Genomic DNA, 228607 nt, shown 5'->3' on the forward strand with positions numbered 1-228607 from the left:
GAGCAAGACTCAAAAAACGAAACAAAACAAAACAAAAAAACTTAAAAATATTTATTTTTTCTTTTGGATAAAAGTAACAAAATCCTTTAAATATCACCATGACTACTTTAGGGTAATGCTTCTGCTCCTGAAATACAACATAAATAACAACAAACCAATATTTCATCTAGGTAGTGTCAGAAAGGGGGAAAGTTCCCAATCCTAAACTGATATCCTAGCTGCCTCTTACCTCACCCATCCCATGTTTCCCTCTTTGCCCACCAGCCTTTCATTTGTTTGGAGGCTTTTTTCCAAGTGAAGACCCAAACTGTCATTCCTAAATGGTTAGGGTGTTGGTGGCCCTGTCTTTGTTGAGTTGCCACAGTTTTCCAAGGAGTGCAGTGGCTCAATCTCAGCTCACTGCAACCTCTGCCTCCCAGGTTCAAGTGATTCTCCTGACTCAGCCTCCCAAGTAGCTGGGATTATAGGCATGTGCCACCATACCTGGCTAATTTTTTTGTACTTTTAGTAGAGTTGGGGTTTCTCCATGTTGGTCAGGCTGGTCTCAAACTCCTGATCTCAAGTGATCTTCCCGCCTGGGTCTTTCAAAGTGCTGGGATTGTAGGCATGAGCCACCACACCTGGCATCTTATTATTTTATGTGTTCTGTAATTTTGGTTATCTTCTTTGAGGTCACTAGTTATATAAATAGTAATTTTCTTTGCCTTCTGTAACTACCATGTTCTCTTTAAATGTCTTTAATTTTTATTTATTTTATTATTTTTGGTTCTGTCCTCTATGTCCTTTGCTGTCTTATAGGCAATGTTTGTTATCCTCTGTGCTTCCTCTAATTATTTTGTTTCTTTCCTGAGTTTTGGCAGTAATTCATGTTTTGCCTCCTTGTATCTTTTCCCCATGTCATCTCCGAGTGCCTGTATTTCTTTTGTTTATTTCCTTTACAGTGTTGATTGTTTCACTGATTTTGAAAACTTGTAAAAATGATATGTTTTGTCAAACATTTTATCTACACTGTAGCAATATTTTCTGGGAGGTATTCTGTGTCTGCCATTTGTTCGTCTTGTTTCTTTTCTTTTTTCTTGTAGCTCTATTATATAACTTCTCAGATCCACTTTAAAATTGCTATTTGTTTTTTGATGAGTTGAATTGTTTCTGCACCAACTATTGCATAAGTGTTCTTATGAGTGAGAAACCAGAGTATTGATCCAGGGTAACAGGAATTCTTATTTTGACACAGGATTGTGCATACGACCTCTTTCAATCTTTTCTCTAACCAGTTAGCACAGGGCTGAGAAGAAAGCAGAGCCTCTTCTTTTCCACTTTCTTTACAAATAGATTTACCAAATATCTCTGTAGTTTGTCTGAGTGAGTGCTCATTTAGTTATACCTCCCCCTTGTTTTTGAGAATGTGTGTTGATGTTAAACCTGCCACTGGAGAATGTGGCTTATTGTGAGAGTCAAATGGGCTTGCTTGTGTTCCTGGCATCCTGATCCTCCCAAGATTAGATCTTAGAACACATCACCCAAGGCAAAATTTGGTCTTCAGAGCAGACCCATTTACCCGAGTGTGTGCAATAAAGGCTTGACACAGGGTTTTCTGAGGAGTTCTTAAGTGGTGTTCCAAAAGCTTCACACACACTCACATGCACTTGATATTTGTAAATTTTAAAATCTGGGATGCAAATTAAACCCTTCAGTTTGCCTTAGTAAATGGGGCTTTATAGCCAGTAAATGGTCTGGTTTCCAGATCCAGAGCAATATGGAAGAAGGGTCTTAGTAAAATATTTTAAAAACCATAAGGTTGTATTATTCCCATGGGCCTCTGCTCTATGTATGAGACGTGTTAACTCTTTGATATATCTCGAGTTCCATGCCATGAGAACCTAGTCTAGAGCTTGAAGTACAGATGGCAATGGGCTTTATTACCTCCTCCCATTCCTGGAAAATGAGTAGGAGGAACTATAACATGCATCTTAGTCTGAATACCAGCCTCTAGTTCTGCAGAAACCATAAAATCAACCCAAATTCTGATGTGATCCCTATACATTATGTATTGAAACAGTGTTGTGTATATCACAAATATGTACAATTATTATGTGTCAATTAAAAATTAAAAACAAATTAGAGACCAGAAAAATGGTATTGAGAGTCACTGAGTTCAGGGTCTGTAGTGTGTATGTTATCTTGCCAAAATAGTATACTTTTTCTTCTTGGCTATATTCTAGAGGTTGAATGGCAGATCCAGCAGTGATAGAAGAATATCTTTGGGAGGCTCTTGCCATCTCCCAGGCCACAGCCGGTCCTTATCTTTCACTGATGTATATAGTATTCTTATTGGAACATTTTGTCCTCTTGGTTAAAAGTAATGAATCTTTGGTTTAAGTGTCAGATGGTTAAGAAAGTTATTTTTGCTCTTGGCAAACATGTTAAGAGGAAAAGTTGACTTGGCTGGTCTAGAGGGAAAGGACTAGGTTAAATTCCAAAATCAAAAGCTAATCTCTTAGCAGCTTAGGCAGTAGGCAGGTACAGACAAGAAAGTTATGCCCTTCACAGTTCAGGCTATGTAGGAGCTATCCAGCAAGCTGGGAACTGCTGATCAAAATTTGATGGTCCCCAAGAACACCTAGCCATGGCTACTAGGACAGAGCGAGCTGTAAACAGCCAACTTTCTCAGCTCCATGGGCTCCTATGCCTCCATCCAGAACTCAAGGGCCTGGGTCAACTGCATGACTCTAAGATACATGGGTGAATATATTGATGGAGTTTCCAGAGAAGAGCAGGGGTTTGTCTTCTGCAGAAAGCCTTAGATTCTCCCTAACCTCAGATCTTGCTTTTGAGCAGTTTCTCAACTTGAGGCTGAGACATATAGAAGCAAATTGTGGTGATGAGTTGCCAACTGCTGGCGGCACTTGAGGTACTGGTAGTGTGTGCACTCGGGTGTGGACAGGAGTTATCAGCCCCTGGCTGGTGTTCTGCTGAATGCTGCCTACCTCAGCTTCATCTCCTTCACCTGTGTCCCTGATGTCTCACCCTGGGAGGCTCCTACATCTTCCCTGTGTGGCAACAAATCAGCAGGTTTGGGCTTTACTTGTGGGGGTGGTAATCAAATCTGGGAATGGGACTGGAGAGAAAGAAGCAGGCACAGAGGTTCCCAATAAACATGTGGTGATTGCAAATTAGAGAATGTAGTTCCAGAGAAAGGAGAAGTGCAGGATCGAGGAGGCAAGGGGAGTTTGAACTGGATGCACTGGTGGCCTTTCCCAACCCCAGTGGTGTGGGCTGCCTCTCCCTGGCCTGCAGGTGTGTGGCCCATGTCCACAGAAACAATGGCCACATCAGGTCAAGACTCAGGCAGATGTGGCTGAACCCACAAATTAGCTGGATTTGTGTTTAGTAGATTTTATTTTTTTAAAAAGCAGATTCTTGGCTGTGTGCGGTGGCTCACGCCCATAATCGCAGCACTTTGAAAGGCTGCAGCAGGCAGATAACTTCAGGTCAGGAGTTTGAGACCAGCCTGGCCAACATGGTGAAACCCCTATTAAAAATACAAAAATTAGCCGGGTGTGGTGGCAAGCACCTGCAATCCCAGCTACTCTTGGAGGCTGAGGCAGGAGAATCAGTTGAATCCAGGAGGTGGGTGTTTCAGTGAGCCAGGGTTGTACCACTGTACTCCAGCCTAGGTGACAAAGATTCTGTTTCAAAATAAATAAGCAGATTCTTAATGATGACGTGTGATATATTAATAGAGTCTCCTTATAAAAATGTAAACAGACCGGGCGCACTGGCTCACACCTGTAATCCCAGCACTTTGGGAGGCCGAGGCAGGCAGATCACAAAGTCAAGAGATCAAGACCATCCTGGCCAACATGGTAAAACCCCATCTCTACTAAAAAATACAAAAATTAGCTGGGCGTGGTGGTGTGCGCCTCCAATCCCAGCTACTCTTGGAGGCTGAGGCAGGACAATTGCTTGAACCTGGGAGGCAGAAATTGCAGTGAGCCAAGGTTGCGCCACTGCACTCTAGCCTGGTGCCTGGCGACAGAGCAAGATTCTGACTCAAAAAAAAGAAAATGTAAACACTATAGATCAGGCTAAAATCTGCTTTGATTATCACTTACAATGCTGACCCCCTTCACAGAGATAACCCATGTTTCTATATTTTCCCAAACTTCCCATATGCATTTATATACAGATACATATAACCATAGAAAACATATAGTATTGTTCTATGAGGTGAGGGTTAACACACATGGTATCATCATGCATCTAGATACATGTATAAGTAACAGCAGAAAATGTTAGTATGGGTCTGTGGGGTGGAGGTGTTTATATACCTGGTATTATTATGTAAGTATCATTTTGCAAGTTTTTTTATGCTTAAAAATATCTTGGGAATGATATGGTTTGGCTCTATGTCCCCACCCAAATCTCACCTTGAATTGTAATAATCCCTACATGTCCTGGGAGGGAGAAGGTGGGAGGTACCTGAATCATGGGGCAGGTTTTTCTTGTCATAGTGAATAAGTCTCATGAAATCTGATGGTGAGAGTTACCTTACTCATGCCCTCTTGCCTGCCGCCATGTAAGATGTGTTTTGTTTCCCCTTTGCTTTCTGCCATGATTGTGAAGCTCTGTAGAACTGTGATTCAATTAAACCTCTTTTCTTTATAATTCAGGTATGTCTTTATTATCAGGGTGAGAACAGACTAATATAAGAATCTTCCATGTCCGTGCACTTAGATTTCATGTGGATTCCTTCCTAATTCTTTGGATGTTTGTCCCATTGCAAGGGTGAATGCAGCCTCTCCTGTCACTCTGTATTCTTGTTGAGTGGGGCCTGTGTTTTTATATTATATTTGGTCTCTTCAGAGTGTCCAGGTAGCCAGACTTTGCCTTGCCTACAGCACCCCTGAGGCACCCTCCTCTGACTTCTGATTGTGTTGTACGCCACATTCATGGTCTTTGTTTTTGTAAAAGAACACCTTTGGACTGGACTGCTCAGCATCTATGTGGTAAGCCTAGAAAGGCCTCCCCTGAGCCTGAGGACGCATGACAAGGAGGCAGTGATGCCTGTCAGTTGAGGAAACACAGCTCTCCTGTTTTGTTTTACTGTAACTTTTATTTGCCCACAGCCTGCCAACAAGGTCAGCTCCAGAAATACAGCGTGCCATTCTTTTTCACATGGAGCCTGCACTAGTAGAGGTGGTGGTTAAGAGGTGGGAAATGCCAGCAAGGGTTTTGCCAGTGGTCAACTTTGTTTACAAGCCTGGAGGTTTCTGTTTTATGAGAATTTTAATGAGTGGACTCTGGACTGACTGTTAGGAAGGACTAAAACCATGAGGGAAACTCTTACTTTGCTGGTGAGTTTCTCCAGATAATGTATAGTGTGTATATTCAGACTTATGTATTTCCTGACAGTGAAACTAATTAGATCCTGGAATAGGTCCCTAAGGAAACAAACCCACCAACTAGACAGTTTTATTCTAGTTAGAACTTGGTATAAAAGATATTTAGATATTTCATTTTCTTGCAACTTTAGAAAAAAATTTGTTCTTAATCTCTATTGATTTTGTGCCTCTCTTTTCAACATATTCTAAATATAATTACTATAATTAATAGTATATTTATAAACATAGGTATTGAATGTAAGCTTTAATAGACTCTACACTAGGTATGTTAAAACATAATGTAAGTGAAATAGTAGAAAATACTTAAAGTGTGTTCAGTATTAATGAAGATGAACTATGGCATGTGTTTGGAAAACAATTTATTTGAAAACTTTGTCTAAGACATTTCTATCAAAACTGAAGTAGCTTCATCCTCCTTCATGTCCTCTTTTTGGGGTGGAAAATTAGAAAACGTACTCTTCAATGTTTTCCCTGGTTCTTTTTTCCTTCTAGGGATAGAAAAATACAAGCCTCAGAACTGGCTGCTATATTTACTCACCTTAGCAATGATTTTCCTTCTGTTTTTATTTGTAATCAGTATTGACTGTCACAAGTCTTTTCTTCTTTTCGTTTCATTGCATTTCTTCCCATACCGCCTCCTTTTGGCTCCCATACTGCAGTAATATTCATACTTTATTATACTGCTCTCCACTACTGCCGGGCTCTGGATCCCAATGTCTTTGATCATTTTGAATGAACCTTTTAATTTTTTCTTGCTGTCTTTGTGGACATATTGTCACTGTGAGTTAATGAAAGTTTTGATTCTTCTGCACATGACAGATCACAGGGGCCACAGTTAAAGCTTGGAATTTAAGTCTCTGACTTGTGCAATGGACAGTGAGGTATTAAATATCATGCTTTCCATGAACAAAAGCAACTTCAGGACTTCTCGTGATTATTACAAATTGCATTTTCCATTTTCTGAGAGTAATAATGCCTGCTTAGCAGGGTCAAAACTTTCCAGCAGTAGGAACTGGAACACCCACCAGTGGTATGTTTCTGAGAAGATGAATAGTCTAGTTTGATCAAGAAAGTGTAGGGAAGATTTCTTCCAAACCATGAACAGCATAGCAGTGGTGGATCCTAATGACCGTTCTGGGTCTTTTTGAAAAAAGGCATGCCATAAAATTGTGTTGAAGGTTTGTAGCAGACTTTCAAAGTGAGGGTTTCTAGCAGACTTTGCTGCTGTTGGTTTTAGCTGCACAGTGCTCGTGCCAACTTTGTTATTGTAAATATAAATACATTATGTAATTTGTAATTTAAGTCATCTTTCTTCATTGAAAAATGCTATGTAATTCTTATAAAAATTAATGTCATCTTTTCTGAGACAGCAGGATTCTTTTTTTTTTTTTTTTTTTGCATCAAAGACTCTGGTCCCATGAAAAACTGTTTTAAAAGATTAAATAAAGCTTTTGAATTTTGCTATTAAAAATAAATACTTTTAAAATTCAAGCTTACTTGTTACAAATATTATGCCCAGGGTGCCTGATAAATCATTTGAATATAGGTATAGATGCACATTTTAAAAACCTTCATCACTAACAAATCAAACCCAGCAGTAATAAATTATACATCATGATCAAGTAGGATTATTCAAGAAATTAAAGGATGGCATTATATTCGGAAATAAATTTATTTAATAAATCACATTAGTAGATTAAAATGCTGGCCAACGGCTCAGTAAATGTTTTTCCTCCATCAGAAAGACATCTAGATTTGTGCCTGAGTTCTGCTAAATGAAATGCAGCTAGAAATGTTGCACGCCACTTTCAACTGTAGCCCACAAAACATTTTTCTGTGCATTTACTCTCTCTCTTTCTTAGTGAAAGAGATGGCAGAGCCACAAAATGGAAGTGGTAGTTGCTTGAATTTGGAAGGCTACCACAAGAACGTTCACACCTGTCACATGAGTAAGTTTCTAAAGCTACTACAACAGGATTGCTACAGAAGTTAGCCTCATACTGACTAATCCTGGTAGCAAAAGGGCATTTAATAAAATTAAGTACATATTGATCATTAAAAAAAAGTATTAGGATTCTTTTAACTTGTTAAGAAATACCTATTTTATATCAAATGCCAACATTGTTTTTCATGATGAAGTACTATAGGCATTTTCTTTAAAATAAAGAAACAAGACAAGGATGCTAACTGCCTCTGCTACTAGTGATAACTGGCTAGAAGTTCTAACTAATAGTTGAGAAATAAAATTAGCATTATTTGAGATGAAAAGATCATCCACCTAGGAAATCCAGGAAAAATCAACTGCAAAATTACTAGAAGGATTGAGGGACTTTAATAAAGTCACCTGATACAAAATAAATCATACAAATTAATGTTTCCTATATGCCCTTTAAAAAGTAAATTGTGTATCTTGAAATACAGTATAAAAAAATCATAAAACAGAAAGGTACTATGAAAAAAGAACAAAACTTTTTAAAATGCTGTGAAATTAAAAAATAAGTTAAAAAACTTCAATCAAAAATTTAAAAATAAGTTTGATAAAGTTTAAAAGAAAAAAATTCAAAGAGATGGGCAAAAGGAGAGGAAAGATGATAACTTTAAAGGATCCATCCAAAGTCCAATATCTGACTAAAAGGTGAGAAAAAGTAAGCAGAAGAAAGAAAATCATCACACACAATTAAAGAACATCTAGCTGACTTGGATAACTAAGCTAAAGGACTAAAGCTCAAGCTTTATTCAAATTTCCCTGGTTTTTATCTAATGTGCTTTTTCTTTTTCACGATACCACATTACATTTAGTTGTCATGTCTCCTTCAGCTTCACATGACTGTGACAGTTCTTAAACTTTCCGTGCTTTTGAGGATTTTGACTCCTTTTGAGGAGGACTGGTCAGGTGTCTTGTAAAATGTCCATCTGTTGAGATTCATCTGTTATTTCACAACTAGAGTGAGGTAATGGGTTTTAGGAAGATCACAGAGGTAAGCTGCAATTTTTAGCACATCATATGAAAGGTAATACTCTCAATATGACTTACCACTCTTGATATTGACTTTGATCACCTTCTGAGTAGTGAGGTACCTCTGGCTGAGAGTTTGTCACGTTTCTCCACTGTAAATGGTACTCTTCCTCTACCACCTGTACTTGGATTCTTGGGAAGTCCCTATGTGCTACCCAATCTTAGAGGTGTGTGGTATTTCACTGTTTTTCTTGCTTGCACTCTTAAGCTACATGATGTATATCTAGTAATACATCAGCAGTACCTGGGGATTCTTTTCTCCTGCTTGTGCCAATTCTCATTCATGTTTTGATGAAGAAAAAATTGTTTTTGCATACTTGTTTGATTGTATGATGAACACTGTGGTACTTTTAAAATATATAAAATAACATTTTCTTCCTCTAGAGAAGTTTTTCATTTTCCAGAGCTACCTTAATCTAATTTCAGGGTTTGAACTTTTTCTGTCTACCCAGACAACTTGAAGCAGGGCTGCTTTATGTACAACTCACATGTACTTTTAGGATCCAGCCCTTTGAGATCACAATTCTAAGTGTAGGGTGATTGCAGACCCCTTGTCTTCCAGCCATTTCAGGCTGTTAATAGTGCTTCTCCATTTCTCAGCTATCTTTTCCAAGTCATCAAATCCTCCCTGGGCAAAAACAGCTACTAATGTTGAGCTTGGCAGTGGGAATTTCTCTCTTCTCCCAGATCTTAATCTGGCAATTCCTCACTATGTTATCAGTTTTTAGTTTGGAGGATAATATTTTATTTCTTTTTTTCTCCTATGATAGAAATCTGCCTATTGTTTTATTTCATCCATATATTTTAGCTTTCTTTTTTGGAAAGTTTGTCTGAATCACCTAATTCACTGTTAGGAGTGAAAACAGGGTCCTTGGATCCTTTTGCTTTAACTCCCCCAACCCTGGGTCTTTCCAGTTGATTTTAAAAAGTTCAGTAAATATAGTTGTATAATTTACATTTTTGGAAAGAAATAATGATAAAAAATGAGAGTCTTGACTGTCTTCTCTTTCAAGGTTAAAAAGAAGCTTGTGACTTACCAGCCATGGAGTCACTAATCTAAAAAATTACACCACTTCCTTGGTCAAAATACTTAACCACAGAATACTCAATAATTTTTATACAAAGATAATTTTATTAATGAAAAGATCACACAAAGCAAGGTTTTTGTATAGAAAGTTATCTGTTTAAAAATGTGGAAAAGGTAATATTTATAACATTTCCCATACAGTACACAGTTTTTATGCCTTAACAGAATGCTAAATAGAGAAAAAACTAAAAGCAAATGCTAAATTGAGAGAAAACCAAAAGCATCAGAAGACCTTATTCAAAGAATAATACTTAACAGGAAACAAAATTAAGAAAATTCCTTGGTATTTTAAAGTATGTTGTATAAAAACATTGTGTCTTGTTTAACGGGACTGCTTTTTTCCATTTGATTGGCATTAGTCTTGCTATCACATTTTTTAATGTTCAGCAAAATCCTAAGGGAGCTACTGAAATGAATTCTACAAAATGTCTGAGAAAAAAACTGTATAATATAAAATGTAATATTCTAAATGTTAAAAACAAAAGTTAAAACAATGACAAAGTATGAGCAACTGTGAGTGGTTATAATGCAATCAGTAGGTAGTCATGAAACATTTGAAGAAAGGAAATGAATTGCATTTAGCTTAATATATAAAAGGCCAACATTCTACCTACTAACCCTTTAGGACACTTGATTTTAAAAATGCAGAAGGATCAGTGAGCAGCATAATACAATCAATAGTGGACACTCTTTCAGAAAGCACCTTATTTCAGGTACATAATTTACATTTGTGAAATTCCTAAAACAACGAGACTATAAAATTCACACATTTTAGATGGTAAAATGGCAATAAGTGAGTTTTTAAAGTTAAATTCCTATTATAAGAATTTTTGGTATGTCAACTTTTTTATGGTAAAAATACTATTTTACATTTTCTTAGAAATTCAGTGTAAAAGCTACCAAAGTGCTAAAATATCACAATAACATCATAAAAATATTTGAATAGGATTTCAAAAAAGTTCAAATACATATAAGCTTATTTTCAAATATATATAAAAAGATACAAGGATAAGTTTTAAATACTTCAGCAAAGAAATATCTTGATTTTTTTTAATCAAAAAGGTAAAACAGCATAGTACATCTCAAAATACTCTTAACAAGAGTAGAATCTTCATAAATAGAAAAGGAAGATTCCTCTAACTCTGTCCCACACAATTAAAAAAATATTATTAACCTGCACACTTCTGTTTTCAGGTATATTGTTGCCATTAACCTTTGTGTGAAATGAGTCATATTATTCTTGAACCGATTTTTTCCAGCACAACAGTAGGCAATGCAGCTTTAAGTGCAAAAGAAGAATGTAACAGTGATTCTTACAAAACAGTGTGTAGGTCACTTCCAGTGTAACACAAATTTGCTTCTGAGTAACAAGAGAAAATGTTCTTCAAGTATCTGAATGACAACCACCTCCCTGCTCTCTTCTCACTCCTGAAACTGGGTGAACAAGCAGAGATGTGGAACCTTTGAGGCTGCTTGGTTCTGAAGAACTAGGGACCTGCAAATTGTTGCTCTGCGCCCGGTCAGTGTCAGTAATATCACTCTTTGGACTAATCCTAGATAAAAGAAAAAAAGTTGACACATGCACATTCACGAACACAAATGAGACACCATTTTTCATGAGTTTTACCCCTAATCAGTGTCCACCTTTATCAGAGAATAAGTAGCTAAAAGTCTTTATCTATGTACCCCAATGTTAAAAGCAAAATTGCTCCAAATATAATGTTAGAAAAAAAAGTCTTTAGCTGTACTTTAATACTTCAAAATACAAATAATTTTTTAAAATATAATTTTCGCTGACTTCAGAAACTTATCAAGTACGACCCGTATATGGGCTGAACATGGAGTCTTGTGGGGAACAGAATTAATAGGGCAGGATTCCTGCCCTCAGTTTAACAAGTGTTTTATTGATTTCTCACCGTGGATCAGACACTGCATAAGAAACGGGAACATACAGATGAGTAAGACTTCAGCTCTCCCCATTTGAGGAGATTCACATCTACTAGAGGATAAAAGCATATATCTAATTCCAATCCAAATATATGAAAGCTGCTATAGGAACACAGAGAAGGTGCATTTAGCCTAGTCTGAGAGGCCTAGGTAAGATGACCTTGAGATCTGAATGCAATTAGCTGTCTGCATTCTGGTTTACCTGTGCTATGGTCACTTATGGTCATTTGAGAAAATTCATTAAAGACAATGTCAATATCCTTTTATGGTCAGAAAATAATTTTTTATAAAATGACACCTTATAATTTTGTATAGGGTGATACCTTTTATACAGCATCATAATATAGTATTAATTAAAACTTAACCTGTATTTCAGGTAAATCACATTTTCCTAAATGTACAAGTTACTCTTAACAATTACAACAGAAATGAACATTCCTACTTGAACAACATATATTAAAGCTGTTCGCAAAGCTAAGAATTAAACTACTAAACAGCGTATTTATAGGCTGAACTCAAACTTCCTTGGGGTAAGAGTACAGACATAACATATCACAAAATGCTTTCCAGATGTGTTATGCTTTAATTAAAAAAAAAAGTGTAATGCAGTATTTAGAATAGTGATGATTTTAGATAAAATCAAATCTCACCTTCCTTCACTCCGTGCACCTTCAGATACACTGCCTGCCTGGCCCTTCCGTTCGACCTGTTCCCCAGAGAGTCTGGAGCTGGATGCTGCTGGGGAGGCAGGTTCACCACAGTCCTGTTCTCTTAACCTGGGGGTGCTTGCTCCATCTCCTCTCATCTCTCTCACTGACGTTTCTGGTGAGGTTTGGATTTCTGTCAAAGTTTCTTGTCCTAGGTAATCATGGCTAGTAATTGCTACTGCAGAAGTGCCATGATTTGCTGTAGCTCCTGTGCTGGTTCCCATGGATTTGGAAATGACCTTCAGCTTGTGTGAACTTGGTTTATAGTGCTTCTTTTTGTGTTTAACTTTAGAATTGTGCTTTAAGAAAAACTCACATGACTCCTGTAGTACTCTTCGACTTTCACTGATTGGACTGTAAGAAAATCAAAGGAGAAAATTTACTCAAATTACAAGTGTTACAGTAGAGGCTATAAAGGATATCATGTATCTTTTGCCAAAAATCCTCAGTCACTAAGGTTGAAAATTCTATAGTTTATATTATTATAAAATATTGGATTATAAATACTAGGACATAAATTGACTTTATAAAATCTTTTGTTTATACACTCTTATTTGTCAGCATAAATAGTAAACTGGCAGGAAATTTACAAAGCAAGAATCAAAGGATGAGGGCAAGGAGACTCAAAGCAGCATAAACATACTATACATGATACTATATTTATATCATATATAAATATGTAATATAAAAGTGAACCAGAAGGATATAAAATACAATTAATGGTCTTTGTTTAAAGAGAACTCTTTTCTTTCTAACCTTAAAAATTAGCAAGTTACACGGAAATTAGTGTGAGTATATAAATATGAGATATATAATAGTGTAAAAAAATCCAGTTAAATATGATTCTTCAGACTTCAAAAACTTATTTGTGAAATGGTCTACAGTTCTGAAATGAGTTAAACCAATGGGGAACAATTTTTTAAAAGCTATAGTACATTGTACTATTGTACTGTGTGTGTGTATACATATATAACTAAATAACTAAAATAAATTATTTACTTATAAATATAAACCACTATTGTTATAGACTATTCTGTTGGTTTGAATTTTTGGTATCAAGACAAATAAGTGAAATTTGGGGTCACAGCTGGTGTAATAAGATTTAAAGTTAGTAAATATGACCATAACATATCACTTACATTTGAATCATACTTTATAGCTTTCCTTATATATACTTAGTCCCATTTAATCTTTTATTATTGATAAAAATTTATTTAAAATGCTGTACCCAAAATAATGAATATGACAGCAGTAATACTGGATATACTACAAATCATGAAAATATGTCTTTTATAAATCTTTCATTCATATTTCAAATAGAACAGTATATGTCAAAGACTATTGTAACAAAATGCAAAAATAATGTCTCTTACATGAAAAAAGTTTCCTAACTTCAGTTGGCTACTCAAATTGAAATAATAGTTGATATAATGAAACTCTAGTACATTGATTTGAATAGTTCCTTGGTATTTTGATCTATTTATTTAAAAATTATGTCAGACAATTCAGTTTCTTACTCTCTCTTGCGATTTCGTTTAAAAAACCCAGCCCATTCTGTGCATGTCTTTTTGCTTCCAACCCAGAAGACAGCGGAGATGCCAACAATTAATGTCATCAGGTATTTTATCATAAATAAAGCCAATTCTGGTCGAGCTTTTGCTTTTGCCTACAAAAAACAGTGAATAATAACATTTTCAGTGATGTATTTAAAGTAGAAAGAAGTCTATATTGTCAATATAAAATGAACAAAAATTAGAAATCTTCAACTGTTTTACTTAAAAGGTTTGAAATAATACAATGAAGAGTGCTCTAAGTGCAATCCATGTTTTATCTAAATGGTGAACAAAGAACCTTTATGTACCAAATCTCTAGAAATAGGAAAATACTGAAATAAAAGAATCATCTCCTAAATCTTGGTATGATTTCCTTGCATTTTCTTCTGTATAGATACAGTAGCCTCTTATAATTGCCAGAATATTTGCCTCTAAATATTTATCTATTTTCCCTCACTATAATCTACCACAAAAATACATTTAAACTCATCATAACAACACATACTTTACAGCTTTTATACATTATTAATATTTGTATTATAAAAACTTGGTTAAAGTAAATATCAGTAAAATGTGAAAATATCCTAGGAAGTGAAAATACCCTAAGAATTTCTTTTAAGCATAAACTTTGAAATTCTAACCTTAAACACTGCACAAGGATCAAGATATTATATATTCTGCATTTCTTGCCTTTTTCACTTACTAATATTTCTTGGAGACCATTCTGTATCAATACAAATAGAGCTCTTTATTATTATTATTTTTTTTTTAGATGAAATCTCACTGTTGCCCAGTCTGGAATGCAGTGGTGCTATCTTGTCTCATTATAACCTCTGCCTCCAAGCAACTCTCCTGCCTCAGCCTTCCAAGTAGCTGGGAGTAAAGGCACATGCCGCCACACCTGGCTAATATTTCGTATTTTTTCATTTTTATTTTCTGTGAAACTTTTCCCTAACCTTTTCTCAATTTTTATGTCAGAGGGGTTTTTTTTCTTATTGATCTGCAGCAACTCTCTATACATTAGAGAAATTAGCCCTTCAACTATGGTGTCACATGCAAATAAACTTTCCCAGTTGCTCTTTTGACATTGATTATGGATTGGGTTTTCTTTGTGTTTTTCTTTTTTGTCATGCAGAATCTTAAAAAAAATTTTTTTTACTTAGTCAAATTTAGCAGTCTTTTATAGTTTCTGTAACTATAGGAATGTTACATACTTCTCCACCTGAAGATTATAATTTTCTAATTCTATCCTATTATATTTTATAGTTTCTTACATAAAACATAAGAACCACAGATCTTAAACTTGAAAACCATAGCTCTAAACTTTTTAGCAGTATGTAATAGTTGCCCCTCCCTGACCTTGCTGGACTGAGGAATCTAGGAAACAGTATTAATATAGCAGGATCACTTTAAGACATACAGTAAAAACAGATAATAGATTATAGACAAAGTATAAGGCAAGTAAAACTATTATCCCCAATACCAACATAAAATATAGGTTCCACAATGTTATAAAGCAGTAACTTTCTGAAATATAAGCTAATATATAAAATAGCTCAACCTTTCCATTGCTTGATTTGATACACTGTGATGACAGTGCTCATGTTCAATGAAGCTAACACCACACAGAGTTAGCAATAATGTCTAAAATCTATTCAAACAAAACCAAATTGCTATTTACAAAACCTCAACTAAAATGCTTTACAAAATTTTATATTTTCAGAAATTTACTTTTATTAATTTTAAAAAGACCACCCTTATACTAATCATAAGAATCAGATAAAACATATTTTGTTACAACTTTGTTTTTTCAACTGAGAAATGACAGATGAGCCAGGCAAAAAGCAAATTCTGTTTTTATAAGTATATACTGTAAAAAGATATAAGATAATATGATCAAATTAAGTATATTGAAATAAGATTTTTCACTACTAACTAAAAAATTAAAAACAATTGCCAGTGCAACAGAAGTGACTTCTGTTTTTCTTCTGATGTCAAGGTCTGTTCTTCTAACTCTGCTCTTCATTGCTATTAATCTGCCTTTGCAACTCAATTTAATTTTTCAGAGAAAAGAGGAGGTGCTTTTCTACCACCACTGAAGCTAAAGATCGAGGAAGGAAGTCATGAAGCATTGACCCCAGTTTCAGCTGATGCACAGGAAATCCTTCCCTATGGCTCTTGCATTTTCTCACCTGAAATCAACTTTCACATCCATGACTAATACAAGTATATTTCCATGGAACATTTTCTACATTAAATGTAAATAGTACATTATTTATTTTCTGTGGTATAATCCAAGTGGTAGCTTTTACCTGATAAGGACATGGGATGTGGTACTGACGACAATGATCAGAGACCCAAGTTATCTCCCAGGTAATCCTGTTCACTTGCTCATAGATGTAACATCCGAGAAGTGCCACTAATGGCACAAGATACAAGCCACTGAAGACTCCAATTCGAATCATAAATTTCTTTAGTTTTTCTTGGTTCCGGCCATCATGTTGTATAACTTGTCGAACATGATTTAAAGAAATAATGCCCGCTAAAAGAAGAGAGAGCCCAACAAACACACAAAGGCACAGTGGCAAGAGTACAAAGTAGCGAGAAGCATCCAGGTCATAAAGGCCAACAAAGCAAACTCCACTAATGTTGTCTCCTTCAACTTTGTTCATAGCAAGAAGCATAACAGTCAGGAAACCTGGTGTTCCCCATGCAACAGCATGAAACCACACTGCTTTTTGTTCGATGGCTTCACAACTCCATTTTCTTCCTGCAGCTAAGAACCAAGTAATGGTAAGAATCACCCACCACACAGTGCCAGCCATTGTAAAAAAATACAAAAGCATGAACAAAATGGTGCAAGCCTTATTTTGAGAGCCTAGGACAACAGTGTCACCAAGTTCTAGCTTCTCATCTGCCTTATTGCAGGCTGTGCTATCACCTAGCAAAAATCCAATGAAGTACATAAGAGATACAATGCTGTAACAGACAGAATAATATATAATTGGTCTCTCTGGGTATCTGAATCTTTTAACATCAATTAAAAAAGTAAGGAATGTGAACAGAGTTGCACAAAGACAAAATATTGAAACTATTCCAATAAAACTTTTTGCAAACTCTAGCTCATTACTTTTAAAATACATGTTGGGGCACGGAGGTGCACATTGGTCAATTCCCAGAAACTTATATCCTTGTCCCCCAGAAGTCTTAAGATGCCTTGGACACCAAAATCCAATGTCTCTTTGGACTTGTTCTGTTTTCTTCTGAGGACCAAGAAATTCTGTGTGTGGATCAAAAGTTACAGGAACAGTCTCATCACAGTACTGTAATCTGTAAAGATTATAAAAATTAAATATATGAAATCAACATTTTTATTGATTCACTATTTTAAGCTATACTTTCCAACCATAAAATATTACCTTATATATTCATGATTGATGGGAAGAGATACAAATCTAAATGAATTACAGGTAAGAGATGAGTAGAAATTTTTGAAGTTGACTATAAACTCGCGATCGTTAATGGGGCCTCATCCCAATAATTTATATTAAATACAAGGCAGGTGAACATGAAAATGTACTTACTTGGAAAAAATTAGCCAATTAATAATTTTAAAATAATTTCTTCTTTTAAGACTACATATTTAAGAAGAATTTATCTTAATTGGTAGACTCCAGACAAGTGCTGGCTTGTCTCTTTACATTATATGAAATATGTCTTGGAGAAATTCACTTTTATTTTCTAATGCCCATAAGAAAAGTAAAGCAACCACATAACTAAGGTGACGAAAATTAAAATGACTGAAATGAGATACTTCCCTGGATTGACAGGATAGAGTTCAAGTTTTTAAATAAAGGTAAGTATATCAGCAAAAGGCAGGGTGAGAGCCAGCTTAATGCACACCACCATTTTGTTCAGGTTGGGCTCCTTGCCTCCCTTGTTTATGGACAGTCCTGAGTGATACATGGAGATATTTCCAACTTGTGCAGAACTTTATTACTAAGTTGAGTTTGTAAATACCAGTAGTATTTTGGGGAATCTATGATAGTTTTAAAAGTATTGGAGTTTTGGCTGGACGTGGTGGCCCAGGCCTGTAATCTCAGCACTTTGAGAGGCTGAAGCAGGTGGATCATTTGAGACCAGGAGTTCGAGACCAGCCTGGCCAACATGGCAAAACCCTGTCTCTACTAAAAATACAAAAATTAGCCGGGCATGGAGGCAGGTGGCTATAATCCCAGCTATTTGGGAGGCTCAGGCAGGAGAATCACTTGAACCTGGGAGGCGGAGGTTGCAGTGAGCCAAGACTGAGCCACTGCACTCCAGCCTAGGCAACAGAGTGAGACTATCTGAAGGAAAAAAAAAAAAAAAGTATTGGAGATTTTAAACGAGAAAAAATTTTAAATATCCCTTAGATAAGAACAGACTAAAACATATGCCCATAAAATGAAATACAAAAAATCATCTACCAGCTTTATTTTACTTTTTTGAGATGGGAGTTTCACTCTTGTTGCCCAGGTGAAGTGTAATGGTGTGATCTCAGCTCACTGAAACCTCTGCCTCCCGAGTTCAAGTGATTCTCCTGCCTCAGCCTCCCAAGTAGCTGGGATTACAGGTACCTGACATCATGCCCAGCTAATTTTTTTTTTTTTTTTTTGCATTTTTAGTAGAGATGGGGTTTCACCATGTTAGCCAGGCTGGTCTTGAACTCCTGACCTCAGGTGATCCACCTGCCTTGGCCTCACAAAGTGCTAGATTACAGGTGTGAGCCACCACAACTGGCCACCAGCTTTATTAAAATATACTATTATGTTAATTTTTTATATCTTTTAAAATAAAGCAATATAACATTAGAGATACAGTGCGGACCTCTTTCTGGCCTTCTTTCCTTCTCCCTCTCCTCCTAAGTATTCATTAGTACAAATTCGGCTTTTACTCTCAAGATTTAAAAATATTTTTATTCTACTATTTACTAACCATAACCTCATAAAGTCTTGTTTTTCAGGTTTTGAGCTTTATATAAATGATCCCATGCTGTATATAGCATGCTATAACTTATGTTTTAAAATTTAACACTATATTTTCTAGATTTATCCATGATAACAGATGTGGGTCAACTGCATTCATTCATCAACTGTATGGTAGTATTCCAGTGTGTAAGTACATCACAACTTACTAATCATTCTTCTATGATGGACTTTCAGATTTTTTCCCATTAAAATAATTAGGAATAATCTACAATCAATATTCTTGTGCACAACTCTCTGTGTAAGAGTTTCTATGTGAGGGGATTTCCTAGGATGCAGGGTTGAGCATCTGCCATTTTACTATATATTACTCAATTGTTCTTGAAAATGATTATGTCTACCAGAAGTGTGTAAGTTCCACATAGGTTCTATAGTTTCTTTAGCCTAAAAATAAACCAAAAAAACTAACTAGCTTCCTTCCCCAATTTATTATATGAGATCTCACTATATCAGTAGATATTTAAAATTACAAACCTCCACTGTCTAGAGAATAGGAAACAAAAGTAATTATCAAGACTAACATGGAAAAGGTCAGTGAATGGATACATTCATTCATAAATTAATTGTGTTTAAAATCCTATTTTCTTCACATGAACTCTAACTGTAAACAATCAAGTCAATCAGTATTCATTATGTTTATTCACTATCACAGAAAGGGCCAGATAGAATATTTCTTTTAAATATATGCCTGTATATGCCTGAGATTCTTTTTTCTTTTTTGTGGAGATAGGGTCTCGCTACGTTACCCAGGCTGGTCTTGATTTCCTAGACTCAATCAATCCTCTTGAGTAGCTGAGAATACAGCTGTATACCACCATGCCTGGCTTAGGCTGAGATTTTTATATCCAAAAAAGACCATTCATCTTGCCAAAATATTACATCAATACTGGTCTGAGGTATATGCAACAAGTATAATCAGCATTTTTATCTTAACACAGAGAATATTTCATGTTATAAACACTATCTGTTAAGTATGTTTGTAACATTTTCACTTTGAAATGCACTTATTAATTATAAAATCTGTCACAGCATAGTGGCTGAGGTATGGAAAGGCCTCTGAAAAATTATATCAGGAAAGTGTGTTTTCATGAAAGCAAGGCAGCCATAACTTTGAGGAGAAAAAGTTTGACTATCATAATAAAGCTGGGGAAATGAGCATAAGGAAAGAAGTATAGCAGAAAATAAGATTTCATGGACTCTCAGGTAGCATGGTGAACATGCGCTGCTGTGGGGAAAGAAATGAAGAGAAGAATTGCCATGGGTCAGATGAGTGGGATTCATCTATTGGTAAGCTACCTGAGGATGGCTGAAGCCAGAACTAAAGACAAAGTCAGTTTACAGAACTCTTCACATATAAAAGATTGTGCCTGTGCTCTAATGAGCTGAGGAAACTATAGATCTCAAAGAATGAATGCACCTTTTTGCCATCCTTCCAAGACAAAGGAATTGTCCTAGGGAACCAAGAATGTAATGCATGCCATAACCACACAGTTCTGACATTTCTCAAATAATAGATGCAGAATTGATGTTAAACCTTTCATTATGCTATAAATCTTTCAATTAGCTAGATTTTGTGTTTTAATCCGAAGTTCACCTCTTTGTGTATTTTCAAAGCAAATAAGATGCCACAAAAGCCTGAAGGTCTTATTTATAGAAATGAAAAAAAATATTCTCCAGTATAGGCCACACTAGAATTACTTTTATGTGCAACTGACCCAACTAACATAGTGTAAAGGGATATTTATGAATTTGCTTTATATTCATGGGACACAGTTTAATATAGGGCTCAAATAATTCTAAAAAATGAATTTTACTTTCCAATTCAATGTATCAAGCATTCTCAAACATGAAATAAATTTGACTTGGTTTAATTATTTGAAAACTATCAGTTTCTCAAAAAATCATGTTACAAAAGCCAAAACTCCAAGAGTTAGAAATTAAGCAGAGGTTCCAGTGTAACCTTTTGTAAGTTATAACCTCCCCTGCTTTGAAACTGAGTAGGCAATCTCATAATGAAAGAGCAAGTATTTCTTCACGGGCCTCCCCATCTTCTAATATAAATATAACTTACTTAATCTTCTCCTTCCCTCCACTAAAATGTAAGGGCCATGAAGACAGGAGTTTTTGCCTGTTATAACACTAGTGCCTTGAACAGTCCTGGCACACAGTAAGAGTTCAAGAAATACGTGTTGAATGAATCATCGGTTTTCTCTCCTTTCCTTTTGCTGTCATCATTCTTGGTGACCTGGCCAAGGACAAGCCGTCTACACTCTGGCTTCTCGGCTCTTTAGCCTCCTCATCTCCAGTGATTATCCCTAAATCTGCAATGGCCACCTGTAATGAAAGTCACACAAGGAACCCTGCCACAACCTGGAAGTACGCACTATATCCAAAAGTCAACTCAAGCATCCTGCCCTTCATCTGCAAGCTCCTATCCTTCCAGTTCATTTATTTAAAAATCCTCATTGTCTTTAAAAAAAAAAAAAAAAAAAACCCACCTCATTGGGATCTCCTCCAGCTTGGCTCCATAAATAAGTTTTTTTCTTTCTTCATTTCACTGCCCATCTATTTAGATTTTCACAGGCTATTATTTCAGTAACACCCTTCTTGTCACCCTTCATTTTTCAGTGCTCCTTTATTTTGGCACTGAATCTATCTGACAAAACCCCAACCACAGATGAACACAACTGTCTGTCTTCTCTGTGCTTAGCCCCAAGCATCCCACCACAGCTGGAGAAGTTTTCAATGGGCCAGATGAGATCCACAAATTCAAGATTGCATGATTTAACCAAAATGTTATGAAGCCTAGTTGACTCATTCTCCCATGCTCCATAATGACCACTTCTTTCAAACACATATCCTTCTTTCCCAGACTCACAACAGAGAATCTCATTTGACTCTTACTATGTCACAATGGAAACAGAAACCATCAGAAAGAAATTCTTGCAACAACTCTTACCAAACATACAAACCCACCTATATCCATAGCCATCCTATCTTTTCCTTCTGTTACAATGTATGCTCCTCCCATCCATGGTCAAAATGTCATCTATACTTGGGATCCTAACTCTTTCTTAGAAAACCATTATGGGGGCCGGGGGCGGTGGCGGAGGCTCAAGCCTGTAATCCCAGCACTTTGGGAGGCCGAGGCAGGTGGATCACGAGGTCAAGAGATCGAGACCATCTTGGTCAACAAGGTGAAACCCCATCTCTACTAAAAATACAAAAAATTGGCTGGGCAGGGTGGCGCGTGCCTGTAGTCCCAGCTACTCAGGAGGCTGAGGCAGGAGAATTGCCTGAACCCAGGAGGCAGAGGTTGCAGTGAGCAGAGATCACACCATTGCACTCCAGCCTGGGTAACAAGAGTGAAACTCTGTCTCAAAAAAGAAAAAAAAAAGAAAACCACTATTGATGACCTCTTCTACCCCATATATGCTTGCCTCTTCCTTTTTTCCTAGTAGTTCTTAAAATAGTCAGTTCTTTCCCATTAAACTTATAAACTTTCCTCTTTTATAGCTAACTTCCCTAAGAACTTTCTCTGTTTCTGGCTTCACTTACCCCTCACTCCTTAACCTACTGCAATCTGTCCTTTGCCCCAATCACTCCAGTGAAATAACATAAGGTAATGTTCTTTTGACTGGCAGCACCTGACATGTCCTCTGCCTTGAACACTTTTTTCCTTCAGGACACACATTTACCATTTTCCCTATTTGTTTCAGTTGTAACCACAAGACTGACATCTTGCCAATATGAATACATGTGGAAAAGGTATAACACATCTGAGGCACTCAAGAAAAGGTGTGAGTTCTCTACCTTCTCTCTCTCCCATCCACCTGGCTGACAGAGTTGCAGGATGAAAGTGTCCTGGATTCCTAACAGGAACTGCCACAGAGTGCTGCCCTGCCCTCAGGAGACTGACACAGGTGCCATGCTCTACACAGAAGCTCACAGGGTCATGCTTCCCATTTCTATATTAAAATATTGAAGACCTTCTCATTGCTTTCAGCATAAAAATGTGCAAAATGCAAGATGGGCCCGGGATGGTCTGAATGCTGCTTCTCTCTCCTTCCTTTTCTTGCACCGTGTTCTTTCTTACTCTCATCACTCCAGCTACACTAGCTTTTGAATTCCCTCTATGTGCGATGCTCCCTCACTCCCTGTTCAGGGACTCTGCAGGGCCTCTGAATAAGCTATTCCCACTGCCCAAAATGCTTTTCCCTCTTCTCATTTCCTATTTACCTCTGTCTTACCCTTACCTTTCATACTTTAACTCAACAGTTATTTCCTTCCCTTTTCCCCAGTGTAGGTCAAAGGTATCATTATATATTCTCAAAGAACGATCTACCTTTCCTTTGTTGTATCTATCACAGTCATAATTTTGCACTTATTTACATAATTATTTGATTACTGTCTGTCCCTCTCACCTCACTGTAAGTTCCCTGAGAGGAAGAAACAAATCTGTTTTTTGCTCACCTTTGTGTCTACAACACTTAGCACCATAGTGCCTGGCATATATTAAGTGTGCAATAAACATTTATGGAATTAAAATAATGAAAGTCTGTCACTGACATCCCAGAGAGCTAATATCAGCAGTAAAATACCATTAGTAGCTTTCCATGAAAAACATACTTTACCTGTCACATTCAAGCTCCTCAGGCCATCGGATTCCAAAAGTGTCAATTAATTTTTTGCAATCAGAATATACCTTCTCACAAAGTTTACGACAAGGTGGAACCACATGAATTTGCTCTGTGCAGGTTGGTACAAATGCTTTGCAGAGGAAAGTTTCAACATTTGGTGAACATTTCAGTTTTGCAAGGGGAAGAAAATGCTATTAAAGACAGAAAGATAGAACACATTTTAATAACAAATGAATATAATTAATATATTTACTGTTTAAAGTATATACTTTTTCACTTATACTCCAAAAGAATCTTTAAATCTCCCTCTATCAGACTCATGAACTTTCCATACACAATGGAATATAACTATCTTTTATTCAATCATATATTTTTCAAGAAGATTATTCCAGTGGATTATTCCAGTGAAATCACTTGTCAGTGTCACCAACAAACTCCACATTGTCAAATCTGATGGTAAATTCTGAATGTTCCTTCTACTCAACTCTTAACATCAATCGACACAGTGGCTCCTAGCTTCCTGTTGAGGCCCCTTTCGCACTTGTCTTCTAGGACATGAATTCTCTTGGGTTTCTAGCCGTCTCATTGGCTGTTCCTTTTCTGATCCTCTTCCAATTCCCAGTTACCATCATTGAAATGCTCCAGAGCTCAGTCCCCAAGATCTCTTCTCTATCTCTACTGACTAATCAAGGGAAACTCATCCAGCCCCCGTCTCTACTGTGAACCCTAGATTTGAATGAGCATCTGCTCCCAAACAACTCCATTTGGCTGTTAATGGGCATCTTGAACCCAAAGTATACAAAATACAACTCAATCCCACTGTATCTCTGGCTTCCCAAACACTTCCTAAGTCTTCCCCATCTCAGTAAATAATGCCACCATTCACCAAGTTGCTCAAGCCAAGAATCTTACAACTCATTCTTTACTCCTCTCTTCTTTCACCTCATCTCCAACCCTTCAGCAAATCCTGTTGGCTCTCCCTTTAAAGTATATTCCATATCTGACCATTTCTCACTATTACCGCCCAGTCTAAGCCACTATTATCTTTCAACTACTAAAATGGCCTCCAAGCAGATCTCACTACCTCCCACTCTTGCTAATCTTACAGTCAAATTTCCAACCAACGTGATTCTTTAAAACATAAGTTTAGCCTTGTTCAAAGACTCCAATAAAATAAATTCCAAAGTCCTTTCCAGTTCCTATGAGCACTTAAATTTCCTGGTTCCCCACTGTGTCTCTAGTTTCATTTCTGATCACTTTTCTCATTAACTCCATTGCCACTAAACTGGCTTTTTGCTTCTCATCATTCCATATGTATTTCTGCCTCAGGGTCTTTGCATTTGCTATTCCCCTCACTGAAATTCTAAGAGGGAAAGGATTTTGCCTTCTTTGTTCACTGCTCTATCTCCAGTGCCTAAAACAGTGTCTGCTACACAGTCATTTCTCTATATTTGCAGAGTAAATGCACGATTCTCCAAAACAATAAATGAACAATGACAAAGCATATCAATAAAACATTGCAGAGCATCAAGACAAAGAGACGATCACAAATGTTTCCAGAAGGAAGAAAAACAGGATACATGTAACTAAATTAAATTGTGAATATTTGATAATATCAGAAGCTAGAAGAAAATGAAAAAAGTAACTAAAAAATTCTAAAGAAAAATGCATCTCAACCTAGAATTGCTGTTTAGCAAGCAACTAGAAGATGTAATATTCCTGAAACAAACTGAAGGAATATATGAATAAACCAAGAAGGAAAATAATATGGGACCCAGGAATTAGCTGATTCAACACTGAAGAATGACAAGAAAAATTCTCCGTGTGACAACTACAAATCTAGTCCAGAAGCAATCAGAGCACATCTGACAGAAGGACAGACAGCTGAAGAAGAAAGGTCTCCAAGGGAAAGGAGGGGAGATTGAGATTCACAGATTATATGTTATTTTTAGCACTAGGAAAATTGCTGCTAGGTTCTGACAAGTTTGTTAAGATATCTAAAAACAGTTAGGCATTGTTACATTAAAAAACAAAGCAAATACAACTACTGCATTAATTGTTGGGAGGGTACTAAAAAAATGTACTTAAAATACACTACCTGACTTAGCAGTGCATAATTTTAATATTTCTAGTAATGTTAACACTATTCATTTAATCAAAAACTGTATTAAGAGGAGAAGTAAAAGTGGCAGGGTAAGATAAATGAATTATCAACTACCCTAATAGGAAAGAACAAACAGAAATGGCTTGAAGTTCTAAAGTGATTAATCAATAACCAACAGAGTAAAACCATTAGTTTAGAATGTGGCCTACATACCAGAGGAACACCTAAAGGAGTTCAGAGGCTCCCTCTCAAGGGCATGACTGGAATGTGGGTGAAGGTAGGCAAGGGCTATTGTTTTTCTGATCAAAGCCTTTTAGTATTGAGGGTTTTCTTTTCCAGCTTTATTAAGGTATAGCTGATGCATGGTAAACTGAACATGTATAAAGTATACAATTTGATAAGTTTGGAAATGATTATCACAACCAAGGTAATAAATGTATCCCTCACCATCACCAGTTTCTCCTAGGTCCCTTGTCATCCCTCCCACCCTTTCATCCTCCTCACCCCCTCAGTAACTCTCACGCCTGACAACCACGGATCTGCCTTCTGTCACTGTGGAGTGGTATTTTCTATAATTTTACCTAAGTGGAGTCATATAGTGTGTTTTCTTTTTTGTCTGGCTTCTTTCACTCAGCATCATTTTGAGATTCAGTCATGTTGTTAGATGTGTCAGTAGTTCCTTTTAATTGCCGAGTAATATTCTACTGTATGGCTGTACCATAATTTTCTTAACCATTTACCAGTGGATGGACAGTCTGAAGTGCCCATAGGACATTTGAGTGTGAAATATGTACTAGCAGGTAGTTACAGAAATAAAGCTATGCAGGAGTGAGACTTTAAGTTGAGGATATGGATTTAAAAGTCATCAGTATGAAAATGGTAAGTGAAATAATTGACTAAAATTACCTAAGGAGAACATGTAGAGTGAGAGAAGATGAAAATTCTGATTCAAGGGAAATGTACTGAATTTACTGAATTTATGTATTAGCATCTTCTTCCTCTCAAAATGCCACTGAAATGACAGAAAAGGTTTAAAGATAAAAAATAAAATCCATAGCTGCATTAAAAAAAAAAACAAAAAACAAGGAAAAGACTCCTCAAGAAACTATAAGCTTCAAGAAATTTCTGAAAGGTCAAAAGAAGGAATGCCAACTTCTTTCGTCAGTATGGTCAATTAAACATCTCCTGCCACAAAACATTCAGGTTCTGAATAAAGTGCAACAAATGCACTTTCAAATGCATCGCTGAGCACCGTATGCACCTTATGAAACAGCCTTAAAACATATAAACAAATGCACTTTCAAATGCATCGCTGAGCACCGTATGCACCTTATGAAACAGCCTTAAAACATATAAACAAATGCACTTTCAAATGCATCGCTGAGCACCGTATGCACCTTATGAAACAGCCTTAAAACATATAAACAAAAAGCAATAAAACTATAAGGAGAAATGGACAATTCCATGATCATGAGAAATTTCAACGCATCTTCTTTAGTAAATGAATGGTCGGTCAAGCAGACAAAAATTAATACGTAAATATAAGCTTGGATTACAGACTACAATTAACAAGGCTAACTTAAAGGGCACATACATAACCACACCCAACAATTAGAGGACAATAGCAAAACAGAAACCCCACCCCCCGACCACCGACACACACACACACACACACACACACACACACACACACACAGAAAAACCAAGTCTCAGTTCAGATCTAGTGTGGGCTACCAACTTCCATGTTCAGTTGCAGATGAATAGATTTAAAGTATCTTAGATTTGGAAGGAACTTGAGAGAAAATCTTTAATTATTTTCAATATGTCCGTGTGCACACACATGCACATTTTGCCAAGAAACTTTTTTTTTAATTGTACTTTGGGCTCTGGGGTGCATGTGTATATCCTGCATCTTGCAGGATTGTTGCATAGGTACATATATGCCATGGTGGTTTGCTGTCTTCATACCCCGCCCACCATCACCTGTATCAGGAATTTCTCCCAGTGTTATCACTTTCCTTCCTTCCCGACCCGCCCCCCCGTCCCTCCCCTCCCTACTCCACCTAGCCCATTGAGTGTTCTTCACTTCCCTGTGACCAAGTGTGCTCATTGTTCATCACCTGCCTATGAGTGAAAACATGAGGTGTTTGATTTTCTGTTCTTGTGTCAGTTTGCTGAGAATGATGGCTTCTAGATCCATCCATGTCTCTACAGAGGACACGAACTCATTGTTCTTTATGGCTGCATAGTATTCCATGGTGTATATGTGCCATATCTTCTTTGTCCAGTCTATTATCAATAGGCATTTGGGTTGGTTCCAGGTCTTTGCTATTGTAAACAGCACCACAATGAACACACATGTGCACATGTCTTTATAATAGAATGATTTATAATCTTTTGGGTATATACCCAGTAATGGGATTGCTGGGTCAAATGGAATTTCTACTTCTAGATCCTTGAGGAATTGCCACACTGTCTTCCACAACAGTTGAACTAATTTACACTCCCACCAACAGTGTAAAAGTGTTCCTTTTTCTCCACATCCTCTCCAGCATCTGTTGTCTACAGATTTTTTAATGATCACCATTCTAACTGGCGTGAGATGGTATTTCAATGCGGTTTTGATTTGCATTTCTCTAATGACCAGTGATGATGAGCATTTTCTCACATGTTCGTTGGCATCATATATGTCTTCTTTTGTAAAGTGTATGTTCAAATCCTTCGCCCACTTTTGAATGGGCTTGTTTTTTCTTGTAAATCTGCTTTAGTTCTTTGTAGATTCTGGATAGTAGCCCTTTGTCAGATGGGTAGATTGCAAATTTTTTTTCCCATCCTCTTGGTTGCCAGATCACTCTAACAATTGTTTCTTTTGCTGTGCAGAAGCTCTTAATTAGATCCCATTTGTCTATTTTGGCTTTTATTGCCATTGCTTTTGGTGTTGTAGTCATAAGTCCTTGCCTGTGCCTATGTCCTGAATGGTGTTGCCTAGGTTTTCTTCCAGGGTTTTTATGGTGTTAGTTCTTATGTTCAGATCTTTAATGCATCTGGAGTTACTTTCTGTATAAGGTGTAAGGAAGGGGTCCAGTTTCAGCTTCCTGCATATGGCTAGCCAGTTTTCCCAACACCATTTATGAAACAGGAAATCCTTTCCCCATGGCTTTTATCAGTATTGTCAAAGATCAGGGCGGGCGCAGTGGCTCACGCCTATAATCCCAGCACTTTGGGAGGCTGAGGCAAGTGGATCACGAGGTCAAGAGATCGAGACCATCCTGGTCAACAAGGTGAAACCCCATCTCTACTAAAAATACAAAAATGGTGGTCGTGCCTGTAGTCCCAGCTACTCGGGAGGCTGAGGCAGGAGAATTGCTTGAACCCAGAAGACGGAGGTTGCGGTGAGCCGAGATCGTGCCATTGCACTCCAGTCTGGGTAAGAACAGCGAAACTCTCTCAAAAAAAAAAGATCAAATGGTTGTAGATGTGTAGCATTGTTTCCAAGACCTCTGTTCTGTTCCACTGGTCTATATCTCTGTTTTGGTACCAGTACCATGTTTTTTACTGTAGCCTTGTAGTATAGTTTGAAGTCAGGTAGCGTGACGCCTCCAGCTTTGTTCTTTTTACTTAGAATTGTCTTGGCTATGCAGGCTCTCTCTTGGATCCATATGAAGTTTAAAGTGGTTTCCAGTTCTGTGAAGAAGGTCAATGGTAGCTTGATGTGAATAGCATTGAATCTATAAATTACTTTGGACAGTATGGCCATTTTTACAATATGGATTCTTCCTAACCATGGGCATGGAATGTTTTTCTGTCTGTTTGTGTCCTCTATTATTTCCTTGATCAGTGGTTTGTAGTTCTCCTTGAAGAGATCTTTTACATCCTTTGTTAGTTGTATTCCTAGTATTTTATTCTCTTTGTAGCAATTGTAAATGGGAGTTCGCTTATGATTTGGCTCTCTGTTTGTCTGTTGTTGGTGTATAGGAATTCTTGTGATTTCTGCACATTGATTTTGTATCCTGAGACTTTGCTGAAGTTGCTTATCAGCTCGAGGTTGTGGGCTGAGATTATGGGGTCTTCTAAATATACAATCATGTCATCTGCAAATATGAACAATTTGACTTCTTCTTTTCCTTAACTGAATGCCCTTTATTCCTTTTTCTTGCCTAACTGCTCTGGCTAGAACTTCCAATACTGTATTGAATAGAAGTGGTAAAAGAGGGCATCCTTGTCTAGTGCCAGATTTCAAAGGGAATGCTTCCAGTTTTTGCCCATTCAGTATGATACTAGCTGTTTCTCCTGCCTTCCATTGAACTTACAAGATGTCCAATATCTATCCATTTTCTGTGTAGTGAGAATTGGTTTCTGTTGTTTGTAACCAAGTAGACTGACTAGTACAGAAAATACCACAAAGAATGGTTTGCAAGTGATCTCAGCAAAATGGGGAATTCTAGAACTGGGTTTCTGGTCTATGGTAAAAGGCAGTGAGCATCCTATTAGTATTTAGAGATGGAAATCTGGCAACCCATGGCAAAGTGAATGAAGTTATTCTTGTAATCACTTAGCTTGGTTTTAGCTTAGCTTCTCTGTACATATTAGAATGATATGTCCAATGAATACAAGGCTATGGGAGATCAAATAAGTGGCTGCTGCCAGAAAACCAGAAAATAATATAAAGAGCATGAGTTTTTTAGATCGTGGGGTAGGGTGAGGGCTTCTAATGGTACTGCTTGGTTTAGGAAGAGAATAATAAACTGACATCTCTGAATTTTTGACTCAAGGTGTAAAGCAAAACACTAGGTTGGGCATGGTGGCTCACACCTGTAATCTCAGCACTTTGGAAGGCCAAGGTGGAAGGATTGCTTTAGGCCAGGAGTTTGAGACCAGTCTGGGCAACATAGCAAGACAGTGTCTCTAAAAAAAAAAAAAAAAAAAAAAAAAATCAGGGAGTAGATGCACACACCCCTACAGTCCCAGCTACTTGCAGGGCTGAGGCCTGAGGCTCATTTAAACCTAAAAGTTCAAGGTTGCAGTGAGCTATGATTGTGCCACTGTACTCCAGCCCAGGCAACAGAGTGAGACCCTGTCTCTAACAAAAGGAAACACACACACACACACACACACACACACACACACACACACACACACTCTAAAAGGACTTAAGGCTTAGGGAGATGAAAACCAAGCACAGTTTGATCTGTAGGTGGCTAAATTATATCAGTTTAATTTGCTTCCCATTAACATAAAAGACCTGGTGATATTTTAACTAGGAAGCAGTGAGACCCAGAGTTCTGCAGTAGGGACACATGACAAGGCTCAGGATATCACAGAGTGCTCTGAATCTGCAGCCCTCAAAGCAGAACCTTTCTGTAAGAAGAAAATAAATATCCCCCTGCCCCATCCCACCACTCTTCAATGTCTCAACCTGTAACTAGATTTTCATCCCAGCATGGCTTGGGAAGATCAAGTCAAAATCAAATCTGAAAAAAAGGCCGATAAACTAGTCGTAAGATTGCTAATTTATATTGGGTTCTAAGGGTTACAGATCGAGGAGGAAAGAATACAATTTTAGATGAAGCTAAGACATACTGATAGGGGGTTATTTCCCAGAGATTCTAGATTCAGTGTGCCAGCCTCAGAGGCTGGGCTTTTGGGGGTAAGATGATAAAGAGCTGTTGACAGGGGTTCAGTGAGAACAAAATCCAACCCATTGCAATTTTCCAAGTCCATGTATGTACAGTTAAAATAGCTGTATTAAAAGCACAATCACCATATTTGTTTCCTGGGTAAATGTTATTATGGTAGGGGACAAACAAAAACCATTAGCGGTCTCCCTCCCTACAATGAGAGAAAATAAAAAACAGTATTGCAGGACAAAGGGATTTTCAGGGATTGGCGACACCACTAGAAACATATTCAGGGGTAGCAATTCCTACCACCTGCTCATTTTAACTTTCTAGTGGATTGTCTTAAGCAACCTTAACTCAATTGGCTAAGGTGATTCTCTAGATGTGGTCTCTTTCCTGCAGCAAATCAGTAAAGCTCAGGCACTTTGTATGCCTCTCTAAGCCGGCCAACTCTTTATTCTACAAAAGCAATTTGTTTTCACCCAGCAGGGACAGCAGAACCTTTGCCAACTTGCCTACGCAATGGTTCCCAAAGAGTGGTCCCTGAGTGAGCAGCACCAGCATCCCCCACGAATTTGTGGAATTTTTCCATCCCATTCCAGACCTATTGATTCAGGAACTCAGGGATGGAGCCAGTGATCTGTGTTTTAATAAGTGCTTCAGATGATTCTGATGCACACCACAGTATAAGAGCTATGGCCTTAGGGGAACATCAGCTCTTCAGCTCTGTGCCTCAATTTAACTGTCAGCAGAGCCTCCCAGGAGAAATATCCTTTCTCTTCACATACAGGCCTGTGTATCAATCTGTGTTCTGCAGATTTAAAAGAAGCAGTTAAGATACTTTCCCTACTACTGCAACACAACATCACAAAGGAAGGTTTCTACCTTTAAAACACAACAGTAGTCATCATACACGCAACTGGCTTGGAACACTTTTCAGTATTTATTTCATTTTATATGATTAATATCTTACTTTCGGAATAGCTAGTTATTTTCAGACAGTCTTTCCTGAAAAACAAACAGGATAATCTCACTAAACTTTTTTTTCTTTGTGTAAGAGCATATGAGGTAGAGAAGATGGAAGAAAGGTAAAAGAAGAAAGGGACTGGACTTTTCTAAAAACAGAAAAAATGAAAACTCATAAAAGCCACTATACAACAGAAATACATACTTTCCTTAGAAGTCTGTGTATCCAGTTTAACTGAATAGAGACATTCTGATAGTACATATTAACAGGTGGAAAGTAAAGGCTTTTTTTTTTTTTTTTTTTTGCTCACTTCCCTTCAGACTGTTTAAAAGAGGAATGACCACTTGCTGTTCCAAACACAATACGTGACCTGGCTTTTGCCTAGGACCTCAATGAAGGCAATTGAAATAGAAAAATACAACATTCCTGTTTCCATTTACCCTAGATCAGTCTCAGCTCTTTCTGGATGAAATCAGTCTCTCAAGGGACCTCAATCTCACAATTTGTGAAACAATGCTCTAGATATGAAACAAAAGGAACACAATGGAAAACCAGCAGCCATTTGTTTTTCCACTTGAGAGAGTTAGACTGTACATCCTTTTCATTACAAAGGCCAGTTACTATGCAGAATTGTAATTAACTCTTTGTAATACAAATGATTTCAGGTTCACATAATAAAATAAGGAAAAGACTGAAGTCCCTTATTTTAAGTAACCTCTGAAACAAAACTAAAGAACCAAGATATCCCAGTCAGATTCTTTGGTTTGTGATAAATTTTACTTTAAAAAATTTATGTGGAAAGTAAGTAACATATAACTCAGGTAATGTATTAACATAAGAATGCACAATAATGTTCACTTATTACATTCCAAACTATCCTTAAAACATTTTCAAGTACTTTAAACCAAGGTTCAGCAAACTGTAGCCATTGGACCAAATATGGCCCACTGCCTGTTTTTGTAAGTAAAGTTTTATTGAAGCATAGCCACACTCATTTGTTGGCATATTGTCTGTGACTGGTTCTGTGCTACAATTTCAAAGTTGAATAGCTGTGACAGACTCTATGGTCTGCAAAGCCAAAATAATTTGGTCTTTAACAATAAAAATTTGCAATCCAAACTTCTAAATCAGTGGGTCTTGAACTTTAACACTTATAAGAAACACCTGGACAGCTTGTGAAACCACAGCTGGGCTCCATCTTCAGAGATCATGATTCAGTAGATTGGGATAGAAGTCTGTGAACTTGCATTTCCAACAAGCTCACAAGTTGCTGGTCTAAGTACTAAAGTTTAAGGACCATTGCTCTAAGCCATCTCATACAATCACAGATTAAAAATGACCATAAAGACTTAAATTCTGTAAAACAGGCTAGCTGTCACAAAATGAAAACTAGGAACAAAAAAGGAATGAGATAGATCTCTTGAGTTATACAGAATTCTTGGTGGCTAAGAGAGTACAATTCCTTGCCATAGCCATCAGGCAATTCTTTAGCCCCTCATCCTAACACTAACTCACAGCCAACCCTGGAAATTCAACAGGAACCAGCAGAAACTAAAGGCAATTGGGTTGGAGGTGTAAAACCCAATCCAATCTTTAGAGAAGCTATAAAACACATTTCTAGTAAAAGCCAAGTTATATCCAACTATAATTTAGTACTCGATTGAACTATACAATTAACACTAAATAAAGTACAATGTTAGAAAAAAAAAGACTCATATAGTTTATAATCCAATGGTCCTATCAAAAGTTGAATTCCTTCACTTCATAGAAATTGTTAAAAATCAAATTATTTAAATAAATTCTGATGAATATGTGTAGAGCTAATGTGGGAAACAAAATAGAGGATGTCAACTGATGTATTTCATTAGCTAGGCTCAGACAGAATGAAAAAAATGATACATAAACCACCTAAAAATATTAGTATGTCTTTTATTTGGACACTGTAGACGATCGAAGTGGAAGGTAAAGATTGGGAGGGAAAATCCCCTTTGCTGACTTATTGGGACATAAAATACTACCTTTTTCCTCATTTAGCTTTCATGGAGCCTCTACCATGCTCAGAGGGTTTGTACTTGGTATTAGCGATAGAGATAAAGAAAACACCATCCCTACCCTCAACAAACTCTCAATCTAGAGACATGCAGATCACTGTAAAATAGCATGATAAGTATAAGAACTGTACTTTTTAAGTACTGTAAGGGTATAGAGTGGGCTGATTATGCTCAGGAAAAAGGTGAAAGAAGGGTTCACTAAAAACAGTTATTGCTTTAACTGAGTCTTGAAGAAACGGAGCAGGTGAAGAAAGGTAGGTAGACTGATGGCCCACCAGAGGATACAGTGTGTGTAAAGATACAGAGGTGACAGAGAGTAATATGAATTTGAATTCTCCAAACAGGTCAGTTGGATGAAGCAGAGTGTGCAATGTGGAAGGTACAAGATGGGAGACTGGAAAAGAAGGCAGGGTCCCACGTGAAGAGCCTGGGGTACTCTAGACTCAGATCTTTATTTCTCCAGCTTTAGGGAAAGTGATGAAGTATTTTAACCCTAAAGTGGACTGCATGAATTTGCATTATAATAAAATCATTGTGGCACCACTAGAGAGACTGAAGCTTAGGAAATTTACTTTTGCTTTGTTCTTGCTGTTGTTTTTGTTTTGTTTTGTTGAGTTGAGGTCTCACTCTATGGCCCAGACTGGAGTGCAGTGGAATGATCACAGCTCACTGAGGCCTCCAACTCTTGGGCTTAAGTGATCCTCCCACCTAAGCCTCCAGAGTAGATGGGACTATAGGTGTGCACTACAGGGATTTTATTTTTGATCTAACAAAACTGTATTCAAGGCACTTGTGAGAGGGGGAAAAGAGGGACAGAGCTCAATAGAGGTAAAACAATCCCCCAGTTTCATTTTTATCTAAATGAAGTGTGCAAAGAGGTAGCAAAGTCTGAAATTTATACATTGCATTCTAAATCATAAGAAATATTATCTTGTTTATCCAATAAGGACAAGGCCTAAAACAACCAGTTAAATATGACATTATGGTCCACGAAGACAGAGAAGACTATCAATTCAGAGTGCTCAAACCTTGGACAAATCATAACTTCCCTGAGTTTCAGTTTCTTCACCTGTATAATGAAGGGTTCAGGGGTTCCTTACCTTGGTTATAAGTATATTTCAATAAAATTTGTTTCCTTTATAATCCTACTCATTTTATTTATTTAAATATTAAAACTTCTCTTATTCTGAGAAGGGGTTAATGACACAAAAAAGGTTAAGAAGCTCTGTATGATCTTTAGGGTCACTTACAACTCTCAGATTATAGGATTTTGGGCATTCAAATACAGAAACTAAAAGAGAATACTACAGTATAAGGATAAATAAGAATGGGGCAGTAGATACAACATTATAGACTAAAAATTACATATAGAAATTAAAAGTCTGGCCCAGGTTGACATTATTTTTGCCTTTTCATTTCCCCTTCCTTTCCTCTGTAGACTTAGGTTAATGCTGGCATTGTGACTTCTTGATAGCTTTCTTCTTTTGTATCCTTAAACTTATTGAAGTATGATTTATAGAAAAAAAAGTCATTAGTAAAGGCTATGAGAAAGGTTGGTTATACGTGGACAATTGTATAATGAAGAGATTGGTAGTGTTAGCAACCACATAAAGGAGTAGAATAAAAAGCCTTCTTGATAACATCCAGACACAAAACTACCTGGGTCAATTTTTTTTTTTGAAAGTAAAAAACAATTGGTTTTGAAAAGACATGTGAAGAACAAAGCTAGTTGTTACCATCTTATAATTACAGGCATTTAATAGCAAGAATGTATCTCTCTTGAGTCTAGATGATATTAATTTATAAGGTCACTGTTAGCATTCAAACTTAAAATAGTCCACCAGATGCAGTGGCTCATGCCTGTAATCCTTGGGATGCTGAGGCAGGACCATCACTTGAGCCTAGGAGTTTGGGAGACCAGCCTGGGCAACATAGTGAGATCCCATCTCTAAAAGAAAAACCAAAAAACCTTAAGATGTATGTAGTTACTACATACAAAGTAAATCAGATTTAAAAAATTTAGGAACACTATTAAAACATGAACACATAAAACATCATCAGAGAAAAAGCGAATGAAAGATGTAATTATTGCTTTACAGTGTTCCCATTATATGTATATGTAAATTTTTTTGAATCAGATTGAACCATCAAAATGGTTCTGATTAATGAAAGTCTCAGTGCCTCATTTGTTCAGTGTTTAAAAGGACATCTTGAATCAGTTTGAAAAAACCACTGAACTGTAACAGTAATATAATCTGTACTATCCTTTTAAATAACATCTACTTATTATTTACAAGGTTTCCTATTCCAGACATGAGTTCACAATGAGGCAGTCAGACAACTATTCAATTGAACAACAGAAGACTTTCAAAGCAGCAAAATCAAATCTTAATCTAGTTTAAAAATAGTATCTATATTAAATTTGTAGGGATTTCCTCTCTTAACAACAATCTGAGGGGGAAAAGCCTTTACTATCCTCAGTTTTTCTGGAGAAAAAAAACTATAAAAACAATGCATGTGTCTAGTTTTCTTCAGTAGACTTAACCTAACAAATCTGCATGGGAAGACAGGTTCCTGTCTGTACAGGTAGCTTTCTTCCCACACTCCCTAGTTATTTGCATATCTCTAAACCAGAGACAGGTAACTGAGGCACCTAAGGCAATCTTTAGTGTCACTGCACTCCTCCCTCAACAAGTGGTTTCTTTTAACAAGTATTAAAGAACATTTAAGTGCTAGGCTTAGAAAACAAAGTCACTTTTTAGTGACTTTGTAATAGCCTTAAAACAAAGTCTACAGCAATAAAATATTCTGATAATTTATTTGCTTCTGGAAAACTGTACCAAGTGAATTTTATGTCTACTTTTAAAATCATGTAGATTCCTTCACTTTTCGTCCAGGCAATGAAGATTACATGTTCAGTGAATTAGAAAAAAAATTCAGAATTCACGTTTCTAGAGGATCTATCATACTTGATTCAGGAAAGCAAAATATTTTCCAGGTACAAGGTATTTAGAAATCATCGGTAACCATACTTCATTATATGAAATGAACCCTATTTAAGCGAATCTACTAAACAGCACAAAACCTAAGTCAGTAGAGGAATTTAATTTTCAAAAGGACTTTTCAAAACATGACTTGTACACAACTTGAAGAAATCGGCTCTGTTTAAAAATAAGTCACATTACTAGTTTACTGTAGAACAGAGCGTAAACTACTTTTCAATAAAGGTATGAAGCACTACTCACCTTCATTTCCACCGCGGCAATACTCTGGTCATAATGACCCAGGAGATTAGGGAAAAATGTCATGTTGTAGGCCATTTCCATACACCTGGGAACAGTAATTGGTTCACAGGTGAAGAGACTGTGCCCTCTTACGAGGGGTAGAAAAATACACGTGAACCAAAATGTAAACATTTCCATTTTCTTCAAATTCCTGATTTTACCACATGGCTTGGATGAATCACTTTTTTCATTCTCAGAAGATACCCATCCAAAAATAAAATGTTTAAATTCCTCATTTCACTATTTTACCATTTTGAAGGTAGCGGTTTTCCTGAAAATGAGTCCCGGGTCAATTACTGTAAAAACAACGAAGAGGGTGTATCAGTAACATCTGTCATAAACTCAACTGCAGAGTCAAAGTGCAGAGTTAAGATTTTCATCCCAGGTAATAAACACTGTAAAAAACAATGGAAAATTCTGTCCTAGCCAGATAATCTCCCACCTGCCTTGGCATGGAATGTATCATTTGCAGAGGAAGCTACACCTCTAGGGAACCGATGCTAGGAGGCTGGTGCTTGTATGGAACATAGGGTTAAAAGGGGGAATGGCAACAGTAAGGTGGAGGAAAAACGGAACGCTGGTGATTCGGAGTAAATTTAAAAGGATTAATATAATCGTACAATCTAAGGGCCCCTGTCTTATTGAGCACAAGAAAACTAATGCCCTGGGAAATTCCTTAAGACCCAAAGAGTTCTTAAACTTGTAAAATACTCTGGCAGTCTTCTGAGTATGTAGTTTTTTCGTTTTTCAAAAGGCCAAGTAGACGGAGACTTTTATGATTCCTCCAGCAGAGGAGCAACACTGCAGTTTTCACTGGCTGGGAGGGTGTCGCGCGGCCGTCGAAAGGAAAGCGCGCAAATCTGTCCCGGTGGGAGGGCGACGGCTGCGGGCCCCGGACTACGAATTACCCGCGCCCCAACACACGCTAGTCTGTACCCGATCTGCCAGCGCCCCACACCCGGGCACCTGCCCCAGGCCTGGAGCCGAGCAGCAGCGTCCCCGGCCCGCGCGGCGCCCCCGCCATCGCCTTTCAGAGCCGGTTCCCGCTTCCGAGGAAACTCCGGTGCGGGCCGTCCCGCCGCCGACTCCCCAGCACCTGCGGCTCCCGGCGCGCCCCACCCTAGCCGCCCCCGCGCCGCGCCCCTCCAGGCCCGCCCCGCTGCCCCCGGCCAGGTCCCGGCTGTGGGAGCCTCACCTCGGGCGGCGCTCGAAGGCCGCTCTCCCTTCCGGTCTCCGTCCAGCCCACCGTCCCCACAGCGAACTGAGAAGGCGCCTTAGAGCGTCGGGGACTGAAGCCGCCTCGGGAACCGCACGGGGAGCGAGAGCTGAGCGATCCCGCGAGACTGCGCCGCCAGGTCGGGCGGGCAGGTCGGGGCTCGCGGCGGCGGCGGCGGCGGCGGCGGGACTGGCCCCACGCCCGGGCTCCGCCTGCGCTGTGCAGCCAGGCCTGACGCTGCAGCCAGCCACGACCCGGCCCCGGTGAACGCACTCGAGGTGCTGAGGTCCCGCCGTGGGGCCGGGAAGCCACCTCCACTTTGCCGTGTGTTACGGCCCCCGAGACACGAGGCTGAGCCCCATCTCGCTAACCGGGTCCGGAAGGGGTCCTGGACAACTGCTGTGAAAACAACGACAAATCGTTTTATTAATTCGGAGAGGCTGCTCACCAACTGGATGCTCAGGTAGCAGTGGGACTCTAGCCCTGGCGGGTCCTACAGTTTTACTGACGCAAAACCCCTAATAGGAAGTTGAATTGCTGTAGAAAATTAACCTAGTGTTGGGTACCAGCTCTATCATGCGTATTAAATTACCCTAATCTTTCAGGGGCATAGTATCCTCACAATATAGGAATGACAATAGTTGTAATGATGGTTAACGTTAACTGGGCACTGGCTGTAAGTCAAATAGTGCCAAGTTCTTTTCAAGTGTTTACACCTAATCTGTAATTCGTAATCCTTCGGGTATATACCCATTAATGGAATTGATGGGTCAAATGGTATTTCAGATGCTAGATCCTTGAATCGCCACACTGTCTTCCACAATGGTTGAACTAATTTACACTTCCACCAATGGTGTAAAAGTGTTTCTATTTCTCCACATCCTCTCCAGAATCCGAAAAAGAACAGAATATTTTGACATATTTCAAAATAGTTACTTTTCACCTCTCCCTATTGGATGTAGGTGATTTTTCTCTGATTTTCATTGAGAGAACCTGGGCGAGCTCCTGCAGGTAAAACTTATAAAAGTGTGGGTGTGCCCTCCAAAGACTAGGCCCCTTGGAGTTTTTCGTTTGTTTCTTTGAGAGGGAGTCTGGCTCTTGCTAGGCTGGGGTGCAGTGGCACAATCTTGGCTCACTGCAACTTCGACTCCTAGGTTCAAGGAATTCTCCTGCCTCAGCCTCCCAAGTAGCCGGGATTACAGGCACCTACCACCACACCCAGCTAGTTTTTGTATTTTTAATAGAAACCAGGTTTCACCATGTTGACCAGGATGGTCTCAATCTCCTGACCTCGTGATGTGCCTGCCTAGGCCTTCCAAAGTGCTGGAATTACAGGCATGAGCCACCACGCCTGACTGGCCCTGTGGAGTTTTAAACTCATAGTCTTAACTATGCTGAGCCTCTAGCAATTCATCAGTTACAGTTCTGGTCTTCCTACTCTGTACTCCTGCCCCTGGAGGTTTCTGCTGGTGGGTTTCTGCTCTAGGAAATTGTGATTCTCTGTATCTGCCTGTTTGTCTCTCCAACTTTGGGGGCAGTGGCGTGCTCTGTGTCCTCACCTCTCCGGTAGATCTAGGAAGAGTTGTTGATTTTCAGTTTGTCCAATTTTTATTTGTTGTTAGGACAGAGTAACAAGCCACAGTAGAAACCTTAATTTCTCGTTTTTAAAAATAGGTGTTACTTTAAGGATTTTATTAATTCCAGTTGCTACTGCCTTAGCAGAAAGTTTCTCCAAGTTAAAATCAAGTTGAAAAATCCCAAGAGCTACAATAATTCAGGAAAGTTATGTAATTTGGCATTAGTATTCATAGAATACTGGCTATATGAAAATTTTGATTATGACAATATAATTAAGGGATTTTGCTGAAATGAAGGGAAGGAAGTAAATTTCACCGGGGTAAATATGTAATTTGTAAACTGTGTATGTTTTTATTTAATTACTTACCCAAACATTTCCAGCCTGTTACCAGACTATGCAAACATATGCAATAATAATCAAATTTATCTGCCTTTGATATTTTGCCTCCTCATTAAAACACAGCTTTACACATTAGAAAGATTTTTGTCTTTATAAATGTATATCTTTTTTCAAGGTAGGAGGATATAACATATTTCAGGTAGCAGTTTGTTAGTTTGATATATGAATTTTAGCTATGTAGACATATAGCATGGTGTCCTCCTTTGTAGTCCTACTTAAGCACTGCACACATGCTAGGGGATAGGCCCGCTTGTGACCACTGACCTGTTGCTGAGGCATTAGCAGTTTGAGGAACGAACAGCAGTGGAGGGACCCCAGCTGGAGGAGGCTGGGCTGAGCAGGGTTATAGAAGAGTACAGAAGGAAAGAGGAACTTGGGAGGAAGCAGTTAGAACTTCCAGTGGCATGAACCCCTTCCCTCCTGAAGTTCTCTCCCAAGTACTTCTTTCCCTAACCCTTGAAAGCTCTACCATGGCTTCCCTCCCTCCAAGTAACATTGTGAATTTGATCATGCACTATCTTAATTTAGGGGAGTCTATCCACATGACATAGAGGATCGTTTCTATTTAAAAACTAACTTTCACTTGAAATACATTCCCTGTCACTCCCTGCTCTAAAAGCTAATTGCTGCAGTGTTCGTAGCATAGCAGTTAACCTTCGGGTTGTGTCCATTATTGTTGTATCTATTATGATTGGCCAGAAATAACAGATCTTCTAATTACTACCTCCAGTATTACTGGAAAAATAACTTTTTCAGTGTAGTAGTAACATGATACTGCAGGGAAGAGCCACATATTTTAATGACAGTTTGACATATAAGACTGCCTCTTTGGAGCTCTGGCATAGTCATTGCAAATAAAGAGATTCATAATGCTAAAGAAAAACAGCCTTAACTCTACGAATGCTTTGCGTTACATTTTATGCCTGTGAGTTTGCCTTGCTGGGTTTGTTTTTAGTGGCTTCAAATCCACCATCTGGTCATTTAAAATATTTAATATATTATCCTTTTTTTCAACCAAAGCAGCCATGTTAAGTCAAATATTAGAAATAGTATTTTCCCTTTATAAAGCTTGTAGCATCTAGAACAGGGCTTCTTGCTCCAATTTAGTAATTTATACAAAATAATTAAATTAATTTACTTTGATATGCAAAACCAACTTTATACCAACTGTTAATCATAGGTTGCTAATAACTCTGATCTTTAAAATTAAAAACAAATGTATTAGAAGAATTAATATTGTTAAAATGCCAATAGTACCCAAAGCAATCCATTAGATTTGATGCAATTTATATCAAAATTTCAATGGCATTTTTCACAGAAATAGAAAAAATCATCCCAGAAATCATATGGAACCACAAAAGACCCTAGGTAGCCAAAGAAATCTGGAGAAAGAGGAACAGAACTAGAGGTATCACACTGTCTAATTTCAAACTGTACTACAAAACTATAGTAATCAAACCAGTATGGTGCTGGTATAAAAACAGACACACAGAGCAGTGAAACAGTAGAGAGAACCCAGAAATAAGCCTATATGTATATAGAGTCAGCTAATCTTTGACAAGGTCACCAAGAATGTACATTGGGGAAAAGATGGTTTCTTTAATAAATGGTGTTGAAAAAAACTAGATATCCACATGCAAAAAAATGAAATTAGGCCCTTTTCTTGTACAGTATACAAAAATAACTTGAAATGGATTAAAGACTTAAATATTACAGCCAAAACTATAAAACTCCTAGAAGAAAACATAAGGGAAAAGCTCTTTGACATTGGTCTTGGCAATAATTTTTTTGGATATGACATCAAAAGCACAGGCAACAAAAGTAAGATTTCATAAGTCGAACTACATCAAACTAAAAAGCTTCTGCACAACAAAGGAAACAATCAACAAATGGAAAAACAATCCTATGGACTGGGAGAAAGTATTTGCAAACTGCATATCTTATAAGGAGTTAATATCTAAAATATGTAAGGAACCCATACAACTTAATAGCAAAAACAAATAAATAAAAACAAAGAATAACTAAAAAATAGGCAAAGAACCTGAATAGATGTTTTACCACATAAAACATTCAAATAATAGGTATATGAGAGGATGCTTAACATCACTAATCATCAGGAAAATGCAAATCAAAACCACGTTGAGAAACATACCTCTTATGATGGCTACTATCAACATGATGAGATGAATATTGGCAAGAGTATGGACAAGAGGGAAACTTGGCACACTACTAGTGGGAATGTAAGTTAGTGCAGGCACACCTCATTTTACTGTACTTTGCTTTATTGTTCTTCATAGATACTGTGCTTTTTACAAATGGACGATTTCTGGAAACTTTGCATAGGGCAAGACGTTGGCGCCATTTTCCCAGTGATGTGTGCTTATTTCATGTCTCTGTGTCACATTTTGTAATTCTTACAATATTTAAAACTTTTTTATTTTTATTATATCTATTATGGTGATCTGTTATCAGTGATCCTTAATGTTACTATTTAATTGTTTAGGGACACTGTGAACCTTGCCCATAGAAGATGACAAACTTATGTGAAAAACGTTGAGTATGTTCTGATTGCTCCACCTACTGACTGTTCCCCATCTGTCTCCCTCTCCTTGGGCCTCTCTACTCCCAGACACACAGCAATATTGAAATTAGGCCAATTAACAATCCTACAGTGACCTCTAAATGTTCAAGTGCCAGGAAGAGTCACATACCTCTCACTTTGAGTCAAAAGCTGGAAATGATTAAGCTTAGTGAAGAAGGCACATTGAAAGCTGAGACAGGCTGAGAGCTAGGCCTCTTGTGTCAAATAGCTAGCAAAGTTGTGGTGCAAAGGAAAAGTACTTGAAGGAAATTAAAAGTGCTACTCTAGTGAACACACGAATGGTAAGAGAGCAAAACAGGCCTATTGCTGATATAAACAAAGTGAGTGGTCTGGATAGAAGATCAAACCAGCCATAACATTCCCTTAAGCAAAAGCCTAATCCGGAACCAAGACTCTAATTCACTTCAATTCTATAAAGGCTGAGAAAGGCGAGGGAGCTGCAGAGCTAGCAGAGGTTGGTTCGTAAGGTTTAAGGAAAGAAGCCATCTCTATAATATAAAAGTGAAGCAGCGGCTGAGCGCAGTGGCTCACGCCTGTAATCCCAGCACTTTGGGAGACCGAGGCAGGTGGATCACGAGGTCAAGAGATCGAGACCATCCTGGTCAACATAGTGAAACCCCGTCTCTACTAAAAATACAAAAAAATTAGCTGGGCATGGTAGCCCGTGCCTGTAATCCCAGCTACTCTGGAGGCTGAGGCAGGAGAATTGCCTGAACCCAGCAGGCGGAGGTTGCGGTGAGCCGAGATCATGCCATTGCACTCCAGCCTGGGTAACAAGAGCAAAACTCCGTCTCAAAAAAAAAAAAGTGAAGCACCATTTTCTAATGGAGAAGCTGCAGCAAATTATCCAAAATATCTAACTGAGATTATTGATGAAAGTGGCTACACTAAATAGCAGATTTTCAGTGGTGAGAAGATCTCAATGCCTGCTTCAAAGCTTTTATGAATAGAATGACTCTCTCTTTAAAGGCTAATGCAGCTGGTGACTTTAAGTTGAAGCCAATTATTATTCACGATTCCAAAAATTGCAAGGCCCTTAAGGATTATGCTAAATCCACTCTGCCTGTGCTCGATAAATGGAAAAACATGGTCTGGATGACAGCACATCTGTTTACAGCATGGCTTACTGAATATTTTAAGCCCACTCTTGAGACCTACTGCTCAGAAAAAAAGAAATATTACTGCTCATTGGGAATACATCTGGTCACCCAAGTACTCTGATGGAAATATTCAAGAAGATTAATGTTTTCATGCCTGCTTGCACAATATCTATTCTGCAGCCCATCAATCAAGGAGTAATTCTGACTTTCAAATCTTATTATTTAAGAAACAAATTTTGTACAGTTTTAGCTGCCAGAGAGAGTGATTCATCTGATAGATCTGGGGAAAGTAAATTGAAACCTGGAAAGGATTCACCATTCTAGATGCTATGAAGAACATTCATAATTCATCGGAGGTCAAAATATCAACATACCTTATTTTACAGACTTATACACTGAGGCTTTCAGAGTTTAAATAACAGAGTTAGTAAATGACCAAGCCAGGATTCAAATACAGAGATGTTAGACTGCAAAGGCCATTTTCTCAAACCACTACATTATTCTATAGTGTATATACAGAATAATACTCATTCTGAAGAAGGAAGCATTATTGACTGGGTGCGGTGGCTCACACCTTTAATTGCAGCACTCTGGCAGGCTGAGGTGGGTAGATCTCCTGAGCCCAGTTCAAGACCAGCCTGGCCAACATGGCAAAATGCCATCTCTACTGAAAATATGAAAATTGGCCAGGCATAGTGGCCCATGCCTGAAATCCCAGCACTTTGGGAGGCTGACAGGGGTGGATCACCTGGGGTCAGGGGTTCAAGATCAGCCTGGCCAACATGGCAAAACTCCCTCTCTACTAAAAATTAAAAGATTAGCCAAGCATGTTTGCAGGCATCTGTAGTCCCAGCTGCTTAGGTGGCTGAGGCAGGAGGATGGCTTGGGCCTGGGAAGTTGAGGCTGCAGTGATCTGAGATTGTGGCACTGCACTCCAGCCTGGGCAACAGAGTGAAACACTGTCTCAAAAAAAAAAAAAAAAAAAAAGTCAACATAAATGAGAGTTTGGAGAAAGTTGATTGCAGCCCCCATGGATGACCTTCGAGGTGTTCAAGGTTGAAGTGGAAGAAGGAACTGGCAGAATATGAAGAGAACTAGAATTAGAAGTGGAACTTAAAGATGTGAATAAATTGCTGCCATCTCATGATCCAACTTTAATGGATAAAGAGTTACTTTTTATAGATGAGCAAAGAAAGTGATTTTTTGAGAAGAAATCTCCTGGTGAAGATGTGAATATTGTTGAAATGATAGAAAATGACTGAAAATATTATGTAGTTGATAAAGTAGCAGCACAGCTGAAGAGGATTGACTCCATTTTGAAAGAAGTTCTGTGGGTAAAATGGTATCAAACAGCATCATATGCTTCAGAGAAATCTTTTGTGAAAGGAAGAGTCAATCAATCAATAAGGTGCATTTCATTGTTATCTTATTTTAAGAAATTTCTGCAGCTACTGCAGCCCTCTCCAACCGTCACCCTGATCAGTCAGCAGCCGTCAACATCAAGGCAAGACCCTTCACCAGCAAAACGATTATGACTCTCTAAAGGCTCAGATGATTGTTAGCATTTTTCATCAATGATGTATTTTTAAATTAAGGTATTTACATTGTGTTTTAGACATAATGCTATCACACACTTAGTAGGCTACAGTGAAGTGTATACAAAAGTTTTATATGTACCGGGAAACCAGAATAATTATGTGACTGACTTTGTTGCAAAATTTACTTTATCGTGGTGGTCTGGAACCAAACCTGAAATATCTCCTAGGTATGCCTGTATGCCATATGGAAAACAGTATGGAGGTTCCTCAAAAAATTAAAAATAGAACTACCATATAATCCAGCAATTATGCTTATGGTTATATATCCAAAAGAACTGAAGTCAGTATGTTGAAAAGATATATACACTTCTGTGTTCACTGTAGCATTATTCACAATAGCCGAGCTATTGAAACTACTTAAGCATTTGTTGGTGGATGAATGGATAAAGAAAATATGACATAAGTATACAATGAAATATAATTCAGCCATAAAAAGACAGAAATCCTGCCATTTGTAACAACACAGGTGAACCTGGAGAAAATAATACCAAGTGAAACAAGCCAGACACCGAAAGACAAATACTGTATGATCTTACTTATTTGTGGAATTAAAAAAAGTCAGAGTCATAGAAGCAGCAAGTAGAAAGGTATTCACTAGGGGGCGGGGGATGGGAGAAATGGAGGGATGGTCAAAGGAGACAAACTTTCAGTTATAAGATGAATAAGTTCTGGGGATCTAATGTACAGCATGGTGACTATAGTTATATACTGTATCATATACTTGAAATTTACTAAGAGAGTAGATCTTAATTGTCTCACCACACACACACACACACACACACACACACACGCATGCACACACACACCACAAAATGGTAACTAAGGTTATTAATGTGTTAATTAACTTGATTGTGGTAATCATTTTGCAATGTATATGTATATCAAATTATCACATTGTATGTCTTAAACATACAGAATTTTTATTTTCCAATTCTAACTCAATAAAGCTAGGAAAAAGAAATATAAAAAGTAAGCACAATGGGATAAGTATGTATCATAGGTTGATAAGTGAAGGAAAACATGGAGTTAAATTTTTAGAGAAAGTGGAATTAAAGAATTATTACTATATTTCAGTTCAATCGATCAGATTTTATAGAAGAGGTGGGCTTTAGGGAGCCCACCTCTTCTATAATTTGAATGTAGAAGTTTTACATTTTACATTTTACATTTTTCAAATTTTACATTTAATTTGTAAAATTATTGAGAGATTTGGTGTTTCTGACATGGTATGTGGGTGGGGAGACAGTTTAGAGGCAGCAGTGGGATAATTTAATACAAAGGATCTTGTGTGTCTCACTTGAAGGCAGAAGCAGATGTACTGTAAATAATGAAGCTTAAGCATCAGGGACCTTTCCAAGGCTCTATCTAATTTGATATTTTGGAATCTTACATTCTTCTTCTTTAAAAAGGTCTCTAAAATTGTGTAAGCTTTAAGAACCTCACAATCATAATTCACTCTTCTTGAATAGAGGAAAATAACATAGTGGAGACCAGGGAAGTTGGGTCATTCAGATGGGTTTCGAGGCACTTACTAACGTCTGGAAGAGTTTAATTGATTTGTCCTTTGAAAGGGAGAGTGGTATAAGATGAGGTTGCTGACATCTATTTTTGTGAATAATAAACCTTGTATTACTAGTTAACTTTTTTATGCATAAATTTGACAAAACTTAAAACTATTTATCTATTTATTTATTTCAGGGGAGGTGGAACCCTGAGAAGCCCATGTACATGCAAAGCCTTTGTTGCAGAGATCTTCAGATCAGGTAAGTTATGTGAGCTTTTGTCCCTCCACTGCCTCCTCCAATCCAGAAATCCTTGCTGCCAAAGGAAGAATTTGAGGGAAGAGGAAACTCCTCTCTCGTTGCCTGGCCTGGCCCTCCACCTTCTCAATTAATGACAAGGAATTTCTTTTCATCAAACAGTCTTCTTCATTATCCTCTTTCCATGGGTTGGATTTTTCCCCACACTGCCATATCTGAAAGTAGAATTGAATTAGCCTCGAGGTGGATTCAGCCTCCAAGTAATTTCACTAATGAACAACTTAATTCACAATAAAAACATGAGTCAGTCTTGACTCTTTTTAAATGTAATTTTGGATGATCACTTTTATTTTTAATCTTAAAACATGGCCCTGACTAAAATGATTATACTTTTGCTCAAATTAAATTGATTATAATCTTAAAGGTATTATTTTATTAAAGGGAGAGAGATGATTTAAACAAGAATCTTATTAATAAAATATTTCTATTTTAGCAAGAACTGTGGATAGAACAAATATTGACTTAGATTAATAAATTCACTATAACATAAATGACAATAAGAGAATTATATGGGAAGATCAACAACTAGAGACATCTGAGATTGTAAAAGCCATTCTATGGGCTTCCTATAGTTACAAGACAAACTGAAAGTTACAGAATGTCTTCCTAAATGAAATTTTCTTTAGTTAGAAAAAAACACAATTGTCAGGTCTAGGTTTGAGTTGGGTGACAGTGGGATATGATGAGTTGGACAGAAATAGAGAGAGGAGATAAAATATATATTCCCAAGGAAGTATAAGAAACTGTTAACTTTGGATTCCTAATGGCTGCCTGGAATAAGTGGGAGCCTGGTGTGCAAAGGGGACTGTTGCCCTTCTTTCACATCAATTGTGCATGACTTTCATAAAAACACTTTGGAGGAAAATAGGAAAATTTCACAGTATAGTATATACATAAGTGCAAAAGGCAAAAATGAAATAAACATACAAAGGTAAAAACAACAATGACATACCATACCCAGCTTTTTTTTTTTTTTTTTCTTTTTTTGAGACAGAGTTTTGCTCTTATTGCCCAGCCTGGAGTGCAATGGTGTGATCTCAGCTCACCACAACCTCCCCTTCCTGGATTCAACTGATTCTCCTACCTCAGCCTCCAGAGCAGCTGGGACTATAGGCACACTCCACCACGCCCAGTTAATTTTTGTATTTTTAGTAGAGACAGGGTTTCATCATATTGGCCAGGATGGTCTCGATCTCTTGACCTCATGATCCGCCTGCCTCAGCCTCCCAAAGTGTTGGCATTACAGGTGTGAACCACTGTGCCTGGCCTTCATACACAGCTATTAAAATGGTCAAAATTCAAAGCAATGACATCACCAAATGCTAGCAAGAATGTACAGGAACAGGAACTCTCAATCATTGCTGGTGGGGATGCAAAATTGTATAGTCACTTTGGAAGACAGTTTGGCGGTTTCATATAAAACTAGATATACTCTCACCATATGACCCAACAATTTCACACCTAGGTATTTACCCAAAGGAGTAGAAAATTTATGTTGACACTAAAACCTGTACATGAATGTTTATAGCAGCTATGTTTATAATTGTGAAAACTTGGAGGTAACTAAGATGTCCTTCAGTAGGTGAATGGATAAACTGTGGTATATCCAGAAAATGGAATCCTATTCAGAACCAGAGAGATAGGCTATCAATCTATAAAAAGACATGAAGGAACCTCAAATGCATATTACTAAGTGAAAGAAGCTAATCTGAAAAGTCAGCATACTACAGTATGATTGCAACTGTATGATTGGTTCTGAAAATATAAAAAACTATACATAGGCAAAACTATGAAGACAGTAAAAAGATTGGTGGTTGCTAGAGGTTGGGAGGGAGAGAAGAACAAGTAGGCAGAGCATAAAGGATTTTGGGGCAGTGAAACTGCTCCGCATGATACTATAATGGCAGATGCATGTCATTGTGCATGTGTCAGAACCCACAGAATGTACAACGTCGAGAGTGAACTCTAACATGAACTACAGACTTTGGGTGACAATGATGTGTCAGTGTAGGTGCGTGGATTATAACAAACATACTATCTGGTGGGGGATGTTCATAGTTGGGGAGGCTGTGCATGTGTGAGGGCAGGGAGTGATATGGGAAATCTCTGTATTTTCTGCTCAGTTTTGCTATGAACCTAAAGCGTCTCAAAAAACAAAAGTTGGAAAAAGAGAAGAGAGGAGAGGAGAGAGGAGAGGAGAGAGGAGCAGGAAGGATTCTGTGAAAACTCCCCAGAACAAGACTGTCATCTTGCTCTTGAGAGTCTGATGGTTAATTTAAAGGGTGGAAGGGGTTCTGTCTGGACCTTAAAAAGCCATGGGCAAGAAGGAGTTGAAATTACCAGAGTTTCCTAAAACATTAGTTACACAGAGGGTGAAATAAAAGGAAGGTCTGTACAAACACACAGGCATTGACACTACTCTGCCTAGAAGCAGTGGTCAAATCCTTAGCAGTGGGCTGGGAGTGTGGATGGGGGTCCTGCTGTCCCACGTTAATTAAGTCAATAATTACTAAGCTGTTCTCTCTCTCTCTCTCTCTGTGTGTGTGTGTGTGTGTGTGTGTGTGTGTGTGTGTGTGTTAGGGGTGGGGAAAACTGCACGAGGGCTCCAAGAGTTATCTGGGAAAAAAAACCTACCATGGCAGGGAAATGAGTGATATTGCCTCTTCTAATGGGAAAATTGGATGAGGCAGAAGAAATTTCTAGAAAAATGTATATGTCTTGATCATGTTTCATCCAGTTTTGTAAATGGAATTTCCATTTAAGACATCTCAAAACAGACAGCTATATCCTACCAGACTTTGCAGAAAATGTTGAAATAGACACATTCCTTGGCTTTTTTCCTGTTGGGCTGTTTTAACTGCAGTTGAAATGTTGGCAGTCCATTGTATTCAACAAGAAAAACAGGGATTTAAGATATTTTGTAATTATCTTGGGCTTCAAGGAAACTATATCTAGAAGGAAAAAAGCTGACCCATCTTGGACATCAGGCATGATTATTAAACCTGCTTTTAACATTTTATTTCACGTTTGATTCCCTACTTAAGACTTTTGCATAAGCCCATCTCATGTGTTTTTTAAACCTGATTTACACACATTTCTAATTGTGAATAGAATGGAAACTCTCATACTGGAGAATTAATTCTCTTTTGGAGAAGGAGTGTTTCTTCTACTTGCTCCCATGTTTCTGGTAATGAGTCTTTTAAGACATTTCTCCTGATCATAGGTTCTAAGTTTTAAGCTTAGTGAGATTACTCAGAAACAGGGAGTAAGAAAATGACTGTTAGGTGGCAGAGGCCTGGAAAAATAAACGAGATATTTGGCGACCTCCCAGGCTCTGCAAAGAAAGCCTGGTGAAAATTATCAGGAAATACAACTACGAGGTTTTGTGAGTGCAAGTATAGTCCCTGCACACAATATTCCCCTTAGGGCCGCTAGCAGGAGCAGTGTGGTGTGGCTAATAGCAAGTGCTGTGGCTTTAGACTTTCTGGGTTCCAATCCTAGGCTGGGCATCAGTAACTCTATACCTTAGCTAAGTTCCTTAAGTTCTCTGCCATGGTTTCTATAGCTGTAAAATCAGTTTCATAACAATAATCCATTTTTCACTGGTTGTTGTGAGGCTTAAGAATTAATTTAGGCAAAACACTAAGACTATTGCCCGGCAAGTGGTAAGATGCCCAATTAATGTTGGATGTTACCATGTCCATTGTGGAAAGTCCCTGGAGGCCTGCTGAAATACAGGCAGATGTCAGTGGCATGAACTATTCTGACAGGGACATCAGGCATTCCCTTTATCTTCCCTTCACGTCAGGAGGAGCTTATGAGAATCGTGCAGCAACCATTTCTTATTGCCCTTGAGCTTATGCGACAACTGGTTGGTTCTTCTGGTCTCCACCGAGCTTTCCCATGAACATGTGGTGAGCTACAAGGCAGCTAGGTGGCTCTGCTTCTAGAGGTTGGCTAGCTATTCACAGGGATGTTTCTTTTCTCCTCCATGTAGCCCCTCATCCTCCAGCAGGCTAGTCTAGCTATAGTTTGTTCACTTGGTATTCTCGGGGTTTCAAAAAGGAGATTGAAACTATACAAGACCTTTTGAAGCCTAGACTTGGAACTGGCATGAAATGTCTTCTGCTGCATTCTTTTGGGCAAAGCCAGTTACAAGGCCTGCCCAGATTCAAGAGAGATGCCATCTCTCAGTGGGAGGAGCCTGAGTCATCCTGCAAAGGAAAACTCAGTCATTTTTGCAAACAATCTTCTACACTACGCAATTTCATAATTTCTTGTTCAGCATTTCTAGCATGTAGTCATGTACCTGGAACATCTTCAAATATGGGTAGATCACTGTTTTACTAGGCAGCTCTTACTGTGGGAATGTTCTCCCTTATTATCCTTCTGTAAAGACACAGACTCTCGCAGAATCTTTGAATCACAGAATTGAAGGTCGTTTAGGCAATGGACTCTTTGAAGCCCAGTTCCTGTACAGGAAGCCACAGGAAGTCTGCAATTTCCACTGATTTGTCCCAGTTCTACCTTTCGGAGCAAAACAAAACATTATGTATTTATTACTCATTTGTTTTTAAAAGCTTCTAATCAAGGCCAACATGGGCATTACATAACAGATACATGCTCCATTCCGGCCACTGTTTATTCATGGTCCTTTATTTATTCATGCACTCAATATATATTAAGCCATTTCCATGGGTCAGGAATGCATTTTAATATAAGTAAGGTGTGGGGTTTCAAGTCACTTAGATTTGGATTTAAGCCTCATTTTACTGTCTATCTGCCAACTGTGTGATACTGGGGGACATTATTATTTAGTTTATCTAATTCTGTTTCCTCACCTAAAAAATAAATAGGATTAACCCTACCTCACTGGGAGATTGTAATAGTTAAATAAAATAACAAATATAAAGTGCCTGACCTATATTAGACACTCAGTTAAAGGTAGCTATTAATCATTATGTATCAAGGGATAATAATATTCCAGATACGTTTTCTGTGATCTCACCATCTCCTGTGGTCTCAAATTAATTTTCATGTCTTGACAATACTTCCTTCTTTTTTTTATTTTTATTTTTTGAGATGGAATCTCACTCTGTTGCCTAGGGCTGGAGTGCAGTAGCGTGATCACTACAACCTCCACCTCCCGGGTTCAAGAGATTATCCTGCCTCAGCTTCCCAACTAGCTGGGACTACAGGTGCCGGCCACAACACCTGGCTGATTTTTAAATTTTTAGTAGAGAGGGAGTTTTGCCACGTTAGTCAGGCTGGTCTCAAACTCCTGACCTGAGGTGATCAACCCCCATCTGCCTCCCAAAGTGCTGGGATTTCAGGCGTGAGTTACTGTGCCTAACCAATTTTCACATTTTCAGTAGAGATGGGGTTTCACCATGTTGGCCAGGCTAGTCTTGAACTCCTGATCTCAGGTGATCCACCCTCTTCGGCCTGCCAGAGTGCTGCAATTAAAGGCATGAGCCACTGTGCCCAACCAACAATGCTTCCTCCTTTAGAATGAGTATTGTTCTGCATATACAGTATAGTATAGTATAGTATAGTGGTTTGAGGAGATGAACTTTGGAGTCAGACATATCTGTATTTGAATCCTTTCAGTCATTTACTAACTCTGTTATTTAAACTCTGAAAGCCTCAGTGTATAAATCTGTAAAATAATAAGAAGAAGAATTCAAAACTTTGACATGAGAATTATAAAACCCTGGCCGGGCGCAGTGGCTCACGCCTGTAATCCCAGCACTTTGGGAGGCCGAGGTGGGTGGATCACGAGGTCAAGAGATTGAGACCATCCTGGTCAACATGGTTAAACCCTGTCTCTACTAAAAATAGAAAACATTAGCTGGGCATGGTGGCGCGTGCCTGTAATCCCAGCTACTCAGGAGGCTGAGGCAGGAGAATTGCCTGAACCCAGGAGGCGGACGTTGCGGTGAGCCGAGATCTCGCCATTGCACTCCAGCCTGGGTAACAAGAGCGAAACGCCGTCTCAAAAAAAAAAAAAAGAGAATTATAAAACCCTTAGCTTGGTGCCTGACACTTACTGAGTCCTTGCACTGTCCACTCTATTCAATGCATTTTTTGTTACACGTAGCACAGTGCCATGGAAAGAATGAGAAGAAAACTGGTCAATTCACTACGGCTCTTGGAGTCTTCACCTTAATGTATAAGGAAGGGGATGAGTTCCGTCGTCCTCAGGGTACCTGATAGCCTAGGAATTACTTCCTCCAGATTGTTCCTTACTTCCTTTATCAGAAATAGAATTATGTAGGAGTGTTGGAGCGTAGAAAGTACATGAAAATGGAAATTCACAGCCCTTCCAGATGAAATAATCCCATAATTGTGAGCACCTTGGCTTCTCAGAAATGTGCCAGGCCACCCTGGCTCTGATGATCAAGTATGACTATCTGGAAAGTCAAAGTTGGAGAGAAATTGCCCTCTTTGCCCATGCATTATGCTTGGAGTTTTATATGGGGTTAAATAGAATATGGGGTGTAACCGCAGCTGTAACTGAAAGGGCAGGCAGCTAGATAGTTTGTTTTGAAAAGCACTAATGACCAGGGGCTAATTTCCTTTCACTGGCTACATATTGTTCAGAGGTGGAAAGAAAGATTGGAACAAGTAATTCAATTCCATATTCTAGTGCCTTAGAATGTTTTTTAAAAATCTGAGTCTTGGCAAATGATTTCCTTAAGGAAAACTCCCCGAAACATGATGAGTAGATCTAACATGAGGAGATGATGGCAGAACAGTTATGGGACTTGTCACTTTTTTTAATGTAAAGAGCTCCCACTAGTGTTAATAGAGGATCCACAGGAAAAATTCAGTGCAATACACAAAGATGCCTGACTTTGGTGAAAGGCCTGATGTGCCATCACATATTATGAATAGCAGCCCACGGTAGCTGCATGCAACTAATCTTGTTGGGTTCAGTTCCATTTAGGACTGAGCATTTCTTTTATGTTTATTCTTTTTTTTCCCCAAAGGATCCCTGTAAGTTATCTAAGAAAAATACTATGTCCAAGACGTAGTTGAGCAATGAAAACGTTTGTTTGTTGTTTTTGCCCCATGAGAAAATCATTTCACTACTAGATGTGTCTTATTAGCACCATTCCTGACTTAAACAAAGATAAGGTGCTCCTTTAACACAGTTGTAAGAGTAGTTCTGTCTTGTGAAATTCCTGTCATTTCAATTGGAATATTTTTCTTTAGGCAGCTGACAATATATAGGCTGTATCAACATTATTTCTCTAAGAAATGTATCTATAGATGCTTGTCTATTCTCTTAAACCACTGAAAGAGCAGAAGAGATTATGGAAGAGATGGCTAGGTTGGCACAAAATATTACATTTCTTAATAAATTAAGCCTCTGAAATGTATCAGAAATATTATAAACCACTTGTAAATATTTATAACTCTTTTTTATCTTTAAGCATATGATAAAAGTTAACATAAATATACAGTGCAATGTGTAATGGTTAAAGTCTTAGCATGTCGGGGTGGTATCAAAAAAGTCACTCCTGGAAACAAAAGAGCAAAGAGCAAGAAAACTTCTATCATGGTGTCAGCTCCAACAGATGTTATTTTGACATAATAAACTTTTATAACATATGATAATTAAGTCAGTCTTCCATATTAGTGTAAAACTTCCATAATGTATGATAATTAAGGAAGAAATGATCCATCCTATAAGAAGAATAAGAAGACCTTGAAATTACCAGCTAGACAAAAAGATAAAGAATAACAGAGAAGAGGGAGAAAGAAAGTATTTAGCTTTGGGAGGCCGAGGCGGGTGGATCACGAGGTCAAGAGATCAAGACCATCCTGGTCAACATGGTGAAACCCCGTCTCTACTAAAAATGCAAAAAATTAGCTGGGCATGGTGGCGCGTGCCTGTAATCCCAGCTACTCGGGAGGCTGAGGCAGGAGAATTGCCTGAACCCAGGAGGCGGAGGTTGCAGTGAGCCGAGATCATGCCTTTGCACTCCAGCCTGGGTAACAAGAGCAAAACTCTGTCTCAAAAAAAAAAAAAAAGAAAATATTTAGCAAATACATTCACAAAATTATAGCTAAAAGGAACATTGGGAGACAAGTTGGGCTACCATCTCTCCATAGACTTTCTGCATCTTATTCTGTCCCCATGATCAAAGTTTTGAAAATATTTCTTTTAAGTGATAATTATAATGAACACTTATTGGGCACTTATTGAGTCAGGCCTTTGCAGAATGGTTACATCATCTCATTTAGTTGTTCCAATAACTCTATAATCCTAAGAGGTAAGTATTATTATAATTGTCACTTTTCCAGATGGCTCCCAGAGATTGAGGAACTTGCCCAAAGTTACGTAGCTTGTGAGTGACAGAGCCAGGGTGGGAACCACATCTGTTTGAGCATTATGATCTTCTGCCAGTCGTTTGCCTGCCTACTCCTATCTCCAGTATCACACTTTCATTGTCTACTTTGCATCATAGATGCTAAATCTACGCTGTCTAATATGGAAACCACTAGCTACATGTGGCACTTTAAATTAAATGAATTTAAAATTTAGTTCCTAGTCATCTCAGACGCATTTCAAGTCCCCATGTAACTAGGGGCTAGTGTATCAGACAACACAGATTATAGAACATTTCTATCACAGCAGAAAATTCTGCTGGACCCCTCTGAATTCTAGACCCTGTAAACAACATTTTCTTTCAATAAACTCTCAATGCCCATGGAAAGCACTGAAGGGTGGTGGGAGAAACCATTGTTCATCCTCTAACAACCTCTGATGGGTACAGACTCCGGTGTCCTTTGGCAATTTTAGCAGCACTGGCTGTGGGCCACAGCTTCTGGTAAGCAGTATATAGCAGTGGTAGCAGCTGCAGGCCCTGGTGATGTGTCAGTGGTTCTGGGAGCAATAGCAAGCCTCAGCAGTAACAGAGATGAATGCCTGATGGGACTGGTAACAGCAATTTCTTCCTTTCTTTTGCTCCAGCATTAGGGTGGTAGCAGATCTCATTTTTGCTCCTTCAGGCCTTCCAGCACTTGTATCTATTTCTTCTGTTAACTCTCCTATTTGAAGTACCTAGAGTGTTTCTTACTAGTCTCCAACCCTGAGTCTAAGTTCTTAACCAGTAAGTTATGGTTGAAAGAAAATGAAGAGTTGAGATTTAACCAAATATGAGTGATTATTATCTAGACCAAAGGTGGAGTGATTATTAGCTAGAATGCCTAAACTATCAAAATACATTGACAACCACAGCTATAACTCTTTTTTGTATGGTAAACATTTATTACTTACATAAAAATATTTTTAAAAATTTAGAAGTTATAGATCTTCCCTTGATTTTTAATCTTACTCTAAAGTTTTATTGACAAACCTAAAATCAGATTTCTTAGGAATACTAAAATCATCAATTACATTAATTCCATGATTAATCAGCTGATTTTAACATCAAAAAAGTTATAACTTAAACCTACTGTACTTAACGTATTCAAAGTTAACACTACTCATTAATGGTTAAAGGGGTTGAGGATATAGAGGATGGGAAGATCCTGGAATGTAAATTGTCCTATTATTTCTGTTAAATCCATAGTCTACATTGTAGAAATCTATAATATAGATTTCTATAAATGTAACTACTTAAGAGAACTTTCCACAAAGGAGACATTTGATTTTTGACTTACTGCTTATTCATGCTCCTCCCACCAACTGTTGATCAGGGTCAGAAATAGTAAAAGAGGATAAAGTGGGACTCCCAAAATGTTGGCACAGGAGTTACATGGATCTTCTCACAAGCAAAACAGTGATATAACTGGTGAAAACTATTTTTTAAAAATTCGTTCAAAATATCTGGAAATTGTCTGAAGGAAATATGACAATGAAGAAACATTCATTCAAGAAAGTCTACTAAATTTTGTTAAGAACAGTGGCAGTTGGTGGCATTTGAGCTACAACCAGTTATATTACTCTTTCCTCTGCCTCCAGCTCTGTGTTACAAAAGTTCTACTCCATGTGTGCACAGCCAAGAAGACAGGGACTTTCTCTCTCTCTCTCAGTCTGGAGTCATGGTTCACCATGAAAGTGCAGACCACTAGAAATTCTCTCCCCTAACCCTCAGTATCATGTTGTGGAATCTCTGTAATTCTGCAAATTATTTTAGTGTATGTAATGTATGTCATTAAAAAGAGTTGTATTTAATGTATGTAATTCTGCAGAGAAAGGTAATTTCAGACAGTCATGGCTGAGACTTCTGGGTCTCTATTCTGCCTTCCAGTACTACTGATAAGTAGAAGCTATATCCCAAGGATTGCAAACAAAGACTAGGGGCTCCAAGTCATCCCTACCCCAACTTATAGCATGAAGGGTCCATACCAAAAGGTTAAGTCCAAAAGACCACAGGCTACCAACCCTATCTACATGTCCACTGGTAGGGTTGGGGTGTCACAAGATAAAGCATGTCTTTATCTTCAGCTTCATTGCAGTTGTGTAAGATTTTTGCCCAGAAGGAAAGACAGACCATAAGGACAAAGAATTCTGTCAGATGAACCAATTTTATTTGGAAAAGAGAATAGAGAAAAGCCTGTTGAAAACAGTGAAGCTCTTAGTGGAGAACAATTAAGAGAAGGCTGATAGCTCTGCCACAAGCAAAGTGGCAGAATAACCAAGAGACAGCAAAGGGATAACTAAGAAGAGCTCTTCTGGGATCACAAACAACTCTGGGGATCAGGAAGGCTGTGTATCTATGCTAGGTTGCACCCACTCAGAGCAAGACATGCACAGACTTGAAAGCATTCCCCAACTGGAGCACAGACTCATTGACACAAGTGACTTAAACATAACCCCATGAGCAAACACTGACTACACAATATTCTACTTTGCCACAAGGATGACTCCTAGGAAGTCAGGCTTAAAAATAATCATAGGCAAGTGAGGCGGACACTCACAAGGAAAGCCCCAACCCCCCCCCCCAGACAGAGCATCTGAGGAAAAAAAGGGGTTTTCTTACGAGTTAGGTTGCAGCAGAACTAAACATAGCAGCCTAGCAGCCCTGAATGAACAACAGAGCTCACAGCTCAGCACTTGAGCTCCTACAGACTGTCTCCTCAAGCAACTCCCTGACCCCTCTATATCCATAAGACTGACATTCGTCAGACATCATCCTGGGACAAAGATAGCAGAAAAAGAAACTGGTAGCATCCCTCACTGTTCTGCAGCTGCTACAGGTGCACCCCAGACAAGCAGGGCCTGGAGTGGACCTCAGCGGTCGTACAGTGAAGGGGCTAGACTGGTAGAAGGAAAACCAAGTAACAGAAATACTCCATCATCAACAATCTGGGTGTCCACTCAGAGATCCAATCAAAAAGTCAGTAACTACACAGACGACAGGTGGATAAATCCACAAAGATGGGAAGAAACCAGCGCAAAAAGGAGGAAAACACCCGAAACCAGAACACCTCGCCACCTAGAAAGGACCAAAACTCCTCACCAGCAAGGGAACAAAGCTGGACGGAGAATGACTGTGACGAAATGACGGAATTAGACTTCAGAAGGTGGATAATGAGAAACTTTTGTGAGCTAAAAGAACATGTTTTAAATCAATGCAAAGAAACTAAGAACCTTGAAAAAAGATTTGAGGAAATGATAACAAGAATGGATACCATAGAGAGGAATATGAATGAATTAAAGGAGCTGAAAAACACAATACGAGAACTTCACGAAACATGCACAAGTTTCAATAGCCGAACTGACCAAGCAGAAGAAAGAATATCAGAAGTCAAGGATCAACTCAATGAAATAAAACGAGAAACCAAGACCAGAGAAAAAAGCGCAAAAAGGAATGAACAAAGTCTCCAAGAAATGTGGGACTATGTGAAGAGACCTAACCTACGTTTGATAGGTGTACCAGAATGTGATGAAGAGAATGAATCCAAGCTGGAAAATACTCTGCAGGACATTATCCAGGAAAATTTCCCCCACCTAGCAAGACAGGCCAACACTCAAATGCAGGAAATACAGAGAACACCACAGAGATATTCCGCAAGAAGAGCAACCCCAAGGCACATAATCGTCAGATTCAACAAGGTTGAAATAAAGGAGAAAATACTAAGGGCAGCCAGAGAGAAAGGTCGGGTCACCCACAAAGGGAAGCCCATCAGACTCACAGCAGATCTCTCGGCAGAAACTCTACAAGCCAGAAGAGAGTGGGGGCCAATATTCAACATCCTTAAAGAAAAGAACTTTCAACCCAGAATTTCATATCCAGCCAAACTGAGCTTCAGAAGTGAAGGAAAAATAAAATCCTTTGCGAACAAGCAAGCACTCAGAGATTTTGTCACCACCAGCCCTGCTTTACAAGAGCTCCTGAAAGAGGCACTACACATAGAAAGGAACAACCAGTACCAGCCATTCCAAAATCACACTAAATGCTAAAGAGCATCAACATAATGAAGAATCTGCATGAAATAATGGGCAGAACAGCCAGCTAGCATCAAAATGGCAGTGTCAAACTCACACATAACAATATTAACCCTAAATGTAAATGGACTAAATGCACCAATCAAAAGACACAGACTGGCAAATTGGATAAAAAGCCAAAACCCATCAGTGTGCTGTATCCAGGAAACCCATCTCACATGCAAGGATACACAAAGGCTCAAAATAAAGGGATAGAGGAAGATTTACCAAGCAAATGGAGAGCAAAAGAAAGCATGAGTTGCAATCCTCATCTCTGATAAAATAGACTTTAAAGAAACAAACATCAAAAGAGACAAAGAAGGCCATTACATAATGGTAAAAGGATCGATACAACAAGAAGAGCTAACAATCCTAAACATATATGGACCCAATACAGGAGCACCCAGATACATAAGGCAAGTTCTTAATGACTTACAAAGAGACTTAAACTCCCACACAATAATAGTGGGAGACTTTAACACTCCACTGTCAATATTAGACAGATCAACCAGACAGAAAATCAACAAGGATATCTAGGGCTTGAACTCAGACCTGGAGCAAGCAAACCTGATAGACATTTACAGAACTCTCCACCCCAAATCCACAGAATATACATTCTTCTCAGCACCACATCATACCTACTCTAAAATTGACCACATAATTGGAAGTAAAGCACTGCTCAGCAAATGCAAAACAACTGAAATCATAACAAACAGCCTCTCAGACCATAGTGCAATCAAGTTAGAATTCAGAATTCAGAAACCAACCCAGAACTGCACAGCTTCATGGAAACTGAACAACTGGCTCCTGAATGTTGACTGGATAAACAACGAAATGAAGGCAGAAATAAAGAAGTTCTTCGAAACCAATGAGAACGAAGACACAACATGCCAGAATCTCTGGGACACATTTAAAGCAGTCTCTAGAGGAAAGTATATAGCAATAAGTGCCCATATGAGAAGAATGGAGAGATCCAAAATTGACACCCTATCGTCAAAATTGAAAGAGCTAGAGGAGCAAGATCAAAAAAACTCAAAACCCAGCAGAAGACAAGAAATAACTAAGATCAGAGCTGAACTGAGGGAGATTGAGACACGAAAAACCCTCCAAAAAATCAATAAATCCAAGAGCTGGTTTTTTGAAAAGATCAACAAAATAGACAGACCACTAGCCAGATTGATTAAAAAGAAAAGAGAGAACAACCAAATAGATGCAATAAAAAATGATAAAGGGGAAATCACCACAGATTCCACAGAAATTCAAACCATCATCAGAGAATATTACAAACAACTCTATGCACATAAACTAGTAAACCTGGAAGAAATGGATAAATTCCTAGACTCCTGTGTCCTCCCAAGCCTAAACCAGGAGGAAGCTGAAACTATGAATAGACCAATAACAAGGTCAGAAGTCGAGGCAGCAATTAAGAGCCTACCACACAAAAAAAGCCCAGATCCAGACGGGTTCACAGCCGAATTCTACCAGACACACAAAGAGGAGCTGGTACCATTTCTTCTGAAACTATTCCAAATAATCCAAAAAGAAGGAATCCTACCCAAATCATTCTATGAGACCAATATCATCCTGATACCAAAACCCGGCAGAGACCCAACAAGAAAAGAAAACTTCAGGCCAATATCCATGATGAACATAGATGCAAAAATCTTCAATAAAATATTGGCAAGCCGATTGCAACAGCAAATCAAAAAACTTATTCATCATGATCAAGTAGGATTCATCCCAGGGATGCAAGGCTGGTTCAACATATGCAAGTCTATCAACGTAATTCACCACATAAACAGAACCAAAAACAAAAACCACATGATTATCTCAATTGATGCAGAGAAGCCCTTTGACAAAATTCAACAGCCCTTTATGCTAAAAACCCTCAATAAACTCGGTATCGATGGAACGTATCTCAAAGTAATAAAAGCTATTTATGACAAACCAACAGCCAATATCATACTGAATGGGCAAAAACTGGAAGCATTCCCTTTGAAATCTGGCACTAGACAAGGATGCCCTCTGTCACCACTCCTATTCAATATAGTACTGGAAGTTCTAGCCACAGCAATCAGGCAAGAAAAAGAAATAAAGGGTATTCAAATAGGAAAGGTGGAAGCCAAATTGTCTCTATTTGCAGACGACATGATAATATACCTAGAAGACCCCATCGCCTCAGCCCAAAAACTCCTGAAACTGATAAGCAACTTCAGCAAAGTCTCAGGATATAAAATCAATGTGCAAAAATCACAAGCCTTCCTCTACACCAATAACAGACTTAAAGAGAGCCAAATCAAGAACGAACTGCCATTCACAATTGCTACAAAAAGAATAAAATACCTAGTAATACAACTCACAAGGAACATAAGGGACCTCTTCAGGGAAAACTACAAACCACTGCTCAACGAAATCAGAGGACACAAACAGATGGAGAAACATTCCATGTTCATTGTTAGGAAGAATCAATATCGTGAAAATGGCTATACTGCCCAAAGTAATTTACAGAATCAACGCTATCCCCATCAAGCTACCATTGACTTTCTTCACAGAACTGGAAAAAACCACCTTGAACTTCATATGGAACCAAAAGAGAGCCCGCATAGCCAAGTCAATTCTAAGCAAAAAGAACACAGCCGGGGGCATCACACTACCGGATTTCAAACTATACTATAAGGCTACAGTAATCAAAACAGCATGGTACTGGTACCAAAACACAGATATAGATCAATGGAACAGAACAGAGGCATCAGAGGCAATACAACATAGCTACAACCATACAATCTTTGATAAACCTGACAAAAACAAGCAATGGGGAAAGGACTCCCTGTTCAACAAATGGTGTTGGGAATACTGGCTAGCCATGTATAGAAAGCAGAAACTGGACCCCTTCCTGACACCTTACACCAAAATTAACTCCAGATGGATTAAAGACTTAAACATAAGACCCGGCACCATAAAAACCCTAGAAGGAAATCTAGGCAAAACCATCCAGGACATAGGAGTAGGCAAGGACTTCATGAACAAAACACCAAAAGCATTGGCAACAAAAGCCAAAATAGACAAATGGGACCTAATGAAACTCCACAGCTTCTGCACAGCAAAAGAAACAGTCTCTAGTGTGAATCGGCATCCAACAGAATGGGAAAAATTTTTGCAGTTTACCCATCTGACAAAGGGCTGATATCCAGAATTTACAAACAACTCAAACAGATTTACAGGAAAAAAACAAACAAGCCCATTCAAAAGTGGGCAAAGGATATGAACAGACATTTTACGAAAGAAGACATATATGAGGCCAACAATCATATGAAAAAATGCTCATCATCACTGGTCATCAGAGAGATGCAAATCAAAACCACATTGAGATACCATCTCACGCCAGTTAGAATGGCGATCATTAAAAAATCTGGAGACAACAGGTGCTGGAGAGGATGTGGAGAAAAAGGAACACTTTTACACTGTTGGTGGGAGTGTAAATTAGTCCAACCATTGTGGAAGACGGTGTGGCGATTCCTCAAGGCCTTAGAAATAGAAATCCCATTTGACCCAGCAATTCCATTACTGGGTATATATCCAAAGGACTATAAATTGTTCTACTACAAGGACACATGCACACGAATGTTCATTGCAGCACTGTTTACAATAGCAAAGACCTGGAATCAACCCAAATGCCCATCGATGATAGACTGGATTGGGAAAATGTGGCACATATACACCATGGAATATTATGTAGCAATCAGAAATGATGAGTTTGTGTCGTTTATAGGGACATGGATGAATCTGGAGAACATCATTCTCAGCAAACTGACACAAGAACAGAAAATGAAACACCGCATATTCTCACTCATAGGCGGGTGATGAAAAATGAGAACACATGGACACAGAGAGGGGAGTACTAAGCACTGGGGTCTATAGGGGGAAAAGGGGAGGGCCAGTGGGAGGGGGAGGTAGGGAGGGATTGCCTCCACTTGTTTGGGCCCTCTTTTCCCACCTGTTCGACTTCCCACCCCCAGGATGTCAACCTCAGTCCCTCAAGGCCATAGCTGGACCCGACCGGTGAAGAAAGAAGAGGAGGAGGAGGACCCGCTGGACCAGCTGATCTCCCGCTCTGGCTGTGCTGCCTCCGCTCTTGCAGTGCAGGAGTGCATGGCCCAGCACCAGGACTGGCGGCAGTGCCAGCCACAGGTGCAGGCCTTCAAGGACTGCATGAATGAACAGCAGGCGAGGCGGCAAGAGGAACTGCAGCGAAGGAAAGAAGAAGCCAGTGCGCACCACTGAGACCCCATACGAGCTATCCCCAGTAGACGGCCCTGCCAAAACCAGCACCCAGAGAGATCATAGAGGAAGAAATTCTGAATGGTGGGTGTGGGAGGTGTAAAACATGTGGATAGTTTTTGGATCTGTAGTTGAGAGCAGTGGGTTTGGACATGACTGCCACAAACAGCTGTCATATATTCAGGGTCAGATCTTACACATCCTCAACTGTCTTATTCCACCAGTATTTGCCATGAAAACAGAGAATGGGGTAAGGGATGCTCCCCCACCCCACATCTTGGGTCAGTGTACCAAGTACTGAGATGATATTAGGGACATTTTTATTTAAATTAAATTCATAATCCAATGGTAAAAAAAAAAAAAATGGGGAGGGGAGAAATGCCAAATGTGGGTGAAGGGGAGAAAGCAAACAAAACACACTTCCCTCTGTGTACCTATGCAACTGTATTGCATGCTCTGCACATGTACCCCAAAACCTAAAATGCAATAAAAAAAATAATGATAATAATCATAGGCATCCGTAGGCCTCTGGAATACTGTATGCATGCCCAAAGCTTTGTTATCCTAGGAATGATCAGAGAGGGAATCTTCAATCTAGTAATTACTAGCTAAATGTGAGACAAAAGTAAATAGAAATAAACTCTATGAATTGCGACAATAGTTTACAAGTCACACATACACCCGGTATTAGAGTAAAAGTCTAACTAGTTAAGAGAACTTAAGCACAATCTTTGACAAGTAAGTTGCTTATGCCAATCCAAGGACAACCTGTAGGTATCCAAGTTAAAAGATAAAACCAAAAAGAAATAAAATCTGATCAGAGACATTAGACGTTGCACATTGCAGGGGAAAGAGACATTATCGAATTAGTTCAGCTAAATCACCTAATAAATAAGCAAATGACAAAGAAAACAACACTCTCCTGGGGGAATCAGTATCCAGAATTGTTACATTATTTAAAATGTCCAGTTTTCAGAAAACTTATGAGACATGCTAAGAACCAGGAAAACTTTACCCATGCATAGGAAAAAAATTAGTGGAAATAGAAACTGACTTCAAAGGGACCCAGACGATAAACTGAGCAGATAGAGACTTTAAGGAAGCTATTATAAATGTGTTAAAAGAGCTAAAGGAAACCGTACTTAAAGAATTTAAAGAAGATATGATGACAATTTCTCATAAAATAGAAAATACCAATAAAAGTACAGAAATTTTTTAAATGACCAAGTGGAAATTTGGAGTTGAAAATTGCAATAACTAAAATTAAAAATTCACTACGGAAGTTCAACAGATTTGAGCTAGCAGGAGAAAGAAACATTGAGCTTGAAGATAGATTTCTTTTGAGATGATTCAGTCTGAAAAACAGAATAAAGAATAAAGAACAAGGAACAAAGTCTCAGAAAGGTGTGAGACACTATTAAGGACGCTAACATATACATTAATGTGAGTCACCAAATTAGAGGAGAAAAAGGACAGAAAATGAAGAGACAATGACTGAAAATTCCCCAAATTTGATAGAAAACATATACCTCCAAGAAAGTCAGTGAATTCTAAGTAAGATAAACATAATCACTTTCCACTTTTAAAATGTGCAAAGACGAAAAGAAAATCTTGCAAACAGCATGACAAAATTAACTCATCACATACAAGAAAATCCTAGCAAGATTAACAGCCAGCTTTTCACCACAACAATGAAGGCCATAAGGCAATGGGATGACATATTAAAATGCTGAAAGTAAAACAAACAAAAAAAAAATCTGTCAACTAATAATCTTATATCCAGGAAAACTATTATTCAACAATGAGGATAAAACAAATACATTCCCAGATAAACAAAAGCTGAGATGATTGTTACTAGTGTATACACCTTACAGGAAATAATTATTCAGCTCCGGGAGGTGGAGGCTGTGAACTGAGATCACTCCAATGCACTCCAGCCATAGCAACAGAACAAGACTCTCTCTCAAAAAAAAAAGCACTAAATAGACACTTCAACAATAATGGTTGAGGCCAGGTGCTGTAGCTCATACCTGCAAGCCTACCACTTTGCGAGGCTGAAGTGGAAGGATTACTTGAAGCCAGGGTTTCAGGACTAGCTTGGACAACATAGCAAGACCCCATCTCTACAAAAAACAATAAACTGGGCATGGTGGTGTGCACCTATAGTCCTAGCTACTTGGGAGGTGGAGGCAGGAGGATCACTTGGGCCCAGGAGTTTAAGGCTATAGTGAACTATAATGGTCACTGCAATACAGCCTGAGCAACACAGTGAGATCCTGTCTCAAAAGAGCAGTAACAACAGAAAACCTCCCCCTCAAATTCCAAATAATAGTTGGAGACTTCAATACTCCACTTTCAATAATAGGTAGAAAAATGAGGCAGAAGATCAATAAGGAAATGAAAGAGATGAGTGGGGCCATAAGCCAACCTGACCTAACAGACATCTATAGGACACACTCCATCACCATTTTGCTTAAGAATATGCATTTGCAGCAGAATACACATTTTGCTTAAGTGAACATGGAACATTTTATAGAACAGACTAATACGGTAGGTCACAAAGCAAACCTCAGTAAATGTAAGGTGAATGAAATAATACCAAGTATCTTTTCCCAGTCATAGTGGAATTAGATTAGAAATCAATAACATAGACATGTGGGAAACTCACAAATACATAAAAATTAAACAATACTTTATTAACCATGGTTTGAAGAAAAAAATCACAAGGAAAATTAGAAAATGTTCACGATGAATGAAAACAAAACATAACGTATGAAAACTTATGGTATATACCTCATGGAAAAGTTGATCCTAAAATTCATATGGAAATGAAAGATATCTGGAGTGGCCAAAACAGTCATGACAAGAAAAAATAATCTCCAACACTGGAGATTACAATCTGACCTGAGATTTGGGTGGGGATGCAGAGCTAAATCATATCTTTCTGCCCCCAGCCTCTCCCAAATCTCATGTCCTTCTTACATTTCAAAACACAATTATGCCTTCTTAGCAGTCCCCCAGAGTCTTAACTCATTCCAGCATTAACTCAGAAGTCCAAGTTCATCTGAGACAAGGCAAGTCTCTTCTGCCAATGAGCCTGTAAAATCAGAGCAAGTTAATTACTTCCAAGATACAATGGGGATACAGACATTGAGTAAATGCTTCCATTCCACAAGGGAGAAAAATTGGCCAAAATAAAGGGGCTACCAGGTCCAAGCAAGTAGAAATCCAGTAGGGCAGTCATTAAATCTCAAAGCTCCAAAATAATTTCCTTTGACTCAGGTCTCCCAGCCAGGCCACACTGATGCAAGGGATGGGCTCCCAAGGCCTTGGGCAGCACCACCCCTGTGCCACTGTTCGGTACAGTCCCCAGGGCTACTTTCATGGACTGGTGTTGAGTGTCTGTGACTTTTCCAGACACATGATGGTTGTCAATAAATCTACTATTCTGGGGTCTGGAGGATGGTGGCCTCCTCCTCACAGCTGCATTAGGTAGTGCCCCAGTGGGCAGTCTGTTTGGGAACTCCAGCCTCACATTTTCCCTCCATACTTCCCTAGAATAGGTTATCCATGAGGACTCCACCACCACTATTTACTAAGCCCATGTACCAGATATTGTGTTACATGCCTTAATATGATTAAATATCTAGTAGGTATTGAGTTCTTTTCATGTGCCCAGCTCTGTGCCAAATGTTCTATTTTTGTCAATTCTTAAGACAACCTTCCCAAATAAACCACTATTATGTTCATTTTATTTATTAGGAAACTGGGGCTAAAGAGTTTAGTATTCTGCCAAGGCCAGCTAATAGTTACAGAGCATGGTTCCAAACTCAGAGCTGTCAGAAGCTTAAGTCCGTGTGATGAACCATGAATGCGATTTTACTTCATTTAAGCCTTGCAGCAACTCTGCCAAGTAAGCAGGATTATCCTTATTGGAGAGGATGATTGCTTATTCCTATTACTCCTCCTGTTTCTAGGCAGAGAAGCTTTCATTAGTGCAATACACCGCATAACTGTCTATTCCCTATGGGAAGAGTTTGGAAGAAACATCATTATAAGCACTGTTGATCCATTTCTCTATTTCTCTCCCATTTCTGTCTTTGTCTCTGTCAAATCTGCCCACCAGCAGATAGTGTACAATTACTCCTCCTCTCCATGCCTGAAGGAATGAGGAGATCTCTGCTGTACATCTGAGCCAGTGGCTGTGTGAATATGCCTGCCCAATTCTGGGCTTTCTTTTGGCCCAAGCATTGGGAGGCCAGCAGTATTGAAAAGTTGATAGTCTTGGAAGCATTGGCCCTCAACTAATGAGAAAGAAAAGATATAAGATAAATTCCCCAGCTTCCTTGCTCCTTGAATGGATCAAGTCTGTGGCATGTTCTGCCTGTTACCCAGAAGTCCCATGGTTTTAAACCCTAGTTGCTCATGACAATTTCCTGATCATTGATGTAGATAATGTGGAATATGCTCAAAATATGATACCCAAAGAAAAAACTCAGATGCCAAAATTGTATACACCAAATGATTTCAATTAAATGTGTGTGTGGACACACACACACACACATCAAAAGAAATATGGAATGAAAGATACCATATGTTTATAGTGGTTATTTCTTAGTGCTGAGATTTTAAGTAATTTGCCTTTTCTTCTTTGTAATTGTCTCTATTTTTCAATTTTCTCAGAGCACCCTGTATTTTTTTAAATCAGAACAAACCATCACAAGTTATTTTAAAATGCTTATAAAGCTGATGAATATTTTGTGTTTGTTTCCTTTGTGTTACCATAGTCTGAGGCAGTGGTTCTCACTGTAGTATCTGGACCAGCAGCATCAACATTACCTGGGGACTTGTTAGAAATGGAAATTCTCAGACCATGCCCAGGACCTTCTGAATGAGAAACTCTTGGGTTTGGGGATAAAAGGAAAAGCAATTGGTGTTTTGTTTTTTTTTAAGACGGAGTTTCGCTCTTGTTACCCAGGCTGGAGTGCAATGGCGCGATCTCGGCTCACCGCAACCTCCGCCTCCTGGGTTCAGGCAATTCTCCTGCCTCAGCCTCCTGAGTAGCTGGGATTACAGGCACGCGCCACCATGCCCAGCTAATTTTTTGTATTTTTAGTAGAGACGGGGTTTCACCATGTTGACCAGGATGGTCTCGATCTCTTGACCTTGTGATCCACCCACCTCGGCCTCCCAAAGTGCTGGGATTGCAGGCTTGAGCCACCGCACCTTGCCCGCAATTGGTGCTTTAAGAAGCTTTCCAGGTGATTTTGATACACATTAAAGTTGGTGAGCCACTAGTCCAAAGATAACTTATTACATGTGTAAGTCTCCGCTAAAGTTCCCTAGGTGGGGTCCAAAAATTTCAGTCATGTAAAATGCAGAATTGCACTGTTGGGGTGAGCCTGCTGAGTAAGATGAAAACGCATCACAGTTGTCTTATGTCTGAATTTATTGTAGGGAAAATTATGTTGAGGTTTTATAAAATATTAGTCTGCAGAGTTTATATATTCTATATTGATGTTTACAGGGAATTTAATAGGCAGAAGGCTAGATGAATTTAAATCGAATCTGATGATCATGGAGACTGTTTGACACCTGTGATGTTTCATAGGCTTGGAGAAAGTTTTGTTTTCCTTATACCTTTATTTTCTACTTGCCTGGTGCCTTCATTTCCCCAGGTTGATTTTCTCCCATAATTCTTCCCTCTCTCTCCCACTTATGCAAAGATGGTGGATTTCAATATTTTGTGGGGGAAAAAAAAAAACCTTATCCTAGATTTGCCCCTCCTCAGTTTTCCACATGGAGCTTTTGTTTTCCAGTGTGTTACATTTAGTTGTTTATGAATCTGTCTTCTCCCCCACCAAATGGAGGTCCTGGATGCCTTGTGAGCGGGTACAGTGACTTATACCTCCTTGCATGCTTGGTTCTTAGCACAAGGCCTGGCAGAGACTGCAAGAGCTCAGAACATATTAGTGAATGATGAATGCTATAATTCATGACACAGATTCATTTATTCATCATTAAAATATTTCACATAGCAAATATTAACACAAGAAATGCATGTTAGGAACTTTACCAACATTAATTTTAATATGTGAGGAATAGGAATATGTGTACTTAAATTTTGTTCATCTTAATCTCATCAATTTTTCAGAAACTTCCAGCAGATGGCACCAATAAACACTGTCATGGGACTGAATTAGAAATTGGTTAGTATTTTTCAACATGAGCTTAAAAGTTAAACTGAATAAACATTTCTTAGCTCAATTAATAGTAATTACTGGCATTTATTTGACATTTTCCCATTAAAAAGTACTTCTAAATCTTTTTCTTGATTCTGTCTCAAATTCTGTCAACATATTGAGAAAGTCTGATTATGTGCTTTAGACTTTTGCTGATATGTCATTCAGTCACAGTTACTGATAATTTATAATCGTTAATGACAATGCTATTATTTCATATTTGTACAATCTTTCAAAGACCAATTTTTTCTATGGAAAATTTGGGCAAGATCCTACATGTGAGAACTGAACAGTAACTCAGACCACTAACAATTTAGTGAACTGCTTTTCTAGCTCATTAAACAGTAATGATTCCTCTCATTTGTGTGGTGTTTTCTGGATACAAAGCACTTACACAGACACAACATCCTTTGATCCTTGCAGCAGCTCTATGATCTGGTCAAACAAGTACTATTTTGTGGATGAAGAGAAAGTGTTTCTTTTCCTCTCTTTGTTTTCCATTCCTCATCCCTCCCTGCAGGGCCCCATTACTGCCCTTCCCAGTTTGGTTGACTCAGGCTTAGCATCTCATAAATCTTAGCGAAACTCCAGTGACACATGAATGGCAATTAATATTAGTTTCACTTAGCAAATTATAGGGAAATACTTAGAAAGGTTAAAACTCATTTCTAAGGACACAGAGTTTTCTGATAATTGGAGATAGGAATGTTCCTTTCCTTTCTCCTCCCCTCTAGGCTAAACGGTCATGAGCCTGAAAAAACTGGTGTCCATTCTTTTCTCATTCTCTGGGAACTAAAAATCCATTCATATGTAGGAGTTAGAGATTTCATACAGCAATTACCCTTGAGACCACTGATATATGTTTTGAAAGAGAAGCCTGGGACAGCAACATCTAATATAAAGTAATGAACTGGTAATTTAACAACTTCAGGAGTCTTGAATAATATATGGCATATTTCTAGATAATTCACAAGTGAAAATAGCTGAAGGTGTGCGAAGACACAACTAACCCACAACTTCATATAATTTTTGTTGAGATTCAATTAATATACCGTAACATTTTATCCCTTTAAAGCTTACAATTTAGTTGCTTTTATTGTATCAAACTGTTGTGCAAATACCACCACTGTCAAATTCCAGAACATTTTTATCACCCTCAAAATAAATCTTACTACTAGTCATTTCCCTTTTTCTCCTCCCCGCAAGTCTCAGAAACCACTAATCTACTCTCTGTACTCTGTGTTCTAAACAATCTATATAAATGGAATCACATAATATGTGACTTTTTTGTGATAAGGTATATCATAGTGTTTTCAAGGTTCATCCATGTCTGTTAGGTTTAGTTGGCTTATAATGTTCAAGTATTCAGTTTTCTTGTTGATTTTTTTGTCTGCTTGTTCTGATATTATTGAAGTCTCCAACAATTATTGTTGAATTATTTTCATTTCCTTTCAAGTCTATCAGTTTTTGTCTCATGTTTTTAGATGCATATATAGATATATAGTTATATCTTTTTGCTGGATTGAGTCTTTGCCATCATATTTTAAAAGTCTATTTTGTCTGATATTAGTATAGCCACTTCACCTCTCTTTTGGTTACTGTTTACATGGTATATATTTCCCCATATTTTAACTTTCAATCTATTTGTGTCTTTTTAAAAATATATATATTTTATTGCACTTTAGGTTTTGGGGTACATGTGCAGAACATGCAGGATTGTTGCATAGGTACATACATGGCAATGTGGTTTGCTGCTTCCATCCCTGTCACCTATATCTGGCATTTCTCCCCATGTTATCTCTCCCCAATCTCCCTACCACCCGCTGTCCCTCCCCTAGTCCCTGCCAACAGACCTCAGTGTGTGATGCTCCCCTCCTTGTGTCCATGTGTTTTCATTGTTTAGCACCCGCCTATGAGTGAGAAAATGTGGTGTTTGATTTTCTGTTTTGTGTCAGTTTGCTGAGAATGATGGTTTCCAGATTCATCCATGTCTCTACAAGGGACACAAACTCATCGTTTTTTACGGCCGCATAGTATTCTGTGGTGTATATGTGCCATATTTTCTTTGTCCAGTCTGTCATCAGTGGTTGTTTGGGTTGGTTCCAGGTCTTTGCTATTGTAAACAGTGCCACAATAAACATACGTGTGCATGTGTCTTTATAATAGAACGATTTACAATCCTTTGGATATATACCCAGTAATAGGATTGCTGGGTCAAATGGAATTTCTATTTCTAGGTCCTTGAGGAATCGCAACACTGTCTTGCACAATGGTTGAAATAATTTAACCTTCCACCAGCAGTGTAGAAGTGTTCCTTTTTCTCCACATCCTCTCCAGCATCTGTTGTCTCCAGATTTTTTAATGATCGCCATTCTAACTGGCATGAGATGGTATCTCAATGTAGTTTTGATTTGCATTTCTTTAATGACCGGTAATGATGAGCATTTTTTCATATGTTTGCTGGCATCATATATGTCTTCTTTTGAAAAGTGTCTGTTCATATCCTTCACCTACTTTTGAATGGGCTTGTTTGTTTTTTTCTTGTAAATCTGTTTTAGTTCTTTGTAGATTCTGAATATTAGCCTTTTGTCAGATGGGTAGATTGCAAAAATTTTTTTTCATTCTGTTGGTTGCTGGTTCACTCTAATGATTGTTTCTTTTGCTGTACAGAAGCTCTTTATTTTAATTAGATCCCATTTGTCTATTTTGGCTTTTGTAGCTGGTGTTTTTGGTGTTTTAGTCATGAAGTCCTTGACTATGCCTAAGTCCTGAATGGTATTGCCTAGGTTTTCCGCTAGGGTTTTTATGGTGTTAGGTCTTATGTTTAAGTCTTTAATCCATCTGGAGTTAATTTTAGTGTAAGGTGTCAAGAAGGGGTCCAGTTTCTGCTTTCTGCACATGGCTAGCCAGTTTTCCCAACACCATTTATTAAACAGGGAATCCTTTCCCCATTGCTTGTTTTTGTCAGGTTTGTCAAGTATCAGATAGTTGTAGATGCGTGGCATTGCCTCCAAGGTGTCTGTTCTGTTCCATTGGTCTATACCTCTGTTTTGGTACCAGTACCATGGTGTTTTGATTACTGTAGCCTTGCAGTATAATTTGAAGTCAGGTAGCGTGATGCTTCTAGCTTTGTTCTTTTTGCTTAGAATTGTCTTGGCTATGTGGGTTCTCTTTTGATTCCATATGAAGTTTAAGGTGTTTTTTTTCCAGTTCTGTGAAGAGAGTCATAGGTAGCTGGATGGGGATAGTGTTGAATCTATAAATTACTTTGCACAGTTCAGCCATTTTCACGGTATTGATTCTTCCTAAACTTGAGCGTGGAATGTTTTTCCATCTGTTTGTGTCCTCTCTTATTTCCTTGAGCAGTGGTTTGTAGTTCTCCTTGAAGAAGTCCTTTATATCCTTTGTTAGTTGTATTCCTAGGTATTTTATTTTCTTTGTGGCAATTGTGAATGACAATCCGTTCTTGATTTGGCTCTCTTTCAGTCTGTTATTGGTGTATAGGAATGCCTGTGATTTTTGCACGTTGATTTTATATCCTGAGACTTTGCTGAAGTTGCTTATCAGTTTAAGCAGATTTGGGACTGAGATGATGGGGTCTTCTAAATATACAATCATGTTGTCTGCAAATAGAGACAATTTGACTTCCTCCTTTCCTAATTGAATACTTTTATTTCTTTTTCTTGCCCAATTGAACTTCCAAATGCTATGTTGAATAGGAATGGTGAGAGAGGGCATCTTTGTCTAGTGCCAGATTTCAAAGGGAATGCTTCCAGTTTTTGCCCATTCAGTATGATATTGGCTGTGGGTTTGTCATAAACAGCTTTTATTATTTTAGGATACATTCCATTGATACCTAGTTTATATTGAGAGTTTTTAGCATAAAGGGCTGTGGGGTTTTGTCGAAGGCCTTCTCTTCATCTATTGAGATGATCATGTGGTTTTTGTCTTTGATTCTGTTTATGTGTTGGATTATGTATATAGACTTGCATATGTTGAACCAGCCTTGCATCCCCAGGATTAATCCTACTTGATCGTGATGGATAAGCTTTTTGATGTGCTGTTGCAATCAGTTTGCGAGTATTTTATTGAAGATTTTTGCATCTATGTTCATCATGGATATTAGCCTGAAGTTTTCTCTTCTTGCTGAATCTCTGCCAGGCTTTGGTATCAGGATGATGTTGGTCTCATAAAATGATTTGGGAAGGATTCCCTCTTTTTGTATTGTTTGGAATACTTTCAGAAGGAGTGGTACCAGCTCCGCTTTGTATGTCATGTAGAATTTGGCTGTGAACCCATCTCGACCTGGGCTTTTTTTAGTCAGTAGGCTATTAATTGCTGCCTCAACTTCAGCCCTTGTTATTGGTCTATTCAGGGTTTCTGATTCTTCCTGGTTTAGGCTTGGGAGAGTGCAAGTGTCCAGGAATGTATCCATTTCTTCTAGGTTTACTGGTTTATGTGCATAGAGTTGTTTGTAGTAATCTCTGATAGTGGTTTGTATTTCTGTGGAATTGGAATTGTCAGATGGGTGGATTGTAAAAATTATTTTTTTTTTGTTACACCTATTTGATTCTTCTCTCTTTTTTATTAATCTGGCTAGTAGTCTGTCTATTTTCTTGATCTTTTCAAAAAGCTGGCTCCAGGATTTATTGATTTTTTTTGAAAGTTTTTTTTGTGTCTCTATCTCCTTCAGTTCTGTTCTGGTCTTAGTTATTTCTTGTATTCTGCTATCTTTTGAGTTATTCTGATCTTGCTCCTCTAGCTCTGTCAATTTTGATGATAGGGCATCAATTTTAGATCTTTCCTTGCTTCTCATATGGGCATTTATTGCTATAAATTTTCCTCTAGACATTACTTTAAATGTGTCCGAGAGATTCTTGTATGTTGTGTCTTTGTTTTTGTTGGTTTTGAAAAACATCTTTATTTCTTCCTTCATTTCATTGTTTATCCAGTCAACATTCAACAGCCAGTTACTCAGTTTCTATGAAGTTGTCTGGTTCTGAGTTAGTTTTCTGAATCCTGAGTTCTAATTTGATTGAGAGACTGTTTGTTATGATTTCCATTCTTTTGCATTTGCTGAGGAGTGATTTACTTCCAATTCTGTGGTCAATTTTAGAATAGATATGATGCGGTGCTGAGAATATGTATTCTGTGGGTTCGGGTTGGAGAGTTCTATATATATCTATTAGGTTTGCTTGATCCAGATCTGAGTTCAAATCCTGGATATCCTTGTTAATTTTCTGTCTCATTGATCTGTCTAATATTGATGGTGGAGTGTTAAAGTCTCCGACTATTATTGTGTAGGAGTCTAAGTCTCTTTGTAGGTCATTAAGAACTTGCTTAAAGTATCTGGGTGCTCCTGTATTGGGTGCATATATATTTAGCTCTTCTTTTTGCATTGATCCTTTTACCATTATGTAATGCCCTTCTTTGTCTCTTTTGATCTTTGTTGGTTTAAAGTCTACTTTATCAGAGACTAGGATTGCAACTTCTGCTTTTTTTTGTTCTCCATTTGCTTGGTAAATCTTCCTCCATCTCTTTATTTTGAGCCTATGTGTGTGTGTCCTTCCACATGAGATGGGTTTTCTGGATACAGCACACTGATGGGTTTTGACTTTTTATCCAATTTGCCGGTCTGTGTCTTTTGATTGGGGCATTTAGCCCATTTACATTTAAGATTAACATTGTTATGTGTGAATTTGATCTTGGCATTTTGATGCTAGCTGGTTGTTTTGCCTGTTAGTTGATACAGTTTCTTCATTGTATCGATGCTCTTTACCATTTGGTATGTTTTTGGAATGGCTGGTACTGCTTGCTCCTTTTTATGTTTAGTAAAGCTTCTGTCAGGAGCTCTTGTAAGGCAGGCCTAGTGGTGATGAAATCTCTCAGCAATTGCTTGTCCGTTTCTTTCTCCTTCGCTTATGAAGCTTAGTTTATATGAAATTCTAGGTTGAAAGTTCTTTTCTTTAAGGATGTTGGATATCGGCCCTCACACTCTTCTGGCTTGTAAGGTTTCTATGGAGAGATCTGCTGTGAGTCTGATGGGCTTCCTTTTGTGGGTAGCCTGACCTTTCTCTCTGGCTGCCCTTAGCATTTTTTCCTTCATTTCAACCCTGGTGAATATGACTATTATGTGCCTCGGGGTTATTCCTCTTGTAGAACATCTTTGTGGTGGTCTCTGTATTTCCTGGACCTGAATATTGGTCTGCCTTACCTGGTTAGGGAAGTTCTGGATAATATCCTGAAGAGTGTTTTTCAGCTTGGATTCATTTTCTCCATCACATTCAGGTACACCTATCAAGTGTAGATTAGGTCTTTCCATATAATCCCATATTTCTTGGAGGCTTTGTTCATTACTTTTCACTCTTTTTTCTCTAATCTTGCCTTCTCATTTTATTTTATTGAGTTGATCTTCAATTTCTGATATCCTTTCTTTTGCTTGGTCAATTCAACTATTGAAACTTGTGTATGCTTCACAAAGTTCTTTTGTTGTTTTTCAGCTCCATTAAGTCATTTGCTAATTTTTAAGTACTTTTTGTAGAGACACTGTCTTGCTGTATTGCCCAGGCTGGTCTTAAACTTCTGGCTTCAAGTGATCTTCCTGCCTTGGCTTCCCAAAATGTTGGGATTATAGGTGTGAGCCACTGAGCCCAGCCCTGCCAGTGCTCTTTATCTCTTTATGTGTATTTGACTTACTGTTTAGTTTTTATTCATTCTAGCCTGAAACACTCCCTTTAGTGTTTCTTGTAGTACAAGTCTGCTAGTGCCAATTTTTTTTTTTTGTTTGTTTTTGTTTATCTTAATTTCTCCTTTATTTTTGAAGATTTGTTCTACTGGATATAAACTTCTTGGTTGATAGGATGCCCCCACCTCCACCCCATCCCTCTGCTTTCTGACCTCCAGTTTCTCATGAGAAATTATCTGTTAATCTTATTGAAGATCAGTTGTATGTGATGAATCACTTCTCTCTTGTTGTTTTCAAAATTATATCTTTGTCTTTTGACAATTTAACAACAAAGTGTCTAAAGGTGAATCTCTTTGAGTTTTATTCTACTTAAAGTTTTTAGAGGATTCTTGGATTGTAAATTAATGTTTCTCATCAAATTTGCGAAGTTTTCAGTTATGTCTACAAATATTCTTTCTGCTCTTATTTCTTTCTCTTTTTCTGTGACTTTCATTATGAATATGTTAACTCGTCGATGTGTCCCACAGATCTCTAAGGCTCTGTTTTTTTCTATTCTTTTTTTCTTCTCTCTCTAATACTCAGACTGGATAATGTCAATTGATCTATCTTCAGATTTGATGATTCTTTCTACTGCTAGCTCGAATCTCCTGTTGAATCCCTCTAGATAATTTTTTAGATTTCAGCTTTTCTATTTTCCAACTATAGAATTTTTATTAATTCTTTTTGGTACTTTCCATCTCTTTATTGATAGTCTCTATTTGCTGAGAAATTGTTCTCATATATTCTTTTAATTCTTTAGACATAATTTTTATTTAGTTAGTTGAAAATATTTAAATAGGATTTTAAAGTCTTTAGCTATTAAGTCCAACCTCCAGGCTTCCTCAGTGAATATTTATAATGACTACTTTTATTTTCCTCTGTGTATGGGCCATACTTTCTTGATTTTTTAAAATACCCCTTTTATTTTATTGAAAATTAGATATTTTAAATCATAAAATATAGTGACTTTGAAACTCTGATTCTTTCTCTTATCCCAGGATTGTTGTTATTGCTGTTTTTCTTAATGTTGTTGGTTTAATGACATTTCTAAACTTATTCTGCAAGGTCTATATTCATTGTAGTCTATAGCCATTGAAATGTGGTCAGTCGGCTTTGTGGTTAGCTAATAATTGGGTATAGATATCCTCTAGACACCTGAAACCAACAAGAATTCTAGCCTTTGCTAAGAGGTTTTGCATACATATTGGGACATACCATCAATGCTTAGCACACCATTTACAACTTCAATCTCTTTTTTATTTTTATTTTTATTTTAGAGAATGGGTCTTACTATATCACACAGGCTGGAGTGCAGTGGCATAATCATAGCTCACTGCAGCCTCAACTCCTGGGCTTACAGATTCTCCAGCCTCAGCCTTCGAGATTGCTGGGACTACCAGTGTGTACCACCACACCTGAATATTTTTTAAATATTTTGTAGAGATGAGGTCTCTCTATGTTGCCCAGACTGCTCTTGAACTCCTAGCTTCAAGCAATACTTCTGCCTCAACTTCCCAAAGTCCTGGGATTCTAGGCGTGAGCCACCACACCCAGCCAAATTTCTACTTCTTGCTTGTACAGAGCCTCAAGGTCAGCCGGAGGTATTTCCTGGGCCTGTACACAGCTCTATACACATGCATGGATTTCTAGATTTCCAGGAATATGTTGGAACTTGTCAAAGCCCCCTGTGAAATTTCATTTTCCAGATTTTTCTAAGTTTTTTGATCCAAGTTTTTGCTTACTTAAATTGTTATTGCTGCTTCATACAGCTGTTTTATTGTATATAACAGCTACTGGTTGTTTTCAGTAAACACTCCTAGGGAAAATGTAGTCATTGGGCAAGCCCTAACAGGTCAGATAAAGACAAGCCCTGCAAGTGGGGTTTTCCGGGGAATTCCCAGACAGGTCAAGCAATGACAGTTCTCTGAAAATGAGGCTTTGGAAGAACTCCCAACCCCATTGTGTGTCCCCCAGAAGCTGCTGGTTTTCACAGTAACAGTGGACTATTGGTTTTCAAGGCTACCACAGAGCTGGGAGAGAGGCATAGAAACAAGGCAAGTTAAAATGTCAAAAAAAAATTGTTATTACTGGGAGTCAGTCATTTTTCTTGAATTAATGCTTCCTAAATTGTTGCCAGCTTTTGGTTAATATCCAGAATTCTGAAGAAGTTGATGTAATTTTTTCTGGTGTTTTTGTTGCTTTTGTAGAGGAGATGATATTCAATGGTTCTTATTCTATCATTCTTGTTGATTTCATCATCCAAAACAATTTTTAGTAAGACCACACTGCAACTTATTTTACCTTTCTGTGCCTCAGCTTACTCATCTGTTTATTGGTCATCTGAGTAATATTAGCATCTACCACGAGGGTTCTTGAGGATAACATAAGATAATTCATGTAAAGTACCTAGCACAGTAAATATTAAATATTATTATTTGTCTCTTGCTTCTTAGCTCTCTCACGTTTAATTTGATATTCAAGAACATCTCACTATTTGGGAAATGAAATAAGAGCCAGAGCCTTAAGTCTGGGAGTAATCCCTGATATAACTTGGTATGTTATTGATTTTAAGACTGACAGCATCTGATTTGGAACCAATAGACCTCCCCCCACTCCCCTTGCCATTATTTCCCCTTATCCCTTAACACTTGATTGCTTTCTTTCCATTGAGCTCACTCTGCAGAGGATTCTTCTGGTTGCTCTGGAAATGAATCACTTTCTCATTTAACAAACCCAAAGCCACAAAGGCACCTGGCAGAAAACACAGCCCTTGAGGGAGCACTGCTCAATATTTTAAAATCACACAATGAATACATGATGTGTACACACCCTGGAGTATTACTGGGGCTCTAACAGATATAGCACATGCCCAGGGAAAAGCTCATTACATGGCAGCAAAATTGCCTCATTGATGTTTCAATTCCAGAAGGACATCTGAACCACTTACTTAGGGAGATTTTACATGCCACAAATGAGGCAGAAGTAGCTATTTAATCATATTGTGTAATTTCACATACTTCCACTCCCTTGTTACTCCCTTGTATGAGAGGAACAGCAAATGATTTGGAGCTAGAAAGACCTCAGTTCAAATCTCAGCTTTGACACTTAGGCCCAGTATGACTTACATGAATTCTCTGAGTCTCACTTTTTACAAATGTGAAAAAGAGATAATAACATGGCTCATAATATTAGGAAGATTAGAGGAGCTAGTGCATGCTAAGTATTTACTAGAATGCCTAGCCACATAGTGAACATTGAGTAAATATTGAATTTACTTTTAAATAATTTTTTTCTTTTTCTCCTTCAATATTGAGTTTACTTTAGCTGGCAAACACAGTGTTAAACACTGAGTATAACTAGCAAGTAAAACATCTGTTTTCTTCCCTAACAGAGAGAGTTTAAGGGCTAACAAGAAAGAATGACACTGAACATTTAAACAAACAAGTATCAATTACAAGTTGTAATTAGGACACTAAAAGAAAAGAACTTAGTCTGTGGGAAAATAACGGGGCAGGGGGACCAATTTAGGCAGAAAAGGATGCTCTGAGGAGGAGGAGCCATTTGGGCTTAAAAGTTGAGAAGGAGGCACCTGCAAGACAAGGGAGAAACCGTTTGGTGAAGGATTCTGAAATAGACAAAAGCTTAATGTGTCCAAAAATCTGGAGGATGACCAGTGTGAATGCAGCACACTGGAGGAGGAAGAAGGTGGCTGATAGCAGAGTGAGGCAAGGGAGAGGTCATGGGAAGCCTTGCCAGGTAAGCATGGAGGAGGAAGAAGGTGGCTGATAGCAGAGTGAGGCAGGGGAGAGGTCATGGGAAGCCTTGCCAGGTAAGCATGGAGGAGGAAGAAGGTGGCTGATAGCAGAGTGAGGCAAGGGAGAGGTCATGGGAAGCCTTGCCAGGTAAGCATGGAGGAGGAAGAAGGTGGCTGATAGCAGAGTGAGGCAAGGGAGAGGTCATGGGAAGCCTTGCCAGGTAAGCATGGAGGAGGAAGAAGAGGATGAGAAGGAAGGAGAAGGACAGCTAGAATTCACTGAACACTTGCTGTATGCCAGGCACAGTTCTAAGAGTTTTACATTTATTAACTCACCTAACACCCTAGATGAGCACCTGTTATTATAGGCCTTATAAAGGGGCTTGTGTGTATTCTGAATGCAATGGGGAACCATTGGTGGATTTTAAGCAGGGAGAGCTGTCTTTGGGTTTAAATCTCACAAAGGCTCTGCTGCTGTGTTGAGGAAAGATTGGAAATATTCAAATGCAGAAACCAGTCATTATATTCCTAACCACCGTTTTGCTTTTACAAACCCCATTACTTGAAGGTTTGTTGGATATTAAGTGCCTTCTAATGAACGGAGACAATTATTACAGTAGTTTCATTGCAAGTGCAGCAGGAGAGAAAAGCAGAAGTAATAATGTAAAAACTGTAACATATGACAATTTTATACCTTGTATAAAGTCCTATGGGTAAAGACTTTTATCTATTGGGATAAAAATTCAAGTTTTAAAAGAAGGGCAAAAAAAACAGATTTCACAGATTCCTTGGCCTTATAAGAATGGGACCTGACAGAATAATAATCAAGTTTAAACAAAGAGAGTTTGCTGTAATTATTTTACAAGTAAGCTGAGGATTTTTTAAGTGAATTAGAGATGGTGTAAGTTGCCCACAACGCTATAAGCGAATCAGACTATATTGATGTGTGGTACTTCCCTGAGTGTGTGGATGCCACTGCTGCAGGACAGGGCTGTCAGTGCATGCTTACCAACTCAGCAAGTCCTAGCAGATGTGCTGCTTCATAGCATGGGAGAAATATTAGCTTTAATATCTAACAATGGGTCCTTACATATGCATAGTCCAATTTCAAGGATTTAATCAGCATGTTTGAGTTAAAATCAAAAGTCATCTTCATTGAGATTTCATGGTTTACTTGCTTCCCTGTCATGCTTGATTTAGCAGATTAGTGACCTGGTAATGGAGAGTATTATCTGTCATCTCTTTTTGCCTCTCTATCTTATATGGTGAATTAATATTATTATTTTTTTTTTTAAGACAGAGTCTCGCTCAGGCGCCAGGCTAGAGTGCAGTGGTGTGATCTTGGCTCACTGCAACCTCCACCTCCCGGGTTCAAGCAATTCTCCTGCCTCAGCCTCCCGAGTAGCTGGGACTACAGGCACTTGCCACCATGCCCAGCTAATTTTTGTATTTTTTTAGTAGAGACGGGGTTTCACTATGTTGACCAGGATAGTCTTGATCTCTTGACCTCATGATCTGCTTGCCTCGGCCTCCCAAAGTGCTGGGATTACAGGCGTGAGCCACCGGGCCTGGCCTGGTGAATTAATTTTTAAGGCTTAAATAAAAATTAAAAAGGATTGGCCCTGAAATTGATTTCTTTGGAGATGTGTGAAAATGTAGGAACTCCTTTCTTCTAGAGATTGTCCTTAAATGTCTGCGTATGCCAGGACCTGGGTCTCTGGTTCTGGCAGCCTCCACTCGACTCAAGGGGTTTCTCTGTGTTTGGTTACGTTCACATTTGTAATTGTCTGGGGTAAGATATTTGTACTGGGTGAGGCCTCATAGACCACAGAAAGATCACTATCAGCTTCAAACCTATTCATTTCCATCTGTTAGAGAAACACGATTTTGCTCTAGCGTCGGTGTCAAAAAGAAAAAAAGAAAAGAAACACATTTTGCTTGTATTGTTTATAGAGTTCGAGTCAGGCTTGTTGTTCTGATGAGAAGGAGAATGATGTCATCTCTGCTGACTGTAGTAATTGTTCAGGAATGTATTGCTATGGTTTCTACTGCTGGGTTTGTAAGTGTTTTCCTTCTAAATGGCTCAAGGTGGGCAGGGGCATCTTTGCCTAGACAGGCCTTTGGACTCACAGGAAATCTCTGCTTTTCCTTTTCCTCTTATCCCTGAAATTTGCACGATCTTCTTTCACCCTTCCTCTACCATTTATCAAACTGTGTGACCCAGTGTCCCATGATGTGTCAGTCAAGATTCAGTCACAGGTAACAACATTCTTCCTGATTTTAGCAGAAAGGGATTTAACATTTAAAAAAATCGATGTTTAATGAAACTCTGGAAGGGTTAGGGGCAAGTTCTGGGCTTCACCTCCTATGGATGAGCTGTGGTACACCTCCACAGAGCTGCCCTGTTCAAGGAGCTGCTATAAAAGAAAAAGAGAAGAGCTTGAGACCTTGGTCAAAGCTGTTGCTAAGAATCTGTCACTGATTTGTCATTGTTATGTTGGTTATGGATCAACATAATTACTTTATGTTATGTTAATGTTGGGAAAAAACTGTGACCTGTGTCTTTGGTCAGTACAACAAGGTCCCTAGATCTGTAGCCTGGCAGTTTCTTACAAATAAAAGATCTTGAGCCCCCACCCCCACTCCTATTGAACTAAAAACTCTAGGGGTCTTTAGGAATCTGTGCTTTAACAAGTCCTCCAGGTGATTCTGATGCAGAGAGGGTAACCAACCATCCTGGTTTGTCTGGGAGTATTGGAAGGATTTCTGGGGTACTAGACTTATATTATTAAAACCACTAAATTCCTGAACAACTCAGGACAAATTGGTCACTTTAGATGCAGCTAAAAAGTTGGGAAATGCAAACTTTATTTGTATTTGTTGTACAAATACAACAAAGCCTGGCTTGTTGGCAAGGACTGAAAAGGGTATTTGTGAGTCATGAGTATGAGGCACAATATTATTGAAGCAATGATGAAACAGCAAATACTCATTTGTCACTACTTTTCATACATCACTGAAGAATGTGCCAAAATCCTGAGCTTTCAAAAGTGACTTTTAGAAGTGAGAATTGACAAACTGACAAAGCACGTTTTGCACATGAATTTTCACAAGTCATACACTCAGTTGTACAAAATAATTTTTTCTATAACTGAATTTTAATTTTAAATCCCCTTTCTCCCTGGTAGGATAATTTAACCCTAGCCATTTTAAAGAAAACACAGTCAAATCAGAATTTTCCCTCTCAAATCAGCATCCCCCTCACCCAGTCAGTTAATCTGTTCCTTGGATCATGTCTAAATTCCAAGGAGTTTTCACAGAACCACAGTGTTGGGGGAAGGGGAGGTATCTGTCCCTGCTGGCATCTGTGGAGTTGTCCATTGTCCCTAAAGGACATTTCTAGGACATCTGGGTTCTCCATCTGGTTTCTGGTAGTTGGTCCAGGAAGGTCACCCCACATCCTTCTCATCTCCATCTTAGTCTTCAAACCTGCTGACCCCTCTCAGCTACTTTTGAGCCCCTGATAATGAAGTGTGAAGGCCTTGGGACATTTTGGGTCTTCCAAAATGGGTCACACGGGATCTCATAGAGTTATCGTCGCAGGCTTTGCTGCCAAGACATGCCGGGCTGCCATTTCCAGTATGGATATCTCACCAGGCAGGTCAGGGGAAATGCCATGAAGCTTGTTGCCTACCAGGCCTCTATCAGGTGCAAGACACAGGACTTCTCTGCTTCTGGATCTGCCAGTCTATGTGAGGTTTCTGGTAGCCCCTTTGGAGGATCTGATGGTGAATCAGTCTTAGGGCACAGGGGCCCAAGTGGGGATGCATAACATCTATTTTCACTTCCTTCCTGTAATTTTGCTCATCCCCCAGTTTGAAGGATGTTTCTCTCATCTGGGATTAGAAAATTGGCACTTGCATAATCAAGAATTATTCTCAACGTATACTTACTGTATCAACTTTATCCCTTGGGTTCTTTAGGGATATGGCAGGGACTGTTGTTTTCAACCCTACATCCATTCTCCCTTTTTGCTTCAATAACAAGTGCTGGTTTTGTTTGAATCAGCTGTGCGCTCTGCTAAAAGATTATATATTTTCAGACTCTCTTGTAGCCAAGGATGATCATGAAACTATAATCAGACAAATGAAATATAAGCATAAGAGTTATGTGGTATTTCTGAGATGGCTGCATAAGTGATCTGACTCAGCAGGAAGGGCTACTCTTTGCCTTTCCCTAGTTCCTGTTGCCTCAGATGTGGTTGTAATATTTGGAGCTCTAGCAACCATCTTGTTGTACCAGGTGGTAATCTTGAGGCTGCAAGCTAGTACTAGGAGGTAACTGAGATACAGAGGGAGTCTGAATCTCTAATAACCACACCAGCTCTAGCCTATCTACCAGACTTCTTCTACAGGAAAGAGAAATAAACTGTATTCAGGCTTTTCCATTTTCTGTATTATGCAGGCTAACTAACTCTAAGAGTTATTTGGCTTCGTTCTTGAAAACTCTTTTCTCTCAAGCTGTTTTTTCAGCCATGGGTCCAAAGATGGACTTTGAAACTCAAAAGATAAAATAGGATTCCTTTTGTTTCTCTGAATTTATATTGCAATAACCCCTTTCTGGGAGCCAAGAAGAGGACATCTTCTTGCTGCCTGAAAAAGTAGAGAGAAAGAAACAAATGCTAATATTCTAAAATGTTCTATCCTCACATACGAAATTTATCTAAGCAGTCACCATGTCTCAGATTAAAATCTGAACTGTAGAGTTTTAAAGATTTAATAGAGGGCTTGCAGAAAAATGAAAGATTATCAATAAAATTGATAATGTCTGAAAGCAGTGCTACAGGAGTTTGTTTTAAAACAAAAGTTGCAAATAACATCCTGAGCTGCTTCTCCTATCCCCTTCTAAATAGTTGAGTGTTCTCTCATGGCAGCTGTAGGATCATGTTTCTTTGTATCGCCTACTGTTTCACAGTATGACCCTTAGTTAACATTTGTTTATTGATCTGGGTCTTGTCGGGTTGACTCTTTAATGAATGGCACAAATCACCAACTTCATGAATAACTTACTGCTCCTCTGTGTTGACAATTATAGTAAACTGTATTCCTTCTGAAGGAAGTGATGGCTATTCAACCATGGTTAACTAGGTTTTCTGAAATAGGTATGTATCACAGGGCATGTCTTTCTTAATTTTACTTCATTTTTGCAAGGTTGTGATTAATTTGATTACTGAATTTGATGGTATAGATAATAATTTAGCCTGGCAATCTAGAGAATTATAATTGATTTCAATAAAAATTCAGCAAAGGCATGTATGTTCTATCTCCAAGAATATATCTCCATTTGAAAATCTATTCCTTTCTGCTCATTAGCTTTTCATAAGCCATAATTTCAAGTTTTATAGTATCAATTTTTTAAAACTACAGTAATCAGGTGCTATAAGTACAACCATGTTGACAAACAGGCCATATGACTTGTATTTTTCAGGTCAGTTTTGATTTTTATTTAATGAATTTGTTCTCCACTCCATTCCACAAACATAATATCACTCACAAGAACATATATAATAATGCCGAATAAAACTCAAATACAGAATTAGGACAAGGAAAATCAAGATCAGATTAAAAAAAAAAACAAAAACCAACAAATATGTAAAATCTAGGAGTCTGAGCTGATACTTGCTTCCCAGTTGTCTCAGCCTCCAGAAAGCCAAAACAAAAGGAGAAGCTCTGTTAGTCACAAACTTTTATTTTTAAAAAGGAAGCAGACAACTTCCTCAGAAAGTACATGTTTTGCCCTGGCACCAGATTCTCAAAGAAATTTATCCTTTGGGACTTCATAGGGGACCCAGAGGTGCAGAGTGGACAAAATTGTTTGTGACTCACTTTCCTTTTATTCTGAACCAAAGCTGAGGAAATAATGCTTAAAATTCAGTAAGTGATGTCCCAAATTGGTGTCCAAGGGAACAATGTTCTGAAAGATATTTATAGGAATGTCATTTTAAAAAATGTATTCCATGCTCAAATAAGTTTGAGGATCACTGAATTTATCAAAGTCAAGCAGGTTTCTTAATTTTAGGATTTTTTTTGGAAACTGACATTTTGAGGTGCATTGTAGTTCTCTACAAAAAGGGAATACATAGCTCAGTGTTCTTAGAACTTAACTTACCGTGGAAGCCTTTCTGCTGAGGCTTACCTATGAATAATCTCTGAGTTGTGCGACACATGGTTTGGGAGGAATGAGACATGGTGAACTGATGCAGATACAGTGATGAGAGGGCACTGTGGTGCTCTTGTAAGAGCATGTGTGTTAGTGCTGGGCAGATGTGGGTACAAATTCTGTTTCTAGCACCTACTGGCCACAGAACTTCAGAGAAATTACCCAAACTCACTGAGCCTTGGTTTCCTCATTCATAAAATGAAGTGCATCAATTCAAAATGTGTTTGGCTCTAAGAACAAAAGAATCTATCAGAATTACTTAGGGAGTTATTTTTCTGATATAATAAGCCCAGGGTTAGGCCATCCATGGCCAATGCAGCTATTCGTGGATGTTTTCTGAGTCCAGGCTCCTTGTGTCTTTCTGCTTTGATATCCTTAGTATGGAGGCCTCTGTCTTCATGCTTGTTGCATTAGGGTTGAAAATGGCTCTGGCACCTTCATCCTCACATCAGCATTTCAGTCATGAAGAAGGAAACAAATGTACATTGTTTTTGAGTAGCTATGCATGGCATCAGCCATAGGGGGATAATAAGAGACTGTCACTCAAAGACTTACTTTGACATCCTGGACAACATAATGGGACTCTGTCTTTACAGAACAATTTTTAAAAATTAGTCAGGTGTGGTAGCATGCACCCGTAGTCCCAGCTACTTAGAAGGCTGAGATGGGAAGATTGCCTGAGCCCAGGAGGTCGAGGCTACAGTGAGCCATGATCACACCACTACACTCTAGCCTGGGTGACAGAGTAAGACACTGCCTCAAAAAAAATTATATATATATTTATTATTTGCTGATGGCCTGTTATATATATATGTATATATATATATAACATATGTATATGGCGAGATTGAGAAACAGAGAAGGTTAAGTGAGACGATGAAAGTAAACTTCTTATATAGTGCCTAGCGCTAGTTAGTGCTCAATAAACACCAGTTATTAATATGTATAGGCAGCCTTGGATTCAATATGATACAAATCTATCATTTACAGTACCTGGAAAGGTGAAAAACTGTATATTCCAGCCAATGACAAGTGTATATCTCTTTTATTGGGGAGGCTTTTGATAGAAGCAGACCAGGCTGTTTGATGCTACTCTCTCTTTCAAGGCTCTGGAATACTGGTAGATAGAGACACCATTTGAGAGATGTCCTAGACAACCAGATAATGAAGAGGAATTCTGGCTGGCATCCTATTGCACCATCGAGGAATCCACCAGGACTTTCCTCAAGAAGAGACCTGTTTCATCTTTGCATGGAAGCATGCTATGGAGTTCCTAGGCCAGAATTTGATTACAAAGCAATTTTGAGGACAAAGCTTGGTCAAGTCTAATGCATTTCTATCATTGAATGTAATCAAGCTGATGTGGGAAAGGCTCAATTCTGTTCTGTCCCCTTGTCAGGCCATAAACGTAATGTTGTATTCCGACTTTTAAGTTACAAAAATACAGTAACTGTATATGGAAATAACATTCTGAAATACCAATTAACAAGCATATATTATTTATATATCCAATATTATCTCATGGGTATGTGGAGGTGATTTAATACTTTTTTGTCATTTTGGGAAATATTGGGATACATATCACTCTTATTAGGAGAAATGCATTGGCAATTAGAGGGGAAAGAAAGAAAGATATCACAAAAATAACTTGGACTCAGCCTGTCCAGGGGTTTTTCTGGCATCTTGAGCTTTTTCCCAGAGAAGAGCCTTCAAGATATAGCATGGAGCATGAGTCATGTTCTTGTTCACAGGGTTTTTGTTATTTGCTGATGGCCTGGATAGCATCATCTTTCTTCACAGCTTTTATTTTAAGACATTTAGGGAACAATCTCAGGGCTGTTTCTTGGCAGGTGGTATAGAGGAAATGTACCTTCTAGCAATAATGTAAGCATACCCTGATTATGACCCAATATGGCAGGCACACCTGAATGTGTGTTTCAATCTATGGAATCTGGGAGTGGCCAACCCTGAGATTTGCTCCCTGTCTATGAAGAACATCGGAGCCCTTGTCCTGTCCTGTGGAACATAGGCTGTATAGGGGATTGAGGACCTGGGTTTTGGGTTACATGAAGGTTGGCAAGTGAAGGTTAAGGGGAAGATGTTAAGTGAAAATTCTGTATACACTGGATGTTTGCAAGTCATTGCAGTTTTCCTGCCCTGCCTGCTGCCACTGGACTGCGGGAAGGTGGATATGTTGTCCAGCCTACCACTGCTGTGCTCTCTCTGCTATATATGAGCCGCCCCTAATGAAACCCTGTATCTTGTGTGCTGGCTGAGGGTCTCTTCTTTGGCCTCTTGAACATGGAGTCTTCTTTGTTGAGGTTAATAAGGGTTCAGTACAACACAGGGGCAAAATAGGAGTTTGGAAGGAACAGGTGGAGTATCTTCAATAAATTATCCTTTGTGAAAATAAAAGAACTCAATTATTTTGTTCTACTGGGTATTTTTAAATGTTTTTGTAAATACAACTTTAAAGTTGTAAATTTCCTACTGTTAGCCAATATTAGAGAACAAATAAAGTGCGTGGAGCAGAATATCCAAGTGATTTGTCACATCTAAAAACACCTCAGAAAAACTTTATTGAATATTAAATTTAAAATATAGATTCTATAGTGTGGTACCACAAAGGTTAATTTTTTAAAGGAAACTGTACCAGAACATTCTGAGAGCTGTGATTATGGAGCTGTGATTTGCAACCCTCGTATGATTATTCATCACAGAGAAAATTGAGATTCAACCTCATCCTCCTATTCTCTACCCTGATGAACACCAAATCTGCCTTCATTTCTATTCTAAGCACAAGGCCCATAGGGGTTCCCCCCTTTCCCTCAGGATTAGCACTTGAATCTTAAAAACAATCACGTATAAAGGGGAGGGTGAGCACTGATATTTATAGCATACCTATTCTGTGCCAGGCAATTCATGTTTCACATATGTGTTAAGTACAGTGAGTTCTAAATTTCTCTTTGAAGAATCAGTATGCCAGTATTTTCAGTTCTTTGTTTTCCATTTTAAAGTTTAACTTCCTTGTTCTTCTCATCTCCTTGCCCCTAGTTTCAGTAAGCAACCTTTTCCACCAGTTCTAATCAGTTTTTCACATCTGTTCCCCTGGTCACCTGCTCCATCCTGAGTCATCCCTGGTCACCTGCTCCATCCTGAGTCACCCCTGGTTACCTGCTCCATCCTGAGTCACCCCTGGTCACCTCCTTTGACCTAAGTCACCCTGGTCACCTGCTCTGACCTGACTCACCTTTAGTCACCTGTTCTGTAACTGTTCTTCCTGCTGAAACTACTCACCCTGCTACTCTGGTTCATATCCCTGCTGTCTTTAAAATAGCCAGTCAGAATTAGCTTAGACTGTGCCATTCAGCCCTTACCAATAGGGGAATGACACAGCAGTAGGGGCTACCTGCATCAGGGTTAAGAACGCCTACCCCTCCCTTGTTCAGGTGTGCTCTCACCATTGCTTCATCTGTGAGACGCATCCTTCTATAGAAGTAAATTGCCTTTGCTCAGAAAATTTATACTTTATTGCTATTTCTTTTGCAGCACTGAAAGTTTATTTCTAACATATGCCAGTTACCTCATTTAATCTTTAATACTGCTCCTTAAACTCTACCTGTATTAAGCTGTTCTTGTGTTGTTATAAAGAAATACCTGAGACTGGGTAATTTATAAAGAAAAGAGGTACACATGGGCTCAGGGAGAGCATCACACACTGGGGGCAGTTGCAGGGGGTAAGGGAGAGACAGCGGTGGGTGGGGAGGGAAAACATGGGGAGAAATGCCAGATATAGTATGCACCTAAAGTAAAATGAATAATAATTTTTAAAAAAAAAGAAAAGAAAAGAGTTTCAGTTGGTTCATGTTTCTGCAGGCTGTACAAGCATGTTGCTGGCATCCCCTCCAGTTCTGGAGAGGCCTCAGGGAGCTTTTACTTATGGCAGAAGATGAAGCACGAGCAGCAGTGATTGTCGGGAGAAGCCACACTTTTAAACAACCAGATCTTGTGAGAACTCACTTACTACCTCAAGGACAGCACCAGGTCATGAGGAATCTGCTTCCATGACCCAAATACCTCCCACAAGGCCCACCTCCCAGGTCGGGGATTACATTTCAACATGATATTTGATGGGGACATACGTTCAAACTATATAACTACTCCATCTTCCTTTTGACAGCAAAGGAAATTTAGGCTTAAAATTATTAACCCCCAAATCACACAACCAGTAAGTGGTAGAGCAGGGATTTGAACCAAAGTCTGTCCAACTCCAAAGCATGATTTCCTCTGTACTCCTGGTTCCAACCCCAGCTTCAGATTAGAATCATCTGTGGAGATTTTAAAACAATGCTGACAACTTGACTTTCACCCCAAAGTAATTAGGTCAGAGTCTCTGAGATTGTATGTGGTGTAACTATTGCTTTAAAATCCCCAGATTATTCTAATGTGGGGCTAAGGTTGAAAAATCTCTATACTAAATTTAATGTTACATGTTAAAGTTGGAGAATAACACGTTATTGCCTGGATCTAATACTCATGTATGACTAATATGTGACAACCCAATTGTTTAGCATAAAAATTACCCTGACACATAGCAAAAGAGCTTTACTTCCCATTTTATTTGCTGCTGCTAGACATGTAATCAACATTGTTCTTTCCAACTTGAATTCCGAGTAAGAAACTGAGCACAAAGACTCAACCCATTTTTTCCAGGTTACCTCAATAGTAAATGGAGAACTTGGCAGGAGACTAAGGGAATTTTCAGTCTTTTGTGTGTTACCCAGGGCTCCTCTTAAAACTGTAGTCAGTTAGAAATCGTTTTCCAATGAGAAATGAAAAATATCTTCAGCACTTTGTTTCTGAAGGACTTTGTAAAAGCTAAGAAAATTATGCCCCTGTTTGTAACTAAAATGTACTGAGAAGGGAAAAAGAGCTAACAAGTTCTGCTACGTTTGGATGCACAGAGTTGGAGGCTGATTGCAGGAAGATATTGCTGGTGGCAGGAAGAAACTGAAGTTTCTCACATGCCATCTTTCTTTCTCAAGATCTTCTAAGGGTTTGAGGATATAGGCATCAAAGACCTTGTGCTGAGACAGCTCCATAACATACAGATATTGGGGGATGAGGGCTCAGAAGAGGACTTGCCATGGGGAAGAGAGAAAAGAGATGGGAAGACTCTGAATGAATAGAGAACACTCTGCAAGCATCCCAGTTCCTTTGGTTGCCTTTCAGTCTACAGGTGCCAGGAAGAGTCAGAAAGCATCTGGAAGGGCTTTCTGTCTGTATGGAGTCAAGGCAGGGTCTTCAAACCTATGCTTTCTAAAACAAAGAAATAATGCTGATGAAACACATTTTCCCCAGAGGAAGGGGAGAGCAGGCAACAGGATGCTGGTAAAGAAGATGCCTGGAGCAGGCTGTGTCCTCAGATGGAGGGTAATTGCCCTCAAATCACTTAACTAGGATCACTTGCTTTGCTTTCTTGTATAGCCAGGACGGTTATCAGATTAGAGTCAAAGGGCTGCCCTTCTTCCCTAATCTTAGAAGGCATCATGCCAGAGCCTGGGGCAAGAAAGGACTGATATCCAGGAATGCAGGTGAAATTATAGCCATTAGCCCTGTCTTAGAGTGCAAGGAAATTGTGCCCCACTACCCCTGATTAAGTTTGTGTTCCCATATCGTAAATTGCCTCCCTCTCTAATAGCTCTACATAAATATCCCAGGGAATCAAAGTAACATCTGACTTCCCAGAGAGAACATTTGCCTTTGTAACTGTCAGAAGTAGGAGCGATCATCAAAGCTAAATGAACTGGGCTATAAACAGAAATATGTCTCTAATTTTTTAAAAAAAAACATGCTTTTTGTTTGTTTTGGGGAGAGACAGTCAGATTCAACAACAAAACAGAAAACTGTGAGTGTCATTTTGGGGCAAGACCTTCCTGGTCTTTCCCCCCTCATAGTTTCTGCTATCTCGTGACCTCCCTCTCCCCTTCCAGTCACACGGTATCTCCCTTGCTTTGGAGTTTTAAAGGTGTGGTCCCGAGTGGGAGAGGAAGGCAAGAGAATCTCAATATAGATGTGGAGGATTGGGGTAAGACAAATAGAGGACTAGAGGTGCTTTCCCAAGTGAATCCCCAGAGGAGAGGGAAGATATCCATGGAGAAGGGGCAGTGTGATTGGTCCTGGCTCAAGGGCCTGAACAGCAGAGGCTACTGCAGCCTTGCGTAGCACAGGGCAATGAACTAACTTCATAGGCCCCCAAACTGCATTGAAGCAGATAGGGTCTTAGAAGCATGGGGTTGGTTTCCCACACTCAGTGTGGCTTGGAAATCACAAAATGGTTCCTGTGTGCCCACAAGAGTGTAAGAAAACCACTGGGTAGAAAAGGGCGTTACAGACTGGAATGAGTCGTCATGCAGACCAAAGTTGACCTCAGCGGATGGCAGTATGGATGAATAGGGACAGGTGTCCGGATACTGTCTCTTGTGTGCACCCCCGCCCCAGCCTTTCGGTATTCTTGGTACGAAGATATAACTCTTAGGAAAAGTAGAAACACAAAATAGGCTGAGATTAAGTTTCTTTCACCTGGAAGAATGAAGACTACAGTAGAATTTGAGTTATAAAACTCAAACAAATTTTTGCATTTCTTGAACACGTAAGTCTATAGACTGATGTTAGTGCCAGCTGCAGAAATAAGCACAGTCCTCATCACTTTATTTATTATCTGAATGCAGAAGGAGCCCTTTCTGGCCATAACTCTGGCCTCTGCAATGGAAAACATAATTTTTGTGGACTATACAGATCTTTGGGTAAAGACAGAAAAATAACAAAGTCTGTTTTACCACCTCACTTTTTTTGTACACAAATATGAAAATATTCTCACATTATACAATTTCTTCCCATCTATTTTGTGGCAAACACATCCGTTAGAGGAATTGTTGCATTCCCCCCCACACCCCCCCCCCCTCCGCCGGAAGCTGTCTCTTTAATCTTTCCATAAAGTCTTGAGAATGTTAGCTTCTTTTTCTGCATTCTTGGAAATCACAGCGTGGTGTTCCTCCTGACGGCACGCCCATCTTCATCATTCTGTGCTTACAGTTTCATCACATTCCATTGTTCTAATGAGGTGACTGAGTGGAAACTGAGGTTATAGATAAAACTTAGAACAGGAGCAGCCCTTGGCTCCTTTCCCTTGGAGGGTGCTTCAAAAGAAGGAAAGTTTTCAAAGATAGAACTTCAGGGACAAGGTTTTGTGTTCTGGCTTCAAAGTGGCAGTGTTTTCCTAAGTTGTCACCTGGACTATCTTACCGTATTTTCTGGTTGAATGACTCCTCTAAATCTTATCTTAGCCTGGCCAAATATCCCTGGTTCCTTTGATGGCTAAGTTGTCTGGCCAAGAATAAAATGCCTGCATTTCCAAATCAGTAGCTCAAGTTCCTGGGACAGACTACCCACAGGTTGCTGTCTGGTTGTGGTCTAAAAAGTTGGTATCATGGGCCAGTTGATATCAAAGAGTCCTGGGTTTAAAAACTGGCTCAGAACATCTAATTGTTCTGAATGTGACAATTCTTAACCTAAGTTTCCTCAGCTATGAAGTGGAGATTATAACATTATCCCACAATACCTCTGACAATGAAATAATGTATATATATTGCTTGTCACCAGATATGTTTTGGATCTGTGTCCCCACCCAAATTTCATGTAGAGATGTAATCCCTAATGTTGGAGGTGGGATCTGGTAGGAGGTGATTGAATCATGGGAGTGGTTTCTAATGGTTTATCAACATTTCCCCTGAGCTGTTCTCATGAAAGAGTTCTTGTGGGATCTGATTGTTTAAAAAGTGTGTGGCACCTCCCCGCCCCCTTTTCCTCCTGCTCCAGTCACATAAGATGTGCCTGCTTCCCCTTCACCTTCTGCCATGATTGGAAGTTTCCTGAGGCCTCCCCAGCCATGCTTCCTGTACAGCCTGTGGAACTATGAGCCAATTAAGCCTCTTTTCTTTATAAATTACCCAGTCTCAGGTGTGTCTTTAGAGCAGTACAAGAACAGACTAATACAGTACCTAATAGGCATTCAATGAGTAATAATTCCCTGCTCCTTCTACCTAAACAAACATGGGTGGGTTTACGTATCTAAACTGTAGGACTTTACAAAGACTAAAATGGAATCTTTTGAGGAATTTCACTGTAATCAGTAAAATAAAGTATTTGTAATCATATTCATTTATTTGTTGATTTCCTATTATGTATTTATCACATTATAGTTTAGCTGTCTGATTATGCTATGAGATCATTCAAGGTTGAAACTCTGTCTAAAATTTTCTATAAATCTCCAGGACCTAAAAAACACTCAGTGAATGATTGAAAAGTGAACAAATGAATTAATAGATGCCTAATTAGGCATTTAGATGATGGATTTTGCTAATATCCTTGTCCTGTAAGTACTTTAAATTCAATAAATATTTGTCAGGCACATAGAATGTTCAACATAGTATGTCCTATGGTGCTTAGGTCCTTACAATAAAATGGAGGATCCTAATCACTTACTAGACAAGCACAAGAACTTCTATAATATGAATAGATTGGTACCATAAACTATATACGGAGAGATGGGGCATTTAGCAGAGGGAGAGATTACATTTGGTTGAGGGATTAAGAAAAGTTTCATTGCAGAATGAGGTAGCAATGGAACTGAACCTTGGAAGGTGAATGAGTGCAACAGCAGTGACGAAAGGGATGCACCAGTGGACATTTGTGCTTAAGGCACAGTGTGATGGGCATCCAGAGCGCTGCAAGTAGCCGGGTGTGTAGCATAAAGTATATGCAAGTTGGTTAAAGCTGCAGACACAGGGAGGGTTTTGAAAACCAGCCAGACTGAGAAATTGGTTAAGTCCGGCAATGAGAGTTACTAAAAATTTGGAGCAGGGAAGGTTCAGATTTAATTAACATTTAGGAAGTGTGTTCATTTTACAGATTAGGCAAATGAAGTTCAGACAAGTTAAATGATTTGCCCAAGGTCAGGTGGATCAAAAGTGTCAGAGCTAGAATTCTAATGGGGTCTCTTGGCTCCAAGATCAATACTCCACAGCTACTCCCTTCACTGTGCAGCAGCATAGGCTGAACTGCAGGGAGGGCGACTGAAGGTAGGGATCCTAGCTGAGAGGAAGGAGAGTTGATTCCTTTACATTCAGTCACTGAATCACTGCCACAAGCAAAGCAATCTCAACCATAAGATGATCTCCCATCTTCCCAATGAGAGGATCTAAAAATATCTGATCTGAATATAGAAACTGACTGGAGGTGATTGAAGGAGCCAGATTTTGAAGTAAACATGGAGGAAGCCAGTCTTAGTAAAGTCTAAATCTTAAGGTGTACAAAAATACAGTTGGATAAAAGGCATAATTCCTAGTATCTGATAGTACAGTAAGGAAATTATAGTTAACAATAATTCATTGTGTATTTCAGAATAGCTGGAAGAGAAGAATTGTAATGTTCCCAACACAAAGAAAAGATCAATGTTCGAGGTGATGGATATTCCAGTGACCCTAATTTGATCATTACACATTGTAGTCAGGCATCAAAATAACATCTGCACCCCCAAAATATGTACAACTATTATATATCAATAAAAATTTTAAAACTTAAAAAGCCTAAATGATGAGGGCAGCAAATGTTACAATCAGATTTACATTTTAAAAAGATAATTTTGTCATCAGTGTGGAGCCCGGATTAGAGGCAAAGTGGGAGGTAAAGAAGACAGTAGACTTCTACAGAAATCCAGGAGTTTTGGTGGCCTGTGCTAAGGTGGTGGTTGTGAGACATGAGAGGAAAAGACAGATCTAAGAGGCATTTGAGAAGTGTGGGAGACAAGATTCCATCAGAGAGGGAGAAAGGAAGGTCAAGGGTGACTCCAGAGTTTCTGTTTTGAGCAATTTTGTGTAGAATGGATCATCGAATGTCACATGCAAGGTACGTTGATGAGGACAAATTTATAGAGCTAGGAAACTGGAGTGATATCAGGAAGGGAGTGATAAAGGTAGAGGAAGGGGAGAAAAAGGATGTGATAGCAACGTAAGCAGAAGAGTCAGGAGTCATCCCTGAGTTCAGGGAGATGCTGAGCTCAGTTTGGGGCACTTTATTCTCTCCTGCCCCTCTCCCTCCAGCTGAGATTTCAGCTTTGTCTTGAAAGTTAATCATGTGTTGCCACCAAAAATATTGTCTTTCTTGCTCTAATTATTCCAGGAGGAGCAAGAAAACATGGTAATTACCACTTTGTAATTTCCTCTCGGGAAAAGCTAATTCTTCCAAATGAACATAATATTTCATTGATATAGAAAAGAATGAAAACAATCTTCCTTTGAAAACAAGAATATACAAACACAGCAATCAGTCACTTCCAGGTTGCCAAAAGAGAAAATGTTTAGATGATCATTGGCCTAGGAATAGGGTGATCAACCATCCCTGGCTGCCTGGAACTTCCATGGTTTTGGCACTGCAAGTCCTGCATCCTGGAATTCCTCAGTGGGACTAGATTTGGTTTCTAATCCTGATTGTATTGCTAATTCACTGTGAAAACAGGATACATCTATTCTGAGCATAGTTCCCTCACCTATAGAATGAGGGGAAAGGGCTTCTTTATATTCTCTCCCAAGATGAGCTCCTGCAGTCCCATGAATTTAAATATCATGTATTGCCAGTGACTGCTGAGAGACCACCTGCTCTCACCCCTAAGCTACAGACTTGGATTTCCCACTGCCTACTCGACACCTCCACCCAAATGTTTAATAAGCATCAAACACTTTCATGCCCAAACAGAACTCTTTTTTTTGAGACAGGGTCTCACTGTATCACTTAGGTTGGAAGGCAGTGGCAGGATCGTGGCTCACTGCAGACTCAACTTTCTGGGGTCAGGTGATCCTCCTACTTCAGCCTCTCAAGTAATTGGGACTATAGATGCATGCCACCACACCCAGCTCATTTTTTCTTTTCTATTTTTTGTAGAGATAGGGTTTCACCATGTTGCCCAGGCTGGTCTTGAGCCATCTGCCTTGGCCTCCCAAAGTGTTGGGATTATAGGCATGAGCCACCATGCTCAGGCCCAAAGAGAACTCTTGATTTTCTCTCCCAAACCTATTCTCCCTGCCTTCTATTTCCCAGAAAATGACATCAACCAACCTTGCTTGAACCCCATATCTAGGATTCCTCTTTGATTTTCTCATCTGCTCTCTGTACCAATTCCAGGCCAAAACAGCAAATTCTGTCAGTTCAGCCTCTAAAATGTATCCCAAATCCATCTACTTCTTTTAACAGTAGCCAGAGGGATCCTTCAAAAACAAAAATCTCAACTCCTGTTCTTCCTCTTTCAAAGATCTCAAATGAAAAACTGTTTTAGAAGCATCTCTTCTTTAAAGGGATTTAATTTAACTTTTTTTGCCCACTCAGGTGATGTATTTGACTATACATATTTACTTGGATCTTTCCTAGATCTATAAGGAGTGTTGCTGGCCTTGTCACACTGCTAAGAATGAGTGTTCTGTCTGCCTGGAGAACAGCATTGCATACTTGATGCTAACTTCTAGGCAGTTTATCTGTACAAAGGAAAGATGTGAAAGCCTCAAATTCACTGCCCTACAACTCCTCACAGATCACATCTTTACATACAAAATCATGTCTCACTTGGCAGGTACTAGTTTGGGGAAAACTATCCTCCAAAGACTTTAGGGAAAACTACCCTCCAAAGAGTTTGCACATGAATGGTGGCAAGTTTAAAGGGATATTGTAAAGTCCCTGGAGCCTAAACCAACTAAAAAGATTTCTTCCTCTACATTATCCCGAGTCAGTGCTTCTTCCCAGAGCCAACAAGTACATGCTCCTTAGGATGGTTTCTTGACGATATTTACTTTCCTCACCCAAGGGATGTCTAAGGTACATTTTGTGTTAGATAAGAAGTACTTATCTTGAAAACAGGTTCATTTTGTGGTGGATGAGAACAAAGTACTTAAATAAAGGGCCACCCCTCTGGTACATTTACCCTTGAGAGCTGAATTCCCTATGCCAGTCTTGCTCATGTCATGAAAATTTCAGCGCAGAATCACAGTTCAAAATAATAATCTTCTGTTCACCTTCCTGTGATAGAGACTGTGCTAAGTGCTTTATCAATGTGTCCTTGCCAAATTCTCCCGATATCATGAGATATTATGAGCCCCATAATATCTTTTCTTTTTTTTGAGACAGAGTTTCGCTCTTGTCTTCCAGACTGGAATACAGTGGTGTGATCCCAGCTCACTGCAACCTCTGCCTCCTGGGTTCAAACGATTCTTCTGCCTCAGCCTCCCGAGTAGCTAGGATTACAGGTGTCTACCACCATGCTAGGCTAATTTTTGTATTTTTAGTAGAGACGAAGTTTTGTCATGTTGGCCAGGTTGGTCTTGAACTCCTGATCTCAGGTGATCCGCCTGCCTTGGCCTCCCAAAGTGCCGAGATTACATGTGTGTGCCTGGCCCAGTGAGCCCCGTTTTCTAAACAGGCAAAAGGGAATGTGGGGAAGTGAAATGACTTGCCGAAGATTACAAAGCTAGTAGGTGTTGAAGCTGGCATTCAACCCACATGTCTGACTTAAGGCTCTCTCACGGACTTTTTGAGACACAAATTCCGTCTGCGGTCTGCTGAGCCAGTGATTCTCAACCCCGGCTGCACATTAGAACCATCTGGGGAATTTTTAAACATCTTGATTCTAGATTATACCCCAGACTAGTTAAGCCAGATTGCTAGGGGTGGGACACAGGCAGCAATCGTTTTTAAATCTCCTCAGGTGATTCCAATGTGCAGCCATATTGCTAATCAGTGGCTATACAATCATAATTCCACCTGTTTTTTAAATTTGTTATAATTATTATTATTATTTTTGAGACAGTCTCACTCTCTTACCCAGGCTGGAGTGCAGTAATGTGATCTCGGCTCACTGCAACCTCTGCCTCCCAGGTTCAAGCAATTCTCCTGTCTCAGCCTCCAAAGTAGCTGAGACTACAGGCACACACCACTACACCTGGCTAATTTTTGTATGTTTAATAGAGGTAGGGTTTCACCATATTGGTCAGTCTCATCTTGAACTCCTGACCTGAAGTGATCCACCAACCTTGGCTTCCCAAAGTACTGGGATTAAAGGTGTGAGCCACTGCACCCAGCCTCCACCTGTTATTTTTTAAAACTAGAAAATAATTATATTTGTTCCTTTTCACAAGCAATAGTTAAGAGGCCAATGAGTACAAGACATTGTATACCTCCTGCCTGTATTTGCATTTCCTTTCTCTTTGGGGGCCCAGCTAGCTCAGGCCTTCGCTTTCTTATTCAAGAAGGAAGAGGAAAAAGTGAATACTGTGATAGCCAGATAATGTTTAGATTTGCAATATGTTTGGAAAAGAGAATACCCAAATTTATTAGTATTACCTTCAAATGAATTTTAATGCTGTGGCACAACTAATAGACTGCTACTGCTTTATTGCTGTTAAGAAAAAAAAAAAGAAACAAAGCTGAAATTTTGCAGATTTGTATCTAGGGTGCTATAATTGATCCTGGAGTGGCACTGACAACTTGGAAGTGCCAACAAGATATGATGCTATACAAAGGGCTGCGAAGTTACTTGCATAGTGACAGATAGGAAATGAACATTTATTGAGCATTTACTCTTGGTGTAGTGGACAAACATAGGTTTTTATATACAGGCAGCCATGGGTTCAAATCCCAACTCTGCCATTTACTAGCCATGGTATTTTTGTTTTGTTTTATTTGTTTTTATTTTTTGAGACAGGGTCTTGCTCTGTTGCCCAGGCTGGAGTACTGTGGCGTGATCTCAACTCACTGCAATCCACGTCCCAGGTTCAAGTGATTCTTGTGCCTCAGCCTCCTGAGTACCTGGGATTACAGGTGTGTGCCACCACGCCTGGCTAATTTTTGTATTTTTATTAGAGATGGGGGTTTCACCATGTTGGTCAGGCTGGTCTTGAACTCCTGACATCAGGTGATCTGCCTGCCTCGGCCTCCCAAACTACTGGGATTACAGGAATGAGCCTTTAAGTCTCCATTTCCTCATCTGTAAAGCCAGGACTGATAAGGCTTACCTGGCAGGACTGTATGATTGCTGAGATAGTGTGCAAAGCGTCTAGTACAGTATCTGAGGCATGGCGATAATTACCATCATGTAGCAGATGCCATGTTATCCCCATTTGTTATCTCCCTTTATCTTCACAAAACACCCTCAAAAAGATGCTGTTATTTTCACTGATGGAGGTGAGCCCTGAGAGGCTCCACAGTTTGCCCCAATCAGCTGTGAAACATCCAGTTAGGATTGGTCTCCTGTACCTGAAGCCTGTGAAGGTTGGCTGCCACATCTTGCTTCACAGACCATCCCATAACTGACTTATCTATTAGAACGGAGGGAGATAGTCTCTGGATAATGAAATCAAATTTAAAAGGCAAACGAGTTTTTAGCTATCTTCCAAGCATATAACAATGTTACGAAAAAGGCTATCTGGCTCAGAAAGGACACTATCACTTACCTCTTTTCCTTTAAGATGGAGCTCTACCTGGTGAACACCCATCTAAGAAACTGAAATTGCAAAGCCCACTCTTGCTTATATACTCCTAGTGTTAGCTGTATGCTGAGCTAAAACAAACAAACAACAAAAAAAAAAGAAAACCTGGATGAGCCACTGTCTAATCACATCAGATCCACATCAGTTTTTCTGCTGGTGGCTTTTATGGTCTCCAATGCGAGACCATAAAACTTCAAATTGTGGGACATTTTGAAGTAATTTAAGAAGAATCAAATCTTGTGAAACAGTTGGGAGCTCACTGCAAGGAACCTGGGAAACATAGCCAAGCTGGGTTCCTAGGAAGGAAGAGCATGGGTTTTAGAGAATAGGTAGGAAATCCCTGCCACATAGGCCATCCAAGTGGAGGTGTGCAACAGTCATTTGGAAATATGGCATAGGAGCTGGGGAGAGAGTGGAAATAGCATCTAAATTGTTGAGGCCTTGGGATCAGATAAACTTGTTAAGGAAAATTGGATAGAGTCTGAAGAGGAAAGGTTGAAAAGGGAACCTTGAGGAATACCAGAAATTAAGGGACAGGCAGAGGAAGAGGAATTGGCAAAGAAGACTGACAAAGAGTAAAATCAGAAAGACAGGGGTGACCAAAAGCAGGGTAGCACTTCCAAATGCAAAAGTTGACAGAACTTTGAGGAAGCCCATCCTAGGGCTGCCATAACAAAACACCCCAGACCAGTGGGCTTGAAAAAACAAAAATGTATTTTAGCAGATGCAGAGAGGTCAAGCAGGATGTGGACTTAGATGGTGTCATTGACTTTGGCAATTAGAGTACTGGTGACCCTACAGTGTAGTTTCAGTTGGAGTAGAGGTGAGATGGGAGAGGCCTGAGAAGGAAATGCAAAGTGATAACGTGGAGCTATGGAGCAGAGGGCTCACTGGCAATGGAAAACTTTTCTGACATCCCAAGCAACTATGAACTATGAAATCTCAATCAGTAAATCTATGCTGGGCACCATATTTCCTGAAGTGCCATCTTAATTTTTAGTTGAGTCGGTATAACAAATGTCTTTCTTCGTCAGGGAGAGTGACACACTCACTGTATGGTACTCTTAAGTGTGCATTCATTTTCTTTCTCATCCCAGGTCCCACTGTTCACAATGGTCTGTGGCATCCATTTATATCACCTGCCTGTCCCCTGAAAGCATGTATTTTGTGACTTTTGTTAAGTTGGCGCTCCTTTCAAAGTTACTTCTTATATCTAGGATAAATCAGAGCTTCCCTCTGAAGCAAAACAGAACATTTATTTACTTATTTATTGGTCTCGACATGTTTTATTGTGATACAATATACATAAACAGAACATTTATAGACCAGTGGCAGTGGGATGTATATCTCATGCTAGTGAGAAGGTGGAGGACCATCTACTGGTGGAAACCAAGTCGTGGAGACGATGATGCTTGACTATGGTAATAAAAAAGAAAGGAAAGAGAGAGGATGCTGTTTATATAGAAGCCTGCAACTACAATAATGATTCTACCCTGGAGATTGATCGAGGAAGCATCCAGTAAAGGAGTGCATTATTAAACTAGCTACCGGCTGGGTAACTGGAACTTAATACAGCTGAGAAAACTCTGGGAGCTTGTATAAAATACTTATCTCAGCATTACCCCACCCAGGGTTGAGGGAGCTCTCATCACTCATTGACTGACTGGTGCTGGAATGGGGAGAGAAGTGAATGAGCATCAGTAGCGCCAATGTCCTGGCAACTCCTGCCATGGAGTGGTGAGATAAAGACTTCAGGCAAAGGAGAGCAGGTGCTACAGCTGGAAGTTAGCATGGGTGTGGTAAAGGGGTTGAAGGAAAGGTGGATGCCAGTAGTCTCTGCTGTAGTCCTGTGCTCTTTTGTCCTCTGTCATTCTGATTCCTTTGAATCGAGCTCTGAAACTCTGAGTCCTGTCCCACAAATACCTGCCTCATGAAAGTGTGCAGATATTTTCTAGGGTATTGTATTAGATTGCTAGGATTGCCATAACAAACTACTGCAGACCAGTGAGCTTGAAAAACAAAAATTTATTTTCTCATAGTCTTAGAGGCTGGAAGTCTGAGGCAAAGTTGGTTTCTTCTGAAGACCCTCTCTTTGGCTTGTAGGTGACCATTTTCTCTTGTGTCTTCATATGGTCTTCCCTCTGTGTGTGCCTGTCTTAATCCCCTAATCTTATAAGGACACCAGTCATACTGAATTATGGCCCATCCAGATGACCTCATTTTACCTTAATTACCACTTGAAAGATGCTATATACAAATACAGTCAGTCATATTCTCAGATATTGGGGGTTAGGACTTCAACATGTTGGAATTTGGCAGGGACATGGTTCAGCCCTTAACAGGTATTTATTTAAAGATGAAATTGTTTGGCCAAAGAATGTCCACATTTTAAATTTTAATAAGTTGACTAAATTGACATTGAAGAGTGACAGAATATGCCTCTCCAGAATATGTCATTTGGCATAAGGGTTATTTTGAGATAAAGGCATTTTTAAAAAGCAGGTGGAAACAGAATTTTTTTTGAGACAAAGTCTCAGTCTGTCTCCTGAGCTGGAGTACAGTGGCACTACCTTGGCTTACTGTAGCCTTGACCTCCTGGGCTCAAGTGATCCTCCTGCCTCAGCCTCTGGAGTAGCTGGGACTACAGGTGCACACTACCATGCCTGACTAATTTTTTTGTTTGTTTTTTTGTTTTTTGTTTTGTAGTGGTGGGGTCTTGTGATGTTGCCCAAGCTGGTCTTGAATTCCTGGCCTCAAGTGATCCTCCTGCCTCAGCCTCCCAAAGTACTGGGATTACAGGTATGAGCCAACATGCCCTTCTTAAAGCAGAACTTTCTGACTTCTCCCCTTTTTCCTGAAAGCATATTAAACTCCCATATAAAAGATGCCCTCTCTGTACCAGGATGAAAGAGATATTTTTATCACCAGAGACAGAGAGAATTCTCTGCAGACAATCGAATTCTGTTGAAACAACTCTTACCTTTCTTTAGCTTTCCTGTACATTTTACTTTTTCACAATCGCCTCTCTTTGTTCGACATAGTAGGAAAGCATTGAGATTTTGCAACTTCTTTGAGCCATCATTTCTTTATGAAGATTCTCAAGTCACATAAAACTTAAAAATTAAATAAATCTTTAGGTTTCTCTCCTGCTAGTCTATTTTATGTCAATCTAATTCTCAGGCCCTGCTGGGATTCCTACAAAGGTAGAGGTAAAGCTTTGTCCGCCCTACACCATCCTATATAGTATCACTAATTTCATTTAAATCAACAGTGTCTGACATTACTTCTTTCATACACCCTTCCCAACACTGATATTATCAAATTTTAAAAACTTTGCTAATCAGATAGGTACAAAAGTGGCATCTTTTTTTTTAACCCAAATTTGCCTAATTACTGATGACACTGAGAATCTTTTTATATTTTTGTTAGCCATTCAACTTTCCTCCTTTCTGTTCATATTATTTTCTCTAGGGTCGTTTGTCTTTGCTTATGAAATTCTCATTTTTTTAATGTATATCACTATACTAACTGTTTGATACATGGGCTATAGATATCTTCTAATAGACTATCATTCATCTTTATGTGAATGTTTATCATGTAGAGGTTTTCAATTTCAATGTGGTTACCTGTGCCCTAAGTTTGTTCTCTGCTCACTTCCTCAAGGACTTTTTTACTCTGTGAATAATGCCCCCACCCTTCCAGCTTCAGCCTCACTCTAAGGAATCCTTGCAATTGTTGAGAAACATACTCTAGTATGTCCCACTTTTTACAAGTACTCCTTGAACCATCTCTCTCTCCAGTTCCTGGCCTCTTTTTGCTTTGTTTCGTAGCCACATTTCTCAAAAGACAGGTGTTTTCCATCCTCTCCAATCCCTCACCACCCCTCCAGTCATCACCCTCGGTAGTCTGGCTCTGTGACCACCTCTCTGCTGGAAATGTTCTTGTTAAGCTCGCCAGTCAACTTCATGGTGCTAGCTGGAGTCACATCTCTGTTCTCACGGGATTTAATCTTTTGGTAGCATTCACCATGACTGACCATATCTCCCTTCCTGAAACTTTTTTTTTTAATCTTGGCTTTAGTAAATGAGCTCTCCATTTTCTTTCTAACTGCCTCAACACTTCTCAGTACCCTCTGCTGACTCTTCCTCCACCACCAATTCCCTAAATGTTGGAGTGTCTCCTGGTACAGCCCTGGACTGTAATAACTTAAATTATTGTAATAACTTATTTCTTTATGTTGCGATTGTCTGTTTCCTCTACTATTTTGCCAGCTCTGTGAGGGTAGGGACCAGATCTGTTGTATTTCTCACCATATCCTAACTTCTGGCAGATTGAAGTATCTTAGTATATACATTTTGATTAAATAAATGAGCAAGTGAATGCAAGATTTTAAATATTAGGTAATATTCATAATTTGCTCAGAAAATTCTCCTGAGATTGGCCACTTCCCAGACTGGTGAAACAGGAGAAAAGGATCTTGTATATCTCAATGACTCCTGAAAAGAGCATAAAAATAGTATGTTTGGGAACATAATGTGGAGCAGGAGTTACAAGCTCAAATGTCTCTGGGTTCTGGCAGGTAACAGAAATGGGGAAGTTACCATGTGTAAGCCACAATGAGTGGTAGGGACTGTCACAATCTGAAGAGCCCCCAGCTCCAGCTAATGCAGACTCATCAGCTCCAGCCAGATGTGGTCAAGCAGCCAAGGGCCCAAAGGTAAGCAATCTTCCAATTTTTCAAAAGAAGGTGAAAGTACATACATACAAACCAGAATTAGTTTTGTTGAATTTCTCAAACTTGAAAAAGAATTAGTTTTGGCTGTGAATAATGATTTGAAACAGCACTTAAATGAGGGAAAGTATATTTCTTTCCCACAAAAAGAAGTTTGGGACATATAGTCCAAGACTCATGAAGCTCAATGGAATTAGGGACTCAAGCTTCTTCTAATTTGTTGCTCATCTTGGCATGGCTTTCATTCTCGAACTTACTTTGTGGCCCAAGAGACTGATGTAGCCCCAGCCATTAGCTCCTCATTCTGCACAGCAGGAAGCAAAAGGGGAAAGAAAGGGCCTGACTTCCTGGAAGCTGCTATGCCTCACTTCTATTTCATTTCATTGTCTAGAACTTAATCCTGCAGCAACTTCTAGCTGCAAGGGAGGCTGGAAAGTGTAATGTTTGTTTTAAGTAGACATGTGCTCAACTAAGGAAGGGAAGGATGGATACTGGCATTCTAAAGTAGGAGTCTCTGCCAGAGGTGGCTATTTTTGTGAAATTCCTAGGTTTTGACAACACGACAGCTAAACACAGCAGGTCTGTCACCTGATTTCAGCAGAGGAGCTGCCAGTGTTGTGAACCCTGCTTAGAGCAGCAAATGTGAGTGGGATGCACTTCAGTGTCACAAGGGGCAGCCCACAAGTCTGGCTGCTGAGGATTGTAAACAGATGCAGGTTAGCAGGACTTAGGCAGTGCAAACAGGAGTACCTGTGTTCAGGTACCCCGGGAGGTGGATGCAGGTTGTGGAAAGCACTGTGAAGGTGGGCTGTGGGTAAAGGGTGAGGGGACTACAGTCTATTACCTGTACACCCAAGCAGTGTTCAGGGCATTGGCAGCAACATGGGAGGACCCTGGCATCCCTTACCTTTAGGTCTAAGCAGTTATTCCAAGGGGTGCAATTTCTATCTTCTCTGAATTATAAAGTCCCTCTCAGTGTTCTGACCTCACACACCAGGTATAGGTCACCCTCTCTGGAGATATAAGTGAGCCTGAACCAGACCCAAACTCCCCGAGAGCTCACTGGCCCTTTCCAATCACTGCCTTCGCTACCAGCCCTCTTCAGTCCTCTCTCTGGTCCTCTCTAGCCCCCTCCAATCACTCAAATTGCCCTCCTAGACTTGGGCTTAGCCCAGTCTGAGGCTCCATGACAATTCCCCTCTAAATAGCCTCTTCTCCCAGTCACACCAGACCTTCTTGCCATGATGGCAACACGTGGTGGTAGGAAAAGAATTGACTTTGCAGACAGGATTCCCCCACTTGAATCTCTGTACCATCACTTACTAATTGACTGGACTACAAATATTTCTATAAGTGTAAATTGGCGCTAATAACATTCTCCTTACCTACTTCACAAGGCTTTTTGGAGGATTCACAGGGATTAGTTATGTAAAAGGTCTTTGTTTAAAAAGAAAAAAATAGTCTAAACAGCTCTGCATACAAATTTAAGGTTCCAGTAAAGATTCTCTGTAACTGCCCATATATGTTTAAAATTAGCGACTTTATTGACACAAACTTTGCAATGAAAAGTGTCATCCTAATAGGATAGTAAGAATCAGTTTCTGTCTCATACACACTTGAGAAAGTAGCCAGATGCATTTTTAGTCACATGGTTTAACTTCTGGTTGCTGTCTCTGTGAAATCCAGATTGTTCTGGGGAAGGCCGGATTAAATGTCCTGCATTTCCTTTTCCCCTGGAAGTGAGAAAGTGTTTCTATATAAAACAGAGACACTTTTTTAAGGTGATAAATTCCAAACAACATGCAGCAGTGAATGGATGTAGAAACAAAGCAGTAAAGAGAACCCACAAAGCACATCCCCTGGGAGAAAGAGCCCTTGAAGTTGCAGGGTCACTGCCAACCTTCAGCAGCTGGGGGCTCCTGCTGAGTAATGCCAGTGGGGAAATATGAGTCACAGGTTTTGCTTTTATTTTATTATTATTAAAAACATTTTTTAGAACATGAAGTTCCCTAAAAGCCCTTTCTCAAAGAATCACAAAATGGTAAAGGTTTAGAAAAACTATAATTTTGTGTATGATAGAGTCTTGTACAGTGATTAGAACGCCTGGTTAAGACACAAACCTACCCTGGATATAAAAGATTTCATTGCAGAGCAATTTGCAACACACAAGATATCTTAGGGTCTAATTCAGTCTCCTGGTTATGAAGTCACTGTTGGATTCAGGATAGACAGTCATGACTAACAAGACCCCAAATCTGTCAACATCTGCATAGTACCTGGCACAGGATGGACATTCAATATTTAGTAAATAAATATACAGTCTGCCAATGGAAGGAAAGAAGGAACAATGACACTAACCATTTGGGTTTGAAGAATAACAGAGTTAGCAGATAAGGAGGTTGAGTACCTGACCTTTGACCTGCATATCAGTTCTCTGGACTATGTTATATAAATATAACACCATTAGGCTGCCTATTTCTGCTAAATATGGAATTTATTGGTATAGTTTGGTACAATTTTAGTCCTATCTTTCCCAATCCCAGGCATGTTAACAGTCCTTGAAAAATCATGCTACATTACTTTGCAGGAAAATCCTTCTAGATGAACATGTTTCAAGACATATGAGAAAACTATTCCTATCAAAACATCCTTTTTCTGTGTCAGCCTCATTTCTAATGCAGTGCACATCAATCTAATGTCAGAGTAAATACACATAAACCAGGTGCTGGCTTTCTAAAGTGATTCCTTTGCAGATGCCAAAATGACAGACCTGGAGCTGTGTACAGAGAGGCCAAGGGGAAGCCATGCATGCTGCCACATGTCTCTGAATCATCTCCCTCTCCTACTCAGTATTCAGTCTTTGAGTCACAATTGCAAATGACCCCAATGGAGAGGGAAGGCATTCAAGAAGACAAGCAAAGGGAACTGGAAAGCTATGAAAAATTGCAATGTCTGGCTGAGCCCTCAGGGGTGTCCTTATTTGGATACATTGGCCACAAGCATGGTGACATTAAGGACTTTCCAGGCAGATGAGAAACAGGTATGACTGCTTCACAGACACCTCCCAAAGACATGCCATGGGCAGTGGGTTGGTGCATGGGAAACTGGATCTGATCTGTCTCATACCAACCTAAGGAAACAAGGATAACAAGGAGTTTTCCTGTACCTTCAATATGTGGGTTTAGAGTTGGATGAAAGCCAGCTTTTAAGTGAACCTGATAAGATTTGTAATGATAATATTTAAAATGAAAGAAGGAAAGAATAAGTTTGCCTGAAACAGAACACACTATCATCGCCAGGAGAGTTCAGCACTGAGGTGTGACTCTTTAAGCATTCCTACTTTTCTGTTTCACAAACTGACCTGTAGCTTTAACTCACTACTTTTACACCAGACCCTATTACAGGAGTTGCAGAGAGGCAAACTGAACTGCACATTTGCAGTTTATTAACATAGGCGAGCACTGTACCAATACATTTATATGATGAGTAGGAGGCTCAGAAGGTCCCACAAATCAGGTAGCACTTTGCTGCCAGGTAAGACAGTCTTGCCAGGGACTCAGTAGCATTCATGTGCAGCAAGGGGAAGACACTTCTTCAAGGTTCTTTGATGGGATGTAGTACTGTGAAGGACACTGAAGAAGTCCAGCTGCCCTTCTGCTTGCACTCTCTGCTAGTTGACACAGTTCTTTGTGATTCTTCGACTTTTGTCCATATGTTGGATGCTGTCTGTTACATTAATGGTGACTTCTTTTGAGGACATTCTCTTAGCATCTCTTTTAGCCTGTTAAATTGAAAACAGTGAATTGAGTTACTAGGAAATATAAACCAAAGAATATGACTGAGGCAAATCTCCATCAATTTAGGGGTTTATTTTGCTGCCATTGAGAATGTACCTGGGGAAAAGGAACACAAATCACAGGAAAATTTGTGATCTGTGCTTTTCCTAGAGAGGGTTTGAGGACTTCAATATTTAAAGGGAAAAAAGTAGGCAGTAAGGGAAAGAGGAAAGGAAAAGGGGAGGTAGAGAAAAGGGGCAAACAGTTACATTCTTTTGAGGTTTTGATGAACATTCACTGAATCCACATCTTATATGTGAAAGGAGGGGATAAAGGAACAAATATGCATTCATCTCATGCTCAGTGAACTTTCATTTTTATGTAAGATAAGATAAACATAGAAGAGTTAATGAGCAAAATATGCATTTGTCTCAAGTGAGCAGAGGGATGACTCCTAGTCCTGTCTTCGTCCCATACCTGTGAAGATAAGCTGTTAATTTACATAAGATGAAATCCAGGGATGGATCCAAGATGGCCAATTAGGACCAGCTCAGGATTGCAGCTCCCAGCGAAAGGGCAGAGGGTGAGTGGATGCCGCATTTCCAGGTGGATTTTTATTACCCACAGACCAGGAGATTCCCAGGCAGAGGAGCCCCGCAGGTCACCAGCGCAGCTGTTTTGGCTGGCGTGGCGGTTCTCTGCACAAAATACACTGGTCTAGGTGCCATTTTAGCTGGTGATTGGAGCTCCTCGGAGACAGAGTTGCCCATTAAACTGATAAAAAAAGAGGGACTAAAACAGGGAGCCAGGCCAGGAGATTCCCGGGCAAAAAAGCACCACAAATCTCAGCGTGGCTGTTTCAGCCAGTGCAGTGAGTCACTGCATGGGAAATCACACAGATCCCAGTGCCTTTTCAACAGGCAACTGGAACACCTGGGAGACAGAGTTGCCCGTTCAACTTAAAAAAAAAAAAGGCTCTGAGGCAGGGAGCAACGTGATCAGGCTCGGCTGGACCCACCCCCACAAAAAAAAACAGCAATCCGAAACACTCTGGATTGAGAGTTTCACAGCAAGCACAGCTGAACCCAGAATGGTCCAGCTTTGTGGGGGAGGGGTGTCCGCCATTACGGAGGCAGTCCACAACTACGGAGGTAGACCACCATTGCCGAGGCAGCCCACCATTACAGAGAGAGTCTGCCACTACAGAGGGGGACAGCCATTGCCGACACAGTTCTAACTATACCCATATAAACAGGACAGCAGGGAAGTTCACACGGCAGTAGGGCATAGCCCACAGCAGCTCAGCAAAGCATCTGCAGGCAAACAGTGAGTAGGCTGCCTCCTCACTGGGCAGCGCAACCCTGAAAAAAGGCAGCAGCACAACAGAAATTCATAAATAAATCCCTAACTCCCCAGGACAGAGCACCTGGGGAAATTTTAAAAAGGGGGGTTTATGAGTTCTGCTGCAGCAGACTTAAATGTACCTGCCCAGCAATTCTGAATGAACAATGGAGCTCACAGCTCAGCACTTGAGCTCCTATAAAGGACAGACTGTCTCCTCAAGCAGCTCCCAGAGCCCCATATATCCAGAGTCACCTCATAAAGTAGAGCTCAGACTGACATCTAGCGGACATCCTTCTGTGACAAAGATAGCAGAAGAAGAAACTGGCAGCAATCCTTACTGTTCTACAGCCACTGCAGGTGATCCCCAGGCAAGCAGGGTCTGGAGTGGACCTCAGCAGTCCTACAGCAGAGGGGCCTGACTGGTAGAAGGAAAACTAAGAAACAGAAAGAAATAACTTCATCATCAACAAACTGGACATCCACTCAGAGATCCAATCTGAAAGTCAGCAACTACAGAGACAACAGGTGGGCAAATCCACAAAAATGGGAAGAAACCAGGACAAAAAGGATGAAAACACCTGAAACCAGAACACCTCTCCTCCTACAAGGGATCACAACTCCTCACCAGCAAGGGAACAAGGCTGGATGGAGAATGAGTGTGATGAATTGACAGAACCAGGCTTCAGAAGGTGGGTAATAAGAAACTTCTCTGAGCTAAAAGAACGTGTTCTAACCCAATGCAAAGAAACTAAGAACCTTGAAAAAAGATTTGATTAAATGCTAACAAGAATAAATACTTAGAGAGGAATATAAGTGAATTGATGGAGCTAAAAAACACGAGAACTTCACGAAGCATACACAAGTTTCAACAGTTGAATTGACCAAGCAGAAGAAAGAATATCAGAGGTCGAAGATCAACTCAATGAAATAAAATGAGAAGGCAAGATTAGAGAAAAAGGGTAAAAAGGAATGAATAAATTCTCCAAGAAATATGGGACTATGTGAAAAGACCTAATCTACATTTGATAGGGGTACCTGAATGTGACAGAGAGAATGAATCCAAGCTGGAAAACACTCTTCAGGATATTATCCAGGAAAACTTGCCCAACCTAGCAATGCAGGCCAACATTCAAGTCCAGGAAATACAGAGAACACCACAAAGATATTCCTCAAGAAGAGCAACACCAAGGCACATAATCGTCAGATTCACCAGGATTGAAATGAAGGAGAAAATGTTAAGGGCAGCCAGAGAGAAAGGTCGGGTTACCCACCAAGGGAAGCCCATCAGACTCACAGCAGATCTCTCAGCAGAAACCCTACAAGCCAGAAGAGAGTCGGGGCCAATATTCAACATCCTTAAAGAAAAGAACTTTCAACCCAGAATTTCATATCCAGCTAAACTAAGATTCATAAATGAAGGAAAAATAAAATCCTTTACAAACAAGCAAGTGCTCAGATTTCATCACACCCAGGCCTGCTTTACAAGAGCTTCTGGAAGAGGTACTAAACATAGAAAGGAACAACCAGTACCAGCCACTCCAAAAACATACCAAATGGTAAAGAGCATCAACACAATGAAGAAACTGCATCAACTAACAGGCAAAACAGCCAGCCAGCATCAAAATGTCAGGATCAAATTCACACATAACAATATTAACCCTAAATGTAAATGGACTAAATGCACTAATCAAAAGACATAGACTGGCAAATTGGACAAAAAGTCAAAACCCACTGGTGTGCTATATCCAGGAAACCCATCTCACATGCAAGGATACACAAAAACTCAAAATAAAGGGATGGAGGAAGATTTACCAAGCAAATGGAGAGCAAAAAAAAAGCAGGAGGTGCAATTCTCGTCTCTGATAAAATAGACTTTAAAGCAACAAAGATCAAAAGAGACAAAGAAGGACACTACATAATGGTAAAAGGATCGATACAACAAGAAGAGCTAACGATCCTAAATATATACACACCCCATACAGTAGCACCCAGACACATAAAGCAAGTTCTTAATGACTTACAAAGAGACTTAGACTCCCACACAATAATAGTGGGAGACTTTAACACTCCACTGTCAATATTAGACAGATCAACCAGACAGAAAATTAACAAGGATATCCAGGACTTGAACTCAGACCTGGAACAAGCAAACCTAATAGACATTTACAGAAATCTCCACCCCAAATCACAGAATATACATTCTTCTCAGCACCACATCACACCTACTCTAAAATTGACCACATAATTGGAAGTAAATCACTCCTCAGCAAATGCAAAAGAACAGAAATCATAACGAACTGTCTCTCAGACCACAGTGCAATCAAGTTAGAACTCAGAATTCAGAAACTAACTCAGAACCGCACAGCTTCACGGAAACTGAACAACTGGCTCTTGAATGTTGACTGGATAAACAATGAAAGGAAGGCAGAAATAAAGATATTCTTCGAAACCAACGGGAACAAAGACACAACATGCCAGAATCTCTGGGACACCTTTAAAGCAGTCTCTAGAGGAAAATATATAGCAATAAATGCCCACATGAGAAGCAAGGAAAAATCTAAAATCGACACCCTATCATCAAAATTGAAAGAGCTAGAGGAGCAAGATGAAAAAAACCACAAAACTTAGCAGATGACAAGAAATAACTAAGATCAGAGCAGAACTGAAGGAGATAGAGACACAAAAAAACTCTTCAAAAAAAGCAATAAATCCAGGAGCTGGTTTTTTGAAAAGATCAACAAAATAGACAGACCACTAGCCAGCCAGTTTAATAAAAAAGAAAAGAGAGAATAATCAAATAGATGCAATAAAAAACGATAAAGGGGATATCACCACAGATTCCACAGAAATTCAAACCATCATCAGAGATTATTATAAACAACTCTATGCACATAAACTAGTAAACCTGGAAGGAATGGATAAATTCCTGGACACTTGCATCCTCCCAAGCCTAAACCAGGAAGAAGTCAAAACCCTGAATAGACCAATAACAAGGTCTGAAGTTGAGTCGGCAATTAAGAGCCTTCTACCCAAAAAAAGCCCAGGTCCAGATGGGTTCACAGCGGAATTCTACCAGATGTACATACAAAGAGGTGCTGGTACCATTCCTTCTGAAACTATTCCAAACAATCCAAAAAGAGGGAATCCTTCCCAAATCATTTTATGAGACCAACATCATCCTGATACCAAAACCTGGCAGAGACTCAGCAAGAAAAGAAATCTTCAGGCCAATATCCATGGTAAACATAGATGCAAAAATCTTCAATAAAATACTGGCAAGCCAATTGCAAATACTGCATGTCTCACTCATAGGCGGGTGTTGAACAATGAGAACACATGGACACAGGGAGGGGAGCACTACACACTGGGATCTGTTGGGGGGAATAGGGGAGGAACAGTGAGCAGGGGGGAGTTGGGGAGAGATAGCATGGGGAGAAATGCCAGATACAGGTGAAGGGGAGGAATGCAGCAAATCACACTGCCATGTGTGTACCTGTGCAACTATCTTGCATGTTCTTCACATGTACCCCAAAACCTAAAATGCAATTAAAAGAAAGAAAGAAAGCAGCTGGGAGAGATGCTCTAGCAGAGTAAAGGGAATCTAGAGAGGGGCATCACCATCAGCTACACAAGGACACAGGATTTATGTGACATGTTAGAAACATACATATCATTTGTTAATAAATATAACAGAACAATGGATTTTTCTCCATCAGTGCAATAATCCACCATTTGTTTGGATGCACCACATAGGAAGTAGTTGGCTTGTGTTCAGGGCCATGTTGTATGAAAAATGAGCATCTCTCAACACCCAGCATAAGGAGGTGCTCATGCCTGGAGGGGTGTTCCCACTGGATCTGAGGCAGACTATGCTCCCAGGAGGCAGACCATGAGGTATCATTATACAGGATGTTAGGAAGGGCCTTGGGGCCCACACCTGTGGAAAGGGGTGATGGAAGCAGGAGTGGATTAAGGGAAAAGTCCGGCCACAGTGCAAGCTGACAACAGCTTCAGCCACCCCTGCCCTGTGCAGCTCAGTGGCTTGTGGGAGCTGACCTGTTTGGGACCCAAATGGTCAGGCCTTTATGCCCTTCAATTTACCTGCAAATTGGGCCTTATTGAGTGAGGTGGCTCTCTGCAGCTGAGGCTGACCCCCAAAGGGAAAACTGGAGGCTACTTGCTGACTTTTCTCCCTGCAGCGAGGCAACAGGTCCTTTCTGGAATGGGGATGGGCAGCAAATAACCGTGTCCATCCACTAGTAGAGGTGACTCGCAGGCCTACTCGTGCTCACCAGCAGCACACAATCACTGAGAAGAATGAGCACAAGATTGCCCTTCACCAAAGTTGTTTTCTTTTGAGGGGAATGGAGAATCAGGGACTGGATACACATACTTGAAGAACCTACAATTTAATGCTTTAATGTTTAATATCAATTCAGAATTTCACCATTGGTTTATCCTTAGTTGGAAGTGGATAATCTACCCTACTTTTTAAGGTGTTTTTTCTTTTCATTTTCATTTAGTGATAGGCATTGTACTAAGTACTTTACATGCATTACCTTATTTAATCCATACAAAAACCTTATGGTTTTATTTTTCCCAAAAAGCAGAGAACCAATAAAATCACACTACCTTGAAACTAAACATCTCTTGTTATTTATCTGTAACTCCTGTCCTTTAAAGCATTCTTTCTAACAGTAGTGAGGACTAAGCTCTGATTTTTTAACTTTCCCAAATTCCTATCTAAGGGGTCTGGGGAGTCATGCCCTACAAACCACAAATTCTCATCACACGGGTTTTATTTAACTCTGTATATTGTGACTTACATCCCAATCTGACTCTGGCATAACAAGGAAGAAAATCAAAATATTCTACCCCAGGGCCGGGCGCGGTGGCTCAAGCCTGTAATCCCAGCACTTTGGGAGGCCGAGGTGGTGGATCACGAGGTCAGGAGATCGAGACCATCCTGGCAAATATGGTGAAACCCTGTCTCTACTAAAAATACAAAAAATTAGCTGGGCATGGTGGCACGTGCCTGTAATCCCTGCTACTCAGGAGGCTGAGACAGGAGAATTGCCTGAACCCAGGAGGCGGAGGTTGCGGTGAGCTGAGATCGCGTCATTGCACTCCAGCCTGGGTAATGAGAGCGAAACTCCGTCTCAAAAAAAAAAAAAAATTTTTACCCCAAAACATGTTTTTCTGCCATATCTTGAAATGGCCCTGCAAAGCCATCCCTTGTAACCACATTCTATAGAGAATCCCCTTCACCCCCCTTTTTTTTCCTTTCTTCCTTTCCAAATCCAGGTGATAATCAGCTCCGAGCTAGGCACCCTTTTAGGTTGGATAAGAAACATTTTACAACCTGCTTGCCCTGAACTCTGCTGTCTGAGAGCTTCCTCTGCAGCAAAACTTGGTCTCTACAGTCCTTTGTCTTCACCTGAACATCTCCTTTCTATTGTTCCTAGGTCTTCAGATAAACGCAACCAATTGTCTACCAGAAAATGTTTAAATTTATTATTGCCTGGAAGCCCCTGCCACCCGCCTGCCCACTCCGCCTTGAGTTGTCCTGCCTTTCTGAACCAACCAATGTATTTTTTAAATGTATTTGATTGATGTCTCATGCCTCCCTTAAATATATAAAACCAAGCTGTACCCAGCCCACCTTGGGCACATGTTCTCAGGACCTCCTGAGAGCTGTGTCACTCGTATTTGGCTCAAAATAAATCTCTTCAAATATTTTACAGAGTTTGACTCTTTTCATCAACAGTGGTTACTTCATTTTCCCAGTTCCCATTGGACTAACCCATGCCTGCTAAACACACACACACACACACACACACACACACACACACACACACACACACAGACACACACAGATGCACACATATATATCCACACACACACAAAGCATTGTGAAGAAAAAGAAGACAGTGAGTCTGTTTCCTAAAGAAAACTGGGGTGAGGTGTCACTACATAGCTTTGAGGACTGAGGCATGGACTAGAATGCGGAGGCCTCCTTTGAAGTGAGCTAAATTGACTGTAGCATTCCTCTCAAATTGCTGGGAGGTAAGAGAGCTTTCCAGAATGGAAATGGAAATGTTACAACTGCAGAAATCCTTTTCTTTAGAAAAGACTATTGGTAAGATTTCACAAAAGGCTATTACACAGATGATACACAGCTCTCTATTTCAATATATCCAAAAGACTATAAATCGTTCTACTATAAGGACACATGTACACGAATGTTCATTGCAGCACTGTTTACAATAGCAAAGACCTGGAATCAACCCAAATGCCCATTGATAATAGACTGGATTGGAAAAATGTGGCACATATACACCATGGAATATTATGCAGCAATCAGAAATGATGAGTTTGTGTCGTTTGTAGGGACATGGATGAATCTGGAGAACGTCATCCTCAGCAAACTGACACAAGAACAGAAAATGAAACACCGCATATTCTCACTCATAGGCGGGTGATGAAAAATGAGAACACATGGACACAGAAAGGGGAGTACTAAACACTGGGGTCTATTGGGGGGAAAAGGGGAGGGCCAGTGGGAGGGGGAGGTGGGGAGGGATAGCCTGGGGAGAAATGCCAAATGTGGGTGAAGGGGAGAAGCAAAGCAAAGCACACTGCCATGTGTGTACCTACGCAACTGTCTTGCACGCTCTGCTCATGTACCCCAAAACCTAAAATCCAATAAAAAATTAAAAAAAAGAAAAAAAAAAATCTAAGCAAAAATCCAGTAGTTGGATTTCTAAGCCTGTTTAAGAGGGTACAAAGCAGTCATTCCTGTAACAGCCACAGATATATATATATATAATTGTAATCCCAGTTACAATAGGGCCATTTCTTAAATCTGCATATCATAAGCCTGCACAATGGAAATGTTTAAAGCACAGGCTTTGGAGCCAGATAGACCTGGACATAGAGCAAGCCTTTGCCAGCAGTTAGCTGCAACAAGACATGTTGCTTTGCATTTGAGTCTCAGTTCTATTACCTGAAAAATGAAGGGAATGCCTGCTTTTCACTTTTCTTTGAGAGAATTAAGTATGCTACATAACATTGATAGGGTTACAAACTTCTCCTCATTTATCCAGGGCCGATGAGTTTTAAAACTAAAGGTCCCATATCCCAGAAACCTCAGGAGGCCCCAGCCAACTAGGACTACTAGTCACCTCAATTATAGCTATTAACTTTAATTTTGTTTGTAAAAAGATGATGTCAGTCAAACAGCAAATTAAAGCCTCATTATCCTGAAACAATGACTACTGCTACTACTGCTTCTAAATGGCAACAACTCTAAAAGACGTGCTTCTGGAAAAGGACAAACTAGAGTTCTGTACTCCCATGATATGGGCTCAAAAGGTTCCAAGCCATAAACAAATCCACTTTCAAATAATGACACTGCATTTAAGTTAGCAAATTAATTAGAACAACAATACATGTTCTCGGAAACATTTTATAAAAGAGAAGCTTTCAGATCTGAGACATCAACGGAAAGGTACCCAACCAAAAGCAGCTGTGAGGATGTTCAAGAGGTTGGTAGTCATGGCAATTGAGGACTAAGCTCTGCTTTTTTATCTTGCCCAAATTCCTTTCTAAGGGGTCTGGGGAGTCACGCCCTACAAACCATAAATTCTCATCAGATGGGTTTTGTTTGACCCTGTATATTGTGGCTTACCCTTCAGTCTGACTCTGGCAAAACAAGGAAGAAAATCAAAATGTTTTACCTCAGAATATATTTCCTTGCCACTCCTTGAAATTGCCCTGCGGAGTCTCCTGTGGGAAAAATCCACATTCTATAAAGAATCCCTTTTCCCCTTTGTTTTCCTTCCTTCCTTCCCAGATCCTGGAGATAATCAACTAAGAGCCAGACACCCTTTGAAGTCTGATAAATTTACAACTGCTCCCTTTAAAGCCTGCCATCTAAGAGCTTCCTCTACACAATAAAACTTGGTCTCCACTATCCTTTATTTTTAACCTGAGCATCCCTTTCTGTGGATCCCAGGTCTTTAGACAAACTCAACCAATTGTCAACCAGAAAATGTTTAAATTTACCTATAGCCTGGAAGCCCCTGCTTTGAATTGTCCCACCTTTCTAACCCAAATGAATATATTTCTTAAATGTATTTGATTGATGTCTCATGCCTCCCTAAAATATATAAAACCAAGCTGTACCCCAACCACCATGGGCATATATTCTCAGGACTTCCTGAGGGCAGTGTCATGGGCTATGGTCACTCATATTTGTTTCAGAAAAAAATCACTTCAAATATTTTACAGAGGTTGACTCCGTTCATCAACACAATCTAGTTATAACTCTAAAACCTTAGGTTTCAAGCCCAAACAAGAAGAAGATGATGAGAAAAACTATAATGCCAGATACTTTCTCTAGAAGATTGGAGAAGTGAGTTGTTTTACTTTCCTCTAAGAAAAGCAACATAAGTACAAGAAACAATCACACCATTTTGTCCCTCAGTGCCTGTGATGCTTTATACAACATACTTTCCCCTCTGATGTAGTTTTTCAGCCAGCCAAACCTTATTTAACATCACACACCCCCTCTCCCTTTTTAATGACAGGAAAAGAAAATGTTTCTATTGCAATTACTGGCTTTAAAAAAACAAAAAACTTACGGTTTCCAATTCCTCGATGAGAGGAGCCTAATTGGCACCTTTTTATCATGCAGCTGTGCCAATCCTGCCTCCACTTCTAACATTTTCGTTTTGTGAGTTTTATCACCATTGACTCTTGTTAATGGGCCACCTCTGGTTTCTCACCTAGTTTTACAGCTTTTCAACTCTTTCCTTGCCTCATTTTAATTTCTGCAGCTTTAGTACCCCATGAATCAGATTTTAGTCTTCTTGATATGCCTCTTTAATTAAAAGTAGTCTGCCATTTCTCAAGGGTAACCAGATTGACCGTGATAAACTCTTGGCAGTCGCCAAGCCAGATGGACTTGTTCATCTTGGGGTTCAGGTGTCAATAATCAGCCCGTTCCCTGTGGAGGCTGGGACAGCTTGGATGCTCCTAGAGACCTGGACTCAAGATTGCAGCTACCTTTGCTCAGCCTTTTCTCACTTTTCCCCAAAAATGGAAATAGAGATGTTCTCAACTTTGCTTGAACATCACAAATACATCTGTACCTAACAAGGGATTATACAAACCTTTTCATAGTTCTTCACAAACAACAAAGAAAAGCACAGCTTCTGAGATGATGATGTGTGAGACACCAATTTTTCTGTATACGTGGTATTTTTAATTATAAAAGGAAGACATAATTACGGCAAAAAAGAAATTCAAAGAGAAGGGCTTTTAGTGCATTTCCCAGAGATAATTATGGCTAATAATTTCTTATGGAATGTTGCAGGGATTTTCCAGGCATATACAAGCATAGGGCTCTGTTATTCTCTCCCCCTATATTCTTTACTTCCTTCCCGGCCTTCAACCACAGTTTAAATTATACATTTATTTTTTTAACTTATTTTTTACTTCCTCCTCATATTGTAAACTTAAAGACAGTAGGGATCTAGCCTGTTTTATCCACTATAGTATCACCAGACTCTACTTCAGTGCCTGTCTCATAATAGACAATAAATAATTGGACCATGAACACATGTATGAAGATAAATCTTCAGAAAGAAAAGAAAAGACAAATTTCCGGGAACAGAAACTGTGTGCATCACCCTGCCTCAGTGTCCTAGAACTTTCCTACAAGAGTTCAATTATGTCCATGATCAATCATTCCTTGCACCATCCTGGAGAGACAGGTGGGAATGTTACAGTATTCACTTTCCCAATGAGGCATCTGAAACCACTCGGGCAAATGCAATGAGCTCAAAGGCAATGTCAGTATTGGTGATGAGTAAAACTAAAGATGGTGGCCCCAGGTTTCATATCCCACCTCTCACAACTCTGCCAAAACTCATTCTAAATTATCCACCATTAAGTTTCAGATAATGGGAGGGAAGAACCTGGGCTTAGAGGCAGACAGACCTGGGTTTGAATTCAAACACAGCCAAATCATGACTCCCTGGACCATGTTGACCAGACATCTAGTTTCTGAGCCTCTGTTTTCCCAGGTAGAAAATGCTGCTGTTTATCTTTTAGAGTTGTGAGGGTTAAAAATTATGTCATGGTGTGTCTGGCACTTTGTAGTTAGTTTCATCCGCTACCCTTCCCAAAAGATTAAAGACTAGAGCTTTATCAATTGCAGCTCCAGACGTTTGACTTCTCTTCAGACAGGTCTCATGAAAGGAAGATACACAATAATGCAGCCTAATTGTCCTCAAATTCTGTGAATTTATTTGCTGCTGCTTTGTGAATTTCTACAGCTTTAATGCAAGGTCAGTCAGGGGATATTTGATCTTAGCAACTCCACCAAGGTCCAGCTGCTAGCCTCAGAAGGCAGGGGTCAGACCATGCTGCAGGTAAAACTCTAAAGTATCCTCCAAGCCTGGAACACATCCTATGCAGACCACAGCCCCCTGCCCCATCTACACTTATACTCACTCTGTCTAGGAGTTTGTATCAAGTGCCAAAAGGAGTTGTTACTTTTCAATTTGAACCTCAGATAGAAGATCAGACATTAGGAAGGCAGCAGAACCTGCTTTAGAAAAGCAACTGAGCTCCCACAGAACAGTCATCACAGGATGGTGGTGCAGAGTCGGGATGGGTGGGGTCAAAGCCATGGGAACCTATTCTAATCTGAGTGATGACTAGGCTGTCTCATTCAATCATCACGTAGGTAGTGAGTCCCTGTTAGGTATATAACCCTGAAGTAGGCTCAGCAGTCAAGGGAAGAATATGAAGAAAAATAAGGCGGTCTCTGCCCTGAGTGCCTTCTAGTTGAACTGGTTTGACTGCAGACCCTTAGATGAATGCCGAGTCTTGCAAATCTCTACAAGAGGTAGCAGCCAGTAAGTAGGTGCACATTTGGATTGCTAAATTCCCTCCTTTTCCCCAGACTTGTGCTAGAGAGTACACCAGAGTGCCCTTCTAACAGCTTTTCCCAGAGGTGTCTGTTGTTCTTTCCCTCCTTTTAATGTCCTGGTTTTGTTTTGCTAGGAAAGACTCATATTTACTTTCCAAACTCTTCTTTGATATGTCTCACGTTAGTGTTATCCAGAAGAACTCCTGGGCTGGTCCTAACCTCCTTTCTTGATCAGGTTTCCTATCTCTGTGGGCCTTCACCTGTCTTTCTTAGACTGGGCCAGGCCTTACCAATGATGTTGGCCAGACACTGAGGGAGGGGAGGAGGAGAAGACTCCTTAGCTGAGAATCAGTCCCCCTGCTAATTCCTTTAGCATGGTCCAGTCACTTTGCCAAGAATAAGGAAGCAACTTGAAAATACACAGCTTCTGAAGACAGGAGGGTTCCCTACAAGGCCAGCCACATGTCAGAGCCTTTTCTACTTGAGCTGTAGCCACATACACATTTCTACTGTAGCTGAATACTTAAGGAGGTAGTTTAAGAGGGGGCTGAGAAAAACAAGAGTCCTAAGCCCAAGGAAATGGTATATTCAGGTTAGAGAGTAAATGTTTGGAGGCAGCCCAGAATTCCTGAAAAACTAACCAGCCGGTGAAGACAAGCAACTACAGCACTGCCTCTCGTGTTGATTGTGGAGGTCAGGTAGGGAGCTGGATGAAGAAGACCAAGCCAATGGTTTATCAGACACTGCGGAGTCAGTAAGGCCCCAAAGCACTGGGGAAATCAAGGTGTAACAGAGAAAGAGAGAGCTCCCCACTGAGACAGTCAGTTCCAATTTGTGAAAGATCATTTTTGCCACAATCTTCTTGCCAGTTAACACCTATTAACACCAGACATAAGGCGGGGGGAGCCAGAGGGAACTGACAAAAAGGAAGATATGGTTTGTTTGATGGAACATGAAGTGGTGGGCTCTGAACATGAGGTGATGTTGCTCTCAGCTGTAAGCAACATGAGCTGCCCCATCACCCTGTGGAAAGCAGTTTAAACATGAGGTAGCATCTGCATTATCTGCATGAAATAGAGTAGCTGCTACCCCTGACTAGTGACCTTGTACTTCCTTCATAGCACCATTCAGAGTCATAAATGCTTTGTTTATTCTATATTATTTGGTTCCCCACCCACCTCCCTTAAAACTAGTAGCTGCTTCAGAGCAAAAGCCATGTCTGTCTTTTCCACGCCTGTATCCTTGGCACTAGAACAGTGCCAAGACAGCACTAGACAGCAAGGATTGCCCTTCACACACAAATTTGTTTTGTAAACTTGAATGGCAGCACTGCAGCAGGCCTGTGGATGAGGACACATGCTTCATGAAAGGGGTCTTCTGGAGAAGGAAAGCTTTAAAAAAAAATGCCAAAGAACCACCAAGCAGGTGGCCTGATGGTGCCTAAGGGGAGCACTGTGAAATACTAATAGCTCATATAGGGGTGTGATGGAAGACTGGAAGAGGCAAATGGATACTGACTGAGCCAGTACTGAAAATGCACAAAGCTTTGGCCCAGAGTCTAAGAGACACACTAGGAAAAGACAGTATATCAAAGGCCCAGGAGGAAATAGAAAGAAAAGTATTTTTTTTGGGCAAATAGTAGGCAGTTGAGAGCCTCCCTGAGTGTTGGTATGAGATAGCTCTGTAGACAGAAGCATCAATCACAGGTAAACTAAACTTCTAAACTAACATTTTAGACAGAAAACCTTTGTCTTGGCCTTTGACGGACTCAGGATGGCCAGTTACTGGTGAAGTCTCAGCATGTAAAGACCACTGATGAACTTTTAAACGTGAACCCTTAAAACTGAAGTTATCGGCTCCCTGATCTTATTTTGAAAATAGTTATAGCCATGTTCATTTAATTATGAAAACAGAAGCTGCCCAGGCTCCTCATCGATATGCATCATCTGCCTGGGGGTGCTGTGCTGGGCAGGTGTGTGTGGTCATCACTCCCCTGTGGCAGTTTCCACGCCTGCTGAAGCCCTAAGGGGGCTGCCTCTGCCTCCCATTTTAAAGTCACATGAGCTCCCAGAATGTGTGTGTGTGTGTGTGTGTGGCATGGGGGCATGCTTTCCCTAGCTATATCTGAGTCTCAATTCCCATCTGTAAATTGGATACAACAACATCAACATTTTAGAATTATTGTGAGGATTAACAGATAATATAACAAATTGCTTAGCACCCTATGTCGTACCTAGACCATATGCAAATAAATAGTTGCTACTGTCTGGGTGTGGTGGCTCACACCTATAATCCTAGCACTTTGGGAGGCCGAGGTAGAAGGATTGCTTGAGCTCAGGAGTTTGAGACCAACCTCAGCAACATAGTCCACTCTCCTCTCTACAAATAATTAACCAATTGGCTGGGCATGGTGGTGCATGCCTGTGGTCCCAGTTAGTTGGGAGGCTGCGCTTGAGCCCAGGTGGTCAAGGCTGCAGAGAGCAGTGACCAAGCCACTGCACTCCAGCCTGGGTGATAGAATGAGACCCTGTCAACAAATAAATAAATAAATAAATAAATAGTAGCTACCACAAGGAAGACGGGCTGAGCACAACTTACGATTTTTGAGTCTTTTGTTCCATAACTGGAACTCAATGATAAAGCATATAAAGCTGCATAACCACTTTGGAAAACCATTTGTCAATATCTGTGAAAGTCCAATATACTCCTGTCGGATCACCCAGCAATTCCACTCCTAGGCATATTCCTAAAAGAAGTGTTGTCCACAAAGGAAACTCACACAAACATTAAAAGCTGTATTGTTCACAATAGCCCCAAACTGAAAACAACCCAAATGTCCATCAAGTAAAATGATTACATTGCAATATTCATATGATGAAATATACATAACAATGTGAGAAAATTATTGCAACTCAGAACAACATGGGTGATTTTCACAAGGATAATGTTGAGCAAAAGAAGCCAGACATGAAAAAGCTCACACTTGTATGATTCTATTTATAAAAGTCTCAAAAATAAGCCAAACTGATCTATAATATTAGAAGTGAGAAGTATGGTGACATTGTGGATGTGTGGGCTGGTGATAATGTTCTATGTCTTCATCTGCATGATGGTTACATAGATGTGCCACCTTGTAAGAATTCGTTGAAGTTGTGAGTTGCATTTCTTTGTGTATGTATGTGATATGTGGTAGCCTGCATTATTGCTTCTAATTCTTTGCTCTCTCTCCACTTTGGACAGAGTATGTTTCCCTGCTTAAAGTTGGGCTTGTCCATTTGACTTGCTTTGGCCAATGGGATATTGCTCGGTGTGATGTGAAAAAAGACATGAAATGTGTTCAAGCAGTTTGGTTTTGCCCCCTTGGGTTTCTGCCATAGTCATAAGAACATACCCCAGAAAGCTGATGCTTTCTTGGCCTGGTTTCCAGAATAATATGAATGGAACAGACTGAGCCAGCCCTGGAAAAGTCAGGCTGAGCCTATTTAAGTTACAGCTGACCATGGTGGCAGTGGTGGGGGTCGGGGGAGTTGTTGTTTCAAGCAACTGAGTGTTGCTATTTTTTGTTAAACAGCATTATTGAGGCAACAGTTGACTAATACACTATTCATTTTTAAAAAGTACTTGAAACTCTTATGTTCTGTCTTCTTAATAGCCACCGTTTTCAATTTAAAATTACCGACATCCATCTCCAGCACTTAGATGGCCTTATTCATGTAACACAACCAAATGAACCTCAGTTTTCTTATCTATAAAATGGGATAATACTTATTTCACAATGCTCTTGGGAGGACTTAAGGAGCTGGTAGACTTAAAAGCACTTTGTAAACTGCAAAACACAATTTTAAAGTGATGGATGATGGGGTCAGGTGGGGAAACGAGTGCATGGATCATGCCATCCACCAGGCAAAGCTGCTTCCTCTTGACCACAGTCCATGCTGGCTCAGAGGGTGGGGGTACAACTATGGGGAGGAGACTAGAAGAAAAATATCTGAGCCTACAGTAGAGCAGTCACCAAGCTTCTGAACATAGTTCTGTGGGTCCAGGCTGTCTTGAGAGATGGCAATGATGATTAGGTCTCTGGAATGCCAGCTTATGCACAGACAAAGTAGACAATACAGAACCCTAGGAAGGACACGACAACCCTTAAATCTACACCCTCCCATTACCTTCTCCAGTGTCTGCAGGACCTCCATTAGTGTTTCATTTAAGTGGGTTATGGCACTGTGTGCCTAACTATCCCGTTAATCCTTACTGCCATTCTTAGCTACATCCCAGTTTATAGAGAGCAGGCCCATCTGTTCAGTCATTTTGATATTATTTCCATTGTGTGGATAATGAACCTGAGATTCTGACAGATTAACTGATTTCTGAAAGGCCCTTAGTTAATGAGCTTTAGAGATGAATTTGCAACAAGTTCTCTGACCAAAACTTAGGAAGGCAACTCACTGAAATGAGCAAGAATTCCATCATTAGATAATAGGTTGTACTCTCAGAAAACAGGTGGCATTGGCCCAAGGGGACAGGATCAGTAAGTTTTTGGAACTGGAGGCTAACCTGATTAAGCCCACCAAACTTAACCTGCATTGCTTGCTTTTAATCACTTACTTCTAGTTAATCTTAACACCTATAGAGCTAAAAGTCCCATAGCTAACCAATCCACTAGCTTCCTTACAAACTACTTATCTGATCACCATTGTAACAGTTGCTAAAAGTTGTTTTTCAGGAACTTGGGGTTAGCTCTTGTCCAGTTAAAGCCAGTTGAGATCACTGACCCTTCAACTGGGTTGTAGAAATGCCCAAGAGGTGACCTCTTGAAGTCAGAAGGCCAAAACTCTTCCTGAAGATCACACAGGCACAGCCATTTTCTGAACATAAATCATGTGAAGAGCCATGAACCATGACTATGGAAGCGCAGAACGCTGATTATCTCACTTTCCCCCACTGCCATTCATCTTTCCCCATGCCTTAGACTACCCCACGACTTTATCCCGTAGATAGCCCTAAATCCTCTCTTTGGAGGCAGATTTGGGATCTGTTCTGCCTCCTCACTTGGCTGCCTCATGATTAAACTTTCTTTTTTGCAAAACCCATTGTCATGGTGATTGGTTTGCTGTCCACAGACCGAATGAGCCTGCTTTGGTATCATTTTGACAGACGGATAGGAGAAAATGGGTTTGGAGCATAGGGTAAGCAGTGGATTTTGAAGGGGGTGGGGCATGGGGAAGATGAGGAAGTCAGAAGGAGGAACTGTGTAGAAGAGGAAGAGACTGCAGACCCCTGAGCCCAGCCTACTGAGAGTGCTCATTCTGGGCTGTCCCACCTGTACCCAGAAGAGGAGCTTCCCAGCAATAGCTCTGGGAGAAAAGAAAGGATGCCAACCATGTCCAGGGATGTAACTGCCCTGCCTCTTCCAACAGTCTGGGGATGATGCGGTCACCACATTCTGCTATGAGAGCCACCCTTGAGGGCCCTTCCACTGCCCACCTAGTTTGAGGGCCTGAGTAAAATGTCAGACTTGTTTCCAACCACTCTGGTCTTCTCATTCCTTCCTCTGCCCACTCCCCACCCTGCAAACCCCTGAGACTGGCCAGCTGCCTGGCCTAAGACTGGTTCCTCTAACCAGCACAGTCCTCACCATCAACATGGTGACAGTGGCCACAGAAAACAAGATCCTTGAATAAAATTGTACTAAGCAAACATATACATGCAAATAAAAAGCAGCAACCATTAAGGCAGGGTTTTGGGGTGGGGTTTGCAGCAATTTTTACATGGGTGGGGTAGAGACATTTTATTGCCAAGGTGAGCCATCCCTGGTCCCTCCCTGGACACAACTGCTGGGTGACTCTGCCCTGAAGCAAGCCCTGCCCCTATTCTCCAGTCCCCAGTTGATTCTGTGGCTGCAAACGTACCTCTGTGGTCCGAAGGCCATTCTGTTTCTGGGTCAGAGGGCCTGAGGAGAGGCTCTGGGGATTTGGGCACTGGGTCTCACAGTTTGTCTTCTTCTCTGGGTTGGGTATTCCACCTGGGGCTGTAGATCGGGGCACACCATTGGAGGACAGTCCATCTTCCAACACACCTGGGGGAGGTAAGCAGAGGATGGAACCAAAAGCTTGCACACGGCAGATGTTGCAAACAATCCCAAGGTGGTAGAGAAAAAGAGAGTCAAAATAAAAAATAAAAAAATCACCAGAAATCCCACCATGCAGAGGAGGTACCCTTTTCTATAAGAACATGTATGCTTTTTACAAAAATGAGATTTTAAACAATTTCATAATATTAGATTTTTACTTAATGATACCTTGATGACTTTTTTCTATGCCATTAAATGTTCTGCCATATTATTTTTCACATCTATGTCATCATTTATTTAACTAATCCCCTCTACTTGGATATTTGTTTCCACATATTCATAATAAATCTTCCTGTGATGAAACGCCTTGTGGTTAAAGCTTTATTTTAAATTACTTCTTTGGGATAAAATCCTAGAAGTGGGATTACTGGATTGAAAGTTACATAAAGGTTGGGTTTTTGTTTTTTATTTTAGGTAGAGGGTCTCCCTCTGTTGCCCAGGCTGGAGTTCCTCCTTCTGACTTCCTCATCTTCCCTATGCCCCACCCCCTTCAACATCCACTGCTTACCCTATGCTCCAAACCCATTTTCTCCTATCCGTCTGTCAAAATGATACCAAACCAGGCTCATTCGGTCTGTGGACAGCAAACCAATCACCATGACAATGGGTTTTGCAAAAAAGAAAGTTTATTCATGAGGCAGCCAAGTGAGGAGGCAGAACAGATCCCAAATCTGCCTCCAAAGATAGGATTTAGGGCTATCTACGGGATAAAGTCGTGGGGTAGTCTAAGGCATGGGGAAAGATGAATGGCAGTGGGGGAAGTGAGATCATAATCATAGCCTGCTGCAGCCTCAAACTCATGATTTCAAGCCATCCTCTCATCTCAGCCTTCCAAGCAGATGGGACTAAAGGCACACGTAACCATGCCCAACTAATTTTTGTATATTTTTTGTAGAGACAGGGTCTCACTATGTTGCCCAAGCTGGTCTTGAACTCCTGGCATTGAGCAATTCTCCCACCCAAGTCTTCTAAAGCACTGAGATTACAGACATGAGACAACATGCTTGGCCAACACAGAGGGGTTTTTTTTGCTTTTTTTTGGAGACAGATTCTCACACTGTCACCAGGCTGGGGTGTAGTAGCGCGATCTTGGCTTACTCTAACCTCCACCTCCCAGGTTCAAGCAATTCTCCTGCTTTAGCCTCCCAAGTAGCTGGGATTACAGGTGGCCACCACCATGCCCAGCTAATTTTTTGTATTTTTAGTAGAAACAGGATTTCGCCATGTTGGCCAGGCTGGTCTTGAACTCCTGACCCCAAGTGATCTGCCCACCTCGGCCTCCCAAAGTGCTGAGATTACAGGCGTGAGCCACTAAGCCCGGCTGGAGATTTTCTTTTTAGTAGATCCATCTCAGAATGTCAGACTGAGTATGTGTGCCTTTTATAATAAATGCCAAGATATGATAGAAAGAAGTTTAAGTAGGCTGTAGGACCAACTCAGGATCGCAGCTCCCAGTGAAAGTGCAGACGGTGAGTGGATGCCACATTTCCAGATGGATCTTTATTGCCCACAGACCAGGAGATTCCCATGTGTAGGAGCCCCACGGGCTGCCAGTGCCCAGAGCGGCTGTTTAGGCTGGGACCACAGTGCAGCGGCACTCCGTACAAAATACACTGGTTTGGTTGCCCTGTTAAGCCAGCAATTGGAGATTTCAGAAGGCAGATTAGCACATTCATCTGATTAAACGGGACTTAAACAGAAAGCCAGGCCAAGAGATTCCTGGGCAGCAACATTGTTCCAGCTGGCACAATGGGTCGCTGCACAGGAAATCACACAGATCCCAGTGCCCTTTCAGCAGTTGACTTGAACACCTGGGAGAGAGTCAACCGTTCAACTTAAAAAAAAAAAAGGGGCTCTGAGGCAGGGAGCCAGGTGATCAGGCTCGGCAGGTCCCACCCTCACAAAAACAAACAAAACAGTAATTGGAAATGCTCGGGGTGGAGAGTTTCATGGCAAGCACAGCTGAACCCAGGACAGTGCAGCGCGGTGGGGGAGGGGCGGCCGCCATTACTGAGGCACTCGACCCCTACAGAGGTACTCTGCCATTGCTGACGCAGCCTGCCGTTGCCAAGGCAACCCGCCATAACAGAGAGAGTCTGCCACTACAGAGGCGGGCCACCATCACCACGGCAGCTCTAACCACACCCATATAAACAGGACTACAGGGAATTACACATGGCAGCAGGGCAGAGCCCACTACAGCAGGGTGGAGCCCACAGCAATGAGGCAGAGCCCACGGCAGCTCAGCATAGCCACTACAGGCAGGCAGTGATTAGACTGCCTCCTTGCTGGGCAGGACAGTGCAACGGATACTCATAAATAAAGCCCTAACTCCCTGGGACAGAGCAACTGAGGAAAAAAAGGGGCTTTATGAGTTCTGCTGCAGCAGACTTAAACGTACCTGCCTAGCAGCACTGAATGAACAGTGGAGCTCACAGCTCAGCACTTGAGCTCCTACAAAGTACAGACTATCTCCTCAAGTATAAGGTACAGACAGTCTCCTCAACAGCTCCCTGACCCACATATATCCAAAGAGTCACTTCACAAAGGACTGATCAGACTGACATTTGGTGGGCATCATTCAGGGACAAAGATAGCAGAAGAAGAAACTGGTAGCAACCGTCACGGTTCCGCAGCTGCTACAGGTGTACCCCAGGCAAGCAGAGCCCCGAGTGGACCTCAGCAGTCCTACAGCAGAGGGGCCAGACTGTTAGAAGGAAAACTAAGAAACAGAAATACTTCATCATCAACAATCTGGACATCCACTCAGAGACCCAATTGGAAAATCAGCAACTACTCAGACGACAGGTGGATAAATCCACAAAAAAAGGGAAGAAACCAGCACAAAAAGGAGGAAACCACCTGAAACCAGAACACCTCGCCTCCTACAAGGGACCACAACTCCTCACCAGCAAGAGAACAAAGCTGGATGGAGAATGAGTGTGATGAAATGACAGAATCAGACTTCAGAAGTTGGGTAATGAGAAACTTCCATGAGCTAAAAGAACATGTTCTAAATCAATGCAAAGAAACTAAGAACCTTGAAAAAAGATTTCAGAAAATGATAACAAGAATGGACAACTTAGGGAGGAATATGAGTGAATTAAAGGAGCTGAAAAACACAACACGAGAACTTTGCGAAGCATGCACAAGTTTCAACAGCCGAATTGACCAAGCAGAAGAAAGGATATCAGAAGTCGAAGATCAACTCAATGAAATAAAATGAGAAACCAAGATTAGAGAAAAAAGTGCAAAAAGGAATGAACAAAGTCTCCAAGAAAGTGGGACTATGTGAAGAGACCTAATCTACGTTTGATAGGTGTTCCTGAATTTGACAAAGAGAATGAATCCAAGCTGGAAAATACTCTTCAGGATATTATCCAGGAAAATTTCCCCAACCTAGCAAGGCAGGCCAATATTCAAGTCCAGGAAATACAGAGAACACCACAAAGATATTCCTCAAGAAGAGCAACCCCAAGGCACATAATCGTCAGATTCACCAGGGTTGAAATGAAGGAGAAAATAATACAGGCAGCCAGAGAGAAAGGTCGGGTCACCCACAAAGGGAAGCCTATCAGACTCACAGCAGATCTCTCAGCAGAAACCCTACAAGCCAGAAGAGAGTGGGGGCCAATATTTAACATCCTTAAAGAAAAGAACTTTCAACCCAGAATTTCATATCCAGCCAAACTGAGCTTCAAAAGTGAAGGAAAAATAAAATCCTTTGCGAACAAGCAAGTACTCAGAGATTTTGTCACCACCAGGCCTGCTTTACAAGAGCTCCTGAAAGAGGCACTACACATAGAAAGGAACATCCAGTACCAGCCATTCCAAAAACATACCAAATGCTAAAGAGCATCAACAAAATGAAGAATCTGCATCAACTAACGGGAAAAACAGTCAGCTAGCATCAAAATGGCAGTATCAAATTCACACATAACAATATTAACCCTAAATGTAAATGGGCTAAATGCACCAATCAAAAGACACAGACTGGCAAATTGGATAAAAAGCCAGAACCCATTGGTGTGCTGTATCCAGGAAACCCATCTCACATGCAAGAATACACAAAGGCTCAAAATAAAGGGATGGAGGAAGATTTACCAAGCAAATGGAGAGCAGAAAAAAGCAGGAGTTGCAATTCTTGTCTCTGATAAAATAGACTTTAAAGCAACAAAGATCAGGAGGGGACTCAAGATGGCGTGGTGAGAACAACCCAGGATTGAAGCTCTTGGTGAATGTGCGGAGAGTCAGGGCCGCATTTCCAGACAGATCTTTGTTGCCCACAGAACGGGGAAATTCCCAGGTATAAAAGAGATGCAGGACGCCAGGCAGAGGCTTTGGCTGGTGCTGTAGTGCAGCGGCGCTACAAAGCACTCTGCACAAAGTGCACTGGTCCGGGTGCCCTGTTGAACCGGCAATCTGAGACTTGAGAGGGCTGAACTTGAGACTGAATGGGACTTGGACAGTGAGCCAGGCCAGGAAATTTCAGAGAAACAGCGTTTGGGGTAGCAGAGTGGGACAAACAAAATGGCGATTCCAAACACTCCGGGTGGAGAGGTTCCCTGAGGCCACAGCTGAACCCAGGACGGTGCACCTCCATGGGGGAGGGGCATCCCCCATTACCGAGGCAATCAGCCCCTACTGAGGTACACACCCATTGCTGAAGCAGCCTGCCATTGCCAAGGCAACCCGCTACAACAGAGAGACTTCGCCGCAGGGCGTAGCCCATGGCAGCAGGGCGGAGACCACAGCAGCAGGGCAGAGCCTGCAGAAACAGGGCTAACCTCACACCAACAGGGAGGAGCCTCGGCAGGCAAATAGTGACCAGACTGCCTCCTAGCTCGACAGGACAGCACAACGGACACTCACAAAAAAAGCCCCAACCCCCCTGAGACAGAACATCTGAGAAAAAAAGGTTTTTTTTTATGAGTTCTGCTGCAGCAGAATTAAACGTAGCAGCCTAACAGCCCTGAATGAACAACAGAGCTCACAGCTCAGCACTTGAGCTCCTATAAAGTACAGACTGCCTCCTCAAGCAGCGCCCTCACCCCTCTATATCCAAAAGACTGACATTTGGCAGGCATCATTCTGGGACAAAGATAGCAGAAAAAGAAACTGGTAGCATCCCTCACTGTTCCACAGCTGCTATAGGTGCACCCCAGACAAGCAGGGCCTGGAGTGGACCTCAGCAGTCGTACAGTGAAGGGGCTAGACTGGTAGACGGAAAACAAAGTAACAGAAATACTTCATCATCAACAATCTGGGTGTCCACTCAGAGATCCAATCGAAAAGTCAGCAACTACACAGATGACAGGTGGATAAATCCACAAAGAAGGGAAGAAACCAGAGCAAAAAGGAGGAAAACACCTGAAACCAGAACATCTCGCCTCCTACAAAGGGCCAAAACTCCTCACCAGCAAGGGAACAAAGCTGCACAGAGAAGGACTGTGATGAAATGATGGCATTAGACTTCAGAAGGTGGAAATGAGAAACTTTTGTGAGCTAAAAGAGCATGTTTCAAATCAATACAAAGAAACTAAGAACCTTGAAAAAAGACTTCAAAAAAGATTCGAGGAAGTGATAACAAGAATGGATAACTTAGAGAGGAATATGAATGAATTGAAGGAGCTGAAAAACACAATACGAGGATGTCACGAAGCATGCACAAGTTTCAACAGCCGAATTGACCAAGCAGAAGAAAGGATATCAGAAGTCGAAGATCAACTCAATGAAATAAAACGAGAAACCAAGATCAGAGAAAAAAGCGCAAAAAGGAATGAACAAAGTCTCCAAGAAATGTGGGACTATGTGAAGAGACCTAACCTACGTTTGATAGGTGTACCAGAATGTGATGAAGAGAATGAATCCAAGCTGGAAAATACTCTTCAGGATGTTATCCAGGAAAATTTCCCCCACCTAGCAAGACAGGCCAACACTCAATTACAGGAAATACAGAGAACACCACAAAGATATTCCACAAGAAGAGCAACCTCAAGGCACATAATCGTCAGATTCAACAAGGTTGAAATAAAGGAGAAAATACTAAGGGCAGCCAGAGAGAAAGGTCGGGTCACCAACAAAGGGAAGCCCATCAGACTCACAGCAGATCTCTCGGCAGAAACACTACAAGCCAGAAGAGAGTGGGGGCCAATATTCAACATCCTTAAAGAAAAGAACTTTCAACCCAGAATTTCATATCCAGCCAAACTGAGCTTCAAAGGTGAAGGAAAAATAAAATCCTTTGCAAACAAGCAAGTACTCAGAGATTTTGTCACCACCAGGCCTGCTTTACAAGAGCTTCTGAAAGAGGCACTACACATAGAAAGAAACAACCAGTACCAGCCATTCCAAAATCACACTAATTGCTAAAGAGCATCAACATAATGAAGAATCTACAAAAACTAATGGGCGAAACAGCCAGCTAGCATCAAAATGGCAGTATCAAATTCACACATAACAATATTAACCCTAAATGTAAATGGACTAAATGCACCAATCAAAAGACACAGACTGGCAAATTGGATAAAAAGCCAAAACCCATCAGTGTGCTGTATCCAGGAAACCCATCTCACATGCAAGGATACACAAAGGCTCTAAATAACGGGATAGAGGAAGATTTACCAAGCAAATGGAGAGCAAAAAAAAGCAGGAGTTGCAATTCTCATCTCTGATAAAATAGACTTTAAAGCAACAAAGATCAAAAGAGACAAAGAAGGCCATTACATAATGGTAAAAGGATCAATACAACAAGAAGAGCTAATGATCCTAAACATATATGGACCCAATACAGGAGCACCCAGATACATAAGGCAAGTTCTTAATGACTTGCAAAGAGACTTAGACTCCCACACAATAATAGTGGGAGATGTTAACACTCCACTGTCAATATTAGACAGATCAACCAGACAGAAAATCAACAAGGATATCCAAGGCTTGAACTCAGACCTGGAGCAAGCAAATCTGATAGACATTTACAGAACTCTCCACCCCAAATCCACAGAATATACATTCTTCTCAGCACCACATCACACCTACTCTAAAATTGACCACATAATTGGAAGTAAAGCACTCCTCAGCAAATGCAAAACAACTGAAATCATAACAAACAGCCTCGCATACCATAGTGCAATCAAGTTAGAACTCAGAATTCAGAAACCAACCCAGAACCACACAGCTTCATGGAAACTGAACAACTGGCTCTTGAATGTTGACTGGATAAACAATAAAATGAAGGCAGAAATAAAGAAGTTCTTTGAAACCAATGAGAACGAAGACACAACATGCCAGAATCTCTGGGACACATTTAAAGCAGTCTCTAGAGGAAAATATATAGCAATAAGTGCCCATATGAGGAGAATGGAGAGATCCAAAATTGACACCCTATCATCAAAATTGAAAGAGCTAGAGGAGCAAGACCAAAAAAACTCAAAACCCAGCAGAAGACAAAAAATAACTAAGATCAGAGCTGAACTGAATGAGATAGAGACACGAAAACCCCTTCAAAAAATCAATAAATCCAAGAGCTGGTTTTTTGAAAAGATCAACAAAATAGACAGATCACTAGCCAGATTAATAAAAAAGAAAAGAGCGAATAACCAAATAGATTCAAAAAAAATGATAAAGGGGAAATTACCACAGTTTCCACAGAAATTCAAACCATCATCAGAGAATATTACAAACCACTCTATGCACATAAACTAGTAAACCTAGAAGGAATGGATAAATTCCTGGACACCTGTGTCCTCCCAAGCCTAAACCAGGAGGAAGCTGAAACTATGAATAGACCAATAACAAGGTCTGAAGTCGAGGCAGCAATTAAGAGCCTACCACACAAAAAAAGCCCAGGTCCAGATGGGTTCACAGCCGAATTCTACCAGACACACAAAGAGGAACTGTTACCATTCCTTCTGAAACTATTCCAAATAATCCAAAAAGAGGTAATCCTTCCCAAATCAATTTATAAGACCAACATCATCCTGATACCAAAACCCGGCAGAGACTCAACAAGAAAAGAAACTTCAGGCCAATATCCATGATGAACATAGATGCAAAAATCTTCAATAAAATACTGGCAAGCCGATTGCAACAGCAAATCAAAAAGCTTATCCACCATGATCAAGTAGGATTCATCCCGGAGATGCAAGGCTGGTTCAACATACGCAAGTCTATAAACATAATTCACCACATAAATAGAACCAAAAACAAAAACCACATGATTATCTCAATTGACGCAGAGAAGCCCTTTGACAAAATTCAACAGCCCTTTATGCTAAAAACCCTCAATAAACTCGGTATTGATGGAATGTATCTCAAAATAATAAAAGCTATTTATGACAAACCAACAGCCAATATCATACTGAATGGGAAAAATCTGGAAGCATTCCCTTTGAAATCTGGCACTAGACAAGGATGCCCTCTCTCACCACTCCTATTCAATATAGTACTGGAAGTTCTAGCCAGAGCAATCAGGCAAGAAAAGAAATAAAGTGTATTAAAATATGAAAGGAGGAAGCCAAATTGTCTCTATTTGCAGGCAACATGATAGTATATCTAGAAGACCCCGTCGTCTCAGCCCAAAATCTCCTGAAACTGTTAAGCAACTTCAGCAAAGTCTCAGGATACAAAATCAATGTGGAAAAATCACAAACATTCCTATACACCAATAACAGACTTAAAGAGAGCCAAATCAAGAACGAACTGCCATTCTCAATTGCTACAAAGAGAATAAAATACCTAGGAATACAACTTACAAGGAACGTAAGGGACCTCCACAAGGAAAACTACAAACCACTGCTCAACAAAATAAGAGAGGACACAAACAGATGGAGAAACATTCCATGTTCATGGTTAGAAAGAATCAATATCGTGAAAATGGCCATACTGCCCAAAGTAATTTACAGACTTAACGCTATCCCCATCAAGCTACCATTGACTTTCTTCACAGAACTGGAAAAAACCACCTTGAACTTCATATGGAACCAAAAGAGAGTCCGCATAGCCAAGTCAATTCTAAGCAAAAAGAACACAGCAGGAGGCATCACACTATACTACAAACTATAAGCAGACTTCAAACTGTACTACAAGGCTACAGTAATCAAAACAGCATGGTACTAGTACCAAAACAGAGATATAGACCAATGGAACAGAACAGAGGCAATGGAGGCAACACAACATAAATACAACCATACAATCTTTGATAAACCTGACAAAAACAAGCAATGGGGAAATGATTCCCTGTTTAATAAATGGTGTTGGGAAAACTGTCTAGCCATGTGCAGAAAGCAGAAACTGGACCCCTTCCTGACACCTTACACTAAAATTAACTCCAGATGGATTAAAGACTTAAACATAAGACCTGGCACCATAAAAACCCTAGAAGAAAATCTAGGCAACACCATCCAGGACATAGGAGTAGGCAAGGACTTCATAACCAACACACCAAAAGCATTGGCAACAAAAGCCAAAATAGACAAATGGGACCTAATGAAACTCCACAGCTTCTGCACGGCAAAAGAAACAGTCACTAGAGTGAATTGGCAACCAACAGAATGGGAAAAAATTTTTGCAGTTTACGCATCTGACAAAGGGCTCATATCCAGAATTTACAAAGAACTCAAACAGATTTACAAGAAAAAAACAAACAAGCCCATTCAAAAATGGGCAAAGGGTATGAACAGACACTTTACAAAAGAAGACATACATGAGGCCAACAAACATATGAAAAAATGCTCATCATTGCTGGTCATCAGAGAAATGCAAATCAAAACTATATTGAGATACCATCTCACGCCAGTTAGAATGGTGATCATTAAAAAATCTGGAGACAACAGATGCTGGAGAGGATGTGGAGAAATAGGAACACTTCTACACTGCTGATGGGAGTGTAAATTAGTTCAACCATTGTGGAAGACAGTGTGGCGACTCCTCAAGGACCTAGAAATAGAAATTCCATTTGACCCAGCAATCCCATTACTGGATATATATCCAAAGGACTATAAATCGTTCTACTATAAGGACACATGCACACGAATGTTCATTGCAGCACTGTTTACAATAGCAAAGACCTGGAACGAACCCAAATGCCCATTGATGATAGACTGGACAGGGAAAATGTGGCACATATACACCATGGAATATTATGCAGCAATCAAAAGCGATGAGTTCGTGTCCTTTGTAGGGACATGGATGAATCTGGAGAACATCTCAGCAAACTGACACAACAACAGAAAATGAAATACCGCATATTCTCACTCATAGGTGGGTGATGAACAATGAGAAGATATGGGCACAGGGAGGGGAGCCCTACACACTGGGGTCTATTGGGGGGAATAGGGGAGGGACAGCGGTGGTGGGGAGCTGGGGAGGGATAGCATGGGGAGAAATGCCAGATGTGGGTGATGGGGAGGAAGGCAGCAAATCACACTGCCACATGTGTACCTATGCAACTATCTTGCATGTTCTGCACATGTACCCCAAAACCTAAAATGCAATTTAAAAAAAGAAGTTTAAGTAAATAGCCTCACTGAAATGGAGGAGAACTACACTGAGGAATTAATAAAGGATGAAAAGAATCTTAATGGAAAGAGAAAAGGTGGCCCAGGAAGGATGGCAGGGGATGCCAAGTGTGATGCCAGAAGCTGACAGAGTCTCTGCCATTGTTACAGGGAGGTGAGGAGCAGCCAGGTAGCCCGACTTTTCTACTCCTTCACCTGCTGAGGGCAGTCAGAAACAATAGAAGAGTCTGTGAGGGGCAGGGACTAGAGAGAAGGGCAGTGCTCTCAGGAGCTGGAGACACCTGAAAGAAAAAAACAACCCCACATTGATAAGACTGGCATTTTGAAAATAGTGCCAAGAGTTAGGGCAATAGTAGTTTCCATCCCTGCTCTCCAAATGGATCTCTCAAATAGGTGTAGATGACATTCTAGCAGGAAACTTCAGTTACGAAAATCAGTATGAAAACAAGAATGAGCAAACATTTGAGGAAGGCCAAGACCATAAAAAAGAGACAGCTAACTCTCCAATGGAGATCTCAAAAGAAATGGAGCTAATATGGTATTTAGAAAAGAATTCTCAGTAAGTACAGTCAGTCTGCTCAGAAAAATGAAGATAATATAACCACAAAATGAGGACAAGGGTGACCCAAAAAGGTTCAATCAGAGATACTTGAAATAATAGTCTTAAATGTTGAAAGAAATAAACCTCAGTAGAGAAGCTGAGTAACAAGATAGACAGAACAGTTTAGTGAGCTGAAAGGGCAGGTCAAGGAATTCTCCATGGTAGCAGAGAGGGCTAAACACTACTAGGAAATGCAGGATGGAAACCCAGTAAATTAACCTTGATCTAAAAAGAGTTTTAGATGAGAGGCTAGAGAAGACTGAAGGGAAGCAGTAATCACAGAAATAATAAAGATTTATTAGAACCAGAAAGATGTGAAACCTCAACTTGAAGTAGGCTACCAAGTACTTGGCAAGATAAAGAAAGAGAAACCCAACCTAAGACAGACCTCAGTGAAGTTTCAGAACATCAATGATATCAAGAACAGCTTCAAAAGAGGGGGAAGAAAATCATGAGTGAGACTGACATCAAGTTTTCATTCATCTTGTGAAAACATTGTTTCATAAGAAGACTATGAAGACACCAATATTCCCCATATCCTCATAAATACCGAATATTTTCTTTTCTGGTTTTCATCTTTGTCAATTTAAGAGGCAAAATAAAGTATCTCATTGCTTGGATTAATGCTTCTTATTATTAAAGATGTTATTTATATGCCTATTGACTAATTGTGTAGGGTTCTTTTTTTAATTGTAAAGTCATTTTGTTTCTCTTTCCTGGGCTTGCTTTTAATCAAACGTAAAGAAAAACAAAATGTTTTCCCTGGGTGTTGAGAAATTATTTGCCATAGGGCAGGCATCAGAAGCACAGTGTATTTTTGTATATCAAGGGCGGGAGGGTGTTGACTGGTAGAGCTGCTAAGACTGCAGTTCCCACAGAGTGAGATGGCAGTGTCCACAGGACACCTATCCATGTGTCACTCACTTGCTCTGCCAAATGCTAATGAGCTCTCAGCTGTGACCGTGGGATAGATGTCAGAATTCAAAACCTTGAGAGTCACAGTGGAAAATATCTGGTCCAGAGCTCCCTGACTGGTAAGTCTCAGCACATTGGGGTGCTGTGATGGGTTCAAGGTGAACAGAGAGTTGAATTCCTGCAGCTGGACTTGCCCCAAATCCTTGTGGCTTTCTTCCTCCACCAGCCACAGTCCGTCCCCTTCTCTTCCCATTCCCACCAGTTCTCCATCCTGTACCTGAAAAAGAGGCCTGAGATGCATGTGTGTGAACACCACAGCACACGTCTCATCTCTGCCCAGTCCTTCCTGCAAACAGCCTGGGCCTAGAGGAGTGTACACCTGCAGAAGAGATAACGAAAAGAGGCCCATGAAGACCCTGGAAGCAGGTTTAGTGTGGTTTCGATTTCGTGTGATTCAGACTGGATTCTAGGGTCCCAGCACCCACAGAAAAGTCTAGAATAGTGTTACTCAGTGTCCTCCAGGAACCAAACTGCTGTTACTGTCTGCTGTGGGATACATATAAGAACTATGTGCAAACAGTTAGAAATTTTTACAGCAACTTGACATTGGCAGAACATCCAAAGGCAAACTTGTCTGATTGAACTTACTGACTGAACAGTAAGTTCAGTCACTAGGTTGAGGGCCGAGTGCTTTTAAACTCATGTGGTGAGTCGCAAGTGAGGTGAGTTGTGTATTAATCACACACAGTGGGACCTCATATTTGTCTGTAACAGACTGGAGAAAAAAAACACAATGTATTCTGAAGGAGGGCTGAGGCTCTGGTAGGTACATCCCCTTGGCCCCTGGATAACTCACTCTGTGGCAAGGGTGGGGCTGACGGGGTGAAAGGGGCAAGGGGCCTCTGAAGCACAAGTCCAAGGTAGAGACTCCATTTCCTAAGCCTAGGGTAGAACTGCCTTCAGCCCTTGGGACTACCGAGTGGGAGTGAAGGCTGGCCAGGGCTCCCTTTGCTTGCTGTTTCCCGCAGTGTGCCATATAGATGTTGTCTATTTTTTTTTTTTTGAGATGGGGTCTTGCTCTGTTGCCCAGGTTGGAGTGCAGTGGCATAATCTCAGCTCACTGCAGCCGGTTCCTCCCAGGTTCAAGCAACTGAACTGCCTCAGCCTCCCAAGTAGCTGGGACTACAGGCACAGGCTACCTACCATGCCTGCCTAATTTTTGTATTTTCGGTGGAGATGGAGTTTCACCATGTTGGCCAGGCTGGTCTCAAACTCCTCAAGTGATCTCAAGTGATCCACCTGCCTCAGCCTCCCAAAGTGCTGGGATTACAGGTGTGAGCCCCCCTCACCTGGCCTTCAGATGTTGCCATTTTCTATGTGCATCGTGACTTGGTACCTGGGTCCAAGGTGGGTAAGAGGCCCCTACTGAGCCATCCACTGAATGCACCATGATGCTGCCAGCATGGATGGGAGTGGCCACTCCCTTGTCATACCCTGTGACACTTCAAAGGGCACACCTGACCCCAGTCCTCCCTACGCTCATGGCCAGTTTCCTTTGGGGGTTGAAGGACATGAAACATAGCTCCCTTCTCCCTGCAATGCAATCCAGTTTCTGACCCAGGAGGAGGGCAGCTGGGCAGCAAGGAGAGGCCTAACACACCAGAATCAAGAGCAGGCATCAGGGAACATATCGCAGGGTGGCAGAAAGTGGGGCCAAGCATGATTTAGAGCTCCACATCTGGGGACGTGCTCCATTGTCCATTGGATTTACTTGTAAAACACACATTAGTAAGGCAAAATTATGAAGGATTTCAAGGTGGTGCCTGCAGAGCATTAGATCCTAAGCACAGGGCCCCTTGTGAGCCCAGCAGGCCCCATGAGGCTGCACTGGCTGCACATTCAAAAAGTCATCCCCGCCAACCCATGTGACAGACCAAGGCAGAGCTGCCATGGCTGAAGTGCCAATGGCCAGTCCTTCCCTCTCAGAAGTCCTTCCTATCCCCGGCATCGTTGCTGAGCCTCAGGGCTCCTAGAAACACAATTTAAAAATCCATCATTTGGTCTAGAGTTTTCACTTCTCATTGGTGGCCAAACAAAAATTACAACTTCAGTTTCTTAACCCCCAGTCTAGAGACTTCCTCATCTATTAAATGGGGATAATACTGCCACCTTCATGGGGTGATCATAAGGATTAAGTGAGACCATATCTAAAGGTCCTAACAGTGCCTGCACACATATTGCAGTGATTATTGGTGGCACAGCCTGTCCCTGCCTCTGGCCCCCTCTCCATTAGCCAAACTGGTTGCATTCCTGATTTATGAGTCACACATCCAGCTAAGTGCTAAGCCAAGGGCTTACTGAGTATGATGAAACAGAAGCTCTGTGACAAGCAGGGCCAGCTTGGGGGACTGGCATTTGCCAAACAGTGAGCAGGTGTCATATGCCCAGCGTGGTCAAGAGGACACCCCAATGGGTCAGGGATATAAGGTCATTTTCTGTTATTTTTATCTGTAACAAACCAGGTGTTTTTGCTGCGTGGATTTAATTTAACTCATATTTTCTAGTTCTGAAAAACAGACTCAATATTAGAAAACTTAGAATTCAGAAAAACACAAAGGAAAAATAAATTTTTTACCTCCTCACCCAGAGATATGTCCTGTGTAGGAGACCAGAATATGCCACCCCAAAATATGCCACTTCGGCATAAGGATTATTTTAAGCTGAAGGCAGCGGAGAATTAGTTACAAAAAGTTATCTGCCATCACCTCCCACCAACCCCTCCCCCTGCCATTTGCCTAAAAGTAGGACATAAATTTACTTTTCAGTGGTCACTAAACAAGAGGAAAGAGTTCCTCCCCTCTCTACCAGGAAAGGCAAAAGTTGATCACTGAAGACAAATTTAGACCCTATCAGCCTGGAGAGGGCACCAGAGGAATCTACATTAACAAGCTTTACTACCTAGCCTTTATCTACTGTCTATCTGCCTTCCCACAATCTTTCACTCTTAGAGACTCAAAGTCCTTTTCCTTTGTCTTGTCACTTCTCTAAAAATTTACTGGTTTTTGTTGAATATCCTACATATGCTGGAATTCCAAGACACTTTTTTGAGATTTACCCATTTGCCTAGATATCTCCCATGTATATGTAAAATATACATGTTAAAAAGCTTCTGTTTGCTTTTCTCTTATTAATCTGTTTTTCATTACAGGGCTAATCACAGCTAAGAACTAAGAGTGGAAAGAACGTTATTCTTTCCTTCCCTGCACCTGTGAACAGAGCTCTATGTCCTTCCAACGGAGGCTATTAGTGCCTGCCCAGACCCACACACCTGACCCTGCACCCATCCCCAGATGTAGTGGATGTGTCTGGTTAACAGCTCACCTGGCTTCTTCTCCTAAGGCCTGCCCTTAGCTGAAGGGAGCCCCCTTACCAGGAGAAGCCTTGCTGCTTATATTAATATCAGTGACAGTCCATGCTAATGACCAACTAAGAGTATATGTTGGTGGAGAGAATGGTTACAAAAGCCCAGCCCCTTTGCTTCTAAGCAATTTCTGTCCTTTAACTCCAAAGTGACCCATAGGATCAGGCTGAGGCTAGACTAATCGTGAAACCACATCTTTGCCCAGCTCATCCTGCCCCATTTTGCTTCTCTCCCTCCCTCCTTCACACTCCCCTCCCAAGTGTGCCCCTAGGAGTTACTTGCACAAAAGCTCCATCTCAGGCTCTGTTTCTAGGGACTAAAACCAAGACAATATACATACCCTCTTGCTGGATATATTTCTTCTGCCCCTCCAGTCTCACTCTCCCCTTCACACTCCCTACCCTGCTCTGTGTCCCAGGAGATTGACCTGAATGCACATGTCAACAGGCTCTCTTGCCCACTGGCTTCTAATGGGGTTTGACCAATGGGAGGCACTAGCTTTAGAGGGGAAGGGTCTGCAGCAGCACCCTGACATTGAGGCCAGGCTTTATTTCCCTAGCTCCTTCCTTGCAGGTTTCTTGAGTCAACCATGTCCTCTACATACTTCTCCACCAGAAAAGGGTGTAGAAACAAGAAAAGCCTGAGAGATTGTGCAGTTAAGTCTCCCTGATGACTTCAGGGAGAGCTCAGGGAAGTGAGGAGAATGGAAGACAGATGGTCAGTTGTTTTGAGTAGAGAGTTACAGATGCTCTAGCAGTCAGGGTTCTCAGGTGTAAGCAACAGAAATTGATTGGAGAATTAAAGTTTTTAAAAAGGATTTATTAAAATAATCTGGGGAACTCACAGCATTTCTGGGATGGCTGGAGGCTGAGGCTTGGAGGCTATCAAGGGACAACTTCCTAAATCTTTCCACCAACCCTAGACTCTGGAAACTGCCCTGAGCACTGCTGCCACACTTATATTCAAAACTTTTTATATTTCTGAGATAAAAGTTTAACTGGGTGTCTTGAATTTTATCTGCAACCCTATTGGGGTTATGCAAAATGCTCATCAAGTGCCCCGAGTGGGAGGATCGTTGTGAAAGTTGCACTGTACTTTATCTGCATGTCTTTATCTGGGCTTTATCTGCATGTTTACTTCACATGACTCCTCTCACCCTGGGGAGATGGGAGAATTACCCTTATTTTACGAAGAAGAAATTGAAGTTTAACACAGGTTCTGGATGTTTCCAAAGCTTGTGGTATTAGCAAAAACTCCCAAGTGGGCAGTTCTCAAATTTTAATGTGTGAGACTACATGAAACTCACCTGGGTTGCCTGTTAAAATGCAGATCTCTACATTCATCCCCCCAGAACTTCTGATTCAGTAAGGGCCCAGGAATATGCATCTTAACAACTTTCCTCTATCCCACCCACATTGATTCTGAGGCAGGGGATTTTAAAGACTGCAGAGGCTCATCTATACTAGCTTTAGATATAGATATAGATATAGATACAGATCTATCTATCCATCTGTCTGTCTATCTGACATAGAGATTAACACTTGGGTTAGTTTTGAGGGTCACATACACAGTACTCATCTATATTTCTTCCATAGTGAAGTCTGTACTGGTAAATTAAGAGACATTTGTGTGTCCCTAGAGTATGTCCTTTTTGACACCCTTCAGAAAATTTTCATTCCATGCAAGAGACAAGCCAAATCACTGACTTTGCCAAAAGATGGGAAACAGCTGTGTCCACAGCTTGCTGAAAAATTGCAACCCCAGTGATTTCTCGCCAAAGCTCCTTGCTATTTTGGAAATGGAGCTGGGCAGGAGGGAAGAGTACATAAATTAAAAATGGTAGCTAGAAGCCATGTGGAGAGCAGGTCAAGGGGTAATTTCTCCTTAGCTTCGGTTAGTTTTGAGAGTCACATACAAAGTACTCATCTGGCTTTCCTTGGTGAAGGTGAGAGTTGGTCCAAAATCATCAGAAACAACCTGCAAGTCATTCTCCTCATTGACGGAAAACCAAAGTATAAGACATTGGCAATTGATATGGAAAGAATCTCCTAAAGTCACAGCCAATGAAACTATGGTTCATCAAACACTGTCTGGGCTCTCAGGTCCTGGCTGATAATAATTTTATCTAAACAGTGGTATCAGTTAAATAAGCTGTGATTGCTCAGCCACTTACTAAGAACTTGTTTCATCTTTTAAAATGAACTAGAATGGGACAGTGTCATTTCTTCAATCTGAAGAGAAATTGTTGCCACATACTATGTATAATACTATAATATGTGACCTTTTGCATGGTTATTACAAACACATTCTTAGAAAATATTGAACAACCCCTAAATTTATGGTCATTTTTTTCTGAGCAATGGTGCCAAGATACTTCAATGGGTAAAGAATAGTTTCTAAACACACATGCTATGACAACTGAATATCTACCTGCAAAAGAATGAAATGCACCCCCCACCTCACACCATATACAAAAACTAAGTCAAAAGGATCAAAGATCTAAATGTAAGTGCTAAAATCATAAAACACCAAAAGGAAAATATACGTGTAAATCTTTATGATCTTGGATTATTCAGTTGTTTCTTAGAAATGACCCAAAAGCACAAGCAACAACAATGAAATACAAATATAATGAGCATCATTAAAACTGAAAACTTTTGATTCAAAGGACACCATGAAGAAAGTGAAAAGACAATCCACAGAATAGGAGAAAAATTTGACAAATTATATATTTGGTAAGGAACTAATCTCAAAGAACTCTTAACAACTCAATAATAAAAAAAGATAAATAATGCAATTGAAACATCAGCAAAGGACCTGAATAGACATTTCTTTATAAAAGATATTGGGGAGGAGGGGAAGATGGCGCTGTAGGACCAACTCAGGATTGCAGCTCCCAGTGAAATTGCAGAGGGTGAGTGCACGCCGCATTTCCATATGGATCTTTATTGCCCACAGACCAGGTGTAGGAGCTCCACGGGCTGCCAGCACATTAGTTTGGGCTGGCGTGGCTGTTTGGGCCAGGGCTGCAGCGCAGCAGCACTCTGTACAAAATACACTGGTGTGGTTGCCCTGTTAAACTGGCAATTGGAGATTTTGGAAGGCAGATTAGCACATTCATCTGATTAAATGGGACTTAAACAGAAAGCCAGGCCAGGAGATTCCCAGGCAGCAATGTGGTTTGAGCTGGCGCAATGGGTCACTGCACAGGAAATCACACAGATCCCGGCGCCCTTGCAGCAGGTGATTGGAACAGCTGGAAGAGAGTCAACCGTTCAACTTAAAAAAAAAAAAAAGGGCTCTGAGGCAGGGAGCCAGGTGATCAGGCTCGGCGGGTCACACCCTCACAAAAACAAACAAAACAGCAATTGGAAACACTCAGGGTTCAGTTTCACGGCAAGCACAGCTGAACTCAGGACAGTGCAGCTCAGTGGGGGAGGGGCATCCGGCACTACCTAGGCTACGGAGGTACTCTGCCATTGCCAAGACAACCCGCCATAACAGAGAGAGTCTGCCACTAGGGAGGTGGGCCACCATCGCCACTGCAGTTCTAACCACACCCATATAAACAGGACTACAGGGAAATACACACAGTGGCAGGGCGGAGCCCACGACAGCAGGGCAGAGCCTACGGCAGCTCAGCATAGCCACTACAGGCAAGAAGTGACTAGACTGCCTCCTCGCTGGGCAGGAAAGTGCAACGGATACTCATAAATAAAGCCCTAACTCCCCGTGACAGAGCACCTGAGGGGAAAAAAAGGGGGGCTTTATGAGTTTTGCTGCAGCAGACTTAAATGTACCTACCTAGCAGCCCTGAACAATGGAGCTCACAGCTCAGAACTAGAGCTCCTGTAAAGTACAGACCATCTCCTCAAGCAGATCCCTGACCCCCGTAGATCCAAAAAGTCACCTCACAAAGGACTGATCAGACTGACATTTGGCGGGCATCATTCAGGGACAAAGATAGCAGAAGAAAAATCTGGTAGCAACCCTCATGGTTCCGCAGCTGCTACAGGAGATTCCCAGGCAAGCAGGGCCTGGAGTGGACCTCAGCAGTCCTACAGCAGTGGGGCCAGACTGTTAGAAGGAAAACTAAGAAACAGAAATACTTCACCATCAACAATCTGGATGTCCACTCAGAGACCCAATCGGAAAATCAGCAACCACTCAGATGACATGTGGATAAATCCACAAAGATAGGAAGAAACCAGCGCAAAAAGGAGGAAAACACCCGAAACCAGAACACCTTGCCTTCTACAAGGGATCACAACTCCTCACCAGCAAGGGAACAAAGCTGGACAGAGAATGAGAGTGATGAAATGACAGAATCAGACTTCAGAAGGTGGGTAATGAGAAACTTCTGTGATAAAAGAACATGTTCTAAATCAATGCAAAGAAACTAAGAACCTTGAAAAAAGATTTGAGGAAACGATAACAAGAATGGACAACTTAGAAAGGAATATAAGTGAATGGAAGGAGCTGAAAAACACAACATGAGAACTTCGCAAAGCATGCACAAGTTTCAACAGCCGAAATGACCAAGCAGAAGAAAGAATATCAGAAGTCGAAGATCAACTCAATGAAATAAAACGAGAAACCAAGATTAGAGAAAAAAAGCACAAAAAGGAATGAACAAAGTCTCCAAGAAATGTGGGACTATGTGAAGAGACCTAATCTACGTTTGATAGGTGTACCTGAATGTGTCGAAGAAAATGAATCCAAGCTGGAAAATACTCTTCAGGATATTATCCAGGAAAATGTCCCTAACCTAGCAAGGCAAGCCAATATTCAAGTCCAGGAAATACAGAGAACACCACAAAGATATTCCGCAAGAAGAGCAACACCAAGGCACATAATCGTCAGATTGGCCAGGGTTGAAAGGAAGGAGAAGATACTAAGGGCAGCCAGAGAGAAAGGTCGGGTAACCCACAAAGGGAAGCCCATCAGACTCACAGCAGATCTCACAGCAGAAACTCTGTAAGCCAGAAGAGAGTGGGGGCAATATTTAACATCCTTAAAGAAAAGAACTTTCAACCCAGAATTTCATATCCAGCCAAACTGAGCTTCAGAAGTGAAGGAAAAATAAAATCCTTTGCAAACAAGCAAGTACTCAGAGATTTTGTCACCACCAGGCCTGCTTTACAAGAGCTTCTGAAAGAGGCACTACACATAGAAAGGAACAACCAGTACCAGCCATTCCAAAAACATACCAAATGCTAAAGAGCATCAACAAAATGAAGAATCTGCATCAACTAATGGGCAAAACAGTCAGCTAGCATCAAAATGGCAGTATCAAATTCACACATAACAATATTAACCCTAAATGTAAATTGGCTAAATGCACCAATCAAAAGACACAGAGTTGCAAATTGGATAAAAAGCCAAAACCCATTGGTGTGCTGTATCCAGGAAACCCATCTCACATGCAAGGATACACAAAGGCTCAAAATAAAGGGATGGAGGAAGATTTACAAAGCAAATGGAGAGCAAAAAAAAAGCAGGAGTTGCAATTCTCATCTCTGTTAAAAAAGACTTTAAAGCAACAAAGATCAAAAGAGATGAAGAAGGACATTACATAATGATAAAAGGATCGATACAACAAGAAGAGCTAATGATCCTAAATATATATGGACCCAATACAGGAGCACCCAGATATATAAGGCAAGTTCTTAATGACTTACAAAGAGACTTAGACTCCCACACAATAATAGTGGGAGACTTTAACACTCCACTGTCAATATTAGACAGATCAACCAGACAGAAAATCAACAAGGATATCCAGGACTTGAACTCAGACCTGGAACAAGCAAACCTGATAGACATTTACAGAACTCTCCACCCCAAATCCACAGAATATACATTCTTCTCAGCACCACATCACACCTACTCTAAAATTGACCACATAATTGGAAGTAAATCACTCCTCAGCAAATGCAAAACAACGGAAATTATAACAAACAGTCTCTCAGACCATAGTGCAATCAAGTTAGAACTCAGAATTCAGAAACTAACCGAGAACCACTCAGCTTCATGGAAACTGAACAACTGGCTCTTGAATGTTGACTGGATAAACAATGAAATGAAGGCAGAAATAAAGAAGTTCTTCGAAACCAACAAGAACGAAGACAGAACATACCAGAATCTCTGGGACACATTTAAAGCAGTCTCTAGAGGAAAATATATAGCAATAAGTGCCCACATGAGAAGAGTGGAGAGATCCAAAATTGACACCCTAATGTCAAAATTGAAAGAGCCAGAGGAGCAAGACCAAAAAAACTCAAAACCTAGCAGAAGACAAGAAATAACTAAGATCAGAGCAGAACTGAATGAGACAGAGACATGACAAACCCTTCAAAAAAATCAATAAATCCAAGAGCTGGTTTTTTGAAAAGATCAACAAAATAGACAGATCACTGGCCAGACTGATAAAAAAGAAAAGAGAGAACAACCAAATAGATGCAATAGAAAACGATAAAGGGGAAATTACCACAGTTTCCACAGAAATTCAAACCATCATCAGAGAATATTACAAACCACTCTATGCACATAAACTAGTAAACCTGGAAGAAATGGATAAATTCCTGGACCCTTGTGTCCTCCCAAGCCTAAACCAGGTGGAAGCCAAAACTACGAATAGACCAATAACAAGGTCTGAAGTCAAGGCAGCAGTTAAGAACCTACCACACACAAAAAGCCCAGGTCCAGATGGGTTCACAGCTGAATTCTACCAGATACACAAAGAGGAGCTGGTACCATTCCTTCTAAAACTATTCCAAATCATCCAAAAAGAGGGAATCCTTCCCAGATCATTTTACAAGACCAACATTATCCTGATATCAAAACCTGGCAGAGACTCAACAAGAAAAGAAACTTCAGGCCAATATCCATGATGAACATAGATGCAAAAATCTTCAATAAAATACTGGCAAGCCGATTGCAACAGCATATCAAAAAGCTTATCCACCATGATCAAGTAGGATTCATCCCGGAGATGCAAGGCTGGTTCAACATACGCAAGTCTATAAACATAATTCACCACATAAATAGAACCAAAAACAAAAACCACATGATTATCTCAATTGACGCAGAGAAGCCCTTTGACAAAATTCAAAAACCCTCAATAAACTCGGTATTGATGGAATGTATCTCAAAATAATAAAAGCTATTTATGACAAACCAACAGCCAATATCATACTGAATGGGCAAAATCTGGAAGCATTCCCTTTGAAATCCGGCACTAGACAAGGATGCCCTCTCTCACCACTCCTATTCAATATAGTACTGGAAGTTCTAGTCAGAGCAATCAGACAAGAAAAAGAAATAAAGTGTATTAAAATAGGAAAGGAGGAAGCCAAATTGTCTCTATTTGCAGAGGACATGATAGTATATCTAGAAGACCCCACTGTCTCAGCCCAAAAACTCCTGAAACTGATAAGCAACTTCAGCAAAGTCTCAGGATACAAAATCAATGTGCAAAAATCACAAACATTCCTATACACCAATAACAGACTTAAAGAGAGCCAAATCAAGAATGAAAACTGCCATTCACAATTGCTACAAAGAGAATAAAATACCTTGGAATACAACTTACAAGAAACGTAAGGGACCTCTTCAAGGAAAACTACAAACCACTGCTCAACGAAATAAGAGAGGACACAAACAGATGGAGAAACATTCCACGTTTATGGTTAGGAAGAATCAATATGAAAATGGCCATACTGCCCAAAGTAATTTACAGACTCAATGCTATCCCCATCAAGCTACCACTGACTTTCTTCACTGGAAAAAACCACCTTGAACTTCATATGGAACCAAAAGGGAGCCTGCATAGCCAAGTCAATTCTCAGCAAAAAGAACACAGCAGGAGGCATCATACTACCAGACTTCAAACTACACTACAAGGCTACAGTAATCAAAACAGCATGGTACTGGTACCAAAACAGAGATATAGACCAATGGAACAGAACAGAGGCATCAGAGGCAACACAACATATATACAACCATACAATCTTTGATAAACCTGACAAAAACAAGCAATGGGGAAAGGACTCCCTGTTTAATAAATGGTGTTGGGAAAACTGGCTAGCCATGTGCAGAAAGCAGAAACTGGACCCCTTCCTGACACCTTACACTAAAATTAACTCCAGATGGATTAAAGACTTAAACATAAGACCTGGCACCATAGAAACCCTAGAAGAAAATCTAGGCAACACCATTCAGGACATAGGAGTAGACAAGGACTTCATGACCAAAACACCAAAAGCATTGGCAACAAAAGCCAAAATAGACAAATGTGACCTAATCAAACTCCACAGCTTCTGCACGGCAAAAGAAACAGTCACTAGAGTGAATCGGCAACCAACAGAATGGGAAAAAATTTTTGCAGTTTACGCATCTGACAAAGGGCTGATGTCCAGAATTTACAAAGAACTAAAACAGATTTACAAGAAAAAAACAAGCCCATTCAAAAATGGGCAAAGGGTATGAACAGACACTTTACAAAAGAAGACATACATGAGGCCAACAAACATATGAAAAAATGCTCATCATCACTGGTCATTAGAGAGATGCAAATCAAAACCACATTGAGATACAATGTCACACCAGTTAGAATGGTGACCATTAAAAAATCTGGAGATAACAGATGCTGGAGAGGATATGGAGAAACAGGGACACTTTTACACTGCTGATAGGACTGTAAATTAGTTCAACCATTGTGAAAGACAGTGTGGCGATTCCTCAAGGACCTAGAAATAGAAATTCCATTTGACCCAGCAATCCCATTACTGGGTATATAACCAAAGGACTATAAATTGTTCTAGCATAAGGACACATGCACACGAATGTTCATTGCAGCATTGTTCACAATAGGAAAGACCTGGGACCAACCCAAATGCCCATCGATGATAGACTGGACTGGGAAAATGTGGCACATATACACCATGGAATATTATGCAGCAATCAAAAATGATGAGTTCATGTCGTTTGTAGGGACATGGATGAATCTGGAGAACATCATTCTCAGCAAACTGACACAACAACAGAAAGTGAAACACCGCATATTCTCACTCGTAGGCGGGTAATGAACAATGAGAACACATCAACACAGGGAAGGGAGCACTACACACTGGGGTCTATTGAGGGGAATAGGGGAGGGACAGCGTCGGGGGGAGCTGGGGAGGGATAGCATGTGGAGAAACGCCAAATGTGGGTGAAGGGGAGGAAGGCAACAAAACACACTGCCACGTGTGTACCTATGCAACTATCTTGCATGTTCTGCACATGTACCCCAAAACCTAAAATGCAATAAAAAAAGAAAAGAAAAAAAGACGATATGCAAATGGCCAATAAACACATGAAAAGACACTCAGCATCATTAGCTAGAAAAGAAATGCATATCACAAACCACAGGGAGATACCAGTTCACACGCACTAGGATGGGGCTATAATAAAAAAAAGAGAGAATAAGTGTTGGCAGAAATGTAGAGAATTTGGAAATCTCATATACTGCTGGTGGGAAGACAAAATGATACAACTGCTTTCAGTCTGCAGTTCCATAAAAGGTTGGACAGAGTGGTTCCATAACCCAGAAATTCCTCTAGGGTATACATCCAAGATAAATGAAAGCCTATATCCACACAAAAACTTGTTCATGAGTGTTCTTAGCAATCTTATTTATAATAGCCAAAAAGTAGAAACAACCAAATGTCCATCAATTAATGCATAGAGTATGTATATGCAATGGAATATTATTTGGCAGCTTGACAAAAAAGTGAAGTACTGATATATACTAAGAGATTGATGAACCTTGAAAACGTTATGCTAACTGAAAGAAGCCAGTTATAGGAGGCCGCATATTGTATAATTCCATTTATATGAAATGTTTAGAAATAGACAATTCTATAGAAAAGTAGATTCGTGGTTATGTAGGTCTGGGGGTTTGGGAGGAAATGAGAGTGTTTCCATTTGATGCAATGACAATGTTCTAAAATTGATTGTGAGGGTAGTTGCATAACCCTGAGAATTTTTAAAAAATCATTTAATTGTATGCTTTAAATTGACCAATTGTATGGTATATGAATTATACGTCAACAAAGATGACATTTTTTAAACGATGAGCAACACATTTTGGAATGTTTATTGACTAAAGAAAATAGAAAAGCACATTTGGATTTTAACAGCAATGATCAAGGAGAGATATTGACTAGTGAACTTGTGTAGTCCTTAAGGACAACATAGCACTAGCCACAGTCCCCAAAAGACATGGGTCCTGACTAGGAAGATACTGGAAGACCACTGTTCTCTGAGATGAACCACTAGCCTGCCACATCTGCCGTTGGCCATAGGGTTTGGTAGGGGAAATGGCTTCCCCATGGTACCCAGCAGCATGCAAGGCAGGAGCCTGCTGAGAGCGACAGCTGGAACTGACAGGACAGAAGACGGAAGCAAGGAAAGTCCTGTTTGTCTTTGGTGAAATAGGCCTGAATTCTTCTGTCCCCAAGGAGATGCCCAGAAGACAACAGACAAGCTAATGAACTGGAAGGCAGCCAAAAGGAAAAGTGAAAATCTCACTTGCCTTCTCCCTAGTGCTACCCTTGGGACCTGCCAGTCTTCTCTGAGGGCATATTTACTTTCCTCTTTCCCTTTGATCATCTCAGAGGTGCTGCCCATCCTTGAAGCTTCACCTCTGCTTCAAGAGTACCACAGAGTAGATTCTTCAAGGTAGGTACTGCCATAACTTTGTGTTTATAACTGTGGGCTGTCCCAACTCGGTCATGAAATTCAGCTCTCTCCCCCACCAAACATGTTTATAGCTTACTATTCTAAGGCATGAAATATTGCTAGGATTGTAACAGTACTCTCTATTTTTCTAGAAATTGCCCAAAATGCTTTTTTTTGAGATGGGCTTTCACTCTTGTTGCCCAGGCTGGAGAGTAATGGTGCAATCTTTGCTCACTGCAACCTCCGCCTCCCAGGTTCAAGTGATTCTCCTGCTTCAGCCTCCCAAGGAGCTAGGATTACAGGCATGTGCCACCACACCCCCGGCTAATTTTGTATTTTTAGTAGAGACGGAGTTTCTCCATGTTAGTCAGGCTGGTCTTGAACTCTTGATCCGCCCACCTCAGCCTCCCCAGTTGCCGGGATTACAGGCTTGAGCCACCACACCTAGCTCAAAACACTTCTCTTATCTTTCCTCTTTGTTTCTCCTTGAATAAATCTGACAATTTTTAAATGTGTACCTTTTTATTAGTCTGTTAAGGCTGCCATAACAAAGTAGCATAGACTGATGGCTTAACCAAGAGATACTTATTTTCTCATGGTCCTGTAGGCTAGAAATCTAAGATCAAGGTGTCAACAGGTTGGTTTCTCCTGAGACCTCTCTCTTTGGCTTGTAGGTGGATGTCTTCTCCCTCTGTCTTCACATGGTCTTCCCTCAGGAGAAGGTTGTGTGTCTGTGTCCTCATCTCATCTCATCTTATGACACCGGTCATATTGGATTAATGCCTACCAAATGACCTCATCTTACCTTAATTACCTCTTTAAAGGCCCTGTCTTCAATTATAATCACATCCTGGGACACTGGGGAAAGGACTTCAAGCTGTAAGTTTTAAGGTTACACAGCTCAGCCCATATCACCTTGCATTTCTTTTTATAAAATAACATTTATGATTTTCTCACATAAGAAATAGGTGCTTCATGTAGAAAACTGTACTATGCTGGTAAGAAAAAGGTAAACAAAATTACCCATAGTCTTATCTACCAGGGATAACTATTATTAACATTTTGCCTACTGTGTCCCAAAACTTGATTCAGTACATAGACATGCATAGATTCTAAAAATTGAGACTATACAATAATACGATTCCATTTCCTACCTTTATCTGCCAACACTTCTCCTGTTTCTTTCTTCCTTTGTCTGCTTCTTCCTCATCATAGATGATATATTTTTTCCTTTGTCACTTGTCTTTCAATCGGCTAATTATTTGAAAACTATTTATTTGGTACCTACTATGTGCCAGGCACCATGCTGGGTTCTAGGGTTACATCTGAGGCTTCTAGTTTAGCAGTAGCTTTTAGTCTCTCGGCTAAATCCTGTCTCCACCCACCTTTCTTTCCTTGCTGCTTCTCCCTGTCTCTGCCTAGTTCCTCAATTCTACACCAGAGAGGATACAGGGGACAGATGGCAAAGACTGGATTCTCGTTGGAGGGAGAATAAAGAGAAGAGTTTGAATGGGCATTAACACAATTCTCCTTAAGAGAAAGGAGGACAGGAAGCGGAGAACATTTAGAAGGCAATACATCTTATCCATCCACATGTCTAACTGCCCCTTCCTCTTCCACGTGACACAGTATGGATCTCACCTTCTTACTCAGACTCAAATGGTCTCCCAGGGAATTGATAGTACCTGTAAAATCCCAACAAGCAGCACCCTTACTATGTAATGTTCTCCTAGAGTGACCAACAGAAGCCTGGGAACAAAGTCCCAGGGGATGCCTAGGAGGGGTGGTCCTCAGGATCATACTGCCCCTCTGGTGGCTGGTTTACTCAGGAAGGGCTGGTGACTTTCCTTGGCCAAGGCCTTGCCCATCATGGCCTCATTTCTGCTTGAATAGGGAGGCTTACTTTGATCCTTTCTTCTTACCTCACTTCCTTACATATCCAGACAATGTATCCTGCTTGTTGCTTGACCTCTTTCCACAAAGTCAGCAGATCTAACCAGTCAGTTTTAAAAACACCCTGAAGGTGACTCCCTTAAACTGCTCCAAAGGTACCTAGCACCATAGGAGGCTTGATGGCCTGTGCTTTAGACTCGTTTTCTTAGTCACTGGAATTTATCTTTAGGGAAAAAGCATTCTTTTTTTTTTTTTTTTTTTTTTTTTTTTGAGACGGAGTTTCACTCTTGTTACACAGGCTGGAGTGCAATGGCGCGATCTTGGCTCACCGCAACCTCCGCCTCCTGGGCTCAGGCAACTCTCCTGCCTCAGCCTCCCGAGTAGCTGGGATTACAGGCACGCGCCACCATGCCCAGCTACTTTTTTGTATCTTTAGTAGAGACGGGGTTTCACCATGTTGACCAGGATGGTCTCGATATCTTGACCTCGTGATCCACCACCTCGGCCTCCCAAAGTGCTGGGATTACAGGCTTGAGCCACCGCGCCCGGCCGGGAAAAAGCATTCTAAATGCAATTTTCCTCCCTGCTATGGTCTGAATTTTGGTGTCCCCCTGAAATTCATATGTATAAATCTAACCCCCAATGCAACAGTATTAAGAGGTGGGACCTTCAGGAAGCAATTGCCATCATGGTTCTGCCTTAATGAACGAGATTGGCGCCCTTATAAAAGAGGTTGAGGGGAGCTCACTGACCCTTCCACCATGTGAGAACACAGCAAGAGGTGCCATTTTTGAAGCACAGAGCAAGTCTTCATCAGACACTGAATCTGTTGAATCTGATCTTGGACGTCCTAGCCTCCAGAGCTGTGAGCAATAGTTTTCTGTTGCTTATAAATTACTCAGTATAAGGTATTTCAGTCTAGGCCAGAAAAGAGTAAGACACTCCATGTTGTCTTTTACTCCTTAAATAACTTTTGGGGGTCATTAGCCTTTTAAGGAGGTGGCAGCTATTTTCCTGTGCTGTTTGTTTGTTTTTTCACTCCTTGACATTTTCTGACCTTAGTACAACTAGCCTCTTCATTAGGCTGTTTCTACAGCAACTGTAGTTGGCAGTAAATTTTTCTCTCAGGTGGACATTAGAAATTAGATTATATTCCTTTGGGTATATATTTAGTAATGGGATTGCTGGGCTGAATGGTATTTCTGTCTTTCAGTCTTTTAAGGATTTTCCACACTGTCTTCCAGAATGGCTGAACTAATTTACATTCTCACCAACAGTGTATAAGTGTCCTTTTTCTCCACAACCTCACCAGCATCTGTTACTTTTTGACTTTTTAATAATAACCATTCCAACTGGTGTTAGATGGTATCTCATTATATTATAAAGACACATGCATATGCATGTTCATTGCAACATTATTCACAATAGAAAAGACATGGAATCAACCTAAATGCCTCTTAGTGATTGACTGGATAAAGAAATTGTGGTACATACACACCATGGAATACTATGCAGCCATAAAAAGAATAAGATCATGTCCTTTGCAGTAACATGGATGGAGCTGGAGGCCATTATTCTTAGCAAACTAACACAGGAACAGAAAAACAAATGCCACATGTTCTCACTGATAAGTGGGAGCTTAATGATGAGAACACATGGACACATACAGGGAAACAACACACACTGGGGCCTATGGAGGGTAGAGAGTGGGAGGAGGGAGAGGATCAGGAAAAATAACTAATGGGTACTAGACTTAATGCCTGGGTAATGAAATAATCTATACAATAAACCCCCATGACACAAGTTTACCTATGTAACAAACTTAATACTTGTACCCCTGAACTTAAAAGTTAAAAAACAAAACAACAACAATAAAAAAAGAAAGAAATTAGATATCATTATTAGATGTAAGAAACATATTTGGCCCAATCAAAATTTGAATTCAATCAACAGAATTGTTTTAATTATTGGAATTTTAAAATTGCTCAAAGCAATCAATCAATTATCTAGTATCCCTTGGGTCCCTACCTGGTACCTAGCACTGTGCTATTAGTGTGGCATATAAAACACTTACCTATCTGAACCCTTTATGCTTCTGTAATCTTATTGGGAGCTTCTGGCTTATTTAAGAATTAATGAAAAGTAGAGCTATGCAAAATTAAATAATATTTCTTACCCATCAGAATGGCAAGTTAAAAAGTCTGATAATATTACCTGTTGAAAGGATGTATGCTAACAGGTTCTCTCATACATTGCTGGTGGAAGTGCAAATAAAACTATCCATTTTGGAGGGCAATCGGCAGAGTGTATTCATGTTTAAAATGTGCACATCAGAGTGACTCAGCAATTTCAGTCTTCAGTATCTGCTTTAGAAAACCTCTTAACCAAATGTTACAGTGCTTTTAGAATTTGTCTAGCAGGCTTTCCTGTTTTTGCTGGAAAGCCCCAATGAATTTTTTAAAAAAAAAAAAAAAAAGAAGGAAGGAAGGAAGGGAGGGAGGAAGGGAGGGAGGGAGGGAGGGAGGGAGGGAGGGAGGGAAGGAGGGAAGGAGGGAAGGAGGGAGGGAGGGAGGGAGGGAAGGAGGGAAGGAAATACCTATTAACCATTGCACAAAGAGGATTGTTAAGGATGTTGTTTATACCACTGTAATAGTGAAAAATATAATCAATGTAGCCATTCATCAGTTGGATAATTACCAAGGAAATTGTAGTTTATCTAGACTATGGAATTCTATATAATAATTTAAAGCTAATAAAGTAGATTTATATAGATAGAAATATGTAGTGATGAATGGAAAAGCAAGAAGAGCATAAATATGTACAAATGACAGCTTTCTGAGCCTCTGTTGCCTAGGCTGGTGTGCAGGATCTCGGTGATCTCAGCTCACTACAACCTCCGTCTCCTGGGTTCAAGTGATTCTCCTGCTTCAGCCTCCTGTGTAGCTAAAACTACCGGTGTGTACCACCATGCCTGGCTCATTTTTTTTGCATTTTTACTATGGACGGGGTTTCACCATGTTGCCTAGGCTGGTCTAAAACTCCTGACCTCAGGTAATCTGCCTGCCTCAACCTCCCAAAGTGCTGGGATTACAGGCGTGAGCCACAGTGCCAGGCCAGCTTTTATGTTTAAAAAACTACATTATATCTATGTTATGCTATTTTTTATACAGGGATACATACACACACATATACACACAGAAAACAAACTAGACAGATGCCCAACAAACTGATAACAATGTTTGTCTTTGGGGAAAAGGCAGGGAACCAGGATTGGGGGTGATCAAAAGGGCATTGTCTATAACATTTATACCTTTTTGGATATATTACTCATGAAATAAGATCGCTGTTTAAGAAATAAAGCTATGTCGCATTTTTTCTTTTCTAATTCATAATAGCTTCAGACCCACCCAGACTATTAGGCTATTTACTTTTTAGTTATTATATCACATTTAATAAATATGGTATCAAAAATATAATTAAATATAATGACACATAAGAACAGAAACACCACCTAGGAATCAATACATTGCAATGCCTATTTTACAAAAAAATATCGGCCGGGCGAGGTGGCTCATGCCTGTAATCCCAGCACTTTGGGAGACAGAGGCAGGCAGATCACAAGGTCAGGAGATTGAGACCATCCTGGTCAACATGATGAAACCCTATCTGTACTAAAAATACAATTTAAAAAATTAGCTGGGTGTGGTGGCACATGCCTGTAATCTCAGCTACTCAGGAGGCTGAGGCAGGAGAATTGCTTGAACCTGGGAGGTGGAGACTGCAGTGAGTCACGATCGCGCCACTGCACCCCAGCCTGGGCAACAGAGCGAGAGTCTGTCTCTAAAAAAAAAAAAAAAAAAAAAGTCCTACTCTTTTAAAACCAATGGATGGGATGCCCAGCTTTCTGTAGGGCAGTCAGACGGTAATGTTCCTCAAGATGTCCTAACAGTACATGTGGACGGAACAAATTAGAGTTGTTCATAAGAATCTGTGGGATACTTAATGGCACAAATCAGGCATGGTTAGTTTTCACAGAGCAGAGGATCCTTGAACAGGGTTTTGAAAAGAAGATTGATATAGTTTGGATACTTGTCCCCTCTAAATCTCATCTTGAAATGTAATCCTGTGTTGCAGGCGGGGCATGGTGGGAGGTGTTAGGATCATGGGGCATATCCTTCATGAAGAGCCGAGTGCAAATTTGACAGGACTTTGAGCCTTCTCCAGACCACAGAGTTGCAGATCGTGAAATTCTACACCAAGTATTCACTGCACCTCTCTGATGGGCAAGGCTCTGCTCTAAGGCTGGTGGTGCAGAGAGGAAGGAGAGAGGCTCAGTCTTTGCCCCCTGGTGGTGATATCTGGGATTCCGGGAAGAGAGAAGTCTAAAAGATACTGCTGGTGGCAAAGCACAGGACAGGCAGGCCACAGGGAGGCAGAAGCCAAGTCATGCATGGCCAATGTATCTTGCTAAGGAGTGGATGCTGTCCCAGGGCAATGGTAGCCCAGAAACTGTGTGGAGGATCCATTAGAAGGGCTCAAACCTGAAGATAGGGAGTCCAGCCAAGGGAGCCTTGCCTTGGGGGTGCTGCCTCCTTTTAAGAGTTTCCCTTGGCCATCTGAATGTATTATCTACCCAGCTGGACTCACCAAATTGGAAATCTCTCTCAGAAGGCTGTAGGGAATTATACCACTTCAGAATGATGGTTTTTGCCAAGAAGAAAAAGCTCACCTGATAAGTGCAATTGACTATTTAGAAAAAAAGTGGGGGAAGCAAAACAATAGTGAATTAATAAGGACAACCATGTATCTATGGCCACAATCTAAATAAGAAGGATTTCAGTAACAGTTTAGAAAAGACAGGATGAACAGGATTACATTTGACAACCTACTCAATATGTAGCTCACTATTAATAATTAAGTAGTTGGTGACACCCAAACTCTCTGTTGTGGCAGCCACGGAAGACACCAGTGCTGTGGGTTTTCCATTGAAAGTATAAAACAAACACTCCAAGTGGCTGATTTGATTTTGTATTTCTGAAATGCAGCAACTGACCCTTGAGTCCTCATTCCTGTCTCTTAGCTTTCCCTAGGTAGCTTCAAAAGCTTTTTGAAGTTTTTCTTGTGAGAAATCTAATTTGAGCTTCTCCTTTTGACAACTGCCTGCAGAGTTCTGGGAGTAGGTGCAGTTGCCTTTGCCTTAAGTCATATTCCTGTTCTTGATATTTATGGAGGGGACTGGCTTTTCTGATGGAACAGTTTGAACATCATCATCTGTAAAGTCCATAGCCTACTATTGTGATCTGACCCTATTCCAAATGCATGGATTATGTATTGAACCAGAAGTTCTGCTTGGTTCTGCACACTAGAACCAGGGGATGTGAAGACAGGGAAACTGAAATCCCTTCTAGGGATTTTCCTGTACGGTAGTTTTCTTCAGTGTAAAATAGCAGCAAAATGGATATTTCTTTGTTTCCATTTCTTTGTTTCCTATTCAAAATATCTAGATCACACTGCAGGGATATACAAAAGAATCCCCATGGAAAACCTCATGAACCCAAGGTCATGCAGAGACTTAGGCAGAACTGGGACTAGCTTATCCAGGCTCTATACTACTGACCCAGGGCTTGGCAGTTTCTGTCCTAGAAATCAGCACACATAGCTCATTTGTCACTGAGAAGGTGGTCACACTAAGAAGTGGTTCTCCACTCTTTGTTGTAAGATATTTCTCTCTCAGAAATCACATCTGTTTTCAGCTTTTTTTTTTTTTTGAGACAGTCTCACTCTTGTTATCCAGGCTGGAGTGCAGTGGCAGAATTTTGGGTCGCTGCAACCTCTACGTCCTGGATTCAAGAAATTCTCCTGCCTCAGCCTCCCAAGTAGCTGGGAGTATAGGCATGTGCCACATGCCCAGATAATTTTTTATATTTTATTAGTAGAGACAGGGTTTCACTATGTTGCCCAGTGTGGTCTTAAACTACCGAGCTCAGGCAGTCTGCCGGCCTCAGCCTCCCCAAGTGCTAGGATTACAGGTGTGAGCCACCACGCCCAGCCTGTTTCCAACTAATTTAACCCACATCTGATACCCAACTCTCAGCCCCCATCAGTTCATCTCAACTGGGGTTTGCTGACTCTCTATACATGCCAGCCATTTCACCAGGTTCTGGAGACTCACAGAGGCATAAACTGCCATCTTCACCCTGCAGGCACTCACATCTAGGGCGGGAGTTGAAACTGGAGGTCAATGAAGCCCTTATAAATCAAGTCATCCCTCTGGTCAAGTCCTGGAGTGCCATTAAAGAAAATAATGTTCAACACTCATAAGTTACTGGATAGTAATCTAAATCCTTTACTTGATTTCTTCAAAGAAAAGCAAAGGAAGTCTTATTCATAATTCATTGCAACACTTTATAATATCCATAGACAATTATTGAATAGTCAAGAAAACAGAAATATAGGCTTAATGAAAACATGAGCGAGAACTTCAAAGACAGAGGAGAATGGATGAAAGGGGCTGAGACTGGAAAATTAGCTAGACCTGTTACCATGGTAGTAATTGGAGGCAAGAGGTGATGAGAGCCTCAGTCAAAGAGATGGGGTGGAGTTGAACAGGATAAATTCAAGAGATGTTTAAGAGAGATGTGAGGGAGACATTCAGGAAGTGACATTGACAGCCCTGCAGAATCAGCTGCAAGTCTAACTTACCCACATGGAGGTTTCTTAAGTCACTTTAGACTCAATACATCCAAACTGCATTTACCACGGTATCTTCATGCCAGTTCCCCACCCGGACTCTGCCATTTCTGTCAGACATACTACCAATCTTCTAGCCTCTGGCCTTAAAAACTGGCGAGCTATCATTTCCCTTCCCTTCTCCTTCATTCCCTATAATCATGTCTGACACTACTCCCTGTGTATCTCCTCAAATCACTCTTTGTTCTCTATTTATGCGTCCACTAGAAAGGTCCAGCTCACCTCATCTCACCTCTAGATTATTGTAGTAACCTCCAGCTGGCCTCCTTGACTCATCTCTCCCCACTGTCCAGCACATCCTAATCATGACAGAACGATGGAACTTCCCTCAGCATGGCTTTCTCCCTCACACCGTACTGCCCCATTGCATCTGATCAAAACACCTCTGCCTGGCTTGCAAGAGCTCCATCCTATGGGCTCATGTTAATCATCAAGCTTGGCTCCAGTCAGGCAGGTATTCCTAGTCTCCTCAGAAAGGCCAGGCTCATGCCCACCTGGGTGTTACTGCTTCAGATGATCCCCCACCTGGAATGTTCTTCCTCCTTCCTTCACCTTTCCAATCTGGCGAGGGGGAGACCACTGATCAGTGCCTTGCTCCGTGATGCCTGCCATCTGCAGTCAGCGTCACACAGCTTAACTCTAAATGACTCCTTGTTTATTCCAAATGTCCAAGTTTTCTCTCCCCAGCTCGTCTGTCTATTCCCTTGGGAACAAAAAAAATCTCTCACTCTGCTCAGCTGTCTCTGCTAATCTGAAAGAAGAAAGATCTCAAGGGAGCTTTAGTATTTCAGCTTCTGAATGTATTTATACTATGTTTTTATCCATAAAAAGCATGAAAAATACAACAGTGTTTAAAAAATTCTTGCACAGTTTGATGTCTGAATGATTTTATACTATTAAGTTATAATTATTAAACTACGCATTTTAAGACCAAAGATTTGAGGTGAAACTGTATCACAAGCCTTATAACCTCTTAACAAACATGAACAGCTCCATGTCCACAAATTGTAGTGGATGTATCCTACTTCCTTTTTCTTTGTGAGAATTTTTAAATGTTCCTAGGCACAGGGAGAAAGTTTCTATTCATGGGGAACCTACTACCTGCCAGGCACTGAACTAGTTGCTTTATTTTATGTAAGCCTCACTACTGTACTTATTTCCTTAAAAATGAATTTTTGCTTAAAAGTTATATTTAAAAATAGTATTGCATATGTCAAAAATGCACTTTGAAGTCTAATGGAACTAAAAGGTACCCCAATCACCACATCTAATGTTTCAAAGAAAATAGTGAGACATTGTTTTAGAAAGTCATCTATTAAAATAAAGATGTGAGGTTTTACTAGCAATTAGAGAAAATCTATAACATGAATAAAGATTACAAAATATATGCCCTCATCTGTCACTGTTGAATACATCTTGGCATGTTATTGAGCAAAGATCAAACAGTTTATAACTTCCAGATACTGAAAGGTTGAGGAAGGGGAGCGTATGCCTGACTTCTGGGCTATGAAAACTCTAAGTAGAGGAACATACAGGTATATTTCATCTTGCACAATTCCTTTTGAAATCTCTACATTTCTGGGCCCCTCTGCTCTGCACACCTTGCATTCTGACTTCCTAAAACACAAAGTTATCAACGCTTTCTTCTTATTTTAAAAGAATTCTTCATTAGCAATCCCCTTCCTGACCTAATACCACAGCCTGTTATACAGAACCTGAACTTCTAAGCTGTATGCAGTCGCCTGCCCCTCAACATTGCTTACCCTTTTCCCAGGAACCCCATCCCTACTTTCAGACTGTGTGGGGTCAAAGCCTGTGACCAAGGGTGAAGCCAGTCACACTCCGCATTCCTGTAGACCACATGGTTCAGGAGCATCACACAGCCTGAATTAGCAAATCTCAGGGCTTCTGCAGAAGCCACTAGAAAAAAGGCTCTATCCATTGAACTTGAATCTGAGAGCTGTGAGGTGGGGCTGCATCAGTGGTCTGGCCATGGAGAGCAGAGGGCCTTTTTGAGAATGAAGCCAACAGAAGAAGGGTTTGAGAGTGGGAGATGCAGGGTACGTGACATCAGGTGACTTGAACCGCGCCTCACTCCAAGCCAGCCCTATCCTAAGCCTTCCTATTACCTGAGCCAATATAGACCCCTTTTTTTGATTAGAGTTTAACTTTTTTTATGTTTGTTTGTTAATTTATTACTTGCCACCAAAAGAGTCCTGATGACGCAGTCTAAACTTCAAGCTCTAATCTTTATTAGCACTCATCCAAGTTCAGCAGTCCTTGGACACCAAGTCACAAAAGATTCTCTATCTTGTTTGCATGGAAACTGGGATCTACACTGGGGTTCAGACATGTCAGGACCAACTGATGGGTGCCAGAAGCATATCTGCATTAGGGACTAAGGGGCCTCACCAAAATAACTCCCTCTAAGGGAACAAGGACCCAGGCCCAGAAAGCCTTACCCAGTGAGAAGATAAACCAAGCCCCAGAGGTCAGAGGGGAGGAGCATGTGTCCCTGTCACAATCTGACCCCACAGAGATGAGGGGCCATAAGCAAAAACCGGAAAACTGTTTGTCAAAATATTATCTAAGACATAGAATACAAGCAACACTCTTTGGGGGACCCTCTAAAATTACAGCTTAACACGAGAAGGGACGAGAGTCTCCTCTCCTTTATAGTGCAACTCTGTTTGTTCTGCACACACTGGCTCTGGAGCAGAGTTTCTCAATCTCAGCAATATTGACATTTAGGGCGGGTAATTTTTTTATTGTAGGGAACTGTCCTGAGAATTACAGAATGTTTAGCAGCACCCCTGGTCTCTATCCGACTGGATGCCAATAGCATCCTCACTCCCACCTTGTATTATAACAACCCAAAATGTCTCTAGGCATTGCAAAGCCACCCAGTTGAGAACCACTGCTCTCAAGCATTGGTGACTGTGGCAATAACAAGAGGGGACTTCAGTGCCCACTAGAAGTGGCACAAAAATAAATGTGCCTGGAAGATATGACAGTGCCTGGGGTGTGTAGGTGGGGGGAGGAAGAATACCGAGGGAGGGAGCAGTTTCTAAAGCAGAAAATGAAAGAAGAAAACACAAAAATAGGACCCCCTATGGTAGCAGAACAGCATGTGGCCAATATTAGCTGTGAGGACACACTGAAATACTTTGGGAGGCTTTGCAAAAGGGCTAAGTTCTTGAGAGAACAAATACTGGCATGAAAGAGGGAAATAGCTCTCAGAGCTTTCCATGTGAGCTCATTTATATCCAAAAAACCAGTGGACTTTGAGGACAGCTGAATTAAACTTGGAAAATTCCATAACCTTGAACCATATCAAATAGCTCGGTTCAAGATTATCCACCATCATTAGCTCAGTCACAAGTTCATCTACTTATAGCAATAGGATTAGAAACTCCAGAAAGCACTGTTTAAACTCAGTGCGTTCTCTATTTCTGAGGCATGGACATTGCAGTGTGTAGATTGGGAGACTCATATTGAGAGAAAGCAGGAAGGGGTTTTCTGGGCAAATTTAATCAAGAGTCTCTGGGGCAGCAGGAAGATTAGCTTGAATGAAGAGGCCTTGAGACAGACAAAAAATAATCTCTACTGGAGCAGGCGTGGAGCTTGGCAGAAGCAGCAGGGACCTTTGGAATTTTCAAAAGTAACCAGATCCATTTATTTATTCACTGCATTTTTATTGGCCCTTTATGTCTAATGCTGAGGCGCTATGGTGTCATGAGAATTGGCTTTGCCATCAAATAGCACTGGGGTTCAGTCCCTTCGCCACCACCTACTTGTTATGTGATCTTAGGCAAGTTTCTTCTGTAAGTCTCAATTTCCTTATCTAAGAAAGCAGGGACTATAGTTGCCACCTCACAGGGTGATTGCGAAGGTGGCATAAAGAAAGTGGCTACAGCAGGCCTGACAACAGGTGCCTTACTACATGCTAGGGAGCCCCCATAAAGGGAAGCGACCCCTGGACATCCAATCAGGGGACGAGTGTTCCTTGGATGCTGTTACCAGATGGGCCATGAGGGAGACTCACAGATGAATGAGCTGGGTCCCTAGCCCTGAAGGGGCTCGGCATCCCATTCTTCAGATCTACTCAACAAACATTCGCATTGCACTCAGGTATGGAAATGGGCACGTGGGCTGCAATGAGAACTCACCCAAGATGCCGGAACAAGTAGAGAAGGCAAATAAGGTTTCATATGAACAAGAGACGAAGACTGGGCTCTCGCTCCCTAGGCAATGTACTAAGCAGATAAGGAGGTGAAGAAATAACCCAAGGTCCCCACAAGGCCCGTGGCCATAGTGACTTGTATTTCAAGTTCAAAGTCCTTTGCACACCTGTGACTATTTCATTAATGATTTGGTTACTGTTTATCCCCATGTAGATGATAATCCTTTCTCAAATGAAAAATGGTAGCATTTAGGGGAGGGAAGAAACACAGTGTCACACAGAATCCAGTTTACAGTCCCAATGCCCCCAGTCTCCCTAGATCGCTCAGTGAGGTGTCATTGGTCACAGTCTCTGAGGAGTCACTTAATTTTGAGGCCTGGAGCAGTGCCCCATATGTTACTCTGAAGCACTGGTGTCTTTGTTATAGCGAGGAATTAAATTGACTTAGGAACCGGGAAAAATATTGATATCTTTATACTTTGATAAATTATGTGTGTATAAAACTTTAGAATAACCATTAGAATAGAAGAAGAAAGCCTCCAAATGAGTACAGGGAAAAACATAAGAAATGAGGAACAATCCAAAAGAATATGAAAACAGAAAAAAGTAGGAGGAGACAATTGGAAGAATTTCATGGGCCTATTTCTCTGCGCGAGTAGAAAGTATGGTGCTCCCTGGAGAGGGTGGGGCTGTGATGGGAGTCAGGAGAGTTTGGAATGGTTAAAGAGAGGCACGAGGAGAGACCATCTAGATTGAGTCAAGTAATTATCTTGCAGCAACCAGGGCCAGGCTGAGGCTTCAACTTATGGTTTCACAATAGAGGCAATCAGCTATAAAGATATCAAACCAAGCAGAAATCTTCCTGGTGAGTACAGAATCAGTGCACAGAGAATTAGGTGTTGAGGCTGTTCTTCAGAGGCTTGGAAGTGGTGAAACCAGCGACAGGAACACCACTCCACTACCCATCACGCCACTGTGCCCAAGGACATAGATCTCTGCTTTACAGAGGGCTGGACAAACACTGGGACATTCTTATTATCCAGTTCCCACACTGATCAGACTCAGGCAAGTCATAAATCAAGGGAATAAAAGACAGCTCTCTGTGCTTTAGTCCACATGGGTCTCTTGAGTCTGCAACCTGGTTGTCAGCGTTCTGTACTGGGTGAGTCACCACATCTGGTTGCCACTCTCATCTATTTTAAGTTGAATGTCTTTAGCTTCAAGTTCAGAAGGTGACTTCTTACTTTGTTTTTGTCCTCCCTCCCATATACACTCACATGTGCTCATGTACATGCTGAAGCCTCTGGGCTTATCTGGATGGAGCAAAGGGTAACATAAGGCAGCATGGACTGGAGGACCGATGGACTGAGTTCTGTTATCATCAGCTATGTGACTTTGGGCAAGTCACTAAGCCTCTCTGGGCCAGCATTGTCTCACTTGTAAATTAGGGATTGAATGTTAGGGGATGCAATGAGATCATCTATAAAGCACCTAACACTGTCTGGCACATAGAAGGTGCTCAGTGAATGGCACATCTCATCCCGAAGCTCTCTGTATTAGCACAACTCTGGTGACATGGTATGTAGGCAGAATAACCCTCAGTCCTAAAAATGTCCACTCCTAATCACCGGAACCTGTGAATATATGAGATTCCATAGCAAAGGGGAATTCAGGTTGTAAGTGGAATTAAGGTTGATGATCAGCTGATCTTAAAATAGATTATCCTGAAATACCCTGTGGGCCCAATGTAATCACCAAAGTCCTTAAAGGTGAAAGAAGGAGCCAGAGAGAGAGATTCAAAGGCGATATGACTGTTTTTAAAAGGCACAGAGAGATTCAATGTTGCTAGTTTTGAAAGTGAAGAAAGGGGCCATCAACAAAGGCATACAGGCTGCCTCTAGAAGCTGGAAAAGGAAAGGAAATGGATTCTCCAAGGAGAGGGAATGCAGCTCTGCCCAGGGAGAACTTAACAAGCTTCTACCCTACAGAGCTGGAAGATAATGCATTTGTATTGTTCAAGCCACTAACGTTGCGGTAGTTTGTTGCAGTAGCAATGGAAACAAACATACTTGACATCATGGGAGTTTCTCATTCTGTTTTTAGGCACCACGCCCAGGAATTCAGTTAATACCTAACAGTGCTCTGCAAACTTAGGTATTCCAGTGACAGCAACCATACCTTCTATGCCTGCAACCAGCGTCAGTAATTATGTGCTTAGGTTCATGAGCAGATATGGAGCAGAGGTGGTGGGGCTGGATAGCTACTCACTACAACTTTGTTGGAAAAGAACTACCCCTGCTAGGAATTCCATGGCAGTCATGCCGAAGCCTGAGCATCCACCCATTGCAGGGAATCATGCCTTGACACCTGGGCCAGAGAGGCTCGCCCAAGCTATAAATACGTGGTTTTGCAGGGTTGTCCCCCTACCCACCTCCCCAGATCTGGTCCCCCCATTTCCTCTCTTACCTATACATAGTGTGTTGCCATGCTACCTGCACCGTCCTTCTTGACCCAGCAGAGCCCCTAAACTGCTGTCGCTCCGGGCAAGTGCAAAGGCAAGAGGGTAATGGGCTAATGAGCAAAGCCAGGGAAATAAGAACAGTGAAATTGATTAGGACTCAAAAGGGAAATAAGACATTCCATATTCTTCCTCACTTCCCATCACCTTTGTCATTCTGACAAAAGACTCTAGGCCATCTTGCTGGTGTTCACCCAACAGCCATTCTCGCTCTTCTTGGCAGACTTCATTTCTATGACAAAGGCTGAAATGCCAATCCTGGCTCTCCCAGCTCCCCAGCAGCACTTCCCCCAGCCCCAGGGAATAAAGCATGACTGGTTTGAGATAATAATGGTTAAAGCCTCTCCTTTTCTAGTTGTGTGTTCTATGGTGAGAATGTGATTTAATTCTGTCCCATGATATGTCAAGGTCGTCTTCTGTGGGGCTTCTGGGAAAAAGATAATGGAGGAAACCTCCAACCTCCGAATGTTGTTGCCTGAGAGTGAATGAAGACCTGTCCTCATGGGGAAGAAGTCCTGGAAGCTTGACCTCCGTATACTATGGAGTTAGCTCATCCTGGAGCCTCCCTTCCTCTGAGTTTCTTGCTATCGAGATAAATTATTTGCTACTTTGCAGCCTGGTAGGTCAGTCTGCCACTTGCCACTGAAAGCTCTCTCACGGATATAAGTATCTTGGGATTCATGCATACCTCAGGAATTCCTGATCAGCTAGTGCCCTCTTGATGGAGATGTATGGACCAAGTGGACAACACAATAATAATCAATTACACGGAATCTCTATCAGGACTTCACAGTCAAATGCTATGAGGATGGAAACCACTTCCTACCTGCTCCTACCTCTGGATTCCAGAAGTCATGAAGATAGTGTGTAAGTCTTGTCACTTATGTCATGTTAAACCCACATTCAAGTCTCACTAGAGATCACTGATTGTCAGATGGAAAATTTGTTCTCTTAAAAGTCTAGGGGTTCCATATATAACCACATGCTAAATCTCTCTGTCCTTCTCAATACTACAGAATGAAGCAGAAAGCAATAAAAGCCATTTGGATGAAATAGCAGCTGAATCAGGCACTTTGCAGAGTTCACATCAAAGGGGAGTAAATGTTCAAAAGCCCAAAGCCCTAGCATTGTGCAGATCTAAACAGTAGGATCCTGAGAAGGGAGCCGGCTGGAGCCTCAGAAAATGTAGTTAGAGCTGAGATGTTGCACATCCATAGATGAAGAAATGGGGGTTCCTTGGAGGTTAACTAATTCTGTGGCACACCAAGGTGGGATATGAAACAGCAAAGGATGCAGAATGAGGAAGACAAAAGAAGAAAAGGCTATGGGTGAAGCAGAAAGGAAATTTCATGTCTCATGCCTGGTGCTTCACCTAAAATCCTCATGAAGAGGGACCAGCAGTCAGCCCCAGAACAACACTACAAACACCATCCAGTATATAAAGTGTGCTTTTATATATATATATATAAATATAGATACATTTTGTACATATATATATACATATACAAAATATATATACATATATATATATACACAAAACCAGTATATAAAGTGTGCTTTTATATATATATATAAATATAGATACATTTTGTACATATATATATATATATATACACACAAAACCAGTATATAAAGTGTGGTTTTATATATATATATAAATATAGATACATTTTGTACATATCTATATATATACATATACAAAATATATATACATATATATATATATACACAAAACCAGTATATAAAGTGTGGTTTTATATATATATATATACATATAGATGTATATGTATATATATAGATATACACAAAACCAGTATATAAAGTGTGGTTTTATATATATATATAAATATAGATACATTTTGTACATATATATATATACACAAAACCAGTATATAAAGTGTGGTTTTATATATATATATAAATATAGATACATTTTGTACATATATATATATATACACAAAACCAGTATATAAAGTGTGCTTTTATATATATATATATAAATATAGATACATTTTGTACATATCTATATATATACATATACAAAATATATATACATATATATATATATACAAAACCAGTATATAAAGTGTGGTTTTATATATATATATATAAATATAGATACATTTTGTACATATCTATATATATATACATATACAAAATATATATACATATATATATACACAAAACCAGTATATAAAGTGTGCTTTTATATATATATATATAAATATAGATACATTTTGTACATATATATATATACATATACAAAATATATATACATATATATATATATACACAAAACCAGTATATAAAGTGTGGTTTTATATATATATATATATAAATATAGATACATTTTGTATATATATATATATACATATACAAAATATATATACATATATATATATACACAAAACCAGTATATAAAGTGTGGTTTTATATATATATATAAATATATATACATTTTGGATATATATATATAAATATATATACATTTTGGATATATATATATAAATATATATACATTTTGGATATATATATATATACATATACAAAATATATATACATATATATATATATACAAAAATATAATTTTTATGTTCAGTGAACCGCATAAAGTGTATTCTATGATATAGATTTGGAGTTTTCAACTTTGGTTGCAAAATCCCAGGTTAAAAGAAGCCAACTTTTCACCTGCTAGCTAAGTGGGTGCCACTACCAGTATGCAGCATGTTTGGCCCATAGAAAGTACTAATAAGTATTAGTTTTAATATTAGCTACTATTAACCAAATTCTATTTATTTTGTTATGGCTATTAGGTCCAAATCCCCTGTAGCTGTGGCCCTAGGTCCCGAGGAAATCAATGTACACTAAGACAGACACTATTTAGCTACAGTACATGGGAAATTTTATTAATGGCATGGGGTTACCTAAAGATATTCCTGAAACACCCCGCTTACAGCCTGACTCACCCAAAGAGCTTTTGCAAAGATTAACACTCCAAAATTACAAATTCCCTTCCTTTCCACCATCAAAGCACAACCACTCACCTCTTACGACAAGGGGAGTGGCAGTGAGGAACCTTTGTGGGATAGTCAGTTCCTACAGCACCTCCACCCTTTCCTGAGAATTCTGTCTCTTCCTTTTAATATTCTGAAAAGGCTGCAAAACCACATCAGCAAACCTAAACTTTACATCTTATATGCCAGAGAAAGGAAAGCCAGCTCTCTTCACCTTTTCCCCTTTTGAGCTGTGTTTTCAGAGATGGTATAACTGGGGTTTACTAGCGTTTTCTAATCCAATTATCCAAAAGGAAAGAAGAACAGGAAAGCTATTCTGTAAATCTTTGGTCACCCAGAGTCACCTGCCTTAAAGAAGTTGGGCAGATGAAATGTTTGTCTTGGTTCATTTTCAATCCTATCTATTTTCACGCAGTCACTGCTTTATATCCCAACTTGTTCTCCTCTGCCTGAAAGGGTTTCCCCTAGGAAAACTTGTTTGCTGGATCCCAAAGCACTGTCAGGCAGCATCCCCACTGTGCACCTTGCTCTGGCCCTTATTTTGTCTAATCCTCTCCTTACAACCTTCTGGTCCCTGTTTTCCAGTTTCTCCCTGGTGAGTCACGAGGAATGAGACATGGGCTTGAAGGATGCTACAGTTGGAAGCCCCCTTCCTTTAACTGCCACAACACGTGAGGTTGGTGCTCTGGATGTAAAATATCTTGGAAGCAGCTTCTGTGCCAATCAGGCCCAGATTCATGCTCTGCCAAGTTTTTGTTCAGAGGCTAACATCTGAGTCCCAGTTCCAGGTCCTTTCCTCTCTGAGGCCAAGCATATGAGCCTTGCAAGGTACAACCAGCCAGGAAGTCCCAGATTCAGCTCCTGGGTGCTGTTCATGCAGCTCACTTTCTGGGAACCTTAGTAAGCACTAACAGTGAACCACAGGCACCACCATGCTCTGAACACTGCTGTGGTTTTACCCAGCTGTTCTCTTCTTCCTGGAGCTCTCCTTGTCTTAATTTCTCCATCTCAGAATTGCATTCCTCCCACTTGCCCACCCTGTCCTATCTCTGGCCTGATCTCTTGGCTATAAATCTGCTCTTTTCTCCCACTCATTCTTCACAGCTCCCCATTTCTGCACCCCACCCACTTATCATTGTTTTCTGGGCCTCCCAGAAATCCCAGAACTTGGCCCAGGCCTGCACTGTGAGCAGATTCTCTTTCAGGCCTCACAGTCCCTCTGGGTCAGGAGCAACAACTTCCCTCTGCAGTGAATACAACCATCTCTTTTTGATCATGGGGTAGGAATTCTGGTCCTCGTCAGACTCTCTTAGGGTGCGTCTCTGAGACTCCAAGGCCATCGCAGCCTTCATCCCCAGCCTGTGCTGCTGAATATCCCTCCCGCAGTAATTAGTTGCCTACATCCTTGTCTCCCCAGGAAGAGCATCAGTGCCTCAAGAGCAGGACCTTTTATTGGCCAAAACACGGCTTTGAGCCCAGCATGGGGCCTGGCACATAACTGGCACCCACAAAGTTTTCATGACTTCGTAATGACTGCCTCACATCCATTTTGGAAGAAGACAGGCTTGAACTGGACACACCTCATGAACTAGCTGTCTGCCTTTAGGGGCGCCATCTCCACTGCTATTCCTCAACTGGGAAACGAGGAGGGTGAAGCAGGCCTAGCAAAGCTCCAAGGATCCTGTACTGTGAAAGCCTGGAGCACATTGTGTTCCTATTCAGGACAGTGACCCTGTTATTGGTAGTTTTATTTGTGAAGAACAATTATCCAAAGTTTGGGAATAATGCAGAAGAAATGATTAACGTTATGCTAGGAGCACTTCCCAACAATCTCACCTAAAGGTCTTCTGGGGTTCCTACCCAGCATGACTTTACCCCCAGTGGACATTTGGAGACATTTCAGTTGTAGAGGCCACGCATACTGTCAAACAACCTACAGGGCCCACAACAGCACCCCCAGCAGAGAAATATCTGGGCCCAAAATTTCAGCAGGGCTGGAAGCATTGAGAGATCCTGGCCTAGAGCATGCAACTTGGTTTGCACATTTGATTAGGGCCAAACATTTTACAATTCTGAGAACTGATCATGTATGATGAGTTTCTCTTCTGTCTGATAAAGAAGAGAACCCCAAAGACTATGGGTTTGGGTTTTGAGGGATTTTTGTTTTGTTTTGTCCTTTAGGATGAAATTAGTTTTGTGTTTAATTTGGCAATCTTATCTCAGCTTTCCTTCTTTCCACTGACTATTTTTAAAATATTCCCTTTTTTTTCTGATTTTAAAATTTTTAAATTTCCCTTTTTTAAATTTAAAAACAAAATAAATAAATAAATTTATTTATTTTGTTTTTAAATTAATTGTTTCTTTTTTTTCTTTGAGATGGAGTCTTGCTTTGTAGCACAGGCTGGAATGCAGTGGCACAATCTCAGCTCACTGAAACCTCTGCCTCCCAGGTCCTGGTTCAAGTGATTCTCCTGCCTCAACCTCCCATGTAGCTGGGATTACAGGCATGCACCACCATGCCCAGCTAATTTTTGTATTTTTAGTAGAGACAGGGTTTCACCATGTTGGCCAGGCTGGTCTTGAACTCCTGACCTCATGATTCATCCACCTCGGCCTCCCAAAGTGCTGGGATTACCATGATTTAATTTAGGCATGAGCCACCGTGCCCAGCCTAAATTAAAATTATTTCAAAATCATCTATAGATTCTCATGAAGTTGTAAGAAATCATACAGAGTGATCTCCATGCCCTTTTCTAATTTTCCCCAATGGTAACATCTTACAGAATTGTAGTACAAGGTCCTATCCAGGGTACTGACATTGGTACAATACACCCGTCCTATTTAGATTTCCCCAGTTTTAATTTGCACTTATTTGTATATTTGTGTTTAATCCTATACAATTTTGTTACATGTGCGCTTTCACGTACCCACCACTGCAAGCAAGATACAGAACAGCTCCATCACCGCAAGGATTCTTCCTGTTGCCTTTCTAATAGTCACACCCTCACATTCTCTTTTGACCTGACTTTACCATCCAGCTGTGACCCTCATCAATGAGTTAAAAAGATAGTGTGACACCTGCTCACTATTTATTTGTATGATAATTAAGTTTTTAACATTTTGAGAAATATACTTTGATATATTCCTTTGCTATTTAATGAAACTACCCTTTAAGTAGCAACTCGTTAACTGAGCTCCAATGACAAGACCAGATGGTTCCTAATTTCCTCACCAGAGATGATATTAATGAAAACCATCACATGCTAGGAACACACAGTGACCTTTAGCAAGCAGCCTAACTTCTGTGATTTAGTTTCTTCTTGTATAAAATAATAGCTCGGATTTTAAGGAATTTGTGGAGGATTCAACTAGTTAATATACACAAAGCATTCAGAATAGTGCATGCACATAATAAATTGTCAATACATTTTATAGTATGTTCTTTCATTTAATGTCCACATCAGTTCTATGAGATAAGGACTCTTGTTACCCTAACACAACAGATAAGAAAACTAGGATTCAAGTTCAAGTAATTTTCCCAAGGTCTCAGCCTAGTAAGAGGTAGAGCAACAATTCGAGTGCTAGTCTCTGTGATGCCAAGCACCTCCTTGCCCTACTTACTTAGTGAGAAATTGAAGTGCTGTACTCAGAGTAAAAACCAGAAACTGCAGTTCTCGGGGAACACAAACTGAAGATGATGGGGAATTTTGTATGGATAGGTGGCTCTCAAGAGAAGAGGAAGGCCACGTACAATGGCTTATGCCTATCATCTCCCAGTGCTTTGGAAGGCCAAGCTGGGAGCATCACTTAGGCCAGGAGTTTGAGACCACCTGAGCAACATAGTAAGACCCTGTCTCTACAAAAATACAAAAATTAGCTGGGAGTGGTGGGGCACACCAGTAGTCCCAGGTACTTGGGAGGTTGAGGCAGAAGGATCTCTTGGGCCCAGGAGTTCGAGGCTACAGTGAGCCAAGATCATGTCACTGCACTCCAGCCTGGGCAACAGAGTGAGATCCTGTCTCTAAAAACGATCTAAAAAAGAGAGAGAAAGAAAGAAAAGGGGATCCATATATGTTCTCCATCTTATTTATAAAGTTTGAGAAATATACCTTTTAACAACTTCAACAAAAAAAAACCCAGAGGAAAACCTTCATAAAATGAGCAGAAGCATATTTTGTCTAAATTTTCTTCCCACAAGAAGCTAGAAACACATGGGAAGATGAAACCACCAGCTCAAACCAATTCAGCAAGTCCAGCAAAGGGGATGTAGCACAGTAGGAAGGCGCATGAGGGCCCTGCAGCCTCTGCCCTCAGAAAGCAGTAGTTTTCCATTCACAGTTCTTCCTTCAAACTATTGATTCACTCTGGGGCCAAACAAAAAATTTCCTGGATCATGTCAGAGGCAACATGAAACTGCAACCAACCAAGCCTGAGAGGAAATGAATCAGAAGCAGAGTCTGAACCCTTCACACAAGTCCCTCCCATTCCAATTTCTGTGAGCTAGGAAAGCACAAAGCAGAGGTTTCCAAAAGGCAGGTCAGAGACAATTTCCCTGGCCCACGGTACAATGAGAAAAATGAGATAGTGGGTTAGTGGGCACTAGGATTGCTCATTCCCTTTCTTAGCAAGATTGGTGTGTTTCTGTCCCTTCTTCAGGAAGGGCTTCCTTCCTCATATACATATCAGTCTTCTCTCTCTTTTTTTTTTTTCCTCATAGCACTTAGTTCTAACATATTAATACGATGTCATTTCCTTCTTTTTTTTTTAAATCTATTACCCTGTACCTAGGGTTTAAGCATGAGGACAGGAATTTTTGTTTCTTTTGTCACCGTTACATTCTGCAATGACTAGAAAAGTGCCTAGCACATCATAAGTGCTAGTACATGCTTGCTGAGTTCATTTAGCAGTGCTTCCTGCAGTGTGTGCGTGTGCGTGTCTGCTTGTGTATGTGTGAGACAGCCTTTCCTATGAAATGGTAGAAGTAATAAATGGTAGGTCTTTTTCATGTCCCCCCAAATAAAAAGCACCTCGATCAACATGCACACACACTCACACATTTTTTTTCTTTTAAATTTTATACTTTTTTTTTTTACTGGCCAATGAATTCCAAAAGTCTGGGACTCAGTGGTCTCAAAAAAGAGTTTTAGAGTAAAGCAAAGCTTGGCTTGAGTTTGGCACTTTCAACTGCGTAACTTTGGGCAACTTCTTTTATATCTTGAAGCCTCAATTTCTTCACCTACAAAATGGGAATAGTGATGCTAACCTCATGAGGCTGTTCTACAAATTAATTGAGAGGATACTATGTAAAGTGGGGGCCTGGTCCAGAGTAGGATTAATGGACACCCAGTGTGGCTCCACTGTGGGCAAGGCAGGCCTTCTCCACCCAGGCCTTGTCTCAAAAGCCCCCTTGGGGCTTGAACTCTTTGCTCCAGTGAGACTGCCCATAACTGAGGTCATGCCCAGACAAATGCCACCCAAAGGCAGTTTCCTGGCATTCAGTGGAGTTATTCTTAATTCAATCCTGCTTCAGATTCAACTCCCTTGCTGTACATTTGAACATCGAAATCAGAGGTTTTAAGATACCACTTTCAAACTGCTGAAGTAAGCCTATTTGCTTGGGAGTGGTGACTTCTAAAATTCTCCCAAATTAGTAGACTTACACATGAATTCCTTTCCCCATTTAACTAGGAAAGAGAGAAATCATGTCAGGAATCTCACAGAAGGATATAATTCAGACATCATGAGAAAACAATTCTGAAATTACAACACAAGTGAGCAAAGAAGCACGAATAGTTTCTGAGCTATTTGAAGTGCACACATTTTCAATTGTTTACATTTGTGCTTTCATGAAAGCACACAATCTTGCCTTCTGTTGTAGAGCATTGTATGAATCAAGGAAAGTGAGTGAATTTGGAGTTGTGTAGAGAGAAAGTGAAGCAGAGATGAGGTCTCTACTGCTTAGCCCTGAGACAGTCAGCTGAGTCAAAGTGAGGAGGCCCAAGAAAAAAGTCTCTGGCTTTCAACTGTTTAGGGCAGGGAGGGCAGAGAGGTGAGTAACAGCAGGGAGTAAGGAAGTTCCGCCACAGGCTGACTGGCTCTGTCCTGGAGTTACCCTGGGTGAAGATCAACTGGTATAACTCCATGCGATGGAAATGGAAGGGAAAAGCCCCCTTTAGCAGTGGTTACCATTTTTTCAAAATGATGCCCCCAAATTTGGGGGACTGTTGTCAGACTGCTAGCTGCCTTCTAATATGAGGCCTTTGCTTTTGCTATTGTAACAGAGCTCTTGGCTTTTAGCTTTGTTTGTTGCTGCTCAGCTAAAAGACATTTCCCAGCTTCCCTTGCAGCTAGATGTAGCCATGTGACATAGTTCCAACAATTGCTATGGGAATGTACACTGTTGCTCTCTAAGAGGAGTTCATGGTATGGAGCATTTCCCAAGCTTATCAAACCATGAAGCATGGCCAAAGTGCCTTCTTGGAGTCAGTCTAAAAAAGTGGCTTTCCGTATCCTCAGGTCTCTTCCAGGTCCAAACATCTATGAATTACCCTTTGCTTATGATCTGTTTCCAAATACCTTCATCCAGGGTTTCCTCTTCCCCTTGTCTACATCTTTGCAGTTCACAAGTTGAGCCCAGAAAATCAGTTAGCTGGCATCCTTGTAGCAGAGTCCCAAGGTCATGGCTGGAAGAGCAGCAGGGCATGCTGTGAGTCTGTGAAGGAAGCCCTTCCCAGCTTGGCACACAGTTTCCTTCGCCATCAGGACCCTGGCTGTGCCCATGTGAGAAGGTCCAGTCTCACCACAGTTGCTTCCCAGCAAACACACAAATGACTTTCTCCTTTATTCCAAGGACACACTGGCACTTTTTTTTTTTTTTTTTGGTGCTTGGCCAGAAGGTTCCCTGACAACCACATTGGAATTTGTGTATTTGTCCTTTCCTATGAGAACTCCATCTTGATGAGGGAGGCCATCAGAATGGATTCAGGATCCAGCCCCCTTTCACAGTCTGAACAGCCATCAGCTTCTGGGGTTTGAATCATCCAAAAGCTGCTTTGTGTCCTGGCCCGGTAATTCTCATGCTCTGGATTGTCTATGGATGAAGGCCTCCAGTTTCTCTACAAAGACAACCTTGGTCATTGTGAGAATGGGTGTCCTTTCCATAGCCTCTGGTATTAAGGAATGTGTGAGGCTTTAAAGTAATTTCTTGAGGCCCTTTGTTCCTTATGTGGACTACAAGTCTGTGGGCAGGGACCATGACTAATTTTGCACCCTGCAGATCACTTTACTCACTTCTGGCACCACTACTGCCACTGACTTAGATTCCAATTCAACTTTGCCAAGGTTTAAGTTGAGTAGTATTTTACCTAATGCTTTTTAATTTTTTTTGAGACATAGAATCGCTGAACTCCAGTTGATGGAACTTTAAATTTAAAGTTTGGAAATCTCTGGCCTTACCGGATGGTTTTGGCATGAATTTCATAAAAACTTTTCTTTACCAAGTACTTACCACATGTCAGACACTTTCCCACATTTTGGCCAATTTGCCTAAAAATGTGGCAGTCAGCAAATTCCTGGGGGGATCTTAGAATATACTATCATTCTTCTATTTCATGGTAATTGTGAAAAAAAGCTATTAAAAGGAAATTTGGAATCATCCAAATGATCTCAACTTAGAATTCCATGATTTGTTGTTGACGTGTATTGTTTTAAAGGCTGCATTAGCATCAACCCCTTCAATAGTCTTGAAGTATGAAGAAAGAAAGATACAAATGAGATCTCTATACTTCATGATGGCAAAATGGCATCATAGAGGAAAGCTTCTGAGTCATCTAAATACAGAAGAGGGTGAGAGAATTGAATCATCACCTGTGCAGGGGCCCTGTCTGGAATCAGTGGCATCCACATCTGTGTGGCACACACAGTATAGTTCCCATCCTGAGAGGCACCAACTTGCAGTAAGTGCCGTGAATGGCTAAAGCTGGCATCACTGTTAAAATGAAAAATAACTGCAATAGTGATAACGATTCAAATGATGGCCCATCGTGCCTCAAAATCAAAAGGATCCAGTGGGCAAAAGTGAAATGGAAAATAAGTAAATGTATCTTTCTACCACTAAAAGCAATATATGTGATTCAGTTTCTATAAAACAAAACTGTTATATTAAATTAATGCTATTATTCAGAATGTCACTGGCCTTCTAGTTTGCATCTCTCATTTTGTTTATTATTGTTTATGAGCTATAAGGGGTAACTTTACCTGATTTAATGCGCACATTTTTAAGTAAATCATAATTTAAAAAAAAAAAAACACTGAAGTTATCCCCGGGGTCATTTAATCCCTACATCTGTGAAGTTGGCAATATTACCTCCACTTTACAGGGAAACTGGAGCTTAGGGGATGTAGAGATCTGCCTCAGTGAGTAAAAAGCAAGCCAGAGGCTGGGCGCGGTGGCTCATGCCTGTAATCCTAGCACTTTGGGAGGCTGGGGCAGGAGGATCACCTGAGGTCAGGAGTTTGAGACCAGCCTGGCCAACATGGCAAAACCCGTCTCTACTAAAAATACAAAAATTGGCTGGGCATGGTTGTGGGCCCCTGTAATCCCAGCTACTCAGGAAGCTGAGGCAGGAAAATCGCTTGAACCCGGGAGGCTGAGGTTGCAGTGAGCTGAGATTGTGCCACTGCACTATACTCCAGCGTGGGTGACAGAGCAATACTCTGTCTCAAAAAAACAAAAAAAAAAGCAAGCCAGAATAGAATTTGGGCTTCCTAATCCTAATGACCTTCTATTGCGTTCCTAAAGCAAAATATACTTTCATGGATAAAATATCTGGCCTCTGGATCATTTTATCAAGTTATAATTCACCAACAATCATTTGACTGAAAGGCCGAAAATACTAGCCAAAAGCTAGTCAAATGTTCTCGTCATTGAAAGGGGGTTAAAAGAAAGAACCCGAGCTTTCAATTTCCCAGAGACCACTCCACGGAGACAGAAGTAGATACAGGCAGCAGAAGCCCAAAGAGAGTTTAGGGGAATAAGACAGCAAAAACGGATTTAAAGGAAAGCCCAGTCATTCACACTTAGAAAAATTCCTGGACTAACAATTCCAAACCAAGGCAGCTGCATCAACGTTGAGGCAGAATCAAAACCTGTGGAAAGACCTTAGGTATTCCAGTGGCTTCGCTAACTGGCAAATTTATTTGGGGAGAATTGGCTTTTGAACTGTGTGAAATCTAGATTTGGGCTATTTCTTCACCAATAGTGAACTCCGCTGGGAAGCAGATTTTTCCTGGGTTTTCTGCATGCAACTAGGTCCTCACTCTGACACGAGAAGTAAACAGACACAAAGGACAGAAAGTCAGCTGGTGAGGTCTTTCCTGGGGTTCTTCCCATTGTTTCTTTTTGTTTTCCACAGGTCCTTGTGGTCACCAGCATTTATTAATGTATCCTTTAAAACTAGTGTTTTCTAGCTCTTTGGGAAAAGCTATGGCCCCAAGGCAACTGCAAAAGCCAAAGGTCCTTAGAGGAATCTGTGAGGCACTAGAATCCAGATATTGGGTTCATATTGCTGGAAGATCTTCCAGAGTTTAGGCCAAAATGAATGGAGATATATTTGAACTCCCTCTTTCTCTCTTCCTTCCTTCCTTCCTCTTTCTGTCCTTCTTTCCTTCCATCCATACTCCAGAAAGATTCTTTAGCAGGACTATGAGAAATTAACTGAAGAAAAGTCAGAAGTAGATGAGATCGAGGTTCCAGCGGGGGCACACAATCCTATCCCTGCTTCCATTGACACTAGAATAAAGCCTGAACCCCTGCCCATCACTCACAAGGGCCCAAATATTCTACCTCCTTACACACATCCCCCTCCCAGTTGCTTCCAGTTACTTTCATCTCACTCTGTGCCTCAATCACATCAAACTCATTCCTGTCTCAGGGCCTCTGCACTGCTGGGGGCTCTTCCTGGAGCACACTATCCCCTAATGCCCACGAGGCAGCTCCTGATCTTCACTCACAAGTTAGCTCCATGCTCAAAGAGGCCTCCCCTTACCACCCAATCTGCTAGGCTTCCTCATCCACAGTCACTCTCTATTTTATTACCTTGGTTTTCTTCACGGTGCATACCAATATCTGAAATTGCCTTGGTTATTTCTTTCTCTACCTACCACCATTACCTCAAACCCAAATGTAAGCTCTGAGAGAAGAATATTGTTGGTCTTGTCCACTGCTCCAGCCCCAGCGTCTAAAACAGCACTCACTCCAGGGTGGGTACTGAAGAATATTTATGGGAAGGAAGGGAGGAAGGGAAGAAGGAAAGAAGGAAGGAGGGAGGGAGGGAAGGAGGGAGAAAGGGAGGGAGGGAGGCAGGGAAGGAAGACAGGAGGGAGGAAGGAAGGAAGGAATGATTTTCTGTGTGAAAAATACATAAAATTCAACTGAGCCTGTGACTTTGTAAGAGACACACATGGAGCAATTGGGGAGGAAGGGAATGCCTGCCTAGCCACCAAAATGCCCCCACATCCAGGAAGGGTAGTGGTAAGTGATTTGAAGGGGAACATTAATGAGGGCCTGAACTAGGGCAGCAGTCTTGGGCCAGAAAGAAAGGAACAATTCCCTACAACCATTCATTTCAAAAACAGGCTACAGAAGCTGGTGCCTCATTAGATGTGTGGAGAAAGATAGGAGTAAAACAAAAATAACCCCGAAGTCTTACACCTGACCAACCAGAGATGATTCTGATGAACCAAGAGGGATGGCACCAGAGGGTGGGCAGGCATGTGGGAGAAGAGGTTAATTCAGTTTGGGGCAAGTTGAATTGGAGGAACTTGGCTGACAGTGTTCAGGTGCCTTATTATAGTTGGAAATGTGGTCTGGAATTAGGAGCAGATATGGCGGGAAGAAGCCACTGAGCGGATAATGTCAGCAGCAGGTGAGTCCTCAGGGAGAGCCTGCTGAATGAGAGAAGAGAGCTGGGCAAGGGCATGAAGAGATGTGGGCGGAGCATGGGACAAATCAGGAAAGAGGAACTAAAAAAGAGGACGAGGCAGAGGAGACGTAATCAGAGGTGGAAGGGAAACAGTGCTGTGGTAAAACTGAGAGAGAAGGTCCATTTCCAAATTGGGGAGGAAGGGTAGGCCGAGGAGATTGGCCAGGTCAGTAGTGCTGAAAGCTGCAAAAAGGGACATAAGCACTGACTCTCCATTTACAAGGTAATTGGTACTGTTTATGAGAAGAGTTTCAGTGAATTAATAGGAATGGAAATCTCCTGTAACATATGCGCAGGAATCCATCTGGACCCATCTGCTTCTCCCAGTGAGACTTGGGGGAACAAGGACTGTCACAAATATGCTAATGCTCAAAAGGTTTGCTACGCCATAGTGGCAAAGTCTTTGTTTCTGACCCTGGAGTCTCGTGTCTCACCAGTATTCAAGAAACTGTGACAGGCTAACTTGTAGGGTAAAATCTCAGATCCTGCATAGTTGTTAAAACTGCCATGCTCTTCTAGAAACTTGACATGCCTCCATGAGGTGGGGTCTGATTCCCCTACCTTTGAATCTGGGTAGGCTTGTGACTCACTTGTAACCAGTAGAATACAGGAGAAGTCACACTGTATGATTTCTAAGACTAGGACATAAAAGGCAATGCAGCCTCTACGTTGCCAGCTGGGGCTTGCACTGGAGTTCTGAGAAGTTACATAAATAAGCTGACTGCCCTGGGCCACCATGCTATGAGGAAGCCCAAACTAGCCCTTGCAGAAAGACTATATGGAGAAGTCCTGGGACTGCACCAGAGAGATGCCTAGCCAGTCCCAGCTGCTCCATCTGACAGCAAAACCCCAGCAACTGTTTTCAACAAATAACTTTAGGGACTTTTTGCTTTTCAAAATATCTCAGTCATCCTCAAAGGATGAAGATTTACAACTAGTGAATATGGTCAAAACAATACGCCCAAGGTGGGCACAATGGCTCATGCCTATAATCCCAACACTTCAGGAGGCCAAGGTGGGAGAATTGCTTCAGCCCAAGAGTTGGAGACCAGTGAGGGCAACATGGCACAACTCCACCTTTACAAAAATTATTTTTTTAATTAGCTGGGCATGGTTGCTAATTAAAAAAAAGTAGCCACCATGCCCAGCTAATACTCCCAAGTAGCTGGGAGGCTGAGGTAGGAGGATTGCTTGAGAGTAGGAGGTCAAGGCTGCAGAGAACTATGATTGTACTACCATGCTTCAGCCTGGTGACAGAGCAAGACCCTGCCTCGAAAAAACCAAAAAACAAAGAACAGGCCCAGAGATGTGAACAGATTGCATATAGGACAGAAAAGGCAGGTTTCCCAGAACCTTATAAAAAGATGGCAACTTCATTCATAGAGATGCGCACTAAAACTAACTGAGCTACAATGCCTTACCTTTTCAAGTGATGAAAATACCTAAGTTTGACAATAAACCCTGCTGGCAGGACTATGGGGAAACAGGCACACTCATATGCTGCTGAAGGGAATGCAAAATGGCACGAGGCCTCTGCAGGGGAATTAGGCAGTATCTAGCAAAATTGCATTTGCATTTCAGCATTTGGGCCCGCAGTACCCTTTTTAAGAATCTATCTATATCTACACGGGCAAAAAATGAAAAGACATGGACAAGGCTGTTACAGTAAAAGACTGGGAACTACCCTAATTGTCATCAGTAGGAGACTGGTTTGATAAACTAGGACACATCCACACAATTGAGGGCTCTGTAGCTATAAAAAGAAATGAGGAATTTATATAGTGCTTTGAAGTGATCTCTGGGATATATTCTTCAGTGAAAAGGCAAGAAACAGATCAGTAGGTATATGCTGCCTTTTATCTTAAAAATGAAAAGCATCTAAATATATAGATACAGATATAGATATAGAGATTCATGTGTATGTGTGTGTATGTTTGCTTATTTGAAAAAAAAAAAAAGATAAACCAAAACCTAATAAAATGGTTATCTCTAGAAAAACAAAGGGGGCAGAGATGATGAAAGCTGAACATTTTATATGTGTAGCTTATTTTATAGATGTGTCTTCAACTGTAAATGTTTGACCAATATAAAAAAAAATTAAACTGAAATGAAAGAAACAGCAATTTTGCCTGAAATGCAAAAGTAAAATGAAACAAACGAACCTATCCATCTAGCAAGTTGATGGCTTAGCCGCTGTAAAGGTTAATACTGGGTGTCAACTTGATTGGATTGAAGGATGCAAAGTGTTGATTCTCGGTGTGTCTGTGAGAATATTGCCAAAGGAGATTAACCTTTGAGTCCGGGAACTGGGGAAGGCAGATCCACCCTTAATGTGGGTGTGCACCATCTAATCAGTGCCAGCAAATACAAATCAGACAGAAAAGGGTGAAAAGGCTAGACTGGCCTAGCCTCCCAGCCTATATCTTCCTCCTGTGCTGGATGCTTCCTGCCCTCAAACATCAGAATCCAAGTTTTTCAGTTTTGGGACTCAGACTGACTCTCCTTGTAGAAGGCCTATTGTGGGACCTTGTGATCATGTAAGTTAATACTTAATAAACTCCCCTTCATATATATATATATGTATATACTATTAGTTCTGTCCTTCTAGAAAACCCTGACTAATACAACCACCAAGCAAGAAATTATTTAAAGTGACTTTAAAACACAGTAATCTGTTTGTTCCTATTGGGATATACCCTAAAGACAAAAAAAAAAAAAAACTCCCACAAAATCTTTAAAAACATTTTCAGTAATCATTCCGAGGCAGAAAAATAGAGTCTGGAGGCAGGGAACAGAGGCCGATCCATGCTTCAGCTATAAAGGGAAATATCCTCTCCAGAGGGCATAGGTGGTAAATGACTTTGTAACTTTACTTCATCCTCTCCATTTACATAGGGCATACCCAAAGCAACCAATGGAATCCTCTAGGGGATATTTAAACTCTCAGAAATTCTGTAACAGGGCTTTGGAGCCCCTCTTCCCAGGCCTGCTCTTACACTGTGGAGTGTACTTTCATTCTCCCGTGCAATACAGCCCTTCATTCCTTCCTTGCTTTGTTTGTGCATTTTGTCCAATTATTTGTTCAAGATGCCAAGAGCCTGAACACCCTCCACTGTTAACAATACTGTACATATATAAAACAAAGTAAGCTTAGTTGCTTACTTATAATGTTGTTAGGAACCAATTTTCAGCATCTAAAAAAAGAATAAAGTTTAAAAAGGATGAAATATCTGAATTGATAATATCAGTACAAATACATAGTCTCTTTAAAAATAGTTTCTAGCTCTGTCCAGTGAAAAGGGATATAAACAAGCAATCCAGTAGCAACAAGCAGCCTAGGTGCCCAGGCTGTGGGCTGTAAGTATAATATTTCAATTAGAGGAACCAGGACTCCTTAGAGAAATTTCTATTTCCAAGTCTGGCCCAGAAAAATAAAAGAATGAGCCTAGAAAAACATAATAAGCCTAGAAATAATAATAAGCCTAGAAAAGCATGCCATACCAGAAAGCCAACTATCAAAGACTACTAGATGTGTGTCAAAAGGAGTCAAGAGTCAAACAGGGGCTCCCACTAGCCAAAGATAGGATATTCTGAGCACACACATACGAGATAATGAGTGCAATGAAATAAAACCCATCCAGTATCCTAATGAGCCATGAATCCATCATGATGCTTTAAAAAATACTCCTTGGGTCACCTTTGGATGAATACTAGGGGAGAAACAGAGAACTGGTCATTAAAGGGAAAACATTTGGCATTTACTCAGCCTTTTCAGGGAAACCAAAGTGGATATGGGGAAAAGTTATTCCTTATAAAAGAATTCCTGGTAATAAATGTTGAAGAAATGTTAGACTATCACCATTCTGTAATTCCTAATGAAATAATTGATGTAGGCAATGATTATCAATAACTGCTAAAAGCATTAGGTAGAAAGCTGATGAGAAACTTTGTAAGAGATGGAGCAGGTGGCCTAAGCTAATCTTAACATGACAAAAAATGAGAGATAACCAGATGTTGTGTGGTTCCTGATGTAGAACCACATAATAGAAAGAATACCTCATTCCCTGTGAAGTTTCTTACCAAAAAAATCAAAGCAGAACCCCACCAAGCCTATTGTTCTAACTATCAGTTTACAGAGAATTCAGAAATGTTTTTAATTAATTGCTTTTTTTTTTTTTTTGAGACGGAGTTTCTCTCTTGTTACCCAGGCTGGAGTGCAATGGCGCAATCTCGGCTCACCACAACCTCCGCCTCCTGGGTTCAGGCAATTCTCCTGCCTCAGCCTCCTGAGTAGCTGGGATTACAGGCACGCACCACCATGCCCAGCTAATTTTTTGTATTTTTAGTAGAGACGGGGTTTCACCATGTTGACCAGGATGGTCTCGATCTCTTGACCTCGTGATCCATCCACCTCGGCTTCCCAAAGTGCTGGGATTACAGGCGTGAGCCACCGTGCCCGGCAATTAATTACTTTTTAAATCGACAAAATTTTATATATGGTGTACAACATGATATTTTAATATATGTATGTGTTCTTGAATGGCTAAATCAAGCTAATTAACATATTTGTGATCTCAGATACCTTTTCGTGTGGTGAGATCATTTAAAATCTATTTTTAAAACAATTTTCAAATACAGTCATCCATCCTTATCTGCAGCTTCCATTTTAGCAGTTTCAGTTACCTATGGTCAACCAAAGTCCAAAAATATTAAATGGAAAATTCCAGAAATAAACAATTTATAAGTTTTAAATTGTGTGCCATTCTGAGTAGCATGATGCAATGCAATATCCTGCTATCCTGCTCTGTCTTGCCTGGGATGCATATGTATATATTGTATGTGTATGTATGTATGTATTATATGTACTATATATGTGTGTGTGTGTGTGTGTGTGTGTGTGTATTGTCCTATGTATCCATGCTGTAGACAACACTAGCCTGTTACTTACTTTGTAGCCCTCTTGTTGATCAAATCAACTGTTGAGGTATCATGGTGCTTGCATTTAAATCACCCTTCTTTTACTTAATATTGGCATGAAAGCAAGATTACTGATGCGCCAATTCCCATATGCCAAAGAGAAGCCCTAAAGTGCTCCTTTAAATGAAGGTGTGAAAGTTCTCTACTTAATAAGGAAAGGAAAACCAGTATATATAGGGTTTGGTACTAATTGTAGCTTCAGGCAGCCCCTGTAAGTATTGGAACTTACTCCCCATGGAAAGAGAGGAACCACTCTATACAATACACTGTTATTAATTCTAGTCACCATGTTGAGCCTTAGAGTTCCTGAAGGTTTTCCTCCTGTCTAATTGAATATAGGAACATTTTAAACAACACCACAGGGAGGCAATCAGCAAAATCCTAAAAGTGAGAAACTCTACCAGACAAAAAAAAGTTTCTTCAACAAATAAATTGAAGGGGAAAAGGAGGAAATGGAAAGCCTATAAACTGAAAGAAATTGCAACCAGATAGTGTTTGATGCTCAACTGAGGATATAATCTCTGTGTGGGGTATGCGTGTGTGTGTGTGCACGAGCATGCACACACATACCTACACACATATTTAAATCACCTTTTTATATAACTTTTTTGTATATCATATACATTCCACACTAATATTTTTTCTTACTGCTACAGGGTTTTGGAATCCCAAGAATAGTCAGTATTTGAATTTTGAATTTATGTGCAAAAGAGACAAATGTGGCTAAAGGGCATGGACACACTCTCTCTAAGTCCCTGTGTTAACATTTTTAGTAGCTTCTATTTAAATAGTGCTTTTTCTCTAAGAAGATCATTGGGTATTTTCTGAAAGCTTATGTAATGGCTGGAAGTTCCCTGCCTCTGCAAAGGAACAGCTGATTCAGAAAAGTAAATGTCTTAACAGCAACCCATTCATCAGCTGCCCAACTCACAACCAAGCAGACATGCAGTTACTTTCCCAAAACCCTCATTTCTGGCATTACAGCCTATGGCAATAACTGAGAGGTAGGGAAAGGTAAGGGGAACTCAGAAAGACACGAGGAGATTATTCCTCATGCCTCTTAGAAGAGCATTCCTCCCTGTTAGAAGAACCACTGCCTGAATCTGATTCAGCTGAGAAAACAACTCAGGCCATGGTAGCTGCACCCAGCTCTCTAAATCAACAGTGACCTGTGCTGAAGGAACAATGGTGTACCAACATTCCTCAGAGCCCAAGGCAAAAAGAACTCTTTGAGAAAATGAAATCGGTCTTCAAGCACCCTCTCCCTTACTCTGGTGATGCCATATTCTTCCTGAATCCCACCAACTCAAGAGCATGTTTTGCATAATAAAATCTCTAATACCTTGATGAGCAAATGTTATCGGAGAGACTTTAAACACCTTTAAAAAACTGCCTTCAAGGTGAGAAATGAGCTTAATCCCATTAATTCATTGTTCATTATTCTGTAAATATTGAGTATTCAGCATGTGCTGAGCTATTTAGAAGTGTATTTGAGGGCTAGGACTAGTAACTGCAAATCCTATGCTTTTTTTCTCTCTTCCACACTGCCTTGGCAATTAAAGACAGTGGCTCTTAAATCTGGCTGTGCTTCAAAATCACCTAGGGACAGGAGTAGGCACTGGAACACAGACACGCTTATTCATTTATGTACTCTATCGCTGCTTTGGCACTAAAAACACAGAAGGTGAGTAGTTGCAAAAGAAATCACGGGGCCCACAAAGCCTAAAATATTTACCCTCTGTCCCTTTACAGAAAAAGTTTTCCAACCTTTGATCTAGGACCTCCGGACCAGCAGCATCAGCATCACCTGGAAGCCTGTCAAACACACAGAGTCTCAGGTCCTCCCCAGACCTAGAAAATTCCACTCTCCACTGACCTAGAGAACGTGGAGACCTTGCAGGTTTTCTAGCCTCACCCTCACTACCAGATTAGAAGTGCCATAGTGGGGCCTTTGTTTTAGGTTCCCAGGTAAATCTGATATGCAGCCACTAGGGAAGCAGAAAGGTGAGTCAGGTGATTATGGCTCCCGCCCCTGCCAGGTCTTCCTGTGGGATTGCAGCACCGTCTCCCTCCAGCTGCCGGGAGAGTTAGCTGCTAAGGGATCCCAGCTGAGTGCCTCTCCAGGTGCTGCTCCTGTGGAAGGAAGTGACCTTACCGAAGGTCACATCCCCTTGCTAGGGGAAGCCTGAATCCAATGCCTGGTCAATACAGAGTAGAAAGGCCCAGTCTTCTCAATTGCGGAATGGCCATCCCAGCTCCAGAGCTCCCCAGGGAATCGGCTGAAGCCCCTATTGCAACAGCCATTCCACTCCTCCCTCTGCCTAGCCTGTGCCCCTCACCCTATTGGAGAAATTATTATATTAGAGAATTCAAAAATTTTCATAAATTTTTAGGTGTGATGATCATATTATGGTTATATGTTAGTTTGAAGTATATGAAATTGCTAATATTACACTATTTCTACCCACACAAATAACAGTTTCTTGTGGTCCAATCTAATACATTTTTTTAAAGAGCCCTAGTTTCTTAAGATTCATACTAAAGTATTCATGGATTAAGTTACATGACTTCTGGAATTTGCTTCAAAAACATCTAATTGGTGAAGGGTAATGGAGGCAGAGATTCAACAAGACTTTCAATATGTTGATAAATGTTGAAGCTGATGATGGGGACATGGAAGTTTATTATACTATTCTCCACGTCTATATATATATATATATTACTCAAGTTAGAAAAGGCCCATATCACAGGTGGTGTTACTAGAGCTGTCTCCGGTAAGGGTTTACCTCAGAATCTGTTTCCCAGCTCTGTCTTCAAGAGTATACAGTATAATAGCAGAGATAAGTCACAATCATAAATAAGAAAACTCAAAATGGAGTAAGTGTCCTAAATGGTGTATACTATCAGGGAACACACAACTGAGGCAGAAGGGCAGGAGCAGTAGGGATTAGGCAGGATGCTCTGTGAAGCACCTGATCCCATTGCCCCACCCATCACCCCAAAGCCTGTCTGGAAAGGCTGGAGAGAAAGCCTTGAATGCCACACTAAGATATTTGCATTCCGTAGATAGTGGGAAATCATGAAAGGCTTTGAGTAGAAGATTAACACAATAATGATCCCAGATGTACTTGGGGAATATTCACCTAGCAATAATGCGAAGGGGATTGGAGTGGGAGTGACTAGGGGCAGGAAGACCAGTCCAAAAGCTGTTGCAGATGTCTAGGTGAAAGGCAGTGAGGACAGAAGCCAGCAATCTGTGAAGAGGCTGGTGTACAGGAGAGACCACAGGGCTCAGAATGAGACAGACCTGAGTTCCAACCCCCACCCAGCTGCTCACAGCCCATGTACACTTAGACAAGCCATCCCACTGCTCTGACTCCCTCCATCTGTAAAACAGAAATAGCAGAGTTAGGTAATAAATCCACAAAGCTCGGCACATGCTGAGCACCCAATTAACGGAAGCCACACCATGAGACTGTAGCTTGTTTGTGCTTGTACATCGTCACTTATCACCTCAGCAAGAAAGCCTGAACCTGACTGCTATGAAGACTGTCCTTGAAAAGTGATTCTTGGAGATAATCGTTTAATGTGGCCTTGGTTTCAAACATGCCAGTTGCTTATTGAGGTGCTTAAGCCTGAATCATTCATCTCATGAAGGGTGCACAGGACATCTCCACTTCCATTGTAACCGCTGCGATGCCCTGTTGTTATGGCGACCAGTTTCCCAAACTGCCCTGCTGTTTTCTGCAAGCCTTTCAGTTTCTTCATGCCCTAAAATCCACAAGCCCTAGAGACAGCAGCAGGGTGGGTTTTTTGAACTTCCACAGAAAACACTGTCAGCTTTTAAAATTTGCCAGTTGGCTGTGAGCTGCTTCTCCAACAGAACTTCCCAGCCTGATCATCAGCGTGACCCTGCACACAAACTTCCACAAATGTTCCCACTAACTGGAAATTGGTGCCGTGGAATATTAGCTGGCACATCGGTCTCTGATTGGCATTAACCTTGCAGGAAAATGAGGCAGAGGACAGGGAATGTCCACCATGCATTTCAGGTACACAGCACAGTCTGAAGTTAAAAGACCATTCTAAAAGATTTAAGTTTAAGGTATTGCAGCATTATTTTTAAAATTATTTCAATATTAGCTCATGTAGCTTTTACAGAAAATGTACACCTTATGAACTTACTTGACACATGAAAATATTGAAAACAATATTATTATTTGTTGTTATGGCAAAATTGTAATACTAGCAGTCATGTCACCTTGGTTTCTGGCAGAACTTCCTCTCCCTCCTCACCTACGTAATGCCTTTCCCCCTTCTCTCTTGTTCCTGCAAATCTTCTCTCCTCTCTGACCACAGCTTTAGGATGAAAGATGTGACCCCTCTGCTGGCAGCCCACCCAGTATCTGCTCTCCCCATTTTTCCTTTGCCAAGAGGACCCTGATACTTTTAGGGTAGCATGAAAGTTCCCTGTGTGGAAGGAAATGACCTCACTCAAGGTCACATCCTCTTGCTGGGGAAGCCCCCATTCAATGCCCTGTCAATATAGGGTAAAAAGCTAAAAGTCCTGAGTCCCTAGACACCTTTGCAGCCCAGGACACCTATGTCACACAGTTCTGATCAATGAGAGCCAAGCAAAGTTTACTGGGTTCTAGGAAAATTGTCATTTTAGAGATAATGAACAGATCAGGCAGAATGCCCCTTTCTGTCCTTCTCCTTCTTCCCATCTGAAATAAGATGGTGCAGCATCTTGCAGCCATGAGGATGAAATCTACACACTAAGGATGGCAGAGCAATAAACCCAAAGGAGCCCAGCTCCTCAACAGTGTCCATGACTGGGTGTGGCCGCTGACCTCCGGACTTCTGTGCAGACCTTCCATGGGCTAAATCCCCTTCCTGGAGTTGGTTTCTGTTCGGGCAGCCAGATGCAATCTCTAACTGGCACAAAAGGGGAGGAGGGTTCTCTTCATTCAGCAAACATCCACTGAGTGCCTACTCTGCTGGGCACTATTCTAAGCACTCGGACTTTAACAGTGGGTGAGTCTGTCAGACACTTGACCTCATGGAGCCAGAGCATCAAGAAATAAATAGTAAATGAACAAGACAATGATAGGCTGTGGTGTTAGGAAGGAAATGGCAGGACCGCCACTGGGGAAAGCTAGTCTCTCCGAGGAGGTGACGTCTGAACTGAGAGCCAAAGGGTGAAGAAGAGTTAACCACACAGAAGGGCCCAGTGCGGGGAGGAAACACATTCCGACAAGTGTGAAGGCTGCTGACAGGAAAGGGATCCATGTATTTAGAGAACAGAGGGGAATCAAGCATGGCCGGAACATTCTGAGCAAAAGACAGAACAGAGTAAACAATGAAATCATGCTGAAAAAGCAGCAGAGACCTCGTCATGCAGGCCCCCAGAGGCCAAGGAAGGGACTGGGATTTCATTCTACACACAGTAGAACAGGAAGCTATCAGAAGGCATTAAACAAAAGAGTGACAAGACCTTACATATGTTTTTAAAAGATCATTCTGCCTATGACATGAAGAATGAATTGTCAAGGGCATGAATGGAAGCTGGCTATGGCAGATGTTCAAGTGGAAGACGGATGTGGGCTTGGGGAAGGCCCAGGGAGATGCAGAGTAGACCTTCGTCCAAATGGAGCTGCCTGTTGCATTCCTATATTTGGTTACAACAAGGAGCAACATTGTCAGTGCACTTAGAATTCAAACGGACAGACTAGGAGGAAAGGATGGCTAAAGATGTTTAGAAACCTTCAGATGGCAAAAAGGATGTGTGGTGGGTGACTGGGAAAAAAATGGGAGAATTCACAGCAAGTCTGTGATTTTTTTGGTATTCAGAAGGAAAGGATAGGATAGCATTGGGGCTATTATATGGGGTCTGTCACTGCATATTAATAGGAATGAGTAGAATTGCCGAGAGGTGGTGAGATCATTGTTCTAGAGCATGAATTGCTCATAGGGACAATCACAGTATTCATGACTTTTTCCAGAAATGCTGGGCAGCTCCAAAATAAGGGTGTAAGGAACAGAGGGGAAGGGTGACCCAAGGTTTGAGATTGGCATGACAAGCCTGGTGCAAACTTGAGGATGTGAGGGGATCTTGGCTGCTAGAATGCATATTGAAACACTAGGCTCTTTGTACTTATGAATGCATTAATTTTTCAATGAGTCCCATCCTACAGTGTGGAAACTGAAACCCAGAAAGACAAAGAAGCTTGCTCAGGGTCACACAGCTGACAAATGTCTGTTGTTAAAATTTCCTAGGCCAGGTACAGTGGCTTACACCTGTAATCCCAGCACTCTGGGAGGCTGAGGCAGGTGGATCACGATGTCAGGAGGGCCAGGCCACCCTGGCTAACATGATGAAACCCCATCTCTACTAAAAATACAAAAAATTAGACCGGCATGGTGGGTGCCTGTAGTCCCAGCTACTTGGGAGGCTGAGGCAGGAGAATCACTTGAACTCAGGAGATGGAGGCTGCAGTGAGCCGAGATCACGCCACTGCACTCCAGCCTGGGTGACAGAGTGAGACTCCATCTCAAAAATAAAATGAAATTCCTTAACAACTGACATATTATCTCCAAACAAAGTAACAGGGAGGATGATGGATGAAGAGAGCAGGTCAAGGTCCAGGGACCCAAGGTCATGATGCTCATGAGAAGCTGGCTCACTAGTTAGGGAGGAAGTATACAAAATTGTAAACAGAGACCGGATATAGCCGAGTGATCCTGTGGGTGTGGCTGTATCAGAATTTGGGACAATGGCTTAGAGAAGAAGGTCAAGAATCCCTGGGTTGGATTTCCAGGTCAAAGGGCATCAGCTTTGCCTAACTGCCCACTAAAATAGCCATGAAGACATAAAAAAAGACCAAGACTTACAACATCACCACAAGTGAAGACTGGTAGGCAACCTAACCCCAGAATCTAGGAGAAGTTGTCATCATTTGTAAAGCAGATTAGGTTAGATTAAGAAAAACTTACCCCGGCTTTTCGCTTTGCTTCATTACACAGAAGCCACACGGTGAGCTGTAGGCAGACACTAGATACCTATCCCATCTGACACGGACACTTGGAGCTGGAAGTGTTTGGAGTGGTAACAGCGACAGCTTGGGGCAGCCAACCTGTCTGACCTCAAGCGCATTTGAGACTCAGAAAGCTGGTCCCTGCACACACACACAGACACACCCAGACATGCGCACATACACACACACACACACGCACACACACACACGACCATGTTTCTATATCCATGATATGATTTGGCTGTATCTCCACCCAAATCTCACCTTGAATTGTAGCTCCCACAGTTTGCACATGTTGTGGGAAGGACCTGGTGGGAAATAATTGAATCACGGGGGCAGGGTTTTCCCATGCCATTCTTGAGATATAAGTCTCATGAGATCTGAGGGTTTTATAAAGGGAAGTTTCCCTGTACAAGGTTTCTTCTCTTGTCTGCTGCCATGTGAGACGTGCCTTAAATTCATCTTTGGCTAGAGTTGAAATTGCTTTATCTAATGTCCAACGAAGACAAGGTTCAATGGACTGGTATCTAAGACAAAAGCATCTAAGATGAGACTCAAGAGATTATAAGAATGATGGACTAGGCTTCATTTGCATAGCTAGATCATTCATCCATTTACATTTTCACAGTCATTCAACAAACATGTGGTAGCTGCCAGGCGTGCAAATGTCAACAATGTGGTCCCCAACCTAGAAGAGCTTACAGACTAACTAGAGAGACAGAGACATGACCAAGCCCTGGCAATGCAGTGTGGCGGGCACCATCACTGGACTCTCTCAGTGCCTGGAGAGCCAATGGCACAATGTGATACTCTGCCCAGGAGACAAGCGCCATAGGAACATGAGGCTTCCTAAACCTTTATGAACTGCCTGGGTTTGTTACCACCTGTCTCTTGCAGTGATTTTAAAAAACAACTTATAACAAAGAGGCTTGTGTTTGGCAAAAGAGGTGTAAGGAAAGTGGGGACATTTTCTTACTATGCGGCCAATCAGACAACAAAAAGTTGAGCAGAGGTAACTGATGAGGAAAGAGAACATCATCTCTGGGGCTACAGGAAGAAATTAACAAACAGAAGTTTTAGGATATTTATTCATTTATGAGCGATTACTCGGGCTCCTAATATAGCCAGGGACGGCGTTAGGTACAGGGACAAGATTGTGAGTGAAATAACCCCTTACCTAGCCCAACAGACCACTTGCCTTACCAAACCTAACAGTCATCCTTGAGAGGAGTGATTAGTCGATAATTATTCAAAGATGAAACCACAAGTGGTAACAGGTAAGTCTAGGGAGCTAGGGCGTGGGTGGAGGGCATTTATCCACTAGAAAGCCCTGGCTGCCCTCTCCACAGTGCCTCACTCTCGGGGATGGAGTCAGGCCAGCTGGGCGGCCTTCCTGTTCCTCTCCAAAGTGGGAGTGCTGGCTGGGACAGTCCCACTTCCTCCACCGGGCTCCTGCAGGGGTCTGTATACATACCGACCTCTCCCCTGGGAGAACAAAGTGCTTAGTTCCTGAATGCCTCTAATGCTTTTCTCCATGACATGGCATGAACATGATGACCTGAACAGTGTCCACTTTTATGTCTGTTTTCCCTATAATAATAATTTCTTCAGGTCATCTTTGTGCCATATGTCTATTCAGTGAACAAAAGAGCAAAAAAAGACATGTCTTTTATCATCAACACAGGGAAACAAAGACCCAGAATATTGTTTTCATAGCTCTATCAAGATGAATCAAGGTCAGCAAATTTAAACATTAAACCGAAACCAGTAAGATGAAATTTAACAGAAATAAATGCAAAAAAATCCGTATTTGGGTTACTGAAACCAATCATACCAATTCAGGATTCATAAGAAAAGAAATTCATTTCTTCAAAAATGTTTATTGAGTGCCACCTATGTTCCAGTCACTGTGCCAAGTGCTGGGTACATAGCAGAAAAAAACACAATGTCCTCGATGTCATAAAACTTAAATCTGATTATAAAGAAAGATCTAAGGGTTTTAGCTAATCACAAGCTTAATGTGAGTCATCAAAGTAATATGGCAACAACAGCAACAGCAGGAAAGCAAACAAATCCTAACCTGATTTTACGTGCACCAAGAGAATTTTATTCAGTGACATCATAGCACACCTCGTACTGCCCTATGCCGTTCCGCTGCCATCAGCAGCTTGGAATTAACCATAGGTCCCTTGTTTCAAGAGGGACTTTGACAAACTGAGTAGTATATTTAGAGAATGTAGTCAGGCCTACAAGAGGTGTGAGAAGTGACTGAAGGAACAGCATATGTTTAGGCTGGAAGACCAATGGTAAGAGATATGATAGACATCTTCAAATATTGAAAGAGCTATCTGTGCAAGACTTGATCACACAGGTCTGGAGCTCACCAGGTAGAAATTACAAGGCAGCAGGAAGAGCCTCACAAGAGAACTGCTTCCTTGATGATCTCCAAGATGATCTCCAAGAAGGCCTCCTTCCCTAGGGAAAAGCCATTCCATCCTCAGAGATGATGCAGAAGACAATTGTGCTGTCTGAGATCAAGAGATCAGACTTGACTTTGAGTTTCATGAGCTGTAAAATCTAGAATTTCATAGCCTATCCCGCATTAATCAGGAAGGCAGTATTTAGGAGTACAGCCTTTGGAACAGGATAGAGCTAGATTTCAGGCCTGACCTGCGAAAAGTTACTTGCAGACTTCAAGCCTCATTTCCTCTCTTGTAAAAGGAGGGTGGTAATAGTTCCTGCCTCATTCCTGCAGTAAGGATTCAATGAGAAAATATAAAGTGCCCAATAAAGCACCAGGCCCCTGGTAAGGCCTTAATAAATGATGGGTAACGGTAATATTAAATGCTCTCCATTTTATTTGACCATCTTTCAGTTTATTTAGGTAAATCATTTTGCTGTCTGTAAATCTGGAAACCTCTATTATACTAAAGCAATTATTTAGCAATTTAAAAATGTAAAGTAGAAGTTCTTTAGAAAATTTTCAAACGTTTTCTCTGGAGAAATTAGAGAAAAGGGGAATACGTAAGGCTGCAATTTATGGAGCGTGTGATCACACTGAGGTGAAGCCAGAAGTTGTTGGTGTATGGAATGGCAGAGCTAGGTTGGGTCATGGCAACCTCAGAGACTTCCTTTCTCCTTGGAGAGACCCCCACCAGGCACCAGAATTAAATATCAATCCAGCAGACTGATTTTATGAGAATTAAATTATGTCAGACCAATTTAATTTCCTTCTGTAACAGAGGGACAGACTTTGGTGACACAGGAAAGCAATGGATATCAGATACTGTGACTTCAGCTATGTCTTAAATTCTAGCCTGTATGAGTCAAATCTAAAAACTTAATTCAGTTTCACTGAGTAGTAGAGATGATCTCCAAAAACAGGAACCACAGGCTCATGATCCCATTTTGAGTAAGGAGAAGAGGCAAGAAATGCTCTTCTTTGTGGAACCAGCAGAAAACCATGCCCCCTCCCTATCTGCAGTGAAATTCAGAATTTATTCAGCAAATATTTGCCAAACACCTGTCATGTGACACACCCTCAATCTGGATTGGGCTCAGAGAAATTAAGTGAGATTTAAAAGCAGATACGCTCAAATGGGACTTTTCTTGAACAGATGTGGTTGTGGAGATGAGGTTGTGAGTTGAGGTAGGCTACAGAAGAAGTGGAGTCTTCGGGTTGGGCCAGGTGTTTTAATGGAGTAGGGTAAAGTTGGGGAGAACTTTTTTAAGAGAAGTTGTGAGATCAGAAAGGCCTTTGGGAGAATTTAGGCTAAACTGATTCAAGTGGGAAAACCTCAGTAGCAAGAACTACAAAGAAGAGGAATAAGGGCATCTAGGAAGAGCTGACAGGATGGAGGATAGGTTTAGACGAGCGTCCATTCGTTTTGAAAACTTTTACAAAGTCCCAGGTGTGCTCAGCACAGAAGACGCAAAGATGACTTAGATTCACCCCTGGCCCTTGGAAGTCCTGATGTTGAAGTAGCCAGGAGAAAAGGTGGCTTCAGTTTGACAACAAAGGAGAATCATTAGGGTCCCAGAAAGAAGGGATTCTTGCAAACTGAGGGTAAAGTCTGTGACCGCTTGAAGGAGTGTGCAGACAGGGATGATTCCCCTGAGAGTCTCATTTGCCTCACGTGGCTGACTTCCAGAGACCTTTTCCAGCTCTAGAATTCTAGTAGTGAAGCCATTTTTGTTGATTTTACAATCTGGACTCTCCTGAATCTGGCTCTTTCATTTACACCTACCCACGTCCCCTGTCAGAAAACAACTGCTATAAACAGGAAAAAGTGGTATTCTGGCTTCCTGTCGCAACACAGCCACTGGGGGCTATTAGGTGTCCCCCAGCAGCTTGGGGGTAAATTCATGAGTAAAGCACTAGCAGGGGGTGGGTGACACATGAGTGAGGGGCAGAGAGGATGAAAGGAATACAGGGTCCTGTCCAATCTCCCAGGGTGGCTGAAATCCAGGAGATCTGTAGCTTTCAGATGACCCATTCTGACTAAAGATGACCAGCTCCTAGTCTGAAAATTCCACAGGAGTCAAGCCACTCCCAAAGGCTCAAGGGAATGCCAATGCACCCCAAAGGAAGGCCTTGATTTAATCTTGGTCTTCAGAAATACCCTCTCCCCTAAGGCTAACAGAAATTCCTAGGGAATTAAAATGACCCTGCCCATACAAGCATCTTGTCAATTTCAGGGTGCTGTCCTGGGGCTAAAGTGGAGCTCCTCCTCTGGAGGATGCAGGCCCTCAGGACCACCTGTCCAGCAAGGCTGGGTAGGGTACCATGTTTGGCAGGGTACCATGAATGTGTCTGTCCCAGACCCTACGTGTTGTAGGGACCAGATCTCATTATGAATGGGATATGAATTAGGATGGCAGAGTAAGAAATCAAGGAGTGACAGAAAAGTTGTGAGGAACATATATGTACATATAGAGCCATCCCATAATCACTCTTTCATACCCATACACATGCATACACACACATACACACACACCCCATATACTCCCAGTCACCATGGCAACTATTCCTTAAAGCTGTACTTAGGGGGTTTTGTTGGTTTTTTGTTTGTGTGTTTGTCTGTTTTTTTAATGCTAGATCTTTTCACACTTATTTGTTTGAAGGACATCTCTGGCTTTGACTCTCTGCTGAGAATCACCACACCTCCTCGGGAAACTGTCACATATAACATTTGCCAGGTCCCTCTAAAAGTCTCATATCTATCCTGATGCTGACACTGAATTCAGCCAACACACCATTTGGTAACTTGCTAAAAGCATTGGCAATACAAAATAACCATTATGACTGCCACTGTGAGTCAGAAAAGCTAGAGACAAATATAGTATAATGCCTTGTACAGCTTTCACAGACAGTCCTCAATTTTAAAATAAAAGCAAGTCACAAAGTTAATGTGGAAAGAGAGCCAGCATTGGTGCTTAAAAATGGAGAAACGTATTCTCGATTAAAGTGACAGCTCTTATTTAGTAGGCATGCATTTAAGATTCTTAACCTTATAAAAGTACTTTGAATTTCCATCCTGCTCCATATAAGATACATTATGCTCAAATTAACCCTATTTTCCATTTTAGATTTCATTATTCAAAAAATGCCAATAACATCAGTGTGTCAAGAAACACTTAAAACATTTTTATCCAAATATTGACCTAGCTTTGGACAACATCCATGTAAAAATAGTGAGGTGTTTTTCCTTTTAATGTCATCAATGTTTATGATTAAAGGTCAGTCTGTGGCAACAGTTTGCATCTCTGCACTATAATTATTTGCTCTGCTTTAAAAAAATATCCTGACTTGTGACCTGACCAACAGTTCTTTGCATCCACCTTCTACCAGATTTCTGCTGGATGGGGAATGACCAAGGCAAGAGTATTTAATTTATAGTCAAAACCCACGAGTATGCCCTGCCTCCTATAAAGCATTGGGACACCATGGGGTAGTGAGAGAAGTCCTTTGCTATGAAACAACTGCTCAAAAAGTAAGCTAAAGTGCAGAACCAGCGATGGGGCGGGCAAGCATTTATTTTGACCTGAACGAGGATTCTGGTCTTTGAAGCCCGCCCGAGAGTGGGCTCATTTCCTAGAAGGGGAAAAGGGGACAAGAAGACTCCACCCAGGCGATCCCAGGCAGGCACCTTGTCTATAAATCCAGGGAGAGAGGCACCAGGTGGCCGATGGATCAGAAGTCACCCGGCTGGGTACGCAGGTGGCAGGGATGGCGGGGTGTGGGGGCAGATGGGCCAAAGCGGGGCGGGGGCGGCCCAGGCGGATCAGGGGGTGCGTGGCTGAGGGACAGGTGTGCCGGGGAGGTGGGCTGTCTTCCCACCCACCCGTTCGCCGACCAGCGAACAAGCCTTGGCCAGGCCAAGCAGCATTGGGCTCCCCGAAGCTGGGGGATCGGTGCAGCCTCCCGTAAGGGGCTCCGGCCGACCCCGCGCCCTGGCCTTGCGTCCGCGAGTCAGCGGGCAAGTCCTGCCTTTGCCTCCCCCCAGCCACACGCACCGCGCCGAGACGCCCGGGGAAGCGGGCGGGCGGGGATCTGCAGGCGCCGGGCCACTTACCCGCGTGCAGGCCGCCCGTCTCGGGAACGCTGTCCGGGGCGGCGGCGCTGGGCGGCGCGTCCGAGTCCGTGTAGGTGAGCCAGGTGGATTCGGTCTCCCGGGTCCAGCTCTCGTAGTAGCGGGGCTCGATAGCATCCGCCCGGCTCCCGCCGCAGCCCATCCTACCGCGTCTCGGGAGCGCCAGGCGGCCGTTCGGGCGACTCTGGCGGCGGCTCAGCCCCGGCCCGCGAAGAGGCGGCGGCGGCTACATCGTGTACCCGCGCCCGCCCGAGCTGCAGCCGCGCCGAGCTCCCGCAGCACCCGCCGCCCCTCGACCAGGCCCTCTCTCCGCCCGTCCCTCCTCTCCGCCTCCAAAGCCCTCCCTCCCCTCCGCTCCCCACCGCCCGGTCCTCACCTCCCCGCACCCTCGCCGCCCCAGGGCCCCCGCTCCCTCGCAGTCGACCCGGGCGCAGAAGCGGTGGGAGGAGGGCTGGGGTTCCCGAGAGGCTCGGACTCGCGGATCGAGATTACAGTTCCCAGTCTCTGGCCCATCCATCCATCCATCTGTCGATCCGTCTGTCCAACCGTCTACCCATCCATCCGCTCACCCACTCATTCGTTCATCCTTCCTTCCTTCTTTCCAACCATCCTGGAAAGAACTGAAACGCTTATCACGGGACCCCAAGCTTTCTGGCCACCTGTTACAAAAGCAATGGAACTGACGACGGCCACCCTGCAAAACTGGACAGAGTATTGCTACTAAGAATTAAGGAGCAGTCAGAGCCTATGACTTTCTTATCGGATTGGGGAGTCAGGAGTAGGCCTCTTTTTAAGAGAGTTGGGCTAGGCAGTGTCAGTAACACCCCTTCCAGCTGTGGGACTTCATGATCCTCTGAACTTTAAACTCGAGAAAGCAATAGATTAGATCACCTGGAACCAGGCAGCATCCTAGACTCCCTTCGGAACCCCCTCGCTGGGCAGGGCTTGGAGGCATAGCAGTCCCTCCAAGCCTAGGGTAGCCTTGACATTCCCTGGGTCCAGTTGTCAGCCTTTCTCTTCCCGGTGCACCCTCAGGTTCTTGGGGGTTCAGACCTAGAGCCCAGACTTGGGTAGGCCACTGAATTTACCTGTCCCCAGAATTCACAACAGGTGGTGAAAGATGAAAATCTTAGCTTTCAAGAGGAGGATAGGGAAGGGAAGAGTTTGGAAGAATAACTCTTCAATGATGAGGCTCTGCTAGAATATGGTGTTAAGTAAGTACCATATTCATTCATTCAATGTTTATTTACTAAATTCCTCTTGTGACAAAACACTATTCTAGTAGACATAATGCCTATATAATATATTGTGTATGTTATCCATTGTATGTAGACTATAGGGCATGCTGTTTAATATAGCATGTAAAGCATAGGAATATAGATATAGTGCTCAGTATATCCTATATAATTTACAGAATATACTAGAGTACATTGTCTATAACATTTAGTATTTAGCATCCAGTAGGTAGGGCAAGTTCAGAACATTGCCTGGCACATAGTAGGCCCTCAGTAAATGTCCAGTGAATGAATAATAAATTATCCTTTGTAGTAATTTGACTCACTTAAATTATTGCAATTTGGGATAAAGATGATTCAGTTGAGGGTGGAGCTGTCAAAATCCCTCTGGCAGGTACTATCCAGAATCCATAATGCAGAAGGGAGCAAAGATTCATGAAACTGAGCCCAGGGTCTCCTCCTCATGCTGAACCCAGCACCTGCTCCCACCCCAGGGCTCAGGCTGGCCTCCTCTGCAGGCTTTGTTTCTCTTTTTGAGACGACCCTGGGAGGCCTCTTCAACCTTGTTTTGGGTGTAAGGTAGAAGAAGTGCAGTAAGCCAGGAAGTGGTGGCTTCCCTAGTCCTTTGGAATTCAGATGGCCTATGAGCCTTTTCTTTCCCCCCTGAATATTCTGATTTCAGAAGAACCAGCTTTCAGGGAGAGAGAATAATTAACATCTCTAGCAGAGCCTGTGCTTCCCTCAGTTCTACAGGACAGTGCTCCTTTCATAACCAGCTACTTTGTGATGTTACCACCCAAAGAGCAGACAGGCCAGAAAGAGTGTCTGAGTTACACAGTCCTGGGGGAGATCTAGAAAATGAAAGAAACTGAAAGAGCTGGAGCTTGGCAAGCAGAGGAAACGGAGCAAGCATGAGATGAAGTGGAGGGGTATGCTGAGGCCAAGTGGAAACCCACATGCCCATATGTCTACATTGTAAAAGCTATAAACCAAGTGAGCAAGTTTAATTGAAACATGTGATGTCCTCTTACCTTGACAAGTTATCTTCATAACAACCTAAAAGACCAGATTCTAATGTAGAGTTCTCTCAATCTTTGGAGTTCTGCACTGAACATGGTAGAACAGGTGGAATTGACCCACCTACTCCTTTTTCTATCCTCAGTCCAGTGCTACTCCACACAGGTCCTTGTGGGCCCACAGATCTAAGGTCTGTCCATATTCCCCTCCCACAGATAGCTGCCTTGACCATCCCTCTGGCTGAGGAGCATGTGCCTGAGGGGTACAGTCTGCCCTCATGGGGTTTGCTTCCAGTGCAAGCCCAAATAGGTTTGGGGGGCTTGGAGAAGAGAATTGCAAGGTCTCGAGTACCCAAAAGTGGAGTTAAAAGGGATTGAGACTCAGGCTCCAAGTAGGTGCATTCTGTGGTCCCTGGATTCCTTGGCCATAGAGAGGACCAGGGCTAGAGAATCAGAGTGGGGCCCCTAGAGCAGGGGCCAAGAGCAGGGACCCCTCTTGCCAGGCCCTGTCTACTTATTTGAATGGAATTATGAACATTTCCAGAATAGGGATGGTTTATCAAGTACTACCTGGCCAAGGTTGAGTGTGGTCACTCATTTCACATACATTTCAGATCATCTATTGTGTATAGTTTAGGACATATAGTTATTGTGTATAGTTTAATGACAAAGACATGGTGACATGCTTGGGATCTTCAAAAGGGATTAATTTCATATCTTCATAGAGTGAGTGCTCATCAAATATTTGCTTAATGAATGAATGGCAAAAGGCAAGGTGAGGATACACAGTTAAAAGTGCAAGTTCAAGAGCCTGACTTGCTGAGTTTAAAGTTTGACTCTGCCACTTAAGTGGATCGTCAAGTTACTTAACCTCTTTATGCCTCAGTTGCAGCATCTTTAAATGGGGATAATGAATTATGTCAGTATGTGTAAAAGGCCTCGAAGAGTGTCTGGCACATAGAAACACTCAATGAATGTTGCTATCACAGCACTTTTGGGGCAAGAAGCAATAGTGTCATTTCTCTCCCTTAAGTGGGAAATCCCTGAAACTATTATGTGTTTTCACATGAGATAATGTTTGTGAATTTGCTTAGCACACTGCAGAAGTTTGGTAAATAGATTTCTTTTTCCTTCCCTTATGATGTTACTACTACTAACAAACAACCTTCCTGCAAATACATTTTTTAACCACCATTTCTAAGTAATCATCATTGACAGAGCAGTTCCATTTTTTCACAGATTCTCTTTCTTGCCATTACATAACAACATAGATTCTGAGACATTCAGAAGCCAGAAAAACTTAAAAAAGCAGCCAATCCAGTCCTTTCATTTTACCAACTAGGAAATCATAGCTCAGAAAGTTGTAGAATTGTCCAAGGTCACACAGGAAATGTTACCTCTGGCAGAGCTGAAGTTTCAGCTGGAGCTGGGGGCCTCTGGCTGCTGACACTGTGCTCTTTTAGTTAGAGCCCTTTAGTTGGGATGGAATTTTCTCCTAAACCTTTAGTAATAAATGTTGGAAATTAAATGTAAATATGAAAAATGTAATAAATTATCTTAAACCCTCTGTTCAGAATCTGTAGCTTGACTGTCATGAATTGGTTGTCTTCATCAAGTCTGAAAGAAACAAAAATAAATTCTTCTAAGGGGAAAGGCTGCAACAGAGAATTGGAAAACCAGAGCCAAAGCCATCCAGAGCAATGAAGTAAATTATACCTGTAAGAACTACTGCAGAGTGGCATTTGCTATGTGATAGGATTCTCAAAATAAAAATATCTTTGGCTTTAAAAACCCCTGTGACTGGTACCACCTCTGGCTCATTTCTATAGAAACTGGAGCAGAGGCCTGTAGTGCTTCTCCCTCCAAGGTCTCATTCCTGTGGCTTGGCATCACTGGGCTCTACCCAACTATTGTGAGCTGTAGAAAGGAGGCCTTCAGTAAGGTGGACAATCAGCACAGAACAGAAGGCTCAGCAGGAGCCTAAACCTGCCTTTAGAATCAAACATCTGAAAAGGAATAAAGATAGATTCACTGCCTTACAAGTTTCCATCTTTTTCCAAGTGAAAAAGTAGCATAAATGAGGAAATAGTAGCAATAATTCTGGCCAACAGGGTGACAGACCCTAGGTAAATATCTTTGGTCTTGAATGCCAAATCTCAGCAAGTTTCCCTGCTGCCCTAGATTCAGCGAGCATGCCAGAACTGGATGTCCATGCCCTCCCTCTGAAGGATTTTAAAGCAGTTTCCACAGAACATCCCTCCAGGTCCTTGATCTTGGCTTGTTGACACATCCTCACTGATCCACAAATTGTCACTTAGCTGTAAAGGAAGAGGGCTCAAAGTTAGCACCAAAAGGCTCAATATCTGACTTCGCTCCCCACATCTGGAGGAAAAAATCAGAAAATATCACTTGGTATGAGCTCGTTCTTGCATCTCTTGCCTTGAAAAATGACTGCTTTCCCCAGGGAATGAATGGTACACCTGGAATCCAGGTGACGTGGACAGATCAGGTAAACATCATCACAGAGAGTAAAGAAGAAAGGAAAGCAAATATTACAACAGCAAAAAAAATGAGTGAGTTTTTTATTTGGTTTAAGAGGTTAGAAAAGGTGAAAAAGGGAATGTTGCAAAAAAACAAAATTAAGTAATTGAATATGTTACAAAAAGTTTATATAGAAAATGTAACATACGTGGGGGGAGGACTCAAGATGGCGCTGTGAGAACAACCCAGGATTGAAGCTCTCGCTGGATGCGCAGAGAGGGTGAGTCGGGGACGCATTTCCAGACGGATCTTAGTTGCCCACAGAACGGGGAAATTCCCAGGTATAAAAGAGACGCGGGACGCCAGGCAGAGGTTTTGGCTGGTGTAGCCGGCAGCTGGTGTGGCTGCGGCCCGCGCCGGAGTGCAGAGGCGCTCCACAGCGCTCCATACAAAAGCGCACTGTTACAGGTGCCCTGTTGAACCGGCAAACTGAGACCTGAGAGGGCTGAACTTGAGACTGAACGGGACTTGGACAGTGAGCCAGCCCAGGAAATCCCAGGGACACAGCATTAGGGGTAGCGCGGTGCGACAAACAAAACGGCGATTCCAAACGCTCCTGGTGAGGAGGTTCCCTTAAAATGCAGCTCCGTGGGGGAGGGGCGTCCACCATTACCGAGGCAATCAGCCCCTACTGAGGTACATGCCCATTGCTGCCTGCCATTGCCGAGGCAACCCAGTACAACAGAGAGACTCCGCCGCAGGGCGTAGCCCGTGGCAGCAGGGCGGAGACCGCAGCAGAAGGGCAGAGCCTGCAGCAACAGGGCGAACCTCACACCAGCAGGGCGGAGTCTCGGCAGGCAAATAGTGACTAGACTGCCTCCTAGCTGGGCAGGACAGCACAGCAGACACTCAAAAACAAAGCCCCAACCCCTTCAGAAAGAGCAGCTGGGAAAAAAAGGGTTTTTTTTATGAGTTCTGTTGCAGCAGAATTAAACATAGCAGCCTAAGAGCCCTGAATGAACAATAGAGCTGCCAGCTCAGCAATTGAGCTCCTATAAAGTACAGACTGTCTCCTCAAGCAGCTCCCTGACCCCTCTATATCCAAAAGACTGACATTTGGCAGGCATCATTCTGGGACAAAGATAGCAGAAAAAGAAACTGGTAGCACCCCTCACTGTTCCACAGCTGCTATAGGTGCACCCCAGACAAGCAGGGCCTGGAGTGGACCTCAGCAGTCGTACAGCGAAGGGGCTAGACTGGTAGACGGAAAACAAAGTAACAGAAATACTTCATCATCAACAATCTGGGCGTCCACCCAGAGACCCAATCGAAAAGTCAGCAACTACACAGACGACAGTTGGACAAATCAACAAAGATGGGAAGAAACCAACGCAAAAAGGAGGAAAACACCTGAACCAGAACACCTCACCTCCTAGAAAGGACCAAAACTCCTCACCAGCAAGGGAACAAAGCTGGACGGAGAATGACTGTGACGAAATGACGGAATTAGACTTCAGAAGGTGGATAATGAGAAACTTTTGTGAGCTAAAAGAACATGTTTTAAATCAATGCAAAGAAACTAAGAACCTTGAAAAAAGATATGAAAAAAGATTTGAGGAAATGATAACAAGAATGGATAACTTAGAGAGGAATATGAATGAATTGAAGGAGCTGAAAAACACAACACAAGAACTTCACAAAGCATGCACAAGTTTCAACAGCCGAATTGACCAAGCAGAAGAAAGAATATCAGAAGTCGAAGATCAACTCAATGAAATAAAACGAAAAACCAAGATCAGAGAAAAAAGCGCAAAAAGGAATGAACAAAGTCTCCAAGAAATGTGGAACTATGTGAAGAGACCTAACCTACGTTTGATAGGTGTACCAGAATGTGACAAAGAGAATGAATCCAAGCTGGAAAACACTCTTCAGGACATTATCCAGGAAAATTTCCCCCACCTAACAAAACAGGCCAACACTCAATTACAGGAAATACAGAAAACACCACAAACATATTCCACAACAAGAGCAACCCCAAGGCACATAATCGTCAGATTCAACAAGGTTGAAATAAAGGAGAGAATCCTAAGGGCAGCCAGAGAGAAAGGTCGGGTCACCCACAAAGGGAAGCCCATCAGACTCACAGCAGATCTCTTGGCAGAAACTCTACAAGCCAGAAGAGAGTGGGGGCCAATATTCAACATCCTTAAAGAAAAGAATTTTCAACCCAGAATTTCATATCCAGCCAAACTGAGCTTCATAAGTGAAGGAAAAATAAAATCCTTTGCGAACAAGCAAGTACTCAGAGATTTTTTCACCACCAGGTCTGCTTTACAAGAGCTCCTGAAAGAGGCACTACACATAGAAAGGAATAACCAGTACCAGCCATTCCAAAATCACACTAAATGCTAAAGAGCATCAACATAATGAAGAATCTACAACAACTAACGGGCGAAACAGCCACTTAGCATCAAAATGGCAGTATCAAATTCACACATAACAATATTAACCCTAAATGTAAATGGACTAAATGCACCAATCAAAAGACACAGACTGGCAGATTGGATAAAAAGTCAAAACCCATCAGTGTGCTGTATCCAGGAAACCCATCTCGCATGCAAGGATACACAAAGGCTCAAAATAAAGGGATGGAGGAAGATTTACCAAGCAAATGGAGAGCAAAAAAAGCAGGAGTTGCAATTCTCATCTCTGATAAAATAGACTTTAAAGCAACAAAGATCAAAAGAGACAAAGAAGGCCATTACATAATGGTAAAAGGATCGATACAACAAGAAGAGCTAATGATCCTAAACATATATGGACCCAATACAGGAGCACCCAGATACATAAGGCAAGTTCTTAATGACTTACAAAGAGACTTAGACTCCCACACAATAATAGTGGGAGACTTTAACACTCCACTGTCAATATTAGACAGATCAACCAGACAGAAAATCAACAAGGATACCCAGGGCTTGAACTCAGACCTGGAGCAAGCAAATCTGATAGACATTTACAGAACTCTCCACCCCAAATCCACAGAATATGCATTCTTCTCAGCACCACATCACACCTACTCTAAAATTGACCACATAATTGGAAGTAAAGCACTGCTCAGCAAATGCAAAACAACTGAAATCATAACAAACAGCCTCTCAGACCATAGTGCAATCAAGTTAGAACTCAGAATTCAGAAACCAACCCAGAACCGCAGAGCTTCATGGAAACTGAATAACTGGCTCTTGAATGTTGACTGGATAAACAATGAAATGAAGGCAGAAATAAAGAAGTTCTTCGAAACCAATGAGAACGAAGACACAACATGCCAGAATCTCTGGGACACATTTAAAGCAGTCTCTAGAGGAAAGTATATAGCAATAAGTGCCCATATGAGAAGAATGGAGAGATCCAAAATTGACACCCTGTTGTCAAAATTGAAAGAGCTAGAGGAACAAGATCAAAACAACTCAAAACCCAGCAGAAGACAAGAAATAACTAAGATCAGAGCTGAACTGAAGGAGATTGAGACACGAAAAACCCTCCAAAAAATCAATAAATCCAAGAGCTGGTTTTTTGAAAAGATCAACAAAATAGACAGACCACTAGCCAGATTGATTAAAAAGAAAAGAGAGAACACCCAAATAGATGCAATAAAAAATGATAAAGGGGAAATCACCACAGATTCCACAGAAATTCGAACCATCATCAGAGAATATTACAAACAACTCTATGCATATAAACTAGTAAACCTGGAAGAAATGGATAAATTCCTGGACTCCTGTGTCCTCCCAAGCCTAAACCAGGAGGAAGCTGAAACTATGAATAGACCAATAACAAGGTCAGAAGTTGAGGCAGCAATTAAGAGCCTACCACACAAAAAAAGCCCAGGTCCAGACAGGTTCACAGCCGAATTCTACCAGACACACAAAGAGGAGCTGGTACCGTTTCTTCTGAAACTGTTCCAAATAATCCAAAAAGAAGGAATCCTTCCCAAATCATTCTATGAGACCAATATCATCCTGATACCAAAACCCGGCAGAGATCCAACAAGAAAAGAAAACTTCAGGCCAATATCCATGATGAGCATAGATGCAAAAATCTTCAATAAAATATTGGCAAGCCGATTGCAACAGCAAATCAAAAAACTTATTCATCATGATCAAGTAGGATTCATCCCGGGGATGCAAGGCTGCTTCAACATACGCAAGTCTATAAACGTAATTCACCACATAAACAGAACCATAAACAAAAACCACATGATTATCTCAATTGACGCAGAGAAGGCATTTGACAAAATTCAACAGCCCTTTATGCTAAAAACCCTCAATAAACTCGTTATCAACGGAACGTATCTCAAAGCAATAAAAGCTATTTATGACAAACCAACAGCCAATATCATACTTAATGGGCAAAAACTGGAAGCATTCCCTTTGAAATCCGGCACTAGACAAGGATGCCCTCTGTCACCACTCCTATTAAATATAGTACTGGAAGTTCTAGCCAGAGCAATCAGGCAAGAAAAAGAAATAAAGGGTATTCAAATAGGAAAGGTGGAAGCCAAATTGTCTCTATTTGCAGATGACATGATAGTATACCTAGAAGACCCCATCGCCTCAGCCCGAAAACTCCTGAAACTGATAAGCAACTTCAGCAAAGTCTCAGGATATAAAATCAATGTGCAAAAATCACAAGCCTTCCTATACACCAATAACAGACTTAAAGAGAGCCAAATCAAGAATGAACTGCCATTCACAATTGCTACAAAAAGAATAAAATACCTAGTAATACAACTCACAAGGAACATAAGGGACCTCTTCAAGGAGAACTACAAACCACTGCTCAACGAAATCAGAGAGGACACAAACAGATGGAGAAACATTTCATGTTCATGGTTAGGAAGAATTAATATCATGAAAATGGCTATACTGCCCAAAGTAATTTACAGAATCAACTCTATCCCCATCAAGCTACCATTGACTTTCTTCACAGAACTGGAAAAAACCACCATGAACTTCATATGGAACCAAAAGAGAGCCCGCATAGCCAAGTCAATTCTAAGCAAAAGGAACACAGCGGGGGGCATCACACTACCAGATTTCAAACTATACTACAAGGCTACAGTAATCGAAACAGCATGGTACTGGTACCAAAACAGAGATATAGACCAATGGAACAAAACAGAGGCATCAGAGGCAACACAACATAGCTACAACCATACAATCTTTGATAAACCTGACAAAAACAAGCAATGGGGAAAGGATTCCCTGTTCAACAAATGGTGTTGGGAAAACCGGCTAGCCATGTGTAGAAAGCAGAAACTGGACCCCTTCCTGACACCTTACACCAAAATTAACTCCAGATGGATTAAAGACGTAAACATAAGACCTGGCACCATAAAAACCCTAGAAGGAAATCTAGGCAAAACTATCCAGGACATAGGAGTAGGCAAGGACTTCATGAACAAAACACCAAAAGCATTGGCAGCAATAGCCAAAATAGACAAATGGGACCTATTGAAACTCCACAGCTTCTGCACAGCAAAAGAAACAGTCAATAGAGTGAATCTGCAACTAACAGAATGGGAAAAAATTTTTGCAGTTTACCCATCTGATAAAGGGCTGATATCCAGAATTTACAAAGAACTCAAACAGATTTACAGGAAAAAAACAAACAAGCCCATTCAAAATTGGGCAAAGGATATGAACAGACACTTTACGAAAGAAGACATATATGAGGCCAACAATCATATGAAAAAATGCTCATCGTCACTGGTCATCAGAGAGATGCAAATCAAAACCACATTGAGATACCATCTCACGCCAGTTAGAATGGCGATCATCAAAAAATCTGGAGACAACAGATGCTGGAGACGATGTGGAGAAAAAGGAACACTTTTACACTGTTGGTGGGAGTGTAAATTAGTCCAACCATTGTGGAAGACAGTGTGGCGATTCCTCAAGGCCTTAGAAATAGAAATTCCATTTGACCCAGCAATCCCATTACTGGGTATATATCCAAAGGACTATAAATCGTTCTACTATAAGGACACATGTACACGAATGTTCATTGCAGCACTGTTTACAATAGCAAAGACCTGGAATCAACCCAAATGCCCATTGATGATAGACTGGATTGGGAAAATGTGGCACATATACACCATGGAATATTATGCAGCAATCAGAAATGATGAGTTCATGTCATTTGTAGGGACATGGATGAATCTGGAGAACATCATCCTCAGCAAACTGACACAAGAACAGAAAATAAAACACCGCATATTCTCACTCATAGGCGGGTGATGAAAAATGAGAACACATGGACACAGAGAGGGGAGTACTAAACACTGGGGTCTATAGGGGGAAAAGGGGAGGGCCAGTGGGAGGGGGAGGTGGGGAGGGATAGCCTGGGGAGAAATGCCAAATGCTGGTGAAGGGGAGAAAGCAAACAAAACACACTGCCATGTGTGTACCTATGCAACTGTATTGCATGCTCTGCACATGTACCCCAAAACCTAAAATGCAATAAAAAATAAAAATAAAATAAAATAAAAAGAAAATGTAACCTATATGGAATTAAACATTGTAAAATTAATTCTCCACTAATCCTTAAGATAAATAGTTCTCATGAGAAGAGAGTCTGGCTCCCTTAGGTTAATTCTAGGGAGACTCAGCAAGTTATTTCACGGCTGCCAAACTTAAGAGTCTATCTCAGTCCCTGAATTAATGTCCTGTGGCACCTTCTCATACCCCAAATTAAAACACAGGACAGGCCGGGCATGGTGGCTCAAGCCTGTAATCCCAGCACTTTGGGAGACCAAGACAGGTGGATCACGAGGTCGAGAGATCGAGACCATCTCCTGGTCAACATGATGAAACCCCGTCTCTACTACAAATAAAAAAAATTAGCTGGGCACGGTGGTGCGTGCCTGTAATCCCAGCTACTCGGGAGGCTGAGGCAGGAGAATTGCCTGAACCCAGGAGGCGGAGGTTGCGGTGAGCCGAGATCGCACCATTGCACTCCAGCATGGGTAACAGAGGCGAAACTCCGTCTCAAAAAAAACAAAAACAAAAACAAAAAAAAAAAAACACAGGACAAAGCAATGTCTGGTGTTTCCCAGTGTCTGGTTTTACTACACTTCCTTATGGTATTATACTAGCTCATTGGTAAGATGTAATGAATACTGATTTGTTCTCTCACATGGTAATATGAGCAACATTCTACTGGAAATGGCCTGGAGAGGAAAACCCAGTGGTGATGAGGTGATTAACCTAATGTTTCAATAACAGAATAACTTCAAATTGTAGATTTTAATAGAAGAAAAGGAGACTGAATAAGAAGTGAGGATAGATCCCAAAAGGCATATTCCCACAGGACTAATTCCAAAGAGAATTCGAAAACCCAGGGAAGGTTTTAATAAAAACATCCTCATAGCATTACACCTTCTTAAAGACCTTTGGAATCATTGTTATCTACCTCTAACATGGCTCAGGCCACTTAGTAATACTGTCCTGTGCACTTTCCTTTCACTGGAACAAAGAAAGCTTGAGTGATTTGCAAAAGGTTACTATAAATGTCAGAAAGAGAAAGACTGGGGTGTAGATCTCTTAGTCTAGAAACATGGAATTTTACTTTCCTTCAGAAAAAACGGAAAAGCAGATTGTAACTTCTTTCTGACTTGGAGAGAGAGCATTTCCTATAAATTTGAATAGTGCGTTGTTTACCAAGACCTGTGGTTCCAATTCCATGCATCAGTTCTGATAGTACCTTCACATTTAACTCATGAAGATTTTGACAATGTGTGTCTTAGTCCACTCCTGCTACTATAACAACATACCTTAGACTGGGTAATTCATAAACAACAGAAATTCATTTCTCTCTTTTTTTTTATTTAAGATGGAGTCTTGCTCGGTAGCCCAGGCTGGAGGGCAGTGGTGTGATCTCGGCTCACTGCAACCTCCACCTTCCACCTCCCAGGTCCCAGTCCAAGCAGTTCTCCTACCTCGGCCTCCCAAGTAGTTGGGATTATAGGCATGAGCCACCATGCTCAGCTAATTTTTGTATTTTTTAGTAGAGACAGGGTTTCACCATGTTGGCCAGTCTGGTCTTGAACTTCTGACCTTGTGATCCACCTGCCTCAGCCTCCCAAAGTGCTGGGATTATAGGTGTGAGCCACCGTGTCCAGCCAGAAATTCATTTCTCACAGTCCTGGAGACTGGGAAGTCCAAGAGCAAGGTGCCAGCAGACCTGCTGTCTGGTAAGGGCTGCTCTCTGCTTCCAGGATGGCACCTTCTCTCTCCATCCTCAAATGGCGGGAAGACAAAAAAGATGAACAGTGTCCTCACGAGGAAGAAGAGATGGAAGGGCTAGGTAGCTCCCTTCAATCTCTTTTATAAGAGCTCTAATCCCATTCATGAGGGCTCCACCTTCACTTTCCCGAAGGCCCCAACTCTTGATATTCATTGAGGATCAAGTTTCAAACTTGAATTCTGAGAGAACACAGACATTCAGACCACAGCAGTCTATGAATCTGAAGAGCAATGTGAGAATCAGCAGGCACCTGTAAAAATATAATCCAATGAAAAGAGAGGAACTGAAATAGAATAGATTTTGGCTGATGCTTTTGGCAGAAATTGCTGGTGCTGCTGTACAATGCCAGGAGCCCGGGAGTACAGGGCTTGGGTTTCTAAGGCAGAGCTGGAGGAGCAGAACAGAATGTTCTCTTTAACTGCTGACCATGGCATAGAGCATGGAGGAAAACTGTTCCTTGGCCCCTTGAAGGTTCTCAGAGATTTTCATATAGCACAAAGCAGGCCAGATGACTGAGATTCTTTCTCTGAGAGAAAAGAAAGACCATTCAGGACATTTTGTTTGCTCTTTGTTTAATTCTACCACAGTTAACCTGGATCTTCAATCATTAAAGAGACGTGATACATCTTATTTCTTTCCCTTTGCAAAGAGTTGCTTGTCTATTCAGGCAGAGCAGGAAAAAAAGTCCTCTTCGTATTTGTTCTACTGCTTCTCAGGATGGGACAGGTCATTCGTTGTACTTATGTGTAAAGTTAGGTCACACCATAACAAGGCTCAGGGGAGCAGATGGTGACTTTTACTCATCATTTCTCAAGATCAGGGAAAGGGACTGCAATCCTTTACTCTCTCAATGCCATCTTGGTTGCTGCTGCTATGACTGATGCTTCCATCAGAGGAGATATAGATACAGAAGAGAGAGGCTGAGACACCAGGAAGTCTGGCTGCCTCTCCATCCTGCCCCCATTATATTAATGTGAAAATGAGGTTCAGTTTGCTTTTTGCTGGACTTCGGTCAACAGAAGAGTAATTGCTTTATCCTAAATGAAAAACATGACTTCCTGATTATAGTAAATAGGGAGAAGGGGTAACAGGAGCAGGACAGTCAGGTCTTTCACTGTAATCACCCAGCAAAACACTGCCTCCTGAGAGAGCTGGGAGCCCAGGGGCTGGTGGAAAAGAAGCTGAGGCACCCACAGGGCATTTTGAAGGTGAAAGTTGTCCCTATGCAGGAAGCTCCTGGTACACTGCCCATTAGGGTGGGCTGATCTGCCTCTGCCTGAATTTGGGGCAGTTAAAAGAGTTAGAATGATATTTGCATTTTTTTCTTAAATGAACCTGCATTCAATTAAGCATAATACCTACTTTGCAGTATTGTTAGAAAGCAGAGACAGTGCATGAACATGTTTCGCACAAGTCCTAACACAGAGCAACTGCTCAAAGATGGCAGCTATTATTTTAATCTTTAAAAATGTTTTATTCTTGCAATTGTTTTTCCTTGACTAACTGGGAATTTGGATCTTCTTTTTGTCCTGCCTTTGATATTGCAGGGGTGACCTTACATGCTCATTGACAATGTCCCTAAAGTCCTGGCATCCTCAGAGCAAGATAAAAAGAGTGGGGGCAAGAGAAGGTAACCCCCAGTGGGGCTCTGGAAGTATGGAGGCCCCTCTCTTTTCTTTGTGTCTCCACCTCTGGCCAGCAAAGCAGAACTCTCAGGCAACATCTGGTTTTTGCACAGATGCAGCTGCATTTTGAACTTGGAGGAAAGTGTGGACACTGACTGAGGGCTTGCAGGGGTGTCCCTCCCTAGAAGGGCGCCCTTTCTGATACAGTGTGTCAGATGGGCCTTGGTGCATACAGGCAGGCACCCCAGGCTGGGGACATTCAGAGGGAGGCAGCAGTCCTCTCTCCTCCACTTCAGTGACTAATAAAAGCTCACATTGATGTAGCATTTACATGTCTCAGACTCTGTATAATGAACACTTTGAACATAGATGATCTCACTTAACCCTCACAACCATACTAGAGGGTAGGTACTATTAAGAGCTCCATTTCCATCAGGATAACTCTGAGACTTAAGGAGGTTAAGTGATTTGTCCAACATCATCCATAAACACCAAAGCCAGGATTTAAATCCAGATCTACATGACACCGAAGTCCACGCTTTGATCACAATGCCAGTCTCCTATTTTAAAGCTGTTCCCATGGGGCTGGCTATCCAGAAACATCCAAGGAGCTGCTTATGTCACAGTCCGGTTGGAGTGCCAGTGAGGTCCTCTTGAAGGGTGATCCCATTGCAGGAAAGCCACATGTGCTGTCCTACAGTTCATGGGAGGAAAATCAGAAATGATTACAGGACTTGAGAAAAATTTTCCAGTTCCAAGATGCATCGATGCTGTGAGTAATCCTATTCAGAATCGAGAAAAATAGAACAGTTACCAAAAATAGGGTAAAAATATACTCCCGCCACAGTGGAGAACTCCCTCATAAACAGTCATACGACCAAATCCAGGAACAGGCCATGAACATAAGAATGATGATTTGAATTTGTTTATTGCACAGGGTGTTAACCTGGCAGCTCTGGAGATAAATAAGCTAATAAAAATGGTGTGTGGGCTGCTAGAGGTTTGAATTATCTGCATTGTTGATTTTGTCTCCTGATACATTCTTTCATAAGGTTGAATTAACTGATGCGCATTTCATGTTCTCAGCTACCAGCAAGCAACTTAATGAATCTGGGAGAACTGCTGCTGTCACAGAGGCCAGAAAGCAGGTTTCACTCTTATCAAAGCATCTCAAAAAAGAACAAAACTTTAGGATTTTTAAAAATATATATATTAAAAAGCACCCTACTGAATAAGCCCTACATTAGAAAGAATAATGTACCTCAAGAATGCATGTGGACATGCTGGGGTGAGGGGTGGGGGAGGAGGGAAATAGTGGTGATTAGAAAACTAAAGAAAAGCAGGTGGTGGTGGTAGGGGAAAGGTTAAAGCTAAATTAGTCAAATATTTCTAAGCATATCTGGACAGAGGTTTGGGGGGCCTCTATTTGCTTGACAGACAGAATCCTTCTGGGAAGATTTTGAGAGAGCAAGCTTGCTCACAAAGCAAGGCCTTAGCCATCAGACAAAGGGAACGTTCTTAGCACAGCCTCATGCAGGGCGTTCCTAGGTGCCTCCTGCCCCACTCATTCCCCGGCTCCCCGGATTCCCTTCCTCCATGAACCTGCGGCCAAATCCTATAGAAAGGGGGAGGCTGTAAGTGAAACTCGGAAAATCATTTCACTCAAAGCTCTTTGACGCTCAGGCATAGATTTCACCCCTTTGGCACTCTTCTGACCAGATGGAATATACACAAAAGTAGGAGAGAGATGTGCTTTGGCACCTCTGGAGTTACATGTCCTAGCAGGAGACTAATGCCCAGAAATGGTGGCACCCAGGGAAGTAAGAAGGAGCCCCAGTGGGAAAAGCAAATCTGGGGCAGAAATCATGGTAATGACTTTGGATTTTGTTTTAAGGGCAATGAAAAGTATTTGTCATTAGAAGAGAGAATGATCTGATTTTCTGTTTTTGAAAGATCACTCGTGGCCAGGCGTGGGGGCCCGTACCTGTAATCCCAGCACTTTGGGAGTCTGAAGTGGGTAGATCACTTGTGTCAGGAGTTCAAGACCAGTCTAACATGGTGAAACCCTGTCTCTACTAAAAATTTTTAAAAATTTTTAAAATTGCCAGGTGTGGTGACATGCACCTGTAATCCCAGTTACTGAGGAGGCTGAGGCAGGAGAATTACTTGAACCCAGGAGGCAGAAGTTGCAGTGAGGAAAAAAAATCACTCAAGTGAAAACTGATTTAGACGCCCAGATAAAAAGCAGGGAAATCAGTTTGGAGATTGTTACAATAGTCAAGGCAAGAGATAATAGTGATTTATACACTAAGGCAGTGGCAGTGATGGTGGAGATTCAAGACATATTATGGGGGTAGAGTAAGAAGGCTTGCTGATGTTTTAAATGTCAGAAGTAAGAGAGGGAGAAAACAAGAATGACTTTCCAATTTCTGCTTGTATATCTGGATAGGTGAGGAAGATTTAATGAGGAATAAATTTGGGGAAATCAATCAGGATGTCTGTTTTGGATATTTTGAGTTAAACATGCCTGGGAGACAAGTAGGCAATTAGATAGAGAAGATAAAGAATCAAAAGAAGATCAGAGTTGGAGCCATGAACAAAAGTGCGCAATTTCCTAATGAGAAAGCGATAGACAGAGAGAGAGAGGATGGCCTGAGACCACGCTTTGAGGAAACCTCTCTTTAGAGGACTGGCAGAGGAAAATGAACTTGAGAAGAAAGCTGAAAAGGAGAAATCAAAGAAGCAGGAAACAAATCCAAAAAGGTATAGTGTCACAGAAATCAAGAGAAGAGCACCTGTCAGGAAGAGAGCATCCAGCTTTGATTAAGGCTCCTGAGTGTTCATGGGAGTCAAGGATGCAAAGCAGCCCATTGGGTTGGGAACAGGAACATCACCGGCGAATGTGGTAAAAGTGCAGTGGAGGGTGGAGTCAGAGCCAGAGTGAGCGGGTTATGAGTAGATGGAAACACACACATCTCATTTTACTTGTTTTTGAAACCAAACACATAAACGCTAAAGTGATGATCTCTAACATAAACTCATAAGGATGGTAGGAAGGGGAGATGACAAAAAGGCCACAAAATTTTGAAAGCTGGAAACGATTTGGAGAAGTTTGAACTAATTTAGTGGCTGAAGAAAGCAGGATCCTAGGTCAGCAGTGAGGAAACTTAAAACCAACACAATTTGCACCTCAAAGTTTTCAGTCTTAAGAGTTAGTGGCTCCAGGAAACTTAAAAAGTAGAGGTAGCACAAGGGAGTGAGAATTGGCATCAAAATAAGGAGAATTAGTTGAAAGCAATTTAAATGTACCCTACTCTATTAAGAGTAGGGTAGGGGTCTGCAAATATAATTACTTTTCATTGTCCTTCCCCATCCTGGCAGAAGACTGTATTCATTCTCTATAAAAGATCAATTAGTCTCTTGACTGGGATATCAAACAGGATGACTAAGAGACTATATGCTTACCTGTGCTGAGACTTTCAGGCTTCTTTCCCTCCTCAAGTAGGAAAGATTCCTTGGAAAACCAACCAGTCCATAGAAAACACCTAAAAATACATCAGGGCTATCCAAGGAAATAGTCAAGCCAGATCCACCTACTGTGAAGGTCACAGTAGGTAACTTCCACTCAGGAAAACAAAGCTTTCAATCAGCTTTTTAGTTTCCACAGTCAAGGATAAGCAGACAGTAGGTATTAAAAGATATCTGAAGAAAGCCTCTAATGCAAAAGAGCTGCTTGGAAAAAACAGAAACTATATAAGAGGAAGAAAACTATATTTAATGTCCTCAGAGAGATCAGAAGAGATGCTACAACCCTGAAAAAAGAATAGAATACAAATAAAATAGAACCTTTAGAGATCAACAACAACCACAAAAAGTCCTTGGAGCTTAAATAGATGGTGGCAGAAGAAACCTTAGTAGAGAGCTAGAAAAATGAAACCGAGGCATTAAAAGGCAGAAGAAATAGAATATAGGAAAGAAAATTAGTCTGGGAGGTCCAACACCCGAATAATAGGAATTCCAGAAATAGATAAGAGAGCACAGAGGGGAAGAAATCACCCATGAAAAAATTCAAGAAATTTTTCTAGAATTAAACTGTCAAATGTCTTAAAGTAAACATCCTCCAAAGAATGTCATCATAAAATTCCAGAACACTGGGAACAAAGAGAAGATCCTATAGGCTTCCAAAGAGAAAAATAGGTCACAAACATAAGATTAAGAATCAGAATGCCAGATAGGTATGGTGACAAGTGTCTGTCATCCCAGCTACTTGGGAAGCTAAGGTGGGAGGATCCCTTGAGCCTAGGAGTTCAAATCTAACCTGGGCAGCATAGTAAGACCCTGTCTCTAAAAATAAAAGTTTTAAAAGAATCAGAAGATCTTGGAATTCTCAATCACAAGACTGGAGGCTAGAATACAGTGGACTGTAGCCTTTGAAATTCTGAATAAATTAAACTTAGATTTTTTTATTCCTAGCCATCAGTTAAGTGAAAAATGAGAATAAAGGCAATTTTATTTGCAAGGTCTCAAAAATTGTACCTCACATGCACTTCTGCAGAAGTAACTAGAAGATGTCTTTCATCAAAACAGGAAAGAAAAGTTTGGAGCCAAGGCCCACGCAAAGATGAAGGGAATTTCTAGACGAATGAAGAGACCTCTGAAGAACAGAGTTATATTCATAATATCGAAGACATGGGATCAACGTAAATGCCCATTAATGGCAGACTGGATACAGAAAATGTGGTACATACACACCGTTAAATGCAGCCATTAAAAAAGAATGACATCATGTCCTTTGCAGTAACATGGATAGAGCTGGAGGCCATTATCCTGAGCAAACTAACACAGGAACAGAAATCCAAATAACATACATTCTCACTTAGAAGTATGAGCTAAATGATGGGAATTCATGGACACAAAGAGAGTAGCAACAGATACTGGGGTCTACTTGAGGGTGGAGGGTGGGAGGAGGGAGAGGATCAGAAAAAAATAACTATCCAGTACTAGGCTTAGTACTTGGGTGACTAAATAATCTGTACATCAGACTTCCATGACATAGGTTTACCCATATAACAAATCTGCACATGTGCTCCTGAATCTAAAATAAAAGTTAAAAGAAGAAAAAAGAGAACAAAACAAAACAGTGCTACACCAGGTCTTGAGGGCAGTTTGGAGGAGGTCCAAATTGGAGAAAGTCAGAGGTTTTGGAAGAGATTCTTCAAGAGGACAAAACTAATAGCATAAATCTAGATGTTTTGAAGTTGGACTGGTAGTAAGTAGAAAACTAAGCAAATAAAAAAGTTATTCCCAAGGAAAATTAAAAGTTGTGTAAGGAAGAATATGTAGTCTAAGTTTACTAGATGGTTTTGATCTCAGTATCACTATATAATAAAAATAAAGTAAATGTGGATTATTGAACCAAGGAAAATTACAATGTAAATATGCAGGAACAGTGGGAGATGGGAAGAACGTATGCGTACACTGAGGAACGGGGAAAGAACGAGAGCTAAATCCTCCCCCTCTGTAGGGGCAGTCAGTAGCTACTGCTCACAATTGAGGGATCACTAGCATTTTATTCAGAAACACAGAGCTAAATGCCGAAAACAAAAAGCAGCTGTCTCTGATGGGGAAAGCCAAGGACCGTTGTTTTTCAAAACAAGTCTTATAAAACTCGACTCTTTATGTGCAAATAATCTTGCTAAAAATAGAAACCAGGCCGGGCGCAGTGGTTCACACCTGTAATCCCACCACTTTGGGAGGCCAAGGCAGCCGGATCATCTAAGATCAGGAGTTCAAAACCAGCCTGGCCAACGTGGTGACACCCTATCTCTACTAAAAACACAAAAATCAGCCAGGCGTTGTGGCAGGCACCTATAATCCCAGCTACGCAGGAGGCTGAGACAGGAGAATCACTTGATCTGGGGAGGCAGAGGTTGCAGCAAGCAAGTTGAAGCCATTACACTTCAGCGTGGGTGACAAGAGTGAAACTCCAACTAAAAAAAAAAACAAAACAAAACCACAGAAACCAAATAAAAGCAAAGGCAAATGGAGAGTGAAGAAGTAAGTGTCAGCTATAGACATATATTTTGAGAGATCTGGTTCTGAAGAGGAAAAGAAAAGTGAATGAGGGTAGGTTGGGTCGAGGGTGGGTTTTGTTTTGTTTTGCTTTGTTTTGTTACATTATGTTTTGAGACAGGGTCTTGCTCTGTCACCCAGGCTGGAGTGCAGTGCTGCTATCATGGCTCACTCCAGCCTTGACCACCTGGGCTGAAGTGATCCTCCCACCTCAGCCTCCCAAGTAGCTGGAAGCAGTGAGCAAGCAGAGAGGAGCAGAACTACCCTAACAGCAAGTTATGGTAGACGTGCCATGATCCAGATCCTCACTTGGGCCAGCAGCAAGGAGGGGAAGTCAAACTTAAGACCTTCATTAAACCAGAACTCACGAGGCGCTGTAAATGGTTCCAAGCTGGCAGTGACCCATGGCTCTTAGGAGCAGATGCAAATCTTCCCTAAAGAGAGCACCCCCAACCTAAGCCAAGAAGACTTCCACAGATGAAGATCTAATAAACACAGTCAGAGATCAGCAGGCCCAGGAGGGGCAACACCACCATGAGTAAGAGTCGGCAGACACATTTTAAAGAAAAGATGGAAAAAGCAAATTACAAATGAAACAAAAAACCTATCTGTGGCTTAAATATTACCCGAATAGTTACTAGAATGCACATTTCTGGGTCCCATTCCAGACCTACTGAGCCTAGAAATGTTTTAACACTCATTCCCCACAGAGGGAAAGGCAGACAGCTGGTCACACAGACCCGGCTTTCCTTTCCACAATCATCTTCCTGTAGCTTTTGCAAATGCAGCAGGCCCATCCATTCAAAGGCAAAAACAAAGCTAAGATTACCGCCACACAATATAGCATCCCCTAGTGCCAGGAAGGTAGGATCCAACTTGGTTGAGTGCTCCCTGTCTCCCGCAGAGCAGAGCATGGCCCTAGACGTCCAGTCCACGAGCCCTGCAGGCATCACTGTGTGGGAATGAAATGTTGATCATGCCTCAGTGACCACAATGCACAAAATACTGTGATTGGAGATGATGGGAAGTCGGTGCCATAATAATAGCGAATGTCTTAATAGCTTAAGGCAAACTGTTCACCGGGAATCTAGAAGTGCTTACATAATCCATAGGAAACTGCAAAAGAGACCAAGAAGGCACTGGGAAAAGAACTCATTTTAAAGAAAGAGATTCAGGCATGGGCTAGGTCCAAAGACAATGAGTCCATTCCAAATAGAAGAGCTAATTCTGAGTACAGTAGAGGCTGGTTTTCATTTACGTGGCCCAACCTCCATGGCCCTTACTTTAGGGAGAGCACCCAACCAAAAGAAAAAGAAAAAAAAAAAACTGCAAACAAAGGATGCCAGTGCTTTGCAGTTTTGTAGCTTAAGGAATATGCTATTAGGCTAAGAGGAAAATGGGAAATGGAAAATGCCTTTTGTGAAAACCGGTAACGAAAGCCAGGCATGATGGCACACACTTGTAATCCCAGCACTTTAGGAGACCAAGGCAGGCGGATCACTTGAGGTCCAGAGTTCGAGACCAGCCTGGCCAACAGGATGAAAACCTGCCTCTACTAAAAACTGCAAAAATTAGCCGGGTGTGGTGGTGCATGCCTGTAGTCCCAGGTACTCTGGAGGCTGAAGCAAGAGAATAGCTTGAACCCGGGAGGTAGAGGTTGCAGTGAGCCGCGATCATGTCATTGCACTCCAGTCTGGGCAAGAGAGAGAGGAGAGAGAGAGAGAGACAAAGAAAGAAAGAGAGACAGCGGAAATAAAAGAATAACCAGTTGGCACCAGCCCTATCAGGCAGGTATTATTACTGTGGTTATGTTACAGATGAGCAAATGAGTTCAGAGGTTGAGTGACTTACTGAACTTCACCCGGAGATAAATCGTGGAGCAAGCACAAGCACAGGACTCACTCCACTTTATAGGTCATGTTCTTAATAGGTTTTTTCTCATTTGATTGTTTAGAGGGGTGACTGAAATTCATGATTCAAGATTTAGGAAAATTATTACACAATGTTTAGTGAAAATTTCTTGTCTTATCACTGCCCCAGGCCCCCAGCTCCCCTCCACACAGGCGACCAGCATCATTAGATGAGGTGTAATATTATCGAGATACTTTCTGAGTTTCATTTTGCTACACCATTCTGAAGCTCACATTTTTCACATAGGAAAAGATCTTGCTAGTTGCTCCTTATCAGTACACAAAGAGCTTCCTTGTTCTGTTTTCCAGCTGCAGGATTTCATATTGTGTGGAGGGGCCATGATCCCACTCACCAGTACCCAGTCGATAGACATTAGCCCCATTTCCATGCTTCACTATAGCTAATGCTCTTTATTCTGAGAAAACTCCACTCCCTCCTAAGAGATCTTGAGAGTCTCCCATGACAATTAGGCTCCTCTAAGCTGCAAGACACGGCCACACTCTCGAGTTACTTTAACCAGTGGGAGTGCATTGTGAGACACACAAGAACACAGACAAAAAAGGAAACTGGAAAGCAGCTTGACAAGGGCAGCGGGGGCCACCTCCGCCCTGGGCACCAGGCACCTCTGCCCATTTCCTGCCACCACCTTTGGCTGTGAGGGGCTCCATGAGCCACCCAGACACTGTCACCAAGTCTCCTGCCCCACCAGTTGCTGGGCTTCTGCAACTAATCAGCCTGCATCTAAAAGCAAGATCACTTTAAGCAGGTCTCTGTGACCCTGGCCTTGCTTGCAGGAGAGGGGCAGGGTCTGCATCACATGGCCCTCTTGCTACGGGTGGAGGGTGTCCAGGTTCTTGGCATCTTGGACAAAGAATTAGACAAAACCACAAAGGAAGGAAAGAACAAAGCAACAAAAGCAGAGATTTATTCAAAGTGAGGTGTGAGTGGGCCCAAGCAGAGGGGCTCAAGACCCCAGTTACAGAATTTTCTGGGGTTTAAATACCCTGTAAAGGTTTCCATTGGTTATTTGGTGTACACGCTATTTAATGAAGAGGATGAAGTAGAGTTACAAAGACATTTACTGGGTTTACGCCCTATGTAAATGGTGCGGATATTTCCTGTAACTAGAGCTAAAGTATTTCCATTTGATTTAGTTCCAGAAAGTCAGCATGAATCGGCCTTATGTCACCTGCCTCCAGACCCTATTCTGTCTCACCCCGGTCAGGCGTGGGGAGCTGCTGGCTGGCTGGCTGGTCGGCTGGTCAGCTCCTCTGGGAGTGGGGCCCATCCCAATTCCCACCAGGTATAGCCAGGGTGGTGAGGTCAAGTGGGAGAGAAGTGAGGGCCTGTGCATAAGGCCCCGCTTCCTCGGAAGGGGCTTAAGGCACTCAGGCATCAGGTACTGCACCTCCTGCCCAGGGACCCCAGAGCTGGCTGGAGGAATTTGAGCAGGCTGGAATTCCTGCTGAGCAAGCCATGCCAGAGACCCTCTTAAAGTGACCTTGCTTTTAGATGCAAGGGGTTTCAGTGTAGGGGGAAAAAATGACCACATGGAACCACTTATAAGGCTCTCTAGCTGAAAACAAACAAACAAAAAAAACCCACCAATATATATCTTAGGTCACCAAAGTCTCAAGAAGCAGACATTATCAGCAGCATTCCCATTTGGCAGATGAGAAGACAAGCTTACAGAGGTTTCCTGAATTGCCAGGATCACACAGCTAGTCAGCAAGGACGCCGAGACTCAAACCTGTGTCTTCAGACTCCACTTTGTACCTCCTCTGACTGCGCAGCCCTGCGGGCTCCAGAACCTCTCTCTTGCCAGCTCTCCTTCCTTTCTTTCCCCAGCTGCTGAATGGCGACACTCCCAAGGTTCCATTAGGGCCTGCATTTCTCTCCCTCTCCTCACTCTGGTTGTTCCCATTTACCTCCTTGCCTCGGTCTAATTTCAAAACTTCAGTGGCCCTTAGAACTCGCCCCAGCCCACATCTTTCTCCTGCGTCCCACACCCACATATCTAATGCCTTACTGGACACCTCCACGTGGCTGTCAACAAGTCACTTCAAGCGCAGTGTTTCTAAATTGAAACTCATCTTTCTCTGTAAACTGCTTCTCCTTCTGCATTCCCTGAGTAGCAATGACTTTCCACTTGTGAAACACAGACTATGTGCTGGTTATTTCATACATGCAAGAGAGGGGTATCATCGTCCCATTTTACAAAGGAAGAAAGTAAGGCTCGGAGACATTACCTTGCTTCCACAAGGCCATAGTACCAAGTCATTGACAGAGCCGGGGTTCAAATTGAGCTCTATTCTGCATTTCTCTCACTGGCACAGGCTGCCTGGAAACCATGGGGCCATAGCCCTTCATTCTGTTGCATGAACCAGAAGTCATGGGTCATTCTTTACTCCTCCAACCCTCCCCACCTTCCTCCCACCGTCGCCTACCCCAGCTTCTCACCCCCACAGCTGCTTCAGAGCCCAGTCAATTCTTCCTCCTAAATACTGCTCAGGCTGTGCCTTCTCTCCACGCCTGTTGTTACTTCCTTTGTTAGCCCCTAGGCTATTTCTCTCTCACTGAAATAACCTCCTAACTAGTTTCTTTGTCTCTGGTAACAACCCCACTTCAAATCCTCTCTCCCTGTGAATGAGCTTTCTAAAATATGCCTGATCATTGCATTCCCCTGGTTAAGAACCTCTGAAAGCTTCCACTACCTTCAGATAAAATCCGAAATTTCTGTTTCTGCTGCTGCCTGTATTGGCAAGTGATCCCTTGCTGGGTCTCTGAAATGGGTTCATCTTTTCAAAGTTTTTACTGAGATGATACAGTCCTCTTGTTGCACCTTGCACTGATTTAGGCCATCTATACTGTATTCCAGTGAGCTACAGAAGAATGCCTGAGAGCCTTTCATATGAAAATAAAGAAAGACTGAATTGTGTAATTATT

The 228607-nt window shown here is 41.0% G+C and overlaps 4 protein-coding genes and 2 non-coding genes across 8 annotated transcripts; 3 read left to right on the plus strand and 3 right to left on the minus strand.

Moving 5' to 3' along the window:
- Positions 1-9533: 9533 nt before the first annotated feature.
- Positions 9534-38705, minus strand: FZD6 (frizzled class receptor 6). Its single transcript, XM_008983388.5, has 7 exons — positions 38599-38705; positions 37365-37699; positions 23374-23570; positions 16028-17045; positions 13680-13828; positions 12106-12516; positions 9534-11061 (listed from the first exon to the last, which is right to left on the minus strand). Exons 2-7 carry the CDS (start codon positions 37539-37541, stop codon positions 10893-10895), a joined length of 2121 nt encoding a protein of 706 aa, XP_008981636.3. The 5' UTR covers positions 37542-37699; positions 38599-38705; the 3' UTR covers positions 9534-10892.
- On the minus strand, positions 31785-31827 carry LOC128929944 (small nucleolar RNA ZL63). Its single transcript, XR_008477282.1, has one exon. It is a non-coding gene; the product is annotated as a small nucleolar RNA ZL63 (small nucleolar RNA).
- On the plus strand, positions 38179-117557 carry LOC144579690 (uncharacterized). The gene is made up of 5 exons (XM_078352478.1): positions 38179-39082; positions 47596-47660; positions 104674-104766; positions 106547-106684; positions 117285-117557. The coding sequence occupies exon 1, from the start codon at positions 38179-38181 to the stop codon at positions 38884-38886; it is 708 nt and encodes a 235-aa protein (XP_078208604.1). The 3' UTR covers positions 38887-39082; positions 47596-47660; positions 104674-104766; positions 106547-106684; positions 117285-117557.
- LOC118148445 (cytochrome c oxidase assembly factor 4 homolog, mitochondrial-like) lies at positions 64136-64443 on the plus strand. Its single transcript, XM_035276842.3, has one exon. It carries the CDS (start codon positions 64180-64182, stop codon positions 64441-64443), a length of 264 nt encoding a protein of 87 aa, XP_035132733.1. The 5' UTR covers positions 64136-64179.
- On the minus strand, positions 108221-203298 carry BAALC (BAALC binder of MAP3K1 and KLF4). 3 transcript variants are annotated; one of them, XR_013528172.1, is made up of 4 exons: positions 202997-203298; positions 128671-128837; positions 115921-116127; positions 108221-110480 (listed from the first exon to the last, which is right to left on the minus strand). XR_013528172.1 is itself a non-coding variant. In XM_008983389.5 (3 exons), exons 1-3 carry the CDS (start codon positions 203154-203156, stop codon positions 110370-110372), a joined length of 438 nt encoding a protein of 145 aa, XP_008981637.2. In that variant the 5' UTR covers positions 203157-203298; the 3' UTR covers positions 108221-110369. The 3 variants fall into 3 exon arrangements, 2 of the variants coding, with proteins under 2 accessions (XP_008981637.2, XP_017821134.1); XM_008983389.5 differs by lacking the exon at positions 115921-116127; XM_017965645.4 differs by lacking the exons at positions 115921-116127; positions 128671-128837.
- On the plus strand, positions 159347-159408 carry LOC118148684 (U7 small nuclear RNA). The gene has a single exon (XR_004735602.1). It is a non-coding gene; the product is annotated as a U7 small nuclear RNA (small nuclear RNA).
- Positions 203299-228607: the final 25309 nt, after the last annotated feature.

The sequence above is a fragment of the Callithrix jacchus genome, chromosome 16, assembly GCF_049354715.1.
Source record: "Callithrix jacchus isolate 240 chromosome 16, calJac240_pri, whole genome shotgun sequence".
NCBI classification, from domain to species: domain Eukaryota; kingdom Metazoa; phylum Chordata; class Mammalia; order Primates; family Cebidae; genus Callithrix; species Callithrix jacchus.

Excerpts from the sequence above, each read along its gene's own strand:
- FZD6 (XM_008983388.5), bottom strand. The coding sequence starts at position 37,541 with ATGGAAATGTTTACATTTTGGTTCACGTGTATTTTTCTACCCCTCGTA. Across the intron at positions 23,571-37,364 it reads TTGCCGCGGTGGAAATGAAG|CATTTTCTTCCCCTTGCAAA; the intron begins GTGAGTAGTGCT and ends TGTCTTTAATAG. Across the intron at positions 13,829-16,027 it reads ACATCCCATGTCCTTATCAG|GCAAAAGCAAAAGCTCGACC; the intron begins GTAAAAGCTACC and ends TGTTTTTTGTAG.
- LOC144579690 (XM_078352478.1), top strand. The coding sequence starts at position 38,179 with ATGATTCCTCCAGCAGAGGAGCAACACTGCAGTTTTCACTGGCTGGGA.
- LOC118148445 (XM_035276842.3), top strand. The coding sequence starts at position 64,180 with ATGTCAACCTCAGTCCCTCAAGGCCATAGCTGGACCCGACCGGTGAAG.
- BAALC (XM_008983389.5), bottom strand. The coding sequence starts at position 203,156 with ATGGGCTGCGGCGGGAGCCGGGCGGATGCTATCGAGCCCCGCTACTAC. Across the intron at positions 128,838-202,996 it reads GACGGGCGGCCTGCACGCGG|GTGTGTTGGAAGATGGACTG; the intron begins GTAAGTGGCCCG and ends TACCTCCCCCAG. Across the intron at positions 110,481-128,670 it reads ATGGCCTTCGGACCACAGAG|GCTAAAAGAGATGCTAAGAG; the intron begins GTACGTTTGCAG and ends TCAATTTAACAG.